The sequence below is a fragment of the Callithrix jacchus genome, chromosome 4, assembly GCF_049354715.1.
Source record: "Callithrix jacchus isolate 240 chromosome 4, calJac240_pri, whole genome shotgun sequence".
In the NCBI taxonomy this organism is placed as follows: domain Eukaryota; kingdom Metazoa; phylum Chordata; class Mammalia; order Primates; family Cebidae; genus Callithrix; species Callithrix jacchus.
Genome location: NC_133505.1, coordinates 19,175,454 through 19,424,386, shown reverse-complemented (window position 1 = coordinate 19,424,386; position 248,933 = coordinate 19,175,454). Strand labels below are relative to the sequence as shown.

Sequence of the window (248,933 nt, the reverse complement as noted above, 5' to 3'; positions counted from 1 at the left end):
AGCCTATGCCCCTTACCTGTTTAAAAAATTTTAAGGTGTTAGCCAGTTGTGTTTTAGTTTCGATTGTGAGGTCTGGCCCCAGCCAGCGGAGATCAGACACAGCAGTAAGGATGACCCCAAATATGTAAGAGATAACTATGTCTGCTTTTCCTTTGTTCCTGGTACTCTTGTGGCAAGATGGCTATCGAGGGTGCCCTTCCTGCAGTCCAGGAGTGAAAGTTGTTTTGCTGAGAGACCCTTTGTCTTAGTGCTGATTTTTCATTGTGGCACCGAGCATGTGTTTCCAACACCTAGAGGACATCCTTTGTACACTTTCCTGCCTGCAGCTGGCAGAGTGCTTGTGTAGTATAGGGAGAGGACCACTTCCATTTGCCAGCCTCGAGACTCGGGCCAATTGTTTAATTCCCTTCTAGCTTCCGCCTCCTCCTCTGTAAACTGAAAATAAGAACTACCTAGGAGTTTGGTATGAGGGCAAAGGTAATGTGCTTGATGTAGTGTCTGCTAACGCAAACTAGACATCAATAAATGGTGGAGATGGATGTCATTTTTACAGTAGCACATCTATTGCTCTTATGCCTTAGCATAGCCAGGGTTTACCACTTAAACTGTATTTTTTCAAAGTATGCATTTGTCCTTATCGTTCTTGCCACCTTCAAAAGCCTTTCCATGCATCAAGCACCTCTTCTAAGATTAAATTTCTGGATGCACTAGACAATGTGTCTCTGACTCTATTTATCTTCCCTTTTATATGTATTTTATTTTTCTCTCATTTTTTTGGTTCTCTTCTGAGAGATATTTTTATTTTAAAACTCTTCATATAATATTGGCCTTTCCAAAGCATTTCTACAAAAAAAATTCTGGTCCCAAGGAATTGATTATTTGGGAAAGCCCATCCAAATTAATTATTTGTTTGTTTCTGCCATATTTATTCTAAGACAAATATTCAGATAATGAGAAATGAAGTAATAAAGTATCTTCACATACTTATTTAGAAGTTTTGTACAGATTCAAAGTGAGTGTGCATGCTAAAGGTCAGAACAGGTGCTGACCCATAGCCTGTTGCTTCTAAAAGGCTATTAAAGACAGAGAACTTGACCTTGATAAATGTGGGCAAGAACAATGATAATTCTGTGAGCTGAGTCACATTGGCAGGCCTCACTCTTTTGTGGTGGGAGGAAAACAAAAACTATCTGAATCTCCTAGACCAGGTTTTAATGAATGTTAAGAGAGAAAATGGCTCTTAGGGTCAAAATAATTTTATGAAATAGTAGATAAGGTGAGTTTTTATATTGCAACTTCTTAGAGCTTTTTTTTTTTTTTTAAAGACAGAGTCCCGCTCTGTTGCCCAGGCCGGAGTGCAGTGGCATGATCTCGGCTCACTGCAGCAACTTCCGCCTCCTGGGTTCAAGCAATTCTCCTGTCTCAGCCTCTGAGTAGCTGGGATTACAGGTGTGCGCCACCATGCCCAGCTAATTTTTGTATTTTTAGTAGAGACGGGTTTTCACTATGTTGGCCAGGTTGGTCTCAAACTCCCGACCTCAGTTGATCCACCCACCTTGGCCTCCCAAAGTGGTGGGATTGTAGGCGTGAGCCACCGCGCCTGGCCTAGAGCCTTTTACATGCTCACGAGTATTGAGTCTTTTCAAGATAATGACAGATGATGTGTTTCTCAAAATGACCATGCAGCCCGGTTTTCAAGGAATATCTACTATTTGTTTCTGACAATATCTTGAGAACCTAGATGACCAGAGAACATCACATTTTGCTTTCCAATATACTGTGTATCTCTTGCAGTCTGTTATTTGTTTCACTGACTCTTTTCTAATCACCCTGTTTCTTGCTTCTCTCTCGCCCCTGCTTTTTCCTCTCCTCGTCTCTCCATCCCCTCCCTTGTATCCTTTCGTAGTCTTCATTATCCTTATCATCTTTGTCTCATCCAGGCTCCTCCCACTGTCTTCTCTCCTTTCTCTTCTTTGAAAGGGTATGATGTCATCTAATGCCCAGTTTCATTAGCCTAACAATATTTGGTAAGTCTATTCTAAGTGAATTCTCTGAAGGTACAAAATGCAAAGCGGATGTCACTGCAGTGTGATTCCAGAGAGCCCCTCATCGTGCCATCTCTCCACTGCATCTCTGTGGCTTGCCTTCTTGGCCACTGGCCTTTGCCAGCCTTTCCTCTGTCATCCAGTTAGCCTTTCTGGTGTGGCCTGAATGTATCCCCCAAAAAGCGTGTGTCGGAAACTTAACCCCTTTGCAGCAGTGTTTGGAGCTGAGGCCCAGTGGGAGGTAGGGAGGGCTCCACCCTTGTGCATGGTTAAGGGGAATTGTCAACTTTTGAGCTTGAGGCTGCCAGTTCAGTCCCTTACTCTCTCATGCTCTCTTGCCTTTCTACCTTCCATCATGGGATGATGCAGCAAGAAGGCCCTCACTGGATACAAGCCCTTGACCTTGAACTTTTTAGCTTCCAGAACTGGGAGAAACACATTTTTGTTCTTTATACATTACCCAATGTTTGGTAGTCTGTGATAGCCCCACAGTGCGGAGTAGGACACCTTTCTTTATGATCAACCTCTTCAACCCGCCCTTGGCTAGAGGCTGTTTCTCACCAGCCAGATCATTTTGATGTTTCTCATTTTCTCTACTTTAAAATCTTTGCATTGTAGATTACGTGAGCATTTGTCTATAATCTGCCTTAAACTGTTTAAAGGACATGTTTGTTTTTTATCTCAAACAAAGAAAGGCAGAATCCACATCTCCCCTTCTTCTTCTGCCCCTTTGGTCCACAGCACACAGAGACACTGGCTGTGAGGTGGGGCTGGCTCCTTTGGTGGGGAAAGCTGGGGCCTTATTGATACCCAGGGCAGGTTTGCCTGCTCCCGCTGGTCAGGCAGGAAATGTTCAATGAAAAAGTGAATCCTTATTGTTTTTTATCTTTTTTGGAGAATGACAATTTTTCTTCTATCATAATCCCTCAAAAAATATAAAGAATGTAGATGTGGTTTATGGGGAAGCATCTAAAGCCCAGACAGGCTTTTACTGACTCAGGGTTAGGAAACCACATTTGTCTTCCTGGTGGGACATGAACTAGCTCAGTGTCATTGGCTCTAAAGCAGTAACCTGCTGTGGATTTAGAAGCTTGACTTTCTAGTCTGGCCTCTTTCTATGGGCCTGCTGATGTTTTTGTGAATTGATGATAATATTGACTTGAAAATTTGGCGCATTAGAATTAGTTGGGAAATGCTTTATCTCTTTTTAAAATCAACTTTTTTCAGGTAAGGCTTACCTACAATAAAATGCACATATTTTAAGTGTATTTTATAGTAAGTTTTGACAAATTTATGCATGCACATAATTACTGTAACAATCAAGATAGAGATACTGTGCTGTCCAGTATGGGAGCCACTAACCACATGTGGCTATTTCAAGTCTAATAAACAAAAATGAACTTACATAAAAAATGTCCTCAGTTGTACTAGTTGTGTTTCAAATCTTCAATAGCCACATGTGACTGTTATCCAGCATTTTGGATAGTGGAAATGGAAGACATTTTCACCCTTGCAGAAAGTTCACTGTGTTGGATGGATGTCGAAAGGCTCCTTCATACTCTTTCCCAAATAATCACCAACCCCTATCCCTGGCTTTAGGAAATCACAGGTCTGATTTTTGTCACTACAGATTAGATTCCTGCCTTCTGGAGCTTCATACAGAAGTCCTCTTTATTTGCCTGGCTTTCATTCAACATGTTTCTGAGGTTGATCCGCTCAGTTGTTACATATCTAATCTGTTCACTCCTTTTCATTGCTCAATAGTGTTCCATTGTATAAATAGACCACAATTTACTAATGTACTCACCTGTTGATGACATTTGGGTTGTTTCTAGTTGGCACAAATATGAATAAAGCAATTAGCTTTTTATATAGATACATGTTTTCATTTTTCTTTGGTAAATACCTATAATTGGGATTGCTGGGCTATCCTGAAATCATATGTTTAACTTTATTAGAGATTGCCAAACCGTTTTCCAAAACAATTGTGCCATTTTACATTCCTACCAGCAACGGAGGAGAGTTGCATTCTTACCAATTATTACTGGTTTTGTTTTGTTTGCTTGTTCTGTTAATTACTGACAGATAGTGTTGAAATCTCTACCTATCATTATACATTTTCTATTTGTCCTTTCAGTTATATCAGTTTCTGCTTCATGTATTTTGAGACTTTGTGATCGGTGCATACACATTTAGGAATGTTTTGTCTTCTTTATTAATTGATTCCTTTATCATGAAATGCTCCTCTCTGCCCTTGTTCTGAATTCTACTTTGTTTGTTGGTAATATAGCTGCTCTTGTTTTTTAAGGAAAAAGTTAGAATGCACATAGTACATCTCTTTCTATCCCCTTGTTTTTAACTTATCTGTGTATTTTTATTTCAAGTGAGCATCTTTTAAATAGCACATAGTTGGGCCGGGCGCAGTGGCTCATGCCTGTAATCCCAGCACTTTGGGAGGCCGAGGCGGGTGGATCATGAGGTCAAGAGATCGAGACCATCCTGGTCAACATGGTGAAACCCCGTCTCTACTAAAAATATAAAAAATTAGCTGGGCATGGTGGCACATGCCTGTAATCCCAGCTACTCAGGAGGCTGAGGCAGGAGAATTGCCTGAACCCAGGAGGCGGTGGTTGTGGTGAGCCGAGATCACGCCATTGCACCTCCAGCCTGGGTAACAAGAGTGAAACTCCGTCTTAAAAATAATAATAATAATAAAAATAAATAAATAAATAGCACATAGTTGGTCTTACATTTTAAAGTCTAGTCTGAGAATCTCTAACTTTTCATGGGAGTACCTAAAACATTTACTTTGAAAATATTGAGGAAGAATAAACTGTATATATTTGAAGTGTACAATTTGAAGAGGTTAAGCATGCATACAGCTGTGAAACCATCACCACAATTAAGACAATGGACATTGCTTTCATTCCCAAGTTTCTATGGACTCCTTTGGAATCCATTCCTTCCACCATTTGTCTCTAGGCAACCACTTACACGCTTTCTGTCACTATAGGTTACTTTGCATTTTCTAAAGTTTCGTATAAATGGAAACATAGCATATGTACTCTTTTTGTCTGGCTTCTTTTTTGTGTCATAATAGTTTTGATGTTCATTCATGTTGACTATTTGTTGCAATATTTTTCCTTTTGATTTCTGTGTAGTATTCCATTGTGTGGATATGCCATAGTAATTTTATTCATTCATATAGATGAATGAACATTTGGGTTCTTTCTGGCTTTTGCTATTACAAATACAGCTGCTATAAATATTCTTATATAAGTCTTTGTATGGACATATGTTTTTATTTCTTCTGGGTAAATATCTAGAAGAGAAATTGATAGGTCGTATGATAGACAGAGATTTAACTTTTTAGGAAATTGCCAATCTGTTTCCCATAGTGTTTGTACCATTTAACAAATGGTGATGTTCTTACCGGTGATGTATAAGAGCTACGTTTGCTCCCCTTTCTTGCACCAACACTGGGTATGGTTTGTCTTTTTAATTTTAGTGATTCTATTTGGTGTGGTGTTTATTTACTTTTCCATTTACCTACATATGTCTTCTTTTATAAGGTTTTTTCTACAAATTTTTGCCAAGTTAAATAAATTTAGTTGTTTGTCTCCTAAGTCTGATATAAGTCCTTGGCTGATAGATGTGATGTATTTCCTCCCATTCTCTGGCTTGATTTTTGGTTTTCTTAATGATATCCTTAAGAAGAATAATAGTTTTTAATTTTGATGAAGTCCAATTTATCATTTTTTTTCTGAGTTAAGTTTTTAAAGTGTTTCAAATATGGAACTTTTGTCTACATAAGATCACAGAGATTTTCTCCTGTGTTTTCTTCTAGGAATTTTAAGTTTTGCATTTAGGTCTATGATCCATTTGGGTTAATTTTTGTGTAGAACATAAGATGTGTATTCATTTTTTTTTCTTCATAGATCTAGTTGTTCCAGCACCGTTTTTTTCCAGAAGACTTTTCATTTCCTCATTGAAGTGCCTTGACATTTTTGTCAAAAATAAGTTAATATGTGTGGGCAAAATGGTACAAGATATATTGAAATAATTTGTTTGTCTGTACATCTCAGTGGGATACCTGAATGAGTGGGCCAACCATTAAAATTATAATTTGCATGGTTATGAATCTCTTAATTTCATTAAATATGCTTTGCTTTTAATTATTTATAACTATTAAAAAATAAATAGAACAATTTGCTTTGATTTTTAAAACCACATGAATGGTAATACCCATATTACAAAAGCAAATCATCCCACATGTTACTGAATGTATGGGTTTTTTTGGTGAACATAAGCCTTGTTCCAGATATTTGAATTTGATAGTGTTCACAGATTCCAGAATTTTCTTTGAATGCAAATACGCCTGGAAATGACATATATATAAAAACAAAACCAAACCCTAATTTTTCTAAAAAAATTCAGACCTATAGCATTGCTAAAATAATCATAATTTAACTTTTTATATTAGGAGTGCCAAAGTAAGCCAATATTTCATTCTGTGACAGAGGAATATGAAAAAGAAAACCCAGTGGTTATGAAAACAGAGATCTAAAAATTTAATGATTTAAAAACAGCCTTTACATACAAGATGGCAAGGTGTAATAAAGATTGAACATTTTGGTTTTAAAAATGCGAAATGTCTCCACTTAGAGTAGATCAATCAAGTCAGCCATCTCCTAAGAAATACACATCATACAATGAAATCTACAAAGACACACTTTTTAACTTCAAGTGTTGTTGATTTTCAGCAACCGTCTCCCCACATACACATTTCCTTGTCATGTAACATATGACTTTTAATCTTTTTTTGGCAAAGTAGGACTTTGAAAATTATAATAGCAGTTGTTTTGAAAAGCACCTTCTACGATAATTTATTTCCACTGATTTTTTAAAAATCACGCTGAGATTAGACATTCTTGTTTTTTTAACCTTTTTTTTTTTTTGTTCTAATGATTTGGTTGTTTAAAACAAGCAAGCTTAATTCAATCAGGCATATAATGCAAATAAAAAAATGTTTCCAAACAGGCTGGAATAAAAATGCTTAATAGGAACTGGACTAAAAGATCATAGATAACGTGCTTCTTCTCTTGGTAATGTGTGAATGCATTTACCCATGGGGTAGCAGTATTTCACTTGCCCCATGAAGAACCTGATGGCTTGTGGTATCTGTGCTGTGTCAGTACTAACCAGTGTGAGGAGACATACTATGGAATGGATGCTGTGACTACCTGTGACATAGGGGTTATACACACTGGTCACATGAAGGTGTAAAAATTGGATGGACTCTGTGTAACTAGCCACTCTGAGTGTCAGGTCTGCATATATGAGTTTTAAAGAAAATGCAAGACCAAACAATAAATTCCCTTAGAGAGCAGGATATGTCCTGATGGCTATAGTTCCGTGATCAAGGACCTGGCCAGTTTCCCTCAGGTAATGGGGGCAGTAGCACCAAAGTGTATGTGAAGAGTTAGGAAGGCCTCTAGTTGCAACTGGCGGATCAAACCATTCCCGTGTTTTGGTGAACAATGATAATCTGATATGTCTTTGTGAATCCTTGCTGCAGATACAGTTTTTACAACTCAAAAAACATCTTTGGAAAACCTCATGGCTGAACTGCTCGCAAATGCAGAAGATCCAATAGCCCCAGGGAGGCAGTTGCTCTCCTTTTATTGTAGCTCTCTCAGTATTGAAACAACCCAACCCTAACTGTGGTCCTGGCCTCTAAACACACAGGTCTGTCCTCCCTCCAGCACCTGAAATATCAGAACTTGGATTCACCTATATATTCTGAAATTTGCTCTGCGAGAGGGTTTTTGGGCACTTGGCCATTGTGTGTTTACAATGGTCAACTGTGACGAGTTTTCAAAACAAGAATAAGTCATGCTGTGCCTCATCATTTGGAAGGTGAACACTTGCAAATGTACATGCTTCCCAGATTTGGCAGAGCCAGGCTCAGAATCATTATAAGCACATGGAGAACAATATCATAACCAGCTGGCATGTTTTTAACAACAAAAACATGCAGCATTAGAAGGTGCTTACTAAGGTGCTTCTTAATTCATGTTGTTTTAAATGAAATACGTCAGACAAACATCTACAAACAAACATGAATATATAGGCATACACAAGCAGTGGACAAGTTTCTGTACAGTTTATGTCTTAGATACTTCTATGTATACATAAGAACCACTCAGGGGGAAAAAAAAGATTTCCCTCTCCAGCTCCCTGAATTTCTGAAAGTTGTCTAACCCATAAAATGTTAAAATATTTCATTTTCATATAAAATATCTACAAAAATAGATAATATTTACAAAAACCAGATAATATTTCCAGTTTTCCTTAGTAACCATTAACACAGTCCCCTTCCTCTTTTTTTCTTCTCAGAATGTTGCCATCTCCAGCAAAGAGCGCTTGAACAGCTGGGCATTTCGAGAAAGGTCTGTCACTTGGTGCACCATTTCCTGCAGGGCCGTGGTGCTGGGGTAATGGAGGGCGGCCATCTTGGTCGCCATGACTATAGTCTTGAGCTGCTCGCAGAGCTGGTTGCTGGAGTTCATCACTTTGTTGCGAATGTCCTGGGAAGTCACCTGCCGTGTCAGCGTGTCTCCAATGAACACCAGTTTGTGTGCACTGAGGATGACAAACTTGCTGTGTGCCACAAAGATTCGTGGGGGCTGGGCTGAGCTGACACAACTGAAGAGCGCGTCGATGGCGTTGAGAAGGGAGATGAAATGGGTCTCACATTGGTCATAGTAGAAGCACAGCAACTGCCGATCCTGGGCACTCACGCCGCTGTTTGTGGTGGGCAGGCTCTGAGAGGGCTTCCACTTCGAGATGTCATTCTCCACGGGCTTTGTAATCTCTTGTTCCAACAGCTGGAACTGGCTCAGCTGGAAGGAAGACAAAGTAGATTTCATTAGGGCAAGGGAGTGTGGTGCAATGCAAATTAGCCAGGGCTTGGAGTTAAAAGACGGGGATTTTCGTCCCTAACAACTGTCAGATGCATGAAGTTAAAAGACGGGGATTTTCGTCCCTAACAACTGTCAGATGCATGTGAGTGGTGCAGCCTGGGTCAAGCTGCCTTGCTTTCCCAAATTGTAAAATGTAGATGTTGAGATAGATGATCCTCCAGCTCAGACTTTCTATGACTGGACCACTGGTCTCTTGTACCCCTTGGCTAAAAGTCAACATAGGGTATAAAGCACAGCCCTGTTACCTACACCTTTAAGGAGGTTAAATGAGTTAAAGTTTACAAATTGCTTAGAATATTTTGGTATGGAGTAGGCGCTATATAAATGTTTATTAGTGTTAAGTGGTGGTATGGGAAAACCAAATGTAGTGACCTCTTGTCGGATAAGTTACTGACAATTTGCTCCTTCTTGGGGAAAGTCTCAACTATCTCAGGATGCTCAGATGCAATGACCATTCCTGACCCCTTTCTATTTATCTGTCAAGATTGATAGACATGTTATGCTCCAGCACTACATGACTAATGAATATAAATATTAAGCACTTAAGGAAAAAAAAACATTTCTAAGGAAGTCTGAATGGGAAATGTGCATCATAATATTTAGTCCCCCAGAGCTAAAAGACGAGGGCCTCACCCAGAGTCAGATGCATGAGGTGCTGGCTTTCTTCCTTCTTTTCTCATTGCTCCCAAATGGTGTATTATTTAAATTGTGATTACGATAATTTCTAGCAATTCCACTAAGACTCAGGGGAGACCTCTCTTTTGCAGGTAAGTATCTGTGACCTGAGCTTAGGACTCAGTGAATCGTCTACCCGGAGGGAGGGAGGAGCTGGAGCAGTGATCACCTCACAAAATGCATGGCCAGCTTTACTTTTCTGGAATCTGTTTTCTTCTTAGGGATTGCTATGATTTCAACAAGTTCCCCAGAGCCCTGCCATCTTACCTTGCTAGATGCCAAGGCAAACACAAACAGGTACAAGGTGGTATTCCAAGGCAGTTAATCATATGGATGATATTTAATATATCTTAGGCTTTATGCAAATAGGTTCATCAATGTACCAGGTCATTAGATTGGAGAGGTGTACTTTCCCATTATATAGAGAAGTAACTGAAGTTCGGGGAGGATACGTAGTTGGTTGTACTTGACATGGTTGGCCAGAAAGAATTAGAACTCAGATTTCCTAAACATAGCATGCCATTTCATGTCATTATATGCCATTTTACTTCATTTCATCTTAAAAGCCTTGTAAATAAATCCTCAAGCCATCTCTCTTTATTTTTATGCCCTTGTCCTAGCAATACTCATTGTCTGCCCTACTCATACCCAACTTTTGAATGAACGTGCCCTGCCCAAAGTCCTCTGTAGATAGGCCTGGAGATATGTTGAAAACATTCAATTCTACTCCCTACTCTTAGACTGGACCAAGGCCGGCCAAACCATAGGCTTGTGATGCTGGCGAGAGAGAGACAAATAGAGAGGTAGAGACAGACAGAAAGACAGAGAGGTAGACACACACACACACACACACACACACACACACACACACAGAGAGAGAGAGAGAGAAATGGCCCAATCAAAATAGCCCAATCAGACTCTTTCTTAGGAATCCGATGAACCACAGAAGGGAGCTAACCATTGGAAGATGAAGCTGAGATGAGAGGTCATCTATAGAAAAAGCTCTGAGTGTCCATTTATGAGTTCTGCAAAGTTACGGGGGAGCCAAATGAGTAGATAAGCAGAGGAAACCAGAAAATAGAAGAGATTGAAGTAGATATATAGAAAGAAGCAAAGGAAGTACAAGAAGGAGAGAGAATTTACAGTTCTAGTTCTCACCAGACCTGGCTCTATCTTCATTTTCTGTTACTGAATTCCCTTACTACGGCTTTGCTATGAACCTGTTTGCTCAGGTTAGCTTGAATGGGTCTTGTTTCTTGGGACCAAATGCCTTAACGCAAATAGTCCTCATATGTTAGATATGCAGCTTTAGCATTAAAAAAAACCTGCCTTTTAGAAATAACCCAGGTACACCCAGATGAACTAGCAAGGACATAAACCACCTCTTTGCTTTTAAACCTCATTCTGTGCTTTGGAGCTGATTCCCGCCAGTGAGCTGGAAGAATCAAAATCATAATCTCTTGAAGTTATACTTTTCCTTAGTACTAGGTGGAAAATATTTCCAACGTGATTGAACTTACCTGATGATGTTCCAGCTGCATCTTGTTCTGTTTGATGATGTTCTCTTTTTCCAATAGTTCTTTCTGTTGCCTCTCAAACTCCTCCTTACCCTGTTAATTTTCAACATAAAGAACATATTATGTCATCACTGTGATTCACTAATGCTAACAAATTCATTGACAGATGAGTAAATACTCTATATTTTCCACTGCCTTGGCAACACCTAATACCCAGTGAGGCACTGTGAATCCTAGACAGGGATGGCAGAAAAATAAAACCCATTCCCATACAGGGTGCCAGCCTTCTGTGCAACCTTACCATTTCCAGAGATCTACTCCTGATTCCCTTCAAATCTCCTATATAAATGTACTATTCTGCTGGGTTCTTTTCTAATAGATTTTATGTGAACCTGTAAACCTCCAAACACAGGTCTAAATGTGGTCCACTTCTCACTTCTAGTTCCCTCAAATCATCTATAGATCTCTGCTCCGAAGCAGTAATGCCCACTGTGCAGACTTAGACAAGCAGTAAGGTGAATGTTCAATGCCTCCATCCTCTCTCTCTCCACTCCCTACTTCAGCACCAGGTGAGGCTCAGTTCTCCTTCCCACACTTTTTTGCACTCAAGGGAATTCAGTATAATAGTTATGTAGTTCTTAGTATAATCTGTGACTCTCAGTCAAATTAAAAGAATGGTAGAATAAGAGAGTAAGCCTAGGCTGGGCACGGTGGCTCACACCTGTAATCCCAGCACTTTGGGAGGCTGAGGCAGGCGAATCACGAGGTCAAGCTATCAAGATCATCCTGGCCAACATGGTAAAACCCCATCTCTACTAAAAATACAAAAATTAGCCTGATGTGGTGGCACAAACCTGTAGTCCCAGCTACTCAGAAAGCTGGGGCAGGAGAATTGCTTGAACCCGGGAGGCAGATGCTGCAGTGAGCCAAGATGGCGCTACTACACTCCAGCCTGGGTGGCAGAGTGAGACTCTGTCTCAAAAAAAAGATAATAAGCCTTAGTCCTAAATAATGGATCTTGGTAGAATGTTTTAATCCCTCAAAGTGGAAGGGACAACTGTCAGAATCCCAGGTCAACTCGGAACTTGCTGGAATTCCCACTTGTAGGAGGCCAACTTGACAGTCCAATGTCCCATACATAGATTAAGCTCCAGGGACAACTAGCGAATGCGCAGTGGTCCTCTAGGTAAGTCTGAGATGGGGCTAAGTTTTAAAGCAATTACACAAACACACACACACAAAGTAGCTACCAGGGACCTTGGAAAATCTCTAGTGGAAAGGTTTTCTACTCTTTTTCTTAATGATGAAAACTTTTTTTTTTTTTCCAAATAAAATGTTATATGGAACCATACCTAAAACACAAATAGAAGTGGAGCTGGTATTATTATTAGAGAGCCTGCTATCCTACTTGGTGAGTCTCCTCTTGCCTGAGATATATCAGTGGGATCTAATCCAAACCCTTACGCCATTCATTTTGCACATGAGGAAATGAAGGCCCAAGGAGGTTGAATAAGTTGGTCACACAGTAAGTGTCAGAGAAAGGACTAGAGCTGAGTGAGTACTCAGGACTCTCAGTCCAGTGTTCTTCCTACTCTACAACACGCCCTCCAATTTATGAACCACGTGGATTAACATTCATCAGGTTAAAAAAAAAAAATACATCCGGTTCTCTCCTTTGGTAGTCCAACCCGACAGCCTCACAGGTATCCGTCCCAGGCTCCCTGCTTGTGAGTGAGCGTAGGTGTTTTATGAGTTTGGTTGTTTTACCTGTAGGTGGACATAATCGTAGTCATCCATCCAGCTCCTCTCAGAACCATCACTGCTGCTACAGTCAGGGGCCTGCTCCTTGCCCAGGCCCGGGGGCAGTGCCTTGGAGTGGGCCTGGGCCTTGTGGTCACCAGGATGCAGCAGCTGTACCTGGGGGCTACCATGTGGGTACTCTGTTGAGTTCATGATGCTCTCCGGCCCGTTCTTCAGATGCAAGCTGCCAGGGCCAGGTTTGAAGAGGGTCTCTGCATTGGTGTTGATGGTTGTGGTAAGCTGCTTGGCATCATCGGGCACTGTCTTTGCCACCATCACAAACCGGTCTAGATCATCACACTTGTTCTGGGGCTTGTTGATGGCCAGGATATTCAGGGACCAGCTGCACTCATTTAGGTCGTGGCTGGTTTGACTCAGGATCTGGTGGGAGTCTTCGACTCTTTGCAGCTCCCGCTTCATCTTGTTGTGGAGGATGAGTTCTGGGAGGCAGGAAGCATTTACGACAGCTCCCTTGACAAAGTGGAGGTACTCCTTCAGGAACAGCTCCACCTTCTCCACCGACGTGCGTATCTCATTGATGTGTTTTTCCATATATCCGTAACACCGCCAGTCGGTGGTGACCAGTGCCATTAGGCTGGAGACACCCATTTCCAGGGCCTGCTGGAGCCGTTGAAGTCTCTCAATAGCTGTGTCGGGATCCAGCAAGAGCCTTTTGTCCTGAGCTGGGGAGGCTGATAGTGAGGACTCCTTGGAGGAAGTGGAAGACGTGGACATGTTACTCCGGGTGCTGCCTGTGCTGGAGAAAGACAATCGGTTGATCCCATCCACCAAGTCCCGAGAGCCTTTAGCGTCGGGTGGATTATGCAGAGGGACATCATAAACACCATCTCTTTCTTGGGGGTTTGGTTTCTCACTGGTTTCTGCGGGTGGCTCAAGAAACTGAATGCCTCGAGGGACGTCATATGCGTCGTTCTGAGGGCCCACTGACTGTCCCAGTTGTGGAGGTGGGTGATTCGGGGACAGGCTCTGGTGCCTTCGAGCCACCGGTTCTGCAGCTCCTGGAATGTCACAGTTGTATTTTACATGAAGGTCCTTTCCTGCTGGCTTGGTGCTGGTTGGGGGAATGTCATAAACCCCCTCTGGTCTGAGATCCGGCCTTCCAGCTTGTCTCATGGGCGGGGGGAAGTCATAGTCTTTTTCCCTAAACCCTGCTTCATCCCGGCAAGCAGAGGGTGGAATGGCATAGACCTGAAAAGTGAGTAGACAGCAAAACGCTATTTATCGAGTTGGCTCATGGGAACATGCGATCCCATGTTCTCCGTCCTATTTGCTGGCACTTTTTCGGTCGCCCCCCGCTGCCCCCAATGTTAGGCACTTCCACGTTTCCCCACGATTCTGCTGTCACTTCCCTTGTCCTTTAACAAGTGTGTCCACCCCCACATTCTTGGTGCGGACTCATATGTGGAACCCTCCTGGCTAAATTGCTTACTCCTGTGTTCTAGTCCTGTGTTTCTGACCACCTCCTGGGTATCCTTCTTCTGCTGATCTGTGCCGAGAGGCAGAGTAAGACCAGAGGTCTCCCCCTGTCTCTTTGGTCGTCACAGCAGCTGTATGATGCTGAACGAGCTGCATAGGTGTCTGAAACACAGTCCCCTTGTCTGTAAAGTGGGGATTACCATGCTTCCTGTGCAGGCATACCCCAGAGGGTAACAGAATGAGTCAAATGAGTTCACCTGAACATACAAACTGAGAAAACTGTCAAACTCTCTACAGGATAGGTGCAGTGGCTCACACCTGTAATCCTGCCACTTTGGGAGGCCAAAGTGGTAGGAGACTTGAGGTTGTATGTTCAAAACCAGCCAGGGCATCATAGGGAGACGCTGTCTCTACAACAAATGCAATTTAACCAGGCATGGCAGTGTGCATCTGTGGTCTCAGCTACCTGGGAGGCTGAGGTGAGAGGATTGCTTGAGTCTGGGAAGTCAAGGTTGCAATGAGCTGTGATTGCGCCACTGCACTCCAGCCTGGGTGACAGAGCAAGACCCTGTCTCAACAAAACAAAACAAAACAAAACCAACCCTCTACAAATACAAATATACAAATACCCTATCCCTGAACTAATTAAGTTCCCTGCCAAAGGGTTCTCCTTATTGGCCTCCTGATTTTTTTTAGTTGGGCTCCTGAAGATGAAATCCCCAGAGCTATCTTTAATTAGTGCCTTTTCTTTTTTCCTTCTTTCCTTTACTCTCACCAAGACTACTTTTTCCCCTTTTGGGTTTGCCCTTCTTGTTTTATTTCAATAAACTACCTACCTACCCTCCCAACCCCGCACGCCCCCCACAGACATGCAGATGCATGCGTGCACGCACACACACACACACACACTCACACGCCTTTTTGCTGCTTTGTGGTCATTCGCTTACCCCTTTTGTAGGTGGAATGTCATAGACCCCTTGAGGTTTTATCTCTCCCACTGGAACTGAAAACATAGGGCCTTTCACTGATGAGGGAGGGATGTCATATACCTGAAGAGAAACCCATGAGTTACCCAGAAGGGAAATGTCTTATACTTGTCATTTTTTATGCTCCTAAGCACTTAATTAGAGATTTATTTACCAGGTTATGTACAAGCTTGATCTTTGGCAGTGCTCCATATTATAATGGATTGATTGTCTTTTTTTCTTCATACATTTTGTGGTTTTGAACTTAGATTGGATATAAAGATGATCGATGTGACATATCTACACTGTCTATGCTGTAAAGTGTAGTTTAAATTTTGTACTTTCTGGCTGCTGGTGGTGGCTTACACCCGTAATCCCAGCACTTTGGAAAGCTGAGGCAGGTATATCACTTGCTGTCAGGAGTTTGAGACCAGCCTGACCAACATGGCAAAACCCCATCTCTACAAAAATACAAAAATTAGTTGGGTGTGGTGGCACACACCTGTGGTCCCAGCTACTCAGGAGGCTGAGGCAGGAGAGTTGCCTGAACCTGGTAAGTGGAGGTTGTAGTGAGCTGAGATCACACCACTACACTCCAGCCTGGGCAACAAAGTGAGATTGTCTCAAAAAAAAAAAAAAAAAAAAAATCTACTTTCTGAAGTAAAATTATAAAAGAACAAAAGCTCTCTCAGGTGAAATACTAGGATTTTTTGATAAAGCATATCCAGATAACATAGTTTAAATAGTGTTGGCTAACGTGGCTACTGGGTAGACAACCTAAATAAAGCTTCATATGACATGTATTAATGCATAAATTGTGAACTTCCTTTTCTCTACAGCCCCGAAGGAACGATACCCCTAGGAGCTCTGCTCCTCTTGTGACCACGTTCTTGTACGCACCCCTTGAGTGGTATGGGAAGGGGGGATATCGTAGACGTCCTTTTGGTATCTGGATGGGTATTCGTATACGTAGCCATGGCCTGTCCTCACGGGGGTTATCACCTGTGAGAGAAAACACAGAGATGTAAATTTCCAAGCCCGAGTCCTTGATTTCCTTGCCTCCTAACCAGGCACTCATCCCTCAACTCTCCCTCACAAAAGGAAGGAAACCGAAGAAAGAAAACACAACAGGAAGGAGACAAGTAGACACCAGGTTAGTAAACTTTTTAAATCCCTCCTGAATCCCAATGAGAAACAAATCCCTAAAATATCTCTATCATCCTTCCTTGTGATCACAAAATCATCTCAAAGTACATCAGATAGGGTTGACGCACTGTAAGCATATTTCTAAAATATACTTTAAGGGAGACTTGTGTGAAACTTATGAAAGTTGTAAAGGAGCACTTTACATCTAAAGTGCCGAATAATGGCTGGGAGCGGGGGCTCACGCCTGTAATCCCAGCACTTTGGGAGGCCAAGGTAGGCGGATCACCTGATGTCTGGAGTTCGAGACCAGCCTAGCCAACAAGGCCAAACCGTCTCTACTAAAAATATAAAATTAGCCAGGTGTGGTGGCACATGCTTGTAATCCCTGATACTCAGGAGGCTGAGGCAGGAGAATTGCTTGAACCTGAGAGGCGGAGGTTGCAGTGAGCTGAGATCACGCCACTGCACTCCAGCCTGGGTGACAGAGTGAAACTCTGTCTCAACAACAACAGCAAAAAGTACTGCATACTGAAATTTGTTTTAAGGCTCTGAAACTATTTGTAAAATGAATAATGCAAAGAGAGTTCAACCACTTAAAATTCCTCACCTGCCTTCCTCAGTAAGCCTCTTCATTGGACATTATGATGATGATTATAACTGTAATTCCACGGGTCATCAGAGTACTTTTACAAAACCGATGCTCAAACAGTTATCCTCGAAACCTCTGGAAACTTTCAATCTAACTTATCAAACAAAATACTGAGCCAGGGAGGCACCAGGAACAGAGTTCAGGTCTCCTGACCCCTGGTCTCTAATCATTTTCCCATTTCCACCAGGAAAGAAAACATCCCCAACAGTACCTACGTCAAGGGATGTCAGAAGTCGGATAGCGTTCGTCACGATGCTGGCATCTGGAACAGATCTTACCTAACAGCCTCCCGTTTTCATATCTACATACTTCATTGGTGTGCTAAGCACCAGCAAAAAAAGTTATGTGAACTTAACTCATGTTGAAATATGTGTAATCCTCCAAAGTCTTCTAAATGGCCGGGGGGGTCTTGTTTCTGCCTAATCCCCACCCTCGAATCGTTAACAGTGCCTATCTCAAGCACTGCCCACGACATCTTTGAGAACAGACATTGCAAATTAGGAAGAGTTGGTTGTTCCCTAAGAAACCGTCATCTTTTATCCTTCCTCTGAAGTGAACACTCTGGCGTCAGGCTGCCTACAAAACTATGTGAAAAATGCTCCACGTCCGTCTTATGCGGAAATGGGTGGAACTCAGCCAAATGCACCAATGCCCTTCTCCCCAGGGGCTCTAAAAATGCCTGAGTTCAATTTGGCTTTGAATCCCTAGTGCTTACAACTGATTATTTCTTGCAATGAAGGTAAAAGAGGTTCGTATGCACTCAAAATTTCCATCAAGTCTCTCCTCCGTCTTGGGTTTTAAAAAGGAGCCTATTTGCTTTGAGGTCCGTTGGCATGGAGCACACGGAACCATTTTCTAGAGTGGCCACTCTATTGTGCATAGCAAACCTTCTCTTTTAAAGCAGGATGCCCTTTGCTAAAGAAAAACACACTGTGTTCTTAACGCCCTTATGTGATTGTTTTTTATACTCCCTATTGTCCAGGAGAGAAACGAACATCTCCCCTGAGTCTGTCTCATCAGACCCTCTACTTGAAGTGCCATTTTGGCTTTATCATAGCACCTGCTCATAGTGCAGCTTTTGTTCAGCTTAAAAGTTTCTAAGAGTGGATTTTCTCCAAGGTCAACAACTTAGCAATAATGCTAATGGAAAACCAACGGTGGTTATGCTGAAGTCCAGCTTAACTGTTCATCTTTCGTTGAAAAAACAGAAGGGGGCAGGCCAGGCGCCATGGCTCATGCCAGTAATCCTAGCACTTTGGGAGGCCAAGACAGGCGGATCATCTGAGGTCAGAAGTTTGAGGCAAGCCTGTCCACCATGGTAAAGCAAAATTAGCCGGATGCAATGGCTTGTGCCTGTAGTCCCAGCTACTCAGGAGGCTGAGGCAGGAGAATCACTTGAACCCAGGAGGCGGAGGTTGCAGTGGGCTGAGATGGCGCCACTGCACTCTGGCGTGGGAAAAAAGAGTGAAACTCCATCTCAAACAAAAACAAAAATGAAACAAAAAACAGAAGTTGGCTGGGCGATAGAGTGGGTAGCGTTAGTGTCTGAAAATAGCACTAGGTGACATATAAGCACGTAGTACAACCTCAGAGAAGGAAGGCAGGGTCGCCGCCAAAGTGTTTCCTTGCCTTTGTGGATCCCCCCTGGCAGACAGCGCTAATGCTTCCCGGAATTTAACATTTCACTTCCTGACAAATGTCACAGAACCCCAACTTGCTCTTTCTTTCTCATTTAGAGGATGCCTGTGGTCATCTGGTTTTTTAAAACTCTGCATTCCAAACCAGTCATTTTCCTTGTTTATGCATTCAAAGAAACAGATGGTGAAAACCACAGGGCGAAAAAGCCAACCAAATACAGCACCCCCGCCCCTCCGCCACTGATTCCAGGCTTCCTGATGTTACCATCTAATTCACATTGGTCCACAAATGGCATTTAAATGGGACCAGCATTTTGCATCTGGTCAAGACATGTCCAGTGCAGCAGTCCTCACTGTGACGCATGGAAGATCAGGGAGCTGGAAGTCTTCTACTTTTGGACATTCTCTGCCATGACCTGTTGCTTGGGTCACTTTCGTGCCAATTGTGTGTTCTCTCCTCAGAGGAAAAGTGCTGACTGAGCTGTACCTTACAAAGTCTCCAGTTTTGTGGTTCATCAAGGCTTTTTCTTGCTGCTTGCCATAAGTACACAAAAACCTTCCTACGATCTCTCCTCATTTTACCTCCCAGAGCTGCTGAACTTCAGCCTAAGAGGCACGCCAAGGTCTGGCTACGGGGACCTCAGGTTTGGAAGAATTCTCCTAGGCATTTGTTCGGTGAGGCATTAAAGAAATTGCTACACAAAGGGCATTTTAAAACTAATTTTCTCAATGAAATCAAGTCAGGTTTTCATTTCCTTTCCCCCTCTGTTTGCTTTTTTCTCCCTACATTCCTTTCATTCTATGTATTTATTTATAGTTACAAAGGCTTAGCCTTTGGAATTACAAAAGTGACCTCTTAATTCATTAGCGTTGCCAGGAAGGGGGCTAGATCGTGAGGTCTCCTGGGGCTCTATGACCCAATGCTACTGCAACTACTTTCCTGATTACTCGGCACAGGATTTGCACTTCCCATATGTGGATTTTCTGTCCCTAGGAAGAATCCAACCTTTCTCAGATGTTACTATACCATTCTCAGTAGCAAATGGGAGGGTCCAAGGCAGAGACTTTGAGAAGAGCTATGAATCAGAGAAGGGCAGATTGTAGACATTTTGAAAGGGAAGAATCCATTTAATATATCCCCAAGTCTGGGTCCCGGCAGGACAGGATCAAAAGACTGGTGTTATGTTAGTTCTCTAATTATTCTGCTTACATAAAAACAAGAACACAAGCTCAGATTGCCCCGCCCCACACTTTGATGGTGTTTGACCCACACCATTTTGAGTCTCAGATCCTGGTGGCATGAGTTTTTGGAGATGCTTTCGATATTTCTCTGTCTTGTAATTTTGAAAGCCATGCATGCTGAAATATTAAAGAAGAGGGTCTGTGTTTGAGTAGCAGAGAGAGATAGGGAAGTCTGAGAACCAATGCGATGACAGCAAGTTGGGGGAGAGGCCCCTGGGGTTCTTTCTGGTGTTTCTGCATCTGTGTTCCCTGAGCTGGTACCTATAGCAGAGTAAAGGTCCTACACTCAGATGCTGGAGCAAGCAGGGTGTGGGGAAGACACAAGCCAGACTTTGGTGCTGGGGACACAGAACTCCTCCTACCGAAAGGAGGAAGACGTTGCCAGATCTTTCACATTTTCAGGAGAAGCCAGAAATTTGGATTTTTATGTAAAACCTGGTTTTCAAAATTGGCTTAAATTTTAAAAACAGCATCTTGGCCAAACTAAACAAGTCTCTGGCCCCTATGCTGCCAGTCTTTGCCTTCATCGGTGTATTTTTGCCCTCCTTCCTCTTGGAAATCCTCTGAAGGCAGGGCCCTCAGGCTCTGCACCAACTCCCTGCCTCAGCAAGACTGAGCTGTCCATTTCCACAGATGCCCTGCCTGCCCACACCTCTGGGCCTTCATCCATGCCATATCCTTGTCTAAGATGCTCTTCTTTCTTTCCTCATATTCAAACTCGATTTGATTTTCAAGGCCAGTCTGAATGCCTTTCCCCCAGCAAACCCTTCACAAACAGATAAAATGTCTCTGTCCTCAGAACTCCCTGAGCCGGTGACCCATACATCTCTAACAGCACTTATCACTGTGGTTTGACGGACTGATGCATCTTATCTCTTCTTCTAGCATTTTAAAGTCAGAGACCATTCCTTCTTCGTTTATTTATATATGTATATATAAATTCCTTATTTATATATAAAAATTTAAATATAAATAAAAAATTCCTCATTTATATTTAAAATTTTATATATACATAATTGAAGAAGGAATGGTCTTATATATATTCATATACATGTAGATAAATACATGAATATATATATACATATACATATATATGTACACATACTTATTTATTTATTTTTTTGAGATGAAGTCTTGCTCTGTTGCCAGGCTGGAGTTCAGTGGCTTGATCTCAGCTCACTGCAACCTCTGCCTCCCGGGTTCAAGCGATTCTCCTACCTCAGCCTTCTGCTTAGCTGAGACTACAGGCACATACCACCACACCTGGCTAATTTTTTGTATTTTAGTAGAGATGGGGTTTCACCATGTTAGCCGGGAAGGTCTCAATCTCCTGACCTTGTGATCTGCTCGCCTCAGCCTTCCAAAGTGCTGGGATTACAGGTGTGAGCCACTGTGCTTGGCCCCTTCTTCATTTAAGTATAAACCACAGGGCCTTGTACAGTGCCTAGCACAGTAGGCCTTGCAGGAATCTATTGAGTGATACATTAATCAATTAAAGGAAAACTGAAGGCTGTGATGCAAGATGCCGTGAAGTCTGCCAGTACTGAATAAGCTTAGTTTCCAGCTAAGCCAGCTCTGGGTTAAGTAGAACCCATGGGATAAGGGGCAGAACTATACTCTATCAGGCATGCATGGTAGTACTGGGCAAGAGAGGGAGTCAAGAAAGCAAGGGAATGTCAGGTGAAGTTGAGATATCAGAAGCCATAGAAGAATGTGCCCCAAGTTGGGTGAAGCCACTATTGGAGGACAAGGAGGGCTGCTCGATTGTTTCCTTTTCCCCAGTTGAGCCTGTATGTGACATGAACACCTGGGTTCTTCTTAGCCACAAGCCAGAAACATGTTGGGGAGAGTTTTGGAAAAGAGAAACCAAAACAAACCCTGCTTTTTACCTTGACATCAGAAGGAGAATATGCTTGCTTTAGTTCTAGGGATATGTGACAGGCTCGTTCATGAGAAGCTGTGTGCCAGAGGCCATGGCCCCACTGGGTCTTTTTCTTTTGCTTATTGGAAGAATTAGGTCTGAAGAGGGACGTGATTGACACACAGAAGCTGGATTCAGGCAGAGCTGGATCTAAATCCCAGCTCTACCACTCACAAGCCATGAGCACAGGACCGAGTTCCATTCTAAGCCTGTTTTCTCATAAGTAAAATAGAAATTATACTTACCTCATAGGCTACATGGGTATTAAATGAGATCAGGTGCATAAAGTGCCTGGCAGAAAGCCAGAAGCCTTCGCTATTGTTATTGTAATTGTCACCCAGGCTATATAGATTTTACCTTTCGACTCTGACTTCCAGAAATCATGAACTAGGTAACTGAGATTAATCATCTTGCCGAAGACAACTTTAAAAAATGAAGAAAAGCTGGAAAAGATCTTCTTAATAGTGTCAAGACTTAAAGGATAATAAAGAATTACTAGCTCAACATTTGGGAGAAGAATTCTTAGAGGTGAGACTGCTTTTCCTTGGGGGCATTTGCTATTTTCTGCTGATCTGAAACAGGTGCCTGGGAGGCTGTGTTGGGCTTTCTACAGCTTCTTTGGGTGAGGGGAAACATTGGACTATAGGGCTCACCAAAATAGGAACCCCACACCACCCCCAACTTTGGGTTGGAACCCTAAGGACTATATCCAAAATAAATATTAACTGGAAGTAAACCCACCCTTGCACAAGCTAAAGACATCAGGATTGCCAGAACATCTCAAAACACAAAATCGGATGTATGTGTACCTATGAGGCTGGCAGAAGGAAACCAAATTCTCCCTGGAGGCAGAGAACATCTTTAAAGACTTTATGTTATTTCCACAAATATATTAAAAACACAATGTCCAACATACAATCAAAGATAACCAGGAAGTCAGGAGACCAGACAACAGGAATGAGACACACAACAGTCCATTCTTGCTTTCTAATGTGCTAAGAATGTTATGTATGTCTTAGTAATCACAGATCTCAAGGCTGTTTGCTTTCACAATGTTTTATGATCAAATTATGGGAGAAAACAAGATTAAGTCAGATAGAAAGAAATTAATCTTTAGGAATGTATAGTGCTCAAAGTGAGACCTAAGAGGCAGTGAGAATTTCAGACCAAAGCAGCAAATAGGAGGAGACAGAGGTCTTTGATGATCATCAGTGGTCTTTGAGTTCCTTAAGTTACTGTTTTCTGCTGTTCTTATCAGTATTGGCATTATCATGGTTATCACCGGAGCAGCTGAAGGCATGCCAGTGGGATACCCCAGGAGAAAATGTGTTTTTCCAAGTCTAGGATATAAAGACATTTATCCAAGAGAAAGATGGCAAGGCCCCGAACTCAGGACACTTTATTAAAATGCTCATCAGATGACATCTTTCCAGTGAAGGTCCACAAGCTGGGTTTGTTTAGATGATCTCACCAAGAAGTAGGGAGCAAAACATTTTCTATCAAGACAAATTCTGCTCACATTGAGTCACTTGTTCGAAGTCTCAGCAAGTCTACTTGGGGACACTTCTTTCCTTGGGCAGCCACTTTACCTCCTTAATGCAGAGCTGTCTAGGTGCCTGGGATAGGGGCAGCACAGTGGCAGCAGAGGCAGCAGAGGCCACATGGTCAGGAGAACTTCAATTTCTCAGCTGCATGCTGCTAGCTCAATGGAGCACTAAGGGAAGTGGGAAGGGAGCAGATGGCTGCCACTCACAAAAGCCAATCCCTCTCCCCACAGCAATCCTCAGATCTGCCATGTTCTGCTATGTTTCCTTCTGATGCCAGCCCTATGGGTCACCTACTTATCATGTCTTCTCATCTCTCCTCTCCCAATATTGTCTCGTTTTGACTCCTTCCTTCCTTCCATGTGCTTCCAGCAACCCGAAGTTAGAACAAAGCAGTAAAAAAATGAAGCAGAAAAATCCCACTCCTTGAACGGAAGAATTGGGTGGAGTAGATGAGAGAGAGCCGGGATGGAGAGGAGACTGGGTTACTTCAACTGCATTGGTCATGCTCTAGGGACTTACTATTCTACTTCTACATTATCTATCTGTGTCTATCTTTGTATGCATCAAAAATTTTAAAATCACTAAATTTTTTTGTCATTTTAACAAGATTTTAAAAAATAATAAGAAATCTTACTTGAAAGATTTTCTTCTAAGAGAATCATGGAACACAGACCTGTTCTAGTTTCTATGTCCCATGATTCTCTGTGTCTAAGTCTCTACAATCCAAAGCAACATTATGAATAGCCTGAATTGTGCAATCCTTTGCCTCCAATATAGAGATAATGCCTTGATTATTGACCAGTGGAGTTTCCCCATGAATTTAGCAGAGCACGAGTGTGTGGAACCAGCTTCTTATGTCCTAAGGCCTCATCAGGAGCTAGAACAACCAGGAGGTGCTCAGAAAATGCCAGTGGGGAATTGATGAGAAGTTAAAAAGTTTCCCTATGCCATAATGATTACAGATTTATAACCTCACCATTAATAGTACCTAGGATTCTCTGAATTTAAAAGTATGTTTTACTGATTAACAGCCATGTATTTATATTTTTCTTGGCATATATGGGAGGTGAAATTTGACTGCTTCTTGTATATCTCAAATTCTTCCCCAGCCCCAGATTTATTTGCATTATCTCTCTTTGTGTTTCATGAATTAACAAGAGTGTTTAGATTTCCAGAACTGCCTGTTGGAAAGGACTTCTTTCACTTAAATGCCCTTGAAAAGCATTAACAGAGCCACCACAGTATTTATTAGACTTTATAATAACCTCTTTGTCTTAAATGAACTATTTGATGCCTTCCCTTTAAAGAAAACCCCAGGAAAAGAAACATTACCATTATCACTGCCTGCACATTAGAACTGGGATCTAACTTTCAGAAACCGTGAAGCTACAGTGGTTTGCCTGTTTAAAATCCAAGAGTACTAGTTGCTTTTCTAGGACCAGAGGAAAAGCCACACGTTGCCTACCCTGGATTTATTAATTCTCTATAAATTCTCTCTGCCCAGCTCGGGTGTAGCAGTGAGCTCATTTATTTACTTGCATAGCAACAATATAATGAAAACTGAGTCTGGCCTTAAAAATACACCCTCGTAAGCCGTGTCCATGGTTAACCCTTCTGAATGCGTCTCTTGTGTTCATGAAGTTTTTTTTCCCATGTATTTTGGGGAGGTGATTTACTTTCTTTCAAAGTCATTCTGTTGCCTGATTTTATGCCAGAGCTAAACCTCTTGCTAGCCACATCTAAATCATGGCCAGCTTCTTTCCCCAGTGAGGAAAAAGTCACAACTGGAAGCTCAGAAGTGGGGCAGTGGTGCTCTTGGGTCACTTTCATTTGACACAGCATCGGGCAGCAAACCACTCAATAGAAACAGTGCTCTGATTGTTAGGCCCCTAGCGTGTCTCCCCTGCTGCTTTCAGGAAGCTCTTTGTGTAGCAAGTGCTAAAGCAATATTTAGTTATAGAGTGACCAAGCACCAGCAAGCAGCTAGAAGCATTTAACGTGAAAGAACATGATGGGAAATGGCGTCTGGGTCCCATAGGTGGTTGAGGTCTTTCTCAGGACAATGCCAAATATAAGCCTGTGACAAGTTGCATATAGCAAAGCCATTTTTCTTTTTTCTGTCTCATGGACTGAAATGTTCTTTGAATGAAAACTATAAAAAAGCACAAGTGTTTTGGCTCTTCTGGTGTCCAAATAAATTCAACAGGACACTGAGCGCTACATCTAGATTGGAAAATAAATTTTAGAGAGGTGCCCACAGACTGCCCTCAGGGAAGTGGGACTATGGAGAGGAGGCAGGAGATGATAATTTGGGGACCCAAATGCCTATTGGTATCATTTCCTCATAAATAGGAGAACTCTCATGGTTTAGTTGGAAGAAAGGGTGCAGCGGCTGATGAGGAAAACCACTCACAAGGCAGAACACGGTGACAGCTCTGAAGATGGTTGTCGTGTCCAGAGACACCAGGCCTAAAAAGTCCTCTGCAAAGCCAACAGGATTAAACAAAGGAAAGTGGGCAGAAAACAATGAGTTCCAGGATGAAGTGCTTTCTTAGCTCTTGGTAACAAAACAGGGATGAGAGCTCCCCGTAGTGCAGAACTTTGGAAGTTTTCTTGGGTACAAGACCAGGGTCTGTCAGACGCTGATTCTCACTGGCTCAGCTCACTCCAAGCCCTGCCCCATCGTGTCCCTGCCTGCTCCTGCTGTCTTTTGGCACAGCTCTGGCTTCCAAAGTGCACTGTGGTTCTGGATAGGATGGTGGGCTGGATCCTAAAGGAAGGGTAGGAAGGATTTGCAAAAACTTAAGGGTCAAGTGGAAATTTATAATCAATGCTTGAATATCTTTTTTAAAAAAAAGACTCTTGGTGGGGTGCGGTGGCTCACGCCTGTAATCCCAGCACTTTGGGAGGCTGAGGTGGGCGGATCACGAGGTCAAGAGATCGAGACCATCCTGGCCAACACAGTGAAAGCCCATCTCTACTGAAAATACAAAAATTAGCCGGGCGTGGTGGCACATGCCTCTGGTCCCAGCTACTTGGGAGGCTGAGGCAGAAGAATTGCTTGAACCCAGGAGGCGGAGGTTGCAGTGAGCTGAGATTGCACCACTGCACTCCAGCCTGGTGACAGAGCAAGACTCCGTCTCAAAAAAAAAAAGAAAAAAAAAAGACTCTTGCTGTCAGCCTATTTTATTAAATATTAAAATGCTTCCGAGATAAGGATATCTGGATCATAAAATTTTAGCAAAGATCATTAGAGATAATCCAGCTTCATTTGCCATTTCACAGTTGAGGGAACTAACATAGAATTAGTTACTTAGTCTGTTAATGACAGAGACATGAAGGGACCCTTGGTTAGCTGGGCCAGCAGTGCAGTGTATACGTTTCTCAATGCCTTGCGGCCTATACAAGCAATACGTGTTAGACATTTTCCAGAAATTTATGACTTTTCTAATTTCACAAATAAATACTCTCAAAGAAAGTTATTTGCTTATATGAGAAGCACAACTTGAAAGCTGGTAACTTATGTTTTGAGGGGGTGCCCCCACCTGGTTAAATGAAGCTGTTCATTTGGAGGAATTTGAAGTCATTTGAAAAGACAGTCTTTCCATATGGCAGAGGAAGCCAACATAGCAATGTTCTCAGTGGTACTGGAGTCTGGACATCACCCTAGTGACCTGCTCAGGACTCCTGGATCAGCCCACTCTGAAACTGCCCACTATCGCTGGTGGGGGGAACTTCCACGCTCAGATTCCCTCAGCATTGAGGCTACTCCCTGGATCTGAGGTGGGAGGCTTGGGCAGCAACTAATTCATCCGGGCAACAGGGTATGTTTTAGCACCCAAATTGCTAATGAGGTATCCAAGTATGCCTTCTTCTTTAAGGGCTTGGCAACATCATCCTTTAGCCAGGATGTAAAAATCATTAGCATTGGAGTCAGACAGACGTGGGCTCAAATATCAATCCTGCCTCTTGCTGGAGGCAGCAAGTTAACTTTAGCAAGTGAACTTACCTCTCACACCTCAGTTCCCTCCTCTGAACAGCGAATGCTGAGAGGTGCCCCTCGCAAGGCTGTGGAGAGGATCAGGTGATAGTACCTCTCTAGGATCCCTAACATGGAGCCAAGGCTCAAGGCACCTTGGGTTCACCCCCACGCTAGTTCTAAAACCGTTTTGCAAAATGAGACGGAAGCACAGAGTAATAACACCAATGAAGGCTGCACATTCAATTGGTGGTGACTTGGAAAACAAAAACTATTCCAGTAAATAACTGGTTTAAGTGTGCTATGCTTTAAAAAAAACCAAGTATTACCAAAATTATTCCAATCAGGGATGACTGTGGCGTTGCTAAAGGCTTCTTTGCTTGAAAAAATTGATATACTGTGGGGTCCCTTTAAAGAGAGGACTCCTTGGTGCTCTTCAAATGTTGCTGGAGATACAGCTGACTTTTTTTTTTCCAGACAGAGTTATGCTCTTGTTGCCCAGGCTGGAGTGCAATGGCGAGATCTCAGCTCACTGCAACCTCCGCCTCCCAGGTACAAGCGATTCTCCTGTCTCAGCCTCCCAAGTAGCTCAGATTATAGGCATGCACCACCACACTTGGCCAATTTTTTTTTGTATTTAGTAGAAACGGGGTTTCACCAAGTTAGTCAGGCTGGTTGTGAACTCCTGACCTCAGGTGATCCACCCGCTCAGCCTCCCAAAGTGCTGGGGTTACAGGCCACCTTGCCCAACCTACATCTGACTTTTGAGGAAGGCACATTGTCCTACTGAGTGGCACCGATACACTTTAACCAGGAGCAGCACATGTCTTTAGAAGTTATCTTGGCCATGTTTAAGGCACAGCTAGTTAGAATGAAGTGCTTTTGATTGCTGACTGTTTCTAGTTCTGCATTTTGCACAATGTATTCAAGCAAGTCTCTTTTTAAAGATATGTTCAACAAATATTGTTTTATTATGAAATTAAATAAATAAATTTATTCTGTTCTCTCTCACACAAATACAGTGTTCTCCTACATTAGCCAGACATCATACTAGTGCAGTCTCTTACCTCTTCACTCTGATAAGCACAGTCACTTAGCATGAAATCATTGAAAAAGGAAGTTTAACCTCTGTTTGCTTCGGTGTGGGTATATAAGAAGTTACTCATGCACTCTTAGAAATATGCATTATCTATAAACCTCATAACAAAGTGCAACTGAGTTTGAAGGCTTTGGCACTGGCCAAACAAAAGCCACCTTTGTTAATTTTTAAGGAGGGGTGTTACCATTTGCTCATTGCTTTGGCATGGGTGACTTGTCTGAGAAAAGATACTTCTCAGTTTCAAAGTGAGCTCATAAAGTCCTGCCCTTCAAGGGCTGAATGACCTTGAGTTTTGTGTAATATTAAAGTGTATCTTAAAACTTCAGGGGAGATATTTTAGATCGCAGGTTCAGTTCTCTGCATAGCCCCAAAAGCCATATATTGAGACAATTTATTTAAATTAGGATTATATTTATGTGGAAATGTACCATTCTGGAACATAGTTGTACTTTATTGAGTTTAAAAGTGAAGAAACTGAAGTACCTTCTGCCCTAGAAGTATTTTTCGGGTGTGTATGTATTTTCTGGGTGTATAGGGAGGGAACAGGAGAAAGTGAGGTGAAGTCAGACTTTAACTTTTCTGGAAGCTTTCATTTCCTCTAAATCTATTTTTTGCTTGTTGGTAGACAGGTCATGCTGCTAATACATGGCACTGAGTTGGCTGGTATCTGAGTGTCGCTCTGGGCAACCAGATTTCACAATGCCTCAAATTCCAATAAGGGAAGTCCTTGTTCCTTAGCCAGCAGCTTACGGGTGTCTGTGTGTGTGTATGTATATGTGTATGTACGTGTATCTGTGTAATTTGTGATGACTCAGTGTCTAGGAAGGTACAAACATTGTAGCTAATCTATTTCTGCTTCTTACATTACCTTTCAGGAATGGGTCTAGAAGACCTGGCTAAAACCTCTGAATCATTTCCTGCCAACATTTGGCTGTGACCCATTTTGGAAGGTAGAAAATGATCCTTAAAGATGATGTCATGGGATCTTGGTAAATCTGAATATTACTTGAGTTTTCCAAGTGCCACCTCAAAGCAATACTTACCCATTCTAGACCATCACACACATTGTGATGGCAGGCTATTACATTTTTAAGGAGCCCTTGAGATCAGCAAAATATACAACATATTCTGGGACCATAGGGGAGGGGAAACTGCTGGATTGCAGAGAGAAACCTTCATGGAGGGGATGAACCTTCGAGTGGGTTTTAAAGAATGGGTAGGAGTTCACAGGTAGAAAGAGGGAAGGCATTCTAGGTAAATCATAACATATACAAAGGAAGTTCTGTTTTTCAGTAGAAAAAGTCAGGCCGGGCTCGGTGGCCAACGCCTATAATTCCAGCACTCTGGGAAGCTGAAGTGGGAGGATCAGTTGAGGCCAGGAGTTCGAGAAGAGCCTGGACAACATGGTGAAACCCCATCTCTACTAAAAACACAAAAATTAGCCAGGCATAGTAGCGCATGCCTTTAGTCCCAGCTACTGAGGAGGCTGAGGCACGAGAATCGCTTGAACCCGGAGGTGGAGGTTGCAGTGAGCCAAGATGGTGCCACTGCACTCCAGCCTGAGGGACAGAGCGAGACCCTGACTCAAAAGAGAAGTCTAGTTTTCTTCCTTAGGTGACCACAGAGGTCTTGTCTAAATTGGGTAAAATGTACAGAAGTTAAACTCTCAGACAAGCCCAGCTTCACATCACTCATGCTTTGCTTCAAAATGCTCCTTTCTGGTGTATGAATAGTTATGCTTACAAGATGCAGGCAGTGACATTCTGAAAGGCCCTTCTGTGAGGGAAATGACAGTAGATAATCTGACACCTCTCAGACCAGATGGTAATGAGCTGGACTGTGATTTTCGAACAGCAGCATGTGGGGGGTGGCTGTGTGATAAGATCAGAACCACCTTTCAGTTAATTAAGGGTTAACTCTAATTGAACACTTTGATTCTTGCATCCACCTTGTTTATTGGTTCACTGGGCTGCTGTCCGGGGGCTGATGCTCTACTAAGTGCTTGGCCTATAGCAGTCAGGCCATGCGTTGATGGAGCTTGAAATTTAGCCCCAAACAGATCTTCAGAAAGAGGTACAACAAATCCAGTTCCAGCGCTTAGAATAAACACGACACATTCAAAGAATAATCAGAGAAGCACATATAATTTCCCATGCAGATCAACCGTGAAATGGATGAACTCAGGTGGCAATTTCACTGATCTTTGAAGCAGAGAAATTAGACTTTTTTTTTGAGACCTACTTTCTCTCTGTTGCCCAGGCTGGAGTACAACTGTGCGATCTCGGCTCACTGCAACCTCCGCCTCCCGGATTCAAGCTATTCTCCTGCCTCAGTCTCCTCAGTAGCTGGGATTACAGGCATGTGCCACCGTGGCCGTAATCTAATTTTGTCTTTTTAGTAGAGACAGGGTTTCTCCACGTTGGTCAGGCTGGTCTCGAACTCCTGGCCTCAGGTGTTCCACCTGCTTAGGCCTGCCAAAGTGTTGGGATTACAGGCATGAGCCACCACGCCTGGCTGAAATGAGACTATTTTAGATATTTCTGGGCTTTTGGTTTTGGACATTTGTAGGTTTCATTTACCCCAATCCATAATCCCATATTAAGTAGATTTTTTGCTGTTAAAAATTGAAAACTTTTTTCTTCTTTTATAATTCAGCTTTTCAAATTATTCGACTATGAGTAACTCATTTAATTTAGGATTGCCTGTGGGTTCTTGGCAATCACGATGCATATTTAGAAATCTTTGCAAAGTGAGAAAAATATAACCTACATATTGTTTTCCACTATGATGAAATAGTTATGAGCCCTAAATAAAACAATTAACAGGGTAAACATGATATGGTGTCCTAGACATTGGTCTCAATGTGTATTAATTTCTGTTTTGCGATTTCTGTGTTTCATATTTTGGAGGCAAAAGATCTTTTCTTCAGCTCTCAAACATTTTCACAGGCCCTGGGCTCGTTGCCTACAATGCCTAATGGATAAAACGGTCCTGCACACAAAACCAGAGTGAAAAAGACCAGTGAAATGAAGTAAAGGTGTCAGCATATATGGTTTTCAGATAACTTGGCGAGTTCTCTTCCACCCTTTGCAGAATTCTTGTAGAACCAAAGAGAAAGACACACACTGAAAAAGCACAGCATACGTGTTAGCAAGAAATCACTTGTACCTTCGGTGTGTAGTGAGAAACACAACAGAGCCGATGCAGTGGAAAATAAACTCTGGGAAAGGAAAGAAACGCAAGGCGAGGGGAATGCATTGTTTTAAGCCCCTGCCATTCTAAGCTCTGTGCCAGGGACTTTCTCTGTATGTTTCCATTTAATTCTCATGGCAGCCTTCTGAAGTAGTTAGGATGTTCCCATTAAACAGATGAAGAAACTAAGGCCTGGAGAAGGTCAGTGACTCACCAAGACATATACAGCCATGGAGAAATAAGCCAGCATCAGCTGAACCCCGAAGCCCTTGCTCTCTCCAGAGTTCTCATGCTGTCTGCTTGTTTCCTAAAAGGGTGGGGATTTTATGACGGTATTTCCTTCTCTAAATGCTGATTTAATAAGCGATGAATGTCAGTTAGTGTGGAGGGGCTGCAAGAGGGTGGGTAGAGGGTGGAGTTTCGAAGAGAGCAAAGTTGAAGTGACTGAAGGCAGAATTCACTGTCTTTTTTTTTTTTTTTTTTCCTTAAGTGATTCATTAGTAGGAAAAACTGTGCTGGGTAGAACTTCCGAAGCCCACAGTTTGTAGCAATATCAAGGGAATTTTGAACTATGGAAAGTCCCGATTCATAATCAAATTGGAACATGTCCCAGCCCCTTCATGGTCCCTTTACAGTGTTTCTCTCGAAGTCTAGTCCTAGGATTCCACCTCCAAAACTATGCAAGGAGCTCAATAAAATGCAGATTCCTGGGCCCCAAACCAGACCTCCTGGATTCATTTCTCTGAGGGGAAAGACCTGGAATCTGCATTTAAACTCACCATCCCTCCTTATCTCTATGGGTGAGTCTATGCCTATTAACCTTTTTAAACCCCACTCCCCTGGTTCAGAATAAGATTCCACTGCCTCCTCATTTTCTTGTTCAATAGCTTTTAAGGACCGTAGCTTAAACTCTCAGGCATATCTAGTTCTGGGCTTGTCACCATTTTAGATGAAAAATTTAAAGAGAAAATGAGCAAACTGCTTTATTAAGCAAGTCAGTAAAAAGTGAACTCAGAAAAATGAAAAAGCCACACCTGGTCCCCAGTGCACTGAGATTACCTCTTGGGGCCTAAGCTTAAATCATTCATGAGTATGATTCCCACCACTGAGAATATCCTCTACCCAGGAAGATGTTGACAGATGTTTTTTAAAACAGTTGCAATTGCCTGGAAGGCTAAAATCACCTCTTACTAAGAAAGAAAGAAAGGAAGGAAGGAAGGGAGGGAGAGGGAAGGGGGTGGGAGAGAGAGAGAGAGAGAGAGAGAGAGAGAGAGAGAGAGAGAGAGAGAGAGAGAGAAAAGAGAAGTGAGGAAGAGAGTGAAAAGACAGGAAAGAGGCACCACATTCCCATGAGTGTGAATCACTGATCCAGGGTACATGGAGAGAGGCAGCCTAGAGACCCAGGATCAGGATACTGTGGAGAGCCCTTGGTATTTGGCAGGGAAGATAGCAGGACCACCTTCTTGCCCTCCCCATCCTGGCCATGTCACCACCCCAGACCCTGACTGTGCAATGCTTCAGGCATGACCTGCTCCTCAGCCCTGGAGGCAACTCCTGGAAGGGCTGGCACAGGCCGTTTTTGGAAGTTGATTCCTCCTGCAGGATTCATCTACCTTTTGCTAAACATAAAATGTTCTACTGAGTGTAGACTTACAAAATAGCAAAACAAAACATGGAGTGTGAGTGTCCCAGGGTCACCCCAGCACCCCAGCCTTTGACATCAATCCAAAGGAAGATGAGTGAAAATCTCCGCCCTCTGGAAGGACAGGGAGCCCTGGGGAAAGCCTGCAGGGCAGTCTCAGCAGATGCAAGGGGAAAGAGTCTGAAGGCTTAGGCTTCTACGATTTGGGGCTGAAAAGGTTGGGTCTAGAAAGGAAAACATGCTACCTTCCTGCCAAAATCAACCGTGATGAAAGTTTAGAGCCCACCACTGCTCAGCCAAGCATTTCCTGTTCTGGCCTCCCTGTCTGCCTCATACTGGCTCAGATGTGGGAGAGCTATTTTTAAGGTGCAAACAACCAGGACTAAGAATGAGAGAAGTTACTTATTTATAATTACACCTTTCAACTGTTCTTTTTCCCCTCTGGAGATAGAGGCCAGGTTTCGCTTTTTCCCTTTGAATCTAAAATCCCTGGGGCAAGGAAAAGTTTGAAAAGCCATAGTTCAGTCTATCGCCTCTAGCTAGGCCTGGGAGCCGTGCGCACTGCAAGTCTAGAAGCTGTGCACCACCCTTGAGGAATTCCTCTTAAGGAGCATACACACTGCTCACGCCACACGTGTGCTCTTGAGAAGAATTTTGTAAGACATATTTTTTATATAAAAGGTGATTTAAAAATGTATTCGTGCTTTTGTTGTTTACAGGGATCCAACAATAAATCTTTTTTCCTTTTTGCTTTTTCAAGAGAGGATTCTAATAGCATCAAATAGATATTCCCTAATTTACATAGGTTTGTAAAAATCAGACTTTGCATTAGATTTACGTGGGGCAGTGCACATCTATGAGTAGTGTTCTAAGAGTCAACAAGTCCTTTCTGGTATGTGCCTCCATCTTTCCTCTTGTAATTCAGGGAGAGCTTCTTATCCAGTTAAACTGGTTCATCCCTAATACCAAACTTTGCAGGACCCATTGGAATTTGCCAGTAAATGAGAGAGAAAATCCCTCCCTTGTGATGTTCACATAAGCGTCATCTTGGTTTTGGGTATCATCCCCGATCGGTCCACTGACACTGTTTTCCTCATAATGCCTGTCTCCACCTGGATGCTCATAGTTGCTTCTGTCTCCCCCACTGCAATGGAAGCATCACCAGGGCTTTGTTAATTCTTTCGTTGATCACTGTATCACAAGCATCAAAAATATATTGGATGTTCAACATTCATTGTTCGATGAATAGATTTCTGTTGATCTCAAATTGCTAGAGTATTTGGGATTATACAGGGTGTTGCAGAGTTCCCCACACTATATTTTAAAATTAATTACCTCCTAAATGTCCTCGCTTCACTGCTTTCACCCATTGTCTCAGACGTTATTATAAGAATTGCTTAAAGGACAGGAGGATGGCCTCATTCCAAATTCACTAGTATCTATGCATTTTAAATGAGTCAAACTTAGCTGACCACTCTGTAGATCGAGTTGCTCAGCATGACCCGCTCCCAGCTTCCTCACTCTCACTACTATGGGTGGGTTCCTCGTCCAGCCAGGCCACTGAGGTCATGATTCAGCTTCTGGCCAAAGGAGTATCCTTGTTGCATCATCAGGCTTGTACAAGATTTGGTATCTGTTCCCCTCAATGAAGAAATAAAAAAGATTACAGGCTCACGCCTGTAATCCCAGCACTTTGGGAGGTCGAGGCGGGCGGATCATGAGGTCAGGAGTTTGAGACCAGCCTGACCAACATAGTGAAACTGTGTCTTTATGAAAAATACAAAAAAAATTTAGCCAGGCATAGTGGCACGTGCCTGCAGTCCCAGCTACTCAGGAAGCTGAGGCAGGAGAATTGCTTGAACCTGCGAAGTGGAGGTTGTAGTGAGCCCAGATCGTGCCACTGCACTCCAGCCTGGGCAACAAGCAAGATGCTGTCTCAAAGAAAAAGAAAAGATAGGAGACTATTTGAGCACAGAATGTAGGCTTAGAAGCTGATCTGTGAGAAAGAGAAAGATGGAGAGAAACAGTTTAATAACCCATGTAACCCAGGATGACACAGGAACTTATGATGGCTGGAAATCAACCATACTCAGCACGTGGTAGTTCAAGGAAGTTTTGCTGACTGAATGGCAAAATCATGCAAACATGATACCTGAGCTAGGGTATTGGTTATATTGACTTCTTGGCAGTTTCAAGTTATTATTTGGAGACATTTCCTATTGCTCCAAGTGCAACGGGGAAAAAAAGTAAGTAGGATCAAGAATTTAGTCAGTCATTTACTCACCTTTTTACCCCCGTGGGGCCCACTGGTTCCCCCAAGGCTTCTCTGCACTGACGGTGGCACCTGATATACCTCTTGTTCTTGGGTGCCATGGCCAGTGGGGACTTGGTAAATTCCCTGATTTTGGTAGGAAGATGGCACTTGGTAGATGGTGTCTCGGGGAGCAGCCTGTGGGTTTGGCACTTGATAGAGCTTCTGTTGGCCAAAGGTCTGCTGCATCAGTCCAGACACAGGTTGCTCATGACTGGAGGCATTCTCCTGCACGGGGCCAATCAGAAGCTTCACCCGGTTGCCTGGGACAATGCCTTGTCGACCGTGTAAGGAGCACAGCCACCATCCTTCCAGTCCCCCTGTGTTCTGCTCTATGACAGTCAGGATGTCTCCCTTGCGAAAGGCCAGTTCCTCGGCACACTCTGGGACATTGTCATATAAGGCCCTTGCCATAAGATTCTAGGAAGGAAGGAAGAGAAGGAAACAGTGTTAGAATATTGGGTCGGTCCCTTTAGCACCTAAGGCCTGTGCTTTTATGGAAAGGCATACTTCCTGGAAAGAGAGAAGCATAAATCTGAACAATAGAGTGTAAGGAGAAAAACAGATGGTGCAGACAAAAGACAGATACATACACACTGCGTCTGCCACCAATGACATCAGACTGCCTCCTTGGAAAAGCTGAAAACACCAGAAGAGTTCCTTCCCCTAGCAGGAGATGCTGTGCCAAGGAATTATGAGTAGCACTGTTACAGAGTTAAGGCACGGGTCACTATACAAAATGTTTGTCTTCCTTTTTTAAAAGTGAGCTTAAGGAAAAAAAGATTCCGAGATATTCAGATGTACGACAATGAACATTTTTCAATATTTTTCTATATCGGAGGTGAAAAGAGTAAAAGAAAAATCCCAAATAACACACAGTACAAACAGCATTTATGATTTGGAGTTAGAAAGTCAACAGAAGTACACATATATATGCCTTGTTCTCAGATGACAGGAGCCTTGGATTCAGAGAAAATCTACTACAAGCAAGGCCTATAAACATGTCATCAAGCATGGATCATAGGCCTGCAGGCATCCACCTCTCCAGCTTTGACAAAGAATTTACTAACACCTAGGTGGATACCAGCTCTTCCCTTTCAGTCTTTTATGCATACCTTTCCTGAGGGCCCCCCCTCCCTCCTGCTTCGTCACCTACTTCTTGAATCTCACCATTCACATCAGAAAAGCTGTGCCTTCCCCTTTCATGGGCCCAACACACTCTCCGTCTTTGTATGAAGGCCTGTCTGGCACATTCAGTACTAAGCAGACAGCCAAAGTAGGCATTCAGCAGAGAGTGGGCAGGCAGTACGTGCTGACATTCTTGGAGGCCTTTCAAAGGCTCGGAAGATTTCATATCTTGGCATAAGTAAAGTTTCCCAGCACGCGGGCAGTCATTCCCGCATGCCTGCCCCCTTCCCAGAGCACAGAAAAGTCAGGGAGGTTGTAGATTCAGCACAAGCCCTTGGAACTACTAAAAGTGATCTCTAGTGCTTTGTTAAGATATTTGGATGCACTTAATGTCACTGAGGTGGAGCTCGTTTATGGAAGAAAGGATTACAGATTGGATGGGGTGGTTTGTGACTTTATTTCATACCATGACATAGTCGAGGGATTTTCGGCTGTCATCTGGACTTTCGCCTTCTGTTTTCTCCAACAATGTGGACTTGATCATTCAGCCTCCTGCTTTTCGTTTCTTTGTAGCTGAAATTGCATTACTCCCGTACCCCTGTGTTAGTCCCATTGCCATGGGTCCTGCACCTTTTCAGCTCTGGAGGGCTGTGCAATGGAAGGGATCTGCCCTCTATGCAGTAGTTGGGAAGGGTCCAGTTCTGCTGCCATGAGCCAGGCTCCTCTTAGCCAGGGCAATAAAGGAGATAAAGTCTTAGAGGACAGTCCTCAGGAAGCTTGGTGATACTCTTCAAGAATAAGGTTGAAGTCCTTTTTCTTGACAGTTATGAGATACAGGAAGTGTGGGACACAGAGAGGTGAGTGGTCAGGGAAGCTAAGGGGAAACTGAGGACTGTGTGTTTCAGGGGAAGGTTTTACTTAGTAGTAGTATTCCAGGAAGCGTTGGGTTTCATCTAGCAATTAAAAGTTTACATACATAAAGATAAAATCAGGTAGCAGTTTACCCTGTTCATGGAACCATTTAAGGATGGTGTCATAATCCCAAAATTGCCTGTTTCTCTTCTCCCATCTTGTGGGTATTCTATATTTTACAAGAGACATTGTAGAGTTACAGAGGACAACATTCTGGTCATTTACACTAAGATGACCTCCAGGAAATAACTCCAGCAGAGGTGTACTGAGATTATAAGGTGGCCCTTTCTTCTGGTGCCACTCAGCAATTGGGAAACCTGTACATGAAATCAGAAGCAACAGAGTCAGGCCAGTTGTGTGGGAGCTGAGGGTTGGAAGCTGTGCAATTATACTGGTTACAAAGAAGGGAAAGAAGAGAAACAGAAAACAGTGGAAAGGCAAAGGGCTACAGATCTAATCAGCACAAATCAGCTCAAGGCATTCAGAACTGGGCTACTTCCAACTCCGAGGGCACCGTGAGGCACTGAAGTGGAGCACCAGAGCATGCTTGATCAGAGGCAGATAGAAATCCCGGTGAGAGTCGTCCTAGATGTTCTTTGTCTCCTGCCCCAGTAACCTTCCCACCACCTGGAAAGGAGCCGGCTAATGTTTCTATACCGGCCCCATGAACTGCTTCTCAGGGGAACCTCTCAGAGCCCCACAGTCTGGGCTAATGTGGGCACCTCCTGATGAGTGAGTCCTCCTGATGGGTTGTCAGGAATTCCCAGCGGTCCTCCTCACTGCCCATAGAGATTAAGTTGCAGGCACAGCTTGACGCTGCTGTTAGTAGCCAGGACCCCGGCACCAGCCTCACATCTATTCACACACTGATAGATATTCTCAGCCTTGGCTGAACAGGAGTATGAGTTATTTAATATCTGTGCAAGCTACAGCGAGCCAATGTCTACATCCGGCCACTTTCCTAAACTGAAGATTACAGCTCCAGACACCTTTCGAGATCACCTGGACACAATGTCCTCGTGTCACATGAGGAAACAGGTTTGGGGAGGCCAGTTTGTCATTTGCCCAAGGCCACACTGTTGGCAGCGATGGAAAGAGAATTGCTCTCTTTCAGTTTAATCCTCTTTCCAGAACTTTAAGCTACCTTAGCTTAGCCACACAGCGTCCTTGTTACTGGGCTCAGTTCCATTATATGATAAAGTTCTCAAGAGGACCGGTTCTTCTTTTCATGTCTGTGAAATAAACTGGATACTCGGGGTCTTGGGTTCTAGCTGTGTTACTTTGACAGGCAACAGCTCCCCTGTGTGCCTTAGTTTCCTGGTCCTTGGGAAGATATGGTGATGCTTTATTTAATTTGTTGGGTGGTCCTTGGGTTTCAGGCTCCCTCCTCGCCCCGCCTCCTCTCCATTCTCAATCCAGGCTTGGTCCTATTCTAATGATGTTATTAGACATATTTTCTACCTAGCTGATATTTATCTTGCTCACAATTACATTTCAGAAGAACTGTTATCTCAGCAGTATTTTTCTGAATTATGAATGAGTTCTTGTCACTGCAACCTCTTGTTGAGTATCTGCCTACAAACAGCTATAGTGAAACCACTGGTTGCATTCTAGAGACCTTCTGAGATAACATTTTATAATGATATTACCTGATAAATTATGTATAAATCTTATCAGATTCCAACACGGATAATACATCAGCAAGTAGGGAGAGGAATCGGGGGCAGGAGTTGGGCTTTCGAAAAGATTTGGAATTGGGGCAAGAGTTCAGTAATATCATAACAGCCAAATGAATTTCAGCTGGAACATAAACCATTCATTCAAAAGTTCACATTACTTGTAAGCAGGCAAATCAAGAGTTAACTCTTCTGGCTAGGAGGTGGAGGGCCCCTCTTCTCCAGAGCAAAGGTGTGATTCCTTGAGGCCACAAAGTCAGAAGCTGATGATCTGCTATCTTAGAAAAACCCCAGAGAGGCAGTTTTGTCTACTCAAGATATAGTCTTTCTCCTGCCCGCCCTACCCCCTTGGATATTTATCTCTAGGGTAGGGAAGGTCAACACAGAAACAAATCAAGGAGAGATAAGAGCTCTGTAACTCTATATCCAGTTGGATCGTTGTCTCCAGAGGCTGGCAGTTAGCAGTGCAGCTAGAGCTTGGCAAAAGACCAAAACAGTTAGGGCATAGCTCTTGAAAGCCAGAAGGAACTTGAAACAATTACCATCCAACCCTTTCACTTTACAAAAGAAAAAAATGAGGCTCAAGAAGTTAATGATTTGCCAAGTCACCTGGCAAGAAAGTCTTAGAGCTGAGACAGGAATTCAGGCCCCCTGTCTTCAGGTCCAGAATTAGGACAGAAATTCGTCAAGTGAAATACAGTTGCAACACAGCTGTGGCTCTAGTCAGGATTGGAAACCAGTATTTAGGGTCATGAGCCCTATCTGAGGGAACCCTGATTGCAGCAGCCTCTAGCCTTGATTCCCCAGCCCAAGCTTCCTTGAAGCTGTCTTCTGGCCTCTACGATGCCTCTTCTTAGTTCTCCGTCTTCTTTTTTCCACTCTCATCCTATTCTCCATCAGAGGAAATTAAATCTTTTCCCCATCCGTAAAGTGATCATGTTCCAAAGAGACTTGTCCTTTGCACTTTCCTCTTCTTAGCTATGTGCTTACTCTCTACAGGAAATCTCATCTATGAGATGGCATCTGAACACAAATAATTCCTAAAGCCGTAGTCCTTACTAGATACTTCTTCTGTACTCCAGTTCCTTATATCCAGTTTTCTAATGGGCATCTTCCTCTCTAACTCAGCAAGTGCAAACACCTCTTTCTCCTGCTTTGCTTTGCTTGGTTAACAGCATGCACACAGCTGCCCAGCAGGAGCCATGGAGGTTTGCTGTGTCTCTACATGACCTGCAACCCAACAGTGGGGCCCTGCTTTCCACATCACTGCCACCCTTCATTCAGGTACTCAGCAACTTTTTTTTCCCTGTAGCACAGAGATTGCTTCCCAACTGGCTTTCCTGCATTAAACTTCTTCCTCCCTTGAAACCCATCTTCCAGATAACCTATCGATCCAAAGGTGGTTCTCAATCCCAGTTGTCAACCATACTGTTTTTCTTTTTCGTTCTTTCTTTCTTTCTTTCTTTCTTTCTTTCTTTCTTTCTTTCTTTCTTTCTTTCTTTCTTTCTTTCTTTCTCTCTCTCTCTCTTTCTTTCTTTTTTTCTTTCTTTCTTTTTTTAGATGGAGTCTAGCTCTGTTGCCCAGGCTGGAGTGCAGTGGCATGATCTTGGCTCACTGCAACCTCCAACTCCCAGGTTCAAGTGATTCTCCTGCCTCAGCCTCCCGAGTAGCTGAGATTACAGGTGCCTGCCACCACATCTGGCTAATTTTTGTATTTTTAGTAGAGGTGGGGTTTCACTGTGTTGGCCAGGCTGGTCTCAAACTCCTGACCTCATGATCTGCCTGCCTCGGCCTCCCAAGTGCTGGGATTACAGGTGTAAGCCACTGTGCCTGGCGCTACTTCTTTACAGTACAACTTGGATTGCCCTGTTCAAGACTGTGAACTCCTTAAATTCAGGGATGCAGATTCCTTTTGCATTTCCAGAACTTTACTCCAATATCCGAAACAAAATATAGACTCATTAAATGTTTGCTAAATTGAAATGGATTCTGGACTCTGATTTCCTCATTCTCTGCAGGGAGCGTAAAATTGTTTTACTTAGAGAATTCAGCAAGACATTTTGTTAGAATTTTCAGATGGAAGTGGGGAAAATGAATGAACCAGAAAGAGAAATGTCATGTCTACATCACTCAAGCCTCACAGCCAGAGATGACGGGAGACAGACAGCAGGAAAAGTGCCTGCCCCTCCCTATTAAAACAGGATGATGACGCAGATGGGGAGCCTGACCCCCCTGAAATTAGTGTTCGTAACTACGGAGCAAACAGGAAGGCCAAGAGGAACTGACCATCCCAGTGAGATTAAACACAATGGTCTCTTTTAAGAGCCTTTCTCCCGTCAGTCTAGCAATCTACTTTTGGCACTAGGTGACAGAGCACCATTCAAACACTTTGCCAGAGCACTTGGGTTCTGCTGTTTCTGGTTCCCAAGCTATGCCTGAGGAGTGGGAAGAAAATACTGTACAGTTGACCAGAAGGCGGTACAGAGAGCTCTAGGTCACATGACGACTTCTGCCCTACCTCCAACCCACCTCCAGCTCCTCCCTGCTTTGTTTCCTCCCTTTAGTGCTATCAAAATGTCAAGAAAGCTTATTACTCTTAATGTCAGAGAAACGATCTGCTTTTCCAAATACGGAGAGGTGTGACTTGTAGTTTCCATGACCACTCATGCGGTCCTTTGAAGAGGCACAATGTCTGTCGTATCACCCCACTAAGACCGATAGCATCATCAATGGCCCGGCCTCCTCTGATTATTTTTGTTTCATTCTATATTTGTCATACAGGAGATCCTGCCAAGGCCTCAGGGCTGTCCCATTCTCAATGACATGACTCTCCTGTACCCAGCCCCCCAAAACTTTAGCCTGGACTCTTGTGGGCTCGTGTGCCCGCATGCACAAATGCATGCAGAGGACAGACCCTGAGAAACAGACATGTTCAAGGAAATGGCCATCGTCAAGGAAGTCAGTCCTAAGGCAGGTGAACTGAGGGATGGTCAAGGTCAGTCTCAGGACACAACAGGGAAGAGAAAGAAAGGCTCACGTGCTTTTGTGCATACTGACAAAAACCAGCTTTGGTCTAAGGACTGCAAACCATTCTGGCTACATTTCTCCTCTCTTTTCTTCCATCACCTTTGAAATAGAGGGGGCTGTGGGCTTTCCCCAAAGAAGGAAACAGCTATAGTCAGAAAACATGGCTGTCTATAAGTGTCCGGATTTTAATTCTCAGAATACTTGGTTTACACTTAGGTTCTTGAGTCTGAAGATCTGGAATGTTGAATTTTTTGAGTTGGTTCCTCTTGAGATGATTAAGTGGCAGACATGAAGTTTTCACGTATAGGAGACAGAAGATATGATAAGTTCTGATACAATGTAAGATATGCGATGATAATTTAATTTTCCCCAGTACTATTTGTTGACTGTATTCTGACACACTTTTCACTAGGTGATCTGAATGAGCCCTCTGAAAGGCAACAACAGCAAGACCCCACTTCATCCCACTAATCCCTGGCATCCTCTGCCCACGGGAGCAGGGTGGTCAGCATTTCCCACCAAGGACTCCTCTGGCACCTAGACTGCATTTCAGGCAGTGATTTTTATTTTCTGGAAAGTGCTTCTTCTAGACCCCTGTGAAGCTTATAAAGCTTATGTGAATATCTTGGACCCTCTCTGAGTCTTGATTTTATTCACTTTGCCCCGAGTCCTCAAGTTTTCTTAGATTTTCCAGCTGTGAACTTTAGCTATAGCATTTTCCTTTGGGCATGTCTGAGTGGGAGAAGGTTTGAGAAATGTGACATTAGATATTTGCCTCCCAAAGGTACTCTTTGACATGTCAAGAGATGCTGTTAATACTCCCTGGATGTGCTGTGGGGCAGAGCCCTGTGTGTGGTACTTCCACGTAACTGGAATGGGTATCTATCAAAAGCCTGTTTCCCTTTCCAGTTCTCGATCATACTATTTCTTTACAGTACAACTTGGATTGCCCTGTTCAAGACTATGAACTCCTTAAGTTCAGGGATGCAAATTCCTTTTGCATTTCCAGAATGTTGCCCCAGTATCCGAAACAAGATTTGGGGCTTGGGAATCTTAACATCTCTTCTGCACTGGCCAGTCCTATCTGATGAGGGATCATTTGGAACCCAACACCATTTTGGTGGCTCATAAACCAAAGTGAAGTTACTTTTTGAGAGTTGGTGAAAAGATCTGATGCTTATTGCAAATTTGGATATTTGGATCTCAGAAAGAAATCAGAGTTGGTAACATGATACGGACAGCATAGCTTTGCAATTAAAAGGGTTTCCTCAAAAGCTGGGCTCCTCCACTTCCCCGCACTTGAATGAATGCCATCCATTCTTGCTTGATTTAGGGTTCATGCTGGACAGAAGCATTCATACGCTAGGATTTGTATTCTATGTAATCGACAAAATCTTAGGGCAAATCCTTTGCTTTGTGTAGAAAAAAATTTGTGGTTTTTTTTTTCTACACAAAGCAAAGGGTTAGTAGGCAGATGTGCATTTATGTATGTATACGTGCAATGTCACAGTCAACTTGACTTGAATTTGACTGCTGAGTTCAATTTTTCACTCATCTGGTCTTTGAGGTTTACCGAAGCAACTCCTGAGAGTCTTAAAGAAGGTGGAAGAACACCTAGGTTTTTTTATAGGTATTAGAACCAGAAATCGCCCACACCTTGACCAGAATAGACTAGAATAAAATTTCAGAGTAGGAAGAAACCATTCTAACCCAATAGCCTCATTTTACAGTCCAGAGGGTCTTGTATTAGATTAGCAGCAGAACCAGAGCCAGCATCTGGTTCATCTCTTAATCTAGAATTCTTTTCCTACTGGACAAGGATCTTCCCGAGAATCTTCTCCTCCCTGAGAATCTTCTCCATCTTAGAAGTCAGCACTGTTGCTATTCAGTCTTGAAATTTAGAAGCATTTGTCCCAGGTTGCCCAGTTTTGATAGATTTCAGTACAGTATCTTGGCAAGGGGTCAAAAACACAGGGCAGGCACAAGCTCTTTTCAGGGTTCTGTCCGTAGATAAACCTGATAGGCACCATATAATGATGAAGGCCTGACATCCACCCACCCATAGGATAGATTTTATTAACAATAAAACAACCATCTGGATTTCAGGCAGCATTACAGTGTTGGCACCGGACCGCATCTATCTACCTGTTTAGACAAATCCCTCTAACATCCAGGTACTCAGGTAAGAGATATCAGAATTAAGTTAGGACAGTGTAGGAGACTCCAATCCCCGGTATTACAATATATTTCCAACATGATGTCATTTCTCAAAGTCAAAATTCGCAAATTATAACATCTGATAAGGTGTTTGAACAAAGAGAAAGAGGTTCCTGGTTTTTTTTTGTTTTGTTTTGTTTTTTTGAGACAGTCTCTCACTCTGTTGCCAGGCGTCAGGCTGTAGTGCGGTGGCGCGATCTCAGCTCACTGCACCTCTGCCTCCCAGGTTCAAGCCATTCTCCTGCCTCAGCCTCCCGATTAGCTGGGACTACAGGTGCGCGCCACCACACCCAACTAATTTTTTGTATTTTTAGTAGAGATGGGGTTTCACCATGTTGGCCAGGATGGTCTCGATATCTTGACCTGGTGATCCGCCCGCCTCGGCCTCCCAAAGTGCTGGGATTACAGGCCTGAGCCACCGCGCCCGGCCAGAGGTTCCTATTTTTACATTCCCATCCATCTTATCTTCCTTCACCAAGCTATGCAGCCCAAGGTTATATCTAAACCCACGAATACAAATGCATACACATCCTGGCAACTCCTGCCCATCTCCCAGCCAGAACTGAGTTGATGTAAATGGGATGCCACCTTCCCCGGAACTCTTTTAGATGTCACCTGACCTGGGTTTGCTGCCTGATTGGTATTTCTATTTCACTTGTGAGGTCCTCAGAGAGTTTTAAAAAACAGATTCACACACTTGGCTGAGAGCTGTGTACAGTCATACACTGTCAGCAATGCAGCCGCTGAGCCGTCTCAAGGAAGAATTTTCAAAGCTGCAGCTTCTCAGTTAGAAGACTGGGGAAAGATGGCAGGAGCAAAGGGAACAAAAAAACCTCATTGTGAAGTTGTTCAGTGCCGAGGTGTCGAGACAAGCTCTTACACGCACGTGATATACACCAGTTTATGAGAATACAATAGCTTTCTTAAAGACCCAGCTCTAAATACACGTTCCATGATGAGGTATATATTATATAGAGAGAAGCCAGAGAAATAGTATAGAGAGTTAAAGCTATCTTAGAGATAGTTTGATGGGTTTTACATTGAACTTATATGAAACTTTGTGCTTCTCAGTATTTTGTGGTATTCACTGAAACAAACTGGGACTAGGCCTATGAGAGGAAGTTGCTTTTTCATTAGGACCTTTTACATGAAGCTCAACATCAGTAATGATAAAATTGTGGCAATCAGCTCTATGGGGTATTTTTGTTCTTCTGTCATGTAAAACCAGTAAGGCAGTTATTTTTAAGCAGAAAGAGTAGAAAAGATTAGACCACTGGTTCTCAACTAGGAAGGATTTTTGTCCCCTCTGGGTACAGGCAATGGTTACTGGCATATTTTTGTTGTGACAATGTGTGTGCATGTACATGTGCAGGCACATGTGTGTTACTGGCATCCAGTGGGCAGAGGGACCAGGGATGCTGCTAAACATCCTACGGTGCACAGGACAGTCCTAGCACAAAGAATGACCTGGCCCTAAATGTCAATCATGCAAGGCTGAGAAACACTGGGTAGAGGAATGGACACAGGACTGAATTAGTCCATGATTATGATTACTAATGAACTTGTATACTCCAAATGCTCTGATTTCTTCAGAAGAAAGGGTCTCTATAAAACCAAAGCACAGTTATTATTAGTGCGCCAGGATGAGCTCATGAAATTATGTCTTAAGAACTGTATTTCTCACCCTGGAAAAAAAGAATCCCCCTAGGGAAAAAATAAAACAATCCAGAAATGATCTCATCATGATTACACCTGCCACACCAAAAAACAGACACACTTCAGAGAAAGAAATTCTTTCCCTTCAGCAATGAACTAAGCTGAGTCTGTAATTAAAATCTTAATAAGGGAGGCAGGAGGCTCAATTCAGATGCTGCGGGCTAAGAGGGGGAGCTCCTATGCCAGGTTTAAAACAAGAACAATTGGATGCAAATCCCTTGCACTGCTTAACGCTCTCAGGTGTTCCAAACAAGCCCCTGTTTCAAAATGGGCTTACCTTCATTTCTAAAGTTGCCTATTTCTGCAAAGAAAAGGAAAGGGAGCACCTTGCTATTTACAAGTCTATGTAAAAAACAAACAAACAAACAAACACATAATATCTTAGATAGTTTCCTGCAGAAGGCTGCTGTAAGGGAGATGGGATAGTGCCTTCACAGCAGATTGACCTCAGGAGCAGCTCTTGACAACAGTCTCTAGAGTGACCATGTGGTCCCAGACTCTCCCAGGCAGTCCCAGTTTCAAATATCTTTCCCTGTGTCAGACCATATGTCTCATTCTTTTGGTTTGTAAAACATGAATATATACTCACAAAAAAAGAAATATTTTTGAAACCAACAACTAAAGATGAGAACGCAAGTGTTTTTGTTGATCATGGATCTGCCTTGGTTGAATCTGGGATTTGGGAGAGAAAGAGCTAGGCACTGATAAGAATCTTAGATTCAGTCCTATGTGTTCTCTAATTGACAAGATGATCTCTGTAAGGCAATGAGATCTATTCCAGGGCCTCTGGGCCTCTGTGAGATTGCCCAGAAGTCCAGCTCCGTAGTGACAGGGGTTATTTATCTTTTAATTTTATTTGTTTTTGAGACAGAGTCTTGCTCTGTTTTCAGGTGCCAGGCTGGAGTGCAGTGGCATGATCTCGGCTCACTGGAACCTCCACCTCCTGGGTTCAAGCAATTCTCCTGCCTGAGCCTCCCGCATAGCTGGGACTACAGGCGCACACCACCACACCCAGCTAATTTTTGTATTTTTTAGTAGAGATTGGGTTTCACCATATTGGCCAGGATGGTCTTGACCTCTTGACCCCGTGATCCGCCCACCTCAGCCTCCCAAAGCGCTGGTATTACAGGTGTCGCCCATCGCACCCAGCTGTGACAGGGGTTATTAAGAGAAAGGAGGCTGTTGGGCTCCCTGCATGTCTGCTGTTCCCTTCTTTCAGCCCATTTAAAGGTGTGCTTGTAATGCTGGGCTCTGAGTGGAGAGGGTCAGGGAAGCAGAGAAAATGCTGCAGTTCTGCCCCAGGAGGGCACGCAAGGGAAAGAGGGCTTGACGTTTTGCTATGCCTGTGCTGCTGTGCTAGTGGGTCCACGAATCCATTTCCTGCCAAATTCTCAGTCATACCACAATGACTAGTAACAAGAACCAAAGAATGAAAGGAAAAGAAAAAAAACCTCATCGACAGATGATTGACGTGTCCTGACACTAAAAGCTCAGAAGTAGCTAGAGTGTCTAGAAGTCCACTTTACTGCCATTTTCTGTGTCTGGCTTTGCCTGTTATGGTTATTTTGGGAGGCGGAGGGTGTTGGGGGCCAGATAAGCCCAGCTCGTTCTTGAAGAGTCCTCTAGATGAGTGCTCAGTTAGCCTCCTCTCCTGGGGAGTGAGGCACTAAATTAAAGAAAACAAACTGACTATCGCGAATCAGTGAGATTAAGGCTAACTCACAGTGACCAAGAGACAGCATAGGGTTTCTGCCCAACAAAGAAAAAATAGGAAAAATGTTAATGACCATCATGTTATCTGGTTCAAATCTGAACTTTACATGTGTTTTGGTTACTGCAATTTTCTATTGGGTTTCACAGATAATTAATCACCCCCCCCCCACCCCCACCACACACAGTAAAGAAAGGAATTAAAATTAATTTCAAAAGAGCTCTCAAATATTTTTGTTGCTTGAAATGGTTGCACTTTCACATATTCATGGTTGCTCAATCTTTGTTTCCGGTGAGCATAAAATGTCACTTCACGTGAGGGACATTTTTGGTGACATCATATAACTATTACCTTGACATGTTAGTCACATCAGGAGGAATTCTAATTTGCAAGACTGAGATTTGCAAAACATGACACTTACAAATCACTGGACCAGGCCTTTGAATAAGGATCATGAACTATCTACTTAGACATCCTTTAAGCACCGGTAGTGGCTGGGGAGGGGTTAGGGAGAAAGAGACCCCTACTAAATCCCAATTATTCTTTTTTTTCTTTTTAAAGAATAACTGGGATTTAGTAGTCCATGGTGGGCCCCAGGCATATGTACTGGAAAGCATTCCACTGGCCATTTTAGTATCTCCGTGAGAGCTGCCTCCACTCCCTACCTCAGCCATGAAAAACTGCTGTCCCCACCACCACTATCCATATTTCTGGAATGCCTGTTCTATCTTCCTGAAATCCACCTAGATCTTATTGTTTAGTCAAACTGTCCTCTATGACAGTCAACCTTTCCAGGGAAGGGTAGAAAAGATCACCAAACAAGGCCACTTATCTTAAAATGAAGATTGTTCAGGAAGATTGTCTTTTGCAGCTAGGCTGTCTGGTACCCCAGCTGTGTGGAGTCCTCATTAGCCAGAAGGAATTACTGCAGAGAGATGACTGGAATGTTCAAAGTAAATAAGATGGACGGGGGTGTTGTTGGCAAAGAATAAACAGGGTGTGTATGTGTGTGTGTCCCCTTTTCATGCCCATACTCTTTGCAATCATCTGTCACCTAGGAAACCGACAGTTATTCTCTGGCATTTTAAGTTGGAAATATAATATTTCTTCCCAATGACCCTCTTTCATTTGTCTTGGCAAGAAGTCCTGGTGACTCAGTCTATATGTTCTTGCAGATTATTGCCTTGGTCCTAGTGGTTGGCATTTCAAACCAATTTGTTTCGATTTGTTTCTGATCCTAAAATGATCTAAAAATAGATAACCAAGACCTCTTACTTTACATGCACGTCACTCTAATTTACTGCAATTGGATAAGGGAGTTTACTCTGAACTTCTCATGGACTCCCAACTTACATTCTTTAGATTTTACCTTTGGTTTTTTAAATTGATGACGTTCTCTTTTCCTCACTGATATTTCTGTTATGGGTAAACAATCGTAGAGATTGCTCTCTCTTAAGCTTTTATCTATAATGCATCCATATCTATATATCTTTGTGTGGATGTGTGTATAACATCATACAATAGCTGATGTTTATTAAATGCCTACTATCTGCTAGAAAGGACAATTGTCATATATTATATCCTATAACTATCTGATAAGACAGTCATTTTTCCCATTTTATAAAGGAGGAAAAGGATGTTGAAAATAGCTTGTATAAAATTATACTGTTAGAAACTAACAAAGGTGGGATTTGAAACAAAGCCCATGCTTTTTTTTGTCTACATAGTGTTAGGATCCTCTTAAATGGTTATTTAGGTATACATTTCATAATGCAATAATGAACTTAATATTGTTGAGTATCTTCTATGAGCAAAGTCTTGTAATTTCAGGAATACTGAGTCCAATGAACAATCATGAAGGAACCAAGTCATCAGTATATTAGCAAGTGGAGCCATATGCTCTTAGGGCCCTACGCTTACAATACATATCCAGGCCCATGGAATACTCAACAATACTCAACCATCTTAACCTAGTAACTGGGATTTTGACATAATTCTGTCACCAAGTCTTAAGTACACACCTTTCAACATCTATTGAGCATCTACTATACAAAGAGAGCTGGGGCCAGCTAGCATTGTCTGCTTACTATATGCCAAGAACCATGGTAAGTACTTCATTCATATATTATCTCAGGTCTTCGAACAATAGCATGAGGCAGTTATTCTTATCCCTATTTTACAGATAATGCTGTAAAATGAGGCTCAGAGAACTTAACTTGCCTTAGGTCACAGAGCTATAAGCCACAAGAAACAGAAGTGCCTTTCTCCAAAGCCCTCTCTAATACAAGAGCATAAAAGACCAGGCCTCTGCCCCCTCAAAACTTCACAGACCCTAGGTCATGCTTTTTTCCAAGGACTTTTCGATCTATCTGCCTCTACATAAAAATAAAGTGTGGGTCTCTCATATTCAGTGGAGTCTACTTAAAACTAAACAGGCCCAGTTGACAATCTGAGTTACAGGTATCCTTTAGATAATGATTTAATTGAAAGGGGTTAATAAGTAAGGTAATGCTAACAGAGTAGGGCAGAGGTGAAAAACATAAAAGCCTATTTTAGGGATTATAGGACAGTCCAGGAGACAAAGGTTTCAGAGTTTAACAGAGTGGATGGATGAGGAGACTTTACTAGTGGGAGTGACAGGCCACTCAAGTTATACAAGCACAGGCAGATGAACGGGGGCAATGAGGGAACAAGATTTCCCATAACAGAGTCTAAGGAGAAGGGAAAATGAGGGCTGCGGGATGTGCATTAAAGGTGTCACATCCCTGTGTGGGGGTGGGGGAGGCAGGGGGTAGATAGGTGGGAGTGGGGGGCCTGGAGGGTAGGGGAGTGGAAGTGAGACCAACCGAAGTCAATATTAAAGAAGCATAAGAAAACCCTGGAAAAAAAAAAAAGGAGAATCAGTGAGGTCATAAAGGCACCAAAGAGGGAGGGAATTTGCAAAAAGACTTGAAAAGTGGAGAGGAGGCTGGGGGTGGTGGCTCATGCCTGTAATCCCAGGACTTTGGGAGGCCCAGGTGGACAAGTCACCTGAGGTCAGGAGTTTGAGACCAGCCTGGCTAACATGGTGAAACCCCGTCTCTACTAAAAGTATAAAAATTAGCTGGGCATGGTGGTGGGAGCATGTAATCCCATCTACTCAGGAAGCTGAGGCATGAGAATCGCTTGAACCTGGGAGGCAGAGGTTGCAGTGAGCTGATGCCATTGCACCCTAGCCCAGATGACAGAGTGAGGCTCCATCTCAAAAAAAAAAGACAGTGGAGAGAAAGTTTTTTTTTTTTGTTTTTTGTTTTGTTATTGTTGTTGTTTGTTTGTTTTCCCATTAGACTGGAGTGAAGGGAGAGACAAGGAGCCACTGAATTCTGAGAACAGGACTGACATGTATCCCAGCAAGGAAAGGATGCTGAAGAACCCTTGGTATGTTAGGCACTGTGCAACTTGCTGAATTTGGTATTATCAGGCACCTTCAGTTCTCTAAAAGCTTTTATCTCTGTGTAGGTAAGCCATTTAGCTCCGCAAATGGGTTTGCTAAATAAATAAACGCATAAATATATAAATAACCAAGTTGATATTTTTCAAAGCATGTTTTAGTGCTTTTAAATTCCTAGATCTCATACAAGGTTTAAAAAGGAAAAGGTTTAAAAACTCATATAGAGAAGAAGGAAGCATTTTAAACCAAAATATCAATGCAAGGAAAGAACTGGGAATTTTATAGGTTATCCATGACCATATTGACTATATCAAAGACTCTCTGTCATTTTTTTCTCAATCTCGCTTTCAAAGCCCCTTTCAAAGCGTTTCACAGCACACAGGTTCTCTTTTCCCTGACCTACCCCATTCAACCAGAACACAGGACTCTGACTTTCAGAGTGCGTCTTTTTTAATGGCATTGTAAGTTCCCTCTGTAATTTTTCTTGTCAAAACTTTAAAGAATCAATTTGTTGTATGGTAGACGAGATAAATAATTTAGAATTTTAATGTACGCACGTAAGGGCTCAGAAATTTGGCAAAGCCACAAAAGCGCCTCTGCTGTCATTAGCGGCCAGGCAAAGTGGCTGCTGAGTCCCCGCCAGGACTGGGCCTGAGGTGGGCGGGGCCTCGGGCCCGGCCGGCGCAAACAAGGCGGGGTCTTGCGGGGGGGGGGGGCTTCTGCTCAAACACAGCTGCACAGAGACTCTTCCATCACCTTCCTGGCAAACAGTGCAATCATCTACTTCCAGATCCTCAGGAGGGAACCTCCACTGGGTAAGCAAACCAAGGCCATCGAGGCAACCCCCAACCCCGCTAACACCCCCCAGAAGAGCAGGCTCTGTATAAGGGGATTTTGTAGAAAACTCTTAATAAATGAAGCCCCCATAATTTAATATCACACAACCACAGACTGAATCCCTTCTTAGAGAAATGGAACATTAAGTAATATGACAGTGACTGCAACCTTCCTGTGGACAAATAAAAAACATACAGTGAAATAAGACAAGATGGTGCTAATCAGAAATGTCTGTCCAGAATAATAGCTAACATTCCACAGTTCTCAGGATTATTACAAGTACGTTGCTGCCTGGCCTGAAGCTGTGTATATTAAGTGCAAAATAAGTGAAGGTTTGTTGTTCCGTAGCTGTGATCCTTGGGGCAGCCAAACCAGATAATCAGGTTAACAACGACAAAAAGTCTTATAGGGCCTGGTTCATAAGTCTTTTAATAAACATTATAAGGTCTGTGTTAAATTTACAGTGCATAGAGCAAGATCGTATTTTAAAGATAGTTCCCGTCTCCGGGATTTTGCAATCTAATAATTACCTGGTTTTACTACCTAAGTGGCTCAAATCAAACAGACAACTGCCAAAAGTGCATTTCATTTTGCTATGTAGAGTTATTGTCTTAAAAAGAAATTATTCTGCAGGAATTCTTGGGATGAAATAGTCCTAAACTTTCTGGGAGAAGAAAACACTAGCTATATTTTAGGGAGGTCAAAGATAGTTCTTTCTCCTTCTCTTAAGAGTGGTTAAAGTCATGAGTTTCTGGAGCCAGAAGTTCTAATCCCAGCTCACCACTTTTTAGGTGTGTGGCATTAGATACATTTAACTAAATTCTAATTGCCTTAGTTCTAATCCCAGCTCACCACTTTTTAGGTGTGTGGCATTAGATACATTTAACTAAATTCTAATTGCCTTAATTCTAATCCCAGCTCACCACTTTTTAGGTGTGTGGCATTAGATACATTTAACTACATTCTAATTGCCTTAGTTCTAATCCCAGCTCACCACTTTTTAGGTGTGTGGCATTAGATAAATTACTTAGCCTTTCTGTGTCATGTGAAATTGAGTATAAAAGTAATACTCACCTTGTAGAGCTATTGGGAGAGTTGAATATGACAATCTTGTATTATCACATTAAATCTCAATTAATATTACTTCATGGCCGGATGCAGTGGCTCACACCTGTAATCCCAGCACTTTGGGAGGCCGAGGTGGGTGGATCACCTGAGGTCAGGAGTTCAAGACCAGCCTGGCCATTGTGGTGAAACCCCATCTTAAAAAAAAATATTACTTCATTACTTTTGTATCACTCCTCTACTTACAATGACAAAATCCTCTCCTGAAATAAAATTATTCATTACTAACTAGAAAGAAAACTATAAAAAAGGAAAATGGATTTCTTCAGCTATTAGTTGACTTTATGGTCATCATAGGGTGCAAGTCTGTCATTTGTTTGGTCAGAGAAGTCAGCTTTTTGCTGGGGAGCATGCCCACAAGCTAACAAAAATCATGCATTTACATCATTTGGCAAGGTGGTCACCACCGGTAAGGCCCAGTGGGGGAGCAGTTTCTCCATGAATGCCAATCCCAGTTTGTATTGTCAGTCACTTTATCAGTTGCCTTTATTTAGGTTTTCTTTCCATAAGGAGTAAAGCTAAACACGATGAGCTCATTCAATAAAAGTGACTTGAGACTTTGTCACTTTCGTCACTTTCCAGATTACAACACTCAGTGTTAATTCCAGCCATTTATACTTTCCAATAATAGACATATGAACATACTTTCTCTTTTTTCTGTGAGCCAGTTCTTATTCAACAACAGGGAAAGGAGGGGCAAAGAAGTCACTCCAGGCTGAGTAATATCTGGTCCTATCACCTTCTAAATAAGGAAATATGGGGTGAGCCACTTTAAGAAAGAGAACTTGCTTGCCAGGTAGAGAGATTTGTTTCTGGTGGAATCCTAAAGTCAAATGTTAATAGTCTTCAGGATGAACCTTTCTTTTGATCTTCCCTACTGATGAAGATAATAGAAAGCTGATAAAACAGAGCTAGCTGATGCCTGTGTCTTCAGAGAGTGGTAATGTAGGCATTACAATAAAGACTTTTGACATTTAGAGGTAAAGCTTTTGAATAAGATTTATAGATTTTGAACAAAAGCTTTATTACTGAGGCTAGTCAGTGGCTATGAGCTAGACCAAGTATTTACAACCTTAAATCAAAAAAGGATGGATCAAAAAAATTCAGAAAAAAAGCGAATAGCCTCCAGCTAGTGTACAGTTAATATAAATTGTCAATCCAGAAGCCTAGCAACCTTGCCCAAATCCATCTTAGTAATAACGCTCTTGTTTAAAATAACATAAAATAAAATAGTAGCACTAGCGCTGAAGTCTATTCATCATTCAAGAAAAATTCATGCCCAATTCATTGCAGTCTGCTTTCTTTGTGTCTCTGGAAGCTGCTTGCCTCCTTAGATGGGAGTGATTGAAAAGAAAAGGGGGGGGGAATATACAGCGCAAGTCAGTAATCCTTTTGGCAAGCAAAGTATACAAACGATGGTATAAAATGCCTTGGAAAATAATGCTGCTGATACTCTACGGAGTGACTATGACACTCTGTAAGCTTTCAGGCACAATAAGCGAGCCTGAACCTTCGCACTCACACCCCATTCAAACTCCAATAAAAATGTTTTCAAGAAATGGCTCATACTTATTTATTCGTACATCCAATATCACGTAAGAATGTCAAAATTCTCCATCCTCTCTGTGTAATCTGGGCTTTTAATTTCGCCCACCAAAATTGCCTATGGCATACTCCTTCCCAGACCAAACGATTAAAGCAAAGGCTGGAAAGCTTTGCACTAAGAGCCAGTTTGAGAGAGACTCTGCAGTCCTCATTCCTCTCTTATTACTGCTCCCCAGGGCAGTGAAGGCCAGGCCTGGGGAAGCCAAGGAGACCTGAGCCAATGCCTGCCGCGATTCAAGTCAGACACCCTCCGATCTCCTGTGGCTGCTGTGAAGCGGGTCCAAGTCTAACTTCTCACCGAGGCATTTCCCCGGCAACTTTCAGAGCAGATGGACTCGGGTTGTAGTGCGAACCCCCGGAGTGGGTCTCAAAGACCGGGTATCTCTTTGCTGCCTTGCACGCCAACCTCGGTGACCGAGACCCATTTAAGAACTCTTCGGGACACATAAGGGACTGTCACAGTAGGGAACACACATTCACACGCGCACACCCGCAGGCACAGCCTCCAGCTTGCAAGGAAACCTGTAAAAGCACTCTCTTACCTTATACTTCATTTCGGCAGGGGTGGGTTAAGCCGGTTTCCCACACTAGTTAGACAGCATTGAGCACTGCGGTGCCCGCCCCTCCATTGAGTGCAGCGCTAGATGAAAGCGAGAAGGTCCGGGGCAGAGCCGCTTGTCACTCGCAGCGCCTCCCCAAGCCTCTGAGCTCACTGTTGTGACTGCGGCGGGCTGATCGCGGACCTCATTTGCATGCCGCCCCGCCATTGGCTAGCGGGACAAGGTAACGCTCAGGCCCTGCCCACCCCTAATTCTGAAAAACTGACAAAGAACCTGTAATGTGATCGTTCCTTTTTGCATTATCAGAGGGTGGAAAATAAAACAGAAAGTGGGGACCCGTCTTGAACCTTACTCTGCCTCCCCCCACCGCAACCCCCGCTAAAAAAAGAAGACAGAGAAAGAACAGGAAAAGGAGATGCATTCTTTTTAAGATTAACCCAAATTTTAAAGAAACCGAATTCACAAAAGCAGTCTGACAGTAGCGCTTCCTGTGACCTAGCAACCCCTTCATAAACGCATTTCGTTTAAAAGCCATTCACCTCGCAATCTCTACATGAAACGAACTCCGGGAACAAAAGGTTTTCTGTCTCCGGGCCCCTTTTTACTAACCACCCCTGCTGATACCTCTCTCTCTCTCTCTGTCCCTTTTTCTTTTCCCCTCCTCCCGCCTCCTTTTGGTGGCTGTTTGCTTTTTTTGTTCTTTTCAACGTTCAAAGTACTTTGCTATGTCAGTCTGCAAGGAGCTGGAAGACAATTCTCTCTTAGTGAAAAGGAACCCTCTAGCACACGCACCAGGGTTTTCCTGGACAGCTTCTCACCAGGGCCTCAGAGTTGCTGGTCACACATATTGAGCGACCTTCAGTGGCTTTGCTGAGGATAAATGTTAGATGTGATCTCTCAGATGGGGTTGGCCAGGGCACGCCCTATACATCATCACCATCCACTGAGTTCTGTGTCCTTTGACGGCTGGCATTTCTAGCTCCAGCTTTGAACACTGCAGTGTTTTTCCTTCTGACCTCTCTCCTGAGGATGACCCATTAACCCACCAACACTTATTATCCAGGGGAACAAAAATGCCCACTGTTTGATGAGCCGGGTTAAAAAGAACAGTCTCTCTCCAGTGAAGCACAGAACATAATTTCTATAAAGCTTCCATTTTATGATTTCTATAGAGAAAGAGAATCACCCAGACAACAGAAATGGTCACCTTCTGCAACTCTTCTCAAGGATAGAGCAGTGAGGCAGAAAATTCCTTTTTCCTGGAAAAGACTGAGACTTGGTGAATCCAGACAATAGCTGTCCCCGAGTGGGATGCACTCCAACCAGAATACATGACTTGGATGGAAAAATCAGCCCTTATTTATTTATTTTTCCTGACCAAGTTGGATCAGAATCTGATTCCCTTTGCCTCCAACACACAAATTCCCAATGGATGAAAACTCTACTTTTATGATCTAAGCAAAAGGAATGAGAGAGCAGCTGTCCTACAAAAGTGGTTTCCAGATACAGGGTTGGCAGTTCAAAGTGGCACCAATTCCAGGGATATGACCCCCCAGACCATTGTAATGAGGTTGACACACCTGTTCCAGCCTGTATTAGGCCTTGTTTCTCCTCATTTGTCCTTAGAGCAAAAATAAGCACGAGTGATTGTGCAAGGCCTTTCCGGACACAAATTAAGCATGGAGGATATTGCATCGTAAGGATCTCCCTAAGAATCCTGCAGACTTACCAGAGGGTTGTTAGTTTAAGCGTGGAGGATATTGCATCGTAAGGATCTCCCTAAGAATCCTGCAGACTTACCAGAGGGTTGTTAGTTTAAGCGTGGAGGATATTGCATCGTAAGGATCTCCCTAAGAATCCTGCAGACTTACCAGAGGGTTGTTAGTTTAAGCGTGGAGGATATTGCATTGTAAGGATCTCCCTAAGAATCCTGCAGACTTACCAGAGAGTTGTTAGTTTGCAGGAAACTGTTTTTGGTGTCTGCCTGGATAAAGGAGGATGATGAGTCAAAGCCCTTCCCATCTGTAAGATGAGTCTTGTGGCCTCTAAGAGATCTAGATAACATTCCTTGGGCTTCCTAAGTGGTCAAGCTGAATCCTCTTTCTCTTTTGTTTGATGAGTATCATTGAGTAAGTGAGTGCTGTCCCATCCTATTTTAATGTTTTCAAACAGTTTCCCAAAGTCTGTGCTGGGCTTTTTGTAATTTCATTCTCTAGCTAGAAGGCTTGGTTACCACCAAGTGGCCCTCCTGCTTTCCTGTTTCTGTCCTGTAAGGTAAGTAAGACACACGAAGTTCATTTCAAGAAGGCTTGGGTCAACATACAGTTGGTTGCATAAAGGAAAGCACAAAGGTGTTGGAATCAGGTAAACCTATGCTGGAACCTCAAAACATTTTTGAACTCCTTTTTTTTTTGAGACGGAGTTTCACTCTTGTTGCCCACTCTGGAGTGTAATGGTGTGATATTGGCTCACTGCAACCTCCGCCTCCCAGGTTCAAGCCATTCTCCTACCTCAGTCTCCTGTGTAGCTGGGTTTACATGCCTCCACCACCATGCCCAGCTAATTTTTTGTATTTTTAGTAGAGATGGGGTTTCACCAGGTTGGCCAGCCTGGTCTTGAACTCCTGACCTCAGGTGATCCACTCGCCTTGGCCTCTCACAGTGCTGGAATTACAGGCGTGAGTCACCGTGTCTGGCCAGTTCAACTTCTTAATTTTGATGTCCTTAAGTATGAAATAGAGAAAATAATAATACCTGCTAGCCTCATAATGAGGACTAAATAAGATAATGTGGATAGAATTTAATAATACTTGTTACATTGTAAGACCTTAAATGGTTGCTTGTTGTTACTAATTATTATTTTAATATTAATGCCAGATTTATGATACATTATTTTGTTAATATTTTATATAACGTATTGTTACCCTCTATAGTAGATTATTATTTATTGTATTAAACATAACTAATGTTACTATTGGACTGCTGTTGATAAGTGTGGCAGGCATTCAGAAGAAGGTGGCAGAATCCCCTCCTCTGTGTGCCATTCTTTCATAAGGCAGCTTTCTCACTGAACTAATATTACTAGAGAACCTAGCATGTGCCAGGTATCTTTCTAGGAGAGGAAGACACAGCAGGTAGCCCAAACAAAGTTGCCCCCCTCATGGAGCTTACAGTCTATTGAGAGTTGAGGAAAATAATTAAATGAATGTGTAATATGATTTGCAGTGATAAATGCTATGAAGAAAAATTAAGCAGGGAAAATTGCTGGAGGAAAACAGATCAGGGTGGGACAGGAGGTATATTATTTTAGATAAAGTGGTCAGGGACACTCCTGGGAGGAGGTGGTATTTAAGCAGAAATCTGAGGGGTCCAGTTACTTAGAGATCTGGGGGTTGAACATGATGGACAGAAATGGCGAAGGGAATCAGATTCTGATCCAACTTGGTCAGGGGACAGCTATTGTCTGTAGGCGTGATCTTAGCGTGTCTAAGAGCAACAAGCTGTCCGGTGTGCTTAGCGTGGGGTACGCAGGGCTGGATGGAGAGGATGAGCTCAGAGAGGTAGGCGGTAGGGAGCTTGGATTTTTTCCTGAGTGTGACGTGAAGCCTCTGCAGTGTTTTGAGCAGACAGAAATCTGTTTCTCTCTGTTTTGTTAAACACACAAGGACAGCAGGCTACTAGTTAAAATATTGAGCTCTGGTCTTCATGCAGCTTGAATAATGCAGATAGTTGTTACCTTATTTAGTATAATTTAGTATGTTTCCCTCAAAACTCTTCAGGGAAACACAAATTGTCTCAGTGAATACAGAAACAATTCCCTTCCTCATTTATTACTATCAGATGCAAAAATGATGTTTTTTGTTTAAACTGGGCTATGTAATTGATTTATGCAGCAGCTCTAGTATTTTCATATGGATTCTCCTAAAATTGGCTAGAACTCTGGGGTTCCGGCCCCACCTCCTGCACTTGCCAGCACTCTGGTGGGCATCCCCGCCTGTCAGCCTTGCCTCCTGTCTGCTCCTCAACCAAGCACTCTCCTTCCTGATGCCCATGCAGGCAGGGGTAAGGGAAATGGCACCAGATGCCATTCTAATGATTTTCCAGCTGCCACTGGGCACTGGCATGAATACAGCAAAAAATCAAGAGGAAACTAGAGGGAAGAAATACTTCTGTTGACAACTTGGAAGGAACCCATGTGGCTGCTCTCTAAGAGCAAAGGGCAAAGTCACAGAACAGAGCATGTGAGGGCAGGAAGTGACTTCGGAAATCACCTAACCAGCCACTCATAGAGAGAACAGAGCTGTCACTCATAGAGGTTGAGTGCCTCACACAGGGTCCCACCAGCTTGAGTTATAACAGCAATTGGCGGTGAGGTCAGGCTCCTATTCTAATGATTTCTTTTTAGTTTCTTTGCCAAACTGTCTCCCTGCTGTCATCTATCTTCCACATTGCTCACTCCATGTTCAATTCCTAGAATACAGAGCTGATCACATTACTAGCATATTTAAAAACCTCTAGTGATACTTCAATGCCTTAAAAAGCAAAATCTGGACACTTTGCTGTGGACCACCATCTGAACCCACCCTTTCTTTCCCCCTCTACCCACCACCCCATCCCACACTCTAGCCACTTGTGGGGGTGTGGGGTTGTGAGGGACTTACGGATTCCAAGACAGCTTGCACCTTCCTGACTTGCACAGGCAGGCCCCTCCGCTGAGAATGTCCCCACTTTACTCTTCTGCTATCAAGCCTGGCCTCAACACTAACCCTTTTGTGTATTCTTGTCTACAACCCCCACTCTGCCCACCTCGCCCTTTCAGAACTAATTCCTCCCTCCCTTCACTATGCCCCCATTGTACTGGAACACGGCCCTATTATGAGGTCTTTCCACGTTGTCTCATAATGATTTGTTGTCTGTTTCCCCAGCCCTGATGTGTGCTCCTGGGGAACAGGGTGGTATCTTGTTCATCTCTGTGGCCCCTGTCCTGTCGTGTACCTTACAGGTGCATAAATGTTTGCAGAATAACTGAGTAAGAAGATACATGTGACTTCAAAGAAAGTATGTTTATCATGAGGTTCTGTGTGGTGCTCAGGAAGGGAATAGGGAAGACATGTTGCCCCCCTGCGTTTGAGTTTAGCAGTGTGTTTTCCATTTATTTAAAATGGAGTTAAGATGCACCTTTACAGAACCAACTCAAGGCCTGTTGCTAGTTCCTCATCTATGAGCCAAGAATAGCTTTTACATATTTAAGTGGTTGGGAAAAACAAAACAAAACAAAACCAAAGACGAGATGTGGAAATGATGTGAAATTCAAATTTCTGTGTCTATAAATAAAGTTTTATTGGAACACAGCCATTCTTATTCATGTAGGGATGTCTTTTGAGCTGTAATGGCAAACTCTGAGCAGTTGCCACAGAGATGGGAAAGCCCCCGAAGCCAAAGAAAAAGTATTATTTGGTCATCTCTGGAAGTTTAATCACTCTAGATTAGCGCAAGGTATATGTATGCCTGAGTTCAGAATAAAGTATCGATCTTTCCACATCTACAAGGGAATGATTTGGAAGCTGAGTGAGTGCTAGACCAGAGGGACAGCCCAGTACTAAAAAGAAACAATTCTAGGGCCATGTTTTATCATTTCTAGTCTGACATTAGTTTTTAAAAATAATCTACATATACCAAAGTTATTTCTAAAATAATTAGAGGCAGCAACTTTTCCAGTCTCTTGCAGGTCTCCAGAAACCTCCCCAAAGACCAGCCATTGAGAGTTTTCTCCTTCAATCCAACTGATCCTTGGTTCATTCAGCCTCGATTGAAACCCTCCCAGGTGCCAGGCCCTATGCCAGACGTTTACAAGTATGAGTCCATCTAATTTCATCTCACGTAAGAGTCCTATGAGATAGGTTGTATTGTTCTTACTTTACACTTCACAAAACCGAGACTGGAGAAATTCTAGAGCGTGCACCAACTTACAGGGTGATGGCACATTTGGTTTCTGAATGCAGGCTCTCTGGTTTCTGAGTTTGTGTGGACCTGATCATGGAGTTATACTGCCGCCAAAGGCTTCCTCTCAATGAATGAATGAATGAATGAATGAATGAATGAATGAATGAACTTCATTATCTGAGCACATGTTTGTCTGCTCAGTAAGGTCAAGTCTCCACCCTAGTGGGACTAAACTCAACTCAGAAACAGTTCTTGAGTTGTGAGGTGGGCTGATGCAGCAGTGTAAATACAAACGCACACAAGCACCCCTTACTCACTGGCACTTTCCAGCCTGTATGTCTGAGGTTTGTCTTTCATCATTCTGCCCTGCTTCGTGGCTTTGCTTACCTACATCCCATCATTCCTTTACCTCTTACCCCATCTTTTTTATAGAAGCTTTCCTAGAAAAAATCTCTCCATCATTGCTCTTCTCCCTCCAATCTTTCTCTGTATCTCTGAACTCCCATCACCTGTGGCCTAAGCCAATGCTTCGCAAATCCTATTTCCCTTAAGAAATAATTAGGAATGTGTAGGCCTCTCTCCTTTAAGTATAAGCCTCAGCAGGGTTAGTAGGAGGCCATGGAATCTACCCATTTAAAATGATCTTCATGGCTGGTTGTAGTAGCTCACACTTGTAATCCTAGCACTTTGGGTGGTCAAGGCAGGAAGATTGTTTGAGCCCATCTTGGGCAACATAGCGAGACCCCATCTGTACAAAAATAAAATAAAATAAGTTAGCCAGGTGTGGTGGTGCATGCCTGTAGTCTCAGTTACTTGGGAGGCTGAGGTGGGAGGATCACTAGAGCCCGGGGGGTGCCATTGCACCGCAGCCTGGGAGACAGAGGGAGACCCTGTCTCTAAAAACTAAAACTAAAAAAATTTGCATATGGTTTCTAGTCAGTTTTTTGTCTATAACACACCATTTAGTGCTTGATTGTTGCCTTATGTGGTTTCCTTTGTGAGAGTTTCTTCTCCACAATGAGATTTTGAGCAATTTATAGAAGAGGGTTCTGTCTTTTCTTTTGTTGTATCCCGTTTTGCACCTATATAGGTGACTGAATCCCCTCTTTTGTCCTCTCAAAGCCCTGTGTCTTGTCTGTGCACACTACCTTCACTGAATTCAACAAGGGGGGAAAAATAAGCCACTTCTCAGAAGGTGAGGGAATGAGCTCCTTTCACTTCAAGGAAATAACCCTCTTTTATCTGTTGAACTGGGCAAGCTCTTGGAATGGATGAAAGTCTATTATTAGAGAAGATCCTAAGAACAGTCCTAATGCTTGATTCTTTATATACTGTGAAATGGGGCTTTCATTCACTTTCCTGCTGCTAATATTTTGGCACAGGAGACCTCATGAAGACCACCCGACCTTACACTCAACTACCTCTTTACTAACAGTGTCCTAGGAATACATTCTATTTCCGAAAGACTTGTTAAGCCAATATTAAAAAAAAAATTTGTTTCTGCAGATGGAGGGTCGTGTTTTCTCAAACGGCTTCTTGACTGATTCTTAAATTTCAGCAGGCTGTCATGGCACAGCCCCTTACGTCCTCCACTCTCACTGAGCCCTCTACCTGTGGCAATCTGCCTTCCATCTCTGTGAGGTGGATTTTAATTCTCCCAAGGGTGAAGTACTAAAATTGGATGTCTGAGGCCCCTCCTAGTTCTTGATAAACCATGAAATAGTACATGTAAAACTGTGTCACTACCACGCTACTAAAAACCTAGCCAGGCCACCTTAACTGGAATGATGACGGGTAATATCTTGACTTGATGTTTAAAAGCCTGCGATTGTGAAGTTTCAATGTTTAGCGTTATTATAACTTTGGAATACTTAACTACTACTTTTTTTCTTCAAAGAATTAAAAAAGTTACAGATTAAATTACGTGTTAAATAAATTCACTCGACTCTAGTGAAATGTGACAAGCAATTGTGCGGCTCTATTTTAGCGTTTTCTTTATATGAAAAACTTGGAGGAATTAACTTAAAGGGGAAGTTATCAGAAAAAGTAGAAACACATAAATAAAGATTTAGGCTTATGTATCTCCATAAATGTACAAGGTTCACATTTCTGCCCTTTATGTGTCCGCAGCTAGGCAGAGGCATCAGTGGAACAATTGGAGTTTAATAGTAAAATTGTGCAGACTGCCTGGCAAAGCCTCTCTCCTATTTTTTCCCTCTCTTTTTTTCTCTCCTGTTTTCTCCAGCTGTGAGGAGTTCTGCTATTACATGCTTTAGTTTGTCCAAATAAACAACTTGTTATATGAAGCTATCATGAAAATCTTTTCTGCTGATAGGAGCTTCACACTGTGGATTTTTACAAAGGTTGAGGTGATCTGCCAAGACCAAATAAACAGGAATTTCATGGCTGAAATGAAAGTGGCCGTCTCCTCTTTCTGGAGGCACTGCCTCACACAGTCATCTTGGTGCTTAATACCTATTAAATGACGGGGAGCAAAGGCATCAGGTCAACTTGCTAACCCTTTATACTTCCTCTATATGTTCTTACATTTGAAAAGTCTTGGCCAGGTATGGAGGCTTACACCTGTAATCCCAACACTTTGGGAGGCTGAGGCAGGTGGATTACAAGGTCAGAAGTTTGAGACTAGCCTGACCAACATGGTGAAACCCTGTCTCTACTAAAAGTACAAAAAAATTTAGCTGGGCGTGGTGGCACACACCTGTAATCCCAGCTACTCAGGAGGCTGAGGCAGGAGAATTGCTTGAACTGGGAAGGCGGAGGTTGCAGTGAGCTGAGATGGTGCCACTACACTCCAGCCTGGTAACAGTGAGACTCCATCTAAAAAAAAAAAGAAAGAAAAAAAAAAAGAAGAAAAGTCTTCTTGACTTCTCTGGCATACGTATTAATTAGCACTTTATATGTGATGTCACATGAGCTTTCCTACATGCCCTGTCATGACATCATGTGATATGATGGGACTTTGGAGCCCGCTCCTACTCTCCATGTCTTGCTATTGTCTAGTTGGACTAAGCAGAACAGACTTATGGATTGTGTGCCCAAGCTTCCTAGATGGGCTGGTTGATCTGTTTCCAGTATCCTTCTGAGCTTTGCCATTCTCTGTGCACACTGGCCTCTGAAAGTCATCATCCACACCAAGCATCCAGCATAGCTCCAGGGGTGGAGGTAGGGACGACACAGAATGCAGGAGAAGGGAGTGTTTTAAACACCAAATAGCCACTTGTAATGCCCAGGACACATCATTTCTTCAGGGGTTGGAGATGCATTTTCTCCTCGTCCTTCCCTAAAAGAGCTCAGCCAACCCAGACCTCCAAGAAGGCCTCCCTCCTGTGCCCTGCAGCCCTCATTGGCTGAGGCTGGCCAGTGTCCAGCAGGCCCCGAGCCCAGGGCCCCAGGCCTGTCTGGCCAGCCCAAGCAGCCGCCAGCTGGCGCTCATGAGCACATAAAAGGAATCTGGATAATGCAAGGCCTGGTGGAGAGGCGGGTGAGAGGAATGTGGTGGGGAACACAGCACACCCGGCAGGGTTCAAGCCAAGCCTTGGAAGAGTTTGACTCATTTTAGAAAGCAAAGTGCTCCAGCTATCAGCAATCTTTCATTTTGTCTGCTAGAGGAATGCCTTGCCAGCGTAGGTTGAGGACTGGGTGGTAGTAAAGACACCGCTGTCCACCCTTGACTTGCTGAACCGAATGTGGACAGAGCATTCCTTTCTGCCCACTGAGCCCAGAAATAAGGAGCAGCTCTCTTCTTTATACAAAAAGCCAAGGAGGGGAGGTGCCTGCAATGAGCATGCACAAGACTTGAAGTCTTGCTCACCGGCACCCCTGAACCTTACAGACGCTGAGTTGAAGTTCTCCTCACTTGCTCAAGTCCTGGCACCCTGTGATTTCAGACTCGAGGATGGAGACAAGGGAGTGTTTCCAGGGTGCTCTTGAACCCCATTGCATGCCGTTCTCCTGACTCAGCTTTTGGAGCTTCTGGTCTTAGGAGGGGTAGAGAGTAGGAACAAGAAGCGAGGCTGTGCCCTCCTGGCCCCAGCTGAGAGAGGCCAGGTCTTCTCCCAGCTTTCATTTCGCCAACTTAAAACCACTCTATGTTTGCAAAAGTCACCCCCAGTGCAGTTCTGGTCACCAGGAAAAAAACCATGTCCTTCCTTTTTACCCAGATAGTTCCGTGCCTTTTACTCTCTCGTCTCAAGCCTACTTTGGGACTTGGCTCCCGAACTATCCCCTCTCTCAATCTTTCCCACCCTGCTTTTTGCAAGTAAGTTCAGGTCTTCCTCACCCTAAAAACAGATTCACAGTTTCTTATTCAAAAACCTGGAGGGCAGACGAGCTTACAGAATTCAGAATATTTCAGATTTTAGGAAGAGATTTGGAGCATATACCACATACTACAAGACACTCCCAGTGAAATCCACGGCTGCGTCCCATAAGCAAAGGCATGCATGTTTCAGCAGTCAAATCTACAGAGCCATGCCAAGTGGGTAGAAGAATGCGCATCACCTCAGGCCAACTACGCTCAGGCTGTGCTGCCAGTGAACTATGAAAATCCTCCAGATTTTTACATTTTGTTATTGTGGAGGCGCAAATATGAGCCACATACACGTTCTCTGGGTCTTCAGGATCTTCCCTTTGCCATCTCTCCTTCCTCAACACTGACCAAGTGCCCTCTCTCTTTCACTTGCCATGACCAGAGAGTGGGTGGTCCACAGTCGTGGCCGCCTGCTCAGTCCTCCAGGCCTCTGCTTCTGACCCCTGTTCCATCAATAACCGTCAAAGTCATTGATGCACAGAATAGGAGTAGTGTTGAAATTACTAGAAAAAAGAAATGAAAAAGACTTGCAAAATACAAACCTTGATGATGATCATGATCATGATGGTAATTGAATTCAGCTGATAGAAAATGACCCCTAATGGCTGTCAGAGCTCCTAAGCAATAGCTCTCAATTTCTGCACCTACCTGCAGAAATTGAGGAGTCCTGCTTTAGGGGAACCTCCAACCTCCATTATCCAAGCTGGAGACGCTTCTCTGCCTGCCAACTCTTTGATCTCCCCTCAACTTCTGAAATTCCCTGTCATTTCCTCTGTCATGAAATCAGCTCCTTCAGTTTCCACAGCAGTGGGCTCTTCTGATTCTTCTCCTTCTCTTGCCAATATGTTCCAGTCTTTTTTCCAGTAGCCTTTCTTCAAGGTTCCATTCTCAGCCTTTTTCCTTATGTATTCTCCTCTTTATCTCATGCTCTCCAAGACTTTTACTCTGATGACAATCACATTTCTCAACCTGCGTTCTGGGTTCCAAGTCCTCATTTTCTACTGCATCCAAATATTCCAGAGGCATCTCATAAACTCCTCATCAAATATTGGAATGATTAATTTTACGTGTCAACCTGGATAAGCCATGCATGGTAACCAGATATTTGATCAAATACTAGTCTAGATGTTGCCGTGAAGGTATTTTATAGATGAGATAACATTTAGATCAGTAGACTTTGAGTAAAGTAGATAGCCTCCACCTTGTGGGTGGGCCTCATCTAATCAGATGAAGGCCTTCAGGGAAAAGAGACTGAGGTCCCCTGAGGAAGAGGGAAGTCTGTTCCAGTAGCCTTCAGACTCTAGCTGCACCGTCAGCTCTTCCCAGGGTTCCCATGCTGTGGATCTACCCTGTAGATTTTGGACTTGGAGCCAGTTCCTTAAAAATATACCAATACTTGATTCTCTTTCTCTCTCTCTCTCCACACACACATGCATATGGACAGGCACACACACCCAGATACACACATATCCTGAAGAACCTGATTAATATGAATGGTAAATTCTCATTGAAAGTATCTGTTTTAAACCATTCTCTTCTATCTATGACCTTACCAGCCACCTAGAATCAAAACCCAGATTGATATTTTATTTCTTTCTCCCACCTACATCCCACATCCAATCAGCTGCCAAGCCACATCAATATTTAAATATCAATATTTAAGACGTAAATCCCTTCTTTTCATTCATCCACAAAGGACAGTCCCAATCCCCACTCAGGCCTGGTTGATCATAGAATGAATCCTCTTTTCTTCAGTGACTAATCTGAGAACTTGACATGTAATTCAGAGAGAGTCAATCTAAGATCTTCTTTGAGATTTTTGTATATGAAGCCTGGGAGAGAGACAACTTCTCTGTTTTTGGATCATAGACTATAAATGTATCCTTGGTGGTGAATATCTTTTTCCTCTCGTAAAGAGAGTCAATAGCAAGAGAGAATATGAGTCCATGTGCAAAAAGAAGCAAAGACAGTTAGAGTGGAGAATGGAGAGAACTCTAATCCTGTTGTCTGTACCTCTGGATCCAGCCATGCCTGAAGTCTACTCTTAGACAACTAAATTCAGAAGATCATAAATACACACTCCTGACTAACTTAGTATGAGTTGGATTTCTTTCACATGCAGTGACAGCGTCCTGACTAACCTTCTACCAGAAAGTATTTTCTTAAAAGGCAAAGACTATACCTTATTCATCTGCACCCCCTGTGGCAGCACATACAGGGTCTTGGAGATTATAGGCACTCAGTCAATATGTTGTGTTGAACTCCCAGCCTGCCCTTAAGGTATCAGCTACATTGTGAACTTGTGTATGGGAGGAGACGGAGATGTGACCAAAAGGAGCATTTTCTGTGGCTGCTATGATGGCAGAAATAGAAATGAGACTTAGTATTAGGAATATTCCAGGGTCATGGTGATTTGGAGCATGGTGACCCAAAGGCGAAGCAGACCCAGCCTTTAATTTCAGGTTCATCGATTTTTAACCCACAGCTTTAACAATGAAAGGAAAAGCAACACATATTTTTGCTATTATGTGTGGGCCAGCACTGTTTTGTCTACCTGTAGATCTGTATAAATATTTATATTATGTTTCCTTGCCAATTAACTTGTACTTGTTAATCCCTGCTGAGATTCACCCATCCACCAATGCTTTCTGAATGTCCAACGTAATGGTAGTCACCTTGGGAGCTACAAAGATGAGTAATACCTAGAGGCTGCCCTACTTCTTCAGTACCTATTACAGTAGCAGCCAGTGTGGCTGTAGGAAGATAAACTTGTGTTGGGGGAAAAAAAATCACACCGTAAAGTTATGTAAGTTTCTATTTTAAATTCATCTGGTTCTAATTTACTAAATTTAATGCTTTAGAGCCAATGCCAAAGTGCTACATTTGATTTGTGGAAATACTTTAGCACATTTTTCCATCATGCTCTTGTACAATATATTTACCGCCCTTTTGTTATGGTTAGAAAGATTACGGACCTTAAAGAAAGCCCTCTTTATGAGCTTGCTGATATTTTGTTATAAAATGCTATAAGATGGAATAAGTCTAGTAAACAATAATATTCACTTAGGAGCATTCCACATGGTTTAGCTGCTTTTTTTTTTTTCCTTCTTCTTCTTTTTAAATTTAACAAGGATATCCATCTGGAAAATGGATGTTTAAAAACTTTCACTATGCCAAACCACTTCTTTTCAGGGCAGACAGTATTTTTTTGGGGTGTGGGAGCGGGCAGGGATGGGGATGGATTTTTAAATAGCAGTCATACTGTGCTATACTGCTAACACAATAATAATGTTAGTACCAAAGGAGAGAAAAATGCCATGGACCCAGACTTCCAAGAGGGAGCTCACGGAACATTCCAGATCCTTCTGGCAAAATGAACTGAATGTAAGAATATCCACCTAAGTGCCATTTGTGCACTGGCTCGGGGCCTGGCACAACCTGCCTCAGGTTGAGGGGGTTCCTGGGCTGCTTCCATCTCTCTTGTCCTCCTTGACAGGCTCATTCCACTGCTATCATGGGTTCCAGTGACAGGCAAAGGCAGATGGACCCCAGGTCCCAGGAATGAACAGTCATGATAGGGCCCCCCAAGCCCCGGGCTCCGTCAGTTACCTGGCAGGGCATCATGGCCTCTACCCTGTGGCCTATTATAGAAGAATGAAGATCTCGTGCCAGCATTTTCGCTGAAGCCTCCCCGATGGGCTGCAGTTTAGCCAATGAAGCCTGCCTTGAATTTTCACAGTGGCATTTAAAGCTCCAGTGTGGACTCATTTTGCTCCTGCTTTTGGGCTTTGCTCAGCTTACCAAAAACGAGAGGTTTTTCACTTCACACCCACATAAAATAAGATGGCAGCCTGGGAAACTCCCCCTCTGCCTAGCAGCATTAAAACGAAGAAACCTCATTTCTTTCAAACAGAGCTTAGACATCTCTTACAAAGGAGAGGCTGCAAAGACTGGGCCAGTCAACATGTTTCTGATCCAACAGGCTCTCTTTGCCTCCAGTTATGTGACTTAGGCTGCAGGGGCTCAGATGCATCAGAATGATGACATATGACTGTTTGTGGCTCCAGGGCTTCAGATGACTGCGCCCTGCAACCTCCCACATCAAGATGAGGCCTGTTTGTGAAGGGACACTCTAATGTGGCTCTTCCCTGCCTAGCCAAAGAAGATTTGTGCTCCCAACTCCCTTGCCTAGAAGTTCACTCTTCCTGTCACCCCTTGAAAACACTGCAATATGAAATGAAAGTTTAAAACAGTAACCAAGTGGCTGGGCGTTGTGGCTCACACCTGTAATTCCAACACTTTGGGAGGCCGAGGCGGGTGGATCACCTGAGGTCAGGAGTTCAGGACCAGCCTGATCAACGTGGAGAAAGCCCATCTCTACCAAAAATACAAAAATTAGCTGGGCGTGGTGGCACGTGCCTGTAATCTCAGCTACATGGGAGGCTGAAGAAGGTGAATCGCTTAAACCTGGGAGGCGGAGGTTGCTGTGAGCTGTGATGGCACCATTGCACTGCAGACTGGGCGACAGAGCAAAACTCAGTCTCAAAAACAAAAAAAACAGTAACCAAGTAAAGAGAACATCATGATCTCTCCCTTCTTCTGAATTCTTTGGAATCTCTTTTACTTTGCTCTTCAAGTCCATTCATTCCTCCCTGCATGCTCAAGTTAAGTCTGTCCTCCTAAAATTGACTCCAGCCTCCAGCCTCTCTTGATGAGTCCGTTTTCCTGAATTTGTACTATGTTCAAAGTCAGCTCTACTAGTTCAACATGGGGGTCATGGTGCCATTGTCTGTATGAATCCCTAATGGTGCCCTGCCTTTCATAACACTTGACCTCAGAAGTAGGCAATCCCCCATTTGTCACAAATGATAGAAATTTGTTTTTATTGGGATGTAATTCACCTACATGAAATTCACAATTTTAAAGTGTACACTACAGTGTTTTATAGGACAGTCACAGAGCTATTGCAACATCATCACTATCTAATTCCAGAACTTTTCATCACTCCAGAAAGAAACATCATGCCCATCAGCCGTCATTCCTCATTTTCCCCCCCGACCCCAGACCTCTGGCAAATACTCATCTAATTTCTGTCTGGCAATAGCAATTTGTAACTGACTTCACGCATTTTTATTTTCAGCCTGATTTCAAAGGCTAACGTAAACACGAGATTGGCTATTAACATTTTTGTATTTATTTCAAAAGGTGACTTCAGTTGCATGAACACATGTATACATTTAGCACATGCAAAGGAACATGGAGTGATAACAGCCAAAAAATGGTAATAAAATAGAAAAGCAAAGCAAAATGTGGGGTGTGTGTTGGTGATGCTTTAGACGGCTTTTACAAGGAAAGGAGAAAGAAGGTCCCATGAAAATGGGAGATTATTCCTTTGTAGGCTTTCCACTGGGACACATCTAGTTTTCAGATTGTTTTGATTTAGGCTAGGTATATTATCTTAATTTTTAAGAGGTTTTTGAAAGAAACGTCATCAGATTCTTGGAAGACAATTTTTGGGACATAGAGCTGAAAGTTTCAAGGTGCCATTTTCTATAAGATCTTCCCCAAAGAAACACTTAAAAAGATGACATATTTGCCAACTGCTTACTTAAAAAAATATAAAAACAGTAGATTTGAGAAGAAAGAAAGAAAAGATGGAAAGTCTTTACCTTGTAGAAGTCATATGCCAGATACAGCTAAGTGCGCCAGCTCTTCTCCATAACAATGAATCAGGGAGGGGTTAGTAATCCCACATCTACAACCTGCTGCTCAGGGAGTGACTGCTTTGCTCAGGATCACACAGCAAGGGTCTAACCGAGGCTCATCTGGCTCCAAACCTCATGCTGGTAACCATGTTATTGACTTTGAACACTGCAGTTCTATATATTCTCAAACTGGTCCCCCAAAATTACCCTAATAAGAAAATTGATGTCGTGCAGAAAACAGCAATAGGTATTACATTTTCTGCTCTTGGAGAACGGCCTGGACAGGGAAGGGGCGTGGCTGTTTTGTGGGCTGCTCAGGGTCCTGGCTTCTGTGGCCCTCCGTTCTTCATCATAGAAGCCATCGGCGCCTTTGGCCTGTCACATTCCCAAGGCCAGGCCCATCTAGAACAGTCAAGCTCTGGTTGGCACTAAGTCCCCAGCACACCCCAAGTGCTACCTGATCTTGCCTGGTTCTGGTAACTTGCTCAATGGGGGACTGAGGCCCCGGCTTGGCCCTGGGATGGCCCTGCTACCTGCACACAGCTCTTCCTACAGTACTGGTCTCTGAGGACTTGGTGAAGTGACAGCTCAGTGTCTTTTTCCAGCAACCTACCCTCTCCTCCATTGGATCATTGAATAGCGATGTTCCTCAGCCCTGCCTTTTCCCTCTCTCCTCTCTCCCCAGCGTCCACAGTCGTGCCAGGTATTCACAAGCCAATGACTCACCAGTTTTCATCCCCATGATGGGTAATTTTATATGTCAACGTCACTGGGCTATGATGCCACATATTTGGTCAGATATTATTTTGGATGTTTCTGCGAGGGTGTTTTGGAATGAGATTTACATTTAAACCAATGGCCTTTGTGTAAAGCAGATTGTCTTTCATAATGTTGGTGGGCCTTATCCAATCAGTTGAAGCCTTAAATAAAACAAATATATATTGAATCCTATAGGGTTTAGTTTGATTGTGAGTGACAGAAAAACCTTAGAAGAATGAGTTTAAAAAGACAGAAATTAATTTTCTTCTTATTTATTAGAATTCCTGGGTTGGTTCAGGGCTTTACAAAGTCTGTAGAGACCTAGGTTTCTCCTCCCCTGTGCTTTGAAATCCTCAGCATAAGGTCCAAGGCAGCTCAAATTCTAGACATTGCTTCTAAATAACATCTTCCAGCCTCAGGAAAGAAGAAGGAGGTGAAAAAAAAAGTGCCTCCTCCCTGAAAGGTGCTCCTAGAGCCTCCATTCTCATCCTATTACGATGAGATCTTGGTCACATGGTCACAACTAGCTGCAAGGGATGCTGGGTGGTGTAGTCTATACTCTAGGTGGTCATTTCATGACTAAGGAAGAGGAGAATGGATAGTAGAGGATGATTGCTAGTGTTGGCCACAAGTAGTTACTGGGTAAATATGTACAGTAGGTGCTCCATAACTGTTTGATAAATGTATACATGTGTCAGGCTTTGTCTGCCTGTTCGGATAGACCTCTGCTCATAGTAGATGGTGATGTTAGGGCACTAGGTAATAGAGTACATCTTCCTCTTCCTGCCCAGAGGTTGTGTTCTGCCTACTGGCGTGGGCTTTCTTCTGGTTCCTGTGTCTGGATCTGCCCTCCTGGCACACACGTGGTGAGTGTGCAGGTCATGGTGAAGGGGCCCAGAGATTCCTGCCATAGGCAGATCCTTTCCAGCTTTCTGCAACTCACAGCGGTGCCTGGACCATGACTGTCTGGGTCCTCAAGTTGGTGGTGAGTCCCCCACTGCCTGTCACTCCACAGGAATGGATGTGCAAATGGCTGGATGTGGCAAAAGACACAGTCAGACACCCACCCCAGGAGCACAAGTTCCAGAAAGAGGGAGGGAGAGTGAGGTTGAGACTAAAGGAAGAATGTATTTCTCCCCACTGGCCCTTGTCCTTGGAGGTCAAAGTCAGTGTAAAGTCATAAAATTTTGTGAGATGCTGGCCCCGGGTGAGAGTTAGAGCCCCCATGACAAACACAGTAGCCAAAGCCTAAATCTAATTTGACATACCATGAAAATGAGGCAATTGTGTGTTGGCCTTGCTGGAATCCCCATGTCACTCTCCATTAATTTCTTTGTCAAGGTAGTTTCCAAAATTTTTTTTCCTCAGCATCATAAATGCTGTGGGAAAACATCCCCAAGTGCTCTTAACAGGCAGCAGGGGAAAGAGGCTGCTAACTGCTTAGAATCATGTCCTGAATCTACCAAAGGCAGTTTTGCTGCCCGTCCTGTGACCAGAGAGTTCTCTGACATCTGTTGGCCGGCCTGGCATTCTCTGCTGACATTCACCCAGTGGGAATTGCTCCTCCCCAGGTCCCCAGGAGAGACCAGTAAGCTTAGCCCAGGCCTGGCTTTTGAGCTGGACAGTGACTGTTCGCTTGGGATAAAGGAGCTGGAAATGCACTGTGGCTTCGACTCAGATTCCTGAAGTAGGTGCAGGGCTCCACACCCCACCTCTCATTCCTTTACACTTTGCCACTTCAGGATGTGCCAAAGTTCCCATTTGCAGATCATTTTAACAAGGTCCCAGGCTGAACCCACGGGTTAACAACATTGAAATAATTCTTCCTTCTAGACGGGGATAAAACTACACACCTGCAAATTCCCTACTACCTTTAGTCATGAACTTTGAGCCAGTATTTTATATGTTAATTTCTCTAGGTACCAGGCCTGGAGTTTCCACCTGTGAAAATGTCTCCAGAATTTTGCTGCTGTAAGGAAACTTGAGATAATGGGGTATAGGATAAGTGGCTGTTAAATTGGAGTTTTAAAGAAACATAACCTACAATGGAAAGAATACATCTTATTCTTTAAAAAATGATGTTGTAAAAAAATTGGCCAGCTATCCTTTCTCTTGATCTTAATTCTCTCAACATAAGAAAGTCAATTCAAATGTAACCAATATGGTCAACTCCATACTACCATTTCAGGCTACAGCAATCAGTGAAGGTGTTTTCCTGTCGGGATGGTGGCTGTTTTGATTAAATCACATTTCTTTTCTTTTCTTTTTCTTTCTTTGAGACAGAGTCTTGCTCTGTCACCAGGCTCCAGTGCAATGGCACGATCTCAACTCACTGCAACCTCCGCCTCCCGGGTTAAAGCAATTCTCCTGCCTCAGCCTCCCGAGTAGGTGGGACTACAGGCATGCACCATCGCACCTAGCTAATTTTTGTATTTTTAGTAGAGACAAGGTTTCACCATACCACTTGTATTACCACCAAGCCACTGCTTCCGCTTGTAATCACATTTCTTTATCTATTGTCTTCTACTACTGAGACCTATGGTGGAGACATTTCAGTGAACTTAATATTAAACAGAGAGGGATACTGGAGTCTACAGTAGTTAGGTGAGGAGCACAAATCCATACTGCAGAGGAAATTGACAACCTTCCCTCTGCGGAAGTCCTGAGGCATCTTCCTCCGTCATGGTTTCCTCTCTCCCCTCTAAGGCGGGCAGGACTCACATCAGGATCTCAATTTTGAAGGCAAGAAAGCTGAGGCCCACTCTATATCTGTAGGAGTGATTTGCCAAGGTGGCAGGACAGTTCAGCCTTGACTCCAGTTTTCCCTGTTCCAGTCCAGTTCCTCCCACCCACTAGGCTCTTTTCCAGTGACCCACGAAAACTTCCAGCCTCAGAGACAGTGCTCAACCATTTCAGGAGCAGTGCCACAAGAGGAAAACAAAGCAAAACAAGGAGCAGGCAAGGTTTAGCTGGAGAATATGGCCTTTTCTCTGGTGTTTCTAAAAAGAAATGACCCGTTGTGCTCTAGCTGTCCTCTGAGTCTTTGAGTAATTTCTCTGTGGCTCTGTGCCAGAGGTCGCTGAATGCTAGGGGCTCTGTGCTGCTCAATGCCTTGGCATGACTCTGTGTGTGTGTGTATGTGTGCACATTATGGAGGGGGTGAGCGATGGGCAGAATTCTCCCCTCACCTCCTGCTTGCTTCCCATCAATGCAAAAGCATATCTGGGTGCTTGTGCTCCACCTCAGGGTTGAAGGCTGTATCGATTCCTGCCAAACACAGAGTATGTTTTGCTGTCCCATGTGAATCAGAGCTTGTGTTAATATCTTCTAGCTGAGCACTGGAGTGCTCTCTCAGTTAGATCTTCATTTCAAGTCTGTCCTGGGGCTCTTAGCAATGCCAACCGGGCCCTCTGGAGAGCCAACTGGTATTCTCATTTTCTACCAGTCTGAGCATGTCATGAACTTTCTGGCTCACTGGAGCTGAGAATACAGATGAACGTAAAAATCAAGAAGGGCTTTTGGAGGCTCTAAAAGAATGCCAGTCAAGCAAAGGAGTAGTAGGTTCCCATTGTAATATCGAAACCAGCTCTCATGTCCCAATTTCATAGTAACTCATGTATTATCTCTGCTTACTTTGAATGCCTCAGTAAAATGGATGTTAATAGAATTCTCGATGGATCTGAGTAGGCTCTCCCTCCTTTAAACAAATTAACACTGCCCACAGCCACCTCCCATGCCTCCTGGAAGCACCCCCTTCCATGGTCAAAGAAACTGTAGAGAGCAGATAGGAGCAGGTAGGAAATAAACATCTTAGGTTCATGTCATTTATGCTATTTAGTTTTATAGAGCCTTCTGTATAAGCAAAGCACTATTATCTTAATCAAGTCGAAAATGACAAATAGAAGACAGAAATGAATTCCTAGCCTGTTAGTTTCATTTTACCAGGAAAAGAAAAAGCTCTGTCTCTTAAATATAGGGTTTGTTTTGTGAGTAAATTGGTTGTGTGCCCCAGGGCCTAACTATTCTAAGAAAATACATATTTTACATATTCTAAAAATAAATAAATAAAAATTAGACACAGAGAGATGGAAGTGACAAGAATGTATATATTTTTTTTCTCCTAAACCTCAAACAAGAAATCATTCTTTTGGGAAAATCAAGCTTGAGCTAGATGTTTTTCATCCTTTCCTGGCAGTCCCCTAAGAACAAAGCATTATCTTCTGAGGGAACAGTAGGGGCATGAGAATGTTTAAGTATGTCTCAATGATCTAGGGGTCTTGCAGACATCTGAGTCATGAAGTCAGGTCATTGTTTTCTACGAACCTCTAGACAAGGATCAGGGTATGATCAAAAGAAAACGCTTGGATTTTTGTCCTAACAGGTTCCCATCTCTTTGCCACATTCTGGGAATGTACGCAGTTGTTGAACTTAAAAAGCCTTGTCAAATAAAGCTGAGTTTCAACCCCTGTTGACAAAAAAGAGAAAGTATCACCTGGCAGGATTGCAAAGGAGGAAAAGATATAATGAAATCAAACAACGCCTCGCACATGTAGGAATCTGTCCTCTCCCATGGAGGTTGTGGGGAGTAAGAGTACTGTAGCAGTTAGTATTTCCGAAGGTAAAATTTGATCGGGGATATGTCTCATGCTTCACTTTTATTTCCTCTTGATTGAAAAGTCATATGTCTCCAGGAAAATTGCTGGAGAATATATGCCTTTTCTTTCTCTGCACGACCCTGTGCCCAGGGACAAACTCACACTGCATGAAAATGAAAACCTGAGCTTTCATGTTAACTTATTTAAAATGTCCAAAACTTGGTTCCATGTTTCAATGTTATGGTGTTTTCTGAAATGTGAAATTTTCAGTGTGGGAAGCTATGGTATCATTTTGGAAGTCAAATCTTCTGTGGTAACAGTATCAAAACAATTACCAAAGTCCATGTCTTCTTCTGGACATCACAGGCAGAAACACATGTGTGCTTTAAGTGCATATGCGAATGCAACATCAGGATTCTGTAAAAAGAACAAAATAGATCCTGCACCCACCCTCTAAGATAATAATGACTCTGGCAGTGATATTACAGAAATATAGACAAACGAGAATACAGTAAGAAGGAATTGCACATGTCTGGTCACTTTGTCCCTTTTTTTTTTTTTAAATGAATTGTCATTTGGAGCCACCAGTTCGCATCATGGCATCTTCAAGGCTATGCTAAAAGCACGAAGTTACAGTTGTCAGATAAAATATAGCCTGTAATCCAAGCACTTTGGAGGCCTAGGCGGGCGGATCACCTGAGGTCGGGAGTTCAAGACCAGCCTGACCAACATGGTGAAACACCGTCTTTATAAAGAAAAAAAAAAAAAAAAAAAATAGGCTGGCCAATTACATTTGAGTTTCAAATGAACTACGAACAACTTTTTAGTAGAAGTACATGCCATGAAATACTTGGGTTCTATTTATGCAAAAATGTATTTGCTTATCTGTGACTTAAATATAACTGGGAGCCCTGTGTTTTTAAAAATTAACTATTTATTTTTTAAAACTTTATTTCAATAGTTTTTTGGGGACAGGTGGTTTTTGGTTACATGGATAAGTTCTTTAGTGGTGATTTCTGAGATTTTGCTGTACCCGTCACTCAAGTAGTATACACTGTGCCTAAAGCCCTGTATTTGTATTTGCTAAATCTCACCACCTTACACGCAGAAAACGGTTACTGCCATGACAGCCATCTGGAACAAGAGGAGAAATCCCACGGGGCCCCAGAGGTGGTGGTAACTTACTGATAGTTAGAAAACTCTCACAACATTTCTAGCTTTTCCCTCCCCATGGAGAGAGCACCTCTTCCCATCTACATTCTACATCCTCTCTTAGCAGTCTGAGTGGGTGGGCTGGGTGCAGTGGCTCACGCCTATAATCCCAGCACTCTGGGAGGCCGAGGCAGGCGGATCACCTGAGGTTGGGAATTCGAGAACAGCCTGACCAACATGGAGAAACCCCGTCTCTACTAAAAATACAAAATTAGTCAGGCATGATGGTGCATGCTCTTATTATCCCAGCTACTCAGGAGGCTGAGGCAAGAGAATTGCTTGAACCTGAGAGATGGAGGTTGTGGTGAGCTGAGATCACGCCATAGCACTCCAGCCTGGGCAACCAAGAGTAAAACTCTGTCTCAAAAAAAAAAAAAAGAAGTACGAGTGGGTGAGTGGGTGGAATGAAACTGCATTGGTGTTTAGGTGTTATCTTAGAGCTGCCACCTGAGTTATTTCTATCACCTGAGCTTTCACAAGTATTAAACTGAATAGGACATGCTGCTGTGCAGAACAGTATGTTGGGTTGAGTCTCTTTTCTCAAGGAGTTCAGAGCCCCAAAAGGAAGACTAGCGTGTCTACAGCTGATGCTATTCAAGGCAAAGTGTGGGAAGAAAGAGAAAATGCAACAGGATTCATACAGTGAGACAAGTTCGGTGAGGAATGGGAGATGAGAGAAGAGTTCATGGAGAAATGAGTGGGTGAATGGGACTGACGAGAAAGGAAGAATCTTACGGGCAGAGATACACGTGAACAGCTCCCCATGCTGGGAGGACAGAACCACAAAAGAAATGGAAGTAGGAATGTGTGGCCGGAGGGATTCTCTGTTCCACCCAGGAGTGGGTGATTCATTCATTCATTTGTTTATTCAGTAGATATGTATTGAATTCCAATGTGTAAATTAAAGTAAAATTGCAATTGTGTAAAGAACTATGTAAAGGAAAGTCGTTGTTCCATGAAAGGTGGTGTATGATGCATGATCTGGTGAGGGAGGTTGGCCAAGGTCCTTATGAGAGAGGAATGGACTAAGGAGGTTAGAATCATGGACTAAGGAATGGACTAAGGAGGTTAGTCTGATGACAAGAGGTGGTGAGGGCCTGGGAGGAAGAGAACTGAGGCATCTGAAGCAGCATGTGAAGGCTCTGTGGCAGAATGAAGCACGGGGCATCCAAGGAACTGGAAGCAAGCTTGGTGCACAAGGAGCACGGTGGGATGTTAGGCTTAACAGATCCCATAAAGTCTTGCATGGATCCAGATAACGGCTGGATCCATGCAAGTCCTGTTGAGATTTGTTAGGGAATTTTCTTTTAATCCCTGACCACCATGCAATCACTCTATGTATTTAAGCAGGAGTGTAACATAATTAGCTTTCAGTGTGAAGGCATCCCTCTGGCTGCATAGGAGGGGAGAGATGGAAGGGAACCAGAGAGCTAGAAGGAGACTGGTTACAAGGCTACTGCAGAAATTTGGGCAGAAGTTGAAGGGACCCTGTATTCTCCATCTCTCCTAATATTATTTTTTGCTATGGAGGAATACAGGAGTAACACCACTAGGCCCCCATCAGCATGCCCGCAGAGCATGTGGATCTTGGCTCAGCAAAGTGAAAAGAATTTCCCAAGTCACTATGCATGGCTTTTGCTGGAGGCTGGTAGGGCATGAGGTATCATAACTCAATCAGAGCAGCGCTCTGTAGTCCTGAGGGGATATTTCAAGCCTAGAGATTTAGGGGAACGTAGGAAGATTCACAAGCCACCTGACCTTGGTGTTTCAGAGCCACCTTTCCTATGCCAAGCGCCTGCCAAGGCAGGGCCCCCATCTGGCTGGAACCTTACCAGCAATATCTTCTCCCATTGGTTCCTCTCCCACCAGGTGTATGTGCAGCAGGAGGGCAGAATGTTTCTGTAATACTTGGCAAGCTTGTGGAAACACTCCGGCCCACTCTCACACCATAGCGGCACCTCTGTGCTTGTTGGCTGTAGTCACCAAACAATTACCAAGAAGTGTAGGTGGTATCTCTTTCACAGTATTTATTAGTGTTTAATTATTTTTTTTTTTTGAGACAAGGTCTCACTCTGTCACCCAGGCTGGAGTGTGGACCTTCCAGCTCAAGCGATCCTCCCACCTTATCCTCCTGAATAGCTGGGACTACAGGTACATGCCACCACGCTTGGCTAATTCTTGTTTTTTTTTTTTTTTTTTTTTTATAGAGACAGGATTTTGCCATGTTGTCCAGTTGGTCTCAAACTCCTGGCCTCAAGTGATTCCCCTGCCTTGACCTCCCAAAGTGATAGGATTATAGGTGTAAGCCACCTTGCCAGGCTGAATTCTGATATACTTATTACAAATCTTGGATTCAAAAGAGCCTTTGTGGTAGGCTGTTTGTGTCAGTAGAGGTGAATTGATTTAGAGGTGTCCTTTGTGCAAACTCTGAGCAGCCCCACGTGGATGGCATATTTGCAGGCTGACCCACTCTTGCTCACCTTTCATCTTGACTGCAGGCCAAGCCTCTCTTGGAGAAGCATTGTTCAACCTCCCATGCTATGCTCATGAATGCCAGGAAACAGGGCAACATTTATAAGGATCGTAGGTCCCTTTGGCACTCAGGCCCTGGAAAACTGTAAAGCATGGCCATTGGACTCTTGGTTCCAGGCCGATACTCTTTTGGGGACCATCAATCACCTGCTTCAGATCCTTCAAATGGTGGAGCCCAGGGTTCCTCCACTTTGGCATGATCGACTTCTGGGCCAGAAAATTCTTTGTGTTTGGAGATTATCCTGTGCTTTTCAGGATGTTTTGCAATAGCGAAACATCGAATGTCTGTACACATTAGATGCCAGCAGCACCCGCCTCCTCCAGTTTTGATAGTAAAAAATGTCTCCAGACATCAGCAAATAACCCCCGGGGAGGCAAAATTGCCCCTAGTTTGGTACTTCTGGTGTAGTCTTCCATCCTCATTGAGCTAATGGGAACCAGCATCTGGAGAGGGAAGAATGGCTTCTGAGGACCCATGAGTACATGGAGATGACCCTGGAATCAGCCTTCGGGTCTCTGCAATCCCAGTCCAGGTCTGTCTACAGCCCCCAAATAGACAATTTTTTTCTGAACTTTGCTTTCTTTTTGCCAATGTTCCCATTCTAGACACTGCTCCTTACATTTTCCTTTTTGTTCTAAGTTTTTTTGGGGTCTCCTTTCTCCTGAGATCTACCTGAAGGCAGTAAGAGATATTTGCAAAGTCGAATTCCAATGCAGCAGAAGAGCCTAGCCCTTAGCCTAGGCAAAACTCTAAACAGGGTAAGGGTTGACGCCTCTCATTTCTGCCTTCCAGCAGCTCCACAGAGCAACGGAAACAATGTAGAGTCTTCGTGTGTGTGTGTGTGTGTGTGTGTGTGTGTGTGTGTGTGTGTAGTGTGGCACCAAAGGTTATCCTGTCTTATTTCTTGTCTCTAGTAATTTATCCCCTACTCATGAGTACACGTCCTTATATTCACCTGTTGTTTTTTTGAAACTGACTCTGAAGCCTTCATTTACAGCAAAATATAAATAACTGATCATAATCGCAAATGATCACCTTCCACAGAGTTGGAATATCCCCAAAGAGGCAAAGGCCAGAGGAAAGAGAGCTCTGCTCTATTACAGCCATGGAATTGCATTCTTGAACCACACAATTATGGACTCTTTTCTAAATGAAGCAAAGTGCAAACTGAAGGTAGAGAAACTCAAATTTCATCACAGCATCCCATAGAAAATGTAAGAACTGATTTCCCATTGTAACTGCATTTTTACAGGACTCAGAGCATTCAGCTATAGGATACTCCGAGCCTGGCATGTACCTACCAGGCAGGCTCAGGGGCTGAGCCAGGTCACCAGGCTTTCACATCAGCATTTTTCTCAAGAGCTTGGCCCCAGCACCCTGGCTGGCTGGCTCTTCTATTGAAGGTGTGAATGCTCTTCTCCGAATTTTGCTTAGAGCAAGGTTCACTTAATGCTGTGACATGTTTGGTATCAGGAACTTGAAAGGAAGTGGTTTTGTTGGTTTTAAAGCATTTTTTTTTTTTGCATTTCAATTTCAAGTCACTCAGTTATTGATCTGAAGAAGCCTTATTTTTGGGGTCTATTTGGCCTTCTTTGGAAGCCAGTTCATCGTCTGAGTTCTTCCCCTGTAATCTCAACTAAAGGTTGCAGGTTCTGAACTACCTGAAGCCCTGCAAGTCATAACACATCATTACTGACTTCTGGCTCTTCCCTTCAAGTGAGCCTGAAGCTGAGAGGGGTCATTAAACTCTCCCACAGGGTAATGTCCGTTGGGTTGAAGGACACAAAGCCATAAACTTGTCAGAACGGATTGCACCTCAAAGCAAGGTAATGCTTGTCAAGAGCTGGGGGAAAGGTTGTTTATTACTTCATAGGTCTCTGGCATTGCAGATGTTGTTTCTATTGTAAGAAAAGCCAGAAGAGCTGCCATATGAAACCAGAAAATGGACACACTTCATTTCTCTCTGCTGTTGTGTTTTCTGGGGAGACCAATGGAGTCACTCTGGGTAGGATTGAGGAGGACCCAGGAATACAACCAAGCCCTGGAGCAGGACCCAGCTTCAAGGTCAGGAGGACATGTGCTTGGGCTCTGTGCTGCTCTGCCAGGTGAGGTGTCCTTTCCCCTCCTCACCCAGTGACTCCAGGCAGGCTGAGAAGCCTTGCAAAACAAGGTCTTCTGGCAGCAGAAGAGCTCTTTCTACTGTTCCCTGATAACCTTGCAGGGGGTGTTGTTCTGGCAAGTGAAGGTATCTCAGAGTGTGCCCTCCACCTAGATCCTGGTTACTCAGGAATATTCTCCAGTTCACATAAGCTTTAAGACCTTTCACTTTCAAAGGGCAACCTGGAAGGGGCAGCAATGGCTAATCTCTTAATTTTAATTTTAAAATTAAAATCTCATAATTTTAAAACAATGCTGTTTTAAAAACAGCAAATAATTTCAGATTCCTGTAAATTCAGCATTGGATTGTATCTTTGGAAACATCAGGACCCTGCAAAGGTTTGAAGTAATAGGGTTGACTTTGAAGATGAGTTCCATCCTGTTCCTAATACCAGCATTACCAAGGAATAATACCAGCACTGTGAGTAATTTTGTTCCTATGTGTAATAATTTAATCTTAGCGCTCTAGGCATGTATTATCATTAGCAAAATTGACTGCTTATACAGTGGAATTTTGTTTGTACGCTCTTAATTCGAAGCAAAAACTAAAACACCTTACAAAAACAAATAATACATAGACATGTATGGTCTGAAACATATTCCTTTACTTCCTTTGGAGTTAGAGAAACAAATTATATCTTTAAGGACAATTGATATAATTTCCAGTTTTCCTAACTACAGAGGTAGGAATTGTTTTAATATAGAGTAACCAAATATTAATATTAATTAGCAATTTTAACATGTAGAATAAGGATATCGAGAATGATGCCTGTATTGTCAAACCTTTTCAGAGATCAGATTAGATGGTTGTCTACATGGTACGGTACAAGTAATGCAGTGTTTGCGCCCTTCATGCACACGCACGCGTACACACACACACACACACACACACACACACACATACACCCCACCACAGAAACAAAGCTCCTTCTCCATCTGCTTGCCTCAGTGTCAGAAATCATACAATTAGGGATTCATTCATTTGGCTTATAGCAGATAGCCTTCCTTTTAAAACACAGATAACCCTAGAAAAGGGAATTAAATAACTGGTGGTCGCTTAACATTACAGAAATCATTGTTTTCCATATTCCTCCAGGCATAGCATCATGGGCCATATATAAAAAGGAGTTCAAAATCATATGTTGGTATATTGACAAAAATAAACAGAGTAGAGAATGTACATTGAGAAGCTCCCAGAAGGCCTTGCAAACCTCTGTCACAGCACACCAAGAATGTCCTATGATAAAAACACTCAGCATTACAGTGAGGTGGCTACAAACATGGTCTTTAGAATCAGGTGGAATTGGTTTCCAGTCCAGAGTCTACCACATAAAGGGTGTGTGCCTTTGGGAAAATTAATCATCCTGAGTCTCAACTTGCCCATCTATAAAATGGGGTTAATAGCATTTATTTTATAGGGTGTTATCACAAGTGATAAAGATGATAAATGTAAAACCACATAGTAAATGGTCACGAAATGATGAAGATCACAAAGACGGTGATGGAGAAGATGATGATTTCTCATCCCACCTATTGTCACTCCAGTTCTGGGCACCGAGTGAATGGGCTCGAATTCAATGACTTATAGAAGTGGTAGACATTTAGCAATGTGTATGCTGGGTCCTAAGTAACTTGAAGATCGCGGACATCTGGGTAAGGATGGTATTGAAGAGCAAGATGAGATAGAAAGTGTGTTAGTCATGGAAATTGTCACAAACTATTTCTCAATTTTCTGTGAGTCTTCACACCTAAGATTAACCATTCTCAGCGCTAAAAGGATGTGTGATATTGTGTGTATGTGTGTGTGAGCGTGGGTGTGAGCATGTGTGTGTATTGCAAAATAATTCTTCCTGGGGTTGATGCTCCATAATTCTCTGCATTTGATCATGACCTGGTTGGCTCACTAGGGACAAAGAATGACAGGTTTTGAGTTATTTTTAAATGACTATAAAAACTAAGCCATTTTGGAAAGTAAGCTCACATGTGGCATGAGATGTTTTGTGGCTCCCTGAAGTTTTCTTTTTGCAAGATTTGAGATGACTGAGCATCCCTGAGTACCAGAGCAGTGGTGATTGGTAATAATAACAAAATGACGAAAATGTACATTGGTACACATCTTTTCAGATTATCAAGAGTTTTCACATTCAGTGTCCCAGGTGGTTTACATAACAACCCCATAACATAAGCTAAGCAAGGGAAGTTATTATCTCCATTTTCTATATGGCAAAACTCAGTCTTTGGAGGCTTAGTAACTTTCTCCCTGGTATTCTGCAGAGCCACAATTACCACCTATGTCTTTGCATTCTTAGTGTATGTTAAAAACCAGTAATAGAAGTAAAACAATAAAGCTTAATACAATAATTATCCTCCCATATTTCTGTTGATTTTCATTAACGTATTTATGTTTCAATTCAGTCATTCAACATAAATTGAGCTCTCTTTGTCATGTGCAAGTCATTAGAAACACAAGTCATTATCAAAGATAAATATGGCACAATCGTTGCTCTCAACGCACAATCAAGTTGTATCTTATCTGTTCTAAACCATACCAAGTTTATACTTTTAACTTTTCTAATTCAAAACTGAGACATGCAACTTGGTGAGTATGACGGCCTTTATGGGAACAGTCAGAGAGTCTACATGGATGTGGGTCATGGAAAATCCAGGATACATGGCTGTTGTGACAACTTGTACCTTGTCTTTACTTTCTTTTCTCTGCTTCCCCTTGTTCTTGCTCTGCTAAAATCCCCAGACAAGTAAGCCTGTGTGCAGTGAAAGACCACTTCGGCCCAGCAGCGACGTCTGCAGACCACCAGACAGTCATTATTGCTATGATGTGTTAGATTCTTGTCTTAATCTGAGGATGTCAAATTTGGAACTCAGCTCCTTGGAATAATTATTCCTAGTGGAAACCTGCACCTTAAACACCTTTCAAATTCCTTAACTTTATCCAACTTTGGAGCATTTCTTTTAAGGAAACAGACAAATCGAAAGACTTATGTATTTTGGAATATGCCCCAACGTAGAACATTGGTGCCAAACATGTGCCTGGGCCTGACTTGCAAACGGCTGTGGTTTAATGACATTTGCTTTGCAGTCTGCTGGCCCAGCTTCTACTTGCTGAGAAGTGGTGGTACAAAAGCTCTGACTCTCAGATCGCCAGGGAAGCAGAGGAGGAAATTAGCAAGAAACTTCCAAAAAGAAGGCACGGAGCGGTTTTGCTTTCAAGACTTACTTTCTCGGCAACTTGAAAATTTTGGCAGCTGTGTTGGTGACAGATTGGTGGCAGCATTCTACTGGCCTAGCTGAACATTTGCTCTCCTCTCCACCACACACCCTCTCAGACTATGCAATCAAGAGCATGTGGTCTAAATTCCCTCCCTGTCCTAAGGTGCCAACACGCAACCCACCCTTCAGAGAGTAGAAGAGGGAAAACATGGGCTTTGTTCACATCCCAGATTCTCTGCGTGAAGCAAGTTTAGGAATTTATGTGTGGTTGGAACGGGGAATTATGACTATTCTGGAACCTGTATACCAGTGTGGCTACACATTTCCAGTTTGGCTTCCCTACCCCAGCATAGGGTTCTTAGAGACAAGCATTTCCATCCTCACATCTCAGAAAGCTAAAATAGAAAAGTCTGATTTAAACACAGTAAACATTCGCTAAAAGAATAAAATAAGTGAAAGCCCAGTTAAATACATGGAAAATGGATATGTGGATGAACAAAGAAGAGAGCTATTCATGGAATCCAGGTAAATTATCTGCTTAATGTGAAAGTCGCAAATAAATCAAGTGACATTCAAAATGCAAAATCATACATCAAAGTATAAATATTGGCCCAAACTCTCACCCAATATAATTGGATGGAAATTGTCTTATAGAAAATGAGTTATTCCATTTTTTTCCTATTTCCTGATGGTGAAACCTGGGGTAACCGATGTGCTAACAGGAAATCTAAAGGGAATGAACAATATGACCATAGCTAATTTTTAATTCTGATGATTTCATGACATGCATAGTAATTGCATTTTTTGGTTTTGTCTGAGTCCATTTCAAAGCTATTAAATATATATTCAATGCAGGGGATATGTTCCAGATAAACCATTGTTTGAATGTTAAAATTCATTTAAATCAGATAACCAGGCAGGATTTTGTAGCTTTTTTTGTGTGTAAGGGGGAGGATTCTGATTAAATGTGAAACAACTCAGAGAGGTTCAAGAGTCTGGCCTTCATGATTAATAGTCTGCAGTAGATATTAGAAATCCAGACAGACTGAAGGCAAAATGCCTTCTCCTTGTAGACAGACTGTATTCTAAGCTCCAAGGACTCTGCATATTTAGCCACTCTCAATTCAACTGCCTTTGCCAGCCCAGGCTTCATTGGATTAGAAAGTAGTGGAAAAAAACCCCTCCCAGGAGTGATCGTCTCAAATTCCTTTAGTGTTTAATCTGTCTGGCTCATGGATGGCCCTCTTGAACTGCAGGGAGCACATGGCAGAGAGAAACGTCTTGGACTGCCTGGCTTGTGCTTGGAAAGTGAAAGCAAGCTGTTATTTTCCCCTCCCCAATTCACATTCCTGGACTTTGACATCATGAGGTCATTGTTTGGTTGGCTGGAAGGGTGTCACACGTGGATAGGTGCCATTAAGGTCACACGTGCATAGGTGCCATTTTTTTGTCTGGGACATTTACACAGGGTACTTATAACCTCTTTTGGTAGACTGAGCCCTGTTGCTTTCAAGAAAGGAAGTTTGTTCTTAGTCCTAACCCAAATTTTAATGTATGCTCTGTAAGCCTACATCCTTGCAAACCTTAGACAAGAGAGAGTCCATTTCCTTCACAATAATCCATGTAGATATCAGAGCATCTTTTAGTCTTCTTAGGTGCAAGTCTAGACTTTTGGCTTATTAGCTATCTGACCTAGAGTACATTCCTTAATTCCCCTAGGTCTCAGTGTCCTATAAAATAAGGACTGTAACAGAACCTCCTTCATATGGTGGTTGTAAAGATTGAACAAGAGCACTTACGTAAACAACTTAAAGCAGCGCCATTCACAGGGAAACACTCAGTTAACATTGATTATTATTATAATCTATATCCTGATCTTTCACTTATTTTTGGTATTTCCTTATGTATCCTTTTTTTCCCTAGAGCCCTGGAACACATTAATAGGGTTCTCAACGTGGCCCCTTTATCAATAAATATTTATGGAAGACCTCTATGTGGAGGGTATTCTATTTTGATATGTTTTTTTGTCACAATCTATATCTATGCATTTAATCTTGTCTTTTCATGTGCTGAGATGGGTAAAGCTGACTAAAAATACAGGCAACATTTAGGAGACTGAGAGTAGGAAAGAGCACTCTGGGTGATACTTCTTGAAAAAGCTGGAGATGTCCCTGTCTAGAAGGGTATGTACTACTTAATCCATACTATAATGCCCATATGGAATTACGAGATAATTAATTCTTGGTTATTTGGCATGTACTTTTTGGAAAGAGTATACATTAATAATGTACAAAAGGACCTCTTTGGTTTCCATTAAAGTCACTACAAGTGAGGTAGGAGGCAGAACTCTGGAGGTGGGGATCCGACACCCTACCAAACTGAGGACTAGCTAAAGCAGGGATGGGGCAACACTCCATGGCAGCACTCCAACCTTACTGCCCCTCTCCATGGTAATGACCCTGAAGTTACCGCCCTTTTTCTAGAAATTTCTGCATCATTTGCTCCTTAATTTGCATGTAATTAGAAGTGGGTATGCTTTTGACTGCAGAACTGCCTCTGAGCTGTTACTGTCAGCCCACTGCCTCTGGGGTGACCCTTCTCTGTAGGACCAGCCATGGAGCTGTCACGCTGCCACCTCAATAACGCTGTTTTCTTCTACCATCTTCTACCACTGCTTGCTCTTGAATTCTTTCCTCAGCAAAGCTAAGAACCCTCCTGGTCTAAGAGCCAGTTTGAGGCCCACCTGCCCTGCATCACAAGCACCCAAATGGCAGAACTAAATTGAAGGCCCCAACAAAGGAAATCAGACAGGAAGATGAGAGAAATGGTGGCCTCCTCAGAGAAAGGGCAGGAAGTGACTGCCCGGTGCCTTCTGGACTCAATGGAAAGCGGGGAAGAAGGGAAATGGCAGCCATCAGAGTTCCCCGGATGTGGAAGGCAGGTCTGGGGCAAGGAAGGAGGGTCAGCCTCTGCTGCCTTCGTTGTAGATCCAGAGGGGGCTTTGCAACCAGCAACATTCTCGCCGGAAATGCAGATTGAGCCCAGGGGCTGGGCAGTGGAGAGAAGGGGCCCCACAAGAGCAGAACCCCTATCGCCTCCTCGAGGTGACAGGAGCATGCCCAGCTTGCAGCCTCAGTGAGATGGCGCCCCCAAAGGAGGAATTCGGGTGCTGTGAGGAACCACATGCCCCAGCGTCCGCTGCTCATAGGTCACTGCTGGGGGAACTGCCAGGGATGGTGGAGTGGTGGCTCTAAAGATTGAGAGGCCAGGCGCAGTGGCTCAGCCCTGTAATCCCAGAACTTTGGGAGGCCTAGGCGGGTGGATCACCTGAGGTCAGGAGTTCAAGACCAGCCTGACTAACACGGAGAAACCCTGTCTCTACTAAAAATAGAAAATTAGCTGAGCATGGTGTCACGTGCCTGTAATCCCAGCTACTCGGGAGACTGAGGCAGGAGACTCGCTTGAGCCCAGGAGGCTGAGGTTGTGGTGAGCCGAGATCTTGCCATCGAAGTCCAGCCTGGGCAACAAGAGTGAAAACTCCGTCTCAAAAAAAAAAAAAAAAGATTGAGGGAGAGAAAGGGTCACCAAGAATTCAATCTCTAGTCTAGTTCTTCCTTGAGTAAGAAAGCAGGAGGCAGATATTTAGGAACGAATCAAAAGCTCAAGAAATGCAGCATCCATGGGTTCTTTTTGCAAATAAAAAGTGTGTCTTGAAAACCAATCCAGCCCAATAAAAAATGAATCAAAATAAAGAATTCAGAAACTGAGAAGCTGCGGATTCGTTTAAAATAGAACTGAGACAAAACAATTTGGGGAGTAAAGCTGAAAAAGAGAATTTAAAGGTCACAAGTAAGTCTTTTAATATAACTAATCATACTGGCAGTGGAAGAAAAGAGTTGAAAAAATAACGTTAACTTCCTCATCTTTCCTGTCAAGGAGTCAGTAGTGAAAAGCACAGTTTAAAAATAACAACGTCAGTTCTTTTAAGTTTTTCTGTTTGTTTGTTTATTTTTTTAGAGATGGAGTCTTTACTGTGTTGTCCAGGCTGGTCTCAAACTCCTAGGCTCAAGTGATCCTCCAGCCTTGGCTTCCCAAAGTTCTGGTGTTACAGGTGTAAGCCACTGCTCCCAGCCAGCTCTGTAAGTTTTGCACATTTACTTGGATTACAGGGACCTTTTAAGAGCTAATAGCTCTAGCAGTGAAGAAATGTCCAAAGTTCATCAGATTCTTTAGTTTTCAGTTTCTTTTTTATTTGTTAATTCAAGAAAAATTAAATCAAATACTAAAAGTTAAAATGGTACGAATATCATCTCATTGTTGTAAATGTCAATATGAAACTATGGGATGATGAATCCTGCCTTATTTCATAGAATAACTCTTCAGCCATAAAAAAGAATAAAAGCACATCTTTTGCAGCACCATGGATGGAACTGAGGGCATTATTTAGGTGAAACAAGTCAGACACAGAAAGTCAAATACTACATGTTCTCACTCATAAGTGGGAGCTAAAAAAACATGTATGTGGCCGGGCGTGGTGGCTCAAGCCTGTAATCCCAGCACTTTGGGAGGCCGAGGTGGGTGGATCACAAGGTCAAGAGATCAAGACCATCCTGGTGAATATCGTGAAACCCCGTCTCTACTAAAAATACAGAAAATTAGCTGGGCATGGTGGCGCATGCCTGTAATCCCAGCTACTCAGGAGGCTGAGGCAGGAGAATTGCCTGAACCCAGGAGGCAGAGGTTGCGGTGAGCCGAGATGGGGCCATTGCACGCCAGCCTGGGCAACAAGAGTGAAACTCCGTCTCCAAAAAAAAAAAAAAAAAAAACATGTATGTATGGACATAGAGAGTAGAATGATTGACAATGGAGACTTGGAAGGGAGAGGGGTTGGGAAGAGAGGAAACCAAGATAAATTACTTAATGGGTACAACGTACATTATTCAAGTGATGGATACGCTAAAGCCCTGACTTGACCTCAATGCAATCTATGCATGTAACAAGTTTGCACTTGGACCCCATAAACTATACAAATAATAAATAATGCCATAAAACAGTGGTTCTCAACTGGGGGCGATTTTGCAGCCCCCTCACTCCAGGAAATATTTTTCCATATCTGGAGACATTTTTGATTGTCAAACTGGGGTAGATTTGGGGGAGGGGGATGTAGTGCTATTGGCATCTAGTAGCATCTGGGAATGCTGCCGAACATATTACAATGTACAGGGCAACTCCACAAAAAATCATTATTTGGCCCCAAATGTTAATAGTGCTCATGTTGAGAAACCCTGCCCTAAATTCTTGAAAAAGAAGCCATTATAAAGTCAATTTCCTCTCAACAATGAGCCTATAGGCAGATTCTATTTTAGCCACGAAAAATCTCTAAGATGCTAAATTTATTCTTTTTGGCCACTAAGGTTTTTAGCCAGAGCGTATTTATTATTAGAAAAACAACTTTTCTGCTCTTTATTGGTCCTTAGTCTTCCACTACTGTATGGGCTTTTATTTGTCACCTAGGAATGGGAAGTTGTAACCAGTGGTCTAAGTTTAAGCCAGGGCAGTTGTCCTTTCCAGTGGTACCTTTAGTGACCTTGGTGTAGGGGTCTCTGATCTCAACCCTAATGGCTGAACAAGCCAAGTCAGGCTATTTGAAGTCTCTGGAAAAGCAGCCAATGGTCTGGGTCAATTGCATGCAGCAAGAAGTTAATGCCAGAAGACTGGGCTCATCTTGTGTGTATAGGGAATGAATTACCCTCTTCTCATTCACTTTAAGGACCGTTTATTGCTGGGAATCAGGGGCAAAGTATCAATAGATGGGAGTAAGGATTGCTTCTCAGGTAGAGACTTTGCTTTTAGCCCAACAGTTTTTACAGCACCACGTCAAACGGAATCTGCACATGCTGGAATTACCCGCTGGCTCCTGATTGCAAGCAGCCCTCATATGAAAATCTCAGCATTTCTGGCTGCTGCTTCAGTCTCTTTTTCTGAAATCGGTATCCCTTGATGTCAACTGTTTGATTTCAGCCAGTCAATTCTCTCTGATAGTGCTCCCTGCAAATGAGTCCTTTCAAGAAAACTAAACCTGGACGTGGCTTGTGATGTACCATGACCTTATCATGTGAAAGACAAGTGGCTCTTGTGCTTATTAGATACCAGATGAACTGATGAACTGAATTCTTGGTCTGAAGCTTTGATAAGGTCAGATGTCTCTGCAAAAAGAAGCCACCACTTCCTTGGCTGCAGGGATGTAGTTCCCAAGTATCTTTTCATAATGCCTAAAGATTTATATTTAGACTTTATTTTATATGGCTTAAGAAGGGGCTTATTAGTAAAATAGAATATTTTGATATTGGAAGAGAAAGCTAGGCTTTCAAGGCTGTTGGAGACATTGGTTTTCAACTAAATGCATATGCTGATTTCTGCATATATAGTGATTTTCAACAAGGATCCTAGGGAACTGGGTATGAGCAATTCGTTAGACACAGCGCTAATCAGCTAGTCAGAAAAAAGAATTAGGAAGCTATTGTTGATAACTGTGGAGACATGGGTCTTGTCTGGGGGAGAAAAATAGCCTTTTCCCACTTCTCCAATAAACTAATTACCTTTGAATGGTATAGCTAAGGTTTATAATAGAAGGTTTATTTCTAAATATTATGCCATAAGAATAGATTGGATTTAAGTAGAGAAAAGTAAAACCATCAGGCTTTACCCTATAGCAGATTTAGACCATAGTAGAGTTGGGCCTCAGCTTTCAGGCTCTGAAACTGGATGTCAGTGAATCAAGGTAAAAACTGCATCTATAATATACTTTCATTTTTTTCAGACAGGGTCCCACTCTGTTGCCCAGGCTGGAGTGCTGTGGTGGGATTGCGGCTTGCTGTAGCCTCAACTTCCCAGGCTCAAGTGATTCTCCCTCTTCAGTTCCCTTAGTAGCTGGGACTACAGGCGTGCACCACCACACCTGCATAACTTTTGTCTCGTTTTTTTAAATAGAGTTGGGGTTTCGCCATGTTACCAAGGCTGGTCTTGAATTCTTGGGCTCAAGTGATCTTCTTGTCTTGGCCTCCCGAAGTACTGGGGTTACAGGCGTGAGCCACCACTCCTGGCTGAAGTCAGTATACTTATAAAAGGCATTCATTGAAACACAAGAAGAATAGAAAAAAAGATACATAGAATAAGACCGAGTTAAAATTGATGGCTTTTAAAGATAATAAAGAAGTTACTGGCTCGGTGCAGTGGCTCGTGCCTGTAATCCCAGCACTTTGGGAGACCAAGGCAGGCAGATCACCTGAGGTCAGGAGTTTGAGATCAGCCTAGCCACCATGGTGAAACCCTGTCTCTACTAAAAATACAAAAATTATCCAGTCCTGGTGGTGGATACCTGTAATCCCAGCTAGTCAGGAGGCTGAGGCAGGAGAATCACTTGAACCTGGGAGGTGGAGGTTGCCCTGAGCCGAGATTGGACCACTACACTCCAGCCTGGGCAACAAGGTCAAAGCTCCGTCACACACATGAAAAGAATTTATCAACATTTGGGGGAAAGGGGCTAAATTTATATTTATTTCAACCAACCTAAGCAGGAGGACTGTATCATATCATAGGTGTTAACCTAGTTTTAGCGGTATTTAAATCTACTTGAAATTAGGAAGAGGGATTTTACTTCTCTGTAAAAAATTTCAGTAAAGATGAAAATTAAAATGGGAATTTGTGAACTTAGAGAGACAGCTCGAGTATCTGGAATTTCTTATTATATAAAAGCATATTTTCCTCTCATCTTAAAACATTTAACAAAAAACCCGAACATGTGAAGTTAACTGCAATTCAGGGAATTTAAGTCATTCACTACAAAGTCTCTGTTAAAAGTTTTGGGCTGGAAGTGAGCGATGGCAGTGTGGGGTAAACCTCCTGACAACTTCTGCTCCTCCAGTTCTGCTCTGGACTTTGGTTAGGTGACAGGTCATTCTAGCTGCTGTGACAATACATTTATGACCTTCTCTGATGTCTTAGGCTATTTAGAGAGCTGCAGAGAATTTGGGGATGAGAACTGAGAGAATTACAGCTATGCTACTTGTTTTGGATTTTTTTGTGTGGAGTGTGGAAAACCTTTATTTTACAACATTATGATCGGACTTATAGTCAATTTAGTTTCCAGACTATTTCATTCACTAAACACTAATATCTAAGTTGAGATTGGCAGAGGGGATACCACAGACCTCCCGGGTACCTGAATAAAGTATGACTCTTCTTTCCAGAAAACACATACACAACCTTGCATACAAATTTAGATACAGGTTTCTAATAGTCCCTAGGGGGCCATGCGTTCAATTAAATAACTCTTTTGTTTCTTTCTGGTCATTTCTTTCCTTTTTAATTCATGCGTAATAGATGTATATAGTTTCTAGGTTATTTTGGCCTGTCTTTGTTTCCAAAGATAAATTCAGTTTGTGATAGTAAAATGGATCACTTATTAATTGAGTTGTGCCTGGTTAAATACCCAAGGATTTTCTGAAGAATACTCTCTTTACTTCCTCTGAATTAAAGTAAACCACTAAAAAACAACAACAACAACAAAAAACCACTCTCCAGTTGGACGCGGTGGCTCACACCTGTAATCCCAGCACTTTGGGAGGCCAAGGCGGGTGGATCACCTGAGGTCAGGAGTTGTAGACCAGCCTGGCTAACATGGTGAAATGCCATCTCTACAAAAAATACAAAAATTAGCCAGGGATGGAAGTGTGTGCCTGTAATCTTAGCTATTCAGGAGACTGAGGCATGAGAATCGCTTAAACCTGGGAGGCGAAGGTTGCAGTGAACCGAGATCACACCGCTGCACTCCAGTCTGGGCAACAGAGCGAGACTCCAAGGCAAACAAACAACAAACGCACTCTCTTGTTGATAAACAAACAAACAAACAAAAACACTCCCCTGATGAAACGGGTTTGCCATAGGGCACTTTCTCACATTCTGTCAACTTCAATTAGCAAGCAAAGCTACAGTGTTTATTACCTTAGATTACAAAATAGTAAGCAGTGATTAACTGTTATTAAGGGGAGCTGGAATTACAGTATCACCAAATGCAGACTATGTGGTTTCTTTCCCTCCCCCTGCTTTCTTTCTTAATTAACATGCCAGGGATCTCAATATATCTTCATATAGTGATTTCTAGCCCCTGGCTTTTCCTACCATCCCAGGAATAATAGCAATGCTTATCTACCTAAAACAAACAAGCAGACACTTTTATGACAGCTGGAGACCTTGAACACATTTGGCCACGGCTTATCAGCCTCCAATGACGTAGTTGTGAAGCAAAAGAAACTCTTGAGCCCTTAACTTTATCACTAATAGCAACATCCCCAGCAGCCTCATGTCCACATACAAGAGCTGGCAGAACCCTAGAGAGCAGCTGCACTAATGCTGTCATCTGGTTCAGTGAAGTTACCTAACAAGGCACGTAGGAAGGGTCCATTTCCATTCCCTGCAGATACCCTCCTTAGTTATTTACATTTGGTCTAGCAGGACAGACAAACCCAAAGAGACAGGTGAGGCTCCAAAGAGGGAAGCCAAAGAAAAAGAACTGCTTGAGGATTTCAGGGAAGGCTTCTAGGAGGAGGTAATGCTTTAGCTGAGTATTGGAGGAAACAGAGGAGTTAGCTGACAGGAGGAGGGAATTGGGGGTGGAAAATGGGACATTCCAAGCCCAGGTGATGGCACAGGCAAAGAGGAATGGCAGTCAAGTATCACTCTTTGTTGATCCATTCTTCTAGTTCAGATTCCTTTATTCACATTTTTTTTTTTTGAGATATCTATCCCCCAGGCTAGAATGCAGTGGTGCTATCACAGCTCACGCAGCCTCCAACTGCTGGGCTCAAGTGATCCTCCTGCTTTAGCCTCTCAAGAGTTGGGACTATAGGCGCCATCATACCTAATTTTTTAAAGTCATTTTGGGGTCTCATTTAATCATTGGGGTCTCATTTTGTATCCCAGGTTGGTCTTGAACTCCTGGCCTCAAGTGATCCTCCCACCTTGGCCTCTCTGAGTGCTGGGGTTAGTGCCTGGCCCAGATTCCTTTGCTAATCCATTTTCCCTGCTTCAGCTGCCTTTGGCAGGATAGAAAGATCTGCTCAGAAAGTGTGAAGCTGGCCTTGTTGCAGAATGATTTGGTAACATGGCTGAGTCTGGTCTTAACAGTTAGCAGGTGCAATCTGAGTGCCCGCATTTCTTGGAGAGCAACTTCCCAGCAAGAAAAGGGCCAATAGGTTCAGTCTAAGCAGCTAAAGGGGCCCAGTGTGGGGAGGGCGTAAACATACCAAAGGAATCGAAAAACTCAAAGTCTTGGGCCTCATTGGCTTCCCCGTCATAGTCCTGCTTTAAGTTTACCCCACACTTCTGTGTTTGAAAGGAAAGATGCATTCTGACATGGTGACAATAACTACACGTGACTGAAATCTGCAGCTTCATTCATCAAGGAAGTTGTTTGTCGTCCATTCCAATGTTTTGACTTCCTCTCTACCTCTGCTCCCTCCTCTCCAATCTCAGTCATTTTCTCCAGCTGTTGTTGTTAAGGAAAGGATAAACATGCACATAGCTGAAGCATGACAATATTATACAGAGCTGCATTGGGGCCCCTGCTATGTAAACCAGGCTCATGTATTGAAAAACCACAATAAGCAACAAGATGCATCCTTCCTCTGAAAGTGTGTTTCCGTCTAGTTGTCCTATCAAATTTTCCTGAGCGCTTCTTAGGTGGCCCTACCACAGTAGACAGCTGTCATATCAAAGGGCAGCCCGGTGCAGAACTGGTGTGCCAAATCAGAGGACTCTTTCTACTGCTCCTTTCCATGGCTGCTGAACCTAGGGACTTGGTTTAGCTTTTCTCTCAAAGCTGCAGATGAGGATCTCTGTGTCTGAAGGATTACTCATTGTGTGCAGAAAACAAATCAGGTCTGTCATTCCCTCCACTTGCAAATCGTTCTTCATCCATCACAAATTATAGTTCCTCTTGCTTGCCAATGTCCCATAGAAGAGAGAGGCGACTGGGTACAAGATGTAGTGTCAGTACCTGGCAGATGTTATACTTTTAAAAAAATTCAAACAAAACAAAATGATCACCTTCTACTTTGAAGGTTTCTGGCTACATGCATGTTTGAATGCATCTTGGTCCAGATTTGCTTTTTGAATTTCTCTTTCATTATAATGTTTTACAATTAAGTTACGATGTGTGAGAAAAGAAGGGGCAAAAGAAGGAGAACGCTATCGTCTGATGAATTTATTTCAAGATCAGTAACTGGCAAAATTCTTGTTTTGCACTAATAACAGCAGGTGTTTCCTTTCCCCTCAGATTGCTCAGTTCCTTGCCTCCCCTTCCACTGGCCTTGGCGTGCACAAAGCCTGAGGTGTGGGCTGAGGATGGAACTGCAGAGGAGTCTCCAAGGTGCAGAGAGAAAAGCCACGCCTGGAGCCACAGTTGGAAGCATTTCTGTGTTTTTGGCTTCATCCTGGTCACACTTCATTGCGCTCTCTAGTGTGCAAAGGGGGCGTTGTTTACCCATGCAGATACTGGGTGCTTGTTGTTTTCATATGTTCTTCATAACTGTCTGCTGGATTTTCCTCTGTCTTCTTCCCAGTTTGATGAACCACTTCCCTCTTGACCCTGAAACCATCAGCCTGTCTGTGCCAAAATACCGCCGCCTCCCACCGAGATAGGGCCTGGTGAATATATCCGTCACGTAGCTCTGCTTGTTTTCCAGTCCTTATGATTAACAGGGACAAGTGGTTCTGTGCTGGCATCTGAAGAAAAGACACTCCTATTCCCTATCTGTTGCCTAATGTAACTCACTTGAGGAAGTGATTTCTTGGGAATTGGCGAGGTGAAGGTTTATTGAAAGGAGTGTCCAAGATTATGATATTGAGAATTAAATAGCCATGAGATTAACCACCTACTTTTCCTTATGTGAGTGTACTTTGCCTAATAGATATGTTCTTGACATGTGTATTCAAGTTGAGATTTAAAAAAAAATTATAACTAGCAGAAAGGTGTCAGCTACTTAAGACTCTGATTAAAAGGAACAATTAGTTTGTAAATAATCCAATTCTAGTTTCTATAAAAATAAGTGTGCAAAAGGGTTGAATTTTCTAAAAGCAAGGGCAACCTGAATCATGACAAATGCCACAGAATGCCACCGAAGCTGAGATGTGAACGGGCAGGGACTGCACCTTGCTGCTTGCGTGCTGTCCTCAACACAGTTCCGGCCTGTGGTCAAGCCTTCTACTCCCTTTCCTGCTGGCAGATTCCATTCTGCCAGTGGCTTGATATGACTTCATTTATTTGAGGTTGTGAGTCAATGTTATCAAGATCCAAATTACCCTGGGCATTGTTCATACAACGGAAGGCAGAAATGGACACCCATGACTTGCAGGGCACCTGTGAGTAGAGGCTCACTCAATACAAGATTGTTCCCTGGAAAATTCCTCTGTCTGCCCAGACAGCCTCTGCTCCATGGAAGTGATTCAGATTTCGAGATTAAGGAAAACGACTGTGGGGGTGGACAGGTACTTCCACATGCTCCGACCTCTTTTAATAGGATTGGTTTCTTCTTCATTAGCATTTTCCCAAGTTGAGCAAAGAAATGCTGCCTATCTGAATGTCACATCAACATCTAAATGTGCTTTTCCCCTTTCTAATGATAGAATTCAGCCAAAGGCTGCAACGAACATGCTCTGAGATACTGTTTTCCTTGACACTTCTTGAAATAGTGTCCAAGCAAAATCCAAAAGTTCTTTAGAGACCAAATCCTTCTTCTCTCTCTCCCTCTATGTTAAGCCCAAGAACCAGATTAGAATTGGAGTTACTATTTGTTAGCAGCTTTTGGGAACATACCCTCATTTGCACATATCCCAATTTCCAAGTTTTATGGAAGTAATAACATTTTTTTATAAAGGGGTATGAGATAGGACTAAGTGATCTGGCTGCCCAGGGGGTGTCCATGCCTTGTGTTCTGAAGGGTGATGTGGGCCCCACTCTTCAGATCCTTCCCCGAACCTGGAAGAAGTACCCATCACATTTCACTAATCTGCCCCTCAGTGCAGACAGGGCTGCACCTGGTGCCACACTCTGGGCCCCTTTCTCCAGGTTGCGAATGCCTTAGATCAACCTTGCTTTCTCACAAGCAGCCCTAGGTCTATCCTTGCTCTCTGGGAGTATTAATGCCTTCCTCATTTTCCACTAATCAGTTATTCAATCAACTCATTAATCCACTTCTGGGCCTGCTGGGCACAGAGCACTGGACTCTCTGTTGGGAACACCAAGCTGAATAATATCTACTGCATCACAATAAGATATGACCTCAGACCTGTTAGAATGGCTATTACCAAAAAATAAAACATGAAACACCCAACGATGTGTGTTGGCGAGGATGTGGATAAAAGACAACCCTTATGCACTGCTGGGGGAAATGTACATTAGTACAGTCCTTATGGAAAACAGTAGGGCAATTACTCAAAAAAATTAAAAGTAGGACTACCATATGACCCAGCAATTCCATTCTGGTCTAGATATATACCCACTTCTAGGCACATCTCTAAAGGAAATGAAGTCAGTGGGTCCAAGAGCTCTCTGCACCCCCATGTTCCTTGTAGCAGTATTTACAATAGCCAAGTTACGGAATCAGCTTAATGTCCAACGGATAAATGAATAAATGGTGTCGGGTAAATGAATAAAGGAAATGAGGGCCATACAGATAATAGAATACTATTCACCCTCAAAAAAGGCCTCCTGGGTGACAACATGGGTGAGCCTGCAGGACATTTTACTCAGTGAAATACACCAGGCACAGAAAGAAAAATACAACATTATTTCACTTATTTGTGGGCTGTAAAAAAGTGGAACTCATGGAAGTAGAGGTAGAAAGGTGGTTATGAGAGACTAGGGTTGGGGAGAGGAGGTACAGGGATTGGGGAGGCTGTTGGAAAAGGGACACAAAATTTCAGTTAGACAGGAGGAGTAAATTCAGAGCATCTATTGTATGTCATGGTGACTACCGTTAGTAGTAAAGTAAAAACAATACTTGAAAATTGCTAAGAGTGTGGATTTTAAGTATTTTTACCTTAAAAAAGTGATATGTGAGCTAATACATATGTTAATTAGCTTGATTTAGCCATTGCACATTCAAAACATCATGCTGTACACCATAAATATATGCCATTCTAATTTGTCAATGAAAATACATATACATATATATATACACATATATACATACGAAACAATTTTGAAAAGACCTCCTGCATGTTCTCAGTGAATGATCTAGCAAGGAGGCCGACGTGCCCAAAGGCAGCAAGCTCAGCATCTTGTCAAGGCTGCTAGGATGGAAAGAAGTGCGGCGCAAACAGAGCAGGTGTGACTGATGAGTTAATGGTTTACTTGTATTAATGCTCATCAGTATAAGCTGCAAGCTGGGAAATTCTTCCAAACCACTCAAATCACTCAGCATTGGACTTTTTCTTTCCTAGTGACACATATACTCAAATTGGGGGAGGATGGAGTTACTGGCTTTGCTAAAGCAGCACCCACATTAAAAACAAAATGAGAGCTGAAGGTCAGAAGCACAGGTTTCAACCTCCCAGAAGGGAAGTTGATTTCCACTTTAGATAATCACTACTTTAAAGTGTTTTAATCATAAGAAATCATCTCAAGACGTTACTAGATACTGATGAATCAATCTCTAGTAAATTTGTGGATATGTCATAAATTCAAAATTTTAAACAGTACACTAGATTTGGAAGTGGGAGACATCTTTCAGTTGTGCATGTAGAAACAGAGATAGATTAAGAATCTTAAAAAGCGTCACCAATACCAATTAAAATGGAAATTACCTGGGAGGAAGATGAGTCTTGATTAAGAGAAATGCCTGTGTTACAGATTTTTAAATGCAAGTTAATTATTATTATTTAGATACTGCTTAATTGGCATTCATCCTATGTTAGCCTGCAGTATTGGCTCTGTGTGTGTGTGTGTGTGTGTGTCTGTGTGTGCATGCGCGCGTGCACATGCTGAGTCTTCTCTTCTTATCTAAAATGTAAGTTCCTTGAGGGCAGGGATTGATGGAGTTCCTAGGGCCTAGAACAGGGTTTGGCAGGGAGTGGGTACACAGAGGGTGCTGCTGTTGCTGCTACTCATGCTTTTGGTCCATCTGAACCCAAATCAGTGCTTAAAATCCTGTCAAGTCAAATATCACTAAGGTTTTTTTTTTTTAACTTCAACCCCAGCTCTTTCTGGAGGTCCTGGTTCCCTGATTATGACGCTGTTGCAGAAGGGCATCTGCGTATTGGAGGAGGACAGGATTGGTTCCATCTTCCCTCTTTACTCAGGAGAGTACAGTAGTAACATGTGCCAGGCTTCTGAGGGAAAACAGAGCCAAATAGTGGCCATTATTAGAGCACAATGCATATGAGATGGGAAAGAGGGATCCAAAGGAATTTAGAAGGGACATGATGGATAACGAGGATGAATAGTTCAATTAGATCCTTCCTGGTAAAGGAATAGCTCTCTGGTTAGAGGATCAGGAAAAACAAAACAAAACAACAACTAGCGATGGAAATAAAAATAGGGTCACTGCAGAGTTTCCAAAGTAGCAAAGTAAGTGCACCAGTGCAGTACAAGAGGGCTCCGATGCCCGGGGGGGGGGGGGGGGGGGGGGGGGGGGGGGGTGGGGGGGGGGGTGCATCTGGAAGCGACGCATTTTCATTTATAACATGGTGCAGTGGGGGCAAAGCATGGGGTGAAACTACCACGCTGCATAGACGTCCACTGGGAAAGCCACCAGCCACTCTGAGCACTGTCTGTCCTTACACTTGAAATGGAAGCTGCTGGACGAAAGGGGTTTCTGCCTTTACTTACACCGCGAGTACTTGATAGGCAATGAGACTATGGTTTTGGAGAGCAAATGGAAACACAGCCAAGAATGGCGACTTAAGTCAATAGTGGGAGGCTGGAAGAATGAAGCTTTTATTAGACAAAAGGTCAACATTCAGGAGGGAGAAGAAAGAGGTGGCGTTTGGGGGTGGGGAAGTGGTGGAGGAAGAAATTCCAAAGCCTGCTGCAAATTGGGCTCAGGAATGTGTTTCAATTAGCAAAGGAAGTGAGCTAGGAGGTCGGAGTTCTGACAGGCAGAGGCAGGGGATGGAAAAGAGACCTGGGCGAGCTGGTGACGAAGGCTTAGAGAGCAGCACAAACTACCCCACAGGGACAAGACACGTTGCCCCAAGTCCTGAGACTCCCACGGAGCTCAGGACGTGTTAAAAAAATTAGACTTTTGGCCGGGCGCTGTGGGTCAAGCCTGTAATCCCAGCACTTTGGGAGGCCAAGGCGGGTGGATCACGAGGTCAAGATATCGAGACCATCCTGGTCAACATGGTGAAACCCCGTCTCTACTAAAGATACAAAAAATTAGCTGGGCACGGTGGCGCGTGCCTGTAATCCCAGATACTCAGGAGGCTGAGGCAGGAGAATTGCCTGAACCCAGGAGGCGGAGGTTGCGGTGAGCCGAGATCGCGCCATTGCACTCCAGCCTGGGTAACAAGAGCGAAACTCCGTCTCAAAAAAAAAAAATAATAATAAATTAGACTTTTGCCCATAACAGTGTTGAACCATCTCAGTTTGGTGCTAAAGGTCCATGGTGGAGGCACATTATTCTCTTTCTGATTCTACAGCGGATGTTGTGTAGCATTCACCCACTCTAGGGCAATAGGGACTTTCTTTGGTGACTTCCCAGCTACGAATGATTAGTAATAGCTGACTGAGCTGGTTCTTCTTTATTTGCCTCCCACCCACCCAGATTCATTCTCTTCCTTCCTTTGCTTTGCTTTGCCTCCGGAGAGTCTGAGCCTGAGGGCTGCTTCCCTTTACTCCCTGGCTTCTTACTGGGTCCAGCCAGCAGGAGGGAGGCTCCTGCAGGAGGTCAGAGACCGGAGGGAGAATGGGAGGTCGGGTGCTTCCTCTCTGCTCCCTCCCTGCTTCTCTACACAGCCTCTGCTTTCCCTGGGATCTAATAACACAGTTTCTTCCCCTCCCGGTCCCTGCCCAATCTAGTCAAGCTTCTCACTGTGGCAAGCCTCTGGGGAGCACAACAGCCTTGGATTATGCTCTTATCCCTGTCCACACCTCTGCCTCTCCTCCTTGTTCATCTGAAGTGAATTCTGTACCCTACCAGACCTTGCCTGTAACGCTGAGTGTGTTGAGTGCTGTGGTGCACCAGGCCCTGTCCTTAGCCCTCTCTGTGCATCGACTCACTGAGTCCTTCCAACACTTACTGATGAGGCTAGGGCTCAAAAAGTTTAAGACACTTGCTCAAGGCCACAGAGTTGAGGTTTGAACCTAGGTAATTGAGCTCTAGACCCCAAACACTTAACCACTGGTCCACTCTACCTCTCTCCTAGACTGAGGTCACATTGCTGGGGCTCAGCTAAGAATGAGAAAGTTGAAGATTCAAAGAGCTCAAAATACATGCCAAAAAGGTTTACACACTAAAGCTTATTTGTAGGAAAATCTCTCAGATCATCTTAACTCTTACTTTATGCACAATTCTAACAGATAAGATACTGGATTTCCCATCTCAGTGGTTCTCAGCCTTGGCTACTCAACACAATCACCTAGGGAGCTGCAGCAAACTCTCCTCATACCCGGGTCATACTCCAGACCAGTGAAATCACAATTTTGGAGATGGGACCCACGAGATTTCAGCATGCTGCCAACATTCTGAACCACTGTCCTAGCCCATAGCAGTAATCACTAGAGGGCAGGGATTACAGATGGGCAGGCTGGGAGAGGTAAGCAAAGATAGAAGCTACGCAGCTACACGAAGGGCAGATAAAGAACAGCTATAAGGAGCTTGTGCAAGAACTGGAAAAAAAAAAGGATCTGCTTTGGGTTCATCTAATGTGTGGACAAACTGCGCCTGGGTCTCAGACATCTTATTATTTTATTATTACCTTGTATTCATTATTCTGAGCCACTTAAAAAATAGAAATATTGTCAATATACTTGGTTGAAGCAAAGGCAGTAGATAGCTTTTGGAAAGTCGTCTTTACCCTAAAAGGTTACATCATTCAGAATATTCTTAAATAGGGTAAACATGAGATATGTGCAAGAGTCACTTAAAAGATAATATTTCCAGCTGATCTGTTGATGCCAAATAAATGAGGAATTGCTGTAGGACTGCAGATGCTTCTCAGAATACTCACACCTGCTGACTTTCAGCAGATGAGAAGTTCACTTGCTCCTGATTCATTCTCATAGATGACATTTTCATATTTCTTGGCCCTAATGTGGGTGCTTGGACAGACACGAGAGCTCCCTGTGCCATGAAAAAAACAGAGGATGATGCCAGCGGCGCATTCTCCTGGAACTGGTCCGCGGCACCGGGAAAGCGAAGGCTCCGTGTGTCCCAGCGTGGGCTGCGGCCTCCCGGTTGTTATTGTTGGTTGTTCCTTTTGGACTGGGGTTGGAATATTCCAACAATCTGTTCCTGACAGCAGACCAAACAACTTTTATTTCTTTCTTATGTTTCTCATGGCTGGTCTTCTTGTTTACGTGCTTGCCTGTGAAAGCTGATGCTGTGATGTGAGGATGGCTCGCAGGATGTCAAGGGTGGCTCAGGGCTCCCCCTTGCAATAGCGGAAAAGCCAGGGCCAGGCAAGGGGAAATTCAACAATTGCCATTTCCACTGCAGACAAATAGCTCTGGTTCTCCTCCCACTCTCTGCACCCCCGAAGCTCCACTGCTGCTTATTCCCCCCAGCTTTTCAAGGACTCCAGCACTGTTTTGCACCAGCTCACCTTGAAAACAAAGATTTCAGCCCACATTTCCCAGAGGACCATCGAGGGTGGCTCCTGCCAAGGGTCTTACAGCTACAGCATTGCCCAGGCTCAGCTCCTGCCTGAGCAGGCTTCTCATCCTTGGCCTATTGACGTTTGGGGTCAGATCACTCTTTGTGGTGGGGGCTGCCCTGTGCATTACAGGATGTTTAGCGTCATCCTTGGTCTCTGCCCTCTAGATGTCGGTTGCATGCCTTGCCCTATTTTTGACAATGAAAAAGGTCTCTATTCATTACCGATGTCTCCTGGGGGATGCAATCACCTCCAGTTGAGAAACAATGTGTCAAGGGGGAGATGTATGGAGACCTCAGCTTTCCAGCTCCGTCAGACACTAGGTACCCTGGAGCCAAGGAACTAAAGTAACATTTCAAGGACGTTCACTCCACCACTCGGCTGTGAGGTGTGTGGGCTGTTGTCCTCTATCTAAAGTATTTTCACTTAAGTAAAGAGTTAGACCTGTCTTGTATGGACCCCGGATTGACTGGGAACTTCCCAGCTGGCAGAACTGGCCAGGGGAAATGAGCAGCCTCAGGAGTGGCTGGGCCTCCATCATGGGGCAGACTGGGTGTCTTCCATTTGCTCCTCCAGTGCCATCTCCACCCTTCTCTCCCTCGCTCTGTACCCGAGTCTGACCTGCAGATATTCCATTGGTGGGTGCCTCTGCCCTTTGGCTTCCAGTTGGGTGGAGAAGGAAGTAAAGTCTGGACATTTTCGCCCACCTCTCCCATCCCTACAAGGCCACTGTGGCCTAGCTGTGACCCTCAACCAATGGTCTTGACTCCTGTTGGGGGCCCCATGCTTATAGCCCTCTTCTGCCTCCTAGGCACGGTGAGGGAGGCTTCTCTGATACTAGCCCTGGCCACCGCATTGCCTTTTGGATTTGCCATGTCATGGCCTCACTTGTAGCTAGTCCTGGCATCAAATATTCTGAGTTCCTGTTACATTAGGATAATTTGGGTGTGTCCTATATTTCTTGCTGGGATCTTGTCTAATATATGAAGTCAGGGGGATTTTATATTGAGGATATGTGAACCTTCAAGGTCTCTTTGAACCCACAGATTCTAGTTAAAAAAGTTCAGTGGTTGCTCAAACACTAGTCTGAGAAGAAAACCTTGTTCTCTTGGTTCAGAGATAATGAATGTTTTTATTCATAATTTCCTATATTCGTATCATTGCTGTGGAGGAAAGACAGGCATGTTTAGAATGCCAAATGCTCCTGTTGCAGATAGTATTGGTTGTTGAACCAAGAACTACCCTTTTTTTTTGTTTTTTGAGGTGGACTTTTGCTCTTGTTGCCCAGGCTGGAGTGCAATGTCAGGATCTTGGCTCACTACAACCTCCACCTCCTGGGTTCAAGTGATTCTCCTGCCTTGGCCTCCTGTGTAGCTGCAATTATGGGCATGTGCCACCATACCCAGCTAATTTTTTGTATTTTTAGTAGAGATGGGATTTCTCCATGTTGGTCAGGCTGGTCTTGAACTCCTGACCTCAGGTGATCAACCCGCCTCGGCTTCCCAAAGTGTTGGGATTACAGGCGTGAGTCACTGCACCTGGCAAGAACCACCGTTTTAACTCTTCCTTCTTGCTTACAGAACTCTGACTTTTTCCACCTTCCTCAGAGCAGCCATGTGCTTTGAGAGACTCTGGACTCTTCACCAGCCCCAATGTGTGATATCAGTTTATATCATTCTCCCTTCCAGGACTGTTATAGACATGGGTACATGGTACAGTTCTGGCTTCATTAAAAAGAAAATTATGCAGGAGGTTGCTGGTAAAGTTTCTTAACTCTTAAAAGGAGACACAATGAAAGGCTATTTTCTTTATTCCACCTCTGGACACTGATGTCAGAAGATGTGACATCTAGAGCTACAGCAGTACCCCCTTAGTTTTCTTTTGATATTATCTTTTTAGAGACAGGATCTTTCTATGTTGCTCTCAGGCTGGTCTCAAACTCCTGGTCTCAAGGGATCCTCCTGTCTTGGTCTCCCAAAATGCCAGGATTACAGGCATGAGCCACCACACCTGGCCCAAAGATGAAGAAATCTTCATTCTTGATATGTTTGAGCCAATGCGTTAACCAACCTCAAAGCTACTAGAATTATTTATTTATTTATCTATTATTATTATTTAACAGAGTCTTGCTCTGTCACCCGGGCTGGAGTGCAGTGGCATGGTCTCCGCTGACTGCAATCTCCGCCTCCTGGGTTCAAACCATTCTAATGCCTCAGCATCCTGGGTAGTTGGGATTACAGGTGCCCACCACCACACCTAGCTAATTTTTATAGAGTCAGGGTTTTGCCATGTTGGCCAGGCTGGTCTAGATCTCTTGGCCTCAAGTGATCCACCCGCCACAGCCTCCCAAAGTGCTGGGATTACAGGCATGAGCCACTGTGCCCAACCCTCAGAATTATTCTTTTCTTAGAATTAGATTGTGTGACATCATAAATGCTTTTATGGCTGAAGCTATTTTTAGTTGAGATTTCTGGTATTTAACCTGCAGCACAAGGTACCCTAATATATGATTTCAGGTGTTCATCTCCTTTAATTTCAGTAATGGATTGTAGAGATGAAAAATGCCATCTGAACCCCTCAGCAGCTTTTGCTCACTCCCTCCTTGGAGGATTTTTACCATTTGCTTCCATGTTACCATGCTTTCCAGTTACTTCTCGACATCACTGGCTGGTCCCTCTCACTGTCTTTTCTCGGATGCTCCTCTTTTCTAGCAAGTCACCACGTGGATGACGGTATCCAGTGCCGTGGCTTTAATGACCATGCAGACAGCGATGACTGCAAATCACTAGCCCTGACTCTTCCCCTGAAGTCCAGCTGTGCGTATACAACCGCCTACTCCACACGAGCCCTGGATATCTCATAGATGATGCCAAATTCACATGTCCAGACCAGACTCGTGCTGTCCCTCCTCCAACCTCCTCCATGATTCTGTATCTCAGTAAATGGCATCCTCGTTTGCTATAACCAGTTTTAGAGTCATTCTTCACCTTTCTCCTTTCATGGCATGGAACCTAAAACCTACATCCCATCCTTCAACCTGTATTAAAAACATCCGTTTCTTGCCTCTTTCGCCACTCCCTTCCTTGTCTAAGCCACCAATATATCCCTCCTGAGCTACAGCAACAGCTTCTCACCGTCTGTTCTGGTTTCCCTCTGGCTCCCCTGCGATCTGTTCTAGGCATATCAGCCCAGCTAATTTTTCTAAACAAGGTCAGATCTTGTCACTTTCCCCTGGAATTCCAATGGCTTTCTAGCTCACTTGGAATGTACTAAAAAGTCATTATGATTCCCTACAATGCCATATATGGCTTGGCCTCTGGATGCCTCTCCAACGATCTCTTTATTGCACCCATCCAGGCTTCTTTTATTTTCCTCAAACACTTTGAGCAAACTTCGACTTGATGACTATGGCATTCACCACTCCCATACCTGGAATGTTCTACTAGCTGGCCAGCTGTCACCTCACTCACTATTTTTCAGGTCTCTATTCAACCGTTGCAACTCAGAAAGAACATCCTTAAATACCCTATCTTCACTAGCATTCCCTGGCATTCTCCATCTCTTTACCTTGTGCTATTTTTATTCTTGAAATCCCTTACTCCTTGACAACCTGTTGCAAACTTTGTGTTTATTTGCTGATTACCTATCTCTCTGGCTTGGATGTAAGCTCTGTGGGAGCGGGGATTTTGTTTTGTTTACTGCTGTGTTCCCTTCTCTTAAAACTCCTGACCATGGTAGGGGGATGGTCAAATGGCTCAAATGCCATCCTGATACTGCAGATCAGGGAACTTGGGTAGAATCTTGGTTACAAAGGAGGGAGAAAGGCATTGGATTCCTGAGTTTTCCTCTCTAGCAGCAGTCACCACGTGGGTGACCTGATCCGGTACCACAGCTTTAGTGACCATGGCAATCTCCTCTGGCAAGAGAGGAAAGATTTGGGATCTAATCATCTTGAGTGCCTCGTTCTTAAATCTTCAATGCCTTTCTCTATGACGTTAAAACTGTCTCTTGCACACAAAGGTTAATGATTCTTTTTTACTTCAAAGATAATTTGTGTTTTCATAGGAAACAAAGTCATCAAGCACAGAAATGGTTTCTAATTAGACAGTTTGTGTCAGCAAGCCAGGAGGGAGAGTTCACGTGTGTGTGTGTGTGTGTGTGTGTGTGTGTGTGTATGAGGGTGGAGGATAGTAGTGGTGGGTGATGAGAGGCACACAGAGCCTTCCTGGGTTTGGAAATTATATCACAACATAAAACCAGTCCAGTATGTATGATAGGTGATCTGGTGACTTTACTCTAGAGCAAGCCAGGGGTAGCATAGATGCATCCTTATGAAAATGTCAGTTCCCTAAGGATTACAGGAGCAATGAGGAAATACAATTCATACAATCTCCTCCAGGATTTTGGACCCCAAGATAGGCCAGAGAGAGATTGAGGAAGCCAGTGTAAAGCTACTTGTGGTGGAGATTTGACTATCATGGCGAGATCCAGCAGACATGTCTGACATAGAGTCCTAAATACAGCATCCAAAGAATGCAATGTTCCTTTTCAGGGTCAGGTTTTTAAGGAACGAACCCACTTCTAGCAAATTCAGTTCAGCCTGGGTTATTCAAAACAGTTGAGAAGCATACCTGAAGGTGTTAACCAGCTGGTCTAGTTTGCTACATAAGCTAATAATACCTACTCTTTATCGGATACTTACTATGTTCCAATACTATGCTAAGTGCTACTAATAATGAAATCAACAATAATTGCTAATATTTATTAGTTGTTATATGACAAGAATTCTTTAGTGAGCTTATTTTATTCTTATGAAGAAGACCCTTATGAGGGAGGTGCTAGTATTTTCTGCATTAAGCTGATCAGAAAACTGAGTTCTAGAGAGATTGTGAATTTCCCAAGGCCATTCAGTTATAAGTGGTGCAGCTGGGATTTGAACCCAGGCAGTTTGCCTTCACAACTGGTGCTATGTTAAAATGCATAAATGTTAAACTCACTTAACATTCATGACTAGAGGAAATAGGTGCTATTGTTTCCTTTTTATAGTTTCTGCATTTGTGTTGCCATAAGAAGCTTAAGCCTCTGGGGCATTTAGCTTGTCAGTCTTGAAGGAGAAACTGATCATTTTCCTGACAGTCTGCTACTGAGAAATGTTTACAGTTCTTTGTACACCAAAAACTATAAAACCATTGCGGAGAAAAATGTCAATTCTTCCTAAATGGATAGATTTGATATTACCCAAATCAAAATCCCAGTAGGCTTTTTATTTTTGTAGAAATGAACAAATGGATTCTGAGCTTCATACAGAAACACACAGGACCTAGAACAGCAAAAGCAAAAAACAAAAATCCTCAAAAGCAAAAAATCTTTATACAAGAAGCACAAACTTGGAGGATTAATACTGATGGATTTCAAGAATTGCAAAACTATACTAATCAAGACATTGTGATATTGGCTTAAAGATGGACAGATAAATCGATGGAATAGAAAGAGGCTTACACATATATATGGACAGCAGACAAAGGTGCAAAGAAACTTCAGTGGAGAAACAGTTCTTTCAACAAATGGTGCTGGTACACTTGGATATCAGTATACAAAACAGTGAACTTCATACCTTTCATTATATTAATATTAATTCAAAGTGGCTCAGAAACAAATACAAAACCTAAAACTATAAAAATATAAGAGAAAATGTTTGTGATCTTGGAGAGGCAAGGATTTCTTAGTTACCACACCAAAAGCACAATCCATAAAAGAACAAGTTAAACAGGACTCCATAAAAATGAAAAACACCTGCTCTTCTAAAGACCTTATTAATAGAATGAAAAGACAAGCCCCACACTGGAGGAAAATGTTTACAATACATAAATCTGACAAAGTAATTGTAGCCAGAATAGATAAGAAACTCTTAACCCTGAATAATAAGAAGACAAACAACCCAACTGGAAAATGGACAAAATGGGCTGGGCACAGTGGCTCAAGCCTGTAATCCCAGCACTTTGGGAGGCCGAGGCTGGTGGATCACGAGGTCAAGAGATCAAAAGCATCCTGGTCAACATGGTGAAACCCCCATCTCTACTAAAAATACAAAAAATTAGCTGGGCATGGTGACGCATGCCTGTAATCCCAGCTACTCAGGAGGCTGAGGCAGGAGAATTGCCTGAACCCAGGAGGCAGAGGTTGTGGTGAGCCGAGATCGCACCATTGCACTCCAGCCTAGGTAACAAGAGCAAAACTCCGTCTCAAAAAAAAAAAAGAAAATGGACAAAATATTTGACCAAATATTTTATTAAAGAGGACACACACAGATGACAAACAAGCACATGAAAAGATGCCCAACATCATTAGTCATTAGGGAAATGCAAAGTGAAGCCGCTAGAAGACACCACTACATACCTATTCAAATAGCAAGAGCTAGAAGAAAAATCTGACTATGAAATGTGTTGGCAAGGATGTGGAGGAACTGGAACTCTCACATTGGTGATGGGAACACAGTTTGGAAGTTTCTTAGAAAGTCAGGAATACACTAATCATATAATCTAATCATCCATTCCTAGGTTTTTATCCAAGAGAAAAGAAAGCCTATGTCATACAAACCCTTTTACGTAAATGTTTATAGAGTTTTATTTCTAATTGCCCCCAACTGGGATTAAACCAAATATCTATATAAGGTGAATGGATAAACACCCTGTGGCCCATCCATACAAGGAATACTACTCAGCAATAATGAAGATAAATGAACTATTGATACATACTACAACATAGATAAAAATCAAAGTATCTCAGTATAAGAAGCCAAAACAGTATATAATATATGCATGATTTATATGATTTTCTGGAAAATCCTAACTGATGTATAGTGACAGAAAGCAGATTAATGGTTGCCTAGGAATGGGGCAGAGGGTAGGAAGTGGCAGAGGTGGGATTACAAAGGGGCATGTTTGTTATCTTGGTTTTGGTGATGGTTCCACCAGTGTATACATATGTCAATTTATTTTAAGTGGAGACTTATCTACTTAGTATAATCATCATTAATACAGAAGTTTTTATGGTTATCTGGTTGGGTTCACACAATTAAAACAAATAAAGGTATAATTGCAGATTAAAATAATTTATATTTTAAATACATAGAATTTATTGTATGTCAATCATGCCTCAATAAAACTGTTTAAAGAAGCCAAGTAGTGTGGGTGTGGTGGCTCACGCTTTTAGTTCTAGCACTTTGGGAGGCCAAGGCAGCCAGATCACTTGATATCAGAAGTTCAAGACCAGCCTGCCCAACATGGCAAAACCCCGTCTCTACTAAAAATACAAGAAAATAACCAGGCGTGGTGGTGTGCGCCTCTAATCCCAGCTACTTGAGAGGCTGAGGCAGGAAAATCACTTGAACCTAGGAGGCAGAGGTTGCAGTGAGCCAAGATCATGCCACTGTACTCCAGCCTGGGTGACAGAGCGAGACCCTGTCTCAAAACAAAACAAAACAAACAAAACGAAAACCAAGTAGTTAATGTCTGTGGACATAGGTTTATACATGTGTGACAAGCTGGTATGAAGGCACAATAGTGCACCAATCCACACACACACAAAACACACAAATAAAAAGTGTTCTGGGGGCTACAGATAATGCTCCCAAGTGTTTAGGTAATATTCTTCATCCCCTTCATGTATTCCCCTTACGTACCTTCCTACACATTTCTACTTGACGTTCTATAGTAAAGCCTCCCGACTTGGTTTTGTGTGAAATCTACTGCCTCAAGTGCATGAGCTTCCAGACGGGGTTGGAGTTGGGGGCAGAGAATAGGAAAGGGACAAGGCTAAGATGCTAACCCATCACCCAGCAGGTAAGTGGTGTCACTTAACCTCTCTGCTTCTGGAAGCTGAATTTTGTAATGGGCTGTCACTGTCTTTATCACCTAACAATTACTACAACTGAGTCAGGTGGGAAAAAAACCTGGAAAACATGACTCTGTCAACAGCATTGATATCTTTGATGAAGCTCTCTACGACAGGGTCCCGGGTACAATTGAGTATTAGGACATGGCCTGTTAAAATGGTTTATTAGGTTCTTTCCATCCCTCCAGTCTGCAGATGGCTCCTCGCTTGTGATATGGCAGTTATTTGGTCAGATCACTAGAGGTGGTCATGTGGTTAGAATGTCCTGATCTTGATTTTATACGTGACTCAGTCAAAATTACACAGGCTGGTTCGGCCGCAGTTTAAGAGGAGTGTGTCCTGTGGTCTGGGCTGTTGCTGGGCAACATTCCTGCCTGCCCAGGTGCATGCTGTAGGGTGGTGTTTACCTTAAAGAGTACACCCTGATCTAAGGTCTGTTAGGCTCATAAAAGTGATTTTGTTGGCATGCTTAGGGTGGAGTCAGTATACCATGTCAGATATAATTAAGTTAGTTGAAAAATACTCTGTACAGCTGAGAAGTAGACCAGAATTCAGTGAGGCAGAGGTGCCCACAGTCTCACTACGTGACGAGCCAAATTATCACAAGGTTGCTTGGTGTCCACAGAATCAGAACAAGGGCTCTTACTGGATCTCAGAATGGTGCTGTCAATGGCTTGAGGCACTCTTGCTCACAACAGGGGATGTCTCATAAAGAGAACTATAGGCTGGGTGCGGTGGCTCACACCTGTAATCCCAGCACTTTGGGAGGCCAGGGTGGGCGGATCACCTGAGGTCAGGAGTTTGAGACCAGCCTGACCAACATGGGAAAACAACGTCTCTACAAAAATACAAAATTAACTTGGCGTGGTGGCACATGCCTGAAATCCCAGCTACTCGGGAGTCTGAGGAGGTTGCGGTGAGCTGAGATCCCACCATTGCACTCCAGCCTTGGCTACAAGAGCAAAACTCTGTCTCCAAACAAACAAAAAAGGCAACCATAATACTTTTGGTCAATATGGCTAAGACTATGTCTTTCTTAGATGCTTCCATGACCAAGGGCTTTGCCATCCAGAGGGCCACTCTGACCCTCTGATTCTCTCTCTTTCCTGCTTCGTTGGCTGACCAATGCCTTCTGTTCACATACCTTTTATCCAGTCAGGCACAATGCAGCCACTTGACATTCTACTCACTGACTTGCAACCATGTAGTCATCTTCCTCATTACTGTACCCCAGATCAGTAGGACTGAAGTTTGACAAGTTCCCACACTCTTCTATGTTACAGATAGACGGATGATTTTTGGCTTACCGTAATTCCATAATTGTCTAATTGGAGCCATTCTGTTCTACTAGTGTGTAAGTATTGAATGTAGGCATTTTGCTAATTTAGCTCTGAAAGCTTCCCTATTTCCAAGTCCTTTGGATGTATCTAACTAGCTTGCCTCCCCTCTCCTGCCATTGATTTGAGTCCAGACTTTGCCATAAACTAACCTGTACTCAGCAAACCCATTCATCTTACTGACTTCAAACAGGCTATTAATAAAATAGGTAAATATTTCTCTGACTCATTAGAATAAATGTTTTTTTGAAGAGGTGGAACAGTTAGCATGAAAAGAAGAGCTTGAGATGAAAAAATGAAGGTACATATCCCTGAATTCTTTAGCTGTACTCTTAGATCTGATCTGTAAAATCTAGGATATGTGATTCTATTTTGGGAAAAGGCATCTAAATTAAGTAATATAATTCTGGTACTGCTATAAACCCATTTTCTATGATTATTGTTAGTTAATTTTACGTGGTCAAGAAATATTTAGGTTAAGTCAGCACCATACTTTGCAGACAAATGGCAGATATTATTGGTATTTATTTTCTCTCCCTAGCTGTTATATGTCGGGATGGGGAGTTTAGGGAAGGAGTGAAGGAGATCTTAGACTGTTAAATAATTTGTCCAAGATCCTTAAAAATAAGAGAAACAATATGCAGCCTTTAATTATTCAATGCCGGATCTCCACATGAAAATTTAAAAATTCAGGCAAAAATTCCTATACATTTATAACCTCTATGACGATAAAGTCGGAGTTTAAAAAAATAGGTATGTAACTGATGGTCCATTACCACTGGTGTAGAGGTTCCACAGGGGCAAGGATGCATGTGGATTTTCACACAGTAGTTCTTTCCACTAGTATTACCTCCTCCAGACAGCCTTAACCACCCATTAAGGAGATTCAATCTGCCTGTGTCCATTTCCTCATTCTTGAGCAGGTATTTGTTGGAGGCCTCTGTTGTTTCTCACATTTGCTCGGAACTGTGAGGAGGGCAACCTTTCAAGACGTATGTTTTCATGAGCCACAGCGACGCTTGCAAGCCAGCCTGACACCATCCAGACCTTCCTTCCCCCAAACGCTGTCTCCACCTTTTAAGCTATCTTGACAGAATCAAACACAAAACACGAGCCTTAGTAGGTGACTTCTGGCCTCCAAATAAAGCATTATGGGGTATTCTGTTTCTATTTTCCTTGACTTTCTCCAGAGTAATTTTATATCCCTTAGGAGCCAAGAAGCATTTCCCGTAATTAGGTTTGGCTACTGGCACTTGCTCCTTGAAAGATTCATCTGCCAGCTCCCAGACCAAGAGGCCTTGTCCCAGAACTCCGTGTTTTGTAGGAGAGTGGACATATTCCTCCTACAAGAGCAGGAAACAAGGCTCCATCTTTACCCTGAGACCATCTGAGCCCTTTTGTTCATTAATTGAAATTAATAGGAGTGGGCAAGAGGCCCCTTGGAACACTGAGCTGGGCTGTTACTGACTAGCCGAGGGTAACATGTCTTCCGGGGTCTCAGCTCCCTCAACTGTGAAACCTTAAAAAGGGGTTGAAAGAAAGGGGCAGCTAACATCTCTCGGAGGCAGGCACTATCAGCAGCTGTGCTCTTCTCTATGTCTCGCTGCTTTCTTCGGATTTAGGTTGATGATGTGATTGACTTCTGGACGATAGAGTGCTGGTGGAAGTGATGTACTCTGTTTTCTAGCCTTCTCCCTAAAGTGTCCCACACCTTCCCTCTTCGTCATCTACATGATGGAAGTGAAAGACCCTGAGATGCTGGAACCCCATGATGGAGGAGACCCAGATCCCTGAGGACAGCTGTCCAGGAGAGTCCCTGAGACAGCGTGTTGCGCTGAGCCGCTGAGCTTGTACGCTTTCCACGCTACCGCAGTTCACTGGAGCACTGTCCTCATGAAGGTGCTCTACTGGCTCCAAAATTCTGTGTATCTAGGGAATGGCAGAGCATGGGGCAGAAATAAAAAGAGATTTTTAACATGAGCAGGAACCTACCATTTAATTGGATATTGTACTCAAAGGTGCTTGTGTAAATGAGCCAGGGAAAACCCAAGCGGGCATTGGATAATTCTCAAAGTATAGGGATGCGTAGTTCTTTTCAGTGTAACGGTGCCTCTGTGGGTACAACACCCTGGTCAAACCTGGAAAAATAGTTTTTTAGAAAAGAATATAAAGGCAAACCGTGGGAAAATAGTCATGGAAGGCCCTCTCACTAAAAAAAGAGAACTCAGAATGTCTTGTTATTAGCAACAGAGATCTCTGACAAAAGGGCTTACCATCCCTGCACTCGTGATGCTTACATGGAGATGGTGAGTACAGGGTCTTTGAGTTCTCTGTTATGGGCATATTTTTGCTGTGCTGCTTCCACGATCTTGTTTCTCATATGAAAAGCGATTAGGTCTGGGTGGCTATTGATCAGTTGGGAAAAACAGACTTAATTTAATCCTTTTCCAGAATGGCTTCCCACAGATAAGGTTGTCATCTGGACTTATTTTTACTGAGTGAAAATGCCATTTTCAAGAAACCCCCAAAGCTTCGTATTTTAGAATAAGTAAGGGCCATCTGTGGGAAAAGAAAGCCACAGAAGACACTGAAAAACCACATGAGCCGGTGTTAAATCAAGAAAAGCATCTGGTAGGCATGGGAAAGCCTGTTGAAGCTTCGAGGTCACTTTCTGCATCCCAGCTCCTGTTTATTTTCTGGACCTTGGTCAGTGTCTTCTTGACAGTGTAATTTCTGCAATGCAGCTGGACTCTGTGACCCATAATCAAACCCAGGAAGCCTTCACCAATCCCATCTGGGTGGGGGCCTCCATTTTATTTGGTTTAAATGAGAAAGTTAAATCTCCACCCAGACATGCCTCTTTGCAGGCCCAGTGACTCTTCCACCTGCAGGATATTTCATCTTTGAATAGGCTTCTCATTTTCCAGACAAGCTCAGGGGATCTGCATCCTTCAATAAAATTTCTGTCTACACGAAATTGCCTTTTAGTGGTGGTTTATAACTCAATAAAACAAAAAGAACTGGTTTGAGTCTCTAACTGATGTGATTGATGTATGCTTTAGTTTTGGAATGCACAGTATTTGTGTAAGGGGAAGAGGTCTCTGTGATGTGGTGTGGAGATCTACCTCCACAGAACTCATGGCAAAGAAGGTGAAAATGTCCTCAGGCATCCTCTAAGCACAGAACTCCCTGGGGTCTAATCTAAAGAATATTCTTACTGAGCTCAGCATCCACAGCCTCAAGCAAAGGGCTTCATGTTTTTCTCGGTGTCAGAAACATCTGTGGAATTTGCTAAAATTATACTTTCCTAGGCTCCACCCTAGAACCCATGAACTAGATTCACTAAGAATGGGGTGGGGTCCAGGGATCTGTAGTTTAAGGATCTTTACAGGTAGTTCCAGTCACATACTTGAGAAACACTCCAAGCTGAGAAATGCTTCTAGATTGTAATCAGTAACTGCCAAGGAGCTCTTTGCTGCAAAAGGGGAAGGGAGCAAATGCTTTCTAGATGCCTTCTTTGCATCAAGCACTGTGGCTAGACAATCTAAGTCTTCATTTTTTAAGTCTTGCAACAGTCCAATAAGATTGATATTATTATACTCATTTTGCACGGAAGAAATTGGAGGTTCAGAAAAGTTAAGAATTATTAGCAAACAGCAAGGTAGAGATTTGAATTCAGACCTTTCTGTTTGAAACAATGTTTCCACCAACCCATGTTAACAGTCCAGGGCTAGGCCAAATATTTTCGAGTTCATAATATGTTACCCTTTGATCTACTGAGAGACATTATGAGAAATTTCTTTGTTTTCTATCCCCCCCACTCAGCTTTATTGAAGCATATTTGACAAAAAAAATTGTATATGTTTAAAGTGGACAAGATGATGCTTTGATATACATATACATTATGAAATAATTACCACAGCCAAGCTAATTGACATATCTGTCACCTCACATGGTGACCGTCTATGTGTGTGTGTGTGTGTGTGTGTGTGTGTGTGTGTGTGTTGAGAACATTTAAGATCTACTGTACTAGCAAGTTTCAAGTATATGATAAATATGGTATTTTTAACCATGCCACCATGTTGTTTATTGGATTCCCAGAACTTGTTCATCTTGTAACTGTAAGTGTGTACTCTTTGACCAACATCTTTCCAATCCTCCCAGTCCCCTAATCCCTGGTAACCACCATTTTCATTTCTGCTTCTATCAGTCTGACATTTTTAGATTCTGTATATAAAGTGAGATCATGTAGTATTTGTCTTTCTGTGCCTGGCTTATTCCACTGAGCATAATGTCCTTCAGATTCATCCATGTTGTTACAAATGATACGACTTCCTTCTTCTTTAAGGCTGAATAGGATTCCATCGTGTGTGTGTGTGTGTGTGTGTGTGTGTGTGTGTGTGGTGTGTGTGTGTGTGTGTATCACATTTTTTTAATCCATTCATGTAGCAAGGAATCAACACTTGGGTTGATTCCATATCCTGGCTATTGTGAATAGTGCTGCAATGAACATGGGGTGAATAGACCTCTTTGAGGTACTGATTTCATTTCCTTTGGGTATATATCCAGAAGTGGAGTTACTGGTTCATACGGTAATTGTATTTTTAAATTTTGAGGAACCTCCATGCTGTGCTCCATAATGACTATACCAGCTGATATGGTTTGGCTCTATGTCTCCACCCAAATCTCATGTTGAATTGTGATCTTCAGTGTTGGAGGAGGGGCCTGTTGGGAGGTGTTGGATCATGGGTGTGGATTTCCCTTTTGCTGTTCTTGTGATAGTGAGAGAGTTCTCATGAGACCTGTTGTTTGAAAGTGTGTAGCACTTTCCCCCTTTGCTCTCTTCCTCTCCTGTTCCAGTCATGTAGGATGTGCTGGCTTCCCCTTTGTCTTCTGCCATGATTGTGAGTTTCCTGAGGCCTCTGCAGCCATGCTTCTCGTACAGCCTGCAGAACTGCGAGCCAATCAAACCTCTTTTCTTTATAAATTACCCAGTCTTAGGTAGTTCCTTATAGCAATGTGAGAATGGACTAACATACCAGTTTACATTCCTACTAACAGTGTACAGGGGTTCTCTTTTCCCATATCCTCACCAACACTTGTTAGTGTTTTTGATGATAGCCATTCTAACTGGAGTAAGATGATATCTCATTATGGTTTTGATCTGCATATCCCTGATGATTAGTGATAATGGTTTGGCTGTGTCCCCACGCAGATTTCATCTCAAATTGGAACTCCCATAATTCCCACATGTTGTGAGAGGAACCTGGTGGGAGGTAATTGAATCATGGGGGTGGGTCTTTCCTGTGCTGTTCTTATGATAGTGAATAAGCCTCACAAGATCTGATGATATAAGCCTCACAGGATCTGATGGTATAAGTCTCACAAGAGCTGATGGTTTTGTAAAGCAGAGTTCCCTACACAAACTCTCTTGCCTGCTGCCATGAAAGGCATGCCTGTGCTCCTCCTTTGCCTTCCGCCATGATTGTGAGGTCTCCCCAGCCACGTGGAACCATGAGTCCATTAAACCTCTTTTTCTATATAAATTACCCAGTCTCACGTATGTCTTTATTAGCAGCGTGAGAACAGACTAATACCGTTAGTGATGTTGCACACCTTTTCACGTGGCCTTGGCCATTTGTATGTCTTCTTTTGACGAATGTCTATTGAGGTTCCCTGCCCATTTTATTAGCCAGATTATGTTTTCTTGGTTTCTAATTGTATGAGTGCCTTATATTTTTCTGGCTATTAACCCATTATCAGATGGATGGTTTGCAAGCATTTTCTCCCATTCTGTAGGGTGTGAGAAATTTCTTAAGAAGATAAAGCTAAGTCCTTCCATTCACTTGAGGAAAGTAAATTTCAGATTCGTAGTGAACACTGGGGTCCCTGACCTGAGACCCCACTTCAGGCTGAGTAGTCAATCATTCTGTCAGCTACGGAAGGGTTGGCACCTAGCAGTTCACTGTGGAGTCCCCTCTTGAGATTGTCCTCAGCTGAGGCACAGCATGCCTCCCCCCTGGGCCGACCCACTTGCAGTGACTGTCCAGGCAGGGGCATAAACTTCCACCACCTTGCCTCAGTTCCAGATAACTCAGAAGGACCATCCCAGCTTCAGAGGGCCTCTGAGACTTGTTGGAGCCTTTATCCTCATTTCAGCTTCTCCCTCTGCCTAATCCTGCTTCCTCTGCTGCCTTGACAGGTTCCCAGGAGCACTCCCTACAAACTTCTAGCCTGCCAATCTCCATCTCAGAATTTGCTTCTCTGGGAATGCAACCTGTGGTGTTGTTCAATCAAACTGTCCCTGTGGACGCATTACACTCACTTTGGGCAGTGTGATGGACTGAATTGCGGCCCCCACCCCAAATTTATGTTGAAACTCGAACACCCAGAACTCCAAATGTGACTGTATTTAGAGATAGGGTCGTCACAGAAGTAATTAAGTTAAAATGAGGTCACATGGGTGGGCCCTAATCCAATATGACAGGAGTCCTTATGAGAAGAGGAGATGAGGACACAGACACCCACGGAGGGAAGAAGAAGACGGCCGTCTACAAGCCAGGGAGAGAGGCTTGGTGGGGCAGAAATCAACCCTGCCGAGGCCATATCTTGGACTTTCAGACTCCAGAACTGTGAGAGAATAATACATTTCTGTTGTCTGAGCCCCCACTCTGATACTTTGTAATGGCAGCAAATGCGGATACAATAGGTGGATTTAGAGGTTATTCATTTTGATCCTGATTCTTTCATTTTTACACTTAAGGAACAACTCAGAACTGAACAGGTTAAATTGTCTTTTAAGTATAATGAAGTAGGATGATAATTCTCACTAGATAGTGTTTTTATATTCCCTACAATATGTCAGAATAATCACATTTTTAGAGAGGTGATAAAGAGTATGCATTACCCGTCCTCATCACATCTCTCTGTTTATGGCATTTATTACAAACCTGAGGCAGATGTAAATGTACGGCATAGATCAGTACGTTGGACCTGAAATGAACTTGTAGAACTTGTATTTAGTAGGAAAGAATGGCAATTTTTCTTTTTCTTTTTTGACAGTCTTGCTTTATCACCCAGGCTGGAGTGTAGTGGTGTGATCTTGGCTCACTGCAACCTTCACCTCCCGGATTCAAGCAATCCTCCTGCCTCACCCTTTCAAGTAGCTGGGATTACAGGCACATGCCACTAAGTCTGGCTAATTTTTGTATTTTAGTAAAGACGATGTTTCATCATCTTGTGCAGTCAGGTCTTGAACTCCTGACCTCAGGTGATCCACCTGCATTGGCCTCCCAAAGTGCTGGGATTACAGGCATGAATCACTGCATCTGACCTGAATTTTTTCAAATTCTATCAGTCAACAGTCTTTGACCCTCTGTGAAGCAAAGATTTGGTTTGGCTTCTTTCTCTCTCTCTCTCTCTCTCTCTCTCTCTCTCTCTCTCTCTCTTTCTCTCTTTCCACTCTTTTGCCCAGGCTGGAGTGCAACGGCACATTCTCGGCTCACTGCAACTTCTGCTTCCCGAGTTCAAGTGATTCTTCGGCCTCAGCCTCCCGAGTAGATGGGATTACAGGCATGTGCCACCATGCCCAACTAATTTTTTATTTTTTGTAGAGATGGGGTTTCACTATGTTGTCCAGGCTGGTCCTGAACTACTGACCTCAAGTGAGCTGCCCACCTCTGCCTCCCAATGTGCTGGGATTACAGCCGTGAGCCACCACCACTAGCTGATTTGGCTTTTTTTCTTTAGATAAAATGCCTGAATTCCAGCTTCCTGCCCTAATGCAAAGGTGAAAAAGGCTTGCAGTTTAATTATTTTTTTTAGGTTTTTGTTTTTTTCTGAGCCAGCCCCTTTATCATTTATTGTCTCCAATGGTGCATTGGTAAATGTTTAACTATCAGCTCTTTGAAAATGAAATAAAACAGAACCATCCTAGGAAAAGAATGCTGCAGGGTGCCCGCCTCTCTGCAGCCTGGGAGGCTCTCCAGGTGTGAGGAGACCTCTCCGCCTCCCCACATTTATTAGTGCAGTTCCCTCAAGGCTTGCTTTTATTTGCTGAGGCTTTTTATAAAGGGTTTACTTTTAAGAGTATTTATGAGTTTAGCACAGCATTCCCCAGTGACTTTTTTCGGCCACGCCCTCACTCACGGTGTCTTCATTGTCACCTCTGGAACCAGAAAAATCACAGCTTAAGGAAGCTCAGGTGAGCAACCAAGGCTAGCCGGACCCAGATTCCCAAGGCCCATTCTCCCACCAGGCCTTTCCTTATGCTCTGCGTCTCTCGTCTTCTCCCTTCAGTGATTTCTTTTAGCTGCACTGACTTTACTTTTTATGTGCTGCAAAACTCAGGAAGCTTCTATGGAGGGCTTAGCATGTGCCAAACAGAATTCGAAGCAACTTGCGTGTTTAATGATCATGAACCCTTCGAGGTAGGTAGCATTCTCATTCTCATTTTGTGGATGAAGAAGCTGAGACACAAAGAGGATTAATAACTCGTGCAAGGCCCTGTTACTTGTAGAGGCAGGGCTGGGATTCAAATCAGGAGTACAACTTCCAGTCCATATTTTTCTTTTCTTTTCTTTCTTTCTTTCTATTTTTTTTTTTTTTTAAGACAGAGTCTTGCTTTGTCGCCCTGGCTGGAGTGCAGTGGTGCAATCACAGCTCACTGCAGCCCCTGCCTCTGGGGTTCAAGCAATTCCCAAGTAGCTGGGACTACAGGCATGCACCACCACACCCAGCTAATTTTTGTATTTTTAATAGAAATGGGGTTTCACCAATTTGGCCAGGCTTGTCTCGAACTCCTGACCTCAAGTAATCTGCCTGCATCGACCTCCCAAAGTGCTGGGATTTCAGGTGTGAGCCACCATGCCCGACCTCAGTGCATATTTTTAACTAACACCTTACTAAAAAAGAGCAGTAGGAATATACGCATGTGTAGTATGGAGTGATGTGTTTGCATGTCTGTGTATCTGAGTGTACGAAAAGTTAAAATAAAGTTTAATAATGTGGAAAATAATCACCCAGAAGTCATGGAATTAAGGAACTCAAAGAACCTTTTGACTCAACATAGATCAATCTAAAGCAAGTTAAAAAATTTTAGGTAGTGAAATTATTTGGTTTTTAGGTCTAGAATTCCAAAAATTGAGAATCAACATGTATTGGAAATACCATAGAGCTAATGTTAATCGCAGAGACGCAGCTGGAGTGAAATACTGACTTGCTTCAGGAAATGTTTTTCTCCTTGTCTCTCTCTGTTTTTGTCTTAGTTTAATAATGCGGGCTGAGTAGGTATGAAAAAAAAGAAAAGAGAGACTTTTTTGTTTCACTATTGATAGAGAAATTAGTATTTATATTGAATGGCTTGAGAATTCACAAATGAATATAATTTGTTTCAGTTTGGATTAATAATTTGGTTTGGTGGAAGCCTCTGAAGTACCCAGTTCTGTGGCAGACCGTTGCCATGGAATCTAGTCCTAGGGAGGATTTTTAAGAGGTCATTACCTTGACCTTAAAACATCACCACGATAAGATGATCAAATTTGTTTTTAATCCCTTCCAGGGAAATCCTTTTGTTACTTATCAAAGCATTTAAAGAAAACATTTCTTGTTCTATTTAACTTGGAGCCTTTCCCCAGAAAGGAGATGGGGCTGTCGTCGGCTTGACGTGGCGCCCAGAGCTTTTTCATCTGTGTGCAGTTGATGGTTGATTCTCTGACATACAGAAAACAGTTGATGGATCTCAACAGATAAGGGAATTCACTTTTGTGTGTGTGCCCGAGTTATTCCGTATGCGTTTTCTCATTTCATCCTCTGAACAATCTTCCTGTCACCATTTTATAAATGCAGAAACAGAGATTCAAAGGGGTCAGGTAACTGGCTCAGCTTAACGCTACTACTAAACAGAAAAGCAAGGACCGAAATTCAGGTCTTTGTGACCCTCAGTGTCACCATGCCGTGTGATGACGCCTGCCTCCTTTAGAGGCCAACTAATAGGTAAAACTACATATCACTTCATCTACTGAATTTTGATTACTGAAAAATTGATTACTTTAATCCTACACTCTACCCCCAGGCCAACTCGATTTTCTTGAGGAACGACCAAATGGAAATTGAATGGATGGAAGGTGACTGGCAAACAGAGAAACTTGGCTATTTTCAAACCTGGGCGATCAGTTTCGGAATGAATAGTTCAGTGAGTATAACTTCCAGACCTGCACGGGCACTGTTAGGTTAAGTGGAATAATCTGTCTGCCTCCCAGAAGACTGTTTCCCCAGAGATTTCTAAATGTGTATCTATGTAAAAAATTCACCTAACAGAGCAAAATCTGGCAGTCTAAAGGGGAATACAAATTGTATGTTTCTTTTTTCTCTCAGTACTCACCCTTGTCCACATTTTCCCCCAAGGAATGTTGACGCTCTGGATCTCGGAAAGGACAGTTCCACTGTTTTCAGTCTCCTGACCAGTTTCTTCGTTTTCATAACTCTACTTGAAGAACATGTGGTGTTTGCCAGTGTCTAACGTTACAGACCTCACAGCTTACTGAATCTGAAAACAGGAGATAGAAGTGGAAACGTTGGTAAACTCTGAGAAAAATTGAGATGCTTTTCATCATTTAAGGATTGCATCATAGCAGTTGGAAAAGACAAATTCATAGTCTCATGAAAGGAATCCATCATCCATTCATTCACGCAACCAAAGAAGGCATTGATGGGGTTCTTACTGTGCATTAGTTGGAACTTCAGAGACGCATAAAATATAGTCCTGTCCTCAAGGAGCCCACAGTCTCACTGAACAAACAAAATAATACCACACAATAAAATGTTACATCATTTCTGGTCAAATGTACAGTGGGTCCGGTGAGGGCACAAAGGAAGAAAGTGAACCTTGGGTGGAATCTTGAGAGATGAGTAGATGTTTGCCCGATATTTTTTATGGATGGTACAGGTGGGAGTGACCCTTCCTTGCCTGTAAGTTTTGATCTTGTCATTTATTTATTATTTTCTATTCTCCCATCCTTGTGGCCTCACCATTCCCCTCTAAACCAACTTAATATGTGGCTGCTTTTATCATTCTGTAGCCACCAGATGTGCCTGACTCTACCTCTCACCAGCAGCTTGTGAAGGTCACCGGAGCCATATGCTTTTCTTGCTTCCAGAAAAGGAGAAAAACTGGTGTTTTGGAAATGTGGCTTTTAAATAGCTTAGATGCAAAGCCCAGAATTTAATTTTTTGGGAAAAACATGGACTCAGCTTTCGACGAGTTAGTACGGCCAATTTTTCACTTCTCGTTCAAGATCTTGCAGCTGTAAGGCTGTTTTGAGATGGTGTGTGTGTGTATGTATGTGCAGGTATTTATAGGCTATAGTTGGGATATACATTCTTAGAAAACCTGATATTTAAACCACATGGGGCACATGAATATCCTCTTGAGAACTGGTAATGTGAATCTTTGTAAAAGGACAGTGTTTTTCCTATCAAGAATAAAAAAATCAAAAGTAAATGGTTGCTTTAAAAGGTGAAGCAGAAAAATAAGAATTGTGTCTGGCACATAATAGAAGCTCAGCAAACAATTTAGTGAACCTCTGCGGCCACCCAAGGGGGAAGAGAAGCCTTCCTCGAACTCCTTTCCAAACAGGATAACTGGGAGTTGGTCTCCTTTCGATTCTACCAGGATGGGAACAGCCTCCTGTAATTTCGGTTTGATAAACACAGTATTTATAGTCTTGGTTAAGAGGGGGGAAAAGGAATTTTCCTCTGAGGCACTTGCAGTGGCTAGGCAAGGGGACACGGGCCCATGACTCATTTGCTCTGCCTGAACCCATGTGTGGTTACCCCAGTATCTTGGCCCCACGCAGGGTGGAGAACCAGAAGGGAGAGTGATTGAGTTTCCAGCACCCTGTCTACTGCTTCTTTAGGTACTCACACCTTGAGGCATTTTAACTGCCCAAGGTATCTGTGCTCCTAAGACAACCTCTCAGAGCTGATTTGTCTATAGGGATACCATAAACTACAATACCAGAAATTACACACACACACACACACACACACACACACACACACACACGCTGTTAATTCTTTACTGGGAAATATAACACACATATAGAAAACTGTATAAAATAAATGCATAGCTTTATAAATATAACTGCCACCCAAGTCAAGACAGAGAGTACTGCCAGGACTCTAGAAGCTTTCCAAGTGCCCTTTCCAATGCAACCCCTTTCTTTTCCATAAAGGTGGTACTACCCTTAACCCCATGCACCCGGGACTCTGTGTTGGGCCTTGTGCTTTTGGGCTTCTGGCTGTCCTCCAGTCATGCACTTTCTCAAGGGGAAAAAGGTCTGTGGGGCCAGGAAGCCACGCCCACCTGAGACCCATGTCTCCCTTTCTAGACCCTGTGCCAATGACCAGGACACTGGGACTTCCAGTCTAAATGATTGCAAACCTACTTCCAGGTCTTTGTGGGCTCTTCCTTAAGTCCTTCTTCCTGACTTGAGGCCAGAAAGCAGATATTCATAAAAAGTCATGGGTGAATGACTTTGGTGGCTCAAGAGTGATATATTCGAGCACCAAGGCCCTTGGGTTGTGGGATGGAGCAGGGGTAGGGCATCAAGGTGGATGGCTGGGTCTAGGGGCTGCTACTTCTTGTGGCAAGTGTTCCAGCAGGAAGATGCAACATGCCACCCCACTAGGAAGGCAGCTGGTACCAAACTCATCTTTTCACAGGGGTTTGTGCCCCCAGAGCATACTCTGAGAGTTGTGGCAGCGCTGAGCACAAATTGCTGAATTGCCCAGATGGGACCAGTCAGGACCACTGCAGAGGAGGGAGACCAGCTGGGGAGCCTGTCAGCCTGCAGCTCATTAGTATGCCACATCTGGCAGCATCTTTTCCTCCAGGAGGCAGCAACGGCTATGCTCTCTGGTCACCAGAAAGGGGCATGAGCAGGTCTTTTCAGCAGAAATAGCCACATCCTCCTCACATGCCCACTTCTCTCTCTGCCTACTAAAAACCCCTGAGCTTACCCACTTCACCCTCCTCTTGCCAATATGCTCAACCTCCTTGCCCTTTGTTCTTTTAATGCATTGCCCAGCAAAAGCCCAGCCTTGGATGAATTCAACTGCTTACTGACTCTACATCGATCAACCAGCTGTTGAGCATGGCTAGAAAAACCATACACGCTGCAGACGGTGCCACTGCAAACTCAGGGTCACCAATGCCATCTAGACCCTTGTTACTGTCAGGCAGCCTTCTGTAGTTCCCTGGCCAGCTCACCCTCCTGTTCTCCTATTTTTCTAATTAAAATGAGAGTAGATCATCTTCTGCAATGCTACACTGAATGGGCCCTAGTCTACAAACAGTGGGCTGTTGCAGTTTATACACAGAAGATGTTTCAAACTTCCCCACGTTTTTCAAAGTCTCTGGTTTTATTGCCTGTCCCTCTTCTGAGCCTCAATCTTAAACCTTGCTGTTAACCACAGTAGCCAGTCTCCCCACCACTCCACAAAGAAAGCAGGAGCCCTCGACTTCCCATCTTCACTTCTGCAGATGCCCTTTGCATTTCAACCCATCCCTTTCCTTCTCTCATCCTTGCGACAATAAAGAAAATGTCTCCCTTTGTGCCCAGGTGAATCCCTCCAGCTGTCACTCAATGCCATCCTGTCTCGCCATCGATAGGATTTTTCTCCATAAATGACCTCTCTCCTGACTTGCTACCAGCAGTCATGCCTTGCCCTCAAGACGTTGAAGTCGGGTTTTTCCCTGGCTGACCGAGTCCTTCAGCTCACATGGCCTTCATCTGGTCGGGGGAAAGGAGAGATTTCTGGTGTCTCTTCTGGTGAGGACACTAATCCTGTTGGATCAGGCCCTCACCTTTATGACCCCCCTTAATCATAATTACATCTTTAGGAACCCCATCTCCAAATATAGCTACACTGGGAGTTAGGACTTCACATAAAGATTTTAGGACAACATAAATATTCAGCCCATGACACTGGCATATAGTATATAGTAATTATCTATCATTATTATTATTATTATATATTTTGTGCTCAGCCTGGCCACTTTGCTGCCCGGGCTGTAGTGCAGTGGCACTATCATAGCTCACTGCAACTTCAAACTCCTGGGCTCAAGGCATCCTCCTGTCTTAGCCTCATAAGTAGCCGGGATTACAGGCACATGCCACCATGCCTGGCTAATTTTTTAACTTTTTGTAGAAATGGAGCATCCTACTTTGTTGCCCAGAGTAGTCTCGAACTCCTGGCCTCAAGCAATCCTCCCACCTCAGCCTTGTCATTGCTTTTAAAAGTCCTCCCCAAACTCTGTTTTTCCCTTCAGCTATGGCCCTGGTTCTCTCCCACCTTCATAGCCACGTTGTCCATATTTACCACTTCCAGTTCCTCTCTTTTCACTGGTGACAGTCCTGTATTTGTTTCCTCTCCCTCATTAAAGGGGCCTTCCTGACATCCTTTCTTCTAAACCCTTTTCCCCAAACCCAGTGAACCACCTTGCGTCTCACTTTGCTTGACATCTCTGCAAGATTTGACATCATTGAACACGTTTCCTTGGTGCTAGTCTGTCTGGGTGTTTCTCTTCACCTCCCCTCCTGGCATTGAGGCTCCAGTTCTGTACTCAGCCTCCTCCACTTTCTTTTCTTTTTTAATTAATAAATGTTTAAAAATTATACTTTTAGTTCTGGGATACATGTCCAGAACATGCAGGTTTGTTACATAGGTATGTATGTGCCATGGTGGTTGGCTGCACCCATCAACCCATCATCTACATTTGGTATTTCCCCTAATGCTATCCCTCTCCTATTCCCCCACCCCCTGACAGGCCCCAGAGCGTGATGTTCCCCTCCCTGTGTCCGTGTGTTCTCATTGTTCAGCTCCCACTTATGAGTGAGAACATGCAGTGTTTGGTTTTCTGCTCTTGTGTTAGTTTGCTGAGAATGAGGTTTCCAGCTTCATCCATGCCCCTGCAAAGGACATGAACTCATCCTTTTTACGGCTGCATAGTATTTCATGGTGTATATGTGCCACATTTTCTTTATCCAGTCTGTCATTAGCAATGGCAACAAAAACCAAAATTGCCAAATGGGATCTAATTAAACTAAAGAGCTTCTGTAGAGCAAAAGAAACTATCATCAGAGTGAACAGGCAACCCATACAGAATGGGAGAAAATTTTTGCAAACTACCCATCCGACAAAGGGCTAATATCCAGAATCCACAAAGAACTTAAACAAATTTACAAGAAAAAAAGAATCCCATCAAAAAGTGGGTGAAGGATATGAACAGACACTTCTCAAAAGAAGACATTTATGTGGCCAACAAACATATGAAAAAAAGCTCATCATCACTGGTCATTAGAGAAAGCCTCTTCCACTTTTACCACCTGCAACCACAGCTTCAGTTTCCACCTGCAGCTTCAGGACTCCCAAACCTGTCTCTCCAGCCCAGGCCTTCTCTTCAATTGGCCCTGGACCACTCCCCTCAATGCCCCTCTCCTACCTTGTGCTCCACCTCTCCAAAAGACACACCGCATCTGCTAATCCAAATGGATATTTTCAGCTTTTGTCTCCTCTCAGCGAATGGTGCCACCACTCACATTAGATACTGGGCCTCATCCTAATGCTTTCCATTGTCCATCTTTCCCCATTGGTTTCAAGACGTCCTCTCAACGATGCCTCCTGCAGTGCTCTTGTACCTCCCCGTTCCTCTCTGTCCGTACTGCTGTCATGATCAGGCCACTTCTGTTCTCATCTGGATTACTGCATTGGCTCTGGAGACTTAGCTCCTGCCTCATCTCTCTGTAACCTTTTCTTCAGGCTGTAGCCAGAGCTGATGTCTCTAAAACGTAAACTCTATCACGTGAGTTCCAGATCCCTAAAGTTTCTTTTAGTCAAGTGATGAAATTTCTAAGATTATAGAATTACTATGAAATGTTTCAAGTTTGATAATGGTATTTTATATATATATATACATATATATATACACACACACATATATATTTACACATATATATATAAAATACACACACACACACACACACACACATACACATTAAAGAGTCCTTATCTTTTGAAGATGCATACTGAATATTTGCAGGCCAATAAACCAGTGGGGTGAAGAGAGTGGGGAGATAGTAAGACAAGGTTTTTCAGGTGCTGAGAATTATTGACGTTAGGTAATTGATACTACTCTTTCTAATTTAGAAACATTCTACAATAAAATGTTTTTAAAAGAAAATCCCTAAACTCAAGCAAAACAAGAAGTACTGCAATGTCTTTCTTATTGTTCTTAAGACAGAGTCCTAAATTCTTAGATGACTCTTAAGGCCATGCCTGGTCTGGTCTCTGTCTACCTTTCTTTCAAGTGCAGGACACCCAGTGCTTACTGAAGATTTGTGAAGTGGATGGATGGATAGATGGATTAGTGGGTAGGTAGATGGATGGGCAGATAAATGGATGGATTATTAGATGGATGGTGGATGGATGGGTAGATAAAAGAATACCTGGATGGGGAATGATCAGTGGGTAGATATATGATGAATGGATGGATGGATGGATGGATAAATGAATAGATAAATGGTGGATAGATAGATGGATGAATAGATGAATGGGTGGATGCTTGAATGGATGAATGAATTGAAGAGATGGATGGGTGGATAGCTAGTGGATTGATGGATGAATAAATGGATGGTGGGTGGATGGATGTGTATGTGAATGGTTGGATGAGTGGGTAGGTGGATGGATGAATGGTGAATGAATGAATAGATAAATGGGTGGATGATAGGTGAATCGGTAGATAGATGATAGATGGGTGGATAGATAAACAGATGGATGGATGGGTGGGTGAATGGAAAGAGAATAGAAAGGATCCTATGTTCCTGCCCTCACTCTGCAATTAACTTTCTTTGAGACCTTTAAGCGCTCACTCTCTTTGGGTCTCAGTTTTCTCATTTGCAACAGGAAGAGTAAACAAACTCATCATTTTTTTTGGAGAGAGGTGCCAGTTTAAACTCTTTTATTTTGGAACTTATGGTGATATTTGTTTTTTAAAATTGTTCCATTGTTAAAAACATTTTACATCTTCTGGATTAGGTGACATGTCAGATCCTTCCCAACTGCAATAGACTGTGGTTATAAAGAGGTTTTACAAGTTAAAACATGTGGATTTGGTGAATATACAGTACAGGTTTTCTCAAAAACCCTGATTTAACAAAATTTATTTTTTTCTAGTAAAGGAAACTTGTTATAGGATTTAATAACACAATTTAATTTGTAAGCATTTTAAAGAAACTTATATAAAACATTCATAAATTAGAAAAGCAGTCTTTTCTTGGACCATATGTGCTATTTGGGGTTTAGAAGCATGCTCACTGTCCACACGTTGCAAGCAAGCACTCTACATGAACAGGACCTTTAGGTGAGGGGATCCCTGTGGATTATAACTGTGGCTGCTCCATATTGTTACCCCAACTCAGCCCTTGGTGCATAGTAAGTGATTAGTAAAATTTTGCTTTTAAATGAGGACCTAGGATGAAGAAGACTCTCAGTGGGGCTCTGTTAGAATTTTCTTCCTTTTTTCTTTTTTTTTTTTTTGAGACGGAGTTTCGCTCTTGTTACCCAGGCTAGAGTGCAATGGCGCGATCTCGGCTCACCACAACCTCCACCTCCTGAGTAGCTGGGATTACAGGCACGCGCCACCATGCCCAGCTAATCTTTTGTATTTTTAGTAGAGACAGGGTTTCACCATGTTGACCAGGATGGTCTCGATCTCTTGACCTCGTGATCCACCCGCCTCAGCCTCCCAAAGTGCTGGGATTACAGGCTTGAGCCACCGTGACCAGCCCTAGAATTTTCAATAAGAAAGGAAAGTAACTTCCTTCCAAAGAAAGGAGTAGGTGGGGAGAAATGTGGATGAAGGAAGATGTACTCTTGGCCCAGGCATTGGTAAAAATGGCAGGCCTTCTGCTTGTAGGGTGGTTCTCTCTATAGATTGAAATAAGCAGGATTGAGCAAGGCAGCTATTATGCCCCCTTTAAACAGTCTAGGTTCCTGATTTCCTGGCTAATCTACTTCATTTTGTACACTGAGGCTTGCGGACCATCCAGTTTACGGTTTTTTCTCCTCGTTCCTTGGATGTTTCTCAGTCTGATATCTGACCCCTCTATGTAAGGTCCTTGATGGAAAGCCACATGCTTTCCTGAGATCAGCCAGGTTTTTCAAACCGCTGTAACTCCCATTCAGCCACGTGCAACTGGCAGTGTGTGATGGTATTCACAGCAGGAAGGACTGCCGGCTGCAAGTCAGGAGACCTGAGCTCTGGTCCCAGGTGTGCAGCTTCGGGCAACTCAGCCATTCCTGATTCTCAGTTTCCTCATGTGTAAAATAAAGAGATCAGACAAAAATGCATCCAATGCAATTTTGTATCTTATTTAGGTTATAACCTGGATATATAATTGATATGATACCAGTAAAGATCTTTATCAGTTATGAATATTATCAATTCAGTGACGTGCTCTGGTTCTTTAGGGAATGGAGACTGATCGAGCTCTGTCTTCCGGATGGTTCTGCCTGAGGGTTCTGGACCCAGGACCAACGCAGCCAACAAAGCTACTTCCTGACTGCTGACAGTGTTGGAAGTAGAGGTCTGTTGAAACTACAGAGTCGCTGAGCAACTTTATTTCCCCAGGCTGTGGAGCCCTACCAAGGTTTTGCTTGACAACTGATGAGAAAGTCCTTCTACCACGTTGGGATCCACACAGTTTATTTTGGTAGGTAACTAAGACAGACAGAGATCATTAAGCCCTTCATAAAACAGCCCATCAGCCACCTGCTTGCTGAGCTAAAGGCTGCTATTTGGCCGGAAATATTGTGCTCTTCAGCCCGCTCGGGTCCCATGCAAGATTCTAACCAGGTTGCCTGTAAAAATTGCTTGGTTGTAATGTATTTCTTTCCATTTATATAAAAGCAACCAATAAATACCAGTGATCTCATCAGGCCATGCCAAAGAAGAATTTGTAGGGGATTTAATATCCCAATGCATTGGACATGCTTGAATTTGGCTGAACAGTCAAATTGGGTGGTTTGGCTCAATTTATCCAGTTTAAATGTTGGTGTATAGCTTTGCAAGTGACTTTGGTTCTTATTGAATGATTGCTGAAGGGCATTGACTTATACATGAATTTGAAATCCTCACGTGTGTTTTAAAGATCTACAAAACAAGCCTTTCCTTTGTTGTAAACGGGCAAGACTCAATAAAGGGAGTGAGATGAAAAGAGCTATTAGTTCATCTGTTGGGGCATCCAAATATGCACCCTGAAGGCGTAGCAACACATAATTCATGCTTTAACATGTTCTACAAACAGCAAGATGTTCCAAACTGTTGCCAACAACCTGACCAGGAAAAAGGGCATGGTGATGATCATGAAATAATTGAGGGTAAACGGCAGGGCTATAAGTCCTTTAAACCCTTTTGAGCTTAGGTAATGTCTTGCTGGGCACATGGCTCTGATTCTTTCTCTAGTCTTTGCCAGCAGATTTTTAGGAATCTCCTGGCAGAAGAGCATTGTTTGCGGCACCTTCCACTCCTGCAGAGCTCTTGGACGCTATTTACAAGAACTTTCAATTGCCTCCTTTGCCCATCTGGTGTTAATTTTTATTTCTTCGTTGCTGGGTCTCTGATTCATCTCTACCCAGACCTTTGAGTTTCCTGAAGGCTTTCCTTCCCAGACGAGGTGCCACACCCAGGGAAGTTCACTGTTTGCTTTGAGGAAGGTCAGGATCTAGAGTTCCCCAGCTCAGAGAATAAGGCTATGATTCACTTTATCATTCATGTCAGGATGGAGAGGATCTCCTTCATCTCCCTTTACTCTCACTCCCATGTCTGATCGGCTTATCAGTGATGGGGTTTTGTCATTTTTAGCTTGTAGGATTTTCCAGCTCCCTTCATTCTGCCCGTGTCTCCATCTCAGTTGCCTCTGTCTTAGCTCACAGTCTCTTTCCTGGACTGTTGCAATTGTCGTCACATTGTATCCTAAAGGCAATGTGGGGTAGGCTTGGAAATGCTTTCAATTTCATTTTCTTTCCATAAAAATCACACTGAAAATAGTGGCTAACTAATTGAAGGGGCAGTTGAAATGGAGGTAGAGTGGATTATATAGCTGTGCTCCAAATGAGAATTATAAGGAAGATTTGGATTAAGCTGGAGACAGAGACAGCAAAGAGGAGAGAAAATGGTTATTTAGCAAGGAGAACAGAAAGAGCATAGTAACTGATTTGAATTACAAGGTGAGGGACAGCGGGCCCTTGGTAACAAATATCTCCTGGATAAAAGCTTTGGAGGCTGCATGGATGCTAGTCGCATTCTGAGAAAGAAGAAATTAAGAATTAAGCCTATGGGGAAACGGTGAATTTGAATGCAGCATGTTAAGTTCCGGTTTCACGTGGAGAATATCCAATGGGGAGATAATCTGTAAGCAGTTACATATCCCAAGTCTGAGATTCAGAGACAGCAAATGTTGAAGACAGAGATTTTATAGTCATGAGCTTAGAGCTGAGAGTTAAAGCAACAGCGCTTATAACATCAGCCAGACAGAGCTCGTTAAATGAGATAGACCGGGTGCAGTGGCTCACGCTTGTAATCCCAGCATTTTGGGAGGCCGAGGTTGGCAGATCACCTGAGGTCAGGAGTTCAAAACCAGCCTGGCCAACATGGTAAAACCCCATCTCTACTAAAAATACAAAAATCAGCCGGGTATGGGGATTCAGGCCTGTAATTTCAGCTACTCGGGAGGCTGAGGAAGGAGAACCTTTTGAATACGGGAGGTAGAGGTTGCAGTGAGCATTCCAGCCTGGGCAACAGGGCAAGACTCCATCTCAAAAAAATAAAAAAGAGAGAGAGAGATAGGAAGATGGCAGGATCCTGGGGCTATGACTCCTAGAGGGCCACACAGAGGAAGAGGCTGGAGGAGATTCATTATGGTGTGTTATTATGCAAAGAAGACAGGAAAGAATTGACAATTAGAATATGGAGATTCTTGAGATCAATTTCAACAAAGTGCTGGGGACACGTGCCAACTGCCACTGGGTTGACCTGTGAATGAGAGATGAAAAACTGCAGACAGAGTCTAGACTTCTCTTTCTAGAAACTTAGCTGTAAAGAAAAGGCAACGGACGGGAAACAGGTGATAGCATGCGCGGCCAGTGCACCCGAGAACAGGAGGGCACATGTGATGGTTAATTTCACGTGTCCACTTGACTGGGCCACAGGATGTCCAGACATTTAGGCAAACATTATTCTGGGTGTTCCTATGAGGGTGTTTCGAGATGAGATCAGCATGTAACTCAGTAGACTGTGTAAAGCAGTGGCCTTCCCGATGTGACTGGGCCTTGTTCAATCAGTTGAAGGCCTGAATAGAACAAAAAGGTGAACCTTCCTCTGAGTAAGAGAGAAATCCTCCTGCCTGGTTGTCTTTGAACTAGAACATTGGCTTTTTCTCACTTTGGACTTAAATGGAGACATCAGATCTTCCTGGGTCTCAAGTCTGCTGGCCTTTATGCTAGAGCTATATCATCAGCTCTCCCAGGTCCCAGGCCCTCAGACTCAGACAGGAACCACACCATCTGCTCTCTTGGGTCCCCGGTTCGCCGACTCATTCTGCAGATTTTGGGACCTGCCTCCCTCCCTGATGACATGAGCCAGTTCTTATAAGAAATCGCTTTCTAAATATATATGTATCCTATTGGTTCTGTTTCTCCAGAGAACCCTGAGTAATGCAGCACAAAATGGAAAAGAAAACAGAAAAAATAGAAAAGAAGGAAGGAAGGGAGGATGAAAGGAAGGTGTGTGGAGGAGGATGAGAACCAGAGCCTGCAAGCTTTGCAACTGTGGGGAGACTGGCGGGTCACTGCTTCATTGTCTGTGATCTCTGACGGCATTGATGACTCATTAATGTTACATAATTACAATTCACCTTCAGACTTTGCTGTCTTACAATTTCGTCTCATAGAAACAAGGCTCCCTAGCTTGGCTTGTTTTCTTGTTACTCAGGGGCTGTTGCTAGCATAAGGTCATACTTAGAAAACCGAACCCTCAATAAGATTACTCAGAGACTTGGCAGCTTTTTCTCTGCCCATTTTGTCTTTAAGTTAAAAAAAAGAAAAAACAGTTCACTCTTCTAAAATGATATTACAACGTCAGTTTCAGACATGTCCTGTAGGCCAGCCCTGAAATGTATGATCTTTCTGGATATTCGTGAGAGAGAAGCTTTGTTTTTAAAAATGAAAAAAAAAGTTGTTTTTCTCTAAAAAAGCATCTCTGATAACCCAGTTTTTAGGAAACTATCTGTCGAGAAGAAACAATAGGAGAGGTGAAAATCGTCCAATTTATCCCTAATTTCATTTCTGTCACGGTGATGGGATAACCTCAGAAACTACCAGGGCCATTTAACCGAGAGATTTATTAGGCTCTTAGAGTTCATGACGTTTCTGCTTTGTTTTTACAAACTTTTTGTTATAATATTAAAGTGACGAAGATAAACTATTTTATTTGTGGCTGCGCAGATGCCATTTGGAGTATCTGCCCAGCTTAAAAGATTCCCCTGGCTGTTCTGCCCACTCAGAACAGCAGGACCCACATTTTAACTTGGACACCATGACCAAGCTCTGCTGTTCACAGCTGCCTGGCCCAGGCATGGGTGCCTGGCCCCAAGTTCAGGGCCAATGCCCTTCTCTGGGAATGGGGAACGAAAGCAGAAAAGAATCTTGTGCACTCACACACACACACACTCACACATACCCACACACTCACATATACCTGCACACTAAGGTGCACACACGCTCTCACACTCACACACCTGTGCACACTCACACAGCACTTACACACTAACATACACATACACACTTGTGAACACTCACACACACCTTCACAACTCTCTCACACACACACAAACATGCAACACACACGTGCACACAAAGTCACTTAATCTCTCTCCACCTGTGAATTTGGTCACTGAGCTTCCACCTTTACCTGTTGTGAGAATTGAATAGAAGAGAGAACAAAATATTTCAAGAAAGAAGACTCAAATAGAAGCAGCAATGGGTGACAGGCCCAATATCCCTGGCTGTCATGTGGTCTCCCAGCTCCTGGATGCTGTCCCTTCTGGGAGCATGGCTGCACGCCTGCCTTTGGTACCATGAGATGTGTCCTTGTCCTAAAAGTGACCAACCCCTGCCTCTCTTTCTCCCCAGCCCACCACCAAGCTGAGTTGAACTGTATTTGTTACTCACAGTAAAAAAAATTCTAATTGATTAGGTTACTATTTTAAAAATAAAAATATATCTTTTTTGGGTTGTCTCATAAAGAATCAGGTTTTGACGGTTTGAGAATTTTGACGGTTGCAGCTGTGGGAAATGAGAGGGGGAAACTAGTCTTCTAAATCAATAATGTTTTATACTCTCCCACCTTTTTCTTATCCCAGGAAAGCCTCAGGAACTTGTTGAAATAGGGACTGCCATGCCCTGTTGCACTGTTGGTGAAAGAGAGGTCCATGCAGTGCCTATGATGAGCACCTTTTCACATCTATCCAGATTGTATGTGCGTACACCCACTCATCCCCAAATGCCACCCTCAGGAGTCTATGCTGCACAGACTTGCACATGTGCAAAAAGACAGTGCAGGGCTGCTTGGTACAACACTGTCGGTGATAGCAACATATTGGAAGCAACCTGAGTTTTTGCTAATAGGGAATTGGCTACATAATTATGTTAATCTATGCCACTGGAGTACCACGATGCCATAAAAAAGAATGAACAAGGTCTTTATGTTTGGAAAGGTCTGTAAGATACAATGGTAAATGAAAAGTGTAAGGTGCTGGGTGAGGTGGCTCACACCTGTAATCCTAGCACTGTGGGAGGCCGAGGCAGGTAGATACAAGATCAGGAGTTCAAGACCAGCCTGACCAAGATGGTAAAACCCTGTCTCTACTAAAAATACAAAAATTAGCTGGGGGTAGTGGCGTGTGTCGGTAGTCCCAGCTGCTTGGGAGGCTGAGGCAGAGAATCGCTTGAACCTGGGAGGCGGAGGTTGCAGTGAGCCGAGATTCCGCCATTGCACTCCAGCTTTTGACAACAGAGTGAGACTCCATCTCAAAAAAAAAAAAAAAGAAAAAGAAAAAGAAAAAAGAAAAGTGTAACATGCAGAACACTATGTTTTACAGGCTAACATTTGGGGGCTGACAACCGCTATTCAAATGTGCTTACATATATATATTGAAAACAGTTTGAAAAGAAAAACAATAAATCAGTACCAGTGGTTTACTTGTGTGTATGAATGGGTGCATGGCAGGGGTGGGGTGGGGGCAGGTGGCTTAGGTACAAGACAGGAATAGCAAAGAGACCTTTTAACTATATACCTCTTAAGAGATTAAAAAACCTGTTGAAACATGTGTTGTTATCTATGAGAGAGAATGGAGGGAGGGAGATAGGGAAGGAAGGAAAAAGAGAGAGAAATGGAGGGGCAAGGAAAGCAAGAAGGAAGAAGGGAGGGAGGGAAGAAGGGAGGAGGAGGGAAAGAAAGAAGGAGGGAAAAGGGAGGGAAAGAAAGAAGGAGGGAAAAGGGAGGGAAAGAAAGAAGTGAGGGAAGGAGGGAGGGAGGGAAGAAAGGAGGAGGGAGGGAATGAAGGAAGGAGGGAGGGAAAGAAGGAGGGAAAATGGGAGGGAAACAAGGAAGAAGGAAGGGAAAGAGGGAGGGAGGGAAGGAAGGAGGGAAAAAAGGAGGGAAAGAAGGAATAAGGAATGGAAGAAGGGAGGGAGGGAGGGAAGGAAAGAGGAAAAGAGGGAGGGAACTGGCTGTTTCCTCAAGCTACAGCTTAACAAATAAAAGCCAAGCCCAGCAGCAGCAATAGTTTGAGCAGTGAAGGATGACAAAGTCATGACTCCTAGAGGCCGAATTCCCTGCGCGTAGTGTGAGTGAAAGCCTGGGTGTGTTCCATCAAAGAAGGCTATTTTAAAGTGCCGTGAGCCCAGTGAGGTCTGTAGGACAGACATACCATTGCTTGCAAACAAGTAGTCGAGCAATGGGCTGTGTTTTGTGTTTGTCAGAGGTTTTCTTTGTCTCTCGAGGGAGCTGGGAGAAACTCAAGTCTGAAACTCAAGGCCTTCTCAGTCATTCCCTTTCCTTCAACTAGATCTGAACCTCAGGAGATCTGGAGCCTTTGCTGAATTCTGCTGGGAACTGAGGCTTCTGCATATTATTATTGTTTTGCTAATACTTTTTGCTGGAAAGTACATCAAACCAGCATGTGCTGTACCTCTTGCTTTGCCAGACTATTAAAAAGCAAAAGTGACCAGATATCCAACTTAAGGCTGATCCAGGCTTTTCATGATCTAGCCAGGGGAGACAAAGATTCCAGAAAAAGTCTCCAGGGAAGGCCAAGGATTTTAGAAAGTATCTGTGGACAAACAAATGCAATGTTCGTGGGCTAACTGCCATAACCGAACGAAGCCAATGAAAGTGCTTTGCGAATTAATGCCCATCAGTGACAGACTGAAGAAAACGTGGCACCTATACACCGTAAAATACTATGTAACCATAAAGAAGAATGAGTTCATGTCCTTTACAGGGACATGGATGAAGCTGGAAACCATCATCCTCATCCAACTAACGCAGGAATGGAAAACCAAACACTGTATGTTCTCGCTCATAAGTGGGAGTTGAACAATGAGAACACATGGACACAGGGAGGGGAACATTACACAACGGGGCCTGCTGGGGGGTGGGGGACAAGGGGAGTGAGAGCATTAGGACAAATACCTAATGCATGCAAGGCTTAAAACCTAGATGATGGGTTGATGGGTGCAGCAAACCACCATGGCACGTGTATACCTGTGTAACAAACTGCACGTTCTGCACATGTATCCTAGAACTTAAAGTCAAAAAAAAAAGAAAAAAAGAAGTGCCTTGTGACTTACGTACGCTGATGGGAGCATGGGTCCTGGCACCTGAGGACTGAGCTGGGGGAACCCAAACCCAGGCTGCCCAAACACACAGTAGCAGGAGAGGTCAAGGGGCATCTCATGGCTGTGGATTTTTAGACACGGTATTGCCATTGTCAGACCTGTGACTAAGCCTGCAAGGACAAGAGGAGAAGGACGGAACTCCCCCTTCTCAACCCTGTGTCATCCTGAGTGCTTTCAATCTCTCTCAACCTTTCTCCTCTCTTTTCTCTTCTGTCTGGCTCATCAGACATCATAGAATAACGGAGTTCAGTGTTTCTCAAGGGACAGTCACCTGCACCACTGTCACCAGAATTGTTTGTTTCAAATCCCAATTCTTGGGGCCTGCTCTAAATCTGCCTACCAAAGCTCTAGGGGGCGAGGCCTGGGAACCCGCATTGTTTGCAGACACCTCCAGGTGATTCTTACGTGCTTGAAATCAGGTATGCATTGATAGAAATGAAAAGGTCTTAGATCAGCAGCCAAAAAACCCAAGTTCAAATCTACTACCTGTGTGGTCTTGAGAAAGTTACTTATTCATTCCCAGCATGGGAGTTTATACTATTTTATAGGATTTTTTGGGGAGTTATAGGAGATATGCTGTTATGTTATAGGAGTTATTTTTTTTTTCTCTTTGAGGATTAAATGAGACAAAACATATGACAAGGCTGGGGAACACTGAGCTTTTGCTACATAGTAGTACACAGTACCCTGGAGAGTTAGAAAAGGGATGGTGAGCTCACAGAAATCTTTGTAGGCCTCAGGATATATATATTATTGCAGTGACTTTCAAGGCTGACCTAACTCTCTTTGGATGGACAAAGAGTGAGATTTGCCCACTGAGTGACTTCACTACACCTGAAGGCCTTACTAACTTGCCCAGGAGTGGGGGAAATAGTGCTAGGAGGAAAACAAAGCAATAAAGAGACACTTCGGTGTTTTAGTCATGAAGTCCTTGCCCATGCCTATGTCCTGAATGGTACTGCCTAGGTTTTCTTCTAGGATTTTTATGGTGTTAGGTCTTATGTTTAAATCTTTAATCCATCTGGAGTTAATTTTTGTATAATGTATAAGGAAGGAATCCAGTTTCAGCTTTCTCTTTATGGCTAGCCAGTCTTCCCAAAACCATTTATTAGATAGGGAATCCTTCCCCATTTCTTGTTTTTGTCAAGTTTGTCAAAGATTAGATGGTTGTAGATGTGTGGTGCTATTTCTGAGGCCTCTCTTCTGTTCCATTGGTTTATATCTCTGTTTTGGTACGAGTACCATGCTGTTTTGATTACTGTGGCTTTGTAGTATAGTTTGAAATCAGGTACCATGATGCCTCTGCACATGTATACCTATGTAACAAACCTGCACATTCTGCACATGTACCAGAACTTAAAGTATAAAAAAAAATAAAATAAATACAAATAAAAATTTAAAAAAGAGAGAGACACTTTCAGAAAAGCAAGCACTGCAAAAACAAAGAAGCAGTCCAGCTGTAAGAGCATGTGGTGGGAGTGGCATCTTCACCATGGTGTTCCTCTGCAGGGCCCATGTGTTCAAAGCCACAGTTTCTCAACTAGAGTGATGATTTCCAAAAGGGGGCATCTGGCAATGTCTGGAGACATTTTTGATTGTCACACAGTGGGAAAAGGGGGTTGCTACTAGCATGTAGTGAGCAGAGACCAGAGATGCTGCTAAACCTCCTATGGTACATTGGACAGTCTTCCGCAATGGAAAATTGCCTGGCCCCGAATGTTCCTGGTATTAAGGCTGAGAAACCCTGCTCTAAGCTAATGCAGAAGACTCAGTCATGGGTGATAGAAGGAGGCCCCTAGGTGGGGCCTCTGAGGGTCAGCCTCCTGCTGCGGTGTTGCAGAGTCTCCCAGCTGCACAATGTCCGGGCGTCCTGCTCATTGGCGGGTCACCATTAACCACCTTGCACATCACATGTTCAGCATAGCTGGTTTCCTGCCCATTCTCACAATGATAAATCAGGAAAAGCATTCTTAGAACACTAGAAAGCAGAGGTGTTGCTCTCTATAGGGCAGCGGAGAGGTTGCCTCGCTCCTAGAAGGTGTCTTGTTTCTACCAAGAGCGTAGAGGGATGAGAGGAGCTGGAAGGCCATGCTGAGGAGGCACATCTAGACACAGAAAACACCTCACAGCCTCCGACAGGTTGCCAGGGAGAGCACTCAGTGCTTGGGCTCAGAGCCACGTGGCCACTGGTTTCCAGTGACCCTTTGCTGGTATCTCGCTTCTGTGATTCCCTTGCCTTCATTTTGTGGATCTCTTCCAACACTGCCAGCGGGGTGTCTTAGTTAACCAGCACTCGGGCTTTTCTCCCTCCACTTTGATGTTCCTCTCTCTGCTCATCTCCTCTTTCCTGGCATGGCATGTGCTCTCGGGCTGAACCTCCGGTAGCAAATCTCTGGCTACCCTGGACTCCTGCTTGTACACACTGCCCTGTGTGCAGGTCTGGGCACCTGGTGTTCTCAGTGCACCGCCGGTCCCTTGGGATCTCTTTACCATTTTCATGCATGCAGGCCAGCTTTGTGGCACGTCACCTGGGTGCTTGCACAGGACTTGGTGCTCAGAAGGACTTCTTGATGGGTTTCATGTTCTGTGGCCACCATGTCAAAATTGTAATAGTTTCCCCTTTGAACTTGTACTTTGCAACTGGATTCTGATGAGACGGCATGGAATGAGCATGAACACAGGAGATGCGTGTGCCTGTCCTTTCCTGTCACCCCATTCACATGGAGCATTGGCCGTGAGCACAGAATTCTGGTGTATTCACGATGCGTGCAAGTTCATGGAGCTTCTAAGTGACTACAAAGGAAGGGTGTTTTGTCTATGACTGAGTTAGCTGGAGAGGGGGAGGGACAGTGACAGCCGTGAGAGGCCGCACTTTCCATTTGGGAACAAAAGCTTGTTTCAAACACAAAGGCTGCAATGGTAGGCTAAGAAACACATATGACCAAGGAAGCTTGGCTTGTCCTTTCTTACTCATGTCACTTCTGTGCATTTGCAAACAACTTACACTGAAAATGAAGACACAGAAGGAAAGGGAAAGATAAAGCAACCCATAAGCCTTTTTTTTTTTTCAATTCTTCCTTGCTTGTCAGTAAGCCAAAGGTAGAGAGCACTGATAGAATGTACATGTAATCAGGCCATGCATGGTGGCTCAGGCCTGCAATCCCAGCACTTTGGGAGGCCAAGGCAGGTGGATCACTTGAGGTCAGGAATTTGAGACCAGCCTGGTCAATGTGGCAAAACCCCGACTCTACCCAAAATACAAAAATTAGCAAGAAATGGTGGTGGGCACCTGTAATCCCAGCTACTCCGAAGGCTGAGGAATGAGATCACTTGAACCCAGGAGGCAGAGGTTGCAGTGAGCTGAGATAGCGCCACTGCTCTCCAGCCTGGGGGATAGAGCGAGATTCTGTCTCAAAAAAAAAAAAAAAAAAAGAATGTGCATTATTGAGAAGTGACATAAAAGTGGTGCAGCGTTTTCCACTGTTCTGTTAAGAACGAAATATGCAAATTGCATCATTTTAAACAATTTAGCATACAAATCAAATGCTCATATTTTCTTTTAAAGCTGGTTTTGCACAATATAAAGATGAAAGGTAAGATTCATGCTAATGATTTAACATTTTAATTTTCCTTTACTTAGAGTGGCATTAAATTGCAAATAATAATGATTTTAAAAGCCTTGTGACAAGTCAAAAGAGACACTGCAGAGGAAAGAAAGCACCTTTTATTTTAGTACCTCTCACAGCAGAGGTTGTTTTGTTCCTGCTTTTTAAAAAGGGCACCTACATTTTCAGTTTGCATTGGCAAACCTTTCAATGAAACCATAAAGCAAATTTCCTTATATTAAAAAGGAGTCATTTTTTTATCTCCCAAGTCTACGTAGAACCAATGTTCATTTTAACAAGTTTCTCGGCTGGCTGGGTGCGTGGCTCACGCCTATAATCCCAGCACTTTGGGAGGCCGAGAAGGGGAGATCGCCTGAGTCCAGGAGATCAAGATCAGCCTGGTCAACATGGTGAAACCCTGCCTCTATTAAAAATAGAAAAATTAACTGGGTGTTGTGGCCCGCGCCTGCAATGCCAGCTACTTTGGCAGCTGAGGCAGGAGAATCGCTTGAACCCTGGAGGCGGAGGTTGCAGTGAACCATGATTGCACCACTGCACTCTAGCCTGAGGGACAAAGCAAAAACTTTATCTCAAAAAAAAAAAAGAAAGAAGAAGAAAAAAAAAAGAACAAGTTTCTCCCAAGTCCACTGGACTTTGTTATCAGAAAGTCTTGGGAGCTGGGTATTTAGCTCTGCTGTGAGTTAAAAGCAACACAGGAACAAAGCGCAGCTGCAGACCCCGGGTCCTCCTGCTCGTGATTATAGCTTGCTGTGGGACTCCGCCAAAATTGCCTTGTGTGTTTATGGCATGTAAGAAATTCTTGAGAATGGTACTGATCTACCAATTAAACACACTGGTATGTTTGGCCCCATGTGGCAGACGAGGAAAAGGGTTTATATTTTCTTATGGGAAATACTTTCTTTTTATGCTTAACTTTTATTGTTCACATAGGTTTTCAAAGCATGGCCAAAGTCTATGAACTCCATACTGGAGTCTCCTGGACATTTTGGACTTTCAGAGCTGCACGGGTGGTGTTTTACATTGTATTTTTTTCAACCCGGTGTGGATTCACATTTTTTACATCATAAAAATTCACCAGCTTCCCTCTGCCCCTCCCAGCCTTTGTCACTGAGAACGTAGGAGCCCGTAGGCTGCCTGAGGCTTAGCCAACGCCCTGAGCTTGCCTGGGGCCCAGCTGCCCCTGCCCCTGTACCATCTTCCTTCCTCCTCCACTCAAGAGCGAAAGGTCCCACGGTTCAGGCCGTCTGGATTTCGTTCGAGCTGTCATTTACAGTTGCCCAAACTTTGAGAATGACTAACTTGTGAAAACAGGAGATGCAATCAGATAGGAAGAACACTTTTGAGAACTATGAAGGAGAGAGAAAGTGGTAGCGTTCTGTGGTGAGAACAGGGATGAATTGGCAGTTGGAGACTTGGGTTTTAGGTAGAGTGACCATATTATGTATTAATTGAACTGGATTTCTTTTGAAAGCAACAGGGATTCCTATTGGTGTTGACGCTGGGACAACACGAACTCATGGGAACTGTCCTGGTGTGGCAGGGCCACCATAGTTCTAGGACACTCGTCATCCAGCTGCCAGCAAGTCACATAGCATCTCTGGACCTCAAATTCTGAAGAAAGGGCCACAATTTCCTTAGTTCTTTTACCATTAAGGACCTCTTACTAATCTCTCTCCACAATCATGATTTCAAAATTATCATGTCAATTAGGTACTGAATGATATATAATGAGTGCAAGTTCTGTCAATCAGAACTTTTTTTTCTTTTTTTTTTGAGACGGAGTCTCACTTTGTCACCCAGGCTGGGGTGTAATGGCACGATCTTGGCTTACTACAATCTCCGCTTATCAGGTTCAAGCAATTCTCCTGTCTTAGTCTCCTAAGGAGCCGGAACTACAGGTACGTACCACCCACGCCCTGCTAACTTTTGTATTTTTAGTAGAGACAGGGTTTTGGAATATTGGCCAGGCTGGTCTCAAACTTCTGACCTCATAATCTGCCTGCCTCGGCCTCCCAAAGTGCTGGAATTACAGGCATGAGCCACCACACTCAGCCAATCAGAAAATTTTGTCATCGTTGAAATAACCAGTTACTACACCGTGTTCATACAGTTTTAGGCAAAAGAAAAAAAAAAATCCCTTGACATTTGAATAGGCCTCTGAGTCCTATTTAAAGTACTTTGAACAGTTCCGACACCATTTTTGAAAATGATAATAGCTTTTGAGTCCCTTCCAGTATCTTCCCAGTCAATAGACATCGAAGTTTGGAGGTTAAAAGCCACATGACTGGATGATCTATTGGTTTGTATCCAGTTCTAGTCTTCTCCGCTCACCTGATAAGTTTAGTACTTCATGCTATAAAATACAGACAGAGAAAGATGACGACAAACGAAAGAGGGCCTGCTCGGAGTCAGAAGCTGCAGTCCATTAACGTGGGTCCTGCAAGAGGGCCTGGAAGATGTTAGATGGGAAGGCAATCCCTCATGCTAGGGTGCCTGGACAAAGTTTCCGCAGAGGGAAAAAGAGGACGCTTTGCTCTGGGGCAAATTTCCTCCTGACTTAAGTCATCTTAATCCACAACTGGGAGAATTCTTAGGGTGTATTCACAACATGAGGAGATGAACAGGGAGCGGGAATGGAACAGCTGTGCAATGGCCATTCTTTTTGCTTTCTTCTGCTCATAGAGCTCACTCGAGGGGGGGAATGGGCAGTCAGACGCCCTCCACAGATCAATAACAGCAGGTAAATCTGAGGTCTGCAGAATCAAAGAGTGAAATAAAAAGAACAGGCCTGCTGCCTGCTCCCCTAGGTAGTACTAGCATTCTAGTTTCTACGGTAATGAGCCTGCCATGTGCTCAGTGGGGGCAGCGCCCCCCACCTCATGGTGCCCGGGAATGCATACATTGGTGAGTGGATGGCCGTGACAATGACCAGAGGAGGATGCCACTTGCATTTCGTGTCCTGTCGTGAGCTGGAGACACTCCCATAAGGAGTGAAATATCCACCCAAAATATCAAAACCAGCTCCACTGAGAAATGCTGGATACAAGAATGGGCTTTAAATTCATACATATCAGGAATCATTTGGATCCTGTAATAGGGTTAAAATCATCATGGACAACTTCCTATGGTGCCAGACCCTTGGGCTGAACTTCCAGATGGAGCAGATTGACTCCTGGATAACCGCTTGACTCTGGATAACTGCTCCTGGATAAAGGAGCAGCAGTCATCCCAGAAGGCACAGGGCAACCCACCCCAAGCCTAACGTAGACTAAGTGTTGGGTGTAGGGATGGTTTCTCTTTTCTCTCAAAGTTGACAGCATTGTTGAATCATTGTCTTCATTTACTTATGAGATGATTGGCATTGACCTTCAAAGCGGAACAACTTGAGCTAAAGCCCAAAACCGGTGCGCAGCAGCCGGGTGACCTTCATCTCTACTTTGCCTTCCATGCTAAGTGTTGACTTCTGCTGAGTTTGATTTCATTCATTTCAGCTAGACGTGTGTGGTGAATAAACTTTTCACCAGCCTTCCCCTGGAATGGTTGAGTCAGCTCTGGTGCGAGTTACTGGCCCCAGAGGAGAGCAGGCCAAGACGCCCTCTCCATGAGATACCTCCTAAAAGGAAAGAGGTCATTGATGACCCACAAAGGAGGCCAGGACCATAAATATTTCAGAAGTCAGTTTTGTTAAAATCTCAAATAATGAAAAACATTTGCTTGTTTAAGCCTTTTAAGTCCTCCCAGCTTTGGACTCGAGCCCCAGTGCCTGGCTGCAGAATTCCATGGTGAGGCACAAGCATGACATCATGTTCAGGAGGAATGCTCAACACATAAAGCCTCGCCTGGGTCAGAGACAAGTGCTGAGCTCTCCAGAGGGCCCTAAGGCAAATACACAAATGTGGCCCAGCACATGTCGAAGACCCGTGCAAGGGCAAACACCTTTATGACTTTGGTCCTGGGAAGAGAGACCCGGCCTGGGATCAGAATTTACAGCTGACAAGCTGCTGATGAGGCAGTAATGCCATTCAGTGTGGGAATGGCCACTTGGGGAACTGGGAGTTTAGCACACGAAGATGCAAGTCTCAGAGTGAAGCCCGGGGGCAACTCCTTCACCTTGGCTGGAAAAAGTTAACTCACCCCACAGCCTGTCCCCCCGGGACCTTTCTCTACCTTCCTTTGGATTTACAGGCTTCCCTGCAGTTCTTTAGGGCTTTGACACACGTGACAATTTAACATCAAGGGAATCCCCAAGTCAGGGGAAAAATATGTTTCTTGGCTATAAACGTCACTCTGAAATTCTTCTCAACTGTAGAGTTTTAAGAGCACTTACAATGTGCCAGACCTGCCCCGTGCAATGTCCTTTCCCTCTTAGAGCTTACAGCTCACAAGCATGCTTACAGATGTCCTCCCTGACCCCCAGAGCTCCAGCCAGCTTCAGCATCGAGGTCCCCAGGGGACATTTGGCAATGTCTGGAGACATTTTATGATTGCCGCAACTGGGTGGCGGGGGCAGCTGTTACTGGCATGTAGGGAACGGAGGCCAGGGACGCTTCTAAACATCCTATAATGCACAGGACACCCCACCCCCAAAAAAGAAGAATCTAGTCCAAGATGGGAATAGTGCTAAGTCTGAGAAACCCTGCACTGGAGTACGCCTTGTCTCCGCATAAGCCAAGAAGGAAATTATTTAGATTTGCACCATCCAGTGGAACTTCCTGTGATATAAGAAATGGTCAGTATCCGTGCTGTCCAACGTGGGAGCTACCAGCCACGTGGTTATTGAGTGCGTCAGATGTGGCCAGTGTGACTGAGGAAGTGAGTTTTCATGTTACATAATTTTAATTAATTAAATTATAACCATCCTGTGCAACTGGTAGCTACTCTGTTAGACTGTGCAAGTCCACACAATGGGAGCTTAGAAGCACTGAGATCACCTGCCCCTAGTCGGGTGTCCCTTCCACTGGTTTATGACTGAAAGCCCACAGTTGGACCCTCCTTCTTTAGCTGAGACTTTAACCCATGTTGGTATGACATTATCCCTGGGAGGGAGAGGACCTTTAACCTGTAAAGAGTTGCTGCTAATTTAATATGACTAATGGATCTGAAAGATATTTTGGCGGGAACAGAGAGCACTAGGGGCCTAGAGTGAAAAATAGGACCCCGTGAGAATGACCAGGGGGTAAGCTTGGGGAGGGGGTCACTAGGATACACAGAGGGAGGTGGAGACACAGGCTAGAGGTAGCAAAGGCAACCAATGCTTTCTTTACTCATATATGCTCTTCTGAGAATGGAAGCCAGTTACTCAGCATTCTTATCAGACTCGTGTCTGTGAAACCCAGTGCCAAAGAGTGCCATGAAAGACAAGGTCCGTGACAAAGGGCAGCCTGTTTCCTGCTCCCTCTCCACCTCCCTGTGGCTCTTAGTCCGAGCCCCCAAGCACTGAAATATTTTGGTGCCTCCTCCCATATCTAAACCCAAATTAAAGCAATACTAAACCACAAAACATAAGATGATTTTCCTTTTTATCGATTATAAAATTCTGGATAAGTCCATCACAGCCTCATTGCTGATTTCTGCTGGTACCCCAAGCAAGTAAGGACCTTGTTGTTAACCTAGCACTGCTTTAGGGTCTGAATATTAGGGCTCTTTTCCTTGTGATCCATTGTTGATCTAGTGTATTGTGCAAATTTTCACAGATGGAATATTGTGTAGGTATTCTACTATAAAGATCCTAGAGAAGAAAGTCACCAACCTCACGTGGTAAGCTCGATCTGCCCGTATTTCTGGAGAGGAGGAAAAAATAGCTGAAACAAATCGAATCAAACCCAAAGCCCTCTCCTCCTAAATGTTCTGCAGGGCTCAAATGGGAGCTCCTGGTAGTATCGGTTCTGGTGATTTTCATGATGGAGAACAATGGAGACTGATCTCAAAGAGTGAGTTCACCAGAATCATGGCAGCGAAGGAGAACTGCATGGTAGGAATTGCTAAAAGGATACAAATTGTTCTGGCCAGAGAGAGGCAAGTTGAAAGAGACTTAGGGCTGAGGGAATAGATACTTGTGAGCTTTAACTCCACAAATCGTGAGTATTTTCTGAAACAACAGGGTGAGTGAGGAGAGGTGGGGGTGTAGAGTGGAAGGTAAATAGATTTAAGAGTAAAACAGTAAAAGGAGGTATTAGATAAAACGGTGTGGTGGTGGGCATGGGGAGGAAATGTGATTTCAGAGTCTTTTGCCCCAGTGCTAAAGGATGCAAAGATAAAGGAGTTCAAAAATGTTGAAATGTAAAATGACAGTTCCATAACGAATTATTGACTGGAGGAAATGAAAGATGCTTAAAGCTAATCTTGTGAGATTAGCATAAGAAGGTGCTCCAGCTCCTTCCCAAAATGACCCCTTGCTTTCTCCAAAATGCAACACTACACCTACCTGATCACGAGTCTTTGGGTTTATTTCATATGTCCACTCTTGCTGTGGAATAAGGTCGATTAAACCTCGAATCAGTTTGCAATTTACTGACATTTGACCTAAGCAGCTTTTACGGGTTGGTGCTGAAATAGGCTAAGAAACACAATCCCTCCCTGGGTAGAAGTGGGAGCCTTCCAGTGGTTGTAGCAAGCCCAGACATATGGGGGGCTGGAGGGGAGCTGCAGTTCAAATGCAGTAATAGCTATTTTGAAACTGATCCACTCTAAGTCTTTGAGTGCAATGGCTGATTATTGGGTCAACAAACATGAAAAGCGTTGTCACTGGCCCAAGTTTGAAGCAGAAGCAACATGTCTTTCATGAGCATTTAGGATGAAAGATATAAGATTAGGAAAAAAATGTTGGTAACAGTGAACATCACATTTGAGGGTCTTTGTAATGTGTGTTTTGCCCTAAGAGAAAAAGTAAGGCAAGATGTGTGAAACGTCCTTGATCTTTCTGCAACCTAGAGCTGTAAGCCCTGTATTACCTTCATGTTTCCATTACAAGAACTGCCAGGTTGGTTTTCCAATGAGACTTTCAACTCTCAGCTTAATAAGACTGTGACTGTGTGGTGCAGTGAACAGTAGTTCAAGGACTACTTCACTGAGTGTGAATCTGACTGCATTATGCCTATTCTTAAAATACTTAAAATTCACCAATGGTTTTCCATTACCTCCGGGATGGGGAGTCTCCTAGCTGGGATGTACAACTCTCACCTCTCGCCTCGCGTTGAGCTACGTCCATGTTTTCAAATGCTCCACGTTCTTTTGTAACACCGCAGCCTTGCACATGCCACACCCTCATTTTAGAATCAGACGTGCCTTCTCTACCAAATCATCCTAAGCAGCTCTCGAATTAGATGCTCCTTTGCACTCTGTGCTTAACTTGTTTACAGCACACATCATGTTCTATTTAAGTGACCTCCCAATAAACCCATGAGATTCCAGAAGCTGGAGGAAGGTGCTCTGGAAATGAGCACTCTGCTAGATGCTGAGAACATGCCATCACCCACATGCTCTCAGCCTCTAGCACCGTCCCAGGCACAAGTGGAGCAGAGGTAGATCTGTGCTTGATGATTGAATGGATGAGTTTCAGTGAACTGTGAATGATGGGGAGCTTTTCAAGAAAGCAACACCCCATGTTTTGTCTTCAGCAGAATAAATACTGCATAGAAGCAGTTAATAGTCCCCTTAGGTCAGCTCAGCACATAGATATCTGTAAAGTCCCATGGGTTCCCATAAGCCAAATAAGACAAAATAAGAACAGAAATGGTCCATACACTTCAGGAAAAGGAAGGAAGCAAGGAAGGAAGGAAGGAAGGAAGGAAGGAAGGGAGGGAGGGAGGGAGGGGAGGGGAGGGAGGGAAGGGAGGGGAGGGAGGGAGGGAGGGAGGTGAGGGAGGGAGGGAGGGAGGGAGGGAAGGAAGGAAGGAAGAATAGTTTTCCCATGAGCCTACTCTCAGTAAAAGATATATTTAAATAGTATTTTGTTCTGAGGCTTTGCCCATGAACCAAAGAAGAAAGTGAAATATATTGGGTTCTATCCATGAAATTAGAAGAGGAACATTTTTCAGTTCCCAGTCAAAAGACACAGGTTGGTTTCATAGAAGCCATTTCTGAAGAAACGCAGGAGCATGGGAGAGTTGCGTTAGGCAATGCAAACCAAGCTGAGCCTGACATGAAAGTGCAGGTGAATTAGTCAGTTCCTTTCCCAATATCTCCCGTAACATTGCCTTTTAAGTTTTTGGAAGAATACACTTATTATTCATCTCAGTTGGATTTACTGTGCCTCACAGGTATTGACTCCTTTTGCTCTTCCTCTCCACACTTCGGAAAGAATGAGCAGAGGGAGTGCTCCGACAGGCATGCCCCCAGGATGTGGGAAAGCCATCAGGCAAGTGGCAGGTGCAGAGGCCACGGCCAGGGCCACACAACCTGGAGAGGGCCTCCCTCCTGGCAGGGAAGGCTGTCTCTACTTGCTCCTCTCTGAGAATACTCGTCAGGTGTGGCGGGGGGTTTTGGCAGCCTGCAGCTGTGTTTAGGAGGGCATTTGCTTTATCTACCACATCCTTTGAGGATTTCATTGCAGGCCATTTTTTCCACTTTAATGAATGCTCTGGCAGCTTGTGAACGTGGGGCTGTGTCTGCATGCCCTGAACGGTGCTTATGCTCACCATTGTTGAGACTGAACATAACAAATATTCACGGATCCTTCTGCCACCTCCTTTTCACAGGATGGGCTCTCAGTTCTGGCCCAAACAAGAAGAAAGCTGTAAAAAGAAGGGCTTTAGCCCAAAAGTTGAAGGTGCTCAGTTTTCTTCCTTTTCTCATACCCCATCAGCTAATTAATCACCTCCTACTGCTGTTTATAATTCCTTAAGTTTTCAAGTCTTTCTCCTAGATTAGCTAAATAAAAATAGCACATCAACTGAAAATCAAGTTCGATAAAGTTACTAATAGGGAAATATACGAAGTGGAAAAAGCTGTGAATGTGAACTTTAAAATAAAGACAAAACAGTGTAAGTAAATGACTATATATGCACATAGATATGATTTTGAAAAGAACTTCATAGGGTACACACACAAATAAGAATGCTTAGTTCTGGAGAGTTAAGGAGTGGTTTTTGCTTCATTCCTTATACATTAAAAAAAATTTTTTTTTAAGATGGGGTTTCACCATGATGGCCAGGCTGGTCTTGAACTCCTGACCTCAGGTGATCCAGCCACCTCGGCCTCTCAAAGTGCTAGGATTGCAGGCGTGAGCCACCGCGCCCGGCCATATTTTAAATTTTTTAATCTGAAATTTTTTACATAGAGTATGTATTATCTTTTGTCATCTGAAAAAATAATACAAATAAAGAAGTTAAAATAGATTTAACTAAGTTTGTACAAAGAGGGGGAGATAAGAGTGCCCCTGTTTTTTCTATGCCACCACTGCCATAGTTTAGACTATTGGTCATAATTTTTTCTTACCTGCAAAAAATCTCCTTGCCTGTTACCTTCTCTTCAATTTCTTCCCCCAGTATTCATTCTCTCTGAAAATATTAGATTGGTGCAAATGTAATTGCGGTTTTTGCATTTGTTGGAATTTGCTGTTTGCCATTGGAATACATTCTTAAATGAATGTGGTTGTTTCACATCATTTTAATGGGCATTTCTCGTTTTACTTTTTTTTTTTGGCTGATGACTTATTACTTGCTGTTTGTTTTAGGTTTATTTTAGACTATGGAAATGATGTTAAAAAGCAAATTCAAGCGATTCTTTAATTCAAGTTCAGAATGGGTCATCAAGCAGCCAAGACAACTCGCGACATCAGCAACGCCTTTGGCCCAGGACCCGCTGACGAATGGGCAGTGCAGTGGTGCTTCAAGACGTTTTGCAAAGCAGATGAGAGCCTTGAAGATGAGGCGTGTAGCGGCCAGTTGTTGGAAGTTGACAAAGACTATTGAGCGCAATCATTGAAGCTGATCCTCTCACACCCACACGAGAAGTTGCCGAAGAACTCAACGTCGACCATTCTACCACTGTTCAGCATTTGAAGCAAATTGGAAAGGTGAAAAAGCTCAACAAGAGGGTGCCTCACGAGTTGACCAGAAGTCAAAAAAATCGCCATTTGAAAATGTCATCTTCTCTTACGCCACACAACAATGAACCATTTCTTGATTGGATCGTGGCATGAAATGAAAAGTAGATTTTATATGATAACTGGTAATGACCAGGTCAGGTTGGACCAAGAAGAAGCTCCAAAGCACTTCCCAAAGCCAAACTTGCACCACAAAATAGTTATGATCACTGTTAGGTGTTCGGCTGCAGTCAGATCCACTACAGCTTTCTGAACCCTGGCAAAACCCCTGCCTCTGAGAAGTATGCTCAGCAAATGAATGAGCTGTACCCAAAACTGCAACACCTGCAGCTGACGTTGGTCAACAGAAAGGGACTAATTCTTCTCCATGACATTGCCCAACGGCACGTCACACAATCAATGCTTCTAAAGTTGAATGAATTGGGCTACCAAGTTTTGCCTCATTCCCCCATATGCACCTGACCTCTCACCAATCAGCTACCACTTCTTCAAACATCTCAACGCTTTTGCTTCCACAACCAGCACTGTGCAGAAAATGCCTTCCAAGAGCTTGTTGAATCCCAAAGCACAGATCTTTATGCTACAGGAATAAACAAACTTTTTTCTCATTGGCAAAAATGTGGTGATTGTAATTGTTCCTATTTTGATTAATAAACATGTGTTCGAGCCTAGTTATAAGGATCTAAAATTCACAGTTTGAAACCGCAATTACTTTTGCACCAATCTAATATCTCTCAAAAAAGGAAATCTGACCAAGTGGCTCCTCTAAATCTTCCAGGGTTTCCCGGAGGATAAAGAAATCCCAAATCCTCAGGCTGAAGACAAGATCCTTTCGAAGCTCGTCTGCACCTGAGATTTACTTCCAGTTCCTGTCTTCATCCCTGGTAACCAGGGGTCTGTCTGGGCTCCCTTGCTTGAGACATGACATGGCCTGGGACTCCCTTTTCCCTCCTCACCTCCCTCCGAGTCAGCCTTCCACAGTCAGCTCTTATGAGAAGACACTTCTCAGAAGGCGCCTTCCTTGGCATCGCCAGGTGGAGCTAAGGGTTTCCTTTCTGCCTTGGTCACAGCTCTGCATTTACTATATCAATATAATTATAGCCATGTGCCACTTAACGATGGGGACGTGTTCTGAGAAATGCATTGTTAGATGATTTTGTCATTGTACAAAATGCATAGAGTGTACTCACACAAACCCAGATGGCAGAACCTACTCGTCACCCAGGCTATTTGGTCTAGCCTATTGCTCCTAGGCTACAAAAGTGGACGGCATGTCACTGTACTGAATATTGTAGTCAATATGCAATACAATGGTAAGTATTTGTGTATGTGAATACTGCCTATCTAAACATAGAAAATGTTCAGTAAGAATATGGTATAAAAGGTAAAAAGTGGCACATCTGTGTAGGGCACTTACCGTGAATGGCACTTGCAGGGCTGAAAGTTGCTCTGGGTGAGTCAGGTAGTGAGTAGTAAGTGCCTGTGAGGCCTAAGACATTACCATACACTACCTAGACTTTATAAATACTGTACATTTAGACTACGCTACATTTATCAAGTAATTTTTCTTACTCCAATAATAAATTACCCTTAGCTTACTATAATTTTTTTTACTTTATAAACTTAAATAAAATTAAAACTTTTTGACTCTTTTGTAATTAAAAAGTAAGACACAAGAGCATAAATTAGGCCAGCCCTACATGGGGTCAGGATCAGCTGTGTCACTGTCTTCCACCTCCACTGCTTGTCCCGCTGGAGGGTCTTCAGGGTCAGAGACACACAGGGACCCGCCATCTCCTAGGATAACAATGCCTTCTTCCGGAATACTTCCTGAAAGGCCTGCCTGAGGCTGTTTTAAAGTTGATTTTTAAAAATAAAAAGCAGTGACTGACACCTATAATCCCACCACTTTGGGAGGCCAAGGTGGTTGGATCACGAGGTCAGGAGATGGAGACCGTCCTGGCCAACATGGTGAAACCCTGTTTGTACTAAAGATACAAAAATTAGCTGGCCATGGTAGTGTGTGCCTTTAGTTCCAGTAACTCAGGAGGTTGAGGCAGGAGAATTGCTTGAATCTGGGAGGCAGAGGTTGAAATGAGCCGAGATTATGCCACTGCACTCTAGCCTGGGCGACAGAGCCAGACTGTCTCAAAAAAGCAAAAAAAAAAAAAAAAAAAAGAGAATGTGAACACTCTAAAATAATGATTAAAAGTATACAATAGTAAAAACAAACTAGTAACATAGCAATTCACTGTTACTATTAAATATTATAGGCTGTACACAATTACATGTGGTGGCAATACAGTAGGTTTTTTTGACACCAGAATCACCACTAACATGCGAGTAATGTGTTGTTCTGTGATGCTAGGATGGTTACAACGTCACTAGGTGATAGATTGTTCAGCTTCATCACAGTCCTGCGGGACCACCGTCCTATATACGGTCTGTCGTTGACTGAAGCATAATCACTTGGTGTATGTCTGCATTGCTTTATGTATCTTTTCTCCACCTACAGGGCAGGAAGATGTTCTGTCCAACTCTGTCCCTGGCTCTGAATGTGGCGTCGGGCATCAGTAGGTGTTTAATAAACACTGTTGAGTGCATATGCCTTTAGCTGGCATGGATGGGGAGGGAAGAGCAGGGGATCTGAGTTTTGTTTCGTGGATTTATTGTTCTAACAAGCTGTTGTTCTTAGTTAACCACGTTTAAGCTCTCTTCTTTCCTCAGAGGATAGTAGGGCATTAAAATTTTTTAAGGTATTCAGCCATATTAGCACATATTCACTTTATACGTCTGGCGCATGAGGAGATGCATGTTACTACCTGTGCCTCATAGACACATAGCAAAATATCTCCCCTCAATAAGCAATTTAACTCTGGGTAAGTGTCCCTCAGTGTCATGAGTTGAGTGCTGTCCCCTCCAAATTCTTATGTTGAAGTCTAAACCCCAGTGTCTCAGAATGTGATCTTACCTGGAAATAGGGTTGTTGCAGACGTAATTAGTTAACATGAAGTCATCAGGGCACACTCCTAATCCAATATGACTGGTGTTCTTATAAAAGTGGAAAATTTGGACATAAACACACCTGCACATAGGGACAGTGACACAGGAACATGAAAGCAGAGACTAGGGGGGGTGCCTCTACAAGCCAAGGATGCCAAAGACAGCCAGCAAACACCAGAAGTTAGGAGAGAGCCATAGACTCTCCCTTGCAGCCCTCAGAAGGAGCCAATCCTCCTGACACCCTTGATCTAAGATCTCAGACCTTTAGTTTCCAGAACTGGCAGACAATAAATATTTCTTGTTTAAGTCACTCAGTTTGTGTTTTTTTTGTTTTTTTTACAACAGCCTTAACAAATGAATACTCTCAAGGATCCTTAAGTGAAGCATCAGAAGGAAGCACTTTATCCTAAATCTCCCCTATTGAACTATCATTTTGAAAACCATCCTCTGGCATGATTCTGGAGCCCTTTGCAAAAGGAAAAGGAATGGACGTATTTTAGCTCTTTTACAAATTAAATTATGGTTGTTATTTTCTTTTTTCCTATTCTTTTTTAATTTTTGTAACTGAGAAATAAAACTAGCCAAATCTAGGTGCATATAGAACTGAATTCAAAAGGCAAAAAGATATAGACTGAAACATAAGTCTCTGTTTATCTTTATCTTCAGGCCCAGCTACTCGGTTTCCCTCCCTCAGAGGCATCCTTTGTGTGTGCAACTGTATGTATGTACAAATGTATATTTCATTATTCTCATACATTGTCATAGACTATACAATCATCTATATGTTACTTTTATCACTTTATTACAGACACTGAAGATAATGCTCTATTAAAATACCAAATGTGCCTGATTGTTTCTGATGACCGCAAAGTATTTCTTTGATGGATGTATTTTCTGCCCATTTAAAATACATTCTCAGCTGACTTTCTCAATCAAAACAAACAGCATTTCCGAAGTAATTACTTCTCAGCCTGGATGAGACTCAGCCTTCCCACTGCTCTCTCCTCCATTAAATAAATGGATACTCCTTTTCCACCTGAGGTTGTTAGATATGCCTCACACTCTATGACAATCCACTTTTCTCATGTTTAAATAGGTGTGACCAAGGCAGAGCAGCTTCTGTTTGGTGTGCAACTGATGCATCCTACCCCACTAGATACAGTTCACCAAGTTTTTCTCCTCTCATGAGCTATGCTAAAAATAATCAATTGGATACATGTTATGCCAGATGAAATATGAGGCAACATGCATTAATCGCAACCTTTGATTTGCGTATTCATTACCTTCCTGTGACCTGTGGGCCATTATTCACTTTCTCAATTCTGCTACACTGAGATTTCAGGACTCGCCTGGGTTGTGTCTGTTTGCATTCTAGAATCTTTCCTAAATTCTCATAGAAACAACTGGGAAATGCATCTTGTTAAACAAGACTGTGCTTGCATTTGTCATCTAATTTCCAAAAATAAGTTAATAAAGCCATTCAGCTGTACAATAATGATATCTTACTTCATATGGTTGATTCCAAATGTGAGCTTAAGGAGGTAATAACCATGTTGAACTCATAATTTTTCACTTTGAATATAAGAAGCTCTTTAAACATTAGTGATGGCCGCCAGTTCTGGTGACCTTCAGAATTCCCTTCCCTTTTTAGAGTCTCTGTATCTAATTCATTCTTCCAACCCTGACTTACTGCCTCTTAATAGTCTTCAAAGATCTCCTCAGTCTAAATGAATAATGCAATAGCCTTCCTTCCTTACACAAGAGCTGACAGTATGGACCTCTTCTTGGCTCTTATCTCCTCCAGTGTTGTTTTGAGATATTTTTTCTGGGCCAGCTCTACACATCTCTTGAGAATCAGAACTGAGTGTGGTACCCTTTATTCACAGAGTAGATCGAGTCAGTGTCCACAAGGTAAAGAAATAATAAACAGATATTCAGCCTCTCAGATAGTAAGAGTTAACACCTGCTTCATACGAACCAGGTAGCATTCAGAGAATTTTAGAGGTATGATTTCATTTAATTGTCATAATATCATTCAGGTGATAGGTATTCTTATTACTTCCACTATATAGAAATAAAGAAAGACACGCCCAAAGTCACACAGCTAATCAGGCTTCAGATGATGTGACCTTCCACACCAAGGTAGCTGTCTCCTAGTGAGCCCCAAACTCTAGAAATGAATAAAAATGTGGCCATTGACCTTGAATAAGTCAGAATTTTAATTAGATTTGCAAGTTTAATAGATTCTCTCAATGGTCTTCTAATTCCGTACCCTGCTTTTGTCCTGGAGGCATTTCCAAGAGCCAGTGTGATCCTGTTAAAACCCAAACCGGTTCTTGGCCCCAAACTTTCCAATGGCTTTTCATCTCACTAGAGTAAAAGCTAGAGTTCTGATAATGGTCTAGAAAGCCAAACAGTGTCGTTCCCAGACCATGCCTGTGTGACCTCCTTTTCTGCTGTCTCTCCTTAGCTCCCTGTGCTCAGCCATGTTGCCTCCTTACTGTTCTGAGTCTGGCATCTGCCTCCCACCCTTTCCATTGACGTCCACTTGTTTGAAACTCTCTTCCCCTGGTTAGTTATCCCGTAATCTTCTTTGGATTATGACCTATAGGGACACTTTTCTGGCTACTGATCATGATGGAGTAACTAGTTTCAGACTATTTTGTCCCCTGTAAATAATTACAAAACTGGACAAGATATATGAAACAAGCTAGTTTTCAGACAATGGAAAATAAACAGCCCCAGACTGCAACACTGGGGAGAAGGGAGTGTGAGGTGAGCCCCAAAGTAGTCCAGCCCTCTGCCTGGAGACTTGAGTTTGAGCAGAGCACAGGACGCTTGCTGGGCCGAAGAGGCAGGGATCAGAGTTTGAGGCAACTGAAATAGCTGGAATCTGTGCAGAGAGGAAGCCCTAGAAGTCCCTGCATGTGTGTGGGAAGCCCCTCTGTGAGTCCACAGCTGAAGGTTTGACTGCACATGTGCAGGCTTGCCAGATGTCAGCTGCTATGAGCTTGAGATTGAAACAAGGTAACAGGGGTTGAGCAGTTCTGGGGGTAAACATGCGAGCATTGAGATTCAAATTAAAATGGAGTTCCTCAGTCACACCAGTCACATTGAAGTGTTCAATAGCCACATGTGGCTAGGGGCTGTCCTACTGGAGGGTGCAAACGTAGAACACTTTCTTCAGTGCAGAGAGTTCTATTGACCAGTGCTGAGCTACAGCTTCTACAATGTAACATTCACAGTGCCCCGTATTCAATGATAAATCACTAGACTTAAAAACAAACAAAAACCATTTAGGGTAATGTAATCCATAGTAAGAAATAAAAGCAAAGGATTTATTCTAAGATGGACCAAATGTTAGATTTAGAAAATAAAGACATTAAAACATATATGTTTTACAATATATATTCAAATAATTAAAAATAAACTAATTAGAGAAAAATGGTACTAAGTTGTGAGGAAATGAATTTTTGGTAGATAAATTGGACCCTTAAAAAGAAACAAATGGAAATTCCGGAATTGTGTAATGCCTGAAGTGAATCATGCACCGGAGAAGCTCACTAGCAGGCTGGAGATGATAGAAGAAAAAGTGAAGTTAAAGACGTATCAGTAGAAAATATCAAATCTGAAGAACAGAAGAAATACAAAATATTAAGGAAAAATGAACAAAGAGTCGGAGACCTGTGGAACAATATCCGACAGTCTAACTCACGTGTGTTTGGTGTCCCAGAAGGAGGAGAGAGAGAGCAGAAAAAAATATATCTGAAGAAACAGTGAGCAAGAGCTTCCCAAATTTAAAAAAATGACTTAAGAATCCATGAAGCTCAAGCAGGATGAAGATAAAGGAAACCCCACCTAGGTGCATCAGTCAAATGACTGAACACTGAAAATAAAGATAGAATCTTAAAAGCAGCTAAAGAAAAAAACACACACAGGAAAACAAAGATAAGAATTATTACTAATTCCCATCAGAAACAGCAGAGACTAGAAGACAACGAAACAACATCTTTGGAGGATTTAAGTAAAAATCCTGTTCACACAGAATTCTATACAAATTGAATAAAAATAGTCTTCAAATTTGGAGGTGAAATGAAGACATTTTCAGATAAGCAAAATCTGAGAAGATTCATCACAAGCAGATCTGAACTGCAGGCAATGCTAAAGGGTGCTCTTCAGTATAAAGAGAAGAGTACCAGGAAGAAACCACACAAAGAATGAAGAGTATTAGAAATAATAAGTAACTGAGTAAACAAATTACAAAACATTCATACGACAGACTCAGTAAATAAAAAATAATGACTGATAAATGTGATAACATGGCTTAAGCTAACCAAAGGAAGCCACATTCAAAAGACTTTACAGGCCGGGCGCGGTGGCTCAAGCCTGTGATCCCAGCACTTGGGGAGGCCAAGGCGGATGGATCACAAGGTCAAGAGATCGAGACCATCCTGGTCAACATGGTGAAACCCCGTCTCTACTAAAAAAATATACAAAAAATTAGCTGGGCATGGTGGCGCATGCCTGTAATCCCAGCTACTCAGGAGGCTGAGGCAGGAGAATTGCCTGAATCCAGGAGGCAGAGGTTGCGGTGAGCCGAGATCGTGCCATTGCACTCCAGCCTGGGTAACAAGCACGAAACTCCGACTTGGGGAGGAAAAAAAAAGACTTTACAGGCATAGTTGCATTTACATTATATTCTAGAACAGGAAAAACTAACCTATAATAATATAAATAATATTTATGGTAGCTTGAGTGGGAGTAGGAGACTAAATATAAAAGAGAAAGAGGGACGTTTTAAGGAAATGGAAATTTTCTATAGCTCGATTAGGGCAGTGGAAGTGTACATTAGTCAAAAGCCACTCACCTGTGCATTTAAATGTGGGAATTTTACAGAAGATAAATTATACCTTGATAACATTGGCTAAAAAAAAAAAGAAAAAAAAAACTAAAAAAAGGTAACTTCGGCCAGGTGCGGTGGCACATGCATGTAATCCCAGCACTTTGGGAGACCGAGGCAGGTGGATCACAAGGTCAGGAGTTCGAGACCAGCCTGACTAACATGGTGAAACCCTGTCTCTACTAAAAATACAAAAATTAGCCAGGCGTGGTGGCACACACCTGTAATCCCAGCTACTGGGGAGGCTGAGGCAGGAGAATCACTTGAACCTGGGAGGCAGAGGCTGCAGTGAGCCAAGATTGTGCCACTGAACTCCAGCTTAGGTGACAGAGTGAGACTCTGTCTTGGAGAAAAAAGTATCTTCTCAGCGAGGCTTACCCTGAGTACCCCATTTAAAACTGCACCCCACCACTCCCTACTTTTAATTCTCTCCCTAGCACATATCTCTAACGCAGTGGATATTTTAATCTTGCTTTATCTTCCCTTCTAGAATGTAACTTCCATTTGGGCAAGAACTTTTGCCTGTTATGTTCATTGCTGTGGACCATACCAATAACAGGGCCTAGCACATAATACATGCTCAATAAATTTACATGAATGAATAAATACAGGAATATACGAATGAATGAATTTACCTTCTTTACTGTTACCAAATGTAAGATGAGTAGGCAGGCTACAGTCATACTGTACTAACATGTTCTGAAACTCAAGACACCAGATTTTAGTCTAATTCCAATTTAGAAGGCAAGAAACCTAAGTAGAAGGATATTAAACATAGACTAAATACATGTGCCGGCAGTTGGCATGCTGTGCGAGGTACTTCATCTAGGCTTTTGGATGAACTATAGATGTTTACAATGAAGGTAACAAGATATTTGTCTATACTTTATCCATTAGAAGATAGGGGTGTTTTAGGGAATTAGGATAAGAGGGAGAGAAATGAAGTTATTTCTCAAGACAGGGGTGGGTAGGCTTCTATCCATCATCAAGCAACCTACGAAATCCAGGCCCCTTTGGTGCTCAGGGAATTAGTAAGTATAAACTCTCAGGCGTAGTGTGTTCATGTCACTTGGGTTGCATATATCTCTGGCTTCAAAAATGTGCTGATAAGAATGTGTGATAGACACAATATTCTAACATGAGTGTGACCACATTCCACAGTGTTAGAAATCTCATATAGCATCAAATTCCAGACGATGACAAAAATTCACCTGGTCCACTCTGTTGGAAGGTCCCCCGTTTTGAAGATGTTGATTCTGGAGAAAGAGGGTACCTTCAAAGCGGCTCCGATAGGAGTGTGGACAAAATATCAGCAGCATCTCATGGCAACACATTCCTGTCCTAAGCATCACAGTCCTCCAGAGAAATGATCAAAATGCATTTCAAGTTTCAGGTGGGGCCTGTTTATTTCAGGTAAGTAGCTGATAAAATAAGATTCCAGCCTACAGAGTCATGTGGATGACTCTGCAGTGTGTGACCTCAACGCCACCTCCTTCAGGGCAAACTCCAGCCTATGGCTGATCTCAACTGCACTTTGTTGGCTCAGCACACAGTCTAGCATGTGACCACAATCTGCTTGCTGGTGTGTCCTGGATGTTAGCCAGCATTGCACCCCTCCTCCTCTGCCCATTGTGGGCATCAGCCTCTCCAGCCCTGACATTCAGAACACAGCCACCTTATCTCCTCATTTTCTTTTATTATTAAAAAAAAAACTTTCATCTCTTGTTTTCCCATCTCTCTCTCTTTTCCCCTACTCTCCTTATAGAGTTGGTATTCACAAAAACTGTAGATTGGAAATCAGGTGTGGGAAAAGAATTGGGAGTACACATACTTCTCATTCCAAGCCCTTGTGATGATTAAAATTATAAATGCCAGGAGTCAACCCTTTCAGTAAAAGGGAAAGGAATCTGGGGATTTCTTGTGGAAGTAGAGAAGATACTATGGAGGAAAGGTATTTTTGTAAAATCTTGTCTAGAAGGGGGCTTAGAAAAAGGAACCGGGTGAGGCAGGATGGGAAGGAGGGTGACAGTAAGAGGGAAAATAAACTTGGAGATTCTTAGAGAAGAGATGGGGAGAAGAAATCCACCCAAGGGAATGTTGAAGATGACTCAGCGGAGAAGAGCTGGGCTGGGGAATGAGAAATAGAGAAGATGAGCTGATTTAATGCTTTAAATATGAGCCAAGAAAATGGAGTGACAAGGAACTGTGACATCTGTGATTTATGTTGCCAGTGTCTGTTTTTAGGCAGTGTGAGGCAGCATCAGGGTTTTCAGTTACTTGTACATAGAGCCGTCTTTGTTCTCAGAACAGCAATAGAAGAGATGGAGCATCGAGCAAAATAGCAGGTGAGAGAGAGAGAGAGAGAGAGAGAGTGTAGATAGTGTGTTTGTGTGTATGCGCTACATTTGAACACCTTAAGGGAGACTCACCTCCTGCCAACTATATGTGGAGTCAGGATCTCCCCACATCCCTGTGCTGTGATGGCTGCAGGGGACCGTGGCTTCAAGTCCAGGGGAACCTCAGATTGTTCAAGATGGGACCTGCTCTTAGATCCCCTGTCTTCTGCCACCAAGTTTCCAAAGAGACTTCCTGGAGAAGGAATGATCTTTTCACCCTCATCAATACTGGTAGAGGACTTTTCTTTGAGTAGAAAGTACATAACACACTGTGCATTGGTTGCAAACGCCAATACAGTAGGAAGTAAAGCAGCATTTTAGCTGACATCAAAGGCCAAGTCGGTATGAGACATGGAGCATAAACAATTTCCAACCTTATCTTGTACCGCCATTCCCTGGGTCATGCCTTGCAGGCCCACTGGCCTCCTGGCTGTTCCTCAAACACAACTTCTGCCCCTGCCCTGTTTGCACAAAAGCTCTGATCCCAGACCTCAAGGTACTCTGCCCCCAGGATCTCCCTATCTAAGGCATCGCCTATAACATCACATCTCCTTTTTAGATTCTTCATGGCACTTGCTTGTCACACTCTGACATGATCTAGTGTGTTTGTTTCTTTCTTTGGCTTCTTTGTATCTCCACCATTAGCACATAAGCTCCATGATAACAGGAATCTTGCCTATTTTTTTTTTTTTTTTGAGACAGAGTTTCGCTCTTATTGTCCAGGCTGGAGTGCAATGGCATGATCTTGGCTCACTGTAACTTCTACCTCCCAGGTTCAAGCGATCCTCCTGCCTCAGCCCCCAGAGTAACTGGGATTACAGGCATGTGCCACCACATCTGGCTAATTTTGTATTTTTAGTAGAGACAGGGTTTCTCAATGTTGGTCAGTCTGGTCTTGAACTCCCAACCTCAGGTCATCTGCCTGCCTCTGTCACCCAAAGCGGTGGCATTACAGGCGTGAGACACTGCTTTTGGCCTGATCTTGTCTATTTTCTCCAGCACTGGGGACAGTGTCTGGTACCAGAAAGTGCTCAGTAAATGCTCACTGAATAAACAAGCATGCCTGTGAATGTAGTATTTGTATCTTTTATGTTCCATGGAAGGGTTTTGTTCTGCATTAGGTACTGATACAGCAGATTATCCCGGCCCCACTATTCCATGTCATGATGATGACAGCCCTTAACTGACAGAAGAATGTGGAAGACCAGTATTAACAGTTCAAGACTCACCCAGAAGAGCAATGCTGTTTATTAAGGGAACAAATGTCTGTGGTTCACTTTTGTTGTGCTGTTTGTTATGAGAAGGCTCAGAGCCCCCCTCTCGCCACCTCATCCAGGTCAATTGAAAGTGCACTTTCTTTACTGGGTAAAATAAACCTGATTATGATGGACACACTAGAATTCACATGCAAAGATGGCTTGGCGCTCTCTTTGATTCATCTCCATAGTTTCTGTTTGAAGCTGGCCTGGACTGGAGGAAAGAAGGGGCTGGGGCGGACGGTGGTTATAGATAGGATCTAGACTGGCTGCTGGCCGAGCAGCTACCTTCAGCTTTTCAAGGCTCCTTAACTTGCTTTGATCACTCAGCCAGTAGTTGCTCAGGGCGGTTACCCTGAGTTTGTGCTTAGTGGGGTCCTGGCTCATGGGCATCCATGTGGAGAGGATGTGCAAACCTCTTTTCTCTGTGGGAGCTCATGCTCAACTGGCTTCAGTCCAGAGCATTTAGTCGGGACTGGCCTGAAAGTTGTGTTGTGAAGGATCAGCCAGCTTCTCCCGTTCCCTGATCTCCAAACTCCATTTCTATGCTCCAGTGCCTTCCCCTTGTCCTTCATGCATCTCCATGGGCTAAGAGGCCCGAGAGCACAGCTCACCAGCCTGCCCTCCTGAGCCCTCCCCACCATCCCCTCCACTTTCCAACTTCACCTCGGGTCCTTGTGTTTCCTCTAGAAGAGCAGGGCCAAGAGGTGCGGGATGGAGGGGAGCACTGGGGTACAAAGATCGGATGTCTGGCCACCGCTTTTTATCTTCATGAGCTGCAACTTTGGGCAATTCGCTTCTCTCTGAGACTCAGTTTCTTTATTTACAAATCTGGAACAAAAAGTCCTGGCCGACAAAGGTCTAATATCCTGAACCTATAAGAAACTTTAACTAATTTACGGGAAAAAAAAAACACTATTAAAAAGTTGGCAAAGGACATGAAAAGACACTTTTCAAAAGAAGACATACATGCAGCCAACAAGCATATGAAAAAAGCTCAATGTCACTAATCATTAGAGAAGTGCACATCGAAACCACAATGTGATACCGTTTCACACCAGTCAGAATGGCTACTAACAAAAAATAAAAAAATAATAGATGCTGGCAAGATTGTGGAGAAAAGGGAATGCTTATGTATCATTGGTGGGAATGTTAATGAGTTCAACCGTTGTAGAAAGCAGCATAGTGATTTCCAAAAACTTAAAGACAGAAATACCCTTTGATCCAGCAATTCCATTACTGGATCTACACCCAAAGAAACAGAAATTATTCCATCATAAAGACGCATGCACACATATGTTTATTGTACCATTGCTCACAATAACCAAGACATGGAATCAACCTAAATGCCCATCAATGGTAGACTGGATAACGAAAATGTGGTACATATAAACCATGGAATACTATGCAGCCATATGAAAGGATGAGATCATGTTCTTTGCAGAAACGTGGATAGAGTTGGAAGCCATTATCCTCAGCATATTAACACAGGAACAGAAAATCAAACACCGCATATTCTTACTTATTAGTGTGAGCTAAATTATGAGAACACATAGACACATTCGGGGAAATAACACACAATGGGAACTATCCTAGGGTTGGGGATGAGAGGAGGGAGAGGAGCAGAAAATACAACTAATGGGTACTAGGTTTAATACCTGGGTCACCAACTAATCTATACAAAAACCCTCATGACACGAGTTTACCTGTGTAACAAACCTGTATATGTACCCGTAAACCTAAAATAAAACTTAAAAAAAATCCCTGGCCTATCTAGCTCAGAGAATCTCTCGGTTTGAAAGAGACAATGGATGGTGTGCAAACCAAAGGTCACATTGACCTTCTAGGCGGAGATGTTCACAGTTCCCAGTTCTTCAGGAGCTGGCCTGGGCAATATAGTTTGATCTAACAAACAATAAACTAATTGACACCTGAATGTTAATGGCCAAAGAGTGCAAGGGTTATCCCATTTATATGGCATGTAAACACGGTAACATATAGGTAGCTCCAATCTCTTCATGTATCTCCAGTCCTAAGGAGGAAATTGTTGCAGGTTCAGGATTTCAGTCTGACCTCTAGAGGCAACACGTTAAGGGAAAAGAGGCTTTTGAACACTCAAGCCATGGTTTTGACTATTGTCCTCTTGGCCATGCTCAAGGGTATACATACAAAGTCTTGTATAATCTGGACAGGGCCCAATATGGTACCAGAGGCCGTCATCACCATTACATGACTCATTATTTTGTAACTCTTGCCTCATCCAAACTATGTTTTTCTCTCGGTTCAGTTTCTCTTTCAAATGACCTGATTACAAATTGCAAAGGCCAGGCAGACCTGGACAACCCCAAAGAGAAGTCTCACCATCTGCTTTGGCAACTTCCTCCATGACTAACTGTGGGAGCAGAAATACAGACTCACAGACTCTCGGAGTAGACAGGATCTCAGAGTTCGGTGGGCCTGACCTCCCCTCAATGTCACTGGTGCATCAACACAATGATTGGCTTATTGAGCCACTACTTAGTGCCAGAGGTCATGGTGGGTGCTGGAGAGGATATGACAAACACTGAACAAGGCTCTGCCACTGACCTCACAGTGGGGACACGGGAGAGTGAGCAAGTGAGCGGGATGCCATATACACATAGCATATATAGGAAAACACTCGGGGGCTCATGGCAGGGAACATCACCCAGGGTTGGGGGGCGGTCAGAAAGCCGTCTTGGCAGAAGTGGAGTCTTTCCAAACCCACTTCTCTTTCTTAATATATAATTGACAAAAAAATTCATACATAGTAATGTGTACAAATTGTTTTATGTATACATTGTGAACGCCACGGTGATTAAGCTAATCAGCAACCTCAGAGAGTTGCCATTTTCTTTTGAGAAGTGGATTCTTAAAGAGAGAAAAGGAGTGAGCTGGAAAGAGATTCACAGGTGGAAGGGAGACGTTCCAGGAAGAGTTTACAGTATGTACAAGGGACATGGGCCAGAAAGGAAGAGAGATGGGAAGAAGGAGGGGAGAGACAGAGAGGGCTGAGTGACCAGGACCGGGACCAGGAAAGGAAGCTGAGCTCTTTGCATATTTAGGGAACTGCCAGGAGTCCCCAGGCTGGAATGTGAAGTTCAAGGACAGGAGCAGAGGGAGCTGAGGCTGGAGCATTAGGATGGTCCAGTTCAGGAGGGGCTTCATGGATTTGGGACTTCATCCTGATGGGTTTCAGGACATAGTGCCCCCAAAAATAGAACGTTGGCATTTGAAAAAACAGCAAAAGCAGGAAGGTCACTCTCACTTTCCTTTGTTCTACCCATCTCTCTGAAGCAGGTCATCAGTCCCAGGAAGGATTTCCTGACCTTCCCTTGAGGTAGGACGTCGGACCCTGGTGTGAGTGATGCCTGCATACTCAGAGGAAAGAAACATCCGTATTTCTGAAGACACAAGGACACAGAGGAGAATCTGAGCCAACAAACCTGGTGACATTCCCTCCAGGTTATCACCTGCTTTGCTGGGCCACACCTCTCTATGACTGTGCACTCTTCCTCCAACCTAGCACAGCAAACACACAGGTTTCCCTGTTTCTCTGGTTCTTCATTTTCTCTCAAAGGCTCCTGTGTTGTGTAAAACTCTGGTTCTTCATTTTCTCTCAAAGGCTCCTGTGTTGTGTAAAACTCACATTCCATGCATTTCTATGTTCTTCTCTTGTTCATCTGGCTTTCATTATGGGGGCCTCAGCCATGAATCTAGTGGTAGGTGAAGACATCTTGCCTGCCCTGCAGTCCCAAAAGCAACAAGGGACCCCTGAGGGTTGTGAGCAGCATGGTCATTGGGGAATGCCAGGCGGCTGCTGAGGTTTCTCCAGTGGCTCTTGGGCACCAGCTTCTTCCACTGTAAGGTGGGTCAAGTGGCTCGCCCATGGGTGTTCAAGCAGGGCCCAGAGCTGCCTCCACACAGACACAGGACGGGCCCTTTCCAGTCTCCCTGCTCTTCCACAGGCCACGTTCCTGAACTCTGAACACTCTCTGAGCCTACCCCGCCCCAAGTTTCCTTTAATTCAGGGTTAACATGTCTAATCCCTTCCCCAGTTCTCTAGAAAAGTGAGTTCTTTACACCACAGGCGTTTCTTCAGCCTCTGGGTATAGATGGAGCATACATATCCTGGTGGGCAGTATAGATGTTAAGACTTAAGTACAATCACTTGGTTTCTTTATACAGCTTCTTTCTCTGAAGCTAGGAATATACTGATTTAGATACCCTAATGCCCACCAGCAACATGGCATCACGGTAAGGAAAGACCAGAGTTTAAATTTTGGCTCAATTATGTAATGCTTGTGTGACTCCAGGCAAGGGACGGAACCTCTCTGAGCTTCTGTTTCTTCATCTGTATAAGGCCAACAATATCCAGCTTTGTGAGCTGTGGCGATCTCAATTAATATAGATAACATCCTTGGTACACAGTAGCACGAGAGCTCCAATGCCTATTCAAAACTAGGGACCATGGTAATAGCAACGGTGATCTCACTCTTCCACTTATAGGTGTATAATCTGGGTCTCATTATTCAATCAGAATCTCAGTCTCTCCATCTATTAAATGAGAATAATAGCAACTGTTTGGCAGAGTTATTTGAGAATTCAAAGGGATAAAGGCACATGCGGCACACAGTAGGCTCTTTAAACAGGCGTGTGTCCTTGCCTGTCACCCTCCAGTGGATTCTCCTGTCCCCTTGAGCCATCACCTTTGTCGCTAGGCTTTTGCCTCTATCTCCAGATGTGCCCGTCGGGGTCCTAGGCTCCTTCTGGGTGAACATCCTCTGAGAATATCAGGATCTCCTTTTCAGTTGACCAAGATCAAAGAGGTATTTTTCTGTGCCTGTTTTTCCTCTCTCCTGGCTGTCTCCCCTCCCCATGAAAGGGTATGTGGAAGTCCTACCTCCCTGCACCTGTGAATGTGACTTATTTGGAAATTTGGACTTTTATTTGGAATGACGCTTTCCTCAACTATATCACATGACTACATCAAAGATCATGTTAAGTATAGGTGAGTATGTATATGTATATACACACAAAAAATTTATACCCACATATAAAATCACGAAGCCTTTTTAAAAATAGGAACTGTTAATTATACATAAAACATCTCCATTCATGGCAGACAGACAGTATTATTCACTTTTAATAGATGGAGAAACTGAGGCTCTGATTAAATAATAAGAAATCTTTGCTGATTTCATCAAGTTAAGATGAGGTCATGAAGGTGGGCCCTGATACAATGTAACTTGCTTTGTATCCTTTTTTAAGAGGGAAAGAGAACGTGTGTGAAAGAGACACAGAGGGAGAGGGCAGCCCTGTGAAGAAGGAGGCAAGGGTGGGAGAGACACAAGCCCAGGAACGCCTGGGGCTGCCGGAAGCTGGAAGAGGCAAGGAAGGACCCTCCCCCGGAAGGTTCAGAAAGGGCGTGACCCTGCCAGCACCGTGATTTCAGACTACTGGCCTCCAGAAAATCTATGCCTGTCATCTGAAGCCACCCAGTTTTTGGTACTTTGTGACAGCAGCCCTGGGAAGCTGACACAGTGGTCTCCCTACTAGTTAGAGTCCATAGGACCGAAAGGTTTATTAGTTTGTAAAATAGACCTTCCTAAAGCCCACCTTTAACATGGAAAGCTGGAGACTCAAATTATAGATGTATTACATGATTATATAGAAAAGAAAATAGATCAATGGAATAGGGGCAGGGTGATTAAGAAGAAAAGCAAATTGCTTAAAAAGACCCAAGCCACCACCTTGCTCATGGGTAAGAGAAAACAACTCATAAAAGTTGAAAAAGACTGAATTGAATGTCAGGGCAGGAAGAGTGATGGGGGCCTTAATTCAACTGTCCCGGGGGGAGCTGGCACTTTCATGCTGATTTTATCTAAGATTTCAGCTTGAACAAGGGATAAGGTTTACAGACTAAAAATTAGCCACAAGGTATAACTTTACCCCTGGCTTAACAGAAGACTGAAAGAATAAAGCAAGCAGCTGTGTCAGAACTTGCCAGGCAACATGAAATGCTGTGGTTTGAACAAAGCGGAGCTGGGCTGAGAATGAATTACAGGAAGAAAGGCAGGAAGAAAAAGAAAGAGCTCTGGGGCTATTCATTCTTTGTGTACGGGACGCATTGAAGAAAGTACTGAGTCCCACGTCACCAACCCAGCTGGAAAACGTGGGGGCAACCAAAGCAGTGGGAACATGAGTCACCAGCTACTAACTCCCAGGAGCTCCATATTTGGGAGCCCAGCTTGTCGTTTTTCGGATGGAGTCTCGCGGGTTCTGGGGCTGCCGCTAGCTTCAGCCCAATGTGGTACGTGCCTTCAAAATTAGAACTGACAATGATGGACTTGGAGTCGTGCAATCTAGTGTTTCAGGGGAAAATAGTGCCTAGATCTCAGTAGAGTGCGGACAGAGGAAGACACGGGGCTGCGCACTGTTGACCGTGCATCAGCTGACCAGTTGGTCAGCCCTCTTGAACTGTTTAAGACCACCGTGGACACTTGCTGCTTTCACCTCCCCAGCATCTGTTCCTCCTCTGCTTCTAGGAACCATCTTTGACTTTCTTTCGGGGACTGACATTTCTCTATTCTTAGTCCCTGGTGCCAGGGGTGGATGCAGGGCCACAGTCTGGACAATCAGAGTATGCCATTGTCCTGGGGGCAGCAACTGGTTTAGGGAAGGGGCACAGCACAAGCCAGCCCAAACAGAGTCCACCCCAGGGACTGTTACAAAAGCTACTGGGGATGAGATGCCGTCAGCTGGGTTGCCGGGAGGATGCAGGTGTGTGGAACTGCATGACTATCTTCCTATGGGTTCGAAGAGGGACCATGTCCGGATGAGATGGAACCCCCATCCAGTCATGCCTGAAGGTCTTTTCTGCTACCTAAGCTGATATATTCCATCCTTTTATTTTCTTTTACTGGCAAGCTAAAGAGTTCTGAGCAATACACAGATCTCAGTAAGGCACTGTATGTACCATGGCCAACATCACACGAATATATGGAAGCCAGAGAGAAAATGCACATGGCATGGTGGGTCTGAAGTCAGAGAGAGGAGACACGGACACAGGAGTATTCCAGGGTATTTTGAAATACTTACGAGTATTTCAGAAAACATAAAATAGCGTTTTAATGTTCCCTTAAATCCTTCTGGAATGAGGGAATAAAAACAAATATGGTTTTTAAAAGAAAACCATAGTAGTTTAGTAAGAACTTCTCAAGGGGCTGGAAAAAAAATTGTAATTTGAATTCTTCTTGCAGTAATATAGCATAGTAGCAACAACAACAACAATAATAAATAAGCCAAAACACAAGAACTGTGGCTGTAGTATAGTCTCCAACCTCGGGTTACCAGTTCATCCTGGTTGGTCTGGGACTGTCCCTGTTTTACAACTGAAAGTTCTAACTTCTGGGAAGCCATCGGTCCTGGGCAGACCTAAATGATCAGACACATGTTTTCAGGTCATTTTACTTTTCTGAACCTCAGTTTCTTCATCAATGAATGGGGTCTATGAGGCAGGAGGAGGTGGTGGTGGTAGAACCATCAGTGGTTTTCTTTTTTTTTTTGAGACGGAGTTTCGCTCTTGTTACCCAGGCTGGAGTGCAATGGCGCGATCTCGGCTCACCGCAACCTCCGCCTCCTGGGTTCAGGCAATTCTCCTGCCTCAGCCTCATGAGCAGCTGGGATTACAGGCACGCACCACCATGCCCAGCTAATTTTTTGTATTTTTAGTAGAGACAGGGTTTCACCATGTTGACCAGGATGGTCTCGATCTCTTGACCTTGTGATCCATCCGCCTTGGCCTCCCCAAGTGCTGGGATCACAGGCATGAGCCATCACACCCGGCCCCATCAGTGGTTTTCAAACCATATTTTTGAGAACTCTAGATTTGTTTTTTTTTTTTTTTTATGACAGAGTCTTGCTCTGTCACTAGGCTGAGTGCAGTGGCATGATCTCAGCTCACTGCAACCTCTGTCTCCCGGGTTCAAGCAATTCTCTTGCCTCAGCCTCACAAGTAGCTGGGACTACAGGCACGTGCCACCACGCCCAGCTAATTTTTGTATTTTTGGTAGAGACCTCATTTCACCATGTTGGCCAGGATGGTCTCAATCGCTTGAACTCATGATCTGCTGGCCTCGGCCTCCCAAAGTGCTGGGATTACAGGCATGAACCACTTTGCCTGGCCTCTAGATTAGTATAAAGGGCTGCAACAGCCACTGCAGAAAGGAAGGTACCAAGCAGCCTCCACTTCTGCTGCAGTCAGTGGAGTTTCTCTTCCATGTGTTTCAATCGAGGTCTGCCTAATACTTGTTAGAAGCAGGGAACCTGCTATCCGAGGGACCTCCCTCTAGAATTCCAAGATTTTTTCTCTTTGTTATGGGGCAAATGGCTCTTATAGACCAGTGGTTCCCACACCTGGCTGATCCTAAGAGTCACCTGGGAAGCTTTAAAACTAAATACTGGCTACCACACCTGGATATTTCTACTGTGTTGGATTTGGGAGGAGCCAGGGATCTTTGCAGGTGACATACATATGAATTATTCACAAATGTCGGTATGCTAACTCTCATTAATAATATATTACTTTCCACACATCTCACAAATGGCCAGGACACATCATTGTTTGAGACACCATGTTCCTGTACATCTGAAATTTTCCATGCATCAGGAAAGCTTGTTAAAACACAGAAGGCTGGGCCCTGCCCCCAGGGTTTCTGTTTCAGTAAAGCTGGGTGGGGCAGGAATTTGCATTTCTAAGATGCTCCCAGGTGGGCGTCTGCCACCTTCAGAGGCATCATTTTAGATCACAGGCTCACCTGAGTGTCTTAACTGGTCTCTTTCATCAGTCATCATTCAACCTTTCCTTTTTCCTCCCCTGGTATAGCACTCAGTAAATTATTGATGAATAAACGTGTGGATAAATGTTTCATGCCCTTAATGACGTGATCTTTCAACCAACTTTCTAAAGAATATTGTGAACTACACCCCTTTGCATGTAAGAAGGGTTTCTGCTGGTATCTAAGGAATATTGTGTCATGGGACCTCAACTGAGGACATGGGTGGGGACAACAGGATTTCCTGCTCTCGGCTTTAGAGACTTTGTGCTGAATACAATGAAGTGACTGCAGCCTTCTGTTCTGGAGCCTCTGGCCAAGACCACTGGGCTCTCGTCAAGCTCCATTTTGCTTGTTTTTCACTTTTGAAGGCTGGCAGATTTCCTTTAAATCCACCAATTCCTTTCTGTCTTTCTTTAGCTCATTGTCATATTTAACTTTTTAAATTGATTTGCTGGGATATTACGCAAGCGTCTTCTGGCTGCTCAAACTCTTTACTCCTGTGGATAAACTTGTCATTATCCCTCTGGAAGCCCCAAATGTCCACTCCAATCCCTGCACAGGCCCTGATCACGCCCGCAGCCTCTGGCTTGTTTTTCCTCTTCGTTGGTGCTGCCACAGCGGCAGGCAGCTTGGCACTGTCTTTCTGCCCATCTTCAGAAGTCTGAGGAGTGTTTCTTGGAATACAGAGACCTACTCATAGCCACAACCCAGACCTCAGGGCTGGGCACACCCCAAATAAAGTTAGAAAGGAAAAGAAAGCCACCGACCTTTATTAACCACTAAAGAGGGAGCGCCCCACTCCAAGTTCTGCAGGAACATTCAGAGGGTGTATAACTGGCTTTGCAACTTTTATGTGATTACTTGGAATCAGAAACAGCACGCAGGAAATAAATACAAATAATAATGTAATTAAAAAAAAAGATTCCCACTCTTTTCAGACTCTCGCTTCTATGCTGATCATGTAGACAGTTGGTTAATTAGTATTTAGTCCCATTGCCCCTAAGAAAACAAGATGTGTGCACAAACAGGCAGGAAGCCGGGGGCCTTCCCAACCCCCGCCTGGAAAGAGAGTTTGGTTCTGATCAGAACCTATACTTATGGAGAAGTAATCTTTCCTAAGTCAGTTCTACAAGATCAGCCTCTCTGAACAGCAGTGAGTCTGTGGTGATGAGTGAAGGCAGGCTTCTCTCTCTGCCTTTCCACCCAGGCCGTCCCTGTGGGTCCCCCCTCCAGAGGTAACCATTCAACTACAGAAGCAATGGCTCTACTATTACATCATGTCAGGAGCACTGCAGAGGTTATTCCTCTTTCCCCTAATGTCAGAAGCTACAGAAACGCCTGCCAGGGCAGAACGATCCTCCAGTGGAAACTGGTCTTAGAAGGCTTGGCCATGTGTGCCCTGGAAGGTTCTGGAATCTTTCTGGTGTTGGATGAACGACGTTCATGTTTCAGAAAACACCTCCAAACCTGGCTGACAGGAAAACTGTGTTAGACAATAAATAAAATTGAGTGTTTAAAAAGTTTTCCACTGAGAAGCAGTTTGAACAGTCAAGTGACCCTAGAGGAAACCTGGGTGTTTTCTTGTCAGTGGCCTTGGGGGTTTTTGTGAACACGGCGGGTGGTGGTTGACTGAAGGATGAAAAATGACCTGCGTGCCACTCTTAATAATTGCCTCTTGATGTATAATCAGGACTTTTCCCCCTTGATTTACAAAATACATGGGTCTTTCCATGTGAAAGATTGTGGAATCATGAGGAGGGAGTGTTGCAAAAAGAGCGTTAAAAAACTCGTATCATTCATAAAGTGCGGAAATCCAAATACTGAGAGAGAGGCTAAGGTCACACCATGGGCAGGCAGCAAGAATAACGCCAGCCTTGCTAGGCAAACTCTGCAACTCTCAAAGTTCATCTTCTTAATGGCAAGTCAGGAACAAATATTTGTAAGAGACACGTTATATCTGAAAAGCTTAGAGAGACTTAGAGAGCTTCTCTGTAACGGAGAGAATAGAAAGTTCCTGTCCTACTCTATCCGGTTCTGTTCTCCATGTGGAGTGGCAAGCCGGCAAGTCCCCCCCGAAACGAAAGGCCAGAGAGGATACAGAGACAGAGCCAGCAAGGGTTTCACTTGGGACAGGGTGGAGGGATGTCAGGGAAGGGTATATGTTTATCTCTGTGCTAGGAAACTGTCGAAGAAACAAGCTGACGCTTTCTATAAAGCCTTCCTGTTTACCCTTGAAAGAATCAGAAACAAATGGGTCTTTGCCCAGGAGGCTACAGGGGTCATTTGCCGTGTTTGAATTACTCTGAGGAAAAGGATAGAGGAAGCTTCTGCCCAATGTCCTGGAATTATGAAGACATGCCCAAATGACTTCAGAGAACAAATGCCTATCTGTCCCTATTTCACTAGTTAATTTTTTGTAAATTTACATTAATGGAGATGACTACAGATGTGCCAGTTCAAAGTTATCTGTAAGTTCCTCTCGTTCTCTATAAACTTTACTTTTGCCCCATGTCCTTCTAGAATCTTCCTTTAGAAGGAGGGCTGGATGTCATTATAGCAGTTCTTCAAGGGCTGCTTCAGCCATTGTTAAGGCAGAATTGGACATTTTTCTCTTTCATAATATCCCAAACAAGTTGCCACATGTTGTTAACCCTGGACTCGAGGGAAACCCATCATACAAGATTGGCGTCCAATCTGCGAGCCACCGTCTTTGTTGTGAAGATGTTCTCTTGTTGAGGGAGTTTAACGTGTTGCTGCACCATTTTGTTGCAAGTCCTTTGAGACTTGTTTCATGCCATGAGGGACAAATCCCATCTTGAAGTGGTGTGGTTGACAGTGACATTAAATAAAAGGCCTTATTATACAATCTTCTGAAATTCCTGCCTATGACAGGATGCTGTTTGATGAGCAGAAGTTGGTATGGAATTCATAACTAAACCATCCATCTGTGGGAGAATTCTGCAGGCTTCCATCACTAGTGTGTGATAGAGCGAAGACACAACAGTCCTATGCAGCTCCCAAAACTGTGGTTCCAGGGCACCACTATGGGAACAAGCTTGGACTCTGGTGCCACTCAAACAGGAACATATAAATGGATCAAAGATAGATCAAGCAAAAGAAACTCTCCTCGGGGTGAAGAGGGTGTGAGATGAGGAAAGAGTTCATATACAAAAAGCATTGCAGAGCAGAAGAACTCCCAAGGGAGAGCATGAGCCAGAGTCTGCCAGGAATTCAAGGAGAGTCTTAGGGAAGAGCAGAAAATGAATAACCTGCATAGTGAAAACTGTGTGGTCACCACTTAGCCAGGTGAAATGGTTTCCTCTGTGTCCCCACCCAAATCTCAGGTCAAAATGTAATCCCCAGTGTTAGAGGTGGGCCCTGGTTGGGGGTGATTGGATCATGGGGGCAGATTTTTCCCTGGTTGCTGTTCTGCTGATAGTGAGTGAGTTCTCACGAGATCTGATTGGTTGAAAGTGTGTGCCACCTCCCTGCTCTCTCTCTTCCCCTTGCTCCAGCCATGGAAGACGAGCCTGCTCCCCCTTCACCTTCTGCCATGATTGTAAGTTTCCTGAGGCCTCCCCAGAAGCTGAGCAGATGCCAGCATCATGTTTTCTGTATAGCCTGCAGAACTGTCAGCCAATTAAACCTCTTTTCTTTATAAATTATCCAGTCTCAGGTATTTCTTTATAGCAGTGTGAGAACAGACTAATACATCAGGGAAGGGTACCACTCCCTGCCTGCATGGAGCACTTAAAAAGTAATAATGAGCACTTTGATCCTCATAATCTATGGGCAATGAAGTAAAAGAACAGAAAAAGAGTGTCCACCCAGATCCTAGAGGTGGGCCAAGGTAAAACGAATGTATCAGCTTGTTTGTGTGTGTGACCGTCTGCGTACGGATGTTGATGCATGCGTGATACCTGTTTCTTATTGCCATTTACTTTTGGGGGTACTCAAGCTTTATTCAAAAAGTGAAATAGTGGAGGAATGGTCTCCATAAATAAGTAGCTTGTTCTGGAAATGAGAAAACAGCCTTTGACGAGGCTGGTTTGGGATTTTGCTAAAGGACACCTGTGTGCTCAGACAGCAGTGCCATGGGGTCAGGGTCGGAGGATGGGGGCCCTGGTTAAAGTCAGGCCAAACTCTAGATCGTATCTTCTTTATCTCTTGTATTAGGCCATTCCTGCATTGCTGTAACCTGAGACTGGGTTATTTATCAGAAAAGAGGTTTAATTGGTTCATGGTTCTGCAGGCAGTACAGGAAGCAGAGTGGCTTCTGCTGCTGGGGAGGTCTCAGGAGGGTTACAATCATGGCGGAAGGTGAAATAGAAGCAGGCGTGTCACGTGGTGAAAACAGGAGCAAGAGAGTGATACAGAGTGGCAGAGGGCAGGGGGGAGGTGCCACACACTTTATACAACAGGATCTCACAAGAACTCACTATTACAATGACAGCCCCATGCCATGAGGGATCCACCGCCATGATCAAAACACCTCCTACCAGACCCCACCTTTGGCACTGGAGATTACAATCCAACATTCGATTTTTGGGCGGGGACAGAAATTTAAACAGTATCATCTCTGTTCACAGCAGATGGTTAGGATATGCTTGTAGCTGATGAGAACAAAAGCCATGCCATTTTTACTTCAGAAACTTGGGAGTATCCAAAGAACATCTATATAATCTATTGTAACCCTGAAGAACAATATTCAACGTTACAATGGAAGCTCTAGCAGTTTGGAGGAGGGAGAAAACACTGGAGGCTGGGATGGGCTGGGGGTGTTCAAGAAGTAGGTGGTGTGTGAGCTTAGCCTGGCGTATGGAAAGAAAGGAGAAATTAGTGTGAGCAAGGGCAGAGGTACAGATATCCATGGAATATCTGGGAGATTGCATAGAAGAAAAAAGTCTTCATGAATTGTGCTGTGCTTGTTGCAATGAACTGAATGCTTGCATCACCCCCAAACTTACATATCGACGTCCCAACACCCAATGTGATGGTGATAGGAGGTCAGGCCTTTGGGAGGTGATTATGTCATGAGGGTGAAGCCTCATGAATGGATGTAGTGCCCTTATGAAAGGGATCCCAGAGAGCCCTCCAGCTCTTCTGCTGCCATGTGAAAATACAGTGAGAAGGCAGCAACCTGCAACCCAGAAGAGAGCCCTCACCAGACACCCTGATTTCCGAATTTTAGCCTCCAGAACTGTGAGAAATGTGTTGTTTACAAGCCACCTAGTCTACAGTACTTGGTTCTAGCAGCCCAAACCAAAGAGGACTCTAACATAATCCATTTTCATCCCTCTCTTTCTCTTTCTGTTCTGTGTGTTCTGCCTCTTGCTTCGTCTTTGCACGTCTTCATCTATTGAGTAGCATCTGTAGCCCCAGCTAGCAGCAACCAGCGCTACCAGGAGCACTTTGATCCTCAGAGTCATGAGCTGCACACCGGATATTTTCTGGATGCCTTTATTTGTTCTTCACATTATGGTGTTAACTGCAGTCGCACTCTTCTTCCACTGTAACTCTTGCTTGCTTTTCTCACCAAAGGGAGATATTTGTGTAGGTGTCAAAATCTGGCAGTGTTGACTATAGTCATCCAGGAAATAGCCACCTGCTCACTTGGGATATGTCATTAGCTGCCAGACCCAAAGATGAAGCTCTTTATTAAGCGGAAATGCATTAGCATTTGAGTGTTAATGGAACAGACCTTTAATAAACAGTCACTATGTGTGAATTCTATTCTTAAATCTGTGGGGATACAAATGACTAAGTTTACAAAATCTTCATTTATTGGAAGGGACAGATGTATAATAACTAAGAAATGCTAATGTTGAAGTAAACTATTGCTCTAAGACTCTATTTCATCCTACTCTATGACCATATGACAATCTGTATTGATGATGCATATTTTTTAACTTAAAATTGGAAAGGATCCTTCTAGCCCTGTTTCTATGTTGAAATCCTTAAAAAAAAAAAACCTCAAAATACTAAAAGACACCTCCCAATTGGTTGCAGTTGATGACTTCATTTCAATGCACAGACTTTGTTGGTGCAACTGACTGGACATTCACTACAGTCACTTAGAGTTACTTAGCATTCACAACTAGCTACTGGACATTCTGCTGCCCTGCCCAAGGACATAACCAAAGACCAGAAAACCTGGGGAAAGATAAGATGGAGGCTACCTTATGATTTAAACATATAATCGCTTTGCACTGAGAGGGGAAAGTAGGAGAAATTTCTTTGTCAGAAATTTTTTAAGCCTAAAAATGGTTTGCAATAGGATGATTTCAATTACGGTGAGATGATTCACTATTTAGAATTTATGGAAGAAAAGTTCTTATTGCTTTGTGGATATGTATATTGAAAAATGAAGGACATCAACAAAGCATGCCTCGTGGAGTGGGGAGGGGGGTGTCTAAATTATGCTCATGTGGGGCATTAAGTATCAAACCATAAATGCACTCTGAGTAGGTTTAACCTGAGAGAGAAGCAACCTGATGGTGCTTATAGCTCCAGGAAGCTCTGTCTTCAAAACACAGCTGAGCTGAAAGCCTCCATCTGCTGTGAACCTGAAAAGAGAGGGATCTACCAACTCCATCCCCAGTTACGGTTTGAAGAAGGACGCTATTTTGCTCATGTTAGAGTGATGTGAATACATGCATGAACCTTTTTTAGGGATATGAGAATTCAGATTCCACTTGGGCCAATTTTGACTGTGTAGCCATTCTAAACCTCAGCATTTTTTTCCATGTAATAGTAAGGGCTAAAAAAATCTGTAGTGCTTCCCACAAATTAGGCACTGCTGTAAGCAACAGATACATATTACCTTATATAATCTCACAGCAATCAAAAGGTAGTATGCAGAAAAGAGTTCACAAAGGAGGCCTGATGCTGCTATCTCACTCCTGCTTGCAAGGTGGACCCTTGGCTAGCATCCGGGAACTTGTGAAGGGTTCCTGCCAGTCCACAATAGGAGTGGCTCACTGTGACTTAACTGTGTGCGAACAACATGGTTTATGCTGAACACCTGCTTTCCTTCTGGGAGTCTGGACTGTGTGTGCTTGCCAGACAGAGGGTGTCTAAGTGACCTGCCTTGAATCAAAACTTTGGCACTAAGTCTCTGCCAAGCTTCTCTGGTAGATGACATTTCATACCTGTCATAACACATTGCTGGAGGAGTTGTGTCCTGTGTGACTCCCCTGCGAGAGGACTCTTGGTAGCTCATGCCTGTTTTCCTCTGTTCCTTTCCGCTTTGCTGATTCTGATTTGTGTCTTCGAGGTAATAGAACTTAGCTGTGGGTATGACTCTATACTGAATCCTGTGGGTCCTCCTAATGAGTCATTGAACCTGGAGGTGGTCTTGGAATCCCCCCACAGGTGTGTGACATTATTGTTGTCTCCATTTTAAGGCGAGGAAGCCGATTCATGGAGAGGTTAAGTAGCTAGACCAAGGCCACACAAGAGGTACATGGTACAACCAGGATTTGAACCCAGGCAAGCTGGCTCCACAGCCTTTGCTTCTAACCCCTAAGGAGGCTCCGAAGTTCCCTCAATAGGTGGTTGTGAATCAGAGGTGTGTTCACTCAGTGCATATTAAGTGCCCAATAAAACATAGGTACCCTCCATAATAGTACGCAATCTCCAATCCCTTCTACCTACTAACTAGAAATCTATCATGCATTTTTCACCATCCTTCTAACAAGCAGAAAGTTCCTGAGGCTGAAATATCTTTGAAGAGGAGGTAGAGACATGGAAGTCATGCTATTTTTTTAAGCAATAATATATATTATGGTACAGTTCCCTTATAAGCCAGATGGAGCCTCTGTGTTTCCTCCTCTGTTTACCTGCTCCCTGGTCTCCCTCACCCTGGCACAGGGGTAAGAGCCGTGATGGCCAGTATAGCTGGCTGCGCATTCAGAAAAACTTACTAGATCAGGAGTAGGAGGTGGGTGGGCAGATTTGGGGGAGCCCTTCTCGTGATGGCGACTATATTTTCTGCCACTCACCCCCCAGATGGGGACACGCTGTCTGACAACAGAGTACTTAATGTTCTGTTTGTTGAAATCGTTATTTCTCAATCGCCCTCACCCCTCCCTACCTTTCAAATGTTCTAGTTAATGCAGAAACATCCCGTTTCTTTCCATGGAGGAAACCAAGTGACCCCAGCATTCCATGGACCTATTCTTGTCCTACTTTCAGAGAAAAGCAGCTCTTCCTGCTGACCGCCTGCCTATAATAAGCCATAGCTTAGCTGGTGGGTCTGAATGTCCTAGTTAGAGATAAGTTGGCCGAGGCACAGTATGTCTACGTGTAGAATTTGGAAGGAGGGACTAAAGAAAGACATCCTTGATTTATAAACCTCATCTTCACCCTACACTCCTTGAAATTCCTCTTCAGTAGAGAAGCAAGGCGTCTTATTTATAGTAAGAAATGTAGATTAAAATGTAAATAGCAGAAGAGTAGTGGCTTGGAGTTAATTAATTGAAATCAACGAGACCAAATCCTTCCCTGCAAGCACATTTTGACGATGTAAAACTGGAAAGAGTCCAAGGATACTCAGTACTTAAAAAGAGGCTTGATCATAACAAATGCCAAGAAAAAGAAGAAAGAAAAAAATGGGGCTGGGTGCAATGAATGGCTCATGCCTGTAATCCCAGCATTTTGAGAGGCCGAGGTGGGTGGATTACATTGAGCCCAGGAATTCGAGACCAGCCTGGCCAACATGGTAAAACCCTGTCTCTACTAAAAACACAAAAATTAGGTGAGTATGGTGGTGTGAGCCTGTAAACATAGCTACTTGGGAGGCTGAGGCTGGAGAATCCCTTGAGCCCAGGAGACAGAGGCTGCTGTGAGCTGAGATTGTGCTACTGTACTCCAGCCTGAGGGACAGAGCCAGAGACACTGTGAAAGAAAAGAAAAGAAAGAAAGAAAGAGAGAGAGAGAGAGAGAAAGAGAGAGGGAGGGAGGGAGAGAGGGAAGAAGGAAGGAAAGAACAAAGGAAGGAAGGGAGGGGGAAGAGAGGGAGGGGGACGGGATGGAGAAAGAAAGAAAGAAAGAAAGGAAAGAAATAAAGAAAAAAAGAAAAAAGGGATTAGGGATGCAAACTGGTTGTACCAAAGGGTCACTTCATACTTGCAGTAGATTTCCTCTTGGGATAGCCATTAAGAGTTAGTGCTTTAAAAGCAATGTGTGAGAGGTGGAAACCAAAACAGAAACTGCCTGTCTTGAAGTAAGATGCATTTTAGTCTGATGGAAACCAGTGTCTTCACACCAAAGGCGTGTGCTGCAAGAATGCACAGCAAGGAGTCGCCCCGTCATCGAATGAGCTCTAAGCAAATGACTTAGGAGACCCAGGTTTCAGCCCTAGCTGTGTCATCAGATCAGTTGCCCAACTCCATGTGAGTTACCTCATCTTTCCCACCACAGTCTCCTCAGTTTCACTATCTGCAGAGTGGGAGATAGAATAAACATGCCCCAGGACCACTGTGAAAGTGAAATAAGATGATATGAGTCAATGTGCTGAGCTAATTGTAAAATAATATCTAAATCTTGGCTGTAAATATTTTGATCCAATGATGTTACCTAGCACCAAGATTGATGAGACAAATCAAACATTAAAAAGAAAACCTAGGCTATTTTTCCGCCATTATTAGAACATTAAGAAAGGAGGGTTACCTCTAGAGGAGAGCCTTATAAAGCTCAGTTAAAAATGGAAAGGGCTTTGCAATGGACTCTATGATTGGTCGAAATGTTAGCCTTTCTTCATTGTAGCAACTTTAATCCTTCCTCTTGGGTTTGTCTGGTCAAAATCGCACACAGCGTCTAAAAGGGGAGTGGGCATTAATTAAGATTTAGGTCAGAGCCTCTGAGGTAGCCAGTGATTTCGTTTCTGGGAAAGGAAGACAAAACCTTAGCGATGGTTGGATAAGAGTAACATTCCTTTCTATTGTGATCACTCTACATCAAGGAAATGTTTGAAATTTAGGCAGTCTGTTAAAGTTATTATATGGCCGAACTTTTGAAAAACACAGCAGCACAAATGTGTTTTATCAATCCTGACTGTTGGTAAGAATCCTGAACAAAGGAAATTTGACCAATCTCCCAGTGCCGTTCACTCCAAAATGGATCATTAGTCTAGAGGACCAACTGCGTCTATCAGAGTCAGATCCGTCAACCAAGAGTCCCCACTCCCCTCACCATCATTCACACGTCCTGCGCTTTCTTTGCAAGTGAAACAGACTGCCATTAGGTTTAGAGTAACCTGCGATTAGCACGTCTCTCAACTTCTCTTACAAGGAACTTATTTTTCAGTGGAAATTTTTGTAGTGGTTCCTGTCTGATGTGTAACTGTTCCCTGGAGACCAAACTCCCCACTTCATCATTGACAGCAGGATTCCAGGAGTGAATAGCATCCCTTTGAACCAACTAGGGACTGTAATTTCTTAAACCTATCTAGGAGCCATTTTGGCACCTTCTACACAGCATCCCTTGCAAATAAGTCCTGCAGAGCTACGAAATTCTGGCCTTCTTGTAAGTGTCAGTCTCAGAGACCTAGTCACATGTGTTTTTGTGGGTGAGGCTGGTCCCGTGTTTGCCAAGGTCAAGCAACTCAATTGCTGAGGGCCTGGTTGGAATCTACTGTGCACAGCCTGGCCCACAGTGGCTTCTTCCCTTGCCCTTGGGCCCTGAAGTGTATTTGCAAGTTGGGAAGAAGGCACCAGGCTGGGGTGGGGGTAACCAGAAACCCAAACAGATGGAAAAAAGGTTGAAAAAGTCAAAACAACGAAGATTTGCTTAATTTACAGATAAGCATAATTTAATCTATCAACTATATTTATTCCTGTGGTTCTTCATTAGCACAGAAAAATCAATTGTTTATATTTTAAGAGTAAATGCATCTTTCTTCTATTCCTGAATGAGGCACACAGAAGTAACTACCACATCATTAATCAACACACAATAAAACAAATGATCCCCATGCTTTCCCAACTTTAAACCCACTTGCAAAAAAACCCACATTGGGGGTGCTGCCACCAGTGTGGGTCTTTGTTCCCAGCCAGTGCCTGGCACACGTATGTATGGACTGCATGCAAATTTGTTGACTGATGACTAACACACAGGTGGGTCTACAGAATAATAAAGGAAAGCTAACTTCCTCCTTCTACCTCATTTAAGTGCTTGTACCTATCTGCTCTTGTTTATCATCTATCTAGTCATGAAATGTCATTTTGGCTTTCTTTGCAGAGGTTGGGCTGAATTTAACTGGATCATTTCATGCATCCTATAAGCCTTTGTGTTTTGTTTTTTTCTTGTTTGTCTCTTCTGGAATTCTTTGCTTCTGTCGAGCCCTACTTGTTCTTTAGACCCCTTCTCTTTTACAAAATCTCATTCCCTCTCCTGCTCTTCCTCCCACTAGCTAATATGTATTAGCACTCAATGGGTCAGATACCACTTTAGGTGCTGCGTGTGTATTGACTCTTGTAACACTCAAAAATCATCCATTGACTTATAAAACCTTCAAAACCACCAGTGAGGTAGGGCTCTTATTCTGAGAAACAGAAAAGTAACTTGCTCAATAGTACATGGCGGGTGGGTGGCAGAGGTGGGATTTGAACTCAGGCAGTTGGCTCTTAAGCACTTCGGCCTTCTTGAATCTGCTCATTTCCTGAACCCTGATGATCATTTCCTCAACTTGTGTTGCTTGATAATCGCTTTAGGACTGTTCCCATGCTGCAGGGAAAGAATCTCCTTAGAGAGTATACCCATTAGTGCTTCTTATATCACTTAGAACATTTTTTTTTTGCTTTGCTGTTTATTTTTGTCAATTATTTATTAACAAATTAATGAAACAAGAAAACAAGTCAAAACAAAAATGATCAAAAGATAATCCTGATTAGGGGAGAAGAATTATTATTTTTAAGTAAGATAGTCTTAAAAACGCATTCCCGCTGTTATTTTTTTTTTTTTTTTTTTGAGATGGAGTCTCACTCTGTCACCAGGCTGGAGTGCAGTGGCACGATCTCGGCTCACTACACCCTCTGCCTCCTGGGTTCAAGTGATTCTCCTACGTCGGGTCCCAAGTAGCTGGGACTACAGGTGCGTGCCACCACGCCCAGCTAATTTTTGTATTTTTGGTAGAGATGGGTGTCACCGTATTGGCCAGGATGGTCTCAATCCTGACTTCATGATCTGCTCGTCTTGGCCTCCCAAAGTACTGGGCTTACAGGTGTGAGCCACCACGCTCAGCCCCTACTGTTAAATTTTATTAGGAACTCCCCATTTCTCCAACCATGGCTTCTGTCTACCACACAATGTAGCATGCATGAGTGATTGTGCACGTGTACACACAGGATTTAAAAAATCTGGGCCAGTTTTCAATCATAAAGCAACATAAACTCATTTTTAAATATCCAGAGACAGACAATGTCTACTGCAGAAAGTGAACCCGTCTTATAATACCAACCCCAAAACATTTAAAAATATTTGGGGGTTCTATGTTTTGCTGGACTTTTGTTCTACCAGGAGACAGATAAAAACGGGCTTGTACTGCATGTTCTTTTGCATTCGTTGCTTCGTATTTGGTTCACATCTTTGTGTATATCCTCTTTATCCTTTTTCACCAGTAGCACAGTCTTCCAAAGGGTGGACTGCCAACTGGTAATAAGGACCCTACTGACGGACTTTTGGATTGTGTTCATGTTTTCAATATCATGCTCAACTGCATTTCACATAGCCTCAATGAAAGAAATCTGTGCTAGGTTGAACTCAAAAAGGGAGTGTTGGGCCAAGTAGCTCTTCTGTGCAATTAAGAAAGAAATTACTCAGCAGATACAAAGTATTACATAGGAAAGGGTAAGGCTTCTCTAACTGGGTTTTCAGGTAGCATTAGGGATGTGAAGTGAGGTACAAAGCGTCTCTTCCCTGAGGAACATTTTGTTTAATGTTGCAACAGACACATCTCTCTTTGCTAAATCATGCTTGCAGGAACCCACAAGGCCAGCCCCTGAATCACAGGCCTGCTCGGAGTAGGACACAGTACGAAGCTCTGCTGAAGTTTTCCTGTGCTGAAGCAAGCAGTGAGTAACGCTGTCTTTGAAAAATGCTCTGACCAAAACCATTCTTTGCTCTGCTAGAGCTTTGTTTTTCAATCAGGCTGTTATTCAAATGCTGGAGCGGATCCAAATTTGCTTTCCTGAGGAAAAGTCTGCCTTTGCCTGCAGCACGCACACACGGCTGGAGCGGGTGGGCTCTGGCCTGCCGGGCCTGCTGCACCCTGGGGGGTGTGCAAGAGGGACCCCTGTGCTCCCAAGACCTGCGTTCCAGTCCAAAGGGTCCCCTCACAGACCCTCCACGTGCACACAGCTCTGCTCAAGCCACCCCTTCTTCCCCTCACTTGCCTCATGCTTTTCTTTTTCTTTCTTTCTTTTTGACATGGAGTCTTGCTCTGTAGCCAGGCTGGAGTGCAGTGGCGCAATCTCCGCTCCCTGCAACTTCCGCCTCCCGGGTTCAAGCGATTCTCCTCCCTCAGCCTCCTGAGTACCTGGGACTACAAGCAGCACAAGCCACCACGCCGGCTTTTTTTTTTTTTTGAGACGGAGTTTTGCTCTTGTTACCCAGGCTGGAGTGCAATGGCGCGATCTCAGCTCACCGCAACCTCCGCCTCCTGGGTTCAGGCAATTCTCCTGCCTCAGCCTCCTGAGTAGCTGGGATTACAGGCACGCACCACCGTGCCCAGCTAATTTTTAAAATATTTTTAGTAGAGACGGGGTTTCACCATGTTGACCAGGATGGTCTCGATCTCCTGACCTCGTGATCTACCCGCCTCGGCCTCCCAAAGTGCTGGGATTACAGGTGTGAGCCACCGTGCCTGGCCCTCCTCATGCTTTTCTATGTCCTTCCCATTCTACAAGGGCCATCCCAGCTTCACTTCGAAGCAGGCTTCCCTACTTACACAGCGCTTCTCTCGCTGCCTAGAAGCACCTTTCCCGCATGCTCACCCAGTGATCCGCTCACTGGCTCACCCACTTGTTCCTCCAGCAGATGTTTCTCCAGCACCTCTCATGTGCCAGGAACACAGCAGGAGCAAAACCAAGTCCAGTACCCACCCACGGAGCCAACGCTTCCGAGAAAGAAACAGATTGTGAGCCAGTCCGTCAGCCTGCACTGCATCAGGTGGTGTTGAGCACAGGTAACAGGTGTCAGAGGGGGCCCCGTGGCCATTTTGCACGGCATGTAAGGGAGGGCTGCCAGGTAAGGTGACCTGTGGCCCAGAGCTGAATGAGAAAGGGGAGGAAGCCTTGCAGGGATCTCCCAGAAGGTCCTTACAGGCAGAGGGACTGTCAGTGCAAATGTCCAGTGTTGGGCACTTTCTTGGCCTTTTGGGGGAACATCAAAGAGCCCATTTAGCTCCTCCTCCCTGAAGCCCCTGGTAACCCCTGATCTTTTTGCTGGCCTCATAGTTTTACCTTTTCCAGAATGTTCTAGTTAGAATCATACAATGTGCAGCTTTTTCATATTGGCTTCTTTCACTTAGCAATATATTTAGATACTTTTTAAATGCAATTTTTATTTTATAAATGTATATGTTCTTTCTTCAACTGAAATGTAAGATTTCTGAGAGTAGTGGCTTGAAGGCTGTAGATAACAGATGAGAAATCATGATAATGCTTTCTTAGAATAATTCCACTCTTTGAGGTACATCTATGTGTGCTATGCATCCCTGTATCCTCCAGCCCTTACCTAAAACTTTAATTGGATTATTACTCCTAGTCTGTGACATGCAAATATTCTAATTAAAGGCTGATATTTTTTCTTTTAAGAAAAACTTTAGCAGATGCATAGTAGGTATATTTATTTATGGGTTATATCAGATGTTTTGATACAGGTATGCAATACATAATAATCACCTCAGGGTAAATGGGGTCTCTGTCACCTCAAGCATTTGTCCTCTGTATTACAAACAATCAGTTATAATCTTTTAGTTATTTTAAAATGTACAATTAAATTATTTTCAACTGTAGTCATCCTGTTGTGCTAGCAAATATTAGGTCTTACTCATTCTTTCAATGATTTGTACCCATTAACTTATCTTCCCCCTCAACAATCCCCTCCCCTTCTACTCTTTGTCTTTATGAGCTTAATTATTTTAATTTTTAGCTCCCACAAGTAAGTGAGAACATGTGAAGTTTGTCCTTCTGTGCCTGGCTTATTTTACTTGACATAATGGCCTCTAGTTCCATCCCCGTTGTTGCAAATGACTGAATCTCATATACACTCCATGGCATATATGTACCGTATTTTCTTTATCCATTTATTTGTTGATGAACACTTAGGTTTCTTCCAAATCTTGGCAGTTATGAATAGTGCTGCAATCGCTTTAATATATTTATTTCCTTTTTTTGGGGGTATATATGAGTGGGATTGCTGGATCATATGACCACTTTATTTTTAGTTTTTTGAGGAACCACCAAACTGTTCTCCATAGCGGTTGTACTAATTTACATTCCCACCAACAGTGTATGAGGGTTTTCTTTTTTCCACATCCTCACCAGAATTTGTTATTGCCTGACTTTTGGATATAAGCCATTTTAACAGGGTGAAATGATATCTCATTGTAGTATTGACTTGCATTTCTCTAATGATGAATGATGTTGAGCACCTTTTTATATACCTACTTGCCATTTGTATTTTTTCTTTCGAGAAATAAGACTGACATTCTTTCAAGGCATAAATTAAAGAATGCAACCCTCCTCTGTCCATGGCCACATATATCATGTAAGAGCAGTTTAGCATAGATACTGAAATTCATTTTTTTAGATGGATTCTCAGTTCTAAACAACATAAATGAATGTCTTTATTTCTAATGCTTGCCTTTGCTTCAGACAAAGAAAGAAAGAAAGAAAGAAAGAAAGAAAGAAAGAAAGAAACAAACCCAAAACACAATGAAGAAAGAGGTCAATTAAGTAAACCAGTTACTTAAAGCCAACAAAGAAACAAGCATCAGCAAGCAGTCCTGTCTTCCCAAATTATTTCTTTTGAAATCAAACACCTTCATTAAGTGGTTCTTTGAACTGTTTTGCCATAGAAATAAAAAAATAAAAACTTATGAAGAAACTGAAATAACTATGTACAAAATGCCCTGGTGACTTTATTTTAAATACAATTGTGTGCAATTTGCTAATCTTCATTGTCATCTATAACTGAATTGTATGTGCTTTTGAAAGCTATGTAATTAATGACATCTATATGACTGTTAAAATGTGTCTGCAGTTGGTCATCATATAATTTAGATCTGAGGTCCTCAGTGGAAGATGAAGTCCAAGAAGTCAGAACCTCTGTTCCTCTTTTCACTATATCCCAGTACCATATGTATATGGAAGACTGGATGTGATTGACTTGAGTTGTACCTGCAATGCTTCTTGAAGGCATGAAAACTACGGCAGGTGTTTTTAATTACTCAGACCTCCACCCTCCAATATGTAAGCTCCTTGAGAATGGGGATTTTGTCTGGCTGGCTTTCCTGCTAAATCCCCAGCACCTAATATGGTGCCCAACCCAAACAGAGCCCTTAACAGATACTCAATAAATATTAGTAACTACTAAGTTATTTTCTGAAATGAGATACAGTCTCTGGGATGTTTAACTTTATGTGTCAACTTGGCTAGGCCAAAGTATCCAGATATTGATCAAACATTTTTCTGGATGTCACTGTGAAGCTGTATTTTTTTTAAAAGATAAGAGTACCATTTAAATCAGTAGGCTTTGAATAAAACAAATGACCCTCCATAACATAGGTGAGCCTCCAATCAGTTGAAAGCCTTAATAGAAAAAAGAGCGACCTCCCCAGAGCAAGAAGAAATTCAGCCAGCAGAGTGCCTTTGGACTCAAGTCCAACAGGCACATCCTGATCTCCACCCTGCCAGCCTGCCTTGCTGATTTTGGACTTGCCAGTCTCCATAACACACACACACACATACACACACACACACATTCTATTGGTTCTGTTTGTCTGGAGAACCCTAATGAAGGTGAGATACACACACACACACACACACACACACACAGAGGTGTATTTCATGCAGTTGGTTCACACTGTTATGGAGCACACACACACATTCTATTGGTTCTGTTTGTCTGGAGAACCCTAATGAAGGTGAGATACACACACACACACACACACAGAGGTGTATTTCATGCAGTTGGTTCACACTGTTATGGAGCACACACACACATTCTATTGGTTCTGTTTGTCTGGAGAACCCTAATACACCCATCTTACTCCTTTGCTCCCTCAATGTAACAATCAATATATGTCATTTGCCAGCGATCACTCTCACCCATCCAGACCTCACCACTACTAAAGCCAAACCAGTGATACAATCCCTGAAGTACACTCTTGACTTTAACTTCTCCACTCCAATGAAGTGACAAAGAGCATTATCTCCTTAACGATTCAATTCTTCTGTGATGCAAAGCACCTGACCGTGGAACAGGTGCTGAGAGGACGCTGTACTTGCTCAAGCCATATCCTGATAGTGTGACAGGAGGCACCAGCTTAATACTGGGCTTTGAGGGGAGAATGTTTCCCATGGTGAGGCTGGGCTGCTGATAGTCTCACTTCCTCTAAATATTTCCACTCTTTACAAGTGAAGCTGTGGGTGGGGATTTTAGAGTCATGGAAACTAGTCAAAGGTTACTAAAGGTTCATGGACACTACTATTTGATGACTGTGTGTTAGCTGCATAGTCCCATATGTGATAAAAAAAAGTCAATATAAAAAATAGTTCAATGGGAAGCTGATAGATGAGCATATATGCAATTTAGTTCTCTTCAGGATCAAGCAAAGTGATGAACCTTCATGGAACCCAATCTGCTGGTCTGGGGAAGAATGCTTTTGTAAATTAAGTATTCATATAGAATCTTTCCCCAAGGGTCTATCTGGAGGGGAAGTGACAGTGAGAGCGAAAGCCTTAATTTGCCCACAATCAGGGCAGGCTGGACCAGGCACAAATGGTCTGTTCAGGTAGATTCCTTTTTTCTTTTTGTTTTTATGTTTTAATCCTGGGGAGTCAATTTTAGCCCCTTCTCCCTCTTCCATTTCAAACCCCTTCCCTCCTTTGATGTCCCTCAGTTAAAACCTGTTTCTACCTTGAGGCAAAGCTTCCCTTCTCCGCTCTAGTAGTTTGTGCATGAAACCGGGATAAATTTGGTGGCAACTGTGCCTTCCTGAAATCCTAACTCTGAACCATCATTTCTGTTAATGACTTATCACTGCCAACTAATAGAAATGATAGATTGTCATACATTCATGCAATAGGATATTATACAGCGATGAAAATGAATCATCAACATCTCTTGGCACCAGCGTGGATAATCCTCAGAAACATCATGCTGAACCTAAGAGCAAGTCTTGGAAGAATGCATATGTATGATTATATTTACTTACAGTCCCCAAACAGGAAGAAATTGACTATATGCAAATTGCATATATACCTATGCATACATGCCTATGAGTACACTTAGACCTAGGAACCCAATCGAAAAGTAAAATAAGGGAATGACTAACGAAATTTTAAGACAATAACTCATTTTGTGTTGGGTGATATAATTTGGATGTTTGTCTCCTCCAAATCTCATGCTAAAATGTGATCCCCAGTGTTAGAGGTGGGCCTGGTAGAAGGTGTTGGATCATGGGTGCAGATACCTCATGAGTAGCTTGGTGCCATCCCTTTGATGGTGAGTGACTTTTCTCTCAGTTAATGCATACAAGATCTGGTTGTTTAAAAGGCTCTGGGCCACCCCACTTCTCTCTCTTTCTTCCTCTGTTGCTGCGGCATATGCTGGCTCCTCCTTCACCTTCCACTGTGGTTGTAACCTTCCTGAGGTCTCACCAGCAGCAGATGCCAGTACCATGCTTTCTGTATACCCTGTAGAACCATAAGCCAACTAACCCTTTTTTCTTTGTAAGTTACCCATCCTTGGGCATTTCTTTATAGTGATGCAAAACAGACTAACACAGAAAATTGGTACTGGGAATTGGAGCACTGCTGTAACAATACCTGAAAATGTGGAAGTGACTTTGGAACTGGGTAATTGGCAGAGGCTGGAAGAGTTTAAAGGACTCAGGAAAAGACAGGAAGTTGAGGGAAGTTTGGAACTTCTTAGAGATGGGTTAAATGGTTGTGACCAAAATACTGATACAGATACGGACAGTGCAGTTCAGGCCGATGAGGTCTCAGATGGAAATGAGAAAGCTTTTGGGAACTGGAGTAGTAGGGTCATTCTCATTATGCCCTAACAAAGAACTTGGTTGCACTGTATTCACGCTCTGGGGAATCTGTGGAAGTTTGAATTTAAGAGTGATGACCCAGGATACCTGGTAGAAGAAATCTCTAAGCAGCAAAGCATTCAAGAGGTGATCTGGCTGCTTCCAGCAACCTAAATCAGATATGGGAGCAAAGAAGTCACTTAATATTGAAACTTATATTTAAAAGGGAAGCAGAGTGCAAAAGTTTGGAAAATTTGGAGTCTGGCTCTGTGGTAGAGAAAGAATCCAAGCAGGCTGTGAAACAGTCACTTGCCAGAGAGATTAGCATGACTAAAAGGCAGCCAATATCCAAGACAAGGGGAAAAGGCTTCAAAGGCATTTCAGAAATCTTGAGGACAGCCCCTTTCATCACAGGCCCAGAGGCTTAGGAGAAATAATGGTTTCAGGGACCAGGCCCAGGGCTCCACTGCCCTACTGAGCTTCAGACTCTGGCTTCAGCCTCAGCTCAAAGGGCCCAGGTACACTCTGGTGACAGTTCTGTAGGACACAAGCCATAAGCCTTGGTGGTTGCCATGTAGTGTTAGGTCTGCAGATGCTCAGAACGCAAGCGTGAAAAAGGCTTGGTGGCTTCCATCTAGCTTCCAGAGGATGTATGGGAAAGCCTGGGTGTGCAGGCAGAAGCCTACTGCAGAAGCAGAGGCCCCACAGAAAAGCTTTCCTAGGGAAATGCCAGGGGAAAGGTGGGGTTGGAGCTCCCACACAGTCTTCATCAGGGCACTGTCTAGTGGAGCTGCGGAAAGGGGGCTGCCACCCTTCAGCACCCAGAATAGTAGATTCACTGGCAGCTTGCACCCTTTGCTTGGAAAAGCCACAAACACTCAACTTACATCCGTGAGAGCAGCCAGGTAGGCTGTAACCTGCTAAGCCGCAGGGGCAGAGCTGCTCAAGGCCGTAGGAGTCTGCTCTTATACCAGTGTGCCCTAAATGTAGGACACAGAGTCAAAAGCGATTATATCTTGGACCTTTAAGATTTAATGACTACCCTACCGGGTTTCGGACTTGTGTGGGGCCTCTACATTTCTTTGGGCCAATTTCTCCCTTTTGGAATGAAAATGTTTGCCCAATATCTGTACCACCATTGTATCTTGGAAGTAACTAACTTGCTTTGATTTTAGAGTCTCAAAGGTAGAGGGGTTTGAGGCTTAGATGAGACAGGACTTTGGACTTGATACTATAATCATTTTAGACTTTGGGAGACTATTGGGAGAAGATGATTGTATTTTGTAATGTGAGAAGGGCATGAGACTTGGGAAGCCAGGGGAAGAATGACATAGTTTGAATGTTTGTCCCTTACAAATCTCATGTCGAAATGTGATCCCCAATGTTGGAGGTGGGATCTATGGGAGGTATTGGAGCATGGGAGTGGAACCCTTATGAATGGACTAACACCATCCCCTTGGTGACGAGTGAGTTCTCCTTCAGTTAGTTCACATGAGATCTGGTTGTTTAGGCCAGGCGCGGTGGCTCACGCCTGTAATCCCAGCACTTTGGGGGGCTGAGGTGGGTGCATTACCTGAGGTCAAAATTTCAAGACCAGCCTGGCCAACATGGCAAAACTCCATCTCTACTAAAAACACAAAAATTAGCTGTGCGTGGTGGTGCATGCCTGCAATCCCAGCTACTCAGGAGGCTGAGGCAGGAGAATCGCTTGAACCCTGGAGGTGGAGGTTGCAGTGAGCCAAGATTGCACCACTGCACTGTAGCCTGGGTGACAGAGTGAGACTCCATCTCAAAAAAAAAAAAAGAAAAAAGAGACCTGGTTGTTTAGAAGAGTGTGGCACCTCCCACCTTTCTTTCTTGCTCCCACTCTTGCCGTGTGATGCTGGCAAGCATCCTTCATCTTTTACCATAAGCTTTCTGTAAGCTTCCAGAGGCCTCACCAGAAGCAGACGCCAGCACCATGCTTCCTATACAGCCTACAGAACCATGAGCCAATTAAACCTTTTTTCTTGCAAATTGCCTAGACTCAGATATTTACAACCACACGAACATAGACTGACCCAGTAGGCATTGGGGGATATGGACACAATTGGTTAGGGGCGCACAGCAGGCGTTCAGGGTTGGGAAATGGGGCAGCTTGTAGATATGTATTTATGTTTGTATTCCTATCATTATTTAGAATATACAGGCTAGGTGCGGTGGCTCATGCCTGTAATCCCAGCACTTTGGAAGGCTGAGGCAAGTGGATCTCAAGGTCAAGAGATTGAGACCATCCTGGCCAACACAGTGAAACCCTGTCTATACTAAAATTACAAAAAATTAACCGGGCATGGTGGCGTGCATCTGTAGTCCCAGCTACTCGGGAGGCTGAGGCAGGAGAATCACTTGAACCTGGGAGGCAGAGGTTGCAGTGAGCCAAGATCTCGCCATTGCACTCCAGCCTGGGCAACAGAGCAGATCTGCACCACTGCTGGGACATTTGGGAGTTATTGTGGGCAAAGTGAAGTTGTATATTTTGAAGACCAAAAAAGGCTGTGGCTAAGAAGGGCAGCTTGGACCCCTGCTTCCTGGGACATCCACACAATTCCGGCCCAGTGGCACACACTGGGCAGGCCCTGGATGGAAGGCACTGGGAGATGCAGCTGTGCCCTTGAGGAGCCAGTGCTCTGGTGGGGCTTTCCTAGTCTTCTCTTAGTCAAACCCCATTTTCCAGGGTTTTGCCATATTCTGTGTGCTGTCAGGACTGTCAGCAACAAGTTTTTCTTTAAATTAACTCACTTTTGGGCAGGGCGCGGTGGCTGATGCCTGTAATTGGGAGGCTAAGGTGGGCAGATCACCTGAGTTCAAGAGTTCGAGACCAGCTTGGCCAACATGACGAAACCCCATCTCTACTAAAAACACAAAAATTAGCCGGGTGTCGTGGTGCACAACTGTAGTCCCAGCTACTTGGGAGGCTGAGGCAGGAGGATCGCTTGAACCCAGGAGGCAGAAGTTGCAGTGAGGTCGCACTGCACTCCAGCTTGGGTGACAGAGTGAGACTCCGTCTCAAAAAAAAAAAAAAAATTATATATATATAAATTAATTAACTAACTTTAAAAAAACTCAAAGACATTTATATTTTAAAAGAAATGTTTATGTTTATACCACTCCTACAAATAAAAAAACAGGGCCATTGTGATTTAATATAAGGTAATCATAAAAAGGAAAAACAGGAAAATTAAACCATGCTGTTAATTTATAGCTAGCTCCCATTGCCTGCTGATGGCTCCTAGCCTCAGGACAACTTTCTCTGTCTTAAAAAGACAAGGAGCCAAGAGTTAGAGAGGTTTTAAGATCAGGCTCAATGTGCTTTAATGCTCTATCTTTGCATCTTGTACTATATAAAATTCTCCTATTTGTGTTTCACACTTCAGAAATCTTGATTGAATGAGTCATGATGGTGACAGATAAGCAGGAAAAAGTGAAGGTCATTTGCAGTAGGACGCATCTTCCTGCTGTGTGGGTTTGCTTGGAGACATGTCTAAGGTGCTCTCCCTGAGCTGTGTCTGTGCTCTCCAAGCTGGATCCAGAAGAAGAGGAGGAGGATCCTCCCCGATCAAAACCCTTGAATGGATATGTGGGAAATCAAAACGCAGAGTCTAAGGCCAAATGGAGAGAGAGCTGATCTTGGAGAACAGAGTACTAAGCTTTTTAAGTACCTAGAGCACGGGGTGGCTGGCGGGCTTAGCTTGGGTTTCCCCAGAAGCAGACCTGGATGCAGAGTTTGAGGGCATGTAGTTTAAGAAAAGATCCCAGGAAGAATGGATGGGGAGTGAAGGAGTACCCTGGGAAGGAGAGAAGCCATAAAGGGCCCCGCCACCATGGGCAACTGGAGCTTGAGCCCATGTAGATTCTTCCACTCAGGACTGAGGGAGCTGGAATATGTGTAGCCCATGAGGAGTTCATTTCTGGGCATTTTCATCTGTCATTTGGGCAATTACAATTGGCGCTATGTGGCTTGGAGAAAGCCCTCAGGTCATGAGATACAGACTCAGGTTGTCAGCAGCCAGCTCAGTCACAGTGAGGCCTGAAGGAGGGAGGAGGCAGGACACTGACGACTTCGGACACCCGTGTCTGCCAGATGTTTCAACATTTGCTATCCAACTGAATCCTTACCACAGCCATTCAAGACAGCTCTTTCCCCTTATTTACATGTAGATGAAAAGGCACTGGGAATTACATCATTCAACCCATACTGCCTGTCCTCTCCTACAGCTCTGCTTGAATCTTTCTAGTCTTCTCTGTCTTCTTCCTTTTTTTTTTTTTTTTTTGAGGCAGTGTCTCACTCTGTCACCCAAGCTGAAACGCAGAGGTGCAATCATAGCTCACTGCAGCCTCGACCACCTGGGCTCAAGCAATTCTCCCGCCTTTGCCTCCTGCAGAGCTGAGACTACAGGCATGTGCCACCATGCCCAGTTATCTTGTTTAAGTATTGACTTAGAAAGTGACAGCCACTAAATAACTGTTAAATAAATTAACCAATTAACAAGAAATGGTGGAGCGCTAGTTAAACACTGATTTCATATCCTTTCTTTTCCACCAACTCTACTTTCCCCATTCTTAGAACAGGAATGTCCTTGAAAGTAACCAAGCTTGGAAGAAAACAGAAACAAGGGAGAAAAGTATTTGGCTGATTCCCAGGATTCTGTCATGGACAATTGCTCTTCACACCCAATTCTGGGTGGGAAACCAGCTTCTGGGCAGGGGAAGAAGGGACTCCCCGAGCAGGACTTTAAATGACTAGAGAGCCTACTCTCACTAATACAAGCACAGAGAAAAGATTGGTGGCTGATCTCTGCATAGCTTGGAACTACATATAACCTTTTCAGAACAGCCCTCCCCTTTATGATTGTAGGCGGTCTTTATTTCGAAATAATTTCAGCAAGATAAAAAGGTTGCCTCAAGTCCTTTGTGGAAGAAACGTAATCAAATGAATGTATGAATGAATGGGCTATGTGAAAGAATAAACAGAGAGAAAAGTAAGGATGGAGGTGTGGCCGGTCTGCTATGGACAGGGAGAACACTGTGCTGTCACTTGTCCCCAGCCCCTTGGAGATGACGCTAATGACTATACGGCTAGGACACTCAATCCAATTCCCAGTCACCATTTCTTACCACCCAAAGACACACGCCCAAAGAGGCTGAAAAGGACGGAAATGATACTAATCCACTATGAAGAATAAGTGACGGTCCACACTTCGAAGTACTGAAATAACTCAGGAAAAGTAAAAGCTTAGTTGCTGTCAGGTAAGCTCTCTGATGACAGCAGGAAGAGGGAGGGGCTATGTACTTACACACCAGGAAGCATCTACCCAGAGCAATTTCAAAATAGAAATCATGTGAGTTTTGGCATTGCACTAAAACCAGCACCTCCAGGTCAACTTGGAAACCTGGAGTCACTCATTCCTCTTTTGGAGCCTGTCGAAATCCTCCCTGCCCCAGTTGAGGGGTGTTTACAGTGGGGAAACTACACCAGATGTCTGACACCAACTCAGGAAGTAGGAGCCTGAGTGAGTCGGTTCTCCCGCACAGGCCACAGCAAGTGGCTGAGAACTCACCCAAGGGCAGGATGGCACCACTGGTGGATCATCTTTCCTCCCTGACGCTCTGGCCCTCTCTTTGGGCAGGCAGAGGGCAGGTGACAGCTAGTCCTGCTGCATGCTCATGCTTTCCTCTCCATGCAGCGAGCAGACTTGCTTCTAAAGGCGGCCGTAAGCATTTCCCTCCTGAGCAACCACACACATCGAATGTGAGTGGTGTATATATGCGGGTGTCTCTCCTTCCGGTTGCTGTGAAGTCGTGTTGTCTTGGTTCATTTCCTCTCTGTGCCTCTTGTTTTTTTCTCTGTCATACTTTCTGATTCGCTGAGGACGCTTTGTAGTTTAGGGACAGGTAAGAAAGCTTGTTCTAATCTGTCCTCTGTTATTTTTAGAAAGATAGAGATCTTTAAATTAGTATTGCAATGAAATTTGTCAAAATGTATTTTTCTTTCTTTCTTTTTTTTTTTTTTGAGACGGAGTTTCGCTCTCGTTACCCGGGCTGGAGTGCAATGGCGCAATCTTGGCTCACCGCAACCTCTGCCTCCTGGGTTCAGGCAATTCTCCTGCCTCAGCCTCCTGAGCAGCTGGGATTACAGGCACGCACCACCGTGCCCAGCTAATTTTTTTTATTTTTAGTAAAGACGGGGTTTCACCATGTTGACCAGGATGGTCTCGATCTCTTGACCTTGTGATCCACCCACCTCGGCCTCCCAAAGTGCTGGGATTACAGGCGTGAGCCACCGCACCTGGCCTAAAATGTATTTTTCTAAGTGGCATAAGCTCCCTCCTAGGCTCCACTGAGGGAAAAGTTAGGCTCTTTCCAAGCCAACTGAATTGGGATTTTATGGTTTTATGGACTTAGTATGTTGCAAAGGGTTTCACCACTAATTGACACAAAACATTATTTCATGTGTCAGGTATTTATTGAACTTGTACACTGAAATAGACACCGTGCTAGGCGTCAGGTGCTCAAAGAGTTTCCTACTTCAATGTGGCATAGAAGCCTAGATATTTGCACGTGGAAGGGAATATGAAAGTCCAAACCCTTTGTCTTCTTCATTCTGTGCTTCTGAGTAGCAGACAAGTGGCTCTGAGACAAGGCCCCCGGGTTTGAATTATGACTCGACTCTGCTCTTTAAACATTTCTGGCCTTTCTGTGCCACAGCCTCCTCACTCCAATCCTATGAATGGGATCAGTCATAGGACTGTTGTGAGAATTAAGTGAATTGGCACATGTAAAGCACTCCAAGAGTATGTGGCACAAATCGAGTAAGCACAATAAAGTGTTTGCTGTGATCGTTAGTGGCAACTTTGTATTATGATAGGCTGAGATCTTTGCTTTTTTCCTTCCATTCCTCATTTTCCACTCCTTGCTTGTGCCTAGCAAATGACTTGGGGACATAGAGGGTTGAGAGGAAAGAGAGAGAGGGATGGTTTGAATAATGGATGTTCCCCAGATGATTCTGTGGTGCCTGATGTTTCTGCTCTAACTTATTCCCGCTCCATCATCAAGGCAAAGAAAGGGCTGCACTTGGTCCCACCATCAGACTCAGCTCGTGTTGTATGTTGCACTCTTGTGGCATCTCTTTTGTTGTGGTTTTGTTCTGTGTTAATACTCTGTAAGACTTCTCTGAAATTCAGATCCATGTCATTTGTTTTTACATGTTTGAGCTGGTTCAAATCTTGCTAAAGAATATTCTGCTCATACAAAGATGCCACACTTAAACAAACAAAGCAATACACACTCAGCTCAGTACCGTATCTTATGAACCAGGTCTTATGAATAAATCAGTAACAAGAACGTCGATATTAATAATCACACATATGCTGTACCTGTTAAGGGCAATTGACAATGTTCATCAAGGTATGCTTTTATGCTTCCTTTCTCTCTCTCCTTACAAAACCACTCTTGAGTACATGCCATGTATTCACATGGTTCCAGATCTGAGCTAGAATTATTCTACTCTCAAATGTTCATTTTATAGTACAGAATATTTATTATAAATTGATGGAGGTAGAGAAGTCTGGATAGTACCTATTTTATTGAAATGTCCTTTTATGCATTTCTCATTATACCATATCAGGTAAGGAATTATTCTCCTCATTAGGCATTTAATTAGCATAAATTTAAATGTACAAACTTGAGAAAAAATAACTGACAATTTTATAGTATGACTTGAATCAAATTGTCTGCATAAGCGAGTGACACTAGAGATGCTAAAAGTGCTAAGCTTGGGCTCCTTTTACATAAAATACTTGAGATGAACAACTTGATTATACTGAACGCTATTGTTTTATCTACATCCTGTGGCTTCATTTCCCATTTTGAGATTCCTGGACCTCCCACTGCTGAGTTTTTCAGAACAGAAAGAGAACACATCTTTCAAGGCAAACTAAGGAACTGAGACTTTGTCCAAAACCAGATCAGACTTATTTTAGAAAAACAAGTTAAATATTTTTCCCATTTGCAAAGATGCCGGTTTTCTATGTCTGTTTTCCTACTTACAATGCTAGATTTTCTTCATCTTCTTCTTCTTCTTTGGTTTGTTTTCCTTTCTTTCTGGTTAGTAGCAGGTTATGCTGCATGTCAACATTTTGACAAACCACAGATGTCTCGGGCAAAAAGCAAACAACTTTAATTTCTCATCACTCTATCCAATGAACACGGGGCTTACATAATTGCTCATCACTCTATCCAATGAACACGGGGCTTACATTTTTATCTTCATTTAAACGGGCTTCTTGGCTGCTTTAATTAGCTCCTTCATGCCATCTCAGTTAGCTGGAATCTTGGTTTGCACCACAAAATGCTTCATAACTACCTGTGAAGTAGGGGCCAAACCCCAGGCAACTGTTTTGAATTTGTCATGGAGGTCTGGTCCAAGGAGCAGCTGTTGTATGGAGTGGAGGATAAGGGTGGGGGAAGGAAAAGTGAGGAGAATTTGAGAAGACTCAAAGGTTGAAAAATCTACCGGCAAAGTGTGAGTGCACATGTGCGCGTGTGCGTGTGTACGTGCACGTGCGTCTGTACACGCATGCGCATGTGTGTATTTATGATTCCATTTGCTTGAGTCATTCCCCTCCATGCTGGAAGACAGTATGAGCCACGGGGAATCAACTGCCCGCTGAGGAATTTAAATGAAAATGCTCAAGGGTTGGTCTGGCAAATTTTAAGAGCAAAGTTGTCTACTATTATAATGGATGCCTCCTCCCTTCTTGGGAATGGGAGTCTGTCTTGTGGTTTTCATTTTTATATGAGGAAATCAGAGCTCAAAAAGATGCCGTTCGTTTTTTACCGTTCGTTAACTATTGCATACCTGCGAAGTCTCCTGAGATTTCCTGGACATTTTCGGTAGTCACTCCACAGGACACCCTCCAGAAACCTGTAGCTCAGCGGGAGATAAGCCAGCAAGATAACTGTTTCAGTTAATTAGTTCATTCATGATTTTAAAAGCATTATTTAACATGTGCTAAAATAAAAAGAAATGAGAATCAGTTTCTCCCCTAAAAGAGATGACAGTCTGGATAGCATGGAAGAATGAGCCTTATTCCCCTGCCCCTTCTGCTCTCTTGCCCTTATAAGCCTCCTTTTCTCTCTCCCCTAACAGGACACCTTTGTCTTTTGCCTCTCTGTTCTCCCGGTCACTCAGCCAAGTCCTGGGCTCTCTAGCCCTCCTACATTGCCAGAACTCCATGACTAGCTATTTCGGCAATTGTATGATGTTGATTTCCTTGTTTTTCAGGATGTTCACCGTGTCCATTTCCATCCCTAGGGGGAAGGCCAGTCCACTTTCTCTCATGCACCAGCGCTATCCAGACCCACTGGGGAATGTTAATAAAGGCAACGTGTTTCCTTGAAAATTCTTCCCAGTAACCTTAACTAAGGCCCTTCTGCTGCTCAAGAATTTTCCTTCTCGTCTCCTGCTGTCTGTCAGGTCCCCTGTGGTATCCTTTCCAGACTTTTCTCATGCTCCAAAAGCTCTGAGCCTAGCCCTTGCCTCCTGTCATGCCTAAGGTAAGGTCTCCTGATGGGAGCTCTTTCAGGAAGCCTCGTGATCCCAGCAGTTTCACCATTTCTTCCATACTGTTCCCCATTCTCTGCTCATTCTTCAGTCCTTTGAATTACAGCTTCGAGCACCACCACCCAATTAATGATGATAGTAATAGCTACCATTTTGAACTCATATCAGCAGGAGGCAAACAACATTGACGAAACCATTCTTCCAATCACAGAACAGCTGTTTGAGGAAACACCTAGAAGACACCTAGAAGAGCAAAAGAAAGACCCTGAACACTTCAAGACAGAAGTCAGGGCAAATTGAAAAGATTCTGACTTATCGGAAGCCTTCATCGCATTCAGGAACCTGGCAAGCACGAATTCTCCACGGTTTGCACCCCGTGTGCCATCCCCTCCACTAGATAATAACCATCTTCGACTTCTCGAAAAATACTCGGTAAAGCCTTATTAGTGCTATTTTTTATGATTTTAAAATAAATTTTAAAAATCTACAAGTAATGAATTTATCTTGTAAAGAACTAACACTGCAGATAAAGTTCTCCAAAGTGTCTTTGCCCGTCAGCCCTGGTTTTGGTTTTCTCCCTTGCTTTGCCCACAGGGAACCTCTGCTATCTGTGTGCGGTACATTCTACTAAGACATTTCAGGCATTCATATAAATAGATGTCACCACTGTCAATTTGCAGTTGTGTTCATGTGTGCCCTTGCCCTTGAGCGTGAGTGTACACACAAATAGAACCTGAGACTGAAACCATCATACTGTACTGCCTCGGATTCTGAGGGAACTGTATAAACTGCTGTTCCAGTTTCACATGAAATAGCAACTTGCGATCAACATCTTATTCAGGAGACTATAAAAAACAAAACTGCATTGCTGCTTTAGATGTTGAAGACATGAGGCTCCTTGGTTTATCTGAAATTTGTCCATTTGTTTTCTAAATATATAAAAATGTGGGTTCACATCCGGCTGATTTACCTCTGGGTAGAGATTCGTGGGTCAAATACCAAAGGTTCATTTGCCATTTGATAAAGTGATTTTTGGGATTTTCCTTTTTGCCTTCACAATCACCAAGCCAAAAAGTCAAGTCAAATCACACTTCTCCCCTGAAACGTACATAAGCTGCTCCTGACAATGACCCCAGACACAGGGAGGGATGCCAAGTGCCATGACTATTTATATCTACTTTTTTCTCTACAATGACTGATTGTTACCTCTCCCTCTCATTGGACATACTTTGCCGTCCCACAATGAGGGTTAACTACATTTTTTTTTTTGTTTGAGATGGAGTCTCACTCTTGTTGCCCAGGCTGGAGTGCAACAGTGTGATCTTGGCTCACTGCAACCTCCACCTCCTGGGTTCAAGCAATTCTCCTGCCTCAGCCTCTGGAGTAACTGGGATTACAGGCATGCACCACCAAGCCTGGCTAATTTTCAGTAGAGAAAATTAGCCAGGTTTCTCCATGTTTGTCAGGCTGGTCTTGAACTCCTGACCTCAGGTGATCCACCCACCTCAGCCTCCCGAAGTGCTGGAATTAGAGGCATAAGCCACCATACCTGGCCGAGGGTTAACTACTTTCTAAATTGAGAAATATTTTGTCCTCATCCCTAGCAGTTAAAACTCCAGCACTCTCTGTTTGTTCCTTTAGTTTTTATACAATGTGTTTTCTCTAAGACAATAGAAATTTAAACTGGAAATCCAACTCTCCCCTCCTCTATTTTCACCACACCTTTTCTTATCTTATAAACAAATGCCTATGTCCACATTTTCCTGGCAGCCCAAACTCAGTTCCTTGGTTCCATCTTCTTCTTTGCTTCTTTCTCTTCTTTCTTTCATACTCAGTTGTCCTAAGAGACTGGTCTACACTCCATACCTTCACTTCCACACTTTCCATTCCTTCCTTCCTCACTACATTCCTTCCATCCTGACATCTGGTCCATGCCCCCAGCTCTCCACTGAAATCTTCTTTGCTAAGGTCACCCTCAGGAAGCTGGAGATAAACCAGTAGACACTACAGTCTTTTTCTCTGCTGCACTGAAAGTAGTTGACCACTTCTTTCCTCTAGACCCCACTCTCTGACCCCTCTCTCCTTCTTTGGAGGATACCTTTTGCTTTGGTTCCCCTCTTCCTGGTTCAGTACACTGTGCCACTTACTGCCATGATGATTTACCCATGGGCCCACACATTTTCACTCTTATGCTTTCTGTACGGGTAGGTTCATCTCATTTAAAGAGGGGCTGTCTCTTCCCGCACTTCCATTTGTCTTAGTCCATTTGTGTTGCTATAAAGGAATACTTGAGACTGGTTATTTAGAAAGAAAAGAGATTTATTTGGCTCATTGTTCTGCAGGCTGTACAAGACACATGGTGCCAGTGCTTCTGGGGAGGGCCTCAGGGAGCTTCCACTCACTGGAAGAGGAAAAGAAGCCTGCATGTGTGGAGATCACGTGATGACAGAGGACGCAAGAAAGGGCGGAAGTGCCAGGCTCTTTTTAACAACCAGCTTTTGTGGGAACTAGCAGCACAAACTCACCACCCTGTCAAGGAAATACGCTAATCTATTCTGCACTAATGAAGGATCCATGACCCAAACACCTTCAATTCAGCCCCACTTTCAACATGAGGACTGACTTGCAGCATAAGATCTGGAGGGACAAACATCCAAACTATAGCACCATTCATGTCATTACCATATTCTCAGTCTCTCTGCCCCAAAACGCTGTGAACCTGTTCCCCGCTGCATCTTCAATCCAACCAGCCACATATTCTGTGTTGTTTTTTAAAGATTAAATCTCAAATCAAATCTTGTTGACTCATCCAGTTCCCTCTCTGTGTGTCCTTGGCACTTTCTTAGTTTAAGTTAATTGCTCAGACGGTTACATTCCTAGCTGTGAGGTCCTCTTCGAGCCTCTCAGAACACTGTTAGGAACATGGTAAGTGCCATGGTTCAGATTTTTGTGTCCCCCCAAAGTTCATATGTTGGAACCTAATTCTTAAGGTTTTTATTAGGAAGTGGGGCATTGGGAGGTGACTAGGACATGAGGGCAGTGCCCCGATGAATGGAATTCGTGCTCTTATAAAAGATGCCTGAGGGAGACTGTTGCTCCTCTCACCATGTACTGACCCAGCTGGAAGGTGCTGCCTATGAGGAAAAGGGTTCTCGGCAGACACTGAATCTGCCGGTGCCTTGAGCTTAGTCTTCCAGCCTCCACTACTGGGAGCAATCGCTTTCTGCCGTTTTAAGTTACCCAGTCCTAGGTATTTGGTATAGCAGCCTGAATGGACCAAGACAGCAGGTCCTCAGGAGATACTAACTGAATGAACATCTTCAAAATATTAGACGGTTTCATAGACAACCTTCATACCTTCTCATGTTCGCTTTCTGCTTCAAGACTTTTGCCAACTTCCTGTTGCCGACAAAACATAATTGAAATGACTGTGCTGGTGAATGGCTGTTCATGCTTCTCTTCACATTCTCTCCTGCCTTGCCTACCTCTGCAGCGCCCTTCACCTTCCCATCACACTTGGGTCCCACACATTTTCACTCTTCTGCCTTCTCTGGATAGGTTCATCGCATTTAAATCAGGGGTAAGTCTTCTCATCCCACACTTTCATTTGTCTCAGTTCATTTGTGTTGCTATAAAGAAATACCTGAGGCTGCTAATTTATCAAGCAGCAAGGCTACTCTCTGTCCCCTCCTTTTCCATAACTGCTCATGGTTATGGCATCGTAAAGACGGTTCCCCTGCCTAGAATGCCCTTTCTCCTCGTCTTTTTGGCAACACCTTGGTATTCCCTGGACAGAGTCATCCTTTCCTCCCTCACTGTCACCAGGTCCTCTATATAGCTTGAATCATATCATGTTACAATAGTGTATCTCCATCCCCTGGACTTTGAGGCTCTGGAGGGCACAGAACTGTTGTTTATTCATTCTGGAGACCAAACTAAACATTTTTCAAAGTAGTTCATAGAGGTTTCTTATCAGAATTACCTATGAGGCTGGTTAAACATAGATGCCCGGGCCCCACACTAAGTTGCCAAGTTAGGTTTATCTGGGTAGTGGGACTCTCCTAGGCAAATCTCATGCATATGAGCATCTGAGAACACATCTACAGCATCCAACAAATATCTGATGAATAAAAACATGATTTAAAAAGTACTGAAATCTCTACTTCTAAAATTCTGCTCTATTTCCTTCATTCCTCTGGGGTGTAGTTTGGCTGGGGACAGGCTCAGGTATTTGGCTCAGTGACAGATCAAAGTGGCCTAGATGGGAAACAGCTGTGCGTTATTCCCCAGCCATGTCATGCAAAGTACCTATTGTCCTGTGCAAACGCCAAATTAGGTTTGGGGCCATTCAAAGTCCAGAAGATGGTTGGCTATGATAAGAACAAACAAATTCTTGCTCAAGTGGGAACTGGTATTGCAGGGCATACTCTGCATTTTTAACTCACTAAAGCCTAGTTCTTAAGTTTAAGTGGTTCATAAGTATCTTCTAAGGAGCTGCATGGTTCCATTTGCTGTGCTTATCATTAGTATTGATAACTCTAGTATCAGTTAATAGCCTTCACCTGTTGACATCGAGTGGCTTGTGAATGAGGTTTTTTAGAGTTTAGGTGAGGCTGCTGGGTGACTGTATCGATAGACAAGGCTTGTTTTGGACACAGAGTCTCACTCTGTCACCCAGGCTGGAGTGCAGTGGGGTGATCTCAGCTCACTGCAACCTCTGCCTCCTGGGTTCAAGTAATTTGTTTGCCTCAGCCTCCCAAGTAGCTGGGACTACAGGCACATGCTGCCACACTCAGCTAATTCTTTGTATTTTAGCAGAGACAGGGTTTCACTGTGTTGTGAACTCTAGCAACATGATCCTGAGATCTGTTATAATGCACCATACCAGGACCCATGAAGACTTTATAAAACATTAATCATCTGAATGACCTGAGGACTACATGACATATATACCACACATATTTGTTGTATTTATTATTTACTGAATATGTATGTATCTGGTATCATTACCTACCAATGAATAAAATCTTTTAATAAGTACATATAGATTTAGCAGTCCCACTTCGGGGTACATATCCTAAGGGCTTGAAATTATGTTGAAGAGATATCTTCACTCTGTTTATAATAGCTAAAATGTGAAAATTTCCTATGTGTCCATCAGCGCATGAATAGATAAAGAAAATGTGGTATATACACACAACGGAATACTAGTTAGCCTTTAAAAAGAAAGAAATCCTATAATTTGCAATAATGGGGATGACCATGGAAGAAGACACTATGCTAAGGGAAGTAAGCCAGGCACAGAAAGACAAATACTGCATGCTCTCACTCATACGTGAAATCTAGAATAATTTAACTAACAGAGAATAAAATGATGGTTACCAGAGCTGCGGGTCAGGGAATGGGGAGGTGGCGGTGAAGGGGTAGAAAGTTAAGAGTTAGACAGGAGGAGTAAATGACAAGTACTTAAGGGGATGACATGTTAATTAGCTTGATTCCCTCATTCCATGTTGTATACATATAACATCACTGTGCATCCATAATTATATCTGATTATAATTTGTAAAAAAAAAAGTAAATAAAAGGACACATAAAAATGTAGAAACACACTGATATTATATACAGGTGAACACAGATTTGTATCTGAGACGTGGAAAATAAGACACCAGGAGTGATGTGAAACTGCTCTTTCCGGTCCCTTTGTGGAGGAGTTAAGACCTGTCTATGGCATCTGAGAAGAAACAGGATATGGATTGGCAATTAAGCCTCCCGCTGGATTGCTCAGATAATGCCACAGTTAGGTGGGGCCTTAGAGGTCATCTAACTTAATTCAGTATCTATTACTTACTCATTAATATTCCCATAGTTTCTGTATTACACAAATAACATACCGTCATTGTTGAAACCAGAAAAAATAAATACTTCGAAAAGATGACAAAACCAATGTTACGTTGGAGAATATATTCTTTTAGACACTTTCTCATAATACGCAGTGTTAGCCATCAGAGTGTCTTAGTTTTCTATTGCTGCTATAACAAGTTACTGCAAACTTAACAGCTTAAAACAACACAAATCTGATATATTACAGTTCTATAGGGTAAAACACAGGTTTCACTGGGCTAAAGCTAGGATGTTGGCAGGGCTGTGTTCCTCCTCTCTGGGTTGGGAAGAATCTGCTTCCTTGCCTTTCCCTGCTTCTAGAGGCCATCCACATTCCTTGGTTCATGGCCCCTTCCTCTATCTTCAAAGCCAGCAGTGCTGCGTCTCTCTGACCATTCTTCCCTCGTCACAACTCCCCTTGACCACAGCTGGGAAAAATTCTCCCTGATTTTAAGAACCCATATGATTAGACTGGGCCCACATATGTAATAGAGGACCCCATCTCAAGGTTCGTAACTTAATCAGATCTGCAAAAATCCCTTTTGCCATGTAAGGTAACATGTAAGGTCTCAAATTCTGAGAATTAGAATACGAACATGTTTAGGGCTATTATTTTGCGGATCACGCATAGAGATAAGACAACCGATGTTCATGGAGGATATGTGACTTACCCAAGATCACAAAGCTGGAAAATATTAGATCTGTTGGTTAAAGTGTTTTAGAGAGTCTGATGCAATTAGACTCTAATGGAAACTCATGATGAAAGAGATGTGAGGAACTAAATGGAAATTACTGTCGAAAGGGACATAACAAAGAAATGCAGAGTTTGAATGGACTTAGTTCCAAGCCTCACACTTTGTTCTCAGTCTACAGATACCATGATCTTGATCTCTTAAGAGAAGGCATTGGCACAGGAGGCCCCTGTCTGTTTCTGCTGCCACTCTTGACATCTCTCAGATGACCCCTTCTGGCTCCCTTCAATGCCCTTCTTTTCCTACTTGTCTTGGCTTCTGCTGTCTCCTGCTTCCACCCGCTGCCTCTATCCCATGAGTCTCTTGGTTTCTGGATCCTGTTGCCACTTGCATTTCTCTCTGTGTCACTTTCAAGTTCCCTAAAGGAAAGTATCTGATATAGTTCATTGTTCGCACAGACCACTGGGCAACCCTTATCGTGTGGAGGTTCCCACTGTATTATCTTTCTGGCTGCCAGCCAGTTGCTGATGGCTGTCTTCAAAGACAACTGCCATTTCCTGGTTCCATCAGCCAGGATCACAGGGTCAAATGTGACAATCTGCACGTACGAAATCACTTACGGTCTCTTCCCTCAGCATAGCACCATGGGCAGGGCAGGCACAGAAAGACTTTTTTCCAAATCGTTGGCTGTAATTTTCTTCCCGGCTAACTCCTGCATATACTGAAGCTGAGGCATATCGGGGGACCACAGCTAGTATGGTCTAGCTGAATGAATGAGCATGAGAAGGGGCACATGGGAAGAAAGACAATAGTCCCCAGAACCAAGACTGAATATGGGCGTTTGGAAAACAGTTTGGGTAATTGCATTCAGTACTTCAAGGCTCTAATTGCTGTTCTTTAACAATGAGGCCACATTGGCTTATGAAAAGTTCTAAAATTATATTATTTTTATCAGAAACCAGGACCTCAAGTTACTCCCACAAACCACACACATGGCCTTGCAAAATGAGGCTGTGGGAAGGGGACTCTGATGCTTCTACATTTTGCACCTATTGGTTTCACCAGTTATGTTAGCTCTGAAAGGGGCACAAAATGGCCTCATTAACTGGGGAAGAACGAGTCTAAACAAGTTTCAGAAGGAGAAAAGGTCCCTTGGGTCCACTGAGCCCTGCCACCACCACCCCCACCTTCCTAATGGAAGAATGCTGCTGGAAAAGTGTCATCCGATATTTCCCACAAAAATGTGTGCTGTGGTCACAGCTCAGAGATGCCAACACAAATCCTCAATACAGCCACCTCCTGACTGAGAATACATTCTGGGCTGTTTTTGGTTTGAGCCTCGGTAATCGGGGACAAAAGCTGATTACAATTTTAATTAATTACATGGGAGTAAACGGCCATCTGATCCATAAGGGTCATAGCACATAATGTCCCCCCGGTGGCACTATGCCGGCAGAGCTTTGGGAGGAACTTTTCTTTGTGGTGTGCTACATTTTATCTTCCTGCTTTTAGAGAGAATTCTCTAAAACGGTATTGTGTCCTCAGCCTCCTACACTTTATAATAATGAACAAATTCATTCATTGTTACCTTTTTAAATAACGATCTTCCTGAAGCCAATCAAAACATATTTTTTGAGCAACAAGCACTGAGTTCAGAGCTGGAATAAACTGGTGAGTAAAAACAGACATGGTCGAGGAAACTATGTAGATTGGATATTTTTGCTTCAAATAATGTAAAAATATAACTTATACTGGGTTGAACAGTAGACGTTTGCTGCCTCATCAAGCAAGAATCCAGGGGGTGGTGTGGGCCCGGCACTGGTTAATTCAGCAGTTCCTTAGTAGTCTTCATATCAGCTTTGGTCTGAAGTTCTTGGTCTGCTCATGATTGCAAACTGTCTACAATAGCTCTAGGCTGTGCATTCACAACCACATCCAAATGAAAATAAATTTAAAAACCCAAACGGAAGGCCCTCTCCTCTTTGGATCCCTATGCTTCTTTTTGAGAGATGATTCCTTTCCTAGAAAAACTCTTCCTCCGAGGCTCACTCCCCAGCAGACATATCCACAAGCCTGACAGGCAGAATTGCATCCCAAGCCTGTTCCTAAGCCAATCAACAGCAAAGCAAATGAAATGGTCCTAACTGGTTTAGGACTCTCACATTTTACCACCTGGGATTAAGAAAAGGCTCAGTCTGCAGCCATAGAAAGGAATTGGTTCATGTCCTTTGCAGGGACCTGGATGAAGCTGGAAACCATCATTCTCAGCAAACTAAACCAGGAACCAAAAACCGAAACACCGCATGTTCTCACTCATAAGTGGGAGTTGAACAATGAGAGCACATGGACACAGGGAAGGGAACATCATACACTGGGGCCTCTGGGGGGTTGGAGGCAAGGGGAGGGAGAGCTTGAGGACAAATACCTAAGGCATGAAGGGCTTGAAACCTAGATGATGGGTTGATGGGTGCAGCAAACCACCATGGCACATGCACACCTATGTAACAAACCTGCATGTTCTGCACATGTATCCCAGAACTTAAAGTAAAATTTAAAACTAAAACTGAAAATAATAAAAAAGAAAAGACTCAGTCTTTCCCAAAGCACAAAGATGCCCTATCCAGAAACACAATTCAGGGCCCTTAGCAGGGAGAAAGGATAACTATTGGATCGGAAATCAGCAGTGGCTGTCTCAATAAGAGACTTTCTGATACCTGGGAGGGAGGGGAAGAGACACTAACACCACCTCCCCCACTCCCCGCCCCCTAGTAAGCGCAGAGTCAGGAAGACCAATGTTTTAGGGTCAGTATTGCTACTTAGTAGTTGTTAGATCTTGGATTAGTTATTTAGCCTTGTGGAATCTTAATTTCTGCATCTGTGAAGTGGGAAATCACACCCATCTCACCGGATTGCTGTGAGAATCAAATATATTAGTATACCCAAATTACCTGGCAGGCGCCTGGCCTGTAGATTTGTCCAGTAAATACCATTCTCTTGCCCAAAACCCTTGGGTAGCTTACAGTCTAACTTGCTGGGTAACTGACAGGTCAGTCAGCTCACACCCTGATTATTAAGCACTACCATAAAAGTATGTAAGGAGGCTCCCTGGGGGAGGGAATACTATCACCGTGGCTAGGAGCCACTACGGTCCTCCAAATGCTTTTCTAGATCCAATAGGTGCTTTCCATTTCTTTCTCTTACCTTACCTTTCTGCAGTATCACTCATCTTGGCAATTTCTTTTCTTCCAAACTCCACCTTGGCCTGTGTTCCATGACTATCTTCTCCTGGTTTCCTATCTACCTCTCTAGCAATTCCTTTTCATGCTCCCTTTCAGCGTCCTCTTTTTTTTTTTTTGTCTTGCCTTCCCCAAACTGTCTTCTCCCCCTCTATTTCAATCTCATCTGTCAATTCCTGGGGTAAGGTCTCGTCATTTCCTATGCCTTCAACTTCTATTTATATGTTCATGACACATAGGAGACATTCAATGCACACTGTTTTCGTTCATTTTATAATCAACAAATATTTATTGAGTGCTTACTATATGCATGGTGCTGTTCTGTGTGCTGAATATGCAGCAATAAACGAATCAGACCAATCCATGCCCTCAAGAAGCTTACATTCTAATGAAGAGACAGACAATAAATAAAGGAAATGAACATTTCATAGGTTAGATGGAGGAAATGCTGTGGAAAAATATAATGCTGGGTAGGTAGGATAGGGCGGCCATAAGCAGACCCTTCTGTTCATTATGGGGTCCCCAGGAATGCCTCCGTAATAATGCAATATTTAGGCAGAGTCTTAAGATAAGGGAGGGATTATACCATGAGGCTTGGCAGGAACAATAACAAGCATAAATCCCCTGGGATGCGATGGTGTTTGATGTCTTGAAGGAATCATCATGGGGCTAGAATGAAGGGGGAAAGAGGATGAAAACATCAGGAAGGCAGATCGCATGAGCAATGTTAGGAGTTTGGCCTCTACCATGAGTGACACAGGAGCCGTTGAAGGTTCTGGAGCAATATGATCTGAGTTATGCTCCTAGAGGCCACTGCAATAATCAAAGTGAGAGATAGAAGGGGCTTGGATCAGGGTGGTGGCAGTAGAGTAGTGAGAAATAATGAATTTGAGTCATAATTGGAAGCGAAACTAACAGTATCTACTGCTGAATGTGGGGAATGGAAGAAAGAAATCAAGATTGAGCTCAAAGGTTCTGGCCCCAGCAAACAGAAGGAAGAGTTGTCATTTTCAGAGATAAGAAAGACTGGCCGGGCGCGGTGGCTCACACCTGTAATCCCAGCACTTTGGGAGGCCAAGGTGGGTGGATCACCTGAGATTGGGAGTTTGAGACCAGTCTGGCCAATGTGGTGAAACCCCATTTTTATTAAAAATACAAAAACAAAAAAAAAATAGCTGGGCATGGTGGCACATGCCTGTAGTCCCAGGAACTCAGGAAGCTAAGGTGGGAGAATCACTTGAACCTGGGAGGCAGAGGCTGCAGTGAGTGGAGATCACGCCACTATACTCCAGCCTGGGTGACAGAGTGAGACTCCTTCTCCAGAAAAAAAAAAAAGGAAAGAAAGAAAGAAAGAAAGAGAAAAAAAAGACTGTGAGGGAGCACATGGTAGGTGAAAATTATAGAGATCGATTTGGTGTAAGTTCAGTTCTATATAGTTATTGAAGTGTAGCTATTGAGAAGGGCATTGGATATGTGAACATGTAGTTTAAGAAACAGGTCTGGATTAAAGATAGAACTTGGGAAGTCATCAGCACCTAGTAGATTTTAAAAGCAGTGACGCCAGATGAGGTCGCCAACAGTAGGCACTCAGAACAGAGAAGCAAACCAAGGCCTGAGAATTGGGCATGCTAATTGGAAGAAGTCAGGGAGAGGAGGGAAAGCAAGTAAGGAGACTAAGGAGTGGCCCAAGGGGAAGGAGAACAACTGTGAATGTGTGGGGCCCTGAAAGGCAAGTGCAGATAGAGCAGGTGAAAAGTGTGTCCACTGCTGAGAGAGGAAGTATGATGGGGGCTGAGAACAGAGGTGTGGATTTCATGATGCGGACATCACTGACCTTAACGAAGCAGTTTCAAGAGGTTGCAAGAAAGAATGGAAAGAGAGAAGTTGGAAACAGATGTGCAGGCAACTCCATCAAGGAGGTTGGCTGTAAAGGAGAGAGGAATGGGGTGATAGCTAGAGGATGGTGTGGAGTCAAAGGAGGCTTACATTTGCTTTTAAGATAGGAGATTCAATATGCTTGAACAATGATAGAAACAAGCTAATAGAAACTGACGTTTTTATGATGAAGTGGAGAGGGAATAGAATTATTGAACTAAGGTCCCTGGGAAAGAGAAAAGAGATGGGACCCAGACAACAAACAGAAAAGTAGGTTAGTTTTCATCAAGAGAAAAAGCAGATTGTAAGTGTGGGAGTGTGAGTTCAAGCACATCCTCTTCTAGCCGCTTCGGCTTTTCCCATGAAATAGAAAATGAGTCCATCAGCTAAGACGTAAATTTGTGCAGAAGGTGATGAAGGCTCAAGGAGAAAGAATAGGGTGGGAGATAACCACCTTGGAGGGTAGAAGAGTGAATGGACGAGGGGAACGTGGTAGGATCACTGGTGAGGAAATACCGAGTCAACATTGACTGCTGCATGTTAGCTCCACAGTCTGTTTGGAACCGTGATATCTCTCCTGGGTGCAGCCTGTTCTTCCTAAGTCCCTGTTTCAGAGACTGTCACTCCCATGTACCCAGCTTCCAAAGCAGAACACTGAGAGTCATTTAAAATTCCTTCCTATAAATAAATCATCACTCCGTGTATTTCTTAACCTTTACTCCTCAGGTCAGAGCCTTGCCAGTTTTCACTGAATTAGTTAAGTTATCTGTCACGTTTTTATTGCTTAGTATTTCCTCCACTAGACTATAAATTTTTAAAAATCAGCACAACACTTTTCAATAAATGGTGCTGGGCAAACTGGATAACCATATGCAGAAGAATGAAACTAGATTCCCATCTCTCCCATATACAAAAATTAAATGAAAATAAATTAATCACCGAAATCTAAGACCTGAAATATTAAACTCCTGTAAGAAAACATGGAGGAAATGCTCTAGGACTTTGGTCAAAGCAAAGGTTTTCTGTGTAAGACCTCAAAAGCAAAGGCAATCTAAGTAAAAATAGGCAAATGGGATTCCATCAAGATAAAATGCTTCTGTACAGCAAAGGAAATAATCAATAGAGTGTAGAGACAACCTACAGAAAAAGAAAAGATATTTGCAAACTATCCATCTGAGAAGAAATTTAAGAACAGGCTATATCAGGAACTCAAACAACTCAAGAGCAAAAAAAATCCAATTTAAAAATAGACAAAAGATCTGAATAGACCTTTCTCAAAAAGAAAAAAAAAAAAAAAAGACTGTCTCAAATAAATAAATAAATAAGAGAAAAAAAAGAAAAAGAAGTCTTGTTATTTGCAGCAACATGGATGGAACTGGAGGTCTTTATGTTAAATGAAATAAGCCAAGCACAGAAAGACAAATACCACATTTCTCACTCTCATATGTGGGAACTGAAAAAAAAAAGGGATCTCATGAAGATAGAGAGTAGACTGGTGGTTATCAGAGGCTAGGAAGGGTAGGAGAGTGGGAGGACGAAGAGAAGTTGATTAACAGGTAGAAATATACAATCTGATAGAATAAATAAGATCTAGTGTTTAATAGATCAGTAGAGTGATTTCAGTTTACAATAATCTTTTGTATATTTCAAAAAATAGCTATAAAAGAATAATTGAATGTTTCTAGCATAAAGAAAAGATAATTATTTAAGGTGATGGATATCCCAATTACACTGTTTGATCTTTACAAATTATATAAATGGGCCAGGGGTGGTGGCTCACACATGCAACCCCAGCACTTTGGGAGGCTGAGCTGGGAGGGTCACTTGAGGTCAGGAGTTCGAGACCAGCCTGGACAACATGGTAAAACCCCAAATCTACTAAAAATGAAAAATATCATCCAGGTGTGGTGGCATGCACCTGTATTCCCAGTTACTGGGGAGACCGAGGCAGGAGAATTACTTGAACCCGGAGGCAGAGGTTGCAGTGAGCCAAGATCATGCCACTGCACTTTAGCCTGGGCAACACAGCAAGACTCTGTCTAAAAAAAAAAAAGAAAACCACACACACAAACGAAACACAAATTATATAAATGTATTAAATTCTCACATGTACCCCTAAAATATGTGCATCTATCATGTATCAATCAAAAATAAAATAAATTCAGCTCAGCAAACATTGAGGACGTTTCATGTAGGAAATGAAGAATGAAGGTGAATAATAGTTTGTGCCCTTGAACAGCTCACAAATTATTTTACCACAATAGCTCCCATTTTCTGAGAACACTGGAAGAGAATCATGTTTTTTGGAGGAAAATTATTGGTTTGGTTTTGGACGCTGTCAGCTCGAGATACCCATGAAATGTCCAAATGGGAATGTTGAGTAGTTTAGCCAAAATACATTAGGTGATTGTGTGGCCCAATATTACTCCTTTAGTAATTATGATGAGGTGTGGTACAAGGTGTGTTCAATTCACCCAGGCTCTTGTTAAACTAGGAATGGGGATTCAGTAGGTCTGCAGGCTTCAGCGTCTACAGCGCTAGCAAACTCCCAGGTGATGCCAATGGTACTGATCCACAAACTTCACCTGAGGGGCAAAGGTTAGGAGACAGAAACCATTGCAGCTAATTTCAGCTTCATGTGTAGATTGTTACAATAACAAGGAAGTTGGCCGGGCGCGGTGGCTCAAGCCTGTAATCCCAGCACTTTGGGAGGCCAAGGCGGGTGGATCATGAGGTCAAGAGATCGAGACCATCCTGATCAACGTCGTGAAACCCCGTCTCTATGAAAAATACAAAAAATTAGCTGGGCACGGTGGCGCGTGCCTGTAATCCCAGCTACTCGGGAGGCTGAGGCAGGAGAATTGCCTGAACCCAGGAGGTGGAGGTTGCGGTGAGCCGAGATCGCGCCATTGCACTCCAGCCTGGGTAACAAGAGCGAAACTCCGTCTCAAAAAAAAAAAAAACAAAAAAAAACAAGGAAGCTACAGGAGGAACATAGTTTATTTATAGCAAGTGGATTAAGGCAAGCCCATACAGATTCTTCACTGGCAGGTGGAGGAATGTGTACTTGATTCTGAAAAAGATGTAGAACCATGAAAGGATGTGAAAGAGGCATAACATGGTTCTATGAAGAATGCTTTTTTAAAAAGAAATTTTAATTTTTTAATTTTTTTCTTTGCAGAATGCTTTTTGAAAGCCAGGCGTGCATCAACTGCTATCTAGGCAGCAGAGATAACAACACTGAACTGTGAACAGGATACCCAGGGAGTTTACATGCTAGAGGAAGGTGGACAGATAATAGCAAGAAAACAAATTAACAAAGTCATTTCAGATGATAGAAGTGCTGTGAAAAAATAAAAAATAGAAAGTGTAGCGTGATGGATCCCGGAAGGCTGCTCTAGTGGGAGGTACTTGTTGAGCCAAGAACTAACCGTGCATTGGGCCAGTCATGCACGGATGTGGGGTAAGAGCATTTGGGCACAGCAATAATGTGTTCCCTTTCCTTGCAAGGGAAGAGGAAGGCAGCAGCCTTGAAGCAGAGGCAAGCAAGGAGGCAGGTGAGGATCAGTCACGTGAGTGTCACAGGACCCTGAGGAGCAAGAGGGGAAACTGTAGAAAATGAAGTCAAAAGATCAGCCAGGACCAAGTCATGCAGGGGCTTTGAAGCTGCAATAGAGAGTTTACATTTTGTTTTAAATGTGAAAACAAAATGGTTCCATTTTTTAAAAAGATAGCGAGGATCATAGCTAGCCCTTGCTATCTTTTTTTTTTTTTTTTTAAGGTGGCAAGCACTCTCAGGACTGTGTTATATAGGAAGATGAACCTGTCAGCAACGTGTAGAAGGGCCCCCAGAGGAAAGAGAGGCTGTTTTGAAATGCCTGCAATTGACGGTTAGGGGAGCCTAAATGGGAAGTCAGACTTGTGCTTCCGAATGAGGCTAAAGAAAGTGACATACAAGATTCAAATAATACCCAATTCTCTTGATCCCAGACATGCAAGGCCAAGAGGCTCTCAATAACTCCCTCGTTTAATCTCCATGACCCGACAATGGTTGTTAGAAATTTTGGTTTCCAGGGTTTTAACCTGGACCTGTTAAAAGACCATAAGGCCTCTGGATGTCAATACCTAATTGAGGCAGGAGAAGAGGGACTGGAGCTAGGGAACCTAAGTACTGCCTTGAACTCAATCAAATGAGAAACCCCAACTCTCTATAACCAAGTAAATAACTGGAACGTCACTTCCTCCTCTTCATTTATATAGGATGGACACTAAGTAACCAATGGGAAACCTCGAGAGGGTATTTAAACCCCAGAAGAGGGTGTAACTAGCACTCTAATGCCACTTGCTGGGGTCTGCTCCCCCCCGTGGAGTGCTGCCATTTTCAACAAATCTCTGCTTTTGTTGCTTCGTTCTTTCCTTGCTCTGTGTGTTTTGTCTGATTCTTTGTTCAGATCACCAAGAACCTGGACACCCTCCACTGGTACCATAACTACTTTGGGCAATGTTTAAATTCAGGGGAGGTTGGAATGAATGAGTGGGCCTCCACTTCCTTCTGCCAAAAGGGAATGAAGATGCTTATTATTTTTTGAGTGCTAATATAGCTCTCTCTTACCCTTGGTGCCTTTCTTTAAATGCTACTGCTCAACTTACCATCTGAGTAGTGAGATGGGAGTTCCAGGATGAATCCACTTTAAACGTATCACTAGCACATGTACCCCTGAATCTAAAATAAAAGTTAAAAAAATTTTTTTAAATTACAAAATATGTTCACGTATATTAACACTGTTTGGGTGATAAGAATGTTATGTAAATTAACTACTCGATGTCTTGATTCTGGACAGTTGAAAAGCGTAGTCATCAGACTCCCTCTTCGGAAAATGGTTTTCATGGTACCCTTCATCCAGGGGCCTGAGCAACAAAAAGCATTTAATGCAATCAAAAAGGCTCTAGTTGGGGCACCTGCTTTAGGACTGCCAAACATAACTAAACCATTTCTCCTGTATGTTCACAAGTGGAAGGGAATGGCTATCGGGGTTTTAATCCAATCTTGGGATCATGGCATCACCCAATGGCCTACCTATCAAAGCAACTAAACTCCATGGCTCAGAAATGGCCTCCCTGTTTCAAGGGTCTTGCTGCTACAGCCATGCTTATACAGAAAGCTAATAAATTAACTCTGGGACAACAGCTAACCTTACAGGTGCCACACTCTGTTTTAACACTAATAGATCAAAGAAGTCACAATTGGCTGTCAAATCCTAAAATAACCCAATACCAGGGACTTTAGGTAAAACCCCCCACATAACCTTAGAAACAGTAAACACTCTCAACCCTGCTACCCTGCTCCCACTGGAGCCAGAAGCTCTCCTATATAACTGTATATAGACAATAAATATTCTCAAGTAGAAGGGACCTTACAGATCGGCCCCTCCAAAATCCAAATGTCAATACTTTACAGCTGGTAGCAGCTTAGTAACCGAAGGAGTGAGATGGGCAGAATATGCAGTTGTAACTCTAAATTCAGTGGTAGATGCCCAAAGCCTGCCAACAGGAACCCCAACCCAGAGAGCACAGCTAATAGCTTTAATGCAGGCATTGCTGTTAGCAAACGGTAAAAGAACAAATGTATATAGTAAATCAAAGTATGCCTTTGCTATGCTACATGTACTTGGGAGCATATACAAGAAAAAAGGACTCCTAACTGCCCAAGGAACAAGTGTAAGGTACCCAGAAAAAAATCCTACAACTTTTAGATGCAGTATGGGAACCTAACAAAATAGCTGCTATGCATTGCCAAGGCCATCAAAAGGTGGGACCCTAGAGGCAAAACAAAACAGGAAAACAAATGCAGGAGCTAGGCGGGCAGCGATAAATACCCCACCTTCCAGCACAGCAGCTAGGAAGGCAGCTTGCGCCATGCCTCTCCTCCCAGAACCTTTGCCTAAAGAAAAGCCAAATTACTCCCCAAATAAGAGGACTTGGTTTGCTCAGGAGAAAGGAGCTTACACTAAAAAAGGCTAGTAAAGTTTCTCAGATGGAAAATTAGCTATTCCTGGAGTAGTAGCCCCCAGGCTTGTAAAACAGTTCCACCAAGGAACTCAAATGGTGAAAACAGCGCTAGAAACACTAGTGGGGCACCACTTCCACGTGCCGCGGCTCAGTGTCATCTCCCGAGTCATCGGTAAACAATGCTTAACCTGCGCTCAGAACAACCCAGGGCAAGGGCCAACCTGGCCCCCAGGAATTCAAGGAACAGGGGCAGTACCTTGTGAAACTTACTCGTTAGATTTTACTGAATTGCCTCAAGCGGGAGGCTATCAGTGTACACTGGTATTTGTCTCTACTTCCTCTGGGTGGGTTAAAGCATTCCTCACTCAAACTGAAAAGGCCAAAAAGGTAACCAGAGCCTTAGAAAGGATATTATCCCCAGGTTTGGGCTGCCTCTAACTCTAGGCATTGTAGCTAAAATTGTTCAAAATCTCTCTCAACTGTTAAAATAAATAGGAAATTACAAACTGCCTGTAGTCCCCAGAGTTCAGGAAAGGTAGAGCAAATAAACTGAACACTAAAACAACTGCTAAAGACATTCTGTCTGGAAACCCACTTACAGTGGGATCAAGTCTTGCCCATGTCCTTCTCTGAGTCAGATGCACCCCAACCAAACTTTATATTCACCTTCTAAAGTTTTGTTTGGGAGACCACACCCCTCCTAACCCAGGTAAAACAAAATCTTAAAAAATATAGGAAAAATAAACGTGAAGAAAATAAATGCAGGCCATGAAGCAAGCACAAAGCTGATACAAAAAAAAGTACCGATAAGTGTAACAACTCCAGTCCATTCATTTAAATGGGTACACTCTGGTCTGGGCTAAAAAGTGGAACCCAACCGCATTGGGCCCTACATAGGATGGCCCTTTTATTGTGACCTCATCCACCCCTACTGCTGTTAAAGTTGCTAAGTTGTTCCCTTGATTCATCACAGCCAGTTAAGGCCAGCAGCTCAACACAAGTGAACCAGTCAGCCAGATCCAGAGCACCCACCAGACTAACCTTGAAATGCATCATCAGCAAGGACCAGAACCAGCCCGGTCCGGTCCCAGATGCAGACAACCCTGAAAAACCGTGGAGTCCTGCTCTAGTCACACAACCGGAAGCTGACTAGTCAACACACGGCCAGAGCTTAAGGAAATGCCGCTGGATAAGCAAATGTAAACCAAAATCTTAAGCGAACTCTTAAGCCTTGTTGTTATTTTAGTAATATTAACTCGCCGGCGGGGCGTGGTGACTCACGCCTGTAATCCAAGCCCTTTGGAGGCTAAGGCGGGCGGATCACCTGAGGTTGGGAATTCAAGTAATATCAACTTTCCTGTTATTATGTTGACATTGCTGCAAAGTTTTGCTCCCAGGAAAAAGTATTCCTTGTCCAGTGTTAGTGTAAAATGTTGCCTTACATTTTGCTCACGTTAGCCCTATGGCAAATCTAGTCGGGGCGGGGGTGTGGGGAGTCCTAAATGAGTGTCCTATGCGCACCCACACTACATGGATAGGGAGTACCTAAGTTAAAACTTTACTATACCAAAACACATTGTAAGTGTACAGCAGCTTCCCTAGGAACTTGCATATCTAAACAAACTACCATTCAGTTTGTAATCTGGTTAACCGTCAGCCTTATGCGTGCTGTAATCCCACATTTTTACCTGGGTATGGTTTGAGCTCCGAGAAAGAACAGGAAAAGGAACCCTTTACAACCTAACTCAGGTGCTCCCTTCTCATCAGGAAAGTGTCACCTTATACTTAGATGCCTAATAGGTAGTAAAAGCACTTCTTCAAAATAAGAAAATAGTTGTAGCCCCAATTTGCTGTAGCGCCTCCGTTAAAAAAGTCCTAACCGCGTGCGCATGGCGTAACTGCAAATCATATAACCCTCAAAAAAAGCAAACCGTGCTTACTCAAACACCTCTTTGGATTAGTAATGCTACAAGCTGGTACAATCATAATAAACGTACAAGTAGGAAACTGGGAAGACACAGACTGGCCCCTCCAAAAATAATTAATTATTATGGCCTAGCTACTTGGGTGCAAAACAGGTCATGGTAATATCGCGCTCCCGTCTATATAATAAACCGCATCATTAGGCTGCAGGCGGTTCTACAAATCATAACCAATAAATCATCCAAAGCTTTAAATTTGCTAGCTGTACAAGCCACACAGATAAAAAATGCCATTTACCGAACAAACTAGCATTAAATAATCTTTTAGCCCAAAAAGGAGAAGTACATAAAAAGTTTAACTTATCAAACTGCTGTCTAGAGATTAATAGCAAACGAGCATTCATAACAATTACCGCTAGAATTCAAAAACTAGTTCATGTTCCAGTACAAACCAAAAAGAAGACGAAAACAAACTAAAAATGGCACACCTTTAAAGGTCATAGTAACTTAAATGCTTAAAGTAGTGGTGTGGCTTTTAAAGTGTTATTTATAAAAAAACAAAAACAAAGGGGGAATGAAGAAGGGAAGTAAATAATAGCAATAATAGTAAAAACAAAACATTATAATTTATAGTTTCCATATAATAAAGTACATCTTGCTGTGTTGTGTGCTATTTAATATGAAGCCTAACCCCCAGCTCTGCTTAAACTTAACTAACTCCCTGTAAAACCTACCTTATCTGTTCTCCCCACATTCTGAGCAAAGTTCCCAGGCGTCTCAAGACTCCTGTTTCTCTTGCTGACCAGCCGCAAGGTCACAGAGCAAGATAACACCCGAAGAATGTACAATGTGTTTCTCAAAATGCTGTTTTCCTTTTTTTTTTGAGACGGAGTTTCGCTTTTGTTACCCAGGCTGGAGTGCAATGGCGCGATCTCGGCTCACCGCAACCTCCGCCTCCTGGGTTCAGGCAATTCTCCTGCTCAGCTTCTTGAGCAGCTGGGATTACAGGCACACGCCACCGTGCCCAGCTAATTTTTTGTATTTTTAGTGGAGACGGGGTTTCACCATGTTGACCAGGTTGGTCTTGATCTCTCGACCTCGTGATCCACCCGCCTCGGCCTCCCAAAGTGCTGGGATTACAGGCTTGAGCCACCGCGCCCCGCCAAAATGCTGTTTTTCAAATGTAACATACATCTCAAGACGTGTTACAAGTTAATTAACTGTTCTTTGTTCTGGCTTCTGTAAAGCTGTTAGCTGCTAGGAGTCATCCTGGAGGTATAAAAAGTACCCCACTTTCTCCTTTGCTCAGCCTTGGGATGCTACTCCGCTGAGCTGGTGGCCACCTTAAAATCCTCCTGTTTCACCCATCGGTCTCTCCAGTCTTCTGAATATTCTGCAACACAGTGTTATGTAAACATTGCTAAAATTAAAAACAAACAAACAAAAATAGTAGGCTGGGCACGGTGGCTCATGCCTGTAATCCCAGTACTTTGGGAGGCTCAGGTGGTCGGATCACCTGAGGTCAGGAGTTCGAGAGCGCCTGGGCAACCTGGTGAAACCCCGTCTCTACTAAAAATACAAAAATTAGTTGAGTGTGGAGACGTGAGCCTGTAATCCAGCTACTCAGGAGGCTGAGACAGGAGAATCCCTTGAACCTGGGAGACAGGGGTTGCAGTAAGCCGAGATCGGGCCATTGCACTCCAGCCTGAGCTACAGAGCAAGACTCAGTCTAAGAAACAAACAAACAAAGAAACAAACAGAAAACAACCAGCAGGATGCTGGTGCCTCCTGAGGAACTCTGCTGCCTCTTGCAGGGATTGGTTTATTTAAGACTAAGGCAAATCTTGGGGCAATACTTTCCATTGCAATCCTTATGGGTATTTTAATGCAAATGAGTTTCAGATCCTTATTGAGAGACGATTTTGCCAGGGACACAGGACAGTTCTGGCCCCAGAGTGTCTGGTAACGGACTTGGGGGTGTAGAATGGGGAAGGGGATAGGGGAAGGAGGTGGCCCAGGGCACTGCACTTCACTTCCTTCACACATTTGCCCAGAGCCAGGAAACAGCCCTCACCCCCTTCCTGGGCAGAGGCTTCTTAAAATACTGAATGAAGAAGAAGAAAAAAAACATGGATTTAAAACTTTGCATTATTTGTGCTTAATTAGATTCTAACCTTAAGATATTTATTTCTTTAAAAGGAAAACTCTGATCTGCATTTTTGACCATTTTCCCTTGGCGTAGCTGCTAGGCTGCCTTCTGCCATCTCCAGACCAGAAATATCCTGGGCACAGGGAAGCCACCAGGCACAGTGGGGAGAATCATGCTCTTTAGGTTTAATGTCATAGAAATAGGGAGATGGCAAAAGTAGACGAAAGGAGTCATCCCTCACCAAGCACCGACAGCGAGCCCTGCTCTGCTGGGACAGCTCTTACGGAGATTAACTCAAGGGTTCCTCACTTTTCTCTGGTTTTCCTTGGAATCCCCAGTGTCAAAGATTGGCTCGAATGGTGGCCACCCCTCCTGCCAAGTCAACTGTGTAAGTAGTAGCAATACCTAATATTTACTGCACTCGTAACACATGCCAGGTGTTTTCCAGGAATTCCTTCACTGAATATTCTCAACACCTTAAGAGATGGGTCTCATCTTCAAATAAAATAACTGCCCCCTAGAGATACTGAGTGAGCTGTCCAGAGTCAGCAGAGCCATGATTCACTCAATCCTAAGCCACTGGATTCTAGAGATCATCTGTTTAGCTCTTGCGTGATAGGGCTTTGACTTTCAGGAAAGGCACAAAATTATACTTGCTTTGGGTAAAATTCTCCACTAAGTTTATGTTTGAGGTCTTCAGGCTGCTGCTTCTTTTTCTTCCTCTTCTTTTTTTTTTTGCTCCCCTTTCTCCCTAAAAGCATTTCCTCTTCAATTTAGGTACCCAAAGCCTTGTCATATTGTATATTCCACTACCACCACCACCTCTTTTCTGAAAAAAATTTACCCGATAAGATTTACTCATCCATGCTGCTATGCCTTCTAGGCACAAATGCATTTTTGGAACTTTCCATCTCTATGAAACTTTTCGTTTTGAGAATTTTCTGCTATGAAGTAGCAGATCCATTTGCCTCTTGACAATGGTTTTGAGATGTCTTGGAATACCTGGGTGTGGAGACCTTCTCTAAAGGGTTTCCTTCTTACCTGGATAGGGTGAGCCCCAGAACCAGCCACTGGTTGTATGTTCTCTGGAAGATGTTGAACATTCATTCATTTGTTCATTCATCAAGTATGTATGATTGCTCTGACTGGCACTGGAGACTCAAAATCAAAACAAACATTACTCCTTCTACCACAAAGCTCACAACATATAGTCGAAGACAGACATTAAGTAAGAAACTTCAATGAAAAATGTACTGTTCTCAAACTACCTGTTGGGTACAATATTTGGGTGATGGGTACACTAAAAGCCCAGACTTCACCACCATATACTTCATCCATGTAAGCAAAAACCACGTGTACTCTTAAAGCTATTGAATTTTTTAAAAGGTGATTGTAACAACCTTCTTGCTAAAAAAGAAAAAAGGACAGTCCTCACCCCCTTTTTGTCTTTTCTTTCCTCTTCCTTTCTCCCACCATTGGCATACCTCTGCCCCAAGGCTCCCAGATGCTCTATGTCTATATCCTTCTTTCCTCCCTGGTGCCAGTATCCAGGCTTGGACCTCTCTCTCACTGCTGTCTAAGGGATGATCATCATGTTTGACGCAGCTCATTGCCAGCCAAGAAACCCATGGCTCAGTGACCATTTTTCTCTGCCATGAAACTTCTAGTCATTTGAAACATGCAGGACTGGGAACAGGAAAAAGAACAGAGAGTAGCTGGTGGTCAAGTTGACAATGCCCATTAATCCATTCATGTATTCACTCAGCAAACATTGATTAAACAGCTAGTATCTGCCAGAACTGAGACATAGAAAGAAAAAACACATAGTTGTTGCACAGTAGAAAGGCTATAAATATCTATTGGTAATAATCCCCTCTACCGTCTTCATGCATCTGTCCCTGATATTTAACTCTCTCCTTAGCACAAGGTGGACACTCAATAAATATTTGTAAAATAAAAGAATGAACTCATATCTTGGTAGAAAATATAGATATGTAAAGAACTGTAATAAAATGGGATGGCGATTCATTCAACAAATATCAATTGAATGTCTACTAAGTACTATGTCAAGCTAGACAGATGCAGTCATTGATCTTAAGAACTTCATAGTTAAACATTTGCATTGCAAATATTAAAGTTGTGATGAGAGATGTGAAAAAGACCAAGGCCTAGAGAGCACGTGACAAGATGTTTGCCTGGCACATGTGAAAGCCCAGTAACCCCCAAAAATGTCAGATTACTTTTGAAAACTGGAAAGATTGATATAGTTGAAACATTGAAAATGAGGGAAAAGAAAGAGGAGGAAAAGATGAGGTTAGAAAAGCAGAGACTGGATTCCCAGGGCAAATGAGGAATGCAGGGCTTATCTCGAGAGCAATGAGAAGCTGTTCTAAGGTTTTAAGCTAAAGCAAGGTATGGTAAGTTTTAAATTTCCTAAAGTCACTCTGCCTCAAGGACAAAGAATGTGAGGAGATCAAGAGTGTAAGCTGTGTGTGGTGGTTTAGGCCTGTAATCCCAGCACTTTGGGAGGCCAAGGTGGGAGGACCACCTGACGTCAGAAGTTCAAGACTAGCCTGGCCAACATGGTGAAACCCCTTCTCTACCAAAAATACAAAAAAATTAGCCGGGTGTGGTGGCAGGCACCTGTAATCCCAGCTACTCAGGAGGCTGAGGTAGGAGAATCGCTTGAACCTGGGAGGTGGAGGTTGCAGTGAACCCAGATTGTGCCATTGTTGGTTAAGTTGTGGATACTGTTGTGACATTATTGGTTAAGTTGTGGATACTGTCAACTTGAGATAACTGTGAGAGAACTGCATGGAAATATTGAATAGTTTAAATGATACTAATATGGGTACTGCCTGACCCAATATTACTCCTTTAGTAACTGTGGGGGCATGTATGGCCCAATCTAAATCAATCAGAATATCATGATGCCCAGACCACAATGACCACTTCCTAGAAAAGCCACATGAGGGGCCAGGCATGGTGGCTCACACCTGTAATCCCAACACTTTGGGAGGCCAAGGCAGGTGGATCACCTGAGGTTGGGAGTTCAAGACCAGCCTGGTCCACATGGTGAAACCCTGTCTCTACTAAATATACAAAAATTAGCTGGACATGGTGACAGGTGCCTGTAATATCAGCTACTTGGGAGCCTGAGGCAGGAGAATCACTTGAACCCAATCATTGCAGCGAGCCACAATTGCACCATTGCGCTCCAGCCTGGGCAATAAAACAAGACTTCTTCTCAAAAAAAAAAAAAAAAAAAAAGAAGAAAGAAAAGCCATATGAGCCTCAGTGGACCGATCTAATTACTTCTCTTAATTTGAATGGATAGAAGAGGTTGTTATACTCTGGTTGCAAAGCTGCGAACTTGTAAGTTCAGAGCTGTTCATGAGCACTTCACCTCTGTAGGGATGATGTTGGCTTGAAAAAAATGAGGATACCATACAGAGAGAGAAGAGGCAGAAGAAAAGACTCCTGAGAATACAGCTGTTCCTTTGCTTCTGCCCCTGGCTTGGTTACATGACCTGAGTTGGTATTTGCCTATTCATATATATTTTTCTCTGTCTCTGTTGTATTCCAGCTAGTTTTCAGTGGTATTTTATCATTTATCATCATTCATGATGGTGCTAGCAATATAAGTATGCAGTTGGATTTGCAATTTCTCTTTTTCAGAAAGAGAGAGATTACCTGTAGATATATTGTTGAAAGTTGCAGATGTTGTTATAGAATTTGAAGCTGGGGGTGAATTAGATCACCAAGAAAGAAAGAGGAGTACTGAGGTATAAACTCTAAGAATTCTAACATTGAAGTTTCAGGAGAGGTGGATGAATTCTCAAGGATATTGGAAGAAATGGCTCAAGTCATTGGAGGAAACTCAGTAGAGTGTGGTGTCTAAGATGCCAAGGGTGTTTTAAGGAGAGGGCGGTCAACTGTATAGAATCTTCAAGACAGGGAAAAAGTGCTATAAGAACTGGCAATCAGCCACTGGATTGGGTAGTGCAGAAGTCATTGGTGACTTTTCTAAGAATAATTTCAGCAGAGTGGAGGGGTCAGAAGCCGGTTAGAGTGAATTGAAAAGGAAATGGAAGTGAGAAGGTATAAAGCCTGAATATGGAAGCGATTCTTTTTTTTTTTTTTTTTTGAGACTGAGTCTCACTCTGTTGCCAGGCTGGAGTACAGTGGCATGATCTTGGCTCACTGCAACCTCCAGCTCCCTGGTTCAAGCAACAGCCTCAGCCTCCTGAGTAGCTGGGATTATAGGCACCTGCCGCCACGCCCAGCTAAATTTTGTAGTTTTGGTATAGACGGGGCTTCACCATGTTGGCCAGGATGGTCTCTTATCTCCTGACCTCCTGATCTGCCCGCCTTGGCCTCCCAAAGTGCTGGGATTACAGGGAAGCAATTCTTTTAAGGATCTTAGCTGTGAAGGGGAGAAATGGAAAGAATGGCAACTGGAGAGGGAACTCTAGAAAGGATATTGTTTACAGGTTTTGTTTCTTTGTTTGTTTTATGATGAGAGGAACTAAAACCAAATTGTATTTAAAGATCTATTAGAACACAGAGGGAGGAGCAGCTAACTCTGCCTAGGTGAGTAGAGAAAGATTTCCTCAAAGAGATGATTTTGAGCTGGGTCTTAAACAGCAAGTAAAAATTTCAATAAAAGTCGGCATTGGCAGGGCGCGGTGGCTCATGCCTGTAATCCCAGCACTTTGGGAGGCTGAGGTGGGCAGATCACCTGAGGTCAGGAGTTTGAGACCAGCCTGGCCAACATGGTGAAATCCCTTCTCTACTCAAAATACAAAAATTATCAGGGTCTGGTGGTAGACACCTGTAATCCCAGCTACTTGAGAAGCTGAGGCAGGAGAATCTCTTGAACATGGAGGTGGAGGTTGAGCTGAGATCACACCACTGTACTCCAGTCTGGACAGCAGAGTGAGACTCCATCTCAAAAACAACAACAACAAAGGAAGGTTGTGTACAAAGACACAGTGGTGTGTTTGGAAGATGTTCAATAGTTCAGGGCATGAAAAACTTTAGCTCTGGACTCTGTTAAGGAGAAAGAAAAACCCCACAAGTCCTTCTGTATCTTTTATCCTCGTTCTTAACTTCATCTTTAAAATAATTAGATCAGGCCAGATTATCTTTAAGATCAAATCCACCGTTAAAATCTATTCTGTTAGATTGACAATCCTCCCAGAAATGAATGATCCACTGCAGATGTTTCCTGAAATTATGCTGTATAATGTGTGGTGAGAGGCTCCTAGGAAGTTGGAGGCTCAGCCAAAAGGGGCCCACTTAGAAAAAAAAATGTGAAGCATATTTGAAACTTACTGTATTTTACCCTAAAAGTTCACATACATCCTATTCCTGAATAGATCTGGCATGATTTTCTTGAAAAATCATTGATGCCCCAGGAAGATAGGCCAGCCTCAGCCTTAAATTTAATTATTTCCTGGTAGCTCTTTGTGTGAACTCTGAGCAAGAATGAAACTCCATGCCTGGAACCTATTTTCTACTCTGAATCTTCTCACTTGCCCACTCACTGCCAGCTTCACAGAGGCACCGTCTGAGCACCAGCTCTCTGCAGAAGTGAAATATGATGGAACTTGGGGATGAGAAGAGGAGAGTGGTAGGAGTAGTTTGAGTTAACTGATGTGTGTCAGTGTCGTGGGCTGGAGAGCATCAAGCAATGGTATCACGAGCCTTAGCGTCTTACTTGCTCACATACCACGTTATTCACATCTACTTGGCTGTATGAATTTCCTTTATAAAAGAATATGCGATATAAAAACCACATAATATTGCCCGAAAGAAAAACGCAACACACATTAATTGGATTCTTGGCAAAAGACTGAAAAAATGTCCCAGAACTGTTTAGACAACTTTACTCCAAAATATGTTGATTCCTCTGTGGATGAGTTCACATCACATGCTGCATACTTATTTAGTCCGATCCTCTTGAACAGAAACACCTCCATTTTCCCTTTTTATTACAAAATGAAATAAAATGAGCGGTTTCCCAGCACTGCCCAAGAAGCAATCCACCCCTGGAAGCTCTTTTTCTGCTGGCTTCTGCCTACACATTTGCTTTCCTGTGAACTCTTTACCCTACTTTGTAACCTAAAGACATTCATAGAAACGTATGTTCTTTCCACCATTCATTTTGTTTTTTAGTTGTCCCCGTTTTTAACTCCTGAGCTCATTCTGTGTTTCATCAGATTTCTTATACTGCAACCTTCTGCTATTTTTCTAATAAAACAGTTGAGGACTAATACTTTATATGTATGGCATTGCAAGGGAAGAAGGATTAAGCTGTTGGTAGTTACAGAGATCTGACTTTGTGATAAGAGATCTGCCAGTGATTAGAAGACCCCACCTACCTGGTCTTAAAATGGAATTAGTCCAGATGGTGCCAATGGGAATTAAGGGACTGCATGGTCCCAGAGCAAACACAATACCTGTCTTTTGGTTGCTCGTAATCTCAGGGGCAAAGGAGGGAAATGGGGCTTTCGGAGGCCGAGCCACACATTCTCCCATAATTATAGTAGCAAATACTTGCGATTCAAAGTGACTGTTTATCAGATACTAGAAAAGTCTTTTAAATCATTAAAGGAGTATAAAGGTCTGTTTAAGAGTCCCAAGTAATTGAAATAAATAAGAGTTTTAAAGTTATTTATACATATTTCTGAGGCTGCATCTACAGAGGATTTCAATAATCTTGGTTAAATATATATCTATGGGAAGAAACACAAGATTAGTCTAGAAAGCATGACTTGCAGATAAATGTGTTTTTTTTGTGTACCCTGTTTGCTTACAGAACCTCTTCTATGTACAGCTGGACACATTTCAGGAGCTATATGCAAACAGGCATACTAAGAAGGCTTACTTCTTAATATTTCCAGTAACCTAGGATTTGGTAACAGAATTAAAGTAGATTCTTGGTAAATGTACTGTTTTTAGGTACTAGAAAAATCCAGAGGCTGTTTGTACTCACAAGGTTTTCCCCCTTAATTATTCCTTAACGACTGTCTGATGACAGGAGGGGTGTGGTGGCTCACGCCTGTGATCCCAGCACTTTGGGAGGCTGAGAAGGGAGGATCACTTGAGGCCAGGAGTTTGAGAACAGCCTGTGCAGCATAGCAAGACTCTATCTCTACCAAAAAATAATTTTTTAAAAATTGTCTGATAACAGGTCAATGTGCAATCTTCAGTTTTAAGCTCAAATCTTTGGTGAAATGCACATAATCTGATTGAAATTTTTTTTGTGTTGTTATCATTTGTTATACTCGAATGTAAATGAACATTCTCAGAGACTTTAACAAGGGTGGAGAAACGAGCTCAGGGTACTGAGTTGCTGAGGGTGACAATGAGGAAAGTCTGAGAGTGAAAATGAACACAACCTAACAGCTTAGTTCAATACTAATGCATGGGGCGGCCTTGCCCTCGTTTGTGAAACTAGTGCAATTCCTTCAAAGGGGAGGAGCTTCCAAACTTTGACATGCTATGTCTGCAGATAGGAATGGAATATATAGTGTCATGGAATCTAAATCCAGCTGCTGTTTTTGGAGGCTCGCTCTGTGGGCATGCGCCAATCTGTGTTAATGTAGGCAAATCAAACTTGCCATTAAAGAAGTCTTAGATGTGTGGCCAGGCCCTGTGGCTCACTCCTATAAGCCCAGCCCTTTGGGAGGTCGAGGCAGGCGGATCACCTGAGGTCAGGAGTTCAAGACCAGCCTGATCAACATGGAGAAACCCCAACTTTACTAAAACTACAAAATTAGCTGGGTGTGGTGGCACATACCTGTAATTCCAGCTACTCAGGAGACTGAGGCAGGAGAATCACTTGAACCTGGGAGGCAGAGGTTGTGATGAGCAGAGATTCACCATTGCACTCCAGCCTGGGCAACAAGAGCAAAACTCTGTCTCAAAAAACAAAAACAAAACAAAACAAAAAAACGTAGACATGTGCATATAATGCACGTTCTTCATGGTCAGCTTTCTTACTGCTGGATTAGAATTGACTTTTGAGGCTGAATGATCCAAAACTTCCTCTCCCATTACAGAGTTTGCACGTAGTTTTCCTTTGGATATCTTTGGTTTTGGTGTCAGGTAATACTGGTCTTATAGAAGGAAGCCTCTCATCTTTCATTTTTTGGAAAAGTTTATGAAGGGTTGGCATTTTTCTTTAAATATTTGGGAGATTTCACCAATGAAGCCCCCTGGACCTGGGCTTTTCATTGTAAAAAGTTGTTTTATTTTTTATTATTATATGTGTAGGGGAAAAAGAAAGATTAGTGGTTGTCTACTGACCTCTGCTAGTGACTAATTGCCTAGTGATTTCTAGGAGACGCACAGGGTTTCTTTTTGGGGTGATGAACATATTCTATAATTAGGTTGTGGTAAGGTTGTGTAATTATGTGAGTATACTAAAGATCACTGAATTGTTCACTCTAAATGAGTGAACTGGTATGTGAATTATATTTTTGTAAAGCCATTTAAAAAACAGGTATTGATTCTTTTCATCCTCTCTCCTGTTTCTCTTTTATTCTATATTATTAATTTCTGGTTTAAAACTTCTTTGGATTTCTTAAACTTAATTATGTTTACTTTTTAAATTAATTTACTTAAAGTTACATATTTACTGCTAAGAAGCACTTACATCTAACATTTTTATAAGTAGTACTTTTATTCTGTTGTAAATATTTTTAAATTTTGTCCTAAATGTCTGTGTCTCTAAAATCATAGCCTTAAAATACATATGCTATTTGAATATTTTGCAACATCTACTGTGATTTCCCTTTTTGTCCTCACGGGTTACTTAAGAAGGCATGTCAAAAGTTTTCCAGATATATGTTCGTGTTTACTATCTCTTAGTGAATTTCAATTTTTGTTGTTATGTGTACTTGTCTTTACCCTTAATAATGTGTTATGTCTGGAATTCTATTTTGTCGAATACTGATATCATTACACAAAATTTATTTGCTTTTGTTAAAAACTTTAGACTAATTAAATTTGGCAGCGTTTATTTGAGCAAAGAAAGATTCATGAATCAGGAAGCATTCAAGCCAGAAGGGGTTCAAAGAGCTTTGCCTTGCAGTGCAAGCAGCATGCTTTTACAGGCTGAACTCAGAAGCAAAGCAGAGAAATCACCTGATTGGTTACAGGTAAACTGCTTTATTTGAACATGGTGTGATGTGGCACTTTCCTTTTTGGGCATGGCATAATGAATTGGCTGCCTGTGATTGGCTGAAACTCAGCTATGTGTTGTACTCCTATATGAATTTGTTTAATTTGTGCTAAGTTAGGTTGCAGTTTGCTATGTAGGAATTCAAAGTACCAACACAGCCTCAGGCTAATGGCCTTCTACTTATTTAATTTAGCAGTTATTGATTGCAAGTTTCCACTTTTCCCATTACTTTCATTCTTTCTGTGTGATTGTGCTGTGGATTTTGTTGAGTGTTTCTTATAAACATCAGAGAGCTGGCTTACAAAGCTCTAATCTGTTCCTTTCTGTCATTTGTCAGAGGAGTTTAATTTATTTTCATTGTTATAATCACTAATATATTTGCATTTATTTCTACTACCATATTTTCCTTTTACTATCCATTTTTATTTGATTTAAAAAATATATCTCCATGCTTTCCTTTGGATAAAGTTCTATTTTTTTATAATATCCTCCATGAATATTTCCCCCATTCTGTTGGTTTGGAAGCATTTCTATTATATTAATTCTATTATTTTTAGTATTTCAATTACCATCTCTAATCTTTGACTATAATAACAACTAAATTTATTGAGAATTTATTCCTAACATCTGAATTTACTGAGAAAATTTCTGAATGTTACAAACCTATTTAACTACCTATTAAATAACTACCTCCTAGAGATTTTAAACATTTCCCCCCAAAATTGCTAAAATAGCTTTTTAAATTGTCAACATTAAATTAACAAACCAACATAATTTGTTAATGTTATGTTTATTACTCTTTCTTGTATTCTGTCTTCCCTCTGCGTCCACTTTTCTTCTTACTTAAATACATCCTTTAATATTTGTGCTCATGAGCATCAATTCATGGTAAATGCTCATGAGTTTTCTTTTTTCTTTTTCTTTTTTTTTGAGACGGAATCTCCCTCTGTCACCCAGGCTGGAGTGCAGTGGCGCAATCTTGGCTCAGTGCAACCTCCACCTCCTGGGTTCAAGTGATTCTCCTGCCTTAGCCACCCCAAGTAGCTGGAATTACAGGCATGTGCCACCATACCCAGCTAACTGTTTTTGTATTTTTAGTAGAGATGAGGTTTCGCCATGTTGGCCAGGCTGGTCTTGAACTCTTGACCTCAGGTTATCCACCCACCTCAGCCTCCCAATTGATCTTTCTTTAAGAGTCTAAAGTTGCCTTTATTTCTTTTCATGTTTAAAATAATAGTTTGTCTGGGTGTAAAACTTTAGTCTGAGTTAATTTTACTTAGCATTTGAGGATAAATTCTTTTATTGATTCCTAGTATAGTTGCTGTCAGTGCAACTTTAAGTCCTTTTTTTATCTCTAGTAGCTTTGAAGGTTTTCCATTTGTTCTCAATGATTTGTAGTTTCACTGTATATATTATCTTGTACAATTACAAGTAAGTTCCTGAAATGTGTCCAGCTGTACACAGAAGAGGTTCTGTGAGCAACCTCTATCTATACCTCTGGATGCTTGGACTTTGCTCTGAAGACCCCTGTCTTTCTTCGGCTCTGGAAAAACATCAGTAAATATCTCTTCAAATATTGCTTTTCTACCTTTTTGGAAAATTCTATTAGATATGTATGAGTTAGAACTCTCATTTGTTTTCTAAGTCCTTTAATTTGTAATTTTTTTCTTTGTCTCTGTGATGCATTCCAATGAAATCCTCAGTACTATCTTCTAATGCCCTTGTACTTTCTGTACAATCTCTCTACTAAGATTTTTCCCAATCAACTTGTTTTTCTATGTCTAAAATTTTTAACACTTTTTAGATCTACCTGTTTTGTTTCATTTATTCTTATTTTTGTTTGCCAATTTTATGTCTTATTTTCAGGGGATATTATTCTTTAATTTATCTCCTTCATCACTCTAGCCTATTTTAAAGCCTTTGTCAGACTATTCTTGTACTTTCATCAAAGGCATCTGCTTCTTGGTGATTTTTGTTGGCTTTGAATAGCATTTCTTTGTTTTGCTATTATGGTTTCTAGGCTCATGTTGGGAAAGAGTTAAGCCTTTTCAGTTTTTGTTTTTCTTCTCTCCCACTCTTTCCTCTCCAGTTTTTGTGATGGCCTCCACCTAGCTCCCTGGGGCTCCTTTACCAAAACGTGTCTTAGGTTGCAGATTAGAAGTTTATACAATTTAAGGATTATGACCTCAAAGATTATGATATCAAAGACTAAGGCTTATGGCCAATCTGATCATAGAGGCAGCAGTCAGTTTCAGATCCTGGAGATGAGACCTTTTTATGTCCTACCACAGAGGCAATATTCCCAGGAAACAATGAGCAGAACCTCCCCTAGACTTTTCTGTTTACTTGTTTAAATTGGGGGGATTTCCACCCCAGTCTCTGGCTTGATTCCTGTTGCCACTTTATATAGAGTAATTTTAATTACCATTACCTCAGATGAGCCAAATTCCCAGATGTCTTTGCCAGCTTCCTGCCCCAGAAGCAGGCCCAGAGCTTTGTGTGTGTACTACTGACTGCCTTGTTTTCCAGTCCAGGTGCCTGGTGCATATAAATTTTGTCTTGCTTTACATCTGCTTATATCATTTTACGTATTTATTCATATCTTCCTGTCATTGTTCTTGCTTGAAGCAGGGAAGGATATATAAGGCATGTACTTACTAATATAATCTTGATGCCTCCTTAGGTGAGTCATGTAAATATACAAATTCCTTTAAAAGTTCCTTGAGGCCAACTGAATTAAACCCTTTCTTTGTTGGGATGTTAGCAAGATGGTAGTGGAATAAGGCTTTCCAATACTTGTCCCCAAATAGAAACATCAACCTGAGCAATTATCCATGCACAAAAATACCTTCACAAGGCTGGGCATGGTGGCTCACTCCTGTAATCCCAGTACTTTGGGAGCCTGAGGTAGGTGGATCGTTTGAGGTCAGGAGTTTGAGACCAGCTTGACCTACATGGTAAAACCCTGTCTGTATTAAAATACCCCCGACAAAATTAGATGGCATGGTGGCGAATACCTGTAAAACCAGCTACTCGGGAGGCTGAAGCAAGAGAATCGCTTGAACCAAGGAGGTGGAGGTTGCAGTGAGCCAAGATTGTGCCAATGTACTGCAGCCTGGGTGACAGAGCAAGACTCCCTCTCAAAAACAAAACAAAACAAAACAAAACAAAACCAACAAACAAAAAAACCTTCACAAAAGCTAAGGAAACCAGGTGAGAGATAGCCCCTATTCTCTGGGTAGCACAGAAATAAGAAGAGTCGTTGATGAGAGTAGGAAGGACAGTTTTACATTACCTGCATCATCCATCCCTAACACCAGGCAACGCAGCATAGAGAGAAACACCCTCTGCTTGAAGAAAGGAGAGGGGAGTGAGCGCTGGACCTTGTCTTGAATACCAGCATGAGGCCTATGCCAGTAAAACCCAGTGCTGGGCAGGTCCGACAGCCGCAGACTTTAAGCTGGTACCTGAGGACTGAGTCTCCATTCCTGCCTCAATACCAGCCAGATCTTGCGGCCTCGAGATCCAGGCTTCTCAGTGAACTTGATCCTTGGCCCTGCTCTAATACCAGGCTTACTCTAACAGTCCCAATCTCTAGACTGGCCCCAGTGTGAGTGACCCCATTGGCTCCAAGATTTGGGTCTGCCCAGAGCAAGGTCAGCCTTCACAGACTGACTCTCCAGGCCTTTCCTATAACCAGGATTCCCCAGTCCCATAGTCCCAGGTTTCAGGCCCCTTTAACACCAGGCCAGCTTGAGGTTCCAGGTTAGCCCAGAGCCACATTGGTCTACACAGCCCCAGGCTTCAAGCCTACCTCAACACCAGATTGACACGCTTAGCCTCAAGTGCCAGGCCAGCACCCATGGACATGGGTTCCAGGTCTGCCCAGTGTCAGGGCGGTCTCTGCAACTCCACCCTCCAGGCTGGCCTATGCAGCTCCACACTTCATCGGACACATGGTCCAGACTCATTTAGTAAACTCTAATGTTGGCTGGTTCCCATAGCCTCAGACTCCAGGCCAGATCCTGTAGCTCCAAGTGCAGGCCAATAACTGCTATTCCAGGCTCCAGACAAGCTCCTGTGGTCAGAACTCTATACCTGCCCCAGCACCAGGCCAGCTCCAGGCTCCAAACTGGTCCCTGTAACCACAGACCTGCTCAACAGACCTAGGTTTCAGGATACCCTGCAGATCCAGGCTCCAAGACAGCTCCTACAGGTCCAGGATCCAGGTCTGCCCACATGGACTCAGGCTTCAGTCCTACCCTAGCACTAGGCCAGACCCTGTGTACTCAGGTGCTGTTAGTCCCAGGCACCAGGCCCTTCCCAGCACTTGGTTGGCCCCTCCATACTCAGGCTCAAGGTCCACCCCAGTGCCAGGTCAGCTGCAGGGGACCCAGGTTTCAAGTCAGGCCCCCACAGATACAAGCACCAGGCCCACCCTTGCAGATCCAGACTTCAAGTACATCCTCACAGACTCAGTCAACAGGCACATTACATTGGCTACACGCTCTAGACCTAACCTGGACCCAGGCACTAAGCCCACCTACCTGCTGATCCAGGTATCAGGACAGCTTGCCCAAGGATTCCAAAAGCAAGCCTACCTGTGGACCATGACAGATGTCATTCCTAGAATCTCTGAAGGGACTGACTAGTGAAGGGATTTCCCAGACAAAGCCAGTCTGCAAAGAATAAGTAGGAGATAAGCACCTACTTCTCCAAATGCACAAACACCAATGTACAACCACAAGGATCAAGAACAATCAGGGAAATGTCACCTCCTAAAGAACTAAATAGAGCACCAGTCACCAACCTTAAAGAAAAGGAGATTATGAAATGTGTGACAACGAATTCAAAATAATGGTTTTAAGGAAGCTTAATGAACTTCAAGAAAACAGAAACAACAAAAATCAGGAAAACAATAAGTGACCAAAATAAGAGATGAAAATCATTTTAAAAATATCAAACAGATATTCTTTAGATGAAAAAATAATGAAATTAAACATGCAAAAAACAAAAAAGAGAAAGTCAACAGCAGAATTGATCAAGCAGAAGAAAGACTCCAAATTGATCAAGTAGAATCACAGACAGATTACTTTAAAATATATAAAGGAATAAAATAAAATTTAATGAAAAGGAATGAAGAAAGCTTATGAGATTTTTGGGACAGCATCAAAAGACCAAATATTTAAGTTTTAGGAGTTCAAGAAGGAGAAAAGACAAAGGGGTAGAAAGTTTATTTAAATCAGAAGTTTATAGCAGAAAACTTTCCAAACAGGTAAATATCCAGGTATGGGAAGGTCAATGTTCTCCAATTTAATTCTATCTAAACAAGATGACATCAAAACATAATACAACTGTCAAAAATCAAAGACAAAGAGAGGATCCTGAAAGCAGCAAGAGAAAACAAAATCATATAGGGTATTTCAATAAGGCTAGCAGCAACTTTCTTACCATAAATATTATAGGCCAGGAGAGAGTAGAATAATATATTCAAAGTGTTGAAGGGAAAAAAAGCTGCCAGTCAAGAATATTGTACCCAGCACAACTATCCTTCAGAAATGAAAGTGATATAAAAACTTTCCCAGACAAACACAAGCTGAGGGAGTGTGTTACCATAAGAACTAACTCTCTTATAAGAAATGTGAAAAGGAACTCTACAAGCTGACAGCAAAGAACACCAGCAACAGAAAAACATTTTTAAGTATTAAAATCACTGGTAAAAAAATACAGTAAAATTTAGATACTCTGATACTGTAATGCTGGTATGTAAATCACATATCTTTTGTATAAAGTTAAAAGACAAAACTTAATAATGGCTACAATAATTTAAGTAATATGCAATATAAAAAGATGTAAATTGTGATATGAAAAACATTAAATGGAGAAGGGTGTAGTAAAAGTGTGGTGCCATTGTATGAAATCAAAGTGAAGTTGTTACCAGCTTAAAATAGCCTATTATAACTAAAAGATGTTATATGTAAGCCTCATGGTAACCACAAAGCAAAAACCTATAGTAGATACACAAAAGATAAAATGTAAGAAATCAAAAATACTGCTAGAGAAAAATAATCTAATCACAAAGGAAGATAGCAAGACAGGAAGAAAATAACAAAAGATTATTACATTAACAACCAGAAAATAATCGACGAAGCGACAGTGGTAAGTCCTTGCCCATTGATAATTGTCTTGAATGTAAATAGATTAAATTTTCCTATCAAATGATAGGAGAGCGGCTGAATGGACAAAGAAGTAAGACTGAATTGAACACTGCCTACAAGAAACTAACTTCACCTTTAAGGACGGATGTATGCTGACAATGAAGGGATAGAAAAAGATATTTTATGCAAATGGAAACCAAAAGAGAGCAGGAGGTAGCCATGCTTGTATCAAATAAAATATGCTTTACATCAAAAACACTTTAGAGCAGCACTGTCCAACAGAAATATAATGCAAGCCCCATATGTACTTTTAAATTTTCTACTAGCTATAGTAAAAATATAAGAAAGGTAAAGTTAACTCTAATAATAGATTTTATTTAACCCAATATATTCAACACATTATTATTCTAAAATATAATTTATATGAAAATTAGTAAGGTGTTTTAAATTTTTTGTTTACTAAGCATTTGAAATCTGATGTGCATTTTATACTTACAGCACATTTCCATTCATAGTAGCCACACTTCAAATGCTTCATAGCTATATGTGGCTGATGACTTTCATATCTGGGCAGCGTTTAAAGAGTTTATAAAATGATAGTAAGTTAAATCACTATTACCACTTTGGCTTTTATTGGACCTTTTTGTTCCAATAATTTCATTAAGTAATTAAGAAATACAGAACATTTAAATAGCCTCAACAGCTGTGTCTTCCTCTATATTATAATTATAATGCTAATATATTTGAAGAACTCACCTTCTGTTTTTGAATCACGGAAAGATTGTGAAGTCTTATGTGTACAAATTTACAATGGAGACAAGACCATTTATATTATCAATTCTGAAAAACTGATTTCTGTAAAATCAAGTTTTAGTTTTTCCCAGGTGACATGAAATGAGAATGTAAGATTTAAAATAATCATTACATTAATTACTTATTAATTAAATGTTTAAACTCTATTTACTACAAGAAAACATTTGGAAAGCCTGAAGGAGTCAGAAGGGAGTTCGCAGTGTAAAATAGGATGGAGTTTTGTGGGTTTGTATAAACTTATTTTCAGTTGAGGTTCATTTTCAAACCCTCCCCCTACCTCAGACAAAGGATATTTGGTTTTCTGAATGTTCTCATTAAGATTTTGATATACTGTTTACAGTCTGACATCCCAGGTGTCTCAGGCACCTAGGTAGATCTGTTTGGATACAAAAAATCCCTGTCAGCTAAAAATTCTTGTCAGCTATGGCGGTGTTAACAAACCTTGCTACTTCTGGAGAAAGTAATGCTCTCAAAATACATTGTTTCGTTACTAAATTACTTGTTTTCTAAAGCATAGGACCATCTTCTCTCAAAGTTTCTAAATCACACTACTTTATAAAACTGCTTATTTATATGGCTTGGAAACATTGATAGTTCATGAACTAGCTTTTTGTGGCCAGTCTCTAGAAATGCTCATTTGTCAAATCTATTGAAACCCATCCTTTTATAGGTAGTGGTTTTCCCTGATAATTCCCATTCATGTTATATTTAATGAAAACAATATCGGCAATCACAGAGATACATAGCCCTTTCCTCCTGGGAGTCTCCAAATGGTTTCCAGATGGGTGGGGTGTGGGTCAGTGTTAAAAACCTCCTTGTAAAGAAAGAAGAGGAGGGAATTCATCTCCAATCAAGGTAAGGGGAAGTGAGGCTCACAGGATCGAATCATTATCCCCAAATCATTCAGTCCATCTGTGCTGTATCATTTCCCTTCTGACTGCGTTTTCTAACAAGCGGAAACACACCTATTTGGCAGGGACTCCTCTCATGATGGCTGGGGAGCCATCATATTGTCATCACAGCTGGCTATGACAGTTTGCAGGAGTCTAGAAATTGTTCTTGACATGTTGGGAAGCATTTTTATGTCCTGTCATCACAAATGCATCATTTCCTTGTAAATAGTACTGCCTGCTCCCCAGTTCTTGACATCTAGTTTCATGGTTTACTTTTTCCGATGACACTTATCATGACATAACATGTTATATATTTGCGAATATTCTGCCTGTATCCACTAGCATATACCATCCATGAAAGCCATAGCTTTGTCTGTTTATTCACAGGTATGTTTCCAGTCCCAGGCACTTGATAGGAACTCAATAACTATTCATTGAATGAAATTATGAATTTACGTACAAGAACGGTTAAGTAGAGTTAGAGAAACCTATGTGAAAATCACAGTGCTGTAGTTTATTAGCTGTGAGATCTTGGGTAAGTTGCTCGTCCTCCCTGGTTTTCAGATTTCCCACGTATGAAGTGGAGCAACAATACGTATCTTATTGAGGATTTGATGATGTAAAACTCTCAACCAAGCACAGAACCTGGCTTACAGTAAGCATTCAAAAAAGGATGGCTACTTGAAAAAATACAGTACTCTTTCAGTGGTGCCTCACCCGGAAAGTTCAAACTCAGAATCCTTTCTTCAACCATGAGATTTAAGCCTCAGGATTGAGTCACATTCCTTCACCAGTCATGGGCTGACCTGGGCATAGTCCTTCCTGGTTTCCCAAGTCTCCACGGCAGCAGGAACATGCTCAGGGTATTCCCAGTAAATCTAAACAGTCTTCAAGAATACCATTTTCTTGGCTGGGTGTGGTGGCTCAAGCCTGTAATCTCAACACTTTGGGAGGTCGAGGCAGGCAGATCACAAGGTCAGGAGTTCGAGATCAGCCTGGCCAATATGGTGAAACCTCATCTCTATTGAAAATACAAAAATTAGCCAGGGATGGTGGTGTGCGCCTGTAGTCTCAGCTACTTGGGAGGCTGAGGCAGAATTGCTTGAACCTGGGAGGCGAAGGTTGTAGGGAGCCGAGATTGTGCCACTGCACTCCAGCCTAGGTGACAGAGTGAGACTCCGTCAAAAAAAAAAAAAAAAAGAATACCTTGTTCCACACACCAGAGCCACAGACTTGCTTTATATCACAGCCCAGTGGGGACAATTTCTGAGAAGGAGGAGGTGCTCATGATATCCTACAGCATGAAGCTTTCAACAAACAAATGGAAAAATATTGGTTTAGCCCCTCCTAGCTGGGGGTTGTTAAATTGGCTTTGCTGAATGATGCTTTTCCCTTTGGACAGGTTGAGAAATTGGGGACCTAGGGTTGCATTCCTGCACCCCACATTCCCAGCTCCTTTCCACTCTTGGTGTTGAAATAGCAGATTTGGAGTGGCAACAGATCACTCACCCTGCTCAGTCCCTGAGCTTCTGAAGGATAAATATTCTTGCTTCTCCTCCTCAGGCTTTCTGGAGGAAGCACACTTACTTACTGATAGCAAGTAAGTACTAAGTGCAGAATCTTACCAGCTCCTTAGAATACAGATGGAATATTTTAGCAATTATTTTAGATAAATGGTATTTTACAAATGCAATACTAAACTGATAAGCATTCCTCATACCTCAAGAAGTGGGTATATGTCGTAGTGCTTCAAATGAGTTAATGATATAATGTCACATTTTGGCAAAGATATTAAAGTCTCTTTTAAATTGTTTGTACTTTTATAAATGTGAGATATTGTTGTTATTACTCGTGCTATGTTTTTCAGACTAAGGAAAGGAGGTAAAAATATTTCGGAGAGGCAGGGTGTGCAAACAAAGATCTCTATTCAAACACATGGGCACGCACACTGTCTTCACAAGGCTCTCGTGTCCTAACATCCCCCCTCTGGACTCCTGGACAGAGAGTGATCATGTGGGAGCCCTGACCCCACAAACTGAGCCCATTCCTAGCTCTGGTCCTTGCTGACCCTCCACTCAGGAATGCTAGGAATGCCCTCCCTCCCCTTCCCTGTCCCCAGGCTCTTGCATCTACCCAAATCCTGTTCAGTCATTTGGCCTCCCATCTTAGCACCTGGAGAATCCTTCCCTCAGCATTTCACAGTGACCTACAGCCTACTTCTTCTAAACTTCTGTGACATGTTTGTGCTACCCTGTTTTTATCATTGGAAGTTTGTTTCTGTAACCAATTCCCTTCACCCCACACTCCTCATTGCCTCCCTACCACTGACCCCAACAAAATAGAAGGTGTGTCTGATTCTTGCACAGAAAGGTTATAAATTCTTGTATTCCCTCTTTCTCTAATAGGAAGAAGGTATCTGAAATGCCCCCCTGGAAAGTGATGTACCCAGCAGACAGAAAAGCAGCCTTCAAAAGCTTGTGCAGGGTTTGTGTCACTATCGAAGGTCCTCCTGACCGATCCTAAGTGTCTTAATCAAGGGGCTTGGGGTCCAGAGGACAGCCTAGCGTCCACTGGAAGGGTGAGCAGAATTGTGGAGTGAGGAAGAATGTGGGGCGAGTGACACTGACACTTTTCATTATATTAATGTAAAGCACCAATTCTGTAGAAGAGAATTACACTGTATTAGCATGGAATAGATTATGCTGTATTAAGAAAATATGCCTATTTCTTGACATTGAAACTGACCATGTGATCTCCAAAAGTAATGCTAGTTTCTGTAATGGGTGTGTGTGTGTGTGTGTGTGTGCGCACATGCATATTTGACTCTAGTTTATCTGTGAGATAACGAACAAGTCCCTCCTCTGCAGCTCAAGCTGGTAGGGAGACCCCCAAGGAGACTGCACTTAAAGTCCCCCCTGGATCCCATTCAGACCCAAAACTCTTGAGCAGCTCCTCTGTGCCAGAAACGCCTTACGGGAACTAATCAGTTCCCACCATCCAGGAGGTCACAGCCTGCTTAGATGCAGGAGAACCCCATAAAGGCTAAGGCGCAGGGACGCACAGCCTGGGGAGGAGTGGGGTGGGGGTGGATAGTTCCAGCTTAGATGAATAAGAAGGTTGCAACATTGATATGAAAGCTAAATATAGGAAAATTCCTTCTCCTGGAGTGTCAACAATTTCCTGTAACTATTTTATTGAGAAATCTAATTTCATGAGGGCTTTTGTTTTTTATAGGTCTCCTAACTTGGTTTTATGTGTTTTTTTGTTTTTGTTTTTTACTGTCATTGAAATCACTGAATTTAGCTGAAAGTCCACAAAGACACAAAGGGAAGATCAGCTCTCTGCATACACAGGGCCTGCTTGGGAGAAAGCCGGCATAGTCCACACCCCACATGACTTCTGCTCTTCCTCAAACTCTTTCAGTGCTCAGAAGCCCCTACACACACATACATGTGTGTGTCCCCTCTGGACTCCCGGACAGAGAGTGGTCATATGGGAGCCCTTACCCCACAAACTGTGGGTCACAGATACTCTCTCTCACACATACACATCACACACACTCCCCCACACCCCCATATACATCCCTAATACCACACATACACATACATCACACATACGCATACACACTCTCTCACATACATAAACACACCACACACACCCACACCAAATACACACACACACACACACTCCATACGTGCACTCCCCAACACCACACATACACACTCACATCACACATACACACCCTCTGTGCTGCGAGGCCCCACCGTGTGAAGGCCCGTGCTCACCGGCCCCTTGCAGGCTTCCTACCGAAGCATGACTGTGAGGGGAGGGGAGACTGGGCCCTTGTGTCTCCCGTCTCAGACCGTTTTCAGCAAGAGCAGCCTCCTGGGGCTTTGACACCTATCCCTCTTCCTATTCATATCTTCATGTCAAAAGTGGGCTGTAAACATAACAATCCTACTTGGAAAAGTACACAGGAAGTCAGGTTTTTAAAAATGTTCCCTTTTTCTAAAGGTTAAAAATTTAGGCAGGACGTGCAGACAGGGTGTCATAGTACCAAGCCCGCAGGAACGGGGCCCACACGGGTCCCCATGCTCCGTCTCACTCTCTCTGTAGTTCTCTCTGGCCACACCTCTCTGATGACTCACAATTCTCTTTTCCTAACTACATGGTGAAGTGGCTTCCAAATGATTTCAGATGCCACCCTCCAGCATGCACTCTCCTGCGCAGCCGACCCCAGTCCACCTTCCTCAGGCCCTGCCTCACAGCGGGCTCCTTGCACTCTAGCCACCTTCTCTCCCGAAAATGCTCTGGGTCTCCCAGTCTCCTGGCTGAACTCACCTGGACCCCTTTACCTGAATAAGTAACCCCTTTCTCCTTAGCACTTCCCTGGCTGCGTCCAGTTCTACTCCTTCCTGAAAGCATTGCTAAAATCGTGTCTCCTCACCTAAACCTCGAGTGTCACTTCTCAGCCTGGAAAGACTTTACTGTCCTCCTGGGTGTCAATTTCATTTGTTTATTTGACAGATATTTGTTGAACACTTACAAGGTACTAAAAACACTGTGTGAGATGTGGAAGATACAGTGATAACAGCAACACCACGAACAAGCTTCTTGTTTTATGATCAGTCCCCAGCCTGGCTGCAGGTTCTTTGTAGGGTAAAACGGTCTAAGAGCTCTTTGCACCTCTTAGAGGATAGTAAGGATTCGGTGAGAGCTACTGGACTGATTAACGAATGAATACTTTCTTTTTTAACACGATGCCATGCAGAGTTTGAAACAAAACTGTCAATGACCACCCCTCTCCAAGTATGGAAGGCTGAATGTGGAATGAATAGGAAAACATTTAGTCCTTACTTTAAATACAAGTGATTGTTTTCTGCATCAAATTTAGAATTCCGGTTTTCCCAAACACATCTCAGAGAAACAGGCTGGCCCCTGAGCTAGACAGCAGCTGTAAACATCTCTTTTTCCTGTTTAGAGACAGTACTGAATTCCAGAGCTGGACCTGTGAAATACCAGCTCTCCTCTCCCTCTAGGGGACAGAATTGAAGCTGTGAGGGCATCTGTGTGTTTAGACTTCAGTGATGCCCGGTGTTGGCCCAGCGGTTAGCTCACCACACAAACCACCAGGAAAGGGATTGAAAACAAGACAGATGGGCCTTACAGCAAAAGGATCACAATTACTCAATGGTCCAGAATCGCAATCCTGGAAGCCAAGTTATGGTTAGCCACATTGCTTCATTATTGACCTTGTTTTTTTGGTACATATATTCTTACTTGTATGCTGACAGCTTAAGACACAGTAGGGTTCTTGATGGAAGAAAAATAAACACCATCAGCGACTTCCTTCCTAATAACCATACTATTTTAAAGGAACTGGAGATTCTGTTTATAAAACTACACTGATGGTTATATAACCAATGAGATCTATCTTTCCAGCACATTTTTTTTTTTCGTGCAGACTCAATTAAAATTTTCAGCCCTCACAGTAATCTTTACATTTTGCGGTTTACTTGACAACCTGGTGAACCTTGCCATTTGCCTGAAAGTCAGATATGCATTTTAAGGTATCCAAAGAGAAAGAGTTTTCTTCAGAGGTAAAGGAGGCAATGTGGGCTTGGTTTCCTGTCTTTTAATTAGCATTAGATCATAGGTTTCTGGGGGGTCCCATGACATCAGATGGCCAGAGAGATGGAGCAATAGCAGCTCATGAATCACCTGACAGCAGGGGGGCTATGGAACGATTCTTTCAAGTCTAACTGGGACTGTTAATGCCCATGCTGGGAACAGCTGTGTCAGTCTTCTGTAGCCCTGAGCTGGACAAGGCAGTGGATTTCTGGAGAAGCCTCTCTTTGCATGCTTCAATAATAAAAGACTACCTTTGCCTTAGTTTGTTTTCTATTGCTATAATTGAATGCCACAGACTGGGTAATTTATTTTTATTTTTTTTTAAAAGCTGTTGATTTGGCTCATGGTATTGGAGGCTGGGAAGTCCAAGGGCATGGCTACAGCTTTTGGAAAAGGATTTCATGAGTCTGTGCATGGTGGAGAAGCAGCAGGCAGACGTGAGCACAAGCGACCACAAGAATGAGCTGAGCTTGTTTTCAGAACAACACTCTCATGAGAACTGACGTGTTCCCGTGATAATGGCATGAAGCCATTTGTGAGGGCTCTGCCCTTACAGCCCAGTCACCCCTGAAAGGCTCCACCTCTTAATACTGTTGCATTGGCAATTAAGTTTCCAACACATAAACTTTTGGGGCACATGTTGAAACCATTGCCCATCTTAGATAGGTCTCTAATTACAGTGTGATGAACCATTACTAGAGCCCTGCTAACTGATCACAGGTTTGATTAAATAAAGAAAGAGGAGTTTTGTGGTTTATTGTGATCCAATCCATGGCATCCAGGTGAGAAATTAGTCAGTTCTGCACCATGTATTTATTTCTTCTGTTACTATCAGTAAAAGCTGTGTTACAGACTGAAGTTTTGTGTCCTCCCAAAATTTCTATGTTTATGCCCTAATCCCCAATGTGATAATATTTGCAGGTGGGACCTTTAGGAGGTTATTAGGTTTGGATGAAGTCATGAGGATGGTGCCTTCCTAATGGGAAATGATGGGAATTGTACCCTTAAGAAGAAGAAGAAAAGACCAGGGCCTTTACTCCCTCCTCCACGTAAAGATGCAGCAAAAAAGACAGTCATCTGCCAACCAAGAAGCCACCCCTTACCAGACACTGAACCTGCTGGCCCCTTGATCTTAGACTTCCCAGCCTCCATATCTGTAAGAAAACCAATTTCTGTTATTTAAGCCATGCAGTCTATGATACTGTATCACACA

At 43.1% G+C, this 248,933-nt stretch overlaps 1 protein-coding gene and 3 long non-coding RNA genes across 6 annotated transcripts; 2 read left to right on the top strand and 2 right to left on the bottom strand.

Moving 5' to 3' along the window:
- Nucleotides 1–6,592: 6,592 nt before the first annotated feature.
- NEDD9 (neural precursor cell expressed, developmentally down-regulated 9) lies at nucleotides 6,593–199,445 on the bottom strand. 3 transcript variants are annotated; one of them, XM_035294921.3, is made up of 8 exons: nucleotides 199,266–199,445; nucleotides 124,683–124,847; nucleotides 35,764–36,210; nucleotides 16,326–16,427; nucleotides 15,408–15,509; nucleotides 12,991–14,232; nucleotides 11,227–11,316; nucleotides 6,593–8,950 (listed from the first exon to the last, which is right to left on the bottom strand). In XM_035294921.3, exons 2-8 carry the CDS (start codon nucleotides 124,692–124,694, stop codon nucleotides 8,441–8,443), a joined length of 2,505 nt encoding a protein of 834 aa, XP_035150812.3. In that variant the 5' UTR covers nucleotides 124,695–124,847; nucleotides 199,266–199,445; the 3' UTR covers nucleotides 6,593–8,440. The 3 variants fall into 3 exon arrangements, with proteins under 3 accessions (XP_035150812.3, XP_002746273.4, XP_035150813.3); XM_002746227.6 differs by lacking the exons at nucleotides 124,683–124,847; nucleotides 199,266–199,445 and adding an exon at nucleotides 55,717–55,879; XM_035294922.3 differs by lacking the exons at nucleotides 35,764–36,210; nucleotides 124,683–124,847; nucleotides 199,266–199,445 and adding an exon at nucleotides 55,717–55,879.
- LOC103792275 (uncharacterized) lies at nucleotides 171,729–191,879 on the top strand. Its single transcript, XR_004741599.3, has 4 exons — nucleotides 171,729–171,877; nucleotides 187,386–187,477; nucleotides 188,442–188,589; nucleotides 190,283–191,879. It is a non-coding gene; the product is annotated as an uncharacterized LOC103792275 (long non-coding RNA).
- Nucleotides 199,446–200,156: 711 nt separating the features above from the next.
- Nucleotides 200,157–223,741, bottom strand: LOC144582036 (uncharacterized). Its single transcript, XR_013533760.1, has 3 exons — nucleotides 219,772–223,741; nucleotides 202,565–219,675; nucleotides 200,157–202,138 (listed from the first exon to the last, which is right to left on the bottom strand). It is a non-coding gene; the product is annotated as an uncharacterized LOC144582036 (long non-coding RNA).
- On the top strand, nucleotides 202,322–209,612 carry LOC108591118 (uncharacterized). The gene is made up of 3 exons (XR_004741597.2): nucleotides 202,322–202,401; nucleotides 203,481–203,701; nucleotides 205,612–209,612. It is a non-coding gene; the product is annotated as an uncharacterized LOC108591118 (long non-coding RNA).
- Nucleotides 223,742–248,933: the final 25,192 nt, after the last annotated feature.

What these genes read in the sequence shown, in the direction of transcription:
- NEDD9 (XM_035294921.3), bottom strand. An exon ending in ACATTCCACCTACAAAAGGG is followed by an intron (nt 14,233 to 15,407) that starts GTAAGCGAATGA and finishes CTCACTTTTCAG; the next exon opens with GTCTATGCCATTCCACCCTC. An exon ending in TGCAGCTGGAACATCATCAG is followed by an intron (nt 8,951 to 11,226) that starts GTAAGTTCAATC and finishes TCTTCCTTCCAG; the next exon opens with CTGAGCCAGTTCCAGCTGTT.